The 243,793-nt window shown below is 33.7% G+C and overlaps 1 protein-coding gene and 2 non-coding genes across 6 annotated transcripts; 1 reads left to right on the forward strand and 2 right to left on the reverse strand.

Moving 5' to 3' along the window:
- The first annotated feature begins 41,765 nt into the window (after window positions 1-41,765).
- Window positions 41,766-243,474, forward strand: VPS13A (vacuolar protein sorting 13 homolog A). 4 transcript variants are annotated; one of them, XM_010952785.3, is made up of 72 exons: window positions 41,766-42,015; window positions 62,014-62,057; window positions 64,270-64,312; window positions 67,377-67,472; window positions 67,719-67,820; window positions 72,254-72,363; window positions 73,043-73,102; window positions 75,135-75,194; window positions 75,404-75,484; window positions 78,875-78,932; window positions 81,642-81,769; window positions 81,967-82,073; window positions 83,509-83,680; window positions 85,223-85,285; window positions 85,760-85,889; window positions 86,728-86,822; window positions 87,195-87,337; window positions 91,435-91,624; window positions 91,713-91,827; window positions 95,620-95,756; window positions 97,509-97,641; window positions 100,176-100,293; window positions 109,567-109,705; window positions 118,840-118,921; window positions 120,158-120,303; window positions 120,678-120,834; window positions 126,269-126,348; window positions 127,355-127,414; window positions 127,611-127,764; window positions 128,440-128,556; window positions 128,638-128,741; window positions 135,447-135,614; window positions 136,462-136,766; window positions 143,524-143,671; window positions 146,532-146,682; window positions 153,485-153,612; window positions 153,965-154,134; window positions 154,742-154,959; window positions 155,648-155,880; window positions 164,208-164,300; window positions 164,783-165,139; window positions 166,279-166,380; window positions 167,677-167,835; window positions 168,004-168,259; window positions 169,887-170,047; window positions 174,447-174,550; window positions 177,259-177,541; window positions 179,510-179,905; window positions 180,179-180,283; window positions 180,398-180,544; window positions 183,514-183,642; window positions 184,033-184,166; window positions 186,877-187,006; window positions 192,990-193,222; window positions 196,610-196,763; window positions 197,270-197,416; window positions 198,969-199,050; window positions 199,947-200,016; window positions 200,850-200,955; window positions 201,631-201,744; window positions 202,633-202,778; window positions 204,031-204,112; window positions 204,960-205,073; window positions 206,311-206,386; window positions 206,474-206,637; window positions 206,946-206,991; window positions 207,101-207,224; window positions 214,312-214,426; window positions 230,722-230,807; window positions 233,301-233,424; window positions 235,740-235,814; window positions 237,656-243,474. In XM_010952785.3, the coding sequence occupies exons 1-72, from the start codon at window positions 41,916-41,918 to the stop codon at window positions 237,704-237,706; spliced, it is 9,510 nt and encodes a 3,169-aa protein (XP_010951087.1). In that variant the 5' UTR covers window positions 41,766-41,915; the 3' UTR covers window positions 237,707-243,474. The 4 variants fall into 4 exon arrangements, 3 of the variants coding, with proteins under 3 accessions (XP_010951087.1, XP_010951088.1, XP_010951089.1); XR_006724182.2 differs by lacking the exons at window positions 235,740-235,814; window positions 237,656-243,474 and adding an exon at window positions 221,815-221,911 and having other exon boundaries at window positions 233,301-233,353; XM_010952786.3 differs by lacking the exons at window positions 230,722-230,807; window positions 233,301-233,424; window positions 235,740-235,814; window positions 237,656-243,474 and adding an exon at window positions 216,906-217,520.
- LOC123616318 (U6 spliceosomal RNA) lies at window positions 172,793-172,899 on the reverse strand. Its single transcript, XR_006724305.1, has one exon. It is a non-coding gene; the product is annotated as a U6 spliceosomal RNA (small nuclear RNA).
- On the reverse strand, window positions 239,931-240,003 carry TRNAP-AGG (transfer RNA proline (anticodon AGG)). Its single transcript has one exon. It is a non-coding gene; the product is annotated as a tRNA-Pro (tRNA).
- Window positions 243,475-243,793: the final 319 nt, after the last annotated feature.

Genomic DNA, 243,793 nt, shown 5'->3' on the forward strand with positions numbered 1-243,793 from the left:
CTCATCTTTGGCACCTTGGCCATTTCGGTCCTTACAAGCTCTTTCTACAGAGGATTTGTAGAAGAAATTTTAAAAATTGATTAAAATAAAACAACAAATCAATTGTAGCACAGTCTGCCACACAGTAAAGTCTCCATATTTACTAGTTCTCTTTATTTAGAGGAAAGATTTGGGATTTAGGGAAGTTGAAAATTATGGTGAATGCAAAGTCCTGATTTATTTCTGGCATTTGATTTTCTGTTTCCTCTTCATTCTGCATGATTATGAATACACTTAAGTTATATCTGGCTTATCATGAATGATAACCAAAAAACCTAAGATTGCAGTATTAAGTTTATTTCCAAAGCAATGAATTTATTGTCCATAAGAAGAGATAGCTATTGATGTGTTAGTTCAAGTGATGTAATTGTCACTCTCATCAAAGGAATTGCCTCTCATTAGATATAGCCTCATTCTCGAATAAAACATCATCATAAATATGATATAGGATTCATTTCAAAAGATCAGACCTATTAAATCAGTACTGGAGACTGCTAGAAGATATAATTTTTAAGTACATTAAACACTCTTAAACACATGACCTGCCTTCCCCCAGACACCTCTGAGAAAACGTAATTAAAATGTAGTCTGTTTTGCAGTATTTTTTCAAGGAAAAACTCATCAGATCTTTATAACATTAGAATATTGCATACCACGAGTGTTTGACTTTATTCCGCTGGATTCAACAATAAGTGCATAGTACTTATCTCTGCTTATAATAGAGAACCTGAAATGTGTGAAGACATGCTTCAGATGATGAAGAAAATGTAAATGCGTCTAGTTTAAGGGGAAATAGACTATCTGCTAATTGCTTCAAGAATTGAGTGATTTGGAAGACCTCAGGAGAGGGTTCATTTCTCCGATTTGCATACACTTCGCTCATGCTACCTGGCTTACTACAAATGCCTTGATGATGTGTGTGTGGAGTTTCTTCATCAACAGCAGAGATTGAGAAGGACCCAGCGGCTCTGGGGACCAGAGAGCTTCTTCCTGCTAAAGAAGCTGCCCCTCCGTGATGCCCAGCCCTTAGGAGAGCACACTTCATGTTTGATAGATGATCTGATTTTCTTCTTGTTCATTGTTACTATTATTGTTATTACTATTGCCAAAAATTAATTGGCTTAATTTTCATGGTGACTCCAGTGAGCTTATTAGTTAATGTAACACTCTATGCTCTCGTAGAGATTCTTTTAATCCAATAAAAAGGTAGAAAAATAAGTAATGTTATTATTTTTATTTCCTCTCAGAGCTTTTAACAGCTGGTAGTGTGGATAATCGAGGATTCTTAAAACCACAAAAATTGAATGCAAAGATGGCTTATAGCCTTTAATGAAGGTGGTGAGTATGAACTCTCTTGAGGGAAGTGAACGGGGCTAAAAAGGAAAGGACGAGGGGGAAACAGGACAAAGAGGAGGGTGAAAATGGTGAGAATATGTCTGTAGAGAAAGGGACAGAGGAAGATGCAGAGAAGGGAAAAAAATGAAGGTGGAGAAAAATTAAAAGAAGACGAAATAAGACAAGGACAGAAATAGGATAAAACAGAAGAAAAGGGAGAAAAGTAAGCATAAAAGGGGAACAGACATAAAGGAAGAAAAGAACGAACTATAAAGGAAGAGATACATGACATATAATATAATATGAATTGTGGATTGCATTGTACCCCTGAAAAGAACCCCAACAACAAAAACCTCCATATTTGCCACAATTTATACATAGACTACAATGAAAAATCTGAAAATTTTGACACATGATTCTTCAAAATTCATAAACCTGTGTCTTCTATACTGAGAACATTAGCAATGCTTGAGAGAATTAAAGGAGCTCTTTCCATCGCAGACAAGAAAGATTTTTAAACAATGTCTCAAAGTAGCAGTTTCTAGATATATATGAGAATAATCAAAATGTTAGGATATTTCATTTATCTTGAGTACATAACCATGATTTGAAGCAGTATAAAGGGTGGAAAAGCATGTCAAAGATAAAATGCACTTTAAAAATTAAAAGATTCATAAGGTTAACTCTCAGAGATATCTGTTAAATATGAATGTAAAAATGAATAAAATATAAGGTCAGAGGCAAATCATCCTGTTTTCATGAACCTTGATCACATAATAGAAGTTACATTTGTTACTGAAATGTGAATGAAGATGGAATTCAAGATAAGGTATTAATCATAATTAGAATGACTATGACAGGTCTGTGGTGACAAATACTTAACAAGTAGTAAGAATGCTTATTCATAACAAACCTCTTAATTCATTAAATTCTTCATTAAAAGGGCAACCTCCTAACAAGTTCCACATAAAGTTGGTATAACATGCTATTTGCATTTTCTCCCTTTTTATTTCCATTTTAGGGGTGTATTGTGAACAAATTGAGATAAATCATTTAAAACATATAATTACTTGGATATAGTTGCATAGTAATTCCCTAAGCAATTGTGCGGTTATAAGTTGTCAGTGTGCATATTAATTTATCATACCCGCCAGCCTCATCTTCATTGATTTGCTACTGGCTGTTAGAAAAACAGATTAAGAAGCACATGCTGCCCTTCTCTGAAAGTTTCATTGAGGCACAAGTAGGGCAAACACTGCTTTCCAATTAGAATCCTGCTGTTTGCCAGGACTTGACAATGACTAATTATAGTCCTAAATGACTTAATATGTTTGAATGCATGATTATTTATAAATACATTTTAAGATCTGCATAAAAATTATCATTCCTGGTTTAAATATGAACGGCTACTTTCTGTGCAAAGGGCAAAGACCTGTTGAACACCTGAGGTCAAAGGAGAAAAGATGTTTTGATGTTAAGGTTAGTGCTTGCTTAGGTAAATATTACCCTGGGAAGGAAAAAATGAGTGAGTTGGTCATGATAAGGAAGTTGTAAGAGGATAAATATTAGGCTTAAATCTTAGCTTTGCTGACTGCAAAACTTATCACTGTAGAATTTTTAGAGGAGCTCACCATTCTTTAAATACATAATTGCCTCCTTAACAGTGGTTGTCAGAACTAAATTGTTACAACATACATAGCTCTTTGACCAGTGCCTGGGACAGAGTAAGGACTCAATAAATTTTAGTTTTTATTGTTATTCTGTACCTGAGTGAACAGGGAAAATCATTGACTACATGCTAGGTCCTGACGGTGTAAAGCTGGAGTAGAATTTGTGAATAGGTAATTGATGTTTGAAACATTTTAGGGAATTCATTCGATTATCAATCATTCATTGATCAGCTTTTATGAGTCGAGCATGGTGCTAGCCGTGGGAAGTAAGGTGCACACCATGCATGACCCCTGAGCTGGGTTCCATTACACTGCAAGTCAAAGAGATGATGAAAACAGAGCAAAGCAGAGTTACAAGCTGTTTTGTCGAACTACTTTTAAACTTTAAAATGTTTAGTCTAAATGTAGAGAAACTATTATGTTAAACACCACATTGGTACACCGAGGTTTTGCAAATGTTAACTTTTCCTGTATTTTTTATACATTTCTGTAGCAGACAGACCTGAGGAGGCCCCCACTGCTGTCCCACTCCCTGCTGTCGTATCTTTGCGTAAGCCCCTCCCCTGGTGTGAGCAGGACCTGTGGCTTGCTTATAACAAATAGAGTATAGCCATGGTGATGCTACGACCGACGGCTATGATTGTGTGACATCACGTAAGACTGCGTGTTAGCAGACTGAGCTGAGGAATTCTTCTTCCTGGATCAATGAAGTAAGCAGTCACACTGAGGAAGCCCACGTGGCAAGAAACTTTAGTCAGCCTCTAGGATCTGAAAGCAGCCTCCAGCTGACAGCTAGCGAAATGCTGGAGGCTTCAGTCACAGCAAAGGAATGGGCTTTGAAGCAGATTTTCCCCCGTGAGCCTCCAAATGAGAACATAGCCCATCTGAAGTCTTGATTGCTGTCTTGTGAGACCTTAAACAGAGGGCCAAGTTAAGCCATGCCCAGACTTCTGACCTGTGGAAACTGTGACTTAATGTATATGTGTTCTCTTGAGGCACTAAGTTTGTGGTAGTTTATTACATAACAATAGAAAACCAGTGCAACCTCTAATGATATTAAAATGCCTTAAAAAGGAATGTGGCTTTCAATCTGGCTATGCGTTGAAAAAAAATTTTTTTTAACTGCAGAAGAGTTGGTATATCCTTCTTGTTTTTAAAAAGAGAAAGGTTTAAATGACCTTCAGAGAAATTTATCAATATCATGAGAAAAGGCCCAGAACCTTTCCAAGGAAACATTCAAGTGTTTAATGTGACTTGTTGATGTATAGATTGTCAGGCTATCTAATCTATAGATTTAAAACTCATTTCATTATATTCCAGGGTTTTTTAAAGTCCATGTAAAACAGCTATTTTCTAGTTTAGAAACTTCATATTCTGGAATTATTGTAAATCATTTTGTTCTCTAGGATTAAGATCTCTGATTATTTTAACATTTCCTTTTCCTTTTCTTTATGATCTTTCCCATTGTTCTCTGGAACCTTCTATGCTGCATGGATACCTTTTTCTCTTTGCTCTTTCAGATTCAGTCTTCATCCCTCTTCATTTCATTACTCTGGGCCCCAGGAAGTGACATGTATGGACCACAGTAGCAGGTAGCCTTTCTCAGTGATAATCAGCTCAGTTTCTTTAACTCTTTCTTCTAATATTTCAGTCTTTAGGTATTGTCTATTGACATCCCACAGATTTGGATGTATAAAAATAAATAAGGCGGGACATTAAATATCTGCAACCTTCTATATGACAGTTTTTCTGGGTATAGAAATCTAAACTGGAAATTGTTTTTTTCCTCAGAATGTTGCAGACATTCCTCTACTGTCTTCTGGTTTTCAATGTTGCAGTTGTAAAATGTAATGCCATTCCAATTATTGACCTTCATGAGGTGTTTTTGTCTGCTAATGTTCAAAAGTGTTCAGAATCTTCTCCTTCTCCAGTGTACTGAAATTTCACAGTCCTGTGCCTGGAGGTATGATAGGTCACACTGCTTTCATTTACTGAGCTGAATCTTCAGTAGACTTCAGCCTGCACTTGCATTCTTCAGTTCTGGGAATTTAAAAATGTATTTCTCTGATAATTTTTATCTGATCTCTTTTCTCTGTTCTTTCAAGAAGTTCTTGAAAATTATTTGAATATTGGACCACATGGAAAGATGATCTATTTTTTTCCTAATCTCTTTGTTCTACCTAGAATATTTCCTCAGCTTTATCTTCAAATTGTTCTTTGAACTTTTAATCTCTTCTATCCTATTTTTAATTTAAAATGTTTAATATGCTTATTAGCAGAATGCTTTCCTTTTACAACCTCCTGTTCTTGTTTTATGGAAGAGATATATACTTTCTTACTCTGAGGGAAATAATTATGAATTTCTTTTTCTCCTAGGCATTTTTTTCTATGCCCTATGATTCTCTTTTATTTATTTTCTTTTATTTTTGTCTCTGGATGTCACATTTGAGGCTTTCTGTCTTACTCTTACTGTCCAGACTGAGGCTTTAAAATGCTAGTTGTGACCTCTGCATGCTTGGGTGGGGCTTTTCAATCGATGGGTTTCACTGTCTAGTGATCAGGATTTGGATAGATTCGAGCACTCCCAAATATCATTATATGCCACTTTGGTCAAATCTGTTTCCTCAGAAAATAATTCTTCAGCATTCTGCATTGAGGTATATATCTGCATGCCAGTATTCATAGACCTAGCATGAGAAGCAGATTAAGCAGTGTTATTGTTTCATGCGTCAAATTTATCTCAATCCCTCTGTTTTCAATACAGCACCTCATTCCTGCCCATAGTTGGCCTTGATGCTTCGAAGTCCAGAGCTTTTCCAGTTCAAGCTCTTCACAGAATGTATTGTCTTCTGCCAGTACGGTGGAGGGGTAGTTATCTGGTTACTTGGGTGAGTAGAAGGAAGGGTGTCTAAATCAGCCCTGCTCAGTAGAAAATACTGGACACCACAAATGTGAGCATCACTTGTAATTTTAAGTGTTCTGGTCACATTTTTTAAAATTTTAAAATAAAATTAAGTTTATCAATATAGTTTTAACCCAATACATCAAAAAATATTGTCACTTTAATATGTGATAGGTCCATTTAACACATACATATTCATTGTCCTCTTCTCCCTCTAAAATATAGGATCTTATAGATCTTGTTCACCATAGAGTTTCTGTCATTATAAACATGGCTGCTTGTAGTAGATGCTAAAATATCATTGAAGGATGAATGAATGAATGAATTGTAATTTTATAAGCTTGAGCACATATATTTCATTAGTTTTATTATATTTTACCACTGTACTTAATAGAAATATATACAGTATGCATAATATACTTCTGCAAGCTTAATTATATCTGTTCATGCAATTTGCTGCTCAAGTCTGTGATTGGATTTATGTGCATTGTTAGTTTGACTGTTCAAAAGTCATTGTGTTTACCTATTTTATATATAGTAGTGTGTATCTGTTAATCCCAAATTCCAAATTTATCCCTCTCCCCCTTTCCCCTTTGGTAACCATAAGTTTATTTTCTATGTCTATGAGTCTATTTCTGTTTTGTCAATAAATTCATTTGTATCATTTTTTTTAGATTCCATATATAAGTGATATCATATGATATTTGTCAACAAGGACCTACTGTACAGCACAGGGAACTATATTCAATATCTTGTAGTACTCTATAAGGGAAAAGAATCTGAAAAAGAATATATATATATATATAACTGAATCACTTTGCTGTACACCTGAAACATTGTAAATAAACTATACTTCAATTAAACATTTTTAAAAATTTTAAAAATTACTGTGGTCCTCTTTGTGACATTAGCAAGTAGTCAGTGCAATCAGTTCATTAATATGATTCAAATAGACATCAACTGGTCAAGAACTCAGAATTGAATCATTACAGAAGTCAAAACAAAGGCAAAAAGAAGAAAGGAAAAATGGATTCATTATATAGGCATGGCCTTAGTTATTTGTGATACTGTTGGACATTTAAAGTCCTAGACTTACTTAAGCCATTTATACCACTTATGCCATACCACACTATGATGGAACACACCTTATCTCAGCTATACTAAGCTTAATTCACCTAGTTGTTATTAAGAATCCCACCCCCTCCACCAGCCTCTGCAAGACCCCACCTTGATTTTCTTCTTTCTACTATTTCTCAGGAGGATGGGAAAAACTTGCAACTATTCCAAGTTCACATTTAATCTCATTCAATTTAACCCCTTTTGAAAACTAAAACCTTTCCATTTCATTTATTCATATATACAAATACCCCAAAAAAAGAGACTTTTGATTATTTAAATATTGTCACTTAACATTAACTTAAAAATTCCCAAACTTTTTTCTAAATACGTCTGAAATCATAGATACAAATAAGAATAAACACTTAGGCTAGTACCTTTCAAGCAACAAAGCTATACAAAATTTTACTATCTTAAATTAACATACTGACATAATTAGCATATGCTAAGATCTAAAATCTCAATAAGGTAAATAGGTCAGGACAACTGAGGTTTACAGTTAGGTAGGATTTTGTTGTTTGTTTTTCCTAAGAAGCAATTGAGAAACCAGCAATGTGGAGGTAAGGGGAAAACTGGACCAGGTATCTTAGGAACTCGTTAGGCTATTTCAAAGAATCACAAAACTGTTTTACTCATGGCTTTGGAAACTATTCAGTTCTTCCTTTATGGAATAATTTCTTTGATCCCAAATTGAAGTTCTCACTGAATTTGACTGTGAGAGTGTACAAATAAAAACTGATGAATTGCATTTAAAGAAAAAGTTCAGCATCAAGAGCTGTTTTTAAGAATGTTCATTTTAAAAAGAACGTAGTTTATAATCCCACAGTACTATGTATCCTACAATTTTGCCTTCATTAGAAAAATGGCCTAAATTTGGCTGGGCATGAAGCATACCTCTAAAGTGCTGCTTTATTAAATCCAGTTACTCAGAGTTTAAACTTTACCGGCAATTTCTAGTTAACAAGATAACCTTCTATCTGGGATGCTTCCCTTTAGTCGAGGGAGCCACATTTGTACTTCAGTTAACAAATCGACCACCAGGTTGTATTTCTGGTGCTTTTCTGTTTGCATGAGTGAAATCTCAGTTTTTTCCTTTCAGAGAAGAAGTCTCCAGTTTTGCAACTTTGCTGTGTGACTTCAAGAAGCAGAGGTAGAAACGATGAACACGTTTGGCTTTGGTTGAAGGAGAAGAACTCAGAGTTTATAAATGTCTCAGGTATTTCCAATAAATTGGAGGTCACCAGAAAAGATGTTAGGGTAATAAATCTAGCCTCTAAGTATACACTCCCTTTACCCAGCGGGGAGCCTCTGGGATCATTTGTCTGCTATTCATTATCTTGTCTGCATTATTCAACAGCTCTGTTCCCTCTCAGTGGGCTTCAGAGAGCTTTTAACAGCTGCAGCAACCTCCAATTTTTACTTAAGTTCTCTTTCTCTTTGTAATAGCAAAAACAATACATAAAAAAAACAAAACCCAAAAACTCAAAGAAAAGGAAAAGAAAGAAAACCTGTCTTTGATGCCCAAGGCCTATGTATATAATTGAACCCATGCCAAAACTGAGATGTTTATTTCACATTAACTGTATCAGTGTTATACTGTAATATTTGGGAGGCCAAAAGAGAAATCTTACATTTAAATACTAAGCATATGAGGGTCTAAAAAAATTTCCAAACCATCTAAATGATAAAATAAAAGGGGAAAAAAAAAAAGCCAAAAAACCCCAACATTTAATTTCTTAGAAATGCTAAGTTTAAGTTCCATTTTAAGGAAAAAAAAATTGCCTTTTGTACATGACAAGTGAAAAATTTTTCAAATCACCAAAAAATCTAGTACATGATTGAAAGAGAGAATAAACTTTGACGAAAGAAAGGAGCCAGTTACTAGCTTACTCAGTCAATGTAACCTCTGAATTTGACTTGTTTCATTTAGGACAGACTAGCTGCTCTCAGGTAAGCTGGTTTTCAGGAAGGTTGACATTATTATGACCATGATCCAACTTAATAGGCTCTCTAGAACTTGACTAACCTAAAGCTATTGTGGTAAAATATAGTATTGTATTTATCAACCAGATAATGGATAGAGTAAAGCAGTTTTTCCAATGGCCAGAAGCAGGGATTCTACATGAAAATAAGAATGTGTGATGACACTGAAAATGGCCAGAAGGCACAGGCAGAGCAACCATTCAGCTCACAAAGCAGGTAATGGAAGTGCTTCAGGGACTGGGCCTTTCACCTGAGCTGTGTGAGGTGCAGAAGACTCATGAACATTTTCTAATCAAGAATATAAAGGCTCAAGCGGGGTAGGGTATAGCTCAATGTAGAGCGCATGCTTAGCATGGACAAGATCCTGGGTTCAATCCCCAGTACCTCCACTAGAATAAATAAGTAAATAAACCTAATTACCAGCGCCCCCTCAAAAAAAACAGAAAACAAAAGCAAAAAAAGGAAGTGCTTTAATTTAAAAAATAATAGAGACTATGGAGACCCACTGTGAGCAATGTGTACTGGTCCCAACATCTAAAGGCTGAGAAAAAAGAATATAAAAAGGTTGAGGTGAATGGAAAGCTTATAAACAAAACAACAGTTAAAAATGAGTCTAGCTCATGTCATTGCTAAGGAATTATTTCGTTACCCAAGGAATGATATGTGATTTATAATGAAAATGGCATAAACTACCCATTTTTCAATGAAGGCTGTGCTTTGGACTCAAATGTGTTCAGGGTGGGAGTGGGAGGAAGGAATACTTGTGGGCAAAATAAAGACATTTAAACTTGCTCCTGTGTCCCCAAGATCCTCTGATCTTCAGCAGGAAAATAGGACTGCAGAGGTGACAGTCCCTGTCCAGAGTGGAATGTCTTGATCTATGTATAGTAACAAGAGACTGCAATTTCCTAGCATTAGATCATCATATTAAAAAACCAAGGGAGCTTTTCAGCACCACCATTTGATCAGATTAAGATTCTTAGTGTTGCACAAAACAGCTTGTTAGCCACCCAAAGTCTGAAAGCATCTCTAAAGTGGCATAGAAATGCTAAGTAGTCTCAGACACCTGGACAATGGCTGACATCCGAGGAAAAACCAAAGACCCCCTCAATTACCAGGATATTTGTTACTGAGAAAAATCTAGACAGTAAGCTGACTCTGTGATTGGAAAATATGTAAATAAATGCCTGCAACTTTTATCTAAATCCTTGGTGTGGTTTTATCTGGGCCTCCTAAAGCACATTAAGTACCATGAAAGCAAATAAGACTCTTGTCACTGCGTTCTAGGATATAAGAATAGTAGCACAATAAAACTAAAAGTTTTTATGCTGACTCTTAGTGTTATTTTCTGAATTATTAAACATCTCTTGTCTGAAGCTGCTTCCTTAAACTATTAGAATTCAGTATGCAAAAGTCATATTTGCTCTTGAGTATCAGAGCCAATTTTGCATTCGCTTTGTGTTTTAATTCCCTTTCTTAGACAAACCAGAAGTCAGTCTCCCGGTTCAGTGAATTTGATTCTCGTCATTACCTCCCTTTGGTAAGCAGTCAGCACCAAATGAAGGGTTTAAAACGGGACCCCTTTAAAGCGGCTCCAGTCTCATCAGGCGGGGCCCCAGATTAACTTTGTGAAAAATAACTCCAACATTTTTGGGTCTTTTGGTTTGTTTCGCTTTTAATTTCACAACCTCTAGAGTTAAGACTCAGGCTTCTACTCTCAGGAAAAAGGCAAATAATCAATTTATTTTTTCAGTTGATTTCCATATTTTCTGCCAACCAAGACAATTTTTGGAATAAGAAAATAAAAAAGCAAAAAAAAAAACCCCTAAAAACAAAAACAAAACCCCAGACTCTCCCTAATATGTCATTTACAACCAAAATCTCTTTTTAAAAGCTTCCAATACAAGAGAAGCTCTGCTAATTGATTTTACGTGATTCAGGAGAAAAGAGAGCACTAGGTACAAACAAACCACACGATATTAAACTAAATTTCCGTTTTGCAGATATACAAACTCTCCAACCTTCAGCATTTCCTCTCTTTAAGAAGCTACTCTGGCTTCAGAGTAACTGGAAACATCTTTATTCAGTTGCAGCATTCTTTGTATCACAGTGGTGTCTGCTTCACTCTGATTTTCAGATCAGTCCAGGAGAACCAAAGGCATTGTTTTGGGGGGGGGGGGGAGATGGAGGAGTCTCTGAGACAATTCATCTATTAACTTTGCTCAGACAGTTTTCTGTGTGTGGAGCAAATTGTTGGTAAAAACAGGCATCACTGCATGTTGAACAAAGCTCAGAGACTCTGGCATGAAGTGCGGCTAAAGACTCTGCTAAGTATAATTCAGTTCCTGCCCATGTAGGTGGCTCGTCCATGAGACATAACTGTTATTTAGAAGGGGCTCAGGCACAGACAGGGGCACCCACCGTGTTTCAACCTAGGATCAGCAAACTACAAGCTTGAGCTAAAGCCAGCCAGCCACCTATTAACTGTATGACATGCAAGCTAAGAATGGTTTTTTTTTCCATTTTTAAATAGTTAAAAAGAATCAAAAGAAAAATAATATTCATGACATATAAAATGATTTGAAAATTCTAGTTTCAGTGTCCTTAAATAAAGATTTATTGGGACACAGCTGTGCTCATGCATTCCCATATTGTCGATGGCTGTTCTGCGAGAAGCCAGGGCAGAGTTGTTGCTAGAGGCACCATCTGGCCCGCAAAGCCTCAAATACTTATTCTCTAGATCTTTACAGAAAGAAGGGCTAGACTGTATGCTGAGGGTAACCTGGATAATATTCAACTTAAACGACTATAGTTCCAAAACATTTTAGAAATTGAATCCATCCTTCACCATTTTTTAATCTTTTGTGTATTTTCATCTCATTTAAGGAAGTTTCTTCTTCTCAAAGAAATATATTGCCAATGTCAAAAGTTTTTTTTAACATGTGTGATTGCCAGACTAGCAGCAAAGATTGCTTTTCTTTATGTCTTGTCTTCTAAAAAGATTCTCTCATCTTTCTATCTCTTTATAAAATTGAACTTTATAATCGTTGGAAAATTCCACAACCCTTAAAAGTGAATAAAAACTACTAGCTTCTTCTCAGGCAGTGCCGAGAGTCCTGTAATGTATATACTTTGCCAAACAAGGCTGCAAACTTGGCCACTGAAGCAGCTGTAAAAATGGAAATGCAATCACAGAAGGAGTTATCAGCCTTATGAATTGAGGCGCCTTGACACTACTTGACATTCATTCTCAATTACCAAGTTCAGGCTTCTTGCCTTCATTGAGCAGCACTACAGAGCACCTCACATAAATGAGTGGATTCTGGGCAGCCATGGTGGTGTAAGTAGCAGGCTTCACTTCTTCAAAAGACTTGGGTCAGCCAACAAAGCACTGAGCATTAAATTATTTCTGACAGCAGCCACAGGCTATTAGAATGTAACCCACCTCTCTCTTTCAGATGTTTATCTTTGAAGAAACCACTCACATCTTTATTGCAGTCATAAAGTCTGTTGTAGTAAAAATAAGAAAGACATTTAACCAGTACCTACACACTGGAGCAGAGATCTGGCCGTATTAATTGCCTTCTCTCACACTTTCTTCACTTCTCAGTTATAAGGTAAGACTTGTGGAGGGTTCAAAATGGAGAAGGGCTGCTATGGAGTCAACAGGACGAGAGTCAGGGATGTATCAGGTAACTTGTCTCCCAAGAATATGGATGGAAATGAATAGGGAAAGTCGAGTTTTGTCCAGACATGTGTGTTTTGGTTGCAAGGTGTTTATAGCAACCTCATGAATTATAAGATAAAGAAATATCTATGGCTTCTTTGGAATTCGACATTTCAGGAAACTGTACAATGTTTGAAACCAAAGGAATTTATATTTTCTATATTCAACTCTGTATTGAGTTTCTAATATGTATTGGACATTGTGCTAAACAAATAGATATATAACTACCAATTCTGTTCAGTGCTAATAAGGGAAGGACAGAGTACTCAGGTCTAGTGGGATCCATCTATGTCAGGCTAGGGGATTAAGTGTCAGGCAAGCTTTCTCTCAGGAAAGGGCATTTAAACTGGAAAACAAAGGAAGAGAAGATGCCAGGTAGGAAAAATGTTCTATGACCAATGGCCAGTGATGAGAAGGAGTGTGGTCCTTTTAAGTAAGTGAACAGATCACTAAGGTTTAGAGATATATTCCATAAATTTTTATCCCATCAGCATGAGTGATGTTTCCACTTCCCAGGCAGATTCACTGATTGAAATTTTAATTTTTAGGGAAAAACATGTTATGAGCTAAATTTTTTAATTTGTAATTTTGCACCAAGTTCAATTACCATGTGGTTAGTAGGAAAACCAAAGTTCTGGAAAGTGCCTGACATGGAATCCACAAAATGGGTTCAATGTGTGAATTTCCCCAGCTTTATGGCATTATGCTAGTCATAACAAGAGATTGTAAGGTATGGGGATGAAAATTTGCTTCCTATCTGTGCCTGCATTACCAGACTAAGATGCTTTCACTCTGGAAACCATCTGCCTGGAAAAGAGCTCAAGAAGACCCAAGAGTTCCAGTGCTATTTGCAACCTTGTCTCCTATAAAATGACATATTACAAAAGGCTCATTCTTTTCTTTTATGTAGGATTCTGACAAATAAATCACTAAGGAAAAAGCCAGAAATCCAATGAGAAAAAGTGGATAAGGGATTTAAAAAGGCAGTTTATAAGAAATTAAAACAGCCTTGAACACGAAAAGATGTTCAATCCCCACTCTCAATGAAAGTCAAGTTACAGTTGTATCAAGATATGATTTTCAATGACTCAGTTAACGGAGATGAAAACAGAATTAGGGCAAAGGTCTGGGGGATTTCACACATACTTGATAGGAGTGTAAACTGGTACTCTCTGTTTATGGAGCAATTAGCAATATCCATCCAAATGAAAATTCACACACCTCTGGACTGAGTCTCCATTCGAAAAATTTATCTTATGGTTATCTCTCCACTTGTAAAAGAAAGCACAATTATGAAGATATTATAGTAGTATTGTTTGTAAAAGAAATAAAAAATGGAAGCAACCAAATTGTTCAACCGCTGGATCGTGGAAAATAAAATATCCTATCTACTCAGAAAATGAAATACTATGCAGCTGTTAAAACAATGAGGTAGATGTAGCCCTGTTTGTTGATAGGAAAAGACTGTCAATATATAGTAAACGAAAAAAGCAAAAGACAGTGTGTGTTTTTGTGTGTGTCTGTGTGCGTGTTGTGGGCTGAAATTCATATGTTGAAGCCCCAAACTCTAGTACCTTATGCTGTATGACTATTTAGAGATAGGGTCTTTCAAGAGATAATTAAGTAAAAATGAGGCCATCAGGGTAGATCCTAATTCAATCCAGCTGCTGTTCCTGTAAGACGAGGCAATTAGGACATACAGGGAGATGTCAGGGATTCGAAAGCACGGAGGAAAGACCGTGTGAGGCCATGTGGCAGCCAAGGAGAGAGGCCTCAGGAGAAACCACGCCTGCTGACCACCTTAATCTCAGGCTCCAGCCTCCAGAACTGTGAGAAAATTAGTTTCTGTTGTTTAAACCACCCAGTCCGTGATATTTTGTTACCGCAGCCCTAGCAGAGCTGTGCAACGTATCTATGCACGCATGCACCTGGGATGTTTCTGGCTGTTTCTTACAACTGAGAGTATTTCTCTTCGGGGAGGGTGACTAGAGGTCTGAGGCGGAAAGGAGACTAACTTTGGTACTGCTTTCACGTTTGCCATATCCATCTGTAGTGAGTTTGAGGATTTCAGGGCCGATCAAGAAAAAGCCAGGACCACGAGATGATACTATCACATGACAAGTTTCATCCAGCCTCGCTGGGACAAGCTTGCATGAGAGAGGCAGTCCCTCACAGCAGGAGACCTTCCACAGACAGTGGCTTCACCACCCAGAAAAAGAAGAGAGCCAGAGAATTCCTGAGGGAGAAGGAAACTGGAGAGGGGATTCACGTGTCCGCGTAAGGTTGCCCAGTGGCAAAGTGGGGAGTCTCTGGTCAGAGGGCTCCAAAGGACAGCCGTGGTTTGGGGTCTTATACAGCTACAAGGTTTGTCTTATTTATGGCTAGCAGATGTTGAGTGCAGTTTTGTGATGTATGCAAAGCAACTGGCTCTAAATGGCTAAAAATCTGTTTATTTGGGCTATATTTTAAACGGTTAGATATGTAAAAATGTAAGTTTGGCATCAGTGGGCTTTGAACTAACAGCTCTCACCTGCTGCAAAGAAGTAACCAGTATAGGGGCCAACACACAGGAGCTATCTTTAACCCACTTGTGTATCATCAAGTATTTAATAGGAAAAGAGCTCTGTCCATGTAGAAGTTTCACCCTCTGAAGAGTAAGTGATCAGTTTTCACATCCCCTTTCCTCCACTGGGAGACCTCAGGCAAGATTCCCACCATCCATCCTGCCACTAGACATTATTACCTCCTCCCTTATTCTGAATCCTCCATGCTGTGTTCTTTACCTAAATCTAACAAGCTGGCATGTCCTGAATAGAATTTTTCTCTCTCCTGTGCATGCATTTTACATTAAAAAAAAAAAAAGTTGATACACATTCATGGGAAATATCCCAGAGCCAGTATGTCCAGAGAAGAAAATTGTATCTGAGATATTTGCATTATTCCTACAAACAGAATGACTATTTTCCCAAGTAGGAGAATTATCCCAACTAAGGCTTGGTGAGGAATAAGAGTGGAATGTTGTCTGCTGTAATTTGACTAAATGACCTCTAAGATTACTAAAAAAAAGAAAAAGAAGTATTCTGTAATCTAATGCCAGATGTGATATAGGTGAGTACTGTAAGAGTCCAAAATTAAAAAGATCAATGGTAGCTGATACAGTAAAGGTAGAATATTTTCATAGAATTTTTAGGAGTTGAACTGAGCCTCAAAGGATAGGCAGCATTTCTTTAAGAAGCAGAAAAATTTGTGGGCAAGAGAAACGTAGGCTCCTAATGCAAAGTTCCCACTCCTGGCAGGGTAAACCTGGCAAAGGCATCAGCCCCATGTGCTTCTGCCAAAGGTGCAAGGTCCAAGACCAGGTATGTGGCCAAGACAAAGATTTTAGTCTTAGAGACCACAGCAAAGAAACAAGAAGTGAGGGAATCACTTGGAGGAAATCAGAGTTAGAGCTAAAGGAGCACGTAAACATTTCTGGTTGAAGAGATGAGGCAAAGCCGTAAATGGAACCAACTCAATACTCAGGAAGCAAAGAAATTAGCATCAGAGTTTGGGAAACAGGATGCAAAGCAGTTTAAGATAGAAAAAGTTCAAATGGAGACAATGAAAATCTGAGGGTGCAGTAACTCCATTTTTATATAGTGCCTGGGACAGGTTCCCAAGAGTAAGGGCTCTGTGGGGTAAAACACAGCATTTCACAATCAGCTGAGGTCGTTAAGCAGTTGTTTTACGGGAGAGAAGCTGATGCCCAGAGAGGCCGGCTTGCCCAACACCTTGTAACTTGTAGCTAAGTCTGCAGAGCAAAATAAAGAAGGTGGAACCATTGTTGTCTTGGTTTTTGCTTGTTTCGAACATAATGGAAATTGGTTGAACCACAATGAAGAATGTGTACAGGAAAATAGTAGGAAGTAAAGCGGTTCCTGATTTGGGAACCATGAAAGATGGCAGAGGGCACAGATAAAATGTTAATACAAAAACATCAGTTACCTCAAGCCTAGCAGATGAAAATATCCAAGAGAACAGAGAGGAAGATGCAGATGTGATGTTTGTTGTGTGTGTGTGTTTATATGTGTATAATTTTTTTTTGTTTTAAGAAACTTTGTTATTATGTGGAGACCACAGGGAGCCACTGAAGGATTTTTGTCTGTCTGTTTTTTGGTTTTTGGTGGGGAGGGGCAGGTAATTAGGTTTATTTACTTATTTTTTAAAATGTAGGTACTGGGGATTTAACTCAGGACCTCCTGCATTCTAAGCATGCACTCTGCCACTGAGCTATACTCTCCCCACTATGTATAATTATTTTTGATGTAGGTAGTGTGACATTTTCTGCCAGAGACAAACCTCTGAAGGGGGAAAGTGGGTGCTGTTGCTCCCTTGAGCCGGACCACTCTCCCTCCTGAGAATGTATTGTTGATTAATAAATCCTTACTTTGCCTAAAAGAAAAAGGGAGGGTGAGGAGGGTAGAAAATCTCTCAGAGTTCATGTAAGCATTTCAATCATTTCCTTGAAAAGAGGGATCACCGAAGATAATACTATGTGATTGTAACTGTATTACTATGGTGTGTATGCATGTATACAAAATGGGTTGCTACTCTGTAAAGAACATATGAAAATATGCACTGTGTGTATATTTGTATTAAGATAAGTGATATAACAGGAGTCTACCTTAATATCATACTGTTTCAATGTTAGAAAAATGAAGTAATTCTTGTGAGAAGAGGCCCTTTAGGATACAAAACATGTATTTGCCCTAAGTAATAGACAAGGCTTGTAATTGACATAACTACTTCTTAAGTTACGGGGTTTTTAGGACAATAATGTTTTTTGGTGATTAAATGCTTAGGGCAAGATTTGATGTAAACTTTTTGGACAAACAAGTTCTGTCTTGGTCCTCAGTCTCTATAAGGTATTCAGAATTGTCTTTACTACTACAACTGTCACTTCTGTCCCCAGTACTATTCCTAGGTATACATCTAGACACCTAGATATGTAATTATACATACTATATAGATATATTGTTATCCCGTGATGACTTTCAAGTACTTTTTAAATGTTGACACTGATAGAATTGTATGAGCTCCTGAGCATTTGTTTAAATAACTTTTCTAAAATTAAGTTCAGAATTTCTGTAGCATGTAAAGTTAGAGTGCAAAAAATTTTTATGAAGGCTTTGCTGGAACTTCCAACCACTCACTTAAACAACATAACTTTATGGTGCTTTTTAAGTACTTGCAAAGTAAATCAAAAGTGTGAAGGTTTTATGAGTTTTAGGAGTATAAAACTGTTCCATCTGTGTACAAAAACCCAGAAAATCTATAATTGACATGCCGATGAAATGTCATAGTGGAGGGCAAACAGACCAGGAGACCAACCAAAATGCCACTATGACATCATAGGGGAGAGAACATTGAAGAAAAAAAAATGAATTAGAGATGAGAAAAAACAGCAAAATGCCATACAATTACTAAAATAGCATCACTATTTGTAAATGTTCAGAAAGTTATAATCAACCCTGGAAGGGTTTAACATAGGAAGTTGTGCCTTAACGCTGAAACTTGTGAGCACACGGGTGACACATTTCTCATATCACTGAACACAAATACGGCTTTTATAATTAAAGAAGACAACTTTCTATATATATGGCAGTTTCAATCATCATTCATAATTCACCAGGACAGATTTCTGATTGAATCAGTTTATATCATATGAAATCTGCATTATTTAAAGTCAGAGTTCAGTTACTGGACTTAAGTGAGATAAGTGAGAGAAACAAGAATGCCTATTGTGTCTATAATATACAAGTAAATATATAAAATATGTTAACATTTCATTAATGGCTGATAAAATCTTACGGATTCTGTTGCACCCTAAAATTTCAAGCATGTTCCCAAATGTATTATCTCATTCTTTAATAGTTTATTTTTATTGATCTAGAAAATAAGCCTCAGCAGGGTTATTTGGCAAAGTTGGAACCAGAACCTATGCCTTTTCTTTGCAAACCAAAGGGGTTATCCATCAAACCATGCTGATGCCCCCAAAATCGGGGCTTCCTCCAGCCTGTTTCCTGAAGGAGGTTGTCACTTGCATCCAGAGTGGACATGGAGCCTCTATGCTCGAGTGTGGCTGAGTCCGTTCTGCTTGTTCACTGTCTCTTCTGACTCACTGATTTTTTAACATTTTAAATATGGCCCTTGTTTCTAAGACAGGAAATAAATGTATTCTGAAGAGTTATTGCATAACAGAAACATTAGTCAAGTGACTATTACTGATTTTTGTTTAATGAAAGATAGAATTGTTGAATTACTGGATAAACATTGAACTTTAGCCATTGTTCAGATTTATTACCCAGGAATTTTTATTGAAAAGGCAATATGATAGCAGGATGAAAACTTAATCCCCCAAATAGAAGGTAATCATTTCCACTGGACTTTATTGGAAGACCTGCAGTCATATTTTAAGACTGTGCCTTATTCTTTTCACATGGTTATAAATATTTCCTTGTCTCTACATAGTTTTTTAATCATATTTCAATAGCTGCATACTATGTTAGTGTAGATAGTTTTAATTTTAACTATGAAATTATCACTTAATGTAGTGGTAATAATGTTTTTGGCACACCTTACACGTTACAAGCCACTGAAATTTTTTTTCAGTTAGTGATCATTTTAATGACTTAGGCTCTTGAAAACATTGTAGTCCTAAGGTTGTAAACTAACTTTAACTCAGAAAATCTGAAAATGGACCTTGAAGGTGCAAATCGCTTTCACAATAAATACCAAATGATTTTGATTTATTTAACCTAAAATGTAAATCAATATGTTACGTACTTATTTAAGGGATTTATGTACACATTATTTTTGTAGAAAAAGATATCAACTTTGGTAAAATTAGAATGTAGTGAATTTGGAATAAAAAGAATGGAGCCCTATTTGCAACATGGTTATTATAATACGCTGTAACTGTAACATAGCTAAAAATACCATTTGGATATTCATGCTATCTTGGTTGTTTAATACTTTGATGCCACCCCTGCTTCAGTTCATACAGCAATGTAATTTTGTTTGTGGTCAAATCTTATGCAAGCACAGTTTATTGAAATAAATTTTCATCTCACCCAAGCAGAATGCATTCTCCCAACCCTGTTCATGCCAATGCAGATCATTTAGGATATAATTGGCTGCTACTGGCACTCGCACAAGCTGTGCCAATTCCTATCAGCAATAGGGTAATATCTGGAAAGCCAAAGAAATAATTCCATGCTGTGGAAAATAACATGATTTGGGGAGGAAGGAAATATACAATATTTGTAATTTTTATAGAAACACTTATCGTTTATAACAAGAAGAAAAACAGTAAGATGAATAAATTGCTTTCTGAAAGATAATTGCAAAATAATACTCAAAATCACTGAAAATGTCTTTAATCAATGTTCTCAGAAGTTTCTAATTCTAATCAAGGATTCCCAAATGGCTGTCCATGGACTGAACACATCACAATCATCTAAGGAATATTTCATTTCACATGCCTATTCCATGGCCCCGAATGCCCCATCCTACCCAGTTCAGTACATCTGGGACGGGGCTCTGGAATTTACATTTTTTAGAAGTTCCCCAGGTGATTCTGATACCCAGCCAGGTTTGGGAATCACTGTCTAAGAGAATGTGATTTATGCAGATCCAAAGAGGGAAGAGAGAAAGTGCACCATATGGTATGTTAACTCTCTAGTTTTGTTTTAGAAGTGGCTTCACAGAGAAAGGGTTTCTCAATCAGTACACATATTCAGCACGTACCTATAGGACTGAAAATGTGCCAACAGCTTTGTCCACCTGAAATATGACAACAACTCATATTTTCCTTGGAATAGAGGGAGAGAATATCTGCAAGGTTTATTACTGAGCACTTAAAATGGTGTGGCGCTGGCGCAGCCACAGACATCTAGCCCAGCAGCACACGACAAAGCACAGAAACACATCCAGGCACAGGTGGGGCTTGGCTTGTTGTGGGGGTGGCCATAGAGCAATAGGAAAGGAAGACATTGGGCAATGGGCTTTCTATATGGGGAAACTAACAATTAGCAGAATGCCTGGGGCTTATTGGGCATCCAAATTTTTGTTAAGAATGATAGTTTTTTTTAATGCCCCTGAGTTCTCCTACTTCTCTAACTTCCTACTGTCTACTGCCTTCAATAACTCTTCCTCCCCTTCCTCTTCCTGCTCCCTCTAAATGCCAGTGTTCCCCTGAGTTCTCTCCTTGTTTGTCTTTAATTTCTTCATGCCCTACGTGCCTTCTCATATGAACCCATCCACTCTCATGACTGGCTACCAAGGACAAAATTCCAAATCTGTTATTTCCAGTGGAGGCTTCTGTGCCAAATTTCAGACCTGTATTTCCAACGCCCAAAGGACCTGAAAGTCACCTGATGTTTAACATGTCAACTGATTATCATCTCTCATTGCTTCTTCTACTATAATTATCACCTAATTTAATTAAATCACCACCCAATCAGTCTCCCAAGGTAGAGATTTGTGAGTCATATTTAACTTTGCCTTCTCCCTGTCAACTAACCACCAAGTCCTGCAGTTTATACTTCAAAAATATCCCCTGATGACTCTCCATCCCTACTACCCCTGCCTTCGGTCAAGTCCTCACCATTCTCAGTTCTCCAACTGCACGTCTTCTATCTAGTCTCTGTCCCATCTGTCTCTCCCTGGTCCAGCTTATCCATCGGATTCCCATGCAGACTGGTTTGCCCTAAAATAAAAGTGAATATGGTAAAATAAAATCATTCTGCTACCCCCCTTACAAAATTCTACAAATAATTAAATCCAGATTTGTTGTCTGGCAAGTGACAGTAGTAACAGTAATATCACATAGCAAGTACCTATTTTATATATGAGCAAAATGAGTTCCCAAGAGAGTGTGTTTCCCAAGGGGATACAACTCATGGGTGACAAAGCTGGGGTTTCAATTTTGATTAAATTCAACCCCAAGCCATGCTCAATCCAAATGTCACTTCCCTGACTTCACTCATCTGTTTGCAGATCTTTCTCCTCTTTTAAGCTGTTGAGCTCCCCAAGGACAGGAATAGTGTCTTAGTCATTTTGTGCCCCCAATAGCTAACACTGTGACTGGCACAGAATAAGTGCTTAGAATATGCTTGTTCCAAAAAAGAGAATGAAGGGACAGAGAGAGGAAGAAAGGAAGGAAAGAAGGAATTGAAGAAACTAGTGAGGCTGATTTAAGATGCTGGTTCACGATTCTGAAGAATCATCATGTAGAAAAGGCTTTATCCCCCCTCTAGCAGGGATGCTTTAACCTGAACTCCATGAATGAGCCTCGGAATGCATTTTTCTAAGATGTGGGTCTATAACTTTCATCAATCTCACAAAGCCATCCGTGACCCAAAACAAAAATGGTTAGAACTATTCCTCCAGAAGAGAACCAATGACCAGATGTTACAGGAAGACCAGTTTCAGATCTCTGTAAAGAGGAAATTTATAATAAGGAGAGCTGTTTGAAAATAAAATCTTTATAGTAAAATCGCAAAAGCTCTGGATCAGTGAAAGCAATCTAGTAAAGGCCAGATAAACTTTTCCAAAGATACGGAGAAAGAAATCCACAGACTTTTGGCAGCCTGAAAGCTACAATAGGAGAATTGCCACACTCTTTCTACTTCTGTGATTCTAAGATGCAATTTATAACAAATTTGTTTATTCTTTTCTTTTGCTTCACAAAAATTTTGATTATTTTAAAACTATCATGGCATCTTTCTCAGCCTGTTACCTTTCCATGCCCTTACCTTTAACAATCATTTTTAGGTTTCTTTACATTTCTTAATAAACCCAAACAACTTATATGTAAGTACTGTTGACACATGCATGCACTGGTAATTCCTGCTTCTCATGTCGGGTCGCCTTCTTGTTGTGTAGCCTGATTGTTCCTTTTCCATATTTCTTTCTTCACGGTTATTGAGATTTTAGTTTACATTGTATAAAACATCAAAGCATGAAGTAAGTAAATAATTGTTCTGCAGACTTAATCCCCTCTGATGCCTGAACTATTTTATTGAGTACAGTTTTTGTTTCTCCTCAAAGGTATTTTTTTTTTGATTCCATAATCACTGTTGACATAACAAAAACTCTCAAAAATTGCTACTCTCCAAAAGATAATGTAACAAGTGTTTAATTCAACGACACGTAGAAGATTTTCTTAATAACTTTTCCCAATATCTCATTATCTGCATCTCCAGGTGATTTAAAGGATGCTGTACATTTCAAAAGGGATGGATTTGGGCAATGTGGGAGTTATTCATAAAATAATAGTAGTAAATGTTCATATCTGGAAGTGGTTTTGTATTCTAGTTAGAAACATTTAAAAACTATAGTGTTTTATTAAGAGAAGGTATCAGAATCAAGATCAAATTAGTAATCCTTGTTTTGTGGTGTATGTTACATTTTACATCCTCATGTTTTCAAGGAATAAATGAAAACCACTGCTCCACTATTTCATATAGTCAGACTTTCATGAGATCCATTCAAAAGGATAAATCAGGTGTAAAATAGATAAAATTTCTTGCTTCTCAGTGTGATAAGCAATGAGTGAGGCAAATGTAAATGACTTTGTTGTTTTTACTGACACAAGAAAAAGAACATCAACTCTGAAGCTGTAAATTAGTGCCCAAATCTGGTCAATATTTGCTGCCATCTGCTGGTCAAATGAGAAAGCTGCAAGGCATGGACAAATGTGGGAATTTGATCAGATTTGTGCCATAGCATTTCCATAGAGCAGGCAGGGGTTAATTAGCAAGAATTGTGCTTATAAAATATTGTGCAGCCCTGCTTCAGAGCCAGCCTCTTATGAATCGCTGTGGGGAGATGAGGGCCAGGTGGCTGATGGGCTGCCTGCCCACGTTTAAGTATTTGCACTGGTCCAAGGATCTGGTCACCTACACCTTCATTTCAAGCTCCTCCTCTCACACTTTTGAAGGAACAGAGTTCATTTTTTCCCCATTGAGGTACAATCAACATGATATTATATCAATTTCTGGTGTACAACATGATTTGCTAGAGAGTCCATTTCTTACTGTGTGGCACCAAATTTCCTAAAATGTTGCCCCACGGAAAACTGGCTGTTCTTGATCAGAGATTTCAAATATTGCCCAGATTTGGGCACTAATTTACAATGTCAGAGTTGATGTTCTTTTTTTTTTTTTTTTTTTTAACTTGTGATTCCATTTCTATGGGATTAGTGATGAAGGTCCACCTTCTGTAACTTCTTCAAGCTGATATGCGTGCCATATTCTCAGAGTGGAAGATGTTGACATGGGTCTGTAGCATCTCTCTGCTGACAACTTTAGTTGCCCACTTACACATACAGGTTGATTATTTTGATGCCCACAGGATATAGATTATTATGAGCAGTAACGTTAATCCCGTTCTCTTGAGGCCAGTTCTTGGAATTGTGCTGGCCACAGACTCAGTGCTGCTCAAGATGGAGCAGCTTATGTCATGGCTACAGTCTGGTCATCATGCAGTTAGCTTTTATCCCTCTGGTGGCGGTTATAGTATCTGTAAAACAACTCTGGAATGTGCATCAGACAGTAAGTCTATGACTCTGCTGTCCTAATCATTAACTGCTTGGTTTTGTACTTGGGGAGGGGGTCTGCAGGATTCTACGCAGTTCTAGGTGGGGAAGGTTTCCACCATTACTAGGATTCATGGCTGTGCATAGCCAAGCTGGGTAATAAATGCAATGTTTTCTGTCCTTTGAGGTGAAGAGAATAATGGCTACAGGAAGGAATAAACAAAGGTCATTCTAGTACTGTATTTGGAGGGGCAGGTGTTCGGGGCAGACAGATACCAGAAATATGAAGCAACCAGGGACAAAGGAGCAGGTCTTTCTTCAAGGTATGTGCCTCCGTGATGCCTCCCTGCTGTTTCTGTAAGACCTTCCTGATCCTTGACCCGCCCCTTACCTCCCATCATGGCTCCCCTCTGGCTTTCCTTGCAATTCTCTGGGCTGCTCTGCGGTCCTGCTGCCCTCATGATTCTGGTATCAAGACAAAAATCACTGTTGACTTTCATTAGTTTTGAGATCAGAGCTAACAGAAGCAGCTTGTTTTTCAAGCAAGGTAAGCTTGCCTACCAAAGGGGTGTAAATTACAGATCCATGTGAGTTAATTGATTTAAAATGAAGGCGATTGAATCTATCCGTGCTTTCCCCTGATCCCACACAACACTCTCCGATCGCTTGCATATATTTGTTTAATGGCTTCTGTAATGTTGATAATAAACTTTTAAAGTAGGTCATTTGGGAAAATAGAAACTTAAGGATTGAAGAGGAACCTATGGTTGAGTTCACAGTGATTAAGTACCCAGTTCCTTAAATAGTATTGAAAAAGGAAACTTCAAAATTTCAAATACTAAAATACATGCATATACACTGTATACATATAATTTAATCCTTTACAGAGTTTGGGCTCTAGTAAGACTGAAAAATAAGCTCATTTATATAGGGTTGCTTTATACCAAACAGGTGCAAACATTTTCTCAGAATCACATGGTGTTGAATGAAATCCTTGAGGAAGAAAATATCCAGATCGGTCAAGATGTATTAAAATCATCATAATTCTGACAGCATGTTTTATCTTTATAGGTTCTTTTTCAGTATGCTTCTAAAAATGTATGAAAGTTAAACAAGCAATGTGGTCAAAGAATGTTGCCTGCCATTCCAGTAAACAATGAATGTTGCCCACCATCAAGCCATCAACCACTGCAGCTGCCCAGATGGTGTTCCCTGAGGGGAATTCAGGTGGGAGAAAAACAGGGTACTGGCCCTAGATAGTTAAGGTGCATATCAAAGGAATTATTTCAATAAGCCCAGACTCTTGCATCTTCCCATATATAGAAAAGCACTGAAATCACTAACTTGAGATGTCTCTTTCTTAAAATCATCAGTCCTCTTTTTCTTTTTTCTTTCTTTTTCTTTTTTTTTTAAGCAAAAACTCCTTTCTATCCTGGCTCCTCCCTTACATCTTTGGAACAGTTCCTCAGAGGTATCAGAGAGCCTGTCTCCTGGGCTATATATAGTCCTCAGGAAGGTCCCCAGATAAAACATAATTCTCAACTTTAAGGTTTTGTGGTGTTTTTTTTTTTTTTTTTGGTCGTCAGTCTTAGTGACCAATAAACGGACTCAGAGCAAATTTGTCTCCTTCACCTGAATTCTACAAGGATCTCAAGCCGTTATATCAACAGAGAGGCCTCTTGTGCCCATCTGCCTCCTCAGTGTTCAGACAAATTTGGGTGAGTCTGTTCTGAGTCTTGGATCTCCTGTTACTGGCTGGTGAACCTAGTTTTATTCAGTGGTGTTAAACTCCCTACTGGAGGAATAGGTTTCTCTTGAAACTTAGTTTCAGGAAGAGGTGCCTAGGTTATCCTCAGTTGAAAGACACTGGGAAGATTGTATTATATACATAGAGACTGTTATATACGTGGACTTCTTTGATTAGGAATTAAAGGTAATCTTACCCTAAAGTGGCCAAATTGCAGGGGGGAAGGTTGACATTGCAAAATTAATTTTTATTTTCATGCATGCCTAGAAAAAGCCAACCTGATAAAACTTCTCTTCAGAATTCTGACGATTAAGAACAAAAAAGCTCTTCTAAGGAAGAACTTGTATTTCTCTCACTGTGTCTCTGAAATGTAACTGCTCTATCTGATCTTAGGTTGGTTTTTCCTGTGTTTTGAGAACGTGGTCTCTGCCACCTGGAAGATACACATACAGTGCACATCTAGCAGCCAGTCAGATAGACTGGGATTCTGAGCAGTCTTTTTGTCTCGCTGTGCCAACTCTCAAGGGCCTTTGTCATTCTAGCTTCCGCTGTGTCCACCTGTACAACAAAGGCCTTTACTTTCTTAGACTATTTTTGGAAGTAAACTTTCTAGATCTTGTGAAGGCTACATCCTTTGCGCTCTCTTGAAAGGACACCTCGTGCACACCTCGTGCACTTTGAGTAGCTATTAAGATAATTACTCATCAATGGCCAGATGATGGATTCTTTAAGTTGGAGAAACTTCTAAACTGGTAAACTTTTAGAGAGCTCTCATTATAAACAACTGTTTTATTGGTGCCTGTGAAAAAAACAAATTTAGAAGGTGGATATGTATATATACGACTAACCTGAGAATGCCCTTAGTTTAAAACAAACGAAATAAACTGGTTTAGGAAGCCTGATTTACGGTCTCAGTTTCACCTCAATGAGTCTTACAGATGCTAATAAAAACATTGGGTTAATTAATGTTTATTAGGTTGATTAACAGGGAAATAAGAAAAAACTGAGGGGAAAGCCTACTGACCTCTTCCCAACAAGGTGGAAGTTTTAAAGGGACTCATCCCAAAAGGATACGAAATCTTTCGATGGTTATTAAGAAATGGGATAAATAAAACAGACGTTAATATGATTAAAACAAATGTTTGATACAACACTATCTGAGGATGGAAGGGCCAAAGGGATCCTGTATTGGTCTCCAACATTAAAGGGCCCCAAACGAGTCTGCTCTATTTAGCCCAATTTAAATATATGTATGTTTTTAAACCTGGAAGAAAATTACTCTGAGATACCTGACCAGCAATTGCTTGGGGCAACAGTCAGGCTAATTAATCAAGTTAAAGGACTGACAAAGGGGCCTGAGTCCCTCGGCTCAACCCCTCACCGGGGGAGCCCAGAACCTTTATACAAAAATAGACAAAATGATTGGGGTGGGGTGTAAAAAGAAAGCTTTTGGGACTCCTTTTAAGACCAAGGCTTGTTGATGGGGTCCTAATGGAAACTAAAGTCAAAGGTATAAAAGTTGATAGAACTGAGGTGAAAGTTTATAAAAATTGGCATTTTAAAATGGGCTTTATATAAGATGGTTATATCTCTTTGGCCTGATTGTATCATCAGACAGACATTATGTCTCACTGGGAAATGCTGCCTCTGCCTGGTAGGACAACAGGGCATATAAACCTGCCCCTCAGGCAATATTAATTAAACATACCAAAGAAAAGGCAGAGTGACTTGAGCCCACACAATATGAAATAAAACCTGGGGGCTAATATTCAGAGGCTAATAAAAACAATAACGGAGATTTTGTTCTGGGTTTAACTTGTGTGCTCAGAAAGAGGGTCTTTGTCTAATGTCTTGTGTAAACTTTTGAAGGTATGGTAAATTGAACCCTAAAGTTCTAGGACATAGAACTCTTGATTTTCAGTTTAGTTGGAAATCTTTTCACTGATATAAAAAGGCAAACTGAAAAAAAAGGCAGTTGGAAAAATCAATCTTTTAATATCATTTAGGTGGCAGACAAGTTCTCTGGGGGGCTAAAAGTCATTGTCTTTGTCTTGTAAATCCACACATCGGAAATGTAAAGACAGCCCACAGTGACCTGAGACTAAGCCTAATTAGCTCAGTCAGGTAGAACAGGAAACAAAAGAGGAAAAGCAGGGGGAAACGGCCTTTTTAAACTCAAGCCCCTGGAAAGGCCCCCTCACCCAAAATCTAATGTATAACCTCCTTAAGGATTTGTCAAGGACAAATACAAACCTTAAAAGTCTTTTCTACAAATAGTAAAGCCTTAGTCATCTGAGAAAGTAAATGTAACGTATTCCACTGTTCTTTATGCACTAGTAAGTTTGTACTGTAATACCTGACTTACAAGAAAGTTTTCAAGTGAAGCCATGAGGTCTCTAGTTACGTCTGTTTCCATGTCTGTGTGTACATTATGCATATGGTATGTCTCTACCTTGGAACTATATTGTCAAAATTAAATTATAAAACTCTATTTTATTATGTCTACTTAATTGACTTAAATGTAAGTGCTTACAAATTAAATATTTCTAAGTATAAAGGAAACTGGCCAAAATGAATTTCACATTCACATGGTCTAGGATATATTCAGTATTAAATTATCTAGTATTAAAGCAAGCTTAAGCTTGCTCACGCAATACAGACATGGCTTACTTTTATTTACCTAGGTTTGCTGAGGGTCAATAAGTTTATGTTATTTCTGTTTCAGAGCTTGTCAACAAGAAAAATTAACTTGGTATGATGATAATTTCATAGTTTATAAAATAAAGGTAAATGAGGTCAGAGTATTCAGACGAACTTTTTGGGGATAATTATGTTTTGGGTTTGTCTATCTAAAATAGTTTCTCCAGATTTTTTGGTAACTTAAAACTAATGTAGGGTTTTGCTAAATTAAATTAAATGATGGGAAGTCACTGAATATTCAGATCATTTAAAAATAAGATAAAATACTGGAACATTAATTCCTAAACATGTCTAAGTTCACCTACTTTTGTCTTCTCATGGGAGGGAAACTAGAAATGTCTGGGTTTATTAGACACATGTCTTGTACCACACTGAAGAAAGAAATTATACTATGAGAAGATGCATGTTTCTAGAACTTCTGGAATGTTCCTAATTTGCCAACCCTAAATTTAGGAAATGCTGGTATGACAAACAGTTCGTAATTCCTTGCTTCTTGGTTTTCACTAGAGATTAAGGTTTTTAAGGGTTAAAATGGTAATAAACATAATTAAAGCTACTGGAATAATAAACATTTCACTATGCAAGGAAAGTAGGATGTGTGTTTTCAGCAAAAAGAAGGTTTGAGGAATGGAAATGCATTTTGCTAAGGAGAAAGAAAGCAGTTTCGTCCTAAAGCTTGTTATTTCTAAATGGGAAAGAAAAATAAGGGATAAACTAATACAGAAAGTTGTGGAAGGTTTGTAGAAAGGGAGCCCTGACAAAAGAGCTTTGTACATAATCAGGCTGGGATTGGATTGAATTTAATTGGGTAAATAAATGTTGTTATTGAGGGTGGGCTGGTGCAAGACTGGAGCTTGGTTTTCTCTCTGTTATGAGAACAACATTTTCTTGGGCTGTTGAGCTACTTTTGATAAGACTGAATTTCTTTGCCTTCTAAATAATCTGTATTTGCCTTAAAAATCTTTTATTGTCACTTTGGTTGAATGAGTAAGTATTGTTTCACAATGGCCTATGATTCTATTTGACCAAGTGTTTTAACCATTTGCTACGTAACAAACCACCCCCAAATGCAGTGTCTTAAAAACTAATCATTATTATTATAGTTTTCAAAACACAAGGCTGAGAGGCAGGTTAACTAGGTCAGTCGGGATGACAGGGGCAACTCGGGTGACTTGGCACTGCCCCATTCATTACTCATCCCCTAGTAGCCTGGGTCAGGCGTGTTCTCATTGCAATGGCTGTGGGGGAGCAGCCCAGCTGTGCTTTTCGTGTTCTGCCTGTATCATACCTGCTAATGTCTCACTGACATAGGCAAATCACACAACTGAACTGGAGTCAAAGGGTGGGGCATGTCCTACAATGTTAAATGATGAGCTAAGAGAAGGGTAAAATAATGGAGCCAATGTTGAAATTACTACAGAGGGAGACAGAAAATGAACATATGAGAGGTAGTGATAAATACTGTAAGAAAGAATAAAGATGCAATGTATGGAAATAATGTTAAGGAGTTGGGGTAGGGGTGATGGGAGGGTGCTACTTTTGATAGGATGGTCAAGGAAAACCTCTTTGATTAGGAGATATTCGAGGGGAGACCTTAATGTGAGGAGGGATCATTTAGGGAATTTGAGGAATAGAGGCTAAAAGGAACGAAACAGAAAAACAGTGACATAAAGGAATAAACAAAAGTGAAAAGAGAGCTCAGCTGGAAACTATGAACTTATATTCCCATCAGCCCTTACGGTTGCATGATCACTTCTGTGCATTTGTTTAATGGGTTTTCAGTGTTGAAAAGACACATGCACTTCATTTGCTGCTTACATTGTTACAGGACCTCTAGTCTGATGATGAAATCAGTATTTCAAGCTGAGGTAGTCACCATATTTTTTTCTTTTTTGTCCCCCTGTACTGTCCTTTATTTATATATCTTTTCTGTTATTCCCTTAATTTGTTTTTTTTTTCTTTCCAGTTTTATTGAGATATAATTGACATACATCACTGTGTAACTTTAAGGTACCACATAATGATTTGACTTACATACATCATGAAATGATTACCACAATAATTTAGTTAATATTCACATCTCATATAGATACAAAATAAAGGAAAAAGAAAAAGTATTTTTCCTTGTAATGAGAACTCTTAGGGTTTACTCCCTTAATAACTTTCATATATAACATACAGCAGTGTTAATTATATTAATCATGTTTACATTATGTCTCTAGTACTTATTTATCTTGTAATTGGAAGTTTGTTCCTTTTGACTACTTTTATCAAATTCTCCCTCCCACCTAACCCCTACCCCTGTTCTTTGGTAACCTTTTCTATAAGTTTGTTTGTTTGTGAAAGCACAATTGAGCTACAAAACTGTGTTAGTTCAAGGTACACAACATAGTGATTCAATATTTCTATATATTACAAAATGATTACCAGAATAAACGTAGCTACCATCTGTCACCATACAAGAATATTATGTAATTATTGACTATTTTCCCCACACTGTACACTTCATCCTTGTTACTCATTTATTTTGTAACTGGAAGTTTCTACCTTTTAATTTCCTCACTTATTTCACTCATCCCCCCACCACCCTCTCCTCTGGCAACCATCCATTTGTCCTCTGAATCTGTGGCTCTGTTTTTGTTTTGTTATGTTTGTTTATTTGTTTTATTTTTAGATTCCACATGTAAGTAAGATCTACATGTCTTTCTCTGATTTATTTCACTTAGCATAATGCCCTCTATGTCCATCCATGTTGTTGCAAATTCTTATTTATGGCTTAGTATTATTCCATCGTGTGTATATATATATATGTGTGTATATATATATATATATATATATATATATATACCACTTCTTTATCCGTTTATCTATCAATGGGCATTTAGGTTGCTTCCATATCTTCGCTATTGTGAATAATCCTGCAAAATATGGGGATGCATATATATTTTCGAATTAGTGTTTTTGTTTTTTTCAGAAAAATACCCAGAAGTAGAATTGCTGGATTGTATAGTAGTCCTATTTTTTAATTTTTTGAGAAATCCCCACACTGTTTTCCACAGTATCTGTACCAGTCTACATTCCTACCAACAGTGCTCAGGGTTCCCTTTTCTCCATGTCCTCACCAACACTTGTTACTTGTCTTTTTGATAAAGCCATTCTGACAGCATGAGGTGGTATCTCCTTGTGGTTTTGATCTGCATTTTCCTCATGATTAGTGATGTTGAGCATCTTTCATGCACCTGTTGGCCATCTACCATGTTTGTCTTTTCATATCAAGTGTATTAGTGGATTTTATGTAAAGAGGGAAACAGTCAAATAGTTTGTAGTAGGCATAGCCACTAAAAGACAAATTGGAATTCTACAGCTGAATTTTAAAAATCTCCTCTAAGACCAGCTCAGATGCCTGAAGTGGTGAGTGAGTAGAATCTTCCTTGTTTAGGAACTGCTCCATTAACAAAAAATGTTGGGGAAAGAAACAAAGACAAATTTATATACGATAACATAAAACTGCAATAAGTTATGTTTCTTGTTTAAAGATATGAATCTGCATGAAAAGTAAGAAAAGTTTTAGTATGTCATAATTAACACTCATATGAGAGAAAAACCAATTTAGTAGTTAAAATATATGGTTAAAAACGTCATAAATGATTATTAAGTTTGACTTTCTAATCTGAAGTTTAGTTTAAAATATTTTTAGGACTTATTTTAGAAAATACATAGGACTTAATTTACAATCATTATCATTTAAAAGGGAAGTATTTAAAACACTGATTATTTCAATTTGAAGATCAATTTGGAAGGATTTTATGTCAAAAATTCCACTAGATGGCACTCTTTTTTTAACTTCCTTAAAGGAAAATTGACAAAGTTTGAATTTAATGTTAAACCAAATTAGTGCATCTGACTCAGAATTTCCTTGGATATAAAAAGCACAGTATATAATTTAAGAACAGTATAACTGTGATAACTAATTGATGAAGATTACTTTTGTTAGCTGTGGAAAAATACCATGAGTACTTTCAAGGAAGAGGTTCTGGGAATATTATATTGTGTACTTTAGAAAATGAGATTTTATAAATTGTGAACATTGGGAAATTTTAGACATTATCAGGTTTTGCTTAATAAGTAATTGGTGAATTTGTAAAATTTAAAAGCACACTACTGGTATACATGAGGCTCAAATTCGCCAGTAGCCTTTTTTTGTTATTAAAAATCTGTCCTTTATCTGTGAAGCTACATGTGAATTATATATAATACAATGTAATATAAAAATGAATTATATATACATGAAGTACATCTCTACATGATACGGGAAATATTGCTTATTAAAATATTGGAGTATCTGTGTGTGTGCATATGTATGTAGACTGGAGAGCAAGGGATTGTTTTTTCCTAACCCCACATATGCGCCTATGCTGTTAGTAATAGCATATCTTATCAAGATTTATTAAAAGTACACAAACTTAGAAACAGGCTTATATATAGTTTGTTTGATATCTATTTATAGGTTAGCATATTTCCAGGCAAGTAGAGTTAAATAAAGAATGTGCAGACAAACTGTGATTAAAACAGCTGAAAAATAGAACATGTGGAGGTGAATGTTTGGTTTATTTATGGATCAGTTAAGATTTTTACCAGGAATTATGTTGTATTGTGATGAGAAAAGCATACACTAGAACAAGAAGAGTTAAAATACTGCAAAAATACAAAAATAACATGGACACTTGTTCATGAACCCTCGTTGACAATGAATCTCTATTTTAATATTGAAGCTGTGTAAGTTTAAATGGTTAGTGTTGACATGAACTTAATTTTCTAAGTAAAAGCATACTATTGGTAAATACAAGGTTCGAGTTTGGCAGTAATCCTGTTGTTATTAAAATCTACTCTTTTAAAATGACTTTGGAGCGGTATCTCTTAGTAGGTGACTCAAAAAGACCTTGCAAGTACTCACTAACAGCTCAGTTTGCTTGCCTTTTCTCAGTTTTTCATCTTTCTTAACATCGCTACAATTTTGATTTTACTGACCACCCCATCCCGTCTATAAATCCTTCTCGGATTTCTGTGTCATCACACCCCAGGTACACTGGCTCCTGTCCTAGGCGTCCTCTCTCATGTCCATTTGGCTCTTCCCTAAATGAGAATGTTTCCTTACTGTTCTATCCTTGGTCTGTTTCTCTTTCTCTACGTTCCTTTACTCCTAAGTCTCATCCACACACTGAGTGTGGGTAATTGCTTCTCGGAGGGAGCTCTTAAGTGTTCATCTTTGGTCCTGGACTCTCACTGGAACTTCACTCCCTACTTGCTAACTATTGCCAGGCAAATTGCCCTGTGTCCTGGATATTTTCCCCTAGATTTCAAATCTCATGGGACCAAGCAACAACTGAACTCATCATCATCTCCTATAAAACCAATGTCTCGTTTTCACATTCCAGTTACTATGAATGACGAAATCTTGGAAGTAATTTGTCTTATCCGCTATAGTTAATTAATTGTTAAGGCTCATAAATTCTACTTTATGACGTCCACTTCACCTATGCCTTTCTAGTCATTTAAACTGCCGTGACCTGGTTGAGATCCATGGTCACCTCCTGCCTAAATCTCAACCATGGCCCCAGGTGCTGTCTAACTCTGGGCTTTCCCACCCCACTCCCTCCTGGTCAGTGCCTGCTATCTGCCTGTTTCAGATTCCCTGCATTAACAGAGAGGCTGGGTAGAGCAGGCAAGGCAGAGTGACAGGGGCTGGCCTCAGAGCGGCACACTGAGGTGGCTGAGGCTCCGGGAAGGGACTTACAGAAGCAGCAACACACACACACAGTCACACGGCATCCAGTGCATCTATGGTTCACAGAGAGAGAAAAGAGAATCGAAGCAGGAAATCAAGATACTGGTCAATAATTGAAAGTCCAGACAGGGAGAGAACTCCCATCTGGGAAGTCTTTCCAGTCCTGTCTAAGTTAAGGCTGGCTGAGGAATGGAGAGGCTGCACTGGACGAACAAGGAGGGGAGTGGTATCGCGTGCCATCGTGTGGCCCCGTGCACAGGTCTAGCAGGAATGGACCCTAGTCCCTCATACAGGTATCCTAGCTTTCTGAAGCTTTCAGCTTGACCCACCTCACACTTTGCTGTCTGACCTGTTCTTGAATATCTGAGCCCTTGATCCTTGGACTCATTACGTATTTATAGACTGGCAGTTGCTGCCAGGCTTGTCAATCCAATTTCTGACCCTGAGTCTGGCTTCTTTCCTGACCAACAATTTACATTTACTCTCTTTAATGACACTGCTGCCCTCTCTCAACCAAATACTTCCCCTGGCGCAGACTCAACTCCAGGTCCTGACTCAGCTCTCCATAGAGAGATATAAACAGAACTGTTAAGGTGGTATGAAACTGTGAAGTAGTGAAAGAGAGAAGAGAGAGGTCTAAAGTATTGTGGAGGTAGTTACTGCAGGAAGCGGATATAACCCCAAAGGTTGAGTGAGCAAGGGGACAGACTTGTAAACCTAGAAGAGGAGCCCTCCGGCTGACACACACAGACCTCTGAGGAGAGATCCGCTGGGTTGGTAGCTAGGAGGAGGACCAGTGAGATTGGTTCTGATGTCTCTGAGATGGTGAGATGATACTGACTCTGCAAGCGGGGTGGGGAGGGGGTAGATGCAAGGCAGGCTCAGGTGCTGCTAAGGAACTGCTCCTGGTGGGTGAAGATGGGCTGCTGGGGTGACGACCAGAAGAAAAGAAAGTAGACAGGAAGCCCTATGAGGAACCAACAAAAAGGAGCAACTCTTTCCCCCTCCAGCCCCTCTAGCGCCCCTTCTTGGCAAAGCCTAAATAGGATGCTAATGCCAAATGCAGTTTGCAGTGTGCCCCAGCATCACAGAGCCACAAAGAGAAGGGTAGGGTTGGAGCTGATTGGCGATAATTGACTGTCTGGGAGGTATGCCTGTCCTGCCTTCTGCAAACATGTGAGTGCTTACCCTGTTGTAGACACAGAGGCTAGAACAAGCAAAATAATAATAATAATAATAATTTCTTCTTTAGTAGCTTATATTATATTATTATAACAGGAAGAGATAGGTGGACAGAAAATAAATAAGTAAAAAAAAATAGGCTGTCAGGTGGAAAGTGCTCTGAGGAAAGATGAAGCAGGGAAGGGGACAGGAATACTGCGGGATGGGAAGGCAGGTATCAATGCTAAGCAGGCTGTTCAAGAAAGGGCTCAGAAAATTCACAGAGCAAACAAAGATGGAGGGAGTGAGTTACACAGACGTTTGAGGAAAAAGCCTCTAGATAAGAGTAGGGTAGAGGGGAAGGCCGTTTGTGTAGGGCCTTATCTGCTGGAAGGGCTGTGGTCATTACAAGGTGATATGGGAGTCACATTAACAGCTTTGGAGCACTGAAGTGGCACGGTCTGGAATGTTTCTGAAGGACCCTTCTGGGGGCTTTTTTGAAATTAGATTGTCCTCCCGGGTTCACGGCCCAGCCAACGGGAACCTAATTCTGGGTGTAGAGCCTGGCCTTCCACATACATCCTCTGTCCCTCTCTGTACCTGTGTCTTCGAGCATCGCAGTGGGGGCCTGGCCGAGGTCCTGATGCCTCTTCTCCTGGGGCTGCAACTTCACTCCACAATCACAAGCTCTTTTTTTTGTACCCTTGGCTCGAGTCAGTCTTAGTATATCAACCTCTTTCTCTGTGGTATGTTCAATCATGTAAGAGTTGGGAGTGGCTTCATAGCCAACATTTGTTCATTCTTTCAACAAATATGTATCTAAAACCTATTATGGGGGAGAGGGTGTAGCTCAGTGGTAGAGCACATGCTTAGCATGCACAAGGTCCCGGGTTCAATACCCAGTACTCCCATTAAAATAAATAAGTATATAAATAAACCTGATTACCTCCCCCCCAAAACAAACAACAAAACACAACAACAACAACAATAAAAAGAAAAGCTATTATGTGCCTAGCATTCATGTAGGAACTGGGAACGGCAACAGAGAACTAGACACATTAGCTCCCTGCTCTAGAAGTAGCAGTGATGGGGAGACAAAAATCTTTAACAGCTCTGAGGAAGATGATCTCAGAGAGAGGTAAATGACATGACGCTAACAAGGTGACTATGACGTAGTATGACTGCTGGCTGCTGAGGCTGAGGTGTCAGGGAAAGCCTCTGATTAAGTGATAGCTGGACAGAAACTTGAATGACAAACAACCAGCCATGTGAAAATCTGAGGTCAGCAAACCCTGATGGACATCAGCATTTGGGACACCTCTTAATCTGGGAAGTGGTCAGTCATTTTAGATATTTAGAGCCAGAGGAAGGCCCTCAGTAATCCCTATGGTACATTTCTGTCTTTCTAGTATCTTACTGGGACCACAGAGTAACTGATGTTTTAATACTTTCGGATAAGGCATCAGATTCAGATGCTTCTCCTTCCTGGCTATTTTACCAAGTACCCTGCACAGGGATATGAAAGCACCCTGTAGAATCTTTTAACTTGGGCTCATCTAATCCTCATGGGTAGCCCGTATTGGACCCCAAATTAGCAGAGCCTTTTAAAATATTCTTTGAAGATAATTATACATTCATAGAAAGTTGCAAAAAAACTTTACAGGGCAGTCCCACATACCTTTCATCCAGTGCCTCTCAATGGTAACATCTTGCTATAGTGCAATATCAAAACCAGGAAATAAACACATTGGTACCATTCATGGAGCTTCTTCAGATTTCACCAGTTTTATATGCACTTATCTGTGTATGTGTCAAGATACAGAAGTGTTCCATAAACATGAGGCACCTTCCAGCTGCCCATTTGTAGCCACACCTATCCCTCCAGCCCATACCTAACCTTTGGCAACTTGATCTGTTCTCTGTTTCTACACTTTTGTTATTACAAGAATGTTTTATAAGTGAAATCATAGTTTTTACTCAGCATGATTCCCCTGAGATTCATCCAAGTTCTTCCAAGAATCAATACTTCATTCCTTTTTATTGCTGAGTAGTATTTCATGATATGGATGTACAGCATACAATTTCATCTGTTGAAAACATTTGGGTTGTTTCCGGTCATTGCCCATTATGAATAAAGCTGCTATGAACATTCATGTACAAGTTTTTGTGAGAACACATACTTCTCTTTCTCCGGGATAAATGTCCAGAAGTATTATTGCTGGTAGGTGCATATTTCTTTTATTATTATTATTATTTTAAAGAAACTGCTCAACTGTTTTCCAGAGTGGCTATACCATCTCACTTTCCCACCACTGATGCATAAATTATCCTGTTTATTCATATCCTCACCAGCATTTTGAGTTATCACTTTTTAAAAATCTATTCTGTTAGGTATGTAGTGCTAACTCATTTGTGGTTTTAGACATTTCCCCAATGGCTGATAATGTTGAGCATATTTTCATGTGCTTATTTGCCATCTGTATATCCTTTTCAGGAAGTGTGTGTTCATGTCTTTTGGCAGACTTTTGAGAATTCACATACATTTCTACATCAATTCTCCACCAAGACTGAGACCTTGTTCAGGAACTTCGGGAGGCTCTAATTCTAGGAAGAGTAATTCATTCATGTGCATATTCAGCTTTCCAAAGCATCACAAAATAGTATTATACTCTAATAACATTTCTGATACATCCCTCTTTACCAGTTTAGAAGAATAAATTAAGTTTACATCTTCCTTTTTTAATGTTCCCAGTGTACAGCATATAGTTTTTCCTTAGTTTAAAATCTCCAAAGCTGATTTGCTTTAGACTAAAAGCATTTCAATTAGTATGAGTAAGAGAAGTGTTATTATACTTGGTTCATAGCTATCTTCTTACTTTATTTAAACAGCTTTCTTGTTTTGGGAAAAAAAGATACATGCTCAATGTGGAAAAAAAAAAAGCATGAAAGAACAATACATATTACCTAAAGTCTCATCATCTAGAGATAATCACTGCTAACATTTGGTGAGCATATATCTAGATTTCTTTCTGTATGTATATTCTCTGCACACTTAAAATATGTTTACAATTTATATAATGGATATGATACTATTCTAGACCTTGTATCTCACACGTGTATATTATGACTTCTTTCCATATTAGTATAAAAGTTTATAATTTTTAAAGCTTGTTTAGTAACTCATTATGTGTGTGTGTTTACTTAACCAGGTTCCCTATTAGTGAATATTTAGGTTGTTTCCAATTTTTTGTTATTAAAAACAATGTTTTAATGAATGTGCTTATGGGATAGCTTTTTGAATTTTTATAATTATTTTCTTAGAATAAATCTCTATAAGTGGGATTACTGAACCAAAAGTTATATGCACATATATGTATACATATGTATATGTCAGTTTGCAGATGTTTACAGACTGCCTTTTAGAAAGGTTGTGTTGATTTACATTTCACATGCACTGCCTGGGTAAGGTTCTTGTAAGTTTCTTTCTGCCTGTATCTCCCTTCCAACAAATGTCTCTTTTTTTTTAAAGGACTGGAAAACATAAATCCAAATCACTTCTTATTGTTTATAACTTTTAAACTGTTAACTGAGATAGGTTTTCAGGGCTTTATGAGGCTAGTCAGTAAAAGTCCTGTAAAATGGCCAACGTCTAGACCTGTTCCTCCTAGACACTTTTTAAGAACGTGGTGTGCTTCAATGGCTTTATCAGGCAGTCTAGCTCACTTTTGCAATACTGACCTTGCAAGGAGAATGATAAAAACAAGCAGCACAGCAATGACATTTACTTGTGGACAGAGGAATTATAATTAGGAGAAAAAGATGTCCAAGGTTACTACCAGTATACCAAAACTTCAAAGATGGAAAACTGTAGCGTGTAAACTAAACAGAAGATAGCAAGTTCTCCTTATGAAGTTAGAGATTTGTATTACAGTTTGATGATATTACAGTTTGGGGTCACTCAAATGCTTTTCTCCTTTTTTAAAATTTGATCAAACAATGAAGTACAGCATTTTAATTATGATCTGGAGAAAAAAAAATCTTCCACTGATCCATTCCCAAATCTGCAACTTGAGCATCTGTTTTGGTAATCCTTGAGCTTATTTTTCAAGGTTTAATAGATATTTGGCTTAATGGTTTTATAAGTACACCTATCCTTTATATGATGACATTAATATAATTTTGCTTACAAACTTCCTTAGATGGATTAAGCAACACAAGGACTGAATATAAAATTTCACCTTTTAGTAATTAGGAAACATGATGATATAGCACCTGACACTAGGTAAGAATTCAGTTACAACATGTGTCTTCATTTTTATTTCCAACACTTTTTCAGAAATTTTTTCATTGTTCTTTAGCAAATAAATGCTTATACTTCTAAATTTTCAGCAGCACATTCCCCCTCACCCAATTCTACAGGATTTTCACAAATTGGAGAAAACCTGTGTGAAATGTTTGCAAGATACTTAAGTTGTATTTTTGGAGTGAGTTCTGGAAATTCTTGTACTTTATAGTGCTAGATGTAACAGTGTAATTTTGTAGCCACTGTATATCTGGCTTCTTGTTAATAACAGTAAAGTAGCAAAATACCTGATTGAATAAGGCTTTTCCCTTTTCTGAGCATTTTAACTTCTGTTAGTTTCACTGTTCAGGTATTCTGAGGTAGATTTCCAATGTCATTAGCCAATTACAAGAGGAGCAGGTGGGGTGGTGGAGTGGAGTTAGAAGTGCCAGGTTCCATCTGTTTCTGCAGAACATTAGTTGTTTCACCTGGGATAAATCCCTAACATTGACGCTTCATTATTCTTAAGACCAAGAGATTGAACTGGTGATCTAATAAAGGCTCTGCAAATATGAAAGTATATGAAAATAATTCATAAACGAGTGTAAAATTAAATTTCACACTGTACTCATAAACGAGTGTAAAATTAAATTTCACACTCTACTTGTAAAGGTAAACTTTTAAACCTTAAAAAATTTGGGTGACTATGCACAAGAAGTGCCAAAACGATACAGGAATTAACAGAAAAATCATCATTTGCCATGCAGAGATAAAACGTTTGAAGTATACCCCCATGTCTTAAATCCCTAAGAGGGTTATTTCAGTTTTCCAAACTTCACATCCAGCGTCTGTGTGACCTCAGGCCTTTGGCCCTATTTTTACATAAGACAAAAGTGGGGGTGGTTGTGGGTTTGAAGGAGTTCTAATCTTTGTTAAGGTCAGTCATTATGTGAAGGATCAAGGGTTGAGGGTCTAGGTCTCGAAGTATTTGGCGGCGGCGGGCGAGCGGTTGGGTGTGTGCGTGTGTGTAGCTCAGCAGTTTAAGGGTTGCAAGGCGGTTTTGTCTAACTAACTTGACCAAAAAGAGCGTGATCTCAGTTGCAGGGGAGGGGGCGTGGCATTACAGTCCCGAGTTTACTCTTTACTTCCCTCCCTCGACTGCAGCTGGAGAAGTTAAGTCATCTCAGGTGCGTCCTCGCCAAGTCCTTGGAGGGCCGGGCGAGGCAGGTACAGGCGTCCCAACACTCAGGCTAGTCGGACCCAGGAAGCCGGCAACGCCCCGGCTCAGCCTGTACCCCCGAAACTGTAATAATAAGGGGGTGCTCCTCGTGACGCTTCACGCTTAACATGGAAGGCGCTGCAATCAGCCCCTGCTTCACTTAGGTTTAGGACCTCCCCGCCCGTGTGGGGGGCGTGTCTCCTCGGTTAGGGGCGGGGCATCCCGGGCCCGGAGTAACCGCCGCGCCCCTCAGCGCCCCGCCCCCGCAGCCAGCCCCGACGCCGGACTGCGGGAGGGGCGGGGTCGGGAAATGTCGGGCCACTCCAGATACTCGTCCCGTTGCCAGGCGATGGGGAGAAGGCGGGGCCGAGGAGACAGGAGCCGCGCTCAGCAGGAATCCGGCACCCGTCGGAGAGGCGGCGGCGCAGCCGCCCTAGCTCCCTCCCGGGCCTCCCTCTCCGCCCCAACCCTGGAGCCCGAGGTGCGCATGCGTCGCTCGAGGTCCCACCTCCGCCCCTCACAGGGCTCGCGGCAGGGCTGCGCGTCCGGCGCGAGTGGCTCCACGGTCCGAGCCACCCCGGAGCCGGTGAACCGAGCGGTCTCGAGAGAAGGGCGCGGGAGGGCAGGCGCAGGAAGAAGGAGCGCCGCGTCCACCGCGGCTGAAGAAAATGGTGTTCGAGTCGGTGGTCGTGGACGTGTTGAACCGGTTCTTGGGGGACTATGTGGTGAACCTGGACACGTCCCAGCTCACGCTGGGCATCTGGGGAGGTAACGAGACCGCCGCCGCCCGCGTATCTCGTCTCTTTCCTGGGCTCCCGTTGCCGGAGCCGGGCCCGGCTTTCTTGGGGCCTCGGGCCCCTCGCCCGCCACCTACCGCCGCCCTCGTTGGGGTCAAATTACGTAGAGCTGGGCAGCAGTTCCGGGGCCTCCGCTTGCGAGTTTTCTTTTGGCTGGAGGGGAGTGGGGCCGTAGGTGCGGGATGAAAAGAGTCCCTTTTTCCGGCTGGGGGGCCCCGTAGTGGACGCCAAGGGTCTGAAGTTAAGATTCCGCAGAGGCGTCCTTTTCTGCCGCTCGCTGTCCGGTTTCAGCTGTGCTGGGTGAGGGGCGGCCAAGAGACGCACCTGGGCTTGGTCTGGTCTGTGTCATTCCCGACCCCCCCCCCCCCCCGGGTTGTGACGGAGGCCCCGGGCAGCCCACGGAGTGTCGCACGCCGCCTCGCACGTGAAAGCAAGGCGCTGTGACCGAAGACGCCCTCTTCCTTCCTTCCTCCCTCAGCCTCTGTGAGTGGGTGAACCGTGACGGTTTCTCGGCTGCCCCTTCCAGGAGCACAACTGGACTCCGGGTTGTTGGCCTGGGTTGGGCTGATAACATAGAGCGGAAACTCCTGTGCACATTAACTCGAACAGCTAGCTGTGTGTTTTCAGTTTACAACCTCAGCCAGGAACGTGTCACGTTTGTAAGGCTTTGGGGTTTTGTGGTTCACAGCGAGTTACTGAATTTTTAAGAGACTAGGTGCACTGTGCAAGAGACGGGGATGAACCCGTCCTTACGTTGCTTAGATGGTGAAGGACCGAAGCCTTACTTACTATCGGTTTATTCTGTTGCTCTTCCTTATTTGGAGCTTCATTTTTAGTGCTTCCACCTGTTTTGTATTATACCCTTATTTACTTTAAATACCCATTAGAAATTAGATTCCTTTTCCTTATGAAATGACCCTTCCAGGCCAAAACTAGGGTTAATTTTTTGTGTGAGTGGTGTATTTTTTTTTTTTTATTTTACTATTCTTAAATATGCACACACTTTGAGCCTTCTAAAATACTTGTTCTCCTTTATGAAATAGTGTAAATAGGTAATTTAGTTTGATAAAGAAAACCTGTTGTTACTACTGTTGGCATCCGATACCACGTTAGAGAGTGGGACTAAGAACTAGGGACATAAGTGCTAGCTCAGCACCTCTGACTAGTACGAGAAACTAGCCGATGGTTTAATCTGCGCTGCTTCTCATTTGCAAAGTAAAAATAATAAAACTTATTATCACTTTTATTACTAACTCTCCACCTACCTCAGTAGGAAGCCTTGAGAACATTTTGTGGTATCCTTTGATCTACAGTGGAAAATTGGTACTACATTCAAGGTGGAAATTTGTGTAGAGTGACGTATCAACGGATTTGTTCATTTAAAATTTTCACACAGTAAAATTCACTCTTAGGATGTCCAGTTCTGTCCGTCTTGACAAATACAAAGAAGCATGTATCCACCCTCACAAACTTGATGATGAAAATTACATCAGGACCTCAAGTCCCTCTGCTGCCCCTTTATAGTCTACCGCCCAGTCCCCACTCCTGGCAACCGCTGATCTGTTTTCATTGTTACAGTTTTGCCTTTTATAGAGTGCCATGTATTTGGAATTATGTGGTGTTAGCTTTTGGGGTCTGGCTTCTTAATTTCACTCCTTTCACTTATACGAAATGAATTTGAGAGGCATCCATGTGTTGCATGCGTGCATCGGTATTTCATTCCTCTATTTCTGAGTACAATTTTATCGTGTGGATGTTCTATATATGTTTGTTCACCAGTCCAAAGATGTTTCAGTTTTTGGTGATCATGAATAGAGCTACCGCAAACATTCACATTCAAGTTTTTGTGTGGACATAGATTTTTATTTCTTTTTGGGATTTTGAAGTTGTAAGGGATACTCAATTTATGTGAAACTGAAACTGCTTTTCAAAGTGACTGTACCATTTTGCAGTCTCACTAGCATTGAATGGGGGTGTGTAGTTGCTCTCCACCCTCACTAGCACTTAGTATTGCCATTTTAAAAACATCTTAGCCCTTCCAATGTGTATATAGTGATAAAGCATTGTGGTTTTAATTTATATTTCCTTAGTGATTGAGGGCGTTGAGCAACTTTTCATGTCAATCTTTGCTGTTTGTATATTCTGTTGGTGAAGTGTCTTCAAATCTTTTGCTCATTTTAAATTGGACTTTTTTTCCTTTTCTCTTTAGATTTAATTCACATACCATTATATCCACCCTTTTAAAATGTACAATCATTGCTTTTTAGTATAATCACAAAATTGTGCAACTGTCACCACTATCTAACTCCTGAACATTTTCAACACTCCAAAAATAAACCTCATACCTATTAACAGTTACCTCAGATTTCTCCCCACCCTGCCTCTGGCAGCTGCTAATCTACTTTCTGTCTTCCATAGATTTGTCAATTCCAGACATTACGTTTAAATGGAATCGCAATATACACGGCCTCTTGTTTCTAGCTTCTTTCACTTAGTATTATATTCTCAAGGTTCATTCATACTGTAGCATGTATCAGTATTTCATTACTTTTTATGACTGACTAATATTCCATTGTATGGATATAACCTATTTTGTTTATTCGTTCATCAGTTGATGGACATTTAATTTATTACTACTTTTTGCCTTTTATGAGTACTGCTGCTGTAAACATTCATGTACAAGTTCTTTTGTGGGCATATATTTTAAATTTTCTTGGGTATATACCTAGGAGTGGAATTTCTGACTCACATGGTAACTTTTTTTTTTTTTTTACTGAGTTATAGTCACTTTACCATGTTGTGTCAATTTCTGGTGTACAGCACAGTTTTTCACATAGTAACTTTTGTTTAGACTTAAGGAACTTCCAAACTCTTCCAAAGTGTTTTCTTATTGTTGAGTGTTGAGAGTTCTTTTAATATTGTGAATACAAGTCCTTTGTAAGATATGTGATTTGAAAGTATTTTCTCCCAGTCTTTTCCAAGTCTGTCAAGTTTTGCATGGCAAAAGTTTAACATTTTTATCAAGTCCATTTCATGAAAATTTCTTTCTGAGTTGTACTTTTGGTATCGTGCCTATGAAGTCTTTTCCTAATGTAGAGTCACAAAGATTTTCTCCTATGTTTTATTCTAGAAGTTTTATAATTTTATGTTTTACATTTTTATAACTGTAAAATTTCAGATCCATTTTTTATAAAGTGCAGTATAGATTGAAGGTTGGGGTTCATTTGTCTGCATGTGGATACAAATGCCCAATTTTTTCTAGCACCAGTTGCCTAAAAGAATATCCTTTTTCCATTGAATTATTTTTGCACTGTTAACAAAAAACCAGGAGACTTTGTATTCTGTGGGTTTATTTTTTAACTGTATCTGCTTCAGCAATCTATGTATCCATATTTTCACCAATACTACACATGTCTTGATAACTGTAGCTTTATAGTAAGTCTTGAAATCAGGTAGTGTGATCTCTAACTTTGGTGGTTACCATATTTTAAAAATAACATGTTAGTGTTTTATGCATAACAGTTGGTTATATTTTGATAAATGAAGATTTAAACAATAGCTAGAATTTTAAAAATCCTTTGAGAATTTAAAAAGCAGTAATTGATAAATTTAAAAATTCTTTGAAAATTTCAATAATTGAAACTAGATGCTGCATAGTAAAAATGTTAAGATTATGGACTTAGTATTTTATGGTCTAATGTCAGAAGGACCTACTAGTTTTAAATGTATGCTTTTGCTGGGCTTCTGTGTAACAATCCAGCTGATTTCACTATTAGCATATGAATAGTATTAAGTAATATTCAGGACTTAAATTGATGGTTTCATATGTAATAATGGAAAATTTGTTTCAGAGATGGTTCTTTGGAAATTAGAATCCATTTTTCCTTAGGAACATTATCATACATGAGTGGAGTTGATAAAAACTTGAATTACAATGCAGCAGAACAATGAATGCTACTATACTGGGTCCAGTACAGTAAGTAAGTAGACTGAGTGCTGGAAGCATCTATTTTGTGGTTTTGTGGGAGGGAAAAGAGAAATTGAGCTTTTTCTTAACCTCTTGGCAAATTCTGATGTTGGTAAAGTATAATTTTTATATGGTGTTATTTACAATTCTCTACCCTTCCTATTTTATCATTTGTTTAGGGAGGTGGTAGTACTTCATCTGAGATTCCTCTCCCAATTTTGCTAAACTATCTAGCATTTAATATTTTCTTCAAGAGCTAGGGTGCATCAGAATCAGCCATGTATGCTTGTTATAAATACAGATTTTTAAAATTGCTTTCCAGATACTGTAATTCGTTTATCTGGAGTAGGACACACAAAAAATTTGTTTTTAAACAAATGACCCAGGGGATGGCTTGTGTGATAGAATTGTGATTTGTAACATAGTACCTCAGTATTGTAGTTATCCTCCTTGCTCTTTTTCTTGTTTTCTCCAGAATTACAATACTTGGGGAAATTTTACACATATTTTTTGTTGTTATGTCTGACATCTTTAAGGAACATTAGAAGCTCAGATTTCTTCTTTTACGCTTACATATTCTGTTTTTGAAATATTAATCTTCCAGTTTTCTCTCTATGTAGTCTTATGTTCAGTGGCCTTTTAATGCATACCCCTAGTGTAACAGTGGCTCTGTAGGAAGAAGAAGATTCAGTCAGGGCACAGTTGCTGATTTTAACAAGTCATTCTTCTGTGATAGGAATATACTGGGGAACCAAACAAATGATTGTTTCAGTTTAGGGGAATTACCAATTCTAATTCCTTAAATATTGTTTTTACTTTTATGTTCTAAGATACTTTCGTAGAACCTTAGAGCTGAAAGGGAACATTTTATTAGAAGTGTTCAAAAATACATCAGTGTTAGGAGATTTTACAGTCCACATCCATATACCCACAATCTAAAGTCTACCATCAAACAGCTTTATCGAGGTAAAATGGACATATAGTAAAATGCACATATTTAAAGTCTACAGTTTAATAAATCTTGACATATGTATGCACCTGGGAAACATCATTGTGATCCAGATAATGAACATATCCATCATACCCCAAAGTTTGCTTGCCCACATCCTCAGAGGCACCCATTATTATTACTATTTTTTCTACCATATATATCTGTTCCTGGTGTACTGAGAGGTTTTTTTTTTTAAGAATGTGTGTTGGATTTTGTAATGTGATTTTTCTGCATCTATTAATATGATCATAGATTTTTCTATGAATCATACGATTACATTTATTGATTTTTGAATGTAGAACAACCTTTCATACCTCGAATTAATCCCACTTCGCCGTAGTGTATAATTATTTTTATATATTGTTGGATTCAATTTGCTGATGTTTTATTGATGATTTTTGCATCTATGTTCATGAGAGTTATTGGTCTGTAGTTTTTCTTTCTTTTAATGTTTTTATCTGGTTTTGGTATTAGCGTAATACTGAACTCATAGATGAGTTAAAAGTGTTCATATGTTACCTGAAAGAGATTGTGAGGGATTAGAATAATTTTTTTCCTTAAATGTTTTATAGAACATTAGTGAAACCATCTGAACCATCTGGGCAGCTTTCTTTCAGTGTTGAAAGATTATTAACTATTGATTCAATTTTTTTTATAGATAGAGGCCTGTTTAGATTATTTTTTCTTGTGTGTTTTTGTAGTATGTATTTTTCAGGGAATTGGTACATTTCATCTAAGTTAAAGCATTTGATTGCTATACTAATCTCTTAATATCCATGGGTTCAATAGTGATGGCCTTTCCTTTCATTTCTGGTATTAATAATGTTTGTCTTTTCTCTTTCTTCTTGATTAACATGACTAGAGAGTTGTTAGTTTTATTTATCTTTTCAAAGAACCAGCTTTTGGGTTTATTGAAATCTGAATTGATTTTCTGTATTGAATTACAGCAACTTCTGCCCAAATTCTTCCTATTTTTTCTTATTTAGGGTTTAATTTGCTTTTCTTTTTCTAGTTTCCTAATGTAGAAGCTTAAATTACTGGTTTTCGATCTTTCTCCTTTTCTGATACATGCATTCAGTGGTATAAATTTCCCTCTAAGCCCTGCTATTGCTGCGTGTCACAAATTTTGATAAGTGACATTTACATTTGTTTCAAAATATTTTTAAAATTTATTTTAAGACTTTTTTTGACTTATGTGTTATTTAAAACTTGTGTTTATTTAATCTTCAGATATTTGGGGATCTTGCAGCTTTCTCTCCAGAAATGTTTATAATTTCTAGTTTAATTCCTTTGTGGTCTAAAAGCAAACTTTGTATGGCTTCTCTTCCTTTGAATTTGTTAAGATATGGTTCATGGCCCTGAGTGTGGTTTATCTTGGTAAGTGTTCCAAGTGAGCTTGAGAAGAATATTCTGCTGTTGTTGGGTGAAGTGTTCTATACATTTGTTAATATCCCTTTGTTTTTAATTTATCTGTGTCTTTATATTTAAAGTGGATTTCTTATCTTTTTTTTTATAAAGCATTTTTTTTTTGAGGTATAGTCAGTTTACAATGTGTCAGTTTCTGGTGTACAGCACAGTTCTTAAGATATACATGAATATATATATATTCATTTTCTTATTCTTTTTCACCATGAGCTACTACAAGGTATTGAATATATTTCCCTGTGCCGTACAGTATAAACTTGTTTATCTATTTTACACACGCCAGTCTGCAGATCTCGAATTCCCAGTTTATCCCTTCCCAATCCCCTCCCCTCTGGCAACCATAAGTCTGGATTCTATGTCTGTGGGTCTGTTTCTGTTTTATGTGTAAGTTCATTTATCTTTTTTGTTTTTCAGATTCCATGTATGAGTGATATCATATGGTATTTTTCTCTTTCTGGCTTACTTCACTTAGAATGACATTTTCCAGGGCCATCCATCTTGCTGCAAATGGCATTATTTTATCATTTTTTGTGGCTGAGTATTATTCCATTGTATAAATATACCACAACTTCTTTATCCAGTCATCTGCTGTTGGACATTTAGGTTGTTTCCATGTCCTGGCTATTGTAAATAGTGCTACTATGAACATTGGGGTACATGTGTCTTTTTGAATTAAGGTTCCCTCTGGAGTGGGATTGCTTGGTCATATGATAAGTCAATTTTTAGTCTTTTGAGAAATCACCATACTGTTTTCCACAATGGCTGCACCAAACTGCATTTCCACGAGCAGTGTAGGAGGGTTCCCTTTTCTCCACAGCCTGTCCAGCATTTGTCATTTGTGGACTTTTGAATGATGGCCATTCTGACTGGTGTGAGGTGATACCTCATTGTAGTTTTGATTTGCATTTCTCTGATAATTAGTGATATTGAGCATTTTTTCTTGTGCCTATTGGTCATTCATATGTCTTCATTGGGAAATTGCTTATTTAGGTCTTCTGCCCATTTTTGGATTGGGTTGTTTTTTTCTTAGTAAGTCGTATGAACTGTTTATATATTCTGGAAATCAAGCCCTTGTCAGTATCATCTTTTGCAAATATTTTCTCCCATTCTGTAGGTTGTTTTGTTTTGCTTATGGTTTTCTTTGCTGTGCAAAAGTTTGTAAGTTTAATTAGGTCTTATTTGTTTTTGCTTTTATTTCTCTTGCTTAGGTAGACTGCCCTAGGAGCACATTACTGAGATGTATGTGAGATAATGTTTTGTCTATGTTTTCTTCTAGGGGGTTGATTGTGTCTTGTCTTATGTTTAAATCTTTAAGCTATTTTGAGTTTATTTTTGTGTATAATGTGAGGGAGTATTCTAACTTCATTGATTTATGGGTTTCTTATCTTGCCATTTGTGATACGGATGGATCTTGAGGCTTTTTTAAGTGAAATATGTCAGATGGAGACAGACAAATGCCATATGATTTTACTTATGTGGAGTATAAAAAACAGAAACAAAAAACTAAAATAAATGAAGCAACCAAACCAATCAAAAATAAACATGTTGATACGGAGAATAGAGTACTGGGGGGATAAGGGTTTAGGAGGAAGGCAAAATGGGTAAAGGGGATCAACTGTATGGTGATGAACAGAAACTAAATTTTTTTGTGGAAAACAAGCTATCTTGTATACAGAAGTAGAAACAATGTACACATGAAACTTATATAATGTTACAAACCGATGTTACCTCAATAAAAAAAAATTAAAAATTTAAAATATAAAGTGGGTTTCTTGTAGATACCTTGTAGTTGGGTTTTGTTTTTTAATCCGCTGTCATGCCCCTTTCTTTTAATTGCTATATTCAGACCATTCACATTTAATTTATGATTATTGATATAGTTGGGTTTATAAATGGATTTATATTTATCATATTTGTAGCTGTCGTCTATTTGTTGCATATCTTTCTTTGCTTTTTAAAATCTCCCCCTCTTTTTCTGCCTCCTCTGGTTTTAATTGAGCATTTTACATGATTTAATTTTTTCTCCTTTCCTGGCATATCAATTATAGGTTTTTGTTTTGTTTTTTATTTATTTATTTTTTAGTGGTTGCGTTAGAATTGCAGTATCCATTTAAAACTAATAATCCAGGTCCACTTTCACATAACACTGTACTGCTTCAGGGATAGTGGAGGTATCGTAAAACAGTATTCCATTCCATTTCTTCAGCTCTTTTATAACATTATTATTCATTTGACTCATCCATAAGATGTACTCACTCAATGCACTGTTGCTATTATTATTTTGAACACTTTTCCATTAGACCGTTAAGAATAAGGAAAATAAAAGGCCTAATTTTACATTTATTCCTTCTCTAATGCCCTTGTAGGTCTGAGTTTCTGATCTGTATCATTTTCATTCTCTCTGAAAACTTCTAACGTTTCTTGCAAGACGGGTCCACTGGCAACAAATTCTATCAGTTTTTATCTGAGAAAGATTTTATTTCTTCTTCATCCCCATGCCGATTGAAAATTGTGGTTAAATACATACAGTGTAAAATTTATCATAACCATTTTTTATTGAATTATAGTCGATTTACAATGTTAGTTTTTGGTATACAGCATAGTGATTCAGTTATACATATGTATATATATTCCTTTTCATATTCTTTTTCATTATAGGCCATTACAAGATACTGAATATATTTCCCTGTGCTATACAGTAGTACCTCATTTATCTATTTTATATATAGTAGTTAGTATCGGCAAATCCCAAACTCCAAATTTATCCTTCCCCACCCCTTTCCCTCCTGGTAAACACAAATTTGTTTTCTGTGTCTGTGAGTCTGTCTCTGTTTTGTAAAGAGGTTCACTTGTGTCTTTTTTTTTTTTTTTTAAACGATTCCATATTTGAATGATATCATATGGTATCTTTCTTTTTCTGGCTTCACTTAAAATGACCATCTCTGGGTTGAATCCATATTGCAGCAAATGGCATTATTTTATCCTCTTTTATGGCTAACTGGGATTCCACTGTGTATATATACTTCAACTTTTTTATCCAGTCATCTGTTGATGGACATGTAGGTTTCTTCCATGTATTGGCTACTGTAAATAGTGCTGCTATGAACATTGGGGTGCATGTGACTTTTTGGAGTTTTCTCTGGATCTGTGCTCAGGAGTGGGATTGCTGGGTCGTATGGAAAGTCTCAGTTTTTTGAGGAATGTCCATACTGTTTTCCATAATGGATGCACCAGGCTACATTCCCCCAAACAGTGTAGGAGGATCCTCTTTTATCCACACCCTCCAGCATTTATCATTTGTGGACTTTTGAATGAAGGCCATTCTGCCTGGTGTGAGGTGATACCTCATTGCAGTCTTGATTTGCAGTTCTATGATACTTAGCGATATTGAGCATTTTTTCTTGTGCCTATTGGCCATTTGTATGTCTTCATCAGAGAAATGTATGTTTAGGTCTTCTGTCCATTTTGGGGTTGCGTTGTTTGTTTTTTATTATTGAGTTATATGAGTTATTTGTATATTCTGGAAATTAAGCCCTTTTTAGTCACATCGTTTGCAAATATTTTCTCCTGTTCCATAGACTGTCTTTTCGTTTTATTTATGGTTTCCTTTGCTGTGCAAAAGCTTATAAGTTTAGTTAGGACCCATTTGTTTATTTTTGCTTTTATTTCTATTGCCTGGGTAGACTGTCCTAGGAGAACGTTGCTATGATTTATATCAGAAAATGTTTTGCCTATTGTCTCTTCTAGGAGATCTATGTTTTGTCTGAAGTTTAAGTCTTTAAGCCATTTTGAGTTTATTTTTGTGTATGATGTGAGGGAGTGTTCTAGTTTCATTGATTTACATGTGGCTGTCCTATCATAATCACTTCAAAGGGTACAGCTCAGTAGCATTAAGTATATTCTCATTGTTGTTATCATCACCACATCCATCTTCAGAACTTTTTGTCTTGCAAAACTGAGACACTGTGCCTATTAAGCAGTAACTACCCATTTTCTCTCCCCTTAACTTCTGGCAGCCACCATTCTATTTTGTGTGTCTATGAATTTGATTATTCTAGTATAAGAGGTATAATACATGGTGATATAATACAGTATTTGTCCCTTTGTGTCTGGCATATTTCACTTAGCATAATGTCTTCAAGGTTTATGTGCTATGGCATATGTCAGAATTTCATTCAGTTTTAAGGATGAATAATGTTCCATAGTATGTATATACCATATTGTTTCTCCATTCATCTGTCAGTGGACACATGGGTTGTTTCCCCTTCTTAGCTATAGTGAATAATACTGCTATAAATGAGTGTACAAATACCCCTTTGAGTCCCTGCTCTCAAATACTCACAAGTGGAATTGCTGCATCATATGGTAATTAATTTTTTGAGGAACCATGATACTACTTTCCATAGCAATCACACTGTTTTACATTCCCACAACAGTGCACCAGGCTTCCAATGTCTACACATCCTCAAGAACATTCATTACTTTGTTTTGTTGATAGTAGCCATTCTAATGGATGTGAGGTGGTATCTTATTGTCATTTTGATTTGCATTTCCTTAATGATTAGTGATGTTGAACATCTTTTCATGTGGTTATTGGCCATTTGTATATGTTCTTTGGAAAAATGTCCATTCAAGATCTTTGGCCAACGTTTAATTAGGTTTTTTTGTTGTTGTTGAGTTGTAGACAGGAGTTCTTTCTATATTCTAAATATTGATCCCTTATTACATATGTGACTTGTAAGTATTTTCCTGTTCCCCATGTTGCCTTTTCATTGTTTATAATGTCCTATGATGCATAAAAGTTTTGAATTTTGGTGAAGTCCAAATTTTCTATTTTTTGTTATATTTGGTGTCAGGTCCAAGAACTCTAATTCGATCATTGCCAAATTCAATGTTAATGGAACTTTCCACCTATGCTTTCTTCTAAGAATTTTATAGTTTTAGGTCTGACTTTTAAGTCTGACCCATTTTGAGTTAATTTTTGGATATGGTATATGGTAAGGATCCAGCTTTTTTATTTTGCATGTGAATATCTAGTTTTCTAGCATCTTTTGTCGAAAAGACAACTCCCAAATTGAATGATCTTGGTAGCTTTGTTAAAAATCATTTCACTATGTATGTGAGGGTTTATTTCTGGGCTATTTTATTCCTGTGGTCTAAGTGTCTGTATGCCAGCACCATGCTGGGTTTGGTTTTTTTTTTTTTAATTCAAGTGTTGTTGGTTTACAGTATTATGTTAGTTTCAGATGTACAGCATGGTGATTCAGTATTTTTGCAGATTATATTCCATTAAGTTTTTACAAGATAATGGGTATAATTCCCTGTGCTATACAGTAAATTTTTGGGTTTTTTTTTTACCTATTTTATATGTAGTAGTTTGTATCTCTTAATCTGTACCTCTAGTTTGTTCCTCAACCCTTCCCTCTCCCTTTTGGTAACCACAAGTTTGTTTTTCCATGTCTGTGAGTCTTGTTTCTGTTTTGCATATACATTTGTTTGTATTATTTTTTAGATACCATATATAAGTGATATATAATATTTGCCTTTGATTTATTTCACTAAGTGTGATATTCTCTAGGTCCATTCACATTGCTGCAAACGGCAGTATTTCATTCTTTTTTATTGCTGAGTAATATTCCTGTATGTGTGTTTGTGTGTGCATGAGAAAGAGAGAGAGACAGACAGACATATCTTTTTAATCCAGTCATCTATTGGTGGGCTCGTGGGTGGCTTCCATACCTTGGCTATTGTAAATATTGCTGCTATGAACATTAGGGTGGAAGTGCATGTATCTTTTTAAATTAGTGTTTTCTTTTTTTCTGGATATATACCCAGGAACAGAATTGCTGCATCATATGATAGTTCTATTTTTAAGGAACCTCCCACACTGTTTTCCATTGTGGCTGCACCAATTTAAATTCCCACCAACAGTGTACAAGGGTTCCCTTTTCTCCACATCCTCTCCAACATTTGTAGACTTTTTGATGATGGCCTTCTGAAAGGTGTATGGTGATACCTCATAGTGGCTTTGATTTGTATTTCTCTAATAATTAGCAATGTTGAGCATCTTTTCATGTGCCTGCTAGCCATCTCTGTGTCATCTGGAAAAATGTTTGTTAAGTCTTATGGCCATTTTTTGATTGGATTGCTTTTTTTGGTAGTGAATTGTATGAGCTCCGTATCTGTTGTGGATGTTAACCCCTTGTCAGTTGCATCATTTGCAGATACTTTTTTCTTATTCCATAGGTTGTCTTTTTAGCAAGCACCATGCTCTTTTGATCATTGTGCTTTTGTTAGTACATTTTGAAATCAAGAATTGTGAGACTGCCAACATTTTTTTAGAGATTGTTTTGACTGCTTGTGGGTCCCTTGAGATGCCGTATGAATTTAAAAATGGGTTTTCTTATTTCTGCAAGTAATGTTGGGGTTGTAATGTGGATTATGTTGAATCTGTAGGTTGCTTTGGGTAATCATGCTGTGTTAACAGTATTGCTTTCCAATTTGTGAACATGGAATGTCTTTCCATTTATGTGTTTTTACCTTCTTTCAACAATGTTTTATAGTTTCAGGGTATAAATCATTCCCTCCTCGCCCACCCCAGTTAAATTTATTTCTAACTATTTTATTATTTTTGATGCTATTTTAAATGGAATTGTTTCCTTAATTTCCATCTTGGATTGTTTATTGTTAATGTATGGAAACAACGAATTTTTGTGTTTTGATTGGGTATCCAGCAACATGCTGACTTCATTCTAGCAGATTTTTTGTGTGGAATGTTTAAGTTTTACTTTGTATAAGATCAGTTGTCTGTGAACAGAGAGAATTTCACTTATTTCTAATGTGGATGCTTTTTATTTATTCTTCTTGCCTAATTGCTCTGGCTGTGACTTTCTGTGTCGAAAAGAAGTGGCAAAAGTGGACATCCTTGTTCCTAATGTTATAGGAAAAGATTTGTTTTTCACCATTGAATATGATTTTCATTGTGGGCTTTTCATATATGGCCTTAATGTGTTGAGGTAGTTTCCTTTTATTCCTGGTTTGTTTGAGTGTTTTTATATGAAAGGATGTTGAAATTTTTCAAATGCATTTTATTCATCAGTTGAAATGATCCTGTATTTTTTCCTTTATTCTGCTAAATGAGTTGTATTACATTGATTGAATTTGTATATCGTACCATCTTTCCTTTCCTGGAATAAATTATATTGAGTAATGGTGTATAATTCTTTTAATGTGCCATTGAATTTTGTTTGCTAGTATTTTGTTGAGAATTTTTGCCTCAGTATTCATGCAGGATATTGATCTGTAGTTTTCTTATGGTATCTGTGTCTGGCTTTGTTATCAGATTAATGCTGACCTGATAGGTTGAGTTTGGAAGTATTTCCTTCTCTTCAGTGTTTTGGAAGAATTTGAAGAATACTGGTGTTCTCTCTTAAATGTTTGGTAGAATTCACCAGTGAAACCATCTGGTCCTGGGCTTTTGTTGTTGTTGTTGGGAGGTTTTTGATTACTGATGAAATCTCATTACTAATTACAAATCTGTTCAGATGATGTGTTTCTTCATAATTCATTAGGGGTAGGGTGTGTGTTTCTAGGAATTTATCTATCTCACCTAGGCTATCAAATTTGTTACAATACACCTATTCATAGTAGTGTTAATAAACCTTTTTATTTCTGTGAAATAAGTAGTACTATCCCCACCTTCATTTCTGATTTTAGTTTACATTTGACCCTTAAAAAGCACAGGGGTTGGGGTGTCAAACCCTACACAGTTGAAAACCTGTATATAATTTTACAATTGGCCCCCCATATCCGCAGCTCACATCCGCAGATTCAGTCATCTATGGATCATGTAGTACTGCAGAATGTATTTATTGAAAAAAATCCATATGTAAGTGGACCCACAAAATTCAAACCTGTGCTGTTCAAGGGTCAACTGTATTTGACCCTTCTCTCTCTTTTTCTTAGTCAGCCTACGTAATGGTTTGTCAATTTTATTGGTCCTTTTGAAGAACCAACTTTTGGTTTCATCAATTTTCTTGGTTTTCATTTCTCTGTTTTGCTTACATTTACTCTAATCTTTATTATTTCATTCCTTCTGCTTTGATTTTAGTTAAATCTTTTTCTGTTTTTTTTAAGATGCAGATTTATGTTGTTAATTTTAGATATTTCTTCTTTTTTTAGATATTTCTTCTTTTTTAATATAAACATATACTGATACATATATATATATGTGTACGTGTAGTCTCCCAGGAATGCTTTTCCTGAACCCCACAAATTTTGGTATGTTTTCACTTTCATTTTTCTTAAATTGTTTTTAAATTTTTCTTGTGATTTCTTTGACCCATTGCTTGTTTGAGTGTGTTAGTTTTCATATATTTGTGGATTTTTCAGTTTCTTTTCTGTTGATTTCTAGATTCATTCTATTGTTATCAGAAAAGATAGCTTATATAAGTTCAGTCTTTTAAAATTTTCTCAAATTCTTTTGTAGTCTAACATGGACCTGTACTTGAAAATGTTCCGTGTGCACCTGAGAAAACTGTATATTCTACTGTTGGGGTAATGATGCTCTGTATGTATTGGTTCAGTTCCTCTATTTTCTTGTTAATCTTCTATTTGGTTATTCTATCCATTACTGAAGTTGTGTATTGCAGTCTTCTCCTATTGTAGAGCCATTTCTCTCTTCTGGTCTGTCAGTGTGTGCATCATATGTTTTTCAGCTCTGATGCATATGTTTACAGTTGTCATATCTGCTTTGTGAATTGACCCTTTTATCATTGTGTAATGCCATTCTTTGTTTCTTGTAGCAGCTTTTGACCTACAGCCTATTTTGTCTAGTATCAGTATAGTAATCTCTGCTCTCTTTTGGTTATTATTTATTATTTTCAAGAGAAATCTTTTTTAATCCTTGCACTTTCAACCAATGTGTGGCCTTAGAGCTAACATTTTGGGAGCTTTTTTTTTTTTTAAATCCGTTCTGCCTATCAGGGTCTTTTGATTGGGGAGTTTAAACACTTTACACTTAAAACAATTATCTACAGGAAAGGACTTACTATTGCTGCTTTGTTAATTATTATTTTTATGTCTTATGATTTTTTGTCTCATTTTTTTCCTTGTTGCTTTTCGTTGTGTTCAATTTTTTTGTAGTGGTATGCTTTGATTCCCTTATTTCTTTTTGTGTATATTCTATAGGCATTTTCTTTGCAGGATTACATACAATATCTTAATGTTACAACAGTATATTTTAAACTGATCACGACTTAACTTCAATTGCATACAGTATCTTTACCCCTTTACAGCTTGCCTTCTCGACATTTTACTGATGTAAAAAAAAAAAATGGCATCTTTATATAATATTTACTTATTAACATAGCCTTCTAACTTTTTTATTCTTTTGTCTTTTCAATCCTGTAAAAGGATAAAAAATGGAATCACAAAGTAAGACCACAATAATACTGGTTTTTATATTTTCCCATGTCTTTACCTTTACTGGAGAACTTTATTTTTTCATAAGGCTTCAAGTTACCACCTGGCATCCTTTCTTTTCCACTTGAAGGACTCCCTTTAAAACTTCTTGAAAGGCAGCTCTGCTGGTAATGAATTCCCTCAGCTTTTGTTTATCTGAGAATATCTTAATTTTCCCTCATTTTTGAAGTAAATAAAATATTTTGCTGGATATAATGTTCTCAGTAGACAGTTTTTTTTTTTTCATTCAACACGTTAAGTATATCATTTCCCTGTTTTCTGGCTTGCAGTGTTTCTGTTGAAAAATCTACTGTTAATCTTTTGAAGCTTCTATGTAAATATTAAATCACTTTTCTCTTGCTACCTTTAATAGTCTCTATTTGATTATTGTTTCTTTTTTGAGATTCTTGGATTTATATATCCATGTCTTTCCTCAAATTTGGAAAGTTTCTGGCTATTATTTCTTCAGATAAGTTCTCTGCCCCTTTATCTCTCCTCTGGGACTCCCATGATTCATATATTAATCTCTCTCCTCCTCTTGGACTCCAATAATGTATATTGACCCACTTAAGCAAGTGTTCCTTCCTCTGCAGTTTTTGGAATATTTTTGAGAAGGATAGATATTAACTCTTCTCTAAATATTTGGTAGAATTCACTTGTGAAGCCATCTGGTCCTGGACTTTTGTTTGTTGGAAGTTTTTAAAACTGCTTCAGTTTGAGTATTGGTAATTGGTCTGTTCATAGTTTCTATTTTGTCCTCATTCAGTCTTGGGAAATTGTACCTTTCTATGCATTTGTCCATTTCTTCTAGGTTTTCCATTTTACTGGCATATAGTTTTTTTTGTTGTAGTCTCTTACGATCTTTTGTATTTCTGTGGTGTTGGTTGTAACTCCTTTTTCATTTCTGATTTTATTGATTTGGGCTTTTTTCCTTTTTTTCTTATGTTCAGCTAAAGGTTTATCAATTTTGTTTATCCTTTTAAAGAACCAGCTTTATTTTCGTTGATCTTTCTATTTTTTTTTCTTTAGTCTCTATTTCATTTATTTCTTTCCTAACTTTGGGTTTTGTTTGTTCTTTTTCTAGTTACATTAGGTGTAAGGTTAGATTGTTTGAGATTTTTCTTGTTTCCTGAAGTAAAGTTGTATCACTGGTCACTTTCGTCTTAGAACTGCTTTTGCTTTATCCCAGAGGTTTTGGATTATTGTGTTTTCATTTTGATTTGTCTGTATCTTTTTATTTCCTCTTTACTTTCTTCAATGCTCTATTGGTTGTTTAGTAGCATATTTTTTAGCCTCCGCATGTTTGTGTTTTTTTGCAATTTTTTCTTGTAGTTGATTTCTAGTCTCAGTGTTGTGGTTGCAAAAGATGCTTGATATGATTTCAGTTTTCTTAAATTTACTGAGGCTTGTTTCATGGTCTAGCATGTAATCTATCCTGCAGAGTGTTCTGTGTGCACTTGAAAAGAAAGTGTATTCTGCTGCCTTTGCATGGAATGCTCTATATATATCAATTAAGTCTATCTGGTCTAATGTGTTACTTAAGGCTAGTGTTTCCTTGTTGATTTTCTGATTGGATGACCTGTCCATTGATGTAAGTGGGGTGTTAAAGCTGTTTACAATTACTGTGTTACTGCTGATTTTTCCTTTTATGTTTGTTAATATTTGCCTTATATATTGAGGTACTACCACGTTAGGTGCATATATTTCAGTTGTTACATCTTCCTGGATTGACCCCTTTATCAGTATGTAATGTCCTTCTTTGTAACTATCTTTATTTTAAAGTCTATTTTGTTAGGTATAAGTATTGCTACTCTGCCTTTCTTTTGATTTCCATTTCCATTGAATATCTTTTTCCATTCTCTCACTTTCAGTCTGAGTGTGTCTCTAGATCTGAAGTAAGTCCTTTGTAGGCAGGGTATATACCAGTTCTGTTTATGTATCCATTCAGCCACTCTGTGTCTTTTGGTTGGAGCATTTAGTCCATTTACATTTAATGTGATTATTGATTATTTAATGTTTTTATTGCCTTTCTTTGTTTTTTTTAATCTTTTTTTCTTTCTTTTTCTTTAATCTTGTGATGAATATCTTTGTTGTTATGTTTGGGATTCTTTGTTGTTGTTGTTGTTGTGTGTATATCTATTAAAGATTTTTGGTTTGTCTTTACTGTAATGTTTTTGTATAGCAGTCTATACAAAACATAATAGCTGAAAACTTCCCTAATTGGAAAAGGAAATAGTCACCAGAATTCAGGATGTGCAGGGAGTCCCATAAAGGATGAATCCAAAGGGGAACACACCAAGATGCATTGTAATTAAAATGACAAAACTTAGAGAGAGAACTTTAAAAGCAGCAAGGGAAAGTCCACAAATAACATACAAGGAAACTCCCATAAGGCTTCCAGCTGATTTTTCAGCAGAAACACTGCAGTCCAGAAGGGCATGGAAAAATATATTCAAAGTAATGAAAGGGGAAAACTGATCATCAAGAATACTCTACCCAGCAAGACTCTCCTTCAGATTTGATGGAGAAATCAGAAGCTTAACAGACAAGTAAAAGCTTAAAGAGTTCAGCACTATGAGCCAGCTTTACAACAAATGTAAAGGAACCTGTCTAGGCAAAAAAAAGAAAAGGCCACAACTCAAAAACTAGAAAATTATGAAACGAAAAAGCTCACTGGTAAAGGCAGACATATAGTAATGGTGAATAATCATCTACCACAAATCTGATACAAAAGTTAAAAGACAAAAATAGTAAATTCATCTATACCCACAATAAGCAGTTAAGGGATACATAAAACAATTAGATATAAAATATATCAAAAACGGTAATCATGAGGGGAGGAGTGTACAAATGCAGAGTTTTCAGAATGCACTTGAAATTAAGAGATCAGTAACTTAAAACAATCACAAATATATAAACTGCTATCCAAAAATCTCATGGTAAGCAGAAATCAAACTAGAATTACTTGTATTTCAAGTTGTACTACAAGTAATTAAAATTAGTTTTATGTGGGAATATTAAGTTTGTTGGACATTTTAATGCAATTATCAAGTATCAATCTTTTTTCAGTGTCATGTGTTTTAGTTTTGTAGCACTGGGAGCCCTTTTTTATTTATTAAGGAAAATACATTTGAAAGAAATAATATTTATTAGGATTTTCACTGGAAAAGATGAGTAAACTAAGGCTTTTTACTCCTTGAAATTTTTTTAACCAGTGTATGGAGATACCATATAACATTAAAGATCTATTTGATGATATTTTTGGAAGATACATTTTAATGTAAAATAACTTTTTAAAAAATAGCAACTTTCTTAGTTCTACTCAGTATTTCATTTCCTATCTTCATCATATACTAATTGGAAAAAAGAATTCACAGCACAAAGTATATTGAAGGCTGCCGTACAAAGAATTTTCCATAAATGGAAAGTTTAAGCTGTAGTTTTGCATGTCACACTGGAAAAAAAGAGTAAGATAAGTGATACTCCGCATACCCGTATCATTCACTGATTGGTCACCTCCACAATGTGTGAACAAGTTTGTGCCTTATTATACAACTTATGTCTGTTGGATGTTACTGACATTCATTTCTTGGTGTTTTTCCTATACATTATGTGAACATTTAGGCAACAGTTACTCATATTCTAATTACTACTTAAAAGTGAAGGCAGTAGTTTTCTATGGCAGAATTAAAGCAAAGATAGGGCAACACTCTAATATCTCTAGGAAATCCTTACTAATCTCACATGGATGGATTAAAATTTTCTTTCCAGTTGTTCATTGCAGATATATTTAAATATAATTCATTTTTCCTATAGTTTCTTGTATGTTATGTTACTAGATTCATATTATTTGTGTAATTTTGATGAGCATGTTTGTATTCATTAATATTGATCTGTAACTGCAGTGGTCAGAACTTATAATAAATGATGTTTTGGTCAAACATAAACTGTTAGACTAAGTTAAGAATGAAGGTGTGCCAACAATGAAAGTTGGATTCTACTTTCTGTTACACATTTTTATAATTATTTTTCATTAACGTGACATATAGGTATGAAGTATACTAATTTGTTAAAATGAAGATTATTTGAATATTTCAATTTTATTTTTTAATCTTTTCTTTTAGGAGCTGTGGCCCTCAAGAATCTTGAAATTAAAGAAAATGCTCTGGTAGGTTTGTGCCATAAAAATTTTATTATATTAGTGCATTTAGCTATAATAGACTTCTTCCTGATTTACTTCATCTTAAATTATTTATATTTGGGAAAACTTTTTGAAAATAATTTTTGTAGAATGTGAATACTGCAAAATGGACTTTTAATCTCTATAAAAGTACAAACTGACAGTGTACTTTTCCCCATTAAATAATATTTCTAATATTTATCTCTTCCTATATGGTTTCATTTTATATTGTTAACCTGCCTCCCCAATCATCTTCAATTTTTTTGTAATACCATTTTAATCATTTTAAACCATAGAATTCAGTGGCTTTAACTATATTTACAGTGTTGTGCAACCATCACCAGTATCTATTTCTGAAATATTTTCATTACTCCAAGGGGAGTCTTGTAACCATTAAGAAATAACTCCCCATTCACCCTCCTTGTAGACCCTGCTAACCTCTAATCTACTTTTGTTTTTGTGAACTTGCCTCTTCCAGGTACTTTATATAAATGGAATCATGCTTTTGTTTGCCATTTTATATCTAGTTACTTGACTAAGCATAATTCCTTCAAGTTTCACCCATGTTGTAGTGTATATCAGAAAATCACTCCGTTTTGTGGCAGAATAATATTGTATTGTATGTATATGCTGCATTTCGTCCATTTATCTGTTGATTACAGTTGAGTTGTTTCTGCCTTTTGGCTCTTGTGAATGATGCTGCTGTTGAACATTAACATACATGTCTTTTCAAGTCCCTTCTTTCTATTCCTGTGGATAAATATCTAGGAATGGAATTGCTGGATTATATGTTAATTTTATGTTTAGCCTTTTCAGGAACTGCCCACTGTTTTCCACAGCAGTTGAACGATTTTCTACAGGCATACCTTGGAGATTTTGTGGGTTCAGTTCCAGACCACTGCAATAAAGTAAATACCACAGTAAAGCAAGTCACGTGACTTTTTTGGTTTCCTAGTGCATATAAAAATTATATTTACACTGTACTGTAATCTGTTAAGTGTACAATAGCATTATGTCTAAAAAGCAGTGTACAAACCTTAATTAAAAAATTATGCTATTGGGAAAACGGCACTGATAGACTTTCTTGACACAGGATTGCCACAAACCTTCGGTTTGTTTTTAAAAAATGCAGTATGCGGGAAGTGCAATAAAGCAAAGCACAATAAAATGAGATATGCCTGTATTTGCACCAGCAGTGCATGAGGGTTCCAATTTCTCCACATCCCTGACAACATTTGTTTTATGTTTTTTTATAATAGCCATCCTAGTGGATATGAAATGGTTTTCCTTAGAATTTTTCTAATGTCTAGTGAGGTTGAGCATCTTTTCATTTGCTTTTTGTCCATTTTTATATGTTTTTTGGAGAAATGTCTATTGAAAAGCATCGGGTTTTTTTGATTTCTAATCAAAGTTTTTTTGTTTTGGTTGAGTTGTAGTTCTTTATATATTCTGGGTATTTCCCCTTACCAGAGATGATTTGCAAATACTTCCCCCCATTCTGTGGGTTGTCTTATACCTCTATTAACAATGTTATGCACCGTTTTTTTTATGCACACAAATTTTTAATTTTGATGAAACTGAATTCATTTTTTTCTTGTTGTTGTTGCCTGTGCCTTTGGTGTGATATCCAAGAAATTATTGCCAAATCTAACGTCTGGAAGATTTTTTTTTGTTTTCTTCTAAGGGTTTTATAGTTTCAGTTTTTATGTTAGGTCCTTAGTTCATATTTTTAGTTGATTTTTGTGTATGGTATGAGATAAGATTCCAACTTCATTCTTTAGCAAGTGAATATCCAGTTTTTTCAGCACCATTGAAGTTTGTCCTTTCCGCATTGAGTAGGGAGAAAAATTTTTGAGGATATTTTTTGCAAAATGAAGGTCAATTTCCCTAGAAATACAAACTGACATGAAATTTCCCAATTTTTTTCAGACAGTGTAAAAGCTGTAGTGATTCTCATATGGATAATTTAGGCGGTCAGTATTACTGTAGAACCTTTCCCCTATTTTAAGATGATCTGTCTCCCTGAATTTTATGGATTTGAGGATAAAATTGCAATTATGTATTTATAAATTTAAGTAAGTGTTGAAGGTAGAGAGAAAGTGTAAGTTAACTTAAATTCCTTAAGTAATTTTTGGAAGAAAAAATAATCATCTGTTTTGTTGAACTGTATATATACTAATAATTTACATTTTTTTTGTAGAGTCAGCTGGATGTACCATTTAAAATTAAAGTTGGTCATATAGGTAAGCTATCTTTATTATTTTAATGTCCTCCTTGCTGGATATGCAACCAGAATAATATGTCTAGTATCTTTATAATGTGATATTTTTAATTTTTCTGAGCATAAATTAAAATAATCATATGTTTTCATCTAGGCAGAGCTTAGTTGTGAAACTTTAAAATTCTGTGAGGTCCATATATTCCTTGTCGAATTCCCATGAAGTTATGCATCTTATTAGGTGTTGAAATGAGTTGAGAGCCAAAGCATTAAATCCAGTGTAGAACATGATTGTCTCACTTTCTTAAGTTTCTGGCTAATTATCATTGCTGTTTTTTGATTGGCCATGGATACGTGGTATAAAGAGCAGGGTCTGGATCATCAGGAACCAGTCAGAAACCTAGTTTCTGTTCTGAAAGTTTTCTAGTTTTCTAAGAAATACTGTGCTATTTGTTTGTTTTGTTTTGTATTATTTTTCTTGTTTTTGTAGTTTACATTTTTAAATGTATAGCTTGAGCAGATACTGATATTTTAACATGTTTAATAAAAATATGTATGTTTGGTTTCTTAAATTATGTTGGTTTATTTTAACTTTATTGGTTTACGTGTTATGCAGGTTAATAGTGTTACTATTTGTGACTTGAAAGTTTTTTTGTTACGTAGATCATTTCTGTGGTAGAATTTATATAACGTTACTGCAATGTATTGATGTCACTTGGGGAACATGGTATTGTGAAAGTTTATATAAATTACCTGATGAATGTCTCCACAATTTTGTGCACTTATGGTTGGTTTTAGACCATATGAATGAGAAAGCTTTTTTATCATTTACAGTTCTGAGACTCAAATTCTGTACCCCACCCCCCAAACAAGAGAGGAAAAATGTCACCCATTACTTTGGCACCTAATATGTTTATTTTGGCAGATTTTTATATGATTGTTCACAAGTGAACATTTTAACTTCTTGTAATCATGGTACCTGTATGATTTTATATTCAATTTTTTAAGTTAACATTTAATTAAGATTTCTCATGGTCTTTGTTGATTTGACCTCCCTTATTTCTTAAGGTAGTGTAATAATCCACTAAATGCATATTTGGGCATTGTAATGTACTCCTGTATTTCTATTGGTATAAAAATATTACAGTAAACATTTTGATCACAGCTTTTTAAAAATTTCCATAAGTCATTGAATTTTATAATTATTATCATTGCATATCAGTGTATATAAATTTGACATCAATTCAAGGAAAATAAAAATATACATATGGAGAGTAGATAGACTTGCTTTCATTTGGAGCCTGCCTTCTTTCCTTCCTCTTTTCTTGTCTGACCATGTTTAAAAATGATAAAAAGGTAATTTTTAGTGTTGATATAAAGTAGTAGAAAGTAACTGCACTCAACAGCTAATACATAAGATAATCTTGAGTATCACTTAATGCGTCATTTGCATCTCTTTCATAACACCTGCCATTCTTAAATATTACTATTTATTTTTTACTTCTAGACAGTAAGATTTTTGAGAAGTGGATTTAATTTTTAAATTTTATTTTAATTTTATTGTATCCTCACTTAGTAGAATACTTGGCATATAGTAGGAACATAATTTGTTGAATGAAAGAACCACACATTTCCAGATGAGTGATACAGTAGTATAACCAGTTTTTTAAGAATGTATTTTCCTTTTGCTGTTATTAGGTGTTGTTAGTCTTATTGATCTTTCAAAATTTTCCTCATTTAGCATGCAGAATTACATATATATCAGATATAAATATATACATATTTTCAAAGTACTTTCAAACAAAGTTTGTTTTTACGTGGAAGATTTTTGAAATTATTGTTTGTATTTTTTCTGAATGTTCGAAATTTTCTGTAAGAAGTCTGAGCTTCATAAGAAGAGGGAAAAACAGTTTGGCTAAAAAAAAAAAAAACCTAGTGGTAAAAATGCTACCTTGTTAGTTTTGTAAGTGTTTCTTTGATTACTTAATGCTATTGTGTCACTGTTCTCTCTCCTTTTATTCACTTACTTTTTTGATTATTAATTTATGTGGCTATATGTGGGTAAGCAATCCATTTGGTACTTTTATAAATAAAATGTCAAAGCTGTCAGTTATTTTTTCCAATTTGCTCATTTCATTTTGGTTATATTTTGGACAGTATAGAAATTTGAAATGATCACTCTCTTCTCTGATTTCAAAACTTAGAAAGTTATTTCTCTTTTAGAAATCAGATAGTTTGTTTTTCTGTGGATTGATTTAGTATGAAATCTTTTTCTCAATTTTGGGTGTTTTAAACGTGTTTTTGGAGTTATATAATGAGTTATGTCTAAGTATGTATTACTAACCAGATAATGCAGCAGTGGTATATTTAGTAAGTCTTTCCCTTCCCTACTCATGACAACTATTTCTAAATATAGAGATTTATACTTTAAAAAAATTTTTAAATATTAAAACTATTATAGAAAATTTCTAAATATGTAAAACTAGAATTAATAGTATGATGAACCCCTTACATAGTATTTTTTAGTTAAAGAAATCTAAATGCTTTTTGAAATGCTTTGCTATTGGGTCGTAGTAAAATATTTTCATTGGTTTGAATAATTTTCTAATACTGCTCAGGATCCTTGGTTATTATTGTAGAAGTTTGTGAGTATATGTAATTAGGGTGATAATCATACATATATTATATATATTATATAATCTGTATAAAAATGCATTTATATAAAGTATGCAATCTACTGTTTTAAAGTATAAGAAAAATATTTCTTAGAGATTTAAAGTAAGAATCGGGGAAAATCAAACTTATATCAAGGATTGTTGATTAATGGAAAAAGAATATTGGTATGTTTGTGGTACAGATCGCCATGAATAGAAACTTGTAAATATTCAGAATATCATTTTCCAACAATACTAATAAAACCAATTTCAAATCATCACACCAAAGCTTGTTTTTGGTTGTAAAATAGCTTTCTATAAAGTGACTGAGCTTATAAGGTCACAGGCTACTTTATCTCTTTTAACGTCTGGCAGAAAATAGGCTGATAGTAGATCTAGGTTGAATGAATAGTATTTTTGTCTTCTTTCATGTAGGTAATCTTAATCTTAAAATTCCATGGAAAAACCTTTATACTCAACCAGTTGAAGCCGTATTGGAAGACATTTATTTACTCATAGTACCTTCTTCTAGTAAGTCAAATTTTAAACATCATTTCAGTTACTCTTTTTTGTGCATAGAAAAAAATTTTGTATTTGATAATTGTTCAAATAATTTTGGTGAATTTTTTGTTTTTTAATATGTAAATTTGTATTTGGTAATTCAAAATAAATTGGTTTTTACTCTAAATTTTTGCAAACTTTGAATTAGTGATTATTTTCCAGGATATATTTTGAAATGAGTATGTTTAAGATTCTTTCCTTTTATGCTTTCTATAGTAATAAAATATGATCCTTTAAAAGAAGAAAAACAACTCTTAGAAGCAAAGCAACAGGAACTGAAAAGAATAGAAGAAGCAAAACGAAAAGTAGCTGATCAAGGTAAAGAAAACAAATTAGAATGGTAATAAGAAAAGTGGAAAATACCTAAATATTTATCACATTTGAATGTTATTTTCTTCTGGAGGCACTGAGATTACTTTAAAAATATGACAGAATATTATTACATGAGGAATTTTAATGTGGTTTGTGTGTTTTATCATGTTTATGGAAATTTTATCTTATAGAAATTTACCTTAGGGGAAATAATATTCCTAGCTTATAAGGGTAAGGTTAGTTTTTAACTACAGTAATTAATTTTTTGAAGTACATTTTCTTACTTAGAAGTCTTTCTTATTCCACTTGTATTAATTCTTCACCTTTTGGAGATACTTAGTCCTTTGATATATTTTCTCAAATCTGTTTACCCTTTGGCTTCCTATTCAGCCTAGAATAAAATGGTTCATTACTTCAACCCCCCTTTTTTGGTCAGTGACAGAGATCTTGCAGAAATCTAACCCTTCGCCACTTAAACTGGTGATGATAATGATGTCACCATCAACATCTGTGTTTTGTACTGTTAGCTTCTTCTAGTGAATCTTCTTGGCATTTAAATATATTGTAGCCTCTGTTATCTTTAAACAAAGTCATCTTCCTAACCTTGTCACCTCTTTATCTTGTGTTCCTCTGTCCTTTGATAGCTAAACATCTTTAAAGAAATATATGTATACTAATCTCACCATCCTTGTCATACATTTATTTTTTTAAATAAAAAATAAAATCCAATAATAAACGCTTTACCTGTTAACAAACAGGTAAAACACATTAAAGGAGATTTAACATAGTTCCTGGCAACACTTCTTGTAATTATGTTTTCTTCTCTGTTTCAGTTTTTTGATATCCTATGTGGTCATTCATCCCTACCCCCAATCCTCTTTTTAAAAAAAAAATTTATTGCAGCATACATATAACATAAAATTTACCATCTTAACCACTCTAAAGTGGTCTGTGTACATTTTTAAGTGTACAGTTATCTGGTATTAAGTACATTTATTGTGTTGTAACCGTTACCACCATCTATCTTCATATCTCTTTTCATGTTGTAAAATTGAAACTTTACACCCAATAAACAATAACCTATCCATTTTTCCCCTTTTACCCCCAGCCCCTGGCAACCACATTTCTATTTTTTGTCACTATGATTTTGACTATTCTTAGGTACTCATGTAAGTGAAATTATATAGTGTTAGTCTTTTTTTTTTTTTTTTTGACTGATTTATTTCATTTAGCATTACGTCTTTAGGGTTCATCCATGTTGTAGCATATGTCAGATTTTCCCTTTTAAGGCTGAATGACACTGCATTTTATGTATATACCACATTTAGTTTATCCATTCATCCATCAGTGGACGTGTGGGTTGCTTCTATGCTGTAGCCATTGTGAATAGTGCTGCTCTCAACATGGTGTACAAATGTCCCTTTGAGACACTGCTTTTAATCCTTCTGAGTATAGACCCAGAAGTGGAATTCCTGTATCATATGGTAATTCTACTGTATCTTTAATTTTTTGAGGAATTACCATAATATTTTCTCCGGGGGTTTGTACCATTTTATAATCCCACAAACAGTGCACAAGTGTTCCAGTTCCTTCACATCCTCACCAACATTTGTTATTTTCTGTTTTTTTGATAGTAGGGTCCTAATAGGATGAAGTGCTATCTCATGTAGTTTTGATTTGCATTTTTATAAAAGTTAGTATTTCAGCATCTTTTCATGTGCTTATAATGGCCATTTTATGCCATCTTTGGAGAAATGTCTATTCAAGTCTTTTGCCCATCATTTACTTGGGTTATTGTTTGTTGTTAAATGGTAGGAGTTATTTATATAACTGGATATTAATTCCTTATTTGGTGTGTGATTTGCAAGTTTTATCCCATTCTCTGGGTACCCTCTTTACTCTGTTGGTAGTGTCCTACAACGCACAAAATTTAAAAATTTTCATGAAGTCTTGCTTGTCTGCTTTTTCTTTTGTTTCCTGTGCCTTTGGTGTCAGATGCAAGAACTTGTTGCCAAATCCAGTGTCATATAGCTTTTGCTCTATGTTTTCTTCTAAGTTTTGTAGTTTGAGGTCTTATATTCCCAGGGTTCTGGTTTTTTTTTTTTTTTTTTTTCAAACTCATCTTGTGTTTTATTGGCATCTTTATCTTTGTGCATTTAGGATTGAATTTCTTCTTCTATTATGTTGTCTAAGGCTGTCTGCTTTCCAGATTCTAAATTTTTTAAGTTATCTCTTATTTGTTGTTTCTTATACACTCTTTTTTTTTGGTCTTGGAGAGTTATCCATTTTTACCCTGTACTTTTGTGCTTATGGTATTTTACTGAGGAATTAAGAAATAGATCCAACTTATGTTTAATCAGAAGTCACTCCTGTTTATACTTAGATCTAAAATATAAACAACCATGCTTAAAATTCATCAGTTATACTCTGTTGTTTTCAGATAGAATTTAGAACTCTTCAACAAGATACATAAAAACTCTTATGATTTGAATCCTATCTGCCTTTCTAGTCTCATTACTGGCTGTGTTCCTTTCATATATTCTCTATTCTTTGTTCCAGACATACTAACTTATTTGTAGTTTCCTGAATGTACCAGCTTCTCTGTAGTTATATCTCACTTCCTACTTTATCCAACGTATATTTGAGAGTTGTCAGCATTAGGACGATAGTTCAGGCTATAAGATGTGGATGAGATTCCCTGCAACAACAGTGTAAAGTGAGAAGAGAAACAATCCTAGGATTGAGCCCTAAGTATATCCAACATTTAAGGATTGTATAGAGGAGGAAAACAGCAAAAGAAGATGATGAAAGAGTAGTCAAGTAAGTAGAAGGAAATTTGGAGATTGTATTTCCATGGGAAAAGGGTGTTTTAGGAAGCAAAGAATGTATCAGATCCTGCTGAGATATCAGGTAGATTGAGGATTAAGAAATAATCTGACATTGGAGCACATTGTCACCTTAGAAATAGCTGTTTTGATTGCTTGATGATTGCAGAGAAGCAGCTTCTATTTCTTCCATAGTCGGAAGATCATCTGCTAAGAGTAAAGAGAGCAGTGGAAAGGTTGTTGGATCCTTGAGGTATATCAAAAAGAATTTTCAAATAGTTGTTCTGGAGAGTGCAAACAAATGGACCAGAGAAATATAGTAAGGTTCTTGGTTAGTTGAAGTTGGCAGTGACTAACTTACAGTAATGGTGATCTTTTCTGTTGTGATTTTTCTCTTTCACCGCTCACCTGGCAAGGCATACACATGTTTATGTAAAAAGTAGACTGTTGGTTTTATCCAGGGTTGGAGATTTATTGACAGAGGGAAATGAGAAAAAAGAGCAAAAGAGTTTAAAGTGTTGGTGAAATAATGTATTATAGAATCTGAGTTGGATAAGAAAGTCAAAAAGAAACTAGTGGATAGTGAAAGAAAGATTTGGCATTTAATTGAATGACCAAATAAATTTATAGAGCAAAGGATTTTATTAGGTTGTGGTGGGATTCAACATTTAGAATAAAAAGCTCTGTCTTCAAAGAGTTAATGTTTTACTGTCTATTTATTAATTCTAAAGTCCTTTTCAGTATATTCAAATACATTCACTTACCTCTTGTGCACTCACCCTTGTCTTTGATGTACATGTCTTCATCAGCTTTTCTTTATCTGAAACCTCCTGGGTCAGCTGACTTAGGGAGTAGGTCATCAGAGGAAAATATAGTTAGTATATATATATAGGTGGAGCAGGACCAGAAATGGGAAAGGAGATCGCTTTCTTTGGCATTTTCAAGTAGTGGCAAAAGGATTAGTACTTAGTGGTTATCACAGGCACATTAAAAAAATTAGGAACCTCAATTCTTTATTTTTTTTATATTTCCCGGGAAAGTGATGCAACTGGAGATAGTTAATATCATTTTTGAAAATGAAACAAATGATGAACTTCCCTCATCCTTGCTTAAAAGAAGAGAGGGAAAGGATCTTAAGCCTTCCTATTTTGTTTTCATTAGGATAGGAGCATATTCAGCTAATTTATGCATCTAACCACAGATAACTTATGATGATATCACTAATTTTAAGGGAGTTTTTTTTTTCTTTGCTGCTGTTTCTGACATTTCTAATATAAGCCTATTATAATTCTTACCTAATAATCTTTATTATTTTCCATATCTTTAGGTACTCAGGTGTACCTAGTATAACAGAAATTATAAAATTTAATGCCAATAAATTCTACATGGTTGGCTTTAGTTTGATTGGACAAGAAACTAGCTTTTGAAAACTGCATTCAGTCCCTTGCGAAAGTCTTTTGGTATGTAAGACTTCTGGAAAGCCGGCTTTTAGTGTTCTGTTTACAAATATAGATTTATTTCTTTAACAAGGTAACATTTATGTTACCTCACTATGTGGATATTTATAGGGTATATTTTTCATTCAAGTTAAAAAAAGAATATTTGCAATTGTAGAAAAACAGCGGGTGGAGAAACAGGACACTTTTACAGAGAAATTAATTACTCAGATAATAAAAAATCTTCAAGTGAAAATTTCCAACATCCATATTCGTTATGAAGATGATGTAAGTATTTTAATAGGTAATACTTATTCTTACATTTTGCTATTTATTGACCCCTGCTTTGTAGTGGTCAACTTATGAGATGCTGGGAAGTGGAGGGATAAAGAGCTGAAGATGACATGATCTTTATTTTTATAATTACATTTGTATCTTGCAGTCCTTAGTGCCTTGATTACACTTTCCTAAAATGCTCAAATATCAGATAATGAAGGAGAATGCTTTTCTTATATTACGATCTCCTTTGATAGGTGGGAATTATGAATTTAGCAGTTATGTATTTTTAAAATAAATTATATTTACTTCCTGGAAAGAGCGATGGTTGAGAAATCAGTAGGGCTAGACTTAACAAATTGTTTGATCTGAAATATATCATGTTTTTTCTCTCAAACAGATAATTATTAGCTTCTTATAGTTCTATCGTGAGGGTCACTCACTTTTTTAATAAGCTTTTTCTGTAGACTGAAAAACATGCAGATATATTATTACTGTACCACACTAATACATTGATACTTAATATTTTAATTATTAGTAGGAAAAATATAGGAATAAAATTATTCCAGAAAGTAGGAAAATGTTTTTGAATGTTTGAAATAGCGTACTTCCCGGAGAGTTAACTTTTTCTGTAACGTGAATTTTGTCCAGCTACTAAAAAGCTGAGTAAAATTTACTTTTTCCTTTTTAGATCACAGATCGAGAGAACCCACTGTCATTTGGTATTTCCCTCCAGAATCTCAGCATGCAGGTACTTTGTTTAAAAAGAAATTCAACACAACATTGTAAAATGATTGTAAATCAATAAAAAATGTTAAAAAAAAAAAAACAACAAACTTAGGGTTACCAAAAGATAAATTGGGAGTTCAGAATTTGGAGATACTAACTAATGTATATAAAATAAATAAACAACAAAGTCCCACTGTACAGCACAGGGAACTATGTTCAATACCTTGTAATAACCAATAATGAGAAAGAATATGAAAAGTAATATATATGTATAACTGAATCCTGTGCTGTACACCTGAAATTAACATGTCATAAATCAATTATACTTCAATAAAAAAATACTGTTTCAAATTAAAACATTCAACCGTATTTAATTGTGCAGTATAGTTAATTAAACTACTAATTACTGTTAATGTGTGCCAGCATCAGGCATAGGTGTCTATATAGAATTGGTACAGAAAGTAAAAAAACTGGATTGGAGCTGAGGGTAGATTGTTTCACATTTCAAAAAATGATTGATAAATCAAATTTACTTTCAAATGTGAGGACCTATTATTTGCCAATTATGGAATTTGATACTTTTACTTAAAATAATCCATCTGAATTTTAAATGAATAAGTACAGAATAAAAGTAATGTTCATTTCAAAAACTGATAAGTCATGAAAAGCCTAAAGAAAAACAAATCATTCATTTTCTCACCACTGTTAATTGTGGCATACTGTCTTCCTGTCTAATTTTTTAAAGTAAGGAATTTAAAAAATAATAGGTGCGCATAGAGAGTTATGAAATACCTGCTTGCATCCAAAATAGACAAGTGTTGAATTTGTCATTTAGTTTCAGTTTTAAGTACTTTTTAAGGAATAAGCTATTATGAATAAAGTTTAAATTCTTTTTGTATTCTACTTTCACTCTTCTCTCCCACTCAAGAGATAAACATCCTAAGGTTTTAAACTTTTATATACTATATCCATTAAAATCTGCAATATTTGGTAGGTTTTTAAAAGTTTACATAAATCTTTTGCATGATCCTTCTGTAAGTTCCATTTTTCTCTATATATTGTGACATGATTTTGTTGCCACATGTAGTTGAATTGATTCAGTTTAACTGCTGTATAGTATTTCATTACGTGCTTTTATTTGTTATATCAAGTTTTTGTGTATGAATTTTGTGTGTGTGTATGATTTATTTTTAAAACTTGGACCCAACCTCAGTCAGAAAAGGAAAAACCAAATTAAAAGTTTTTCAGTGAAGTTGGGTGAAGTACACTGTCAAATGCTATTGTTATATTGAAAAATAAGGATGGAAAATTAGCCATTGGATTTGGCAGTGTGAAGGTGATTGGTAACTGTGTCAGCAGCGGTTTTGACCACTGGTTTGAGAGGTCCTTGGATACTTGTCCCCTAGCCCAGACATACTCAATTAGAAATTCAGGTTTGGGCCCAGAAATCTACTTTAAAAAGCCCTCCAGGTGATCCTAATTGCATGATAAAATTTGAGCACCACTGTTGTAGTCCATTTAGTTCTCTACAAAAAATGAAAACCATCTTTTTAAACTAAGCATCTGATGTCAATTTATTCCTCTCACTGGCTTTCTGTTGCTCTTAGAACAAAGTCTATAGTTTTGTCTTAAAATAGCTTATAATCCCTTTGTAATCTGACCCCAGCTAAGATACCTGGTTTTGCTTCTTTGTTTTTCAGTGTGTTTTGGGGCCATATTGGGCTACTTCAGTTCTTTGAACATGCCATATATTAAGATATCTTAGACAGCACTTTTACCATCACATCACTGAGTTGAAGCTCCTACCCTATTCTCCCAGAGTACTGTATATTTAACCTTAATAATGGCACTTACCTATTTGTAACTTACTGTTTACTTTTTCAAAGCAGTGAGATCTTTGAATTCAGAGACTTATGGTCGGTTAATATTCTTTGAATGTTGTGTTTTGAAGGACACTTTAATGGGACATTGATTTAGGGCATGATAGATACTATTTATCACTCTGCCATTTTACATGCAAGTGACAGTTTAATGGCTTTATTTTTTCTTTGCAGACAACTGATCAATACTGGGTTCCATGTTTACATGATGAAACTGAGAAGCTATTTCGTAAGGTAAAATAAAAATTATGTTTTGTCAACCCATGGGCTTGACAAAAGATACTTTTATAAAGGCAAATGGTAATACATAGATAAGGATTTTTGTGGGTTGTGTTTACTTGCTTAACTCTTTTATATGACCAATTATTTGGGATTACTGAAAACAGCATATTAAAGATTCTTCAGAGAAAATGAGGCTTATAATAAACTTGATTTATTTTCAGTTAATCCGATTGGATAACCTTTTTGCCTATTGGAATGTGAAGTCTCAGATGTTTTATCTTAATAATTATGATGAATCATTGGTAAGTAAGTTTTTTTGATATGTTATATACACATTTGTTGGTATCATCTTTTGCTTAAGGTTTTATTGTTATTTATCTAGCATATTGTAGTCAGTGGTCTTTTTTTCCCTAGGCAAAATCTGCTTAAAAAATTTACAGAAATAGGTAAATATATATGTGTCTGTATACAAACATTTGTATAAGCACATGCTTTTTTGTATAATTGGCATACAACATTTATTACTTAAAGGTGTACAACATAATGTTTTGATATTTGTATATATAACAAAATGATCACGACAATAAGTCTGGTTGACTTCCATCACCATACATAGTTAATACAATTTTTTCTTGTGATGAGAACTTTTAATACTTACTCTCTTAGCAACTTTCAAATATGTAATACAGTATTATTAACTACAGTCGCCATGCTGTGCATTCCCTCCTCATGACTTAAATATTTTATAACTGGAAGTTTAGACCTTTTGACTCCCTTCATCCCTTTTGCCCATCTCCAAGCCCTGGCCTTTGACAACCACCAGTCTGTTCTCTGTATCAGTGAGTTTGGCTTTTTGTTTGTTTTTTTTTTTTAATTCTGCATAAAAGTGAAATAATACAGTATTTGTTTTTTCTCTCTGAGCTATAGCATTAATGCCCTCAAGTTCCATTTGTGTTGTCACAGAGAGCAAGATTTCATTCTTTTTTTTATGATTGAGTGATATTCCTCTGTGTGTGTGTGTGTGTAAAACATTTTCTTTATCCATTCATCTATTGATAGACATTTAGGTTGTTTCCATATCTCGGCTATTGTAAGTAATGTTGCAGTGAATATGGGGGTGCAGATATCTTTTCAAGTTAGTGTTTTTGTTTTCTTCAATTAAGTACCCAGAAGTGGAACTGTTGGATTATACAGTAGTTCTATTTTTAATTTTTTGAGGACTTTCCGTACTGTTTTCCATAGTGTCTGCACCAATTTGCATCTCACCAACAGAGCACAAGTGTTCTTTTCTCCATATTCTCACCAACATTTGTTATTTTTTGGCTTTTTGATAATAGCCATTCTAACAAGTGTGAGGTGATATCTCACTGTGAATTTGATTTGCATGTCTCTGATTGTTAGTGATGCTGAGCCTCTTTTAATGTACCTGTTGGCCATCTTTCTTTCTTTGAAAAATGTCTTTTCAGATCCTCTGCTCATTTTTTTAATTGGATTGTTTATTTTTTTTGCTTTTGAGTTGTATGGGTTCATTTTATATTTTAGATGTTAATCCCTTATCATATATGATTTGCAAATATTTTCTTTCATTCATAAGGTCATCTTTTCATGTAGTTGATGGTTTCCTTTGCTGTGTAGAAGCTTTTTAGTTTGATGTAGTCATGTATGTTTGTTTTTCCTTTTGTTGTCAAATCTAAAAAATCATTGCCAAAACTGATGTCATGGAGCTTACCACCTGTTTTCTTCTAGGGGTTTGTATGGTTTCAGATCTTATGTTCAAGTCTTTAATCCATTTTCAGTTATTTTCATTTGTGGTGTAAGGTAGTAGTCCAGTTTCGTTCTTTTGCATGTGGCTGTCCTGTTTTCCCAACACCGTTTATTGAAGAATTTTCCTTTCCCCATTGTATATTTTTGGCTCCTTTGTCATGAATTAACTAATCATACATGCATGGGTTTATTTCTGGGTTTTCTGTTCTATTCTGTTGATCTGTGTGTCTGTTTTTATGCCAATACCGTTTTTTTTTTTTTTTACTTTTATTTGCATTTATTTTTTGCTGAATTTATTCCCAGGCCGTAAGTTTTTGTTTCTTCAGTTTCTCCTGGGATATCTTTTTCTTCTGTGCAACCTCCTCTTCTGGTTTAGGAACAATATACTCTGTTTCAGCAAGTATCATCTCAATGTGGCAGAGAGAGCTCATGTAAGGGTTGATCCGACCATGAGCTCTGTAAGTCCTGCGCCGCATCTTGGGAGCGTTGTTCACCTGGATGTGCTCAGTGACCAGAATCTACATCTAAGCCCTTAATTTCTTCATTACTTACTGCATTTTTGAGCATGTGCAGTAAAAATTCACTCTTTTGGGGCCATCGACCCTGTGTCCAGCCCCACTGTTTTGCCTGGGCCCACCTACCGACTCCACCATTGTAATGACGGAATGGCACACATTGCTTCTGTAAAGTGACGTCCTTCAGATACTTGGTTGCTTTTCGGACATGCGTACCATTAATGGCCTGGGCAGTTTCACGAGTGTTCTTAAAGTGAACACAAAGATTTGAACCTCTTGATTTGCATGATTTTGTGGGGCTTTCTGGGTCAAGTGAATAGCGAACCATTTTTAGAGGTCACCTCAGGTGGCCTACTGGAAAAGCAATAATACCATGTTGGTTTGATTACTATAAGCTTTGTAATATGTTAGAAATCAGAGTATGATGCCTCCAGCTTTGTTGTTCTTTCTCATGATTGCTTTGGCTATTTGAGTTCATTTGTGGTTCCATATAAATTTTAGTATTGTTTTTTCTGTTTCTGTGAAAAATGGATTGGAATTTTGATGGAGAGTGCATTGAATTTGCATTTTGCTTTGGGTAGTGTGGACATTATTCCAGTCCATGAGTGTGGGTTATCTTTCCGTCAGTTTTTATCCTCTTCGGTTTCCTCAGTGCCTTGTCATTTTCAGGGTCAAGTCTTTCACCTCATTGGTTAAATTTATTCCTACATTTTTGATGCAGTTATAAATGGAATTTTTTTCTTAATTTCTCTTTTTGATAGTTTGTTTTTAGTGTGTAACAACACCACAGATATCTGTATATTGATTTTTGTATCCTGCAACTTTATTTATTATTCTAACAGTTTTGGGTGGAATCTTTAGGATTTTCTATGTATATTATCATGTCACCTGCAAATAATGACAGTTTTACTTCTTCCTTTTCAACTTGGATGGCTTTCTTTTTTCGCCTAATTTCTCTGGCTAGAATTTCTAATACTATGTTGAATAAAAGTGGCAAAAGTGTACATTCTTATCTTGTTTCTGATCTTAGAGGAGACACTTTCATCTTTTCATCTTTGAGTATGTTGATAACTGTGGACGTGTCATATATGGCCTTCATTATGTTGAGCTATATTATCTCTATACCCACTTTGAGAGTTTTCGTCATAAATAGATGTTGAATTTTGTCAGATTTTGTGTATGTGCTTATACACGAATATGTATAAACACACACATATCTTAATAATTTCTAGAGCATTCTTACATAGTAGTAGTTTAATGAGGTAATTTCTAACCACTTTAATGATTTTTTTAGCTCAGTTCTCCTGTTTGTTATTTTGTAAATTGTTTTTAACGTTTGTGTTTTGCACATAATAGGATTTTGTGGCAGAAAGGTATATTGACATGAATATAAATTGATCTGTTTTTTAATAGAACAGCCTGAGGAATGGCATTGTTGATGAAAATATTGTTCCAGAAGGTTACAATTTTGGTAAGTACATTTCATAAAATAAATGTGCAATGAACATAATCAGTATAAATTTTAAATGAATATTGTTGATGTCACTGTGATATTTCATGTTAATTTTTCCATAAAATTAAATGTATTTGTAATGTATATATGAAAGCAAAACACTTTTCTGTATCATGTGTGTTGATGAGTCTCAGATCTGTCACTTTAAGGTTGGACTTATTTCTGCTTTACCCTACTGTCATTTCTGGCTGTTTCAGTCAGTCTGATGAGGAGAGAGAAACCACACAGTAATTTAAGCAGGGAAAGTTTTTATGAAGAATTACTAAATATAATAGAAGATTATAATAACAAAGGATTGGCTAATAAAAAATAGAGAGAACTCTAAAGAATATAGAAATAGTAGACAGAAGGAACAGCTCTTACCCTGGGACTTAGATGGAGTGCCCAAAGGAGAAGGTCTGCCTCCCTTAGCTGTGAGATCTAGAACTTGTTGGAAAGGGCATGGTCATGGTTCACTGATTGTCAGGAAAGTCTCTGGTGCCATGCCAGTAAAACTTGTAAATTAGCCTTCAGGAACATTTGGGAAATTGACCCTTTAGGGAGTCTTATGGAGAGTCATCTCCAGAAGGCACTCCACTACAGAACTACCTTAGCAGGGTGCTGAGAGAATTTACTGCCTGTTGGATGGTGCTAGCTGCTGTGCACTACAGGAGTTTGATTCTGAAGAAATCTGTTGTGCTGCAGGAACTGGACACTGGAGAAACCATTTTCTGTAGGAGCCTCTCTGTAGGAGCTGGGTGTTGGCAAAACCATGGCACTGCAGGAGTCTGTTGAATCAGCACATTAGAACAGGCAGTAGGCATAACTTCTTCCTCCTGTAGTATCTCTCCAGTATTCTCTACTTACAAAGATTAGTATTATGCTAGATGGTAAAGAAAAAATTCTTAAAGGGCCCAATCTAGGTTTTAGAGCAGGTAGAGAAGGATGTTCTGGAGCTTATGGGCAATAAATTGGTAACTGACACACTTGCTGGAATGGTGAGGATGAACGAGAGGTTTCTTTATATTTTTTGTTTTTTCTTTTTTAACTTAATGGGAGAGATAGATAATAGCTTGTTTATAGGCTAAGGTTGGAATGATCCATGGAACATGAAAAATAAGAGAAGAGATTATTTCTGTATTGATATGGGTGAAAGGTGGTAGAATCTAATGTATAAGTCTAGGGCTTTGCCATAGATAGGACTGTGGTCAGTTTGTTTGTAAGATAGATTTCAGTTATAGAGAAGTCTTGGAGTAGAGTGGCCTTATTCAGAATTAGGATTTTGCCTAGTAAGTACTGACAAAGTGAGAAGGGCAAAGGAGTTGAAAGGTGGAATGCAAGGGAGTGACTAAAATAACTGATCATGGAATTTCAACAGAGAAGGGAGGGATCTGAGGACATGAAGCAGGGGTGAAAGACAGATAAAAGACAGAGGACCAGTGAATGGTGGTTCCCTTAAGATTTGAAAGTTTAATATTGGATTACTAGAATGATAAGTGGTGTTGAAAGGAGAGTTGGATGCTTGAGACTGAGTTTATGGAGAGGTTGAAGACACTGGTATGATAAGGTCTAGTGGTTGGGGTGAGGGTGGGAGAGTCCAAGGAACTAAGAGGCCATGATATTGGGAAGATCATTTGTGTATTGAAATCACTCGGAAATTAGAATTGCCAAGAGCTAAAATCAGAGAGATGGGAGAGGGTGTAGCCCAGGGATGAATAAATTATTGTAACCAAGGAGGATATAGTGGGTAATGTATAGTCTTGTATGTAACAAGAATTAAAGCTGGGGGAGAGGAATAATTTCATTTTTCAAACACTGATATTATGCTTTATATGTATACTTTTAAAGCTTTCTCTTACTATGTCCTTCCGTTTATGTACATACATTTTTAACTGTGTAGTATTTTGTTGTATAGATGGATCATAATGAATTTAACTGGTCTCTTATTGATGAATATCTTCTTGTTATATTCAAACTTAAAGTATTTTTGAATTTAGTGCTATGCCTCAGGGATGATTAAAACAAGAGGAATATATTATCTGTGTATACAAATTAGCTTGTAATTTAATAGTTGATCTTTTTCTAGATTCGGCTATTACTGGTCTCCCTCTGCATTATTTTTACTCTTTTTGGCAGTAAAGATAAAGGGTTGAGAGAAGTCTTCGATTAAGGGTTGAGCCAGTAAGGTTATCCTGGGTGAACTCTCATCTTCTCTCCTTTACTTTTACAAGTTAAGAAGGGGGAAGAGATGGATACAGAGACACTGATCCAAATTTCAGGAATTATAATTATATAATGAAAGTCAGCAGCTGAATAAAATGTTTTTCCCCTTAGCATTTCTAATATGCATCCATTCCTTAAAACTACTTCTATTAAAACTATTGGGCTGTTTTGCCTTTTAGAGAGTGTTCCTTCTTATAAGGGTTATTTTGGTGTTTTGAAGAAAAGTTCAGTTAGCCTTTGTTGTACTTAAAAAGACAGTGTGAATTATAGCTAGGAAAATATGAAAGAATCTTCAACACTAAATGATAGTTCATCTGATCAAGTCATAGCAATTTGGAAATCTGGGAACTGTAGAAGGGGTATATAAGAAATGCAAATCAGCCTTTTCAGCTTGATTTCTTTAGCACTTTGAGACTCTTGAAAAATAACTCAATACAGTTTTTAACAGTTTGTCTTGTTTTCCAGTATTTCGCCCCATATCTGCTAATGCCAAACTTCAGATGAATCGCCGATCGGATTTTGACTTTTCTGCCCCCAAAATAAACCTGGATGTTGAGTTACATGACATAGCAATTGAATTTAATAAACCACAGGTGATTTTTTTTAAATGAAATTTTAAATTGTGAGTTACAGTTTAATAAAAGCGGAGCTAAGATTATAAATGTTTTTCAAAAGTACATAATTGTGTATTATAGTGTTTCCTTAAAAAAGTCAGTAATTTAAGTTCATCTTCAACAACTAAACAAAAAATCTTAAATATTTAAGAGCTTTAATTGTTTTCATTCTTCAGTATTTCAGTCTTATGGAGCTTCTTGAATCAGTTGATATGATGACGCAAAATCTACCATATAGGAAATTCAAACCTGATGTACCTCTTCATTACCATGCCAAAGAATGGTAATATGCCTTACGTTTTTTAAAATTGAAGTATAATTGACATATATTAGTTTCAGGTGTAGGATATAATGATTTGATATTTGTGTATATTGTAAAATGATCACCACAGTAAGTCTCGTTAACATCCAGTATCCATGCATAGTTTCAAAATTATTTTTCTTGTGATAAGAACTTTTAAGATACGCTCTTAGCAACTTTCAAATATGCAGTAGAGTATTATTAACCATAGTCACCATGCTGTACATTATATCCCTATGACTTATTTATTTTATAACTAGAAGCATGTACCTTTGGGCCTCCTCCACCTATTTGCCCATCCTCCACCCACTGCTTCTGGGAACCCCAGTCTATATTCTGTATCTGTGAGCTTTTTTTTTTCTAATTCAATATATGTAAGATCATACAGTACTTGTGTTTTTCTGTCTGACTTCTTTCACTTAACATGAATGGACACTGAGGGCATTATGCTATCACAAATGGCAAGTTTTCCCCCCCTTTTTATGGCTGAATAGCATTCCGTTGTATATTTGTACCACATTTTCTTTATCCATTCATCCATCAGTGGACACTTGATTGTTTCCATATCTTGGCTATTGTAAATAATGCTGCAGTCAACATGAGGGTTCACACATCTTTTAGAGTTAGTGTTTTCATTTTCTTTAGATAAATACCCAGAAGTGGAATTGCTCAATCTGATTTTTAAGATTTAAGAAATATGACATAGAAGTGAATTTCTTCACTTTTAAAGAATTTTTTAAGGTATTCTCTTTAAGGGCTGATACAAACTGTAGTGTGATTTGTGGCTTGAAATATTTGTAGTAGCTTTTGCTTATTACATTAATAAAACTGACTTAAAGTAGTTTTTATAACGAATTTACAACTGGAAATACTAGCATAGCATTCATTTACTGTATTTTTGGAATTATTAAAAAACCATATCCCAGTTTGTTGTCTAGTATCTTTTTTTAGTATTTAAACTTTGGTATCAGATACATTAAACCTGTTATAAACCTGAAAAAGTTATGGGAGTCCAAAGTTTGCAACCCCTTTTTAAAATTCAAAAGTTTTGTTTTTCCGGTTATTAAGCTCTTGTCTTGTTTCTGGAAGTTGCAATTACTCTTCCAGTTGACTATTTTAATTACTATTCAGGTGACTAAAATGCTAGTTGCCAATTAATACTTTAACAATTTTTCTGTAGAACTTTATTTATTGTAACAAAATTTGATGATTTTGCTTATTTTCACTTAGGAAAGAGATAAGATTAAATAATGTATTGTTAATTACTAACAGGGTTGAGAAAAATGCCAAGTGCCCAGATAATGTACCATTTTCATTTCTGTATTATGTGTGTTGTTAGAGTAGAAGCAATATCAATTATATTTCATACTATTGGTTTGAGAGTGTTTTAAGTGTAGGGTTTTTGTTTTTTAACTAGGTGGGTTTATGCTATACGTGGTATTCTTGAAGTAAATGTTTGGCCCCGTTTACGGATGTGGTCATGGAAGCATATTAGAGAACATAGGCAAAAAGTGAAGCAGTACAAAGAACTGTATAAAAGAAAGCTAACAAGTAAGAAGCCGTCTGGTGAACTGCTCAGCTCTTTGGAGGTTAGCACATTTAAAAATTTGTTGAATATTTTGTACTACTTAACCTCTTAATCTTTAGTGACTAATGCTTCCTACTTATTTGTTCTAATTTTCTTTGATAACTCTGTCTCTTTTACTTAGACTTTTCCATACTCCTTGATTTCAGTTGGATGAGAAAAACTCTGGTGATGTTTTCCTGTGAACATTTGGAATTTGAGATTATTCTTTATCTGGAGAGATTTGGGCTTATGTGTATAGTAACTTGAAGCCTCACATTATTATGACATTGCTGCATTGATTCCAGTCTTCTTTATGTTGGTTTCCAAGTCTTCCTTATGTTATCTGTCACCACTCCATTTTCCCTATGTTCCCATCTAACTGGGCATTAGTCAAATAAATTTCCTGTCTTCTTCATGTGTATGCTTAAACTTGTAGTCAAGTTGGCTCATGCATTCCATCTGCCTTTCCTCATCTCTGCCTATTCCAGTTTTACTCATCTCTCAAGTTCTGCTTAAGTTCTATTTCTTGTATGAACTTTCCTGAATTTTCTGTTTGAAATTTTTCTGAATTTTCTTTCCTGAATTTTTTTTCTTGTATGAACTTCCCTGAATTTTCTGAAACAGTGCTCTTTTCTCAATTCTTGTGGTGTTTCTGGTCTTTACCAGCAACTTTATATTTAATTATCTGTTTTGTGAGTTCTCTAAATATTAGTCTTAATCTTTTAGCATTATAGTTTATTCTAGAAGGGACTGTTTTACAAATAGATGAAGTACAGCTTAGAGAGCCTAAGAGGAATTTGCCTCTTGAAATTAATGGAACTGTTAAAAACTCCCTAATTTTGAGTTTTATTTTTATTTCTGAAGTAGACTTTCTGAAGACCTAGACTGTTGGGAATGCTTAGGTTTTTGCTTTGGTAATTACAGATTTCCTTACCTAGTTTTGGTAAAGTTTTCTAGATAATAGTAGGTCATTGTTGCTTCTCTTTGGGGCAAAAAGTGTTTGAGGATGGAGCTCTCAAAAGTAATCATGAAAATAACATATAGATATGATGAAAGACCGAGCTTATCTCAGTTTATTTCAGTAGCCACAGCAACTTTGAAAAGTGTAAAACTTAGAAACAAGTTTTAAGTATGACTAGATATACTTGATATGTCTTAATGATTGCATATAAATGTACATGTAATATGAAAAATTTATAATTATATTTTTAGTTGAAAGTGACACTAATGTGTTTACCCTCAGCTGCTGTTAAAGCCCAAGTAAAAGTCATTTTAAGTAGTACATGTATGTTATCTTTTAATATGTGTGTGTAAATCTTGTAGAATTCTAACTCATACATGCATGACATGTATGATTTCTTTGTTCAAAAAGTTACTTCATCATTAGTAATTTCTAAGCTGGCATATATACAAGCACTGCTTTTCAGAATTTAACAGGAATATTATGTTGATGAATGATCTGTTTTCTGCTTCCTATCATATCTTCTTTAGTGTAGCAATTTTATGGATCATATACTTAAATTATTTATATAAAGTTGTTTATGTAAACATTTTATTTTTTTAGGAGTTGGAAAAGACTTTGGATGTATTTAATATAACTATAGCAAGACAACAGGCAGAAGTTGAGGTAATTTCAGATTTTCTTTAAATTAGTAAAAATAAATCTAGAATCCATATAGATTTGACAGATGCTATGATTTTTGTTGGTATTGTACTGTAATATACTGTTTCCTAAAAGCAGTTCAAATTTGCTTCTTTATGTTATAAGAAAATTTGATGTGGTGTTTTGCCACATCCATTTAAATCAGACAGGTTCTATGGGGAAAAATTCTTCATAAATAATTAGTTTTATCAAATATTCAGAGTTCATATGAAGGTGAAAAGCCTTTTTTTCCCAATTACTGTTGCTTGTAAGATAGTGGTGCTAACTGCTTGATAATCCTATATTCTGATGATTGGCTAATGTTGCAGTTACTATGTTTTATTTTCAGTACGATTATTGTTTACACTTATTCACTAAAGTGGATAAGCTTTGGAAATATCATCCTATTTCTTTAGACTATTAAATAAAGGATAATTTGTCATTTATTTGAAATTTTAGGCAAAGAAATCTGGATACAGGATTTACAGAGAAGGAGCAAATGAGTCAGAAGATAATAAAGGATGGTTTAGCTGGCTGTGGAATTGGTCAGAATCACATACTAAACAACAACCAGATGTTAAACCTGGAAGTAAGTCCATTTCATTTTATACTAGTGTAGTTAATCATCAGGCTATGGTAATGTAGTTAACCATCAAGTATGAAATTAAGTTTTGCAGGCAATTTCCTTTCATTAAAATAGACATTGTAAGTATGTATATACATATGATACAATTTATTCTTACCAGTAAATTTACTATTAAACATTACAAATATGTATGTCAAGTAAAAATTAAATAATTTAAAAAATCTTACTAATACTTTCAAATGAGCATTATGCCTAGAGGATTTAGTAAGTGCATATAGCACAGTGATAGATAAAATAAAAATTCCAGGAGAGTATAAACCATTGTAAATTTTTATTGAAACTTTTTCTTAGAAAGGTATTTGTTTCTTAACCACATGTTTAAGATCATAATTTTGGAGGCTTAGGGGCTTAGGTTTACATCCTGGACCTGTCACTTATTAGCAGTGTGGCCCTGACAAATTATATAAACTCTCCAAACTTCAGTTTTCCCATTTTTAAAATTGGGAAAGTATGATATTACTACTACCTACTTTGTATGCTAACTGTGTTGCCTAGCTAGCACAATGCCGCTAAGTGCCTAATACAGGTGGCTATTTTGTGAGCTCTTGCTTAATAGAAATATTTAGAAATATATTGCTAAATTTATTTAGCAAGTTATGTTTTTGGAGAATAATCCTTCTAAAATTGCCAGTCCATCCTAACATTCAGTGAATGTAATTTCTTAAAAGTATTATAAAAATAGAGTAAAATTTGCATTTAATTTATTAAAGGTAGCTAAGTTTTGGATTGGTTTTATCTTGTTACCAGTTAAGAACACAAAACACTTCTTTATGATTTGTAGGTCTTGAAGAAATGTTGACACCTGAAGAAAAAACTTTACTATATGAAGCAATTGGCTATAGTGAAACAGCAGTTGATCCAACCTTGCCAAAAACAGTAAAATGTTTTCTTGTCTTATACCTGAGTATTTAATGATAGATATGCCTACTTTTAATCCTTTCAAAATTACATGTTACTGACTTGTTCTGTGATCTTTCTCTGAGTCTGTAAATACTGCATTTATTTTAATTTCCCAAGTAGGGTTAAAAATTGTCCCCTACTTTTTAGTGTCATGTGGTGATTCTTTACTATATAAAGGATTGTTTTTGAAATATTTTCTGGTTTTTGGAAATAATAACCTATATGAATAGGAGTATTTGTTGTATATATATATATATATAATTTTTTAAATTTGTTGTATTTATATAATTTTTTATATATATATATATATCATTTTTTTTCCATTTTATTCCTCTGCATATACTCTAGTTTGAAGCCATCAAGTTTTTTGTTCACTTGAAAAGTATGTCTATTATTCTGAGAGAAAAACAACAAAAATCTGAGCTGTTAGATATTGTAGTGGAAGAATTCAGCACGTTGATTGTGCAAAGACCAGGAGCACAAGCAATTAAGTAAGTATTAAGTTTTTTTTTCTTTTATCTATAGGTAAAAATGTCACCGTGAGGTTGGAAATTAGATTACAGTCTTACAGTGTTTTGTAAAGAGTACTATGGTCAACACCCTCTTCCAGAGTTCGAACTGTTCGCTTCTTGCTGTGTCATCACATGGTGGAAAGGGCTGGAACCCCAACCCTATTCATGAGGGCTCTGCCCTCATAACCTAATCACTTCCCAAAGGCCCTACCTCAGAATACCATCACATTGGGCATTAGAATTTTAACATACGAATTTTGAGGGACATACACATTCAGAGCATAGCAGCTTGTGTTAGTCCCTTGACTCCAGCATGCCACATCAGGAATGTGGCCCACTGTCCCCATAGTTGCTGCTGTGCTGGGGAATGGGGGAATGGTAGGCAGTTAAACAAAAAGGAGGAGAGCTCTCTTCTTGAAGTTCAGCTGTCTTTTTCTTCATTTTTCCCTGGTTGTTGTTAAGTTTTTTATTAAATTCCAGACTTGCAAAAAAAAAAACTGATTCTGGCAGTTTTTGCCAATTTAATGGTCATTTTGGTAAAGAAACTTGATTATGTATTTGAGCACCTTACTCTGCTACTTTCAATGACAGTACTCCTCCATTAATTTTTTTTAAGGCTTTATTATTTTAGGACAGTTTCAGGTTTACTGTAAAATTGAAAGGGTGGTATAGGTATTTCTCATGTAGTTAATACTCCTACATATGCATAGCCTCCCCCATTATCAACATGATTCACAGAATGGTACATTTTTACTAAGAATGAACCTACACTAACATAATCACTCAAAGTCCATAGTTTATGTCGTGATTCACTCTTGGTGTCATAGGTATGGATAAACATATAATGACATGTGTCCATTGTTGGAGTATCACACAGAGTATTATCACTGCGCTAAAAATCCTCTGTTCCTCCTATTCATTCCCCACTCACCCCCAACCACTGATTTTTTTTTTTTTTTACTGTTACAGCTTTGCCTTTTCTAGAGTGTCCTAGTGTTGGAATCATACAGTGTGTAGTCTCTTCAAATTGGCTTCTTTCACTTAGTGATAATGCATTTAAGCTTCCTATATGTCTTCTAATGAATTGGTAGGTCATTGTTCTTAGCACTTAATAACATTCCATTGTCTGGAAGTACCACAGTTTATCCATTCACCTACTGAAGGACATCTTAGTTGCTTCTGAGTTTTGGTAGTTATGAATAAAACTGCTGTACCCATTTGTGTACAGCTTTCATATGGACATAAGTTTTCAGCTCCTTTGCGTAAATACCAAGGAGCGTGATTGCCGGATCACATAGTAAGGATGTTTAGTTTTATAAGAAACCACCAAACTTTCTTCCAAAGTGACTGTACCATTTTACATTTACGTCAGCAATGTATGAGAGTTCCTATTGCTCCATCTACATCCTTGTCATTATTTGGTGTTGTCGTTATTCCATATTTTGGCCGTTCTAATAGATATGTAGTGGTATCTCATTGTTGTTTTAGTTTGCATTTCCCTGATGACATATGATGTAGATCATCTATTCATATGCTTATTTGCCAATCTGTATATTTTCTTCAGTGAAGTGTCTGTTAAGGTCTTTAGCCCCTTTTAAAATTGTATTGTTTATTTCTTGTTGAGTTTGAAGTGGTCTTTGTATATTTTGGTAACAGGTCCTTATCAGATGTGTTACTTGCAAATATTTTGTCTTATTATGTGGCTTGTTTTCTCATTTTCTTGACATTAATATCAACCATAATCCTTACTGTTTTCTATTTGTTTTTGTCCTTTGTTCCCATTTTTGTCCACTATGTCTTTTCTTCTTATTCTGGTGTAGTTGAACAATCTGTATGATTTCATTTTCCCTCTTTTCTTAGCAGTCAGTTAAATTTTTCAACTATTTTTAGCAGTTGCCGTAGAACATTCAACATACATTTACAATGGATCTAAATCCACTTTGAAATAACACTGTACTATTTCACAGGTAGTATGAGTACACAGGTAGTAACAAAATATCCTGATTCCTTCCTCTAATCCCTTGTGTCATTGCTGTTATTCATTTCACTTATATAAAGCATACATGAGCATATATGTATGTATATATACATCCATAAAACATATATAAGCATACACATCAAATACATTGTTGTTATTAATGATTAACAATCTGTTAGGACAGTTAAATGTTTCTATTTTACCTCATTTTTAACTTCTTCAGTGATCTTCCTTTATGTAGATCTGAGTTTCAACTTACATTATTTCCTTCTCTCTAAATAATTACTTCTAGTATTTCTTGAAAGGCACATCTAATGGCAACAGTTTTTCTGAATTTTTTGTTTGTCTGAGGAAGTCTTTATTTCTCCTTTATTTTAATTAGAATTTTTATTATGCTCTATTCTTGCTTTTATGGTTTCTGAGAAAGTGGATGTAATTTTTATCTTTGCTCCTCTATAGATAGGATTCCTCCCCCCACCTCCCACTGGCTTCTTTTAGAATTTCTTTCTTTATGTTTAATTCTCAGTAGTTTGAAATTTTGCCTGGCTGTAGTTTTTACCATTTATTCTGCTTGATGTTCTCTGAGCTTCCTGGATCTGTGATTTAGTGTCGACATTAATTTGGGGGAATTCTCAATCATTATTGATTCAGATATTTCTTCTGTTTCTTTCTCTTCTCCCTCTGCTATTCCCATTACTTACATGGTATACCTTTTGTAGTTGTGCATAGATGTTCTCTTCTGATTTTTTAGTCTTTATTCTCCGCTTTCTTTATTTTTATGATTTTACTGATATTCTCTAGCTCAGAGAATTTCCTCAGCTGTGCAGCTGTGCAGTCCCCTAAGAAACCCATGAAAGTCACTGTTATTACAGTGTTTTTGATCTTTAGAGTTTATTTTCTGATTCTTTCTGAGGATTTCCATCCATCTGCTTATGTTGTTCATCTCTTCTTACAGGTTGTCTACTTTATCCATTAGACCTATTAATTGTATTTGCTTTAAATTTCTGTTCATATAATTCCAACATCCCTGCCATGTTTGACTTTGATGCTTATTCTGTCACTTCAAATTGTGTTTTTTACCTTTTTGTGTGCTTTCTTATTTTTTCCTGAGAGTCAGACATACATACTGGGTAAAAGGAATTGTTGTAAATAGATTTTTAATGATTTGGTTGTAAGATGTGGGAGAAGGGGAGGAGTTTCATAGTGCTATGCTGACCTCTCAGTCTTTTAATGAGCCTGTGCTTCTGGACTGTGAACTTAACAGGAGTTTCTCAGTTTTTTCCTATCCCCTTAGGTGGGACAGAATGGCAAGAGTGGGTGGGAGTTGAGTATTGCCATCCCCTAGGTCATTTTGGTTCTTACAATATCCCATCAGGTAAGGCCCTAGTTAACTAGTTTCTCCAGAGGGCAGGCCCTTCTGAGAAGAACAGAGTGCTCTGGCGTATTTTTAAATGCTTTATCTTCCTCTCCACTTGCCTGAGGAGGGTATTTGTCTCCAATATTTACTATGGGAACCTGGTCAGATTCCTGGAGGTATATCTCAAATTATTTGGGGGGTTCTCCTATGGCTGGATCCTCCTAGAGTTTTTAACTCTCAGAGTTGTCCAGACTGAGTCTTCAGCAACTCATCAGTTAAAGTTTGGGTTTTTCAACTTTGGCACTGGTGGCCGTGGTAGTTTTCTTTCATAGGTCTCTGCTCTGGTAAGCCATGACTCCCTGCCTGTCTCCCCAGTCTTAGGGGTGGCAGATTGCCCTGTGTCCAACCCTCACTTACATATCCAAGATTTGTTGATTTCTCAGTTTGTTCAGCTTTTTACTTCTTTTTGTTACAGAGTGGTGATTTCAGATTCTTTATATGGGAAATCGGAAACCCCTAATCCTTCAAAGCTTCTTAATATAGAAATCAACATGTGAATAGAATTCTTTGTGAATTAATCTATGTCAGTTCAGATCCAATAGTTGTATATTTTCTTTGGTATGCATGGAATGCAGTAGCAAGAAATGCAAAGTGAAATTATTTTATTTTCAGTTTGAAAAATACTTTAAAATTGTATTGATAATTTTTGTATTGATTTTTGTCCTATCTTTTTTCATGCAGATTTGAGACCAAAATAGATTCATTTCATGTTACTGGCTTACCAGATAATTCGACAAAACCCCGCCTCCTGTCTTCATTGGATGATTCTGCATCACTCTTCCAAATTATATTTGAGATAAATCCATTAGATGAAACTGCTGCTCAGAGGTGTATCATAGAAGCTGAACCTTTAGAAATGCTATATGATGCAGTAAGCATTTTTTTTTAATTCCTAAGTTTTAATATATTTCAGTTTGCTTTGAGTTTGTGCCTCATGTTAATGATACTTATTTTAACAGAGAACTGTGAATAGTATAGTGGAATTCTTCAGACCTCCAAAGGAAGTAAATCTAGCACAGCTGACTTCAGCGACTTTGACAAAACTTGAAGAATTCCGTGATAAGACAGCGACAGGTAAATGCCAGTATTAATGTTGGTGAATTAAGTACTTACACTAAACTTTCAGTCATGTTACACTGATTTTAGTAAAGTATTCTTTGAGTTTATGTGTCTAGACTAGATAAAGTTTTAAATGAAACTAATTTGGTACTTTTATATTTAAATTCAGATATAATGACAGTCATTTCTTACACTTAGAAAGAAAGGTCCAACCTATTAACCACATTCAAGTTAATTGCAAAATTTTGTTAGGATTTTTGAAATCCTGTTTGTGACAGAAGCTGGTCTGTCATTTTCCTTTCTTGTTAAAACTTTCAGATTTTTAATAATATTCACCTCAGTGAACAAAAATTCCACCCTTTTTTGTTCTCTTGGTGTGTAAAACCAGATCTCATCTCCTTCTTCAATGTTTGGTGTAATTTGACAATAAAACTATTTGGGCTTGGAGATTTCTTTGGGGAAGATTTAAAATTAGAAATTGCATTTTTAAAAATATAGATTACTGTAGAGATGATGTATATGATTTGTAATGCTTTGTAATTTGTTGAGTCTTCCTTTCTGCCTCAATATATGGTAATTTAAAAAATGTTCCACATATATTTGAAAAGCATATCTTCATATCTGTACACATCCATTAGGTCACATTTGTTTATCATGTACTTCCAATCTCCTGTATCCTTACTGAATCTTTTCCTTCTTTTTTCACCATATTTTAAGAGTTATTTAGAGAAATACATGAAAAATACCTCACTGTCAATGTAGATTTGTCTATTTCTTGTAGATCTGTAATTTTCTTCTTTATAAATTTTGACGCCATCATTTGGTACATGCAGAGATAAATTTTTTTTTTTTGCTATGAACCAAATCTTTTATCTGAATGAAGTTGTCTATATTTTTAGTAGTGCTTTAATTTTTCCCTTTATATTTTTTTTTTGTGTGTGTTCTGATATTAGTATGGATATTCTGGATTTCTTTTGGTTATAATTTGCTCTGTTTTTTTTTTTTCATTGTTTAAACTTACTTTTTCCCTCAATGTTTGTTTTTAGATGTGTCATGTCAACAACATATAGCAGAATGTTTTTCAGTCTATATTCACAGTCTTTTATATTTTTTAATCTTTCTTGCTTTCCTTTGAAGATAAATTCTAGCATCACTTCCCCAACCCCACGCCTGTGTCATTTGAAACTTAAACGTTCTCTCTCTTTCTCTTTTTACTGTAGTAATTACAACACAAATATTTGTCAAAATAGAAATTTAATAAAACGCTTTACCTTCTCCCAGTTATTGTGAGGAACACTTTAGAATATCTGAACTACTTTTACCATCCTCGTTATTGTTAATTTTTTTACTTGTTGTCTTTTTCTTTTTTAACTTCATAAGACTTTTTTTTTTTTTTTTTTTTTTTGGCATGGTCAATACTGGTTTATAGTTACCTGCATATCAACTACTTTTTTCTGCTCTCCATTCCTATTTGTACTTAACACGTTTTTGGGGGATTATTTCCTTTCCTTTCTGTTGGTAGTTCATTTATACATTTTTTTCTTAAGTAAGTGTCTGCTGGTGCCAAACCTTTTGTTTGTTGTTTTCTTTGGTTTTGGTCTGAAGAAATTTCTTTTTGTCCTCAGCTTTGAAAGATATTTTCACTGGATGTATAATTCAAGGTAGTGGTTATTTTTTTCTCAGCACATTGAAGTGACCATTGTGCTTTCCTTTGGCTTCCATAATTGATGTTGAGAATTAAGAAATCAGTGTATTTGCTGCTTCTTTTTAGATTAGCTGTCCTTTTTCTTATACGTTTAGGATCCTTTTATCTTTTATATTCTATAGTTTCAGTATGATGTATCCAGCTGTGGACCAATCTAAGAATTGGTAGATTTAGAAAATCCATCTGGAAAATTTTTAGCCATTAATTTAAAATTTTTTTCTCTTCATTCTCTTCTGGATCTCTGGCTAAATATATTATAGCTTTTCTTATTCTATCTTTCATTCTTCTTAACTTCTTTATTTGGTTTTTGTTCTGTCTTGTTTTTTCTCTACTACATGCTGAGTAATTTCCTTTGATATATCTTCTTATTTACTGGATCCCTCTTCAGCTATGTCTAATATGCTATTAAATCTTCGCATTGAGTTTAATTTCAGTGATTATATTTTCATTTTAGGAATTCTGCTTTGTTATATTTAAAATCTGCTTTGTTATTCTTTATAGTTTTGTGTTTCCCATGGATATCTTCAAACTTGTCTTTTATTTCTTTAAACGTAATCACACACACAAGTTAGTCCATGTATGATATATAGTGGGCCCTCCATATCTGAATCCCTCCACATGCTCAGATTCATCCAACCACACACCATATAATACTGTAATATTTACTATTGAAAAATACTCATGAATAAGTGGACTTACCTGTGTTGGTCAAGGCTCAAATGTATAGTTATTTTATATTGTCTCATCACATAATTCTTGAGTTCCATTATATGAAGACTTTTGTGTTTTTCTATTTCCTATCTTTTGCTTCTGCTGATTCTTATATTCTGGTAACCTTTATCTTTTTGTACTTGATGATTTTTGATTGTGAGCAGCTCAATTTTATTGGAAAATTATTTGGGAGAATTCCCTGAAGTCTAGGATAAATTGACTTTCATTCAGGGAAGAATTTCTTTTTTTTCTGCCAGGTATCTTGAGAATGTTGGTGGGACCACTAGCTAAAGTCATTATTTGAGATATTTTGGAATGACAAGGGAATGTTGGGCTCTGTATCCACTTCAGGACTCTATTGTGGTTATAATTCACAGGGTTACTACCCTCTTCTCCCAGTTTTTCTCAGAGATACTCTTTGCATTCCCCTGTGGGTAGGTTTTAGGGAGAGGGAGATTTAACTTCTAGATTACCTTTACTTTGGGACCTAAAAATATACATACTCAGATTTACAAGAACTCTTGCTAGATTCCTCTTCTTTGTCATCTGTTCCCTATGTTCTCTGAGACTGTGGAAAGGAGTTCTCAAGCTTATCAAGTGCAGAAAATGATCTCAGGTTCAAATTTTTCTGGCTCCCATTTAAATCTGTTAGGTAACTTTCAGTTTGGTTTTTGGCTTGATAGATCCTTATTCTTTTGCCTCCTCTTAGTGTTTTTAGTGGATTTCTTTGTTGCGATTTGTTTTGGTTTTACATCCAGAAATTTTTGTTGCTTTTAGTGGAAGAGTAGGTTTGGCTACCTACTCATTCATGTTACCAGGATTTAAAAATTAATATACTAAGTTCAAGGCTTTATCTTAGTTAAAATTCATCTGAGTAGACTCATCCATTTCCATAGAAAGTTCTAGTTGCCTTTTTTTGGTTTACATATGGTTTTATTGAAGATGATTTAATAATCCAGGATTTTTCATTCTCATGTAATATAAAGATGAAATATCATTGTTCAGTATGGTAGATTAAGATGTATCAAGTTCACGTTTTGGAAAGAATTACATACAATCTAATATAACAGTTATGAATAAATATTTCATGGAACTTAATTTTTTTAGAAATGTATCTCCCCAGTTTCACCCAGCTTGAGTTTATGGGTCAAAAACTTCTTTTTGACAAAGTATTCCAATTATGTACTCAGTTATATTTAATTTGGAGTGTACACATTGACTAACAAATATTTTCACTTTATATTGAAAATATTTTGCTCAATATTATTTTAAAATTAATACTAATTTCATATTACTTTAAGATTGTACTACCAAATCATATGGTGAATGATTTTCTATTTATTGAGTAATTTGTGAAGACTGTTCATTGTAAAGATTTAAATTTTCTGCAGGTCTGTTATACATTATCGAAACACAGAAAGTTCTTGATCTCAAAATTAATTTGAAGGCTTCATATATTATACTCCCACAAGATGGAGTTTTTAGTCCTACATCCAGTCTACTTATTTTGGATCTTGGTCATCTAAAGGTATATACTACTAATAATTACTTTATAATATAGCACATCTATTGTTTCTTTAAGATGTATTTTGTTTCCTAGACAATTTGATTTGGTGCATTAATTTTTAGCTTAGTAGTAGACTAGGATTTGAGAACTCTTCCTTTTTGGTGAGTAAAGTGCAGTTTCATTTAATTAGGTAATTTTCCTATATTTCTAATAGGAAAGTGACCAACTGAACACTGAAGGTCAGGGGTGAGCCTAAGAATTATATTTTTAGAATTTGAGCCCTTTTCAATTTCAATTTATTACTTGATCAATTAAAATGTGTAAAGTGGGAGGTGGTTTTGGAAGTAATGAAATATATTTTCATCCTTCTGAAGTTTTTTTTGTGTGTATATATATATATACACTTTAGATATTGTCACTTTAGTATTTCTGTTAAATAATCCTAAAATTGAGAAATGATCTTCTTGCATTTGTCTTCCCATCCAATTGTGTACACTTTCCCCCTTCAGTTCTGAGTAGAGAATACTTTTCTTCCGTTCTTGATCTGTGCTGTTGAATATGGTATCTATTGGCCATATGTATTTGTTTAAATTAAAATTTTAAAAAATTCATTTCCTTAGTTACATCAGCCACATTCAAGTGTTTAATAGTCACAAATGGCTAATGGCTACTGTATTAGAACAGATGGAGAACAATTCCATAATCATAAAAAGCTCCGTTGGACAGCACTGCTCTAGATCAATAAAAGTAGAGGAATAGCTCTAACAATTTAAAGATCCAAGAAGGATGAATAATATTGGGATGCTCTTTATGGCTACCTAAAAAATATGTGCCTTTTCTTGATATTGAGATTCTCCTTTATTCTTTTTTTTTGAACTCTTCAGTTGGTAAATATGTAGAGACTGCTAGATTTACATTTATAATAAAAATTTAATACAGATATTATTCATATTTGAATTTTGTTTTGGAATTGGTTCATTGGCAGTGTGGTATAGTAGAAAGAGCCAGTGGAAAGGTAGAGTGGTCAGGAGTAAGGGTATCTATCTATCTAGTTTTGTGACCTTAGGCAATTTGCTTAACCTTTTCTCTAAAATTTATTGCCTTTCAAACAGATAATCAGTTTTGATTGTCTGCTTCATAAGAGCTATGTAAAATAGAGGGGGAAAATGTTAAAATTAAACAAATACACACACACACATATATATATGAATGAATAAGATGAATGAATATACTGCTGTGAAGTGATCTCCAAGATACTTAAGTGAAAAAAGTAGTATGTATAGTACACCAGGAAAGGGGTGGTACCAATATAACTTGCTTGGGGTCACATAAATAGCAGAGTTGGGGCTAACATTCAGCTATCTTAATATTTAATCCTGGACTCTTGCTTATTGTTATAGTTATCTAAGTATCTGTCATCATGCCATAGAAAGATTTTATAAGCTATATTTGTCTCTTAATTTTGTCTTTAATAAAAAGGCTTCTAAGATTTAAAAAAAATTTTAGATGTATTATTCATCAGGACTGACTTGGTTCCCCTTCTTTAATATAAACAATTGAGAAATACAACTTAATATATAAACATTTACTTTATCCCTGGCCTTCTCACTATATATATATCATGATGATATAAAGATATTTCTAATAATCTTATATGTCAGCTAGTGAATTTATCTTCTGTTAAATTTTTCTATTGTAGTTTGAAAGATAAAAACTTTATATTTTCATTTTGAAGTATTTTGCATAGTCTAAATTATTAAAATTAACTTCAAGGTGACAAGTAAAATTCGTTCAGAATTACCAGATTTAAAACAAGGTGGCCCCAAACTTGAAGAGATAATGGATAGAGCTTATGATTCCTTTGAAATTCAGCTTACAAGCATACAGCTGCTTTACAGCAGAGTTGGTAAGTATACAATGTGTTACTTGTCGATTCTTTTTCTGAAGTGATTAATTAGGTTTTTAGACAGTTTCTCTGAAGACCTTCATCCAAAATATGTGAGAACTTTTATATTTTTGAATTAGAAGTGATAGTAGATACTGCCTAGGAGCAATATTTCATCTAGGAATGATTTTTACCCCTCGAGATGTTGTCAATTTCTGGAGACATTTTTGGTTGTCACAGGTGGGGAGTTGGGGCACTGTTAGCATCTAGTGAGTGGAGGTCAGGGATGCTACTAAACATTGTACAATGTAGGGGAAAAGCACCAGACAATAGACTAATTTGGCCCAGATATCAGTAATGCTGAAATTGAAAAATCCTCATCTAGACCAGTTTCTTCCAACATTTGGACAGGCTGGAAAACACTGGTGCATATTTAAAGTGATACTTGTATTACACAGTGGGATGACCAGAAGAGGCTGCTCAAGGCCAGAGGTAACCAGCTGAGGGGACTCTGATAGCCCTGGCCACAAACAGCCACACAAAGATTAAAGAAGGTTACTATCTTAGACACACTTTTACCTTATTCACTTTGGTGTGTAAACAGGAGTCTCAAATCTGGATCTAGTTTTTCAAATGAAGTGACCAGAGCCAGCAATTTCTTGTCAGGAGCCACTAAAGTACATAAAGGGCCCAGACCAATTGAGCCCTCTTTCCATCTTGTCATACTGCTTCTGAATCCCTAGAGTGTTAGTGAGCATTGAGATAATTCAACGAATTGGATGGGTGGCTGTTTTAGAGATCTGTATGTATGTATACGATCAAATTTTAATTATCTGAGCTAACTAATAAAAGGAGAAGCAGTGAGATCCTAAAGTAATGGTTATTAAAAATGTTAGTTTATATAGGACTGAAACATTTGATTTTTTTAATTGTATTTGCTTCAGAGTAGTGAACTTGGTTTCTGTTTTTATCATATTTCAGTTATAGAATGATCCTAGAAGTATAGTGGGTGATAAATGCAAATTATTTATAGAAAATCCATAAATTAATTTTCAAGGAATACATTACTGTATTTTGGTATGTGACACATTTTGGTCATTAGTTTTCAAAAGTCCATGAGCCGTATTTAATACTTAAGATATTGAGATGCTTTTTAAAGATTTTTTGAAGTATTTCATAATTATTATCTGAATATTATTGGAATTCCTTGGAGTTATTTTTGATAAGCATTAACTATTCTTAAATAATTATATCTTTTGGGGGGTCAGGTTTTTTTTGACATTGGGGTTACTTTATGTAATTGTCAGACTCTTCTTGATAAATGAAACATGCTTCTAAATATCTTATCTTTATATCTAACTTGAGAAGTGAAGGAGGTATTTTATTTATTGCAATACTGTTGGAATTTCAAAAATTGTAATGAAGTCCATTTACTACCTATCTCCAAGAGTCTAATCTTTCACTGGGTTAGTTTTACTTGACTGAGGCTTTAATTGACTAAAGGTAGGTATATTAGGTTCAAATGGGGGTGATTTATATGAAACTGCTTTGTATTATACAGATCCCATTCGTCTTGTTATAAATTTTTTAAGTTATTTCTCTCCGATATAGACATACTGTTTAGAAAATCTGGACAATACAGGAAAACAAAAACATCATCCTTTATCTTACTGCTCACACATGAGCTTGTTTATTTCAGTGCATATCCTTTTGGTGTTTTTTTCAGTGCACGTACCTATGAACATATGGGGTGTGCTTGTGCAGTGGTTACGAGTGGGAGTATTTGTGAATGCGTTTTTAACGTGGTTTATATAGTTTCATATACTGACTTTCCTTTTATTTACCAGTAATATTTTGGGCACTTAAATTCATGATTTTTATTGGCTACCTAACGTTCTAAGGCTATGCTGTCAGTTATTTAGCCATTTCTTTACTAAACATCTAGGCTTGTAACACTGCAGTGAATGTTGCCAGAGGGTCACATGTTAGCAGACCTGGATGCCAATTCCAGCTTTATTATTCACTAGCTTTTTGACCATAAGCAAGTTATAAATTCCTTTCATTGTCATTTTTCTCAAATGGGTTGATAATACATCATTGTGAGAATTAAATGAAAATTTAAACATTGCCTAGGATAGTGCCAGTTATAAATCTTGAATAAATGATAGCTTTTCATATTTAATACTGAAGAACTGCACTTTCCCTACCCTTTACATTATTGTCTTGTAGCCACGTTGTTTTTTGAGTAACGTATCTGGTTGGCATAGTGACTGTCAAGGATGAATGGTAGATTTGATTAAAACTATGTTGTTGTTAACATTTTAATAAGCATTTTTTCCTATTAAAACAGTCTTGCAGCCACAGAAGAAAAACGATGAAAGGGAAAAGAATTTACCTGCTGATTATGTGTACCTGGGAATGTGGCATTAAGATTATTTAGATGTAGGAAAATTTCCTCATATCACTGTATGACTATGAAGTATTAATGGTAATTTTAGGTTTAGTGTGTTTTTCAAATTATACATGTGTTAAACATGTACTATATCTGTAATTAGGTGATAATTGGAAAGAAGCACGAAAACTCAATGTATCTGCACAACATATTTTGGTACCTATGCACTTCAATGTGGAACTCTCTAAGGCCATGGTTTTCATGGATATAAGGATGCCCAGGTATGTATTGTCTGTTTTGTGTGATTTTCCCAGTAGTTCTGCAGCTAAAAAATGCCATGTTTCAGATTTCTCGTAGTAAAATATACGTAACATAAAATTTATCATTTTTAAGTGTATAATTCAGTGGCATTAAGTACGTTCACATTTTTGTGTGACCATCACCACCATCTATCTCCAGAACTTTATCATCTTCACAAACTGAAACTCTATCCTTTAGACAATAATACTCACAATCTCTCCTCCCCCAAGCCCATGGCAGTCATCATTCTGTGTTATGTCTCTAGGAATTTGACTATTCTTGGTAACTCTTGTAAGTAGAATCATACATTGTGTTTTTACGACTGGCTTATTTTACTTAGCATAATGTCTTCATGTTGACCTGTTATAGTGTACATCAGAATTTCATTTATTTTTAAGACTCAATTCCATTTTATGTATAAATCATATATTGTTTATCCATTCATGTGTTGTTGGACGTTTGGCTGTCGTAATAATGCTGCTGTGAATGTTGGTGTACAGATACCTGTTTGAGTCCTTGCTTTAAATTTTTAGGGGTATATATCCAGAAATGGAATTGCTGGATTATTCTATTTTTGTTTTTTTGAGTAAGTGCCCTACTGTTTTCTATAGCAGTTGCATCATTTTATATTCCCATCAGCAATGCGCAAGTGTTCCAATTTCTCTACCCGTTCACCAACACTTGTTATTTTCTTCTTTTTTTTAAGTAATAGCCATCCTAACAGGTGTGGAATAGTATTTAATTCTAGCTTAGAATTGCATTTCCCTCATGATTAGTGATGTTGAGCACATTTTCATGTACTTATTGGCAGTTTATATATTTCTTTGGAGAAATGTCTGTTTAGGTCCTTTGCACATCTTTTAATTAGGTTGTGTTTTTTTTTAAGTTGTGGGAGATTTGTTGTGTTGTTAATATTTTTCTAGATATTAACTGCTTATCAGATACAATGATTTACAAATATTTGCTCTTATGTTGTAGATTGCTTTATTCATCACTCTTGATAGTGTCCTTTGATGCACAACAGTTTTAAATTGTGATTAACTCTAATTTATCTTTGTTGCCTGTGCTTTTGTTGTCATATCTAAGAAATTATTACCAAATCCAGTGTCATGAATCTTTTTCTGTACATTTTTCCAAAGAATTTTGTACTTTTAGCTATTAGGAACCACTTTGAGTTAGTTTTTGGATATGGTGTAAGGTAAGGATCTAGCTTTATTCTTTTGCATGTGGATATTTAGTTTTTTGAGCATTATTCATTGAAAAAGACTGTCCTTTCCCAGTCTTTGACTAGTCTTGACACGCTTGTCAAAAAATCATTTGGCCATATACGTGAGGGTTTATTTGTGGGCTTTCTGTTCCATTTTCTTGGTCTGTGTCTGTCTTTATGCCAGTACCATACTGTTTCATAGTAAGTTTTGAAATCAGGAAGTGTGAGGCATCCAACTTCTACATTGTTTTGGTGATTTGGAGTCCTTTGAGATTCTGTATGAATTTTAAAATGAATATTTCTATTTTTATGAAAGATGCTATTGAGATTTTGATATGGATTCCATTGAGTCTGCAAATGTTTTCAGTAGTGACAACATAGTCTTCCAATCCATGAACACAAGGTGTCTTTTCATTTATCTGCCTTTAATTTATTTCAGCAGCATTTTTTAGTTTTCAGTATATGTCTTTTACTTTTGGTTAAGTTTATTCTTTTTGATGCTATTATAAATGGAATTATTTTCTTAATTTCCTTCTTTGATTGTTCTTTGTTAGTTTATAGAAACTTAATTGGTTTTTCCAAGTTGATTTTTGTATCCTGCAACTTTGATGAATTTGTATATTAGTTCTTGCATTTTGTGTGTGGAATTGTTAAGATTTTCTACGTATAAGATCACTTAATCTTAGAACATAGGCAGTTTTACTTCATCCTTTCCAATTTGGATGCCTTTTATTTCTTTTTTTTGTCTAATTGCTGTGTCTGGAATTCCCAATATTATGTTGAACAGAATTAATTTAAGTGGGCACCCTTTATTCTGATGATACAGGAAAAGCTTTCAGTCTTTTGCATTGAGTATGCTGTGGTTTCTTCATATATGACCTTTATTATTTTGAGGTTGTTTCCTTCTGTTTCTAATTTTTGAGTGTTTTTATTACAGATACGTGTTGAATTTTCTAAATGCTTTTCATCAATTGAGATGATCATGTGTTATTTTTTTCTCTTCATATCGTTAATGTGATGCATTACATTGATCTGCTTTCATATGTTCAGCCATTCTTCCATTTCAGGGATAAATCCTCCTGGGTCATGATGTATAATCTTTTTAATGTGCTGTTGAATTTTCTTTGCTAGTATTTTATTGAGGATTTTTGGATCAGTGTTCATATTGATCTGTAGTTTTCTTGTAGTATTTTTTTGTCTGGTTTTGGTATCAGAGTAATGTCCTAAAAATGAGCTCGAAAGTGTTCCTTTCTTTTCAGTATTTTAGAAGAGTTTGAGAAAATTTTGTGTTAATTCTTCTTTAAATGTTTGGTAGAATTCACTAGTGAAGCCATCTGATCATGGGCTTTTATTTGTTGAGAGATTTTTGATTATTGATTCACTTTCCACACTAGTTATAGGTCTGTTTTTTTTTTCTGTTTCTTCAAAACACAGTGTTGATAGGTTTGTGATTCTAAGAATTTGCCCACTTTATCTAGGTTATCCAATTTGTTGGCATAAAAATCCTTATTTTGGTAGAATTGGTGGTGATGTCTTGGCTATTATTTCTGATTTTACTCGAATTTTTTCTATCTCAGTCCAGCTAAAGTTTCTTTAATTTTGTTCCTCTTTTTGAAGAACCAACTCTTTTGTTGTTTTTTTTGTTTTGTTTTTCAATTCTCTATTTTCTTTCTCTGCTCTAATCTTCATTTCCTTACATCTGCTAACTTTTTGTTCAGTTTGTACCTTTTTTTAGTTCTTTAAGGTGTAAAGTTAGGTTGTTGATTTGGGATCTTTCTTTTTCAGTGTAGGTGTTTATAGCTATAAATTTCCCTTAACATCGCTTTTGCTGTATCCTGTAAATTTTGGTATGTGTTTTCATTATCACTTGTTTCAAGATTTTCTTACTTCCCTTGTGATTTCTTCTTTGACTCGTTTAATAGTGAATGTGTTAATCTCTAAGTATTTGTAATTTTGCATATTTCATTCTGCTGTTGATTTCTAGTTTCATTCCATTTTGATTTGAAAAGATGCTTTGTATGGTTTAAATCTTTAAAAAAGTTTTGACTCTTGTTATGTGGCCTAAAATATGGTGTGTCCTGGAGAATATTCTATGTGCATGTAAGAAGATGGGAGAGTTCTGTTTATGTCTCTGGTCCAGTTTGTTGATAGTGTTGTTCTAGTCCTCAGTTTCCTTATTGATCTTTTCCCTGGTGGTTCTGTCAGTTATTGAAAGTGGGGTATTGAAGTCTCATGTTATTGTAGAACTATTTCTTCCCTCAACTTTGTCAATGTTTCTTATATTTTTGATCGTTCATGTTTAGTGCATATATGTTAAATCTTCTTGATGAAGTGATCTTTTATCATTATATAATCTCTTGTCTCTTGTAACAGGCTTTGACTTAGTCTGTTTTGACTGACACTACTGTAGCCATTCCTGTTTTCTGAATTGCTTGCGTCTTTAGATCTAAAGTGAATCTCTTGCAGACAGCATAAGTTTGGTCATTTTTTAAATCCATTCTATCAGTTTATATCTTTGTGAAGTCTAAACCATTTACATTTAAAATAAATATTGATAGGGAATGATTTACTTTTGTCATTTTGTTACTTACTTTTCTGTATATATGTCTTATAGCTTTTTCGTCCCTTTTTTCCTCCCTTACTTACCTTCATTTGTATTTAATTGATTTTTTTGTTGTGACATGTTTTGATGCCCTTCTCTTTTCCACATATGCTTGTTCTGTAGATGTTTTCCTATTAGTTAATCTTGGAGATAACCTATGACATTGTAAAGTTGACAATCTTTTTAAAATTGACACCAACTTAACTTTAATTGCATACAAAAACTACTGCTTACTGCTTCACCCCCTCCATTTTGTTACTGATGTCACTAATTATATCATTATTATATGTTGTGTAGCCATTGACAGATTTATAATTATATTGATGCATTTGTCTTTTAAATCCTGTAGCAAATAAAAAGTGGAGTTAGTTGAAAATCATAATAATACTTGATTTTATATTTATCATATATTTGCTTTTACTAAGATCTTTATATTTTGTTAACTGACTGACACTTTGAGCCTAGGATCATAAATATAGAGGTTTGTTAAATTAGACTGGACTGTTTTGCTGATTTAGTTCTAAATAGACTATAGCCAGCCCTTTCAGCTTCCTTTTACACCAGTAATTTTTCTCTGCCTTACAGACTTTCAAACCTCAGTCACAAATCTATTTTAAAATTTAAAGAAAGACATTTCTAACAACTACCAAAGAGTCTAAGGGGAATGGTTACTAGAGAGGGAACAAGACAACGCTCACATGGTAGTGCTGTAGATTTTGTGCCTGAAGTATAGAAATAAGGATAGGGGGAAGCAGTGATAGCCTGGCCTTTCTTCTGTGTGCTGTGGTATGGACCTGGTTCATACTACTAAACTGTTTTTTCAAAGTGAAAACAAGAGACCTAAGAGAAACCTACATGCTTCTTTTTGGCCTTTTAGATTATAGTGACCCAGTTCACTAGCAGACATTGTACAGTTTGCTCAATATCGTTCTTTTAGACTTCTTTATTTGAGGAAATCAAACTGGGATTCTGAGATTCTTAAGACAGAGGGGTGCCAGGAATTTAGTTTAAGAAAGAAGGAAAGAAAGGCATTCTACACGTTTTGCTGTTTTTTATAATCCAACTTTAGATACAGGTTGATTTTAGCTACAAGGCTTAGATTTTTCGATTCCTTCCCAAATGTCCTTCTGCCTATTTACTGTTGTCTGATACTTCTTGTGAAGTTTGTCAGTATATGAGGAAGGACAAAGATGTATGTGATTTCCCATTGTAAACATGTGATTATGAAGTTTTTTTTTTTCAGCATAGTTTACTTTTGTTTTGACCTGATAGGTATGCTGGAATCTAGGATGGGTACCTAGAGTACCACAAAAGGGAGGTGGTAATACTCTGAGGAAAGAAATGGCTAACTTACTTTGCTTTAGGCTGCTCTATCAGTATATGATTAGGGAGAATTTATATCCTACAATGCAGGGAATATGTATAGAGTAACAGGAATTAAAATAGCTGATTAAAATGTCTATATATAGATAGATAAAGGAATGCAAGAGTCTAAGAGATTAATCCAGTGTAATAGTCAGCAAGCTTTTTCTGTAAAGGGCCAGACAGTAGATATTTTAGCCTTGAAGTTGCCTGTCACAAGTACCCAACTATGCTGTTTTAGCATGAAAGCAGCTATCAACACTGTGCAGTGAATGGGCATGGCTATATTCTGGTAATACCTATTTACAAAAATAAGCAGCAGGCTGGATTAAACCGGCTAGATTAAACCATGGATATAATTTGCCAAACTGTTTCAGTGCATTACAGCCAAGCATAACCAATAAAAGGGAAAAGAGACCAGGAAAGCCATTTGTACTTATATTCTTATTATACTTAAATGTCTACAAGTTAGGACCAGAGAAGATTATTTCCACCTAAAATAATCACAGGTGGAAACTGTAATGACTTAGAAAGATGAAATCTGAGAAGCATGTGATTTCAATTTTGTAAGTTGTAAGCAGTATAAAGTGAATATGATATATGTGAAATTCTGGACCTCAGTAAGTATCAGGCAACTTCCTTTGCATTTTGAGCTTAAGAAATTTAAGACAAATAAAAGGAAGTCCTCTATTACTTGGTAGGTAGCATTTTTGACATCTGTCATCTTCAGGTTGTTCAACTGGCATATTTAAAGTAATTGAAAAGAAGTTTGGGTACATTAATGAGACTGATCGATAATATGTACCTGTTAAATTAGGATGTATGAGATTAGTTACAGATATTTAGACTATTGGAGGTAAAATAAAGCTTATAATTTTCTCAAGGAGTTCAGATATATTTTTAGCAGTCAGTGTGTGAATTTTAAAAAGTAAGTTTTCTTAAAAATGCAGGGATAAAAATGGTGAATGAAAACTTAGTCTCTGATGTCAGTCTCATTTTAAACTGTTATTACTTTTTAAAGACTTTATTCATCTTGCAGCAGTCACAGAAGAACTGATAGAAAGCTGCAGAGATTTCCTGTATACCTCCTGTATCCACCCATGCATAGCCTTCCCCATTAGTATTCTCCACCAGAGTGGGACAGTTGTTAGAATTGATAAACCTACATTGACACATCATAATTACCCAAAGTCTGCAGTTCCCATTATGGTTCACCCTTGGTGTTTTACATTAAATAGGTTTGGACAAATGCATGGCATGTATCTGTCATTATGGTATCATATAGTGAATATCATAGAGTATTTACACTGCCCTAAAATCTTCTGTTCCTCTCTCTCCTGTCAAACTCAAGCCCTAGCAAGCACTGATCTTTGTCCAGTGTCCCTAGTTTTGCCTTTTCCAGAATGTCATAGAGTTTGAATTATAGTGTATATAGGTTTTTTAGGTTGGTATCTTTCACTTAGTAGCATGCATTTAAGCTTCCTCCATGTCATTTCAGGACTTGATAGCACATTTCTTTTTGGCACTGAAGAATATTCCATTGTCTGATATAACACAGTTTGTTTTTCCACCACCTACTACAGGACATTTGAGTTGCTTCCAAGTTTTGGCTGTAAAATTGGAATGTAAAGTTTTTATGGATAAACTTTATTCATGTAAAATTATGAATAGAGCAGTTATAAATATCCATATGCAGGTTTTTGTGGGGACATAACTTTACATTCCTTTGGGTAAATATCAAGGAGCACAACAGCTGATAAGAGTATGTTTCATTTTATAAGAAACAGCCAAACTGTCTTCCAAAGTGGCTGTAGTCTTGAGTTTCCATCAGCAGTGATGTTGAGTTCCTTTCCATTATTTGGTGGTGTCACTATTCTTGATTTTGGTTATTATAAGTAGATATGCAGTGGTAACTCCTTATTCTTGTTTTGATTTGTATTTCCCTGATAATATATAATTGAATTACCTTTGCTTATTTGTTATCTGTTTATCTTCTTTGATGAGGTGTCCATTAAGATCTTTGGCCCATTTTTCAATCAGATTGTCTTATTGAATTTTAAGAATTTTTGCACATTTTTGGATAACAGTCTTTTATGAGAAGTATCTCATAAGTGCAAATATTTTCTCCCACTCTTTGGCTTGTCTTCTAATTCTTTTACACATTGTCTTTTGTAGAGCAGAGGTTTTTAATTTTAATGAAGTCCAGCTTATCAATTATTTCTTCCAATAATTGTGCTTTTGTGTGGTATGTAAAAAGTATCTTAAAAAGTCATCTAAGTGTTTTTTCTCTTTTTGGACTTTTATAGTGTTGCATTTTAAATTTAGGTCTATGATCCATTTTGAATTAGCTTTCGTGAAGAGTGTAAGGCCTGTGTCTAAATCAGTTTTTTTGCTTGTGGATGTTCATTTATTTTAGCACCATTGTTGAAGAGAATGTCTTTGCTCCATTATTGTGCCTTTGCTCCTTTGTCAAAGACTCAGTAGACTATATATTTATGGAGGTCTATTCCTGCACTCTCTATTGTGTTCCATTATTCTGTTCCGTTGATCTATTTGTCTATTCTTTTTCCAGTAGCACAGTATCTTGCTTACTGTAGCTTTATAGTAAGTCTTGAGTCAGGAAGTGTCAATCCTCCAGCCTTGCTCTTCTTCAATATTATGTTGGCTATTCTGAGTCTTTTGCCTCTCAATATAAACTTTAGAAACATCTTGCCAATATCCATTAAGTAACTTGCTGGAATTTTGATTGGGATTGCATTGAATCTATGGATCAGTTTAGGAAGATCTGGCATCTTGACAACATCGACTCTTCCTGTCTGTGAATGTGGAATATGTCTTCATTTACTTAGTTCTTTTTTTTTATTTCGTTCATCTGAGTTTTGCAGTTTTCCTCATATGGATCTTGTATTTGTTTTGTTAGATTTGTTATATTTATTTTACTCAACAATTCCACTTCTAGAAATGTATCCAGTGGCTAAAAATATACCCAAATATATGTATAAGGAAGTTCAAAGCAGCAGTTTTCTTATAACTGAAACTAAGAACACTCATAACAATATGAATGCCCCCAAAAGGGGATTTATACCTAAGCATTATGTTCTTGGGTGCTAATATAATGGTATTGTATTTTTAATTTTAGATTACACTTGTCCATTGTTGGTATATAGGAAAGTGATTCACTATTCTATAGTAACCTTATATCCTGCAACCTTCCTGTATTGGCTTATTATTTTCAGGAATTTTTTTTCAGATAATCTACATAAATGATCGTGTCATCTGTGAACAAAGAGTTTTATTTCTTCTTTACCAATCTGTATACTTTTTATTTTATTTTCTTGCCTTACTGCACTGGTAAGGACTTCCAGTGAGATGTTGAAAAGGAGTGAAGAGAGGGACGTCTTTGCTTTGCACCTAATCTTGGTGGGAAAATACTTCGAGTTTCTCACTATTATGTATGATGTTAGTTGTAGATTTTTCAGAGATACTTGTTACCAAGTTTGGAAGTTCTCCTTTAGTTTACTGAGAGTTCTTACCATGAATAGGTGTTAGATTTTGTTACATGCATCTATTAATATAATTATGTGATTTTTCAGTCAGATCTGATCTTTAAACATGGTTTTAAGTATGTACTCTCTTGGACAAGTTATCTTTGCTTGCCAACCTTAGTTTCCCAATAGGAAACATGTACACTTGGAAATTTACAAGAAGTAGGGAGCAGAAATAAGTCGTCTGCCTCATAGGTTGTGAGAATTATTTCTGATAGTACACATCAAGTGCTTTCCTTAATGCTTATCTGTAATAAACACTTGATAAATAGTAACTGTCAGCTAGCAGTGGCAAAATAATGGAGGGATAATAAACATAATAACAATAGAAAAAAATCTTGAAAAATAATGACATTAGTTCATCTAATGAGACTAGTCAGTAAAGTAAAATTATGGGAATTTCGGTGTAGATTGTGGGATAATTTGTCCCATGGACAGTGTAGATATTTTTTAGTACTTAAAATCACTTTTGATTATTTCTGGATAATTAAAGGTGAACAGTTATCTTTTTATAGTGATTTCTGTCCTTTTGAAACAGATTCAAGATTTTTGGGAACTTACCACTGATTTCTTTAAGAATCTCAGATAAAAAACTGCAGGGGATTTTGGAATTGATTGAAAGCATCCCAAAACCCCCACCTGCAACTGAAGTCAGTGCCCCTGTGAAGCCATTTCAGGTAATGTATTTTCAAAATTAATGAAAGCATGAATTAAAAAAGAAATTCCACAAATAGTATTTGTAAAAAACACAGAAATTTTGGGTGAAACAATTTAATTCATTTTGAATAGACTTTTAAAATTGCACTTTAAAAGAGAAAATGATGAAATTGTAAAAAGTGTAAATAGTAAAGTATGAAATGATAAGTCTACTACCTTTCTTCACTTCTCCAGCCTCCAGTCTCTCTTCAGTGGTTAACTACTGCTTCTTGAGTTTTCTGAAAATGTTTGTAACTTATACTAGTACACACACAGAAACATGCATGTCTGTGTGTGCGTGCATGTATGTATGTGTTTATATATATTCTTATGTTCTTAAAATTTACATAAATGGGATCATTATGCTTATTGTTTTGAATCTGTATTCTTTTCACCATTATTATCATATATGTTATGTACCTTAGAGATATTTACCTGTTAGCACATAGATCTACCATTTTCTTTTTTATGGTGATACAGTATTGTATGAGTGTACCATCCTTTTCCTAACATACAGTGAATTTTATATTTTTTTGAATTTTGCCAAGTTTCATTTCTAAATTGAGTTCTAATTATTTAGTCCTACCAACAGTAAATTAGTTTGTTTCTCTGTTCTTGTTAGTCTTGAGTATCAACAAATGTTAAAATTGATTCTATTAAATGAAAAAATTTTATCTTCTGGTTTTGGTTTGCATATCTTTGTAAGATAGGACTTATTTCCTAAATTTATTGGTTATTTAAATTTCTGTTTTTGAAAATACTATCTAGGTCTTTTGGGTTATGGTTTTCCAATTAAGAAGATTATAATTTGTTAATACAAATACTTTTTCCCCAAATTTGTTTTTTTATCTGATACATTTATTTTTGCCATGGCAAAGCTTTTACTTTTTACATAGTCAAAATTATTAGATTTTTTCTTTATGATTTCTGGGTTTTGTGCCTCTTACCAACACAGTTTCAAAAAAGAAAATATTCATTCATACATATTTTTCTTTTTCAATTTTGATTTCTCTTTTCATGTTTAACTTTTTTTCTTTTGAAACAATTTTAAACTTACAGAAAGTTGTAAAACTAGTGCAAATAACTTTTCCTCAAACCATTTGAGAGTAAGTTGCTGACATGTTGTGCTAACTACCTTGAACAGTTTGTTTTGCAATATTTTATTCATATTGTTATGCAGTATTTTGCATAGTCTGTTGAGCTTTTTATTATCTTAACAGTCTCTCTGAAGAGCAGAGGTTTTAAATTTTGATGAAATCTAGTTTATTAGTATTTTCTCTTATGGAAGAAGCTTTTTATGTCAGGTCTCTGAAATCTCTGCCTGACACAAGGTCAGAAAGATTTTCTCCTATTTTTTATTCTAGAACTCTTGTAGTTTTAGGTTTTATGTTAAGGTCTGTGAAACATTTCATGTTAATTTTTTTAAATGCACATGATGAGTGATCATACTATCTTTACATTTGTATTCCTGGCTATTTCAGTTTCACTTGTTGAAAAGAATTTCTTTCTCCATTGAGTTGAGTCTGTTTCTGACTCTTCTTCTCCAGTGATTTCTGGGTCTGTGTCTGTTCTTTCACTGATTCCATACTATCCTATATATATGGCAAGTGTTTTTTTGTTTTTTTTAATCCTTTTCTATAGATGTTAAGGAGAATTTTTGTGACAATCTTAAGTCTGCTTCTCCCACTAGCTTTATGCTATGCTGGCTGTGCCTCTAAGTCATTTCTGGTTTACTGTATGTTGCCCTTTACACTTTTAATTTTCCTTCTAAGTTTTTGCAAGTTTTAGAAAAAGTACTTGTGTGATTGTTAGGTTCTCTTTTAGTTATCATTAGCAATGCCTAAGAGGACTTTTCCTCACACTCTGGGCTTAATCTCTGTATATCAAGAGGGTTTCAAACACATGATCTACATTAGATCATGTTCCTTTTAAAAATCAAATGCAGGTATAAGAATAGACAGAGAATAACTGTGTAATATGTCTGCTCATACTGAGTTTCTGTTATGTGCCAGGCCACACATTTGACAAAGGATTTCTCTGTAAGGGTATCTATTATTTATATTCTCTATCTATATTTATATCTATATAAGGGTATGTATTGTTTATATACTCTAGATTTTTGCATAGTTTTATCTTTAATCCTTTTCACAATGCAGCAAGTTAGGTGTTACGGTCATTATTTTGACTAGGAAACAGATTCTTAGAGAGATTTTATACTTTGCCTGAGATCATGTATCTTGTAGCTTGCTGAGCCAAATTTGAATTCATGTTTTTTCCCCTCCCTTTAAATAAATCTACAATTTTACAGCTGATGTTCCGCCTACTTTTATCATGCTGCTTTTTGTGTAGATGACTTCTTAATCTGCAAGGACTCTGTTTTCTACTTTTTCCAAGAAAGTTTAATAGAAAACAGTAGATCTTTACTAAGAATTTTGATTTAGCTTGAAGTGGTTTTATAGGTTAGATCAAAAAAAATTTTTTAAGCAAAGAACCAGCCCTTCATGGATGCTTCTTTGCCTTGTCTCAAACAAAGTTTCAGTCACAAGTCTTAAAACTTCTAACATCTGAATCTCTCTTGAAGCTAGATTTCCCTTTTCACTTTCTGTAATAGATTTTTTAAAAAATTATTTCAGCTTTACTGAGGTATAATTGACGAATAAAACTAAAATATTTAACATGTACATTGTGATGACTTGATATATGTGTACATGGTGAAAGGATTTCCCCATCTAGTTAATTAACATATCTTAATTATAATTATAATTGTGAATCTGTCTACTCTCCTTTTATTTTTGTCAGTTTTTACCTCATGTATTTTAAAGTTTTTTTTATTGAGTATGTATATATTAGAATTGTTACTTTGCCTTGCTATATTCCTATTTCGCTTTGTAATCTCTTATTATTTTTAGTGATATTGCTATTTCTGAAGTCTGGTAATAATAGTCATTCTAGCTTTTTCCTTTTTGTAGAATTCTATTTTCTAATTTTTAAAAATTGAGGTGAAATTCACATAACATTAAATTTACTATTTCAAAGTGCAATTCAGTTGAGTTTAGTTTTATTCACAGTAATGTGCAACCTAGTACTAAAACATTTCCATCATCCTAAAAGAAAATCCTGCATCTGTTAAGTAATCATTTTCTATTCACCATCCACTCCACAAGCCCTTAGCATCCACCAGTCTGCTTTTTTCCCCTATGGATTTACCTATTATGGGTGTTTTGTATCAGTAGAATTGTACAATATGTGAACTTGTGTGTCTGGCTTCTTTTACGTAGCATAATCTTTTTGAGGTTGTTCATCTATCTTGTAGCATGTGTTAGTGTTTCATTCCTTTATGTGTGTGTGTGTGTGTGTGTGTATAAAATGGAACATTTTTTGTGGATAGAAATACATGAAGTAGAATATAAATGTACAAAATGTGGCATATATGTGGCTTAAGTGCCACATTGTTTTTCCATTCATGCATTGATGGACATTTAGATTCTTTTCACCTTTTACCTATTATGAATAGTATTGCTGTGGACGTTTGTATGTGAGTACTTGTTTGCATCCTTGTTTTATTTTCTTTTGGAGATATATATAGAGAGATATATGTAGGAGTATGTATATATATATATATGTAGGAGTGTAATTGCTAGGTCATTTGATAATTCTGTGTTTAATATAAAACCACTAGACTAGAGGAAGCACTAAACTGTTCTCCATAGCAGCTGTTTAATTTTATATTCACACTAGCAATGCATGAGTGTTCCAATTTATCAACATCCTCATCAACAGTTGTTACTTTCCCTTTTTCTGTTATAGCCGTCCTAATCGATATGAAGGGACATCAGATTGTGGGTTCTGATTTGCATTTCACTAATGACTAATAACGTTGAACATCTTCAAATGCTTGCTGGCCACTTTTTCAAAAAATGTGAAATGAGCCTTGGTGAAATGTCTTTCCCAGTCCTTTGTCCATATTTCATTTGAATGTTTTCTTTTTGTTGTTGAGTTGTAAGTTTTTTATATATTCTGGATAATCACTACTATCAGATATATGATTTGCTAAAATTTTCTTTCATTCTTTGAGTTGCCATTTCCCTTTCTTGATGATATCCTTTGATGTGCAAAAATTTTAAATTTTGAGGTCAATTTATTTCTTTTTTTGCTCATATACTTTTGTTGCTTGATGTCATATTTAAGAATATTTCCAAATTCAAGATCATACAGATTTATCCCCCTTTTCTTCTATACTTGCATGTTTTTAGCTCTTATATTTAGGTTGTTGATCCATTTTGAGTAAATTTTTGTATACAGTGTGAGGTAAGGTACTAAACATTTTTTTCACGTTGAAATATCAACTATATTTCAACAAATTTCTCTATGTTATTTGTTAAAAAAGACAATTCTTTCTTCCTTGAGTGGAGTTGGCACCATTAGCAAAAATCAGTAGGTCATAGTTGTTTAGATATATATCTGGACTCTCAGTTCTGTTCCATTGGTCAATGAATATGTCTGTCCTCATGCCAGTGCCATACTGTTTCAATTGCTTTAGCTCTGTACTAAGTTTTGATACTGGTAATTGTGAGTCCGCTGATTTTGTCCTTCTATATCATGATTGTTTTAGTTATTCAGGCACTTTGCAGTTTCATATGAATTTGTGGATTATCCTTTCCATTTCTGCAAAAAATGCAATTGGCATTTTGATTGAGATTACATCGAATCTGTAGATCACTTTGGTTAGTGTTTCCATGTTAAAACTATTGTCTTCCAGTCCGTGAATACGGGATGTCTTGCCATTCATTCATTAGCTTATATCTTTGATTTCTTTTAGAAATGCGGTGTAGTTTTCAGTGTACATGTTTTTCAGTTCCTTGATTAATAGCTTTCCTATATAGTTTATTATTTTTGATGCTATTATAAAAGAAATTAATTACTAAATTTTCCCTTTTGGATCATTCATTGCTGGTACACCAAAATACAGCTGAGTTATATGTTAATCTGGTACCCTATGACTTTGATGAATTAATTTTTTATCATTAGTAGTTTTTGTTTTGCTTTTGTGAATTCTGTAGGATTTTCTCTAGGAGTATGTCATCTGAGAATAGATAAAATTGTATTTCTTTCAATTTGGAAGCCTTTATTACTTTTCTTTAAATAATAGCTCTGGCTAGAACTTCAGTAAGTATGGGATAGCATTGTAAAAGAGAGCATTCTTGTCTTTCTTCTGTTCTTAGTGGGAAAGCTTTCAATTTTTCATCATTGAATATAATGAAATAGCTTTGAGTTTTCATAAATGCTCATTACCATGTTGAGGAAGTTCTTCTCTGTATGCAGATTTTTCTGTATTTTTATCATGAAATGGTGGTAAATTTTGTCAGATACTTTTTCTGCCTCAGTTGAATATCATGTTGGCTTTTCTCTTTCTATTGTGATGTTTTATTATAATTTTTTTTTTAACATTGAGTTACCCTTGCTTTCCTGGATAGATTGCATTTGGTTATGGTATATGATCCTTTTAATAGGCTTTTGGATTTGGTTACTAGTATTTTGTAGAGGATTTTTGCATTTATAAGTTATATTAGTCTCTAGGGGTGTGTGTGTGTGTGTGTGTGTGTGTGTGTGTGTATGTATGTAGTGTATTTGCTTGGCTTTGTTATGAGGCCTAAGAGACTGAGTTGGGGTATTCTTTTCCATTTATTTGAAGAGTTTGAGAAGGAAAGTTTTTAATTCTTCATTAAATGGTGGTAGAATTCTCCACTGAAGCCTTCTGACTTTTCTTTCTTGGGAGAATTTTGATTGCTGATTCAATATCCTGTTATAAGCCTGTTCAGAGTTTCTGTTTCTTCCTAAGTCAGTTAAGGTAATTCAGATCTTTCTAGGAATTTGTCCATTTCATGTAACTTACCCAGTTTGTGGGCCTACAATTTTAAACAGTATTCTTCATAATTTTTTTTATTTCTGTAAGGTTGGTTGTAATGACTTCAATTTGATTCATGGTTTTAGTTACTTATGTCTTTTCATTTTGTCTTAGTCTAGCTGAAGGTTTTTCAGTTTTGCTGATTTTTTTCAAAGAACTAACTTTTGGTTTTGTTTCTGCTAATTTCCTCTGTGCATGGGCCACGTTGTTTCTTTGCATATGTTATTCTTCTGTTGAACCAGATAAAGAAATTATGAGAAAATTACAGACATATATTTATTAACATTTAAAAATACTTAACAAATATTACAACCAGTAGTATATTTTTAAAAGCAATATACTATAATACTCTAAAATACCAAATACATTTACCCTAGGAAAGCAAAAATGGTTCACCAGCCCAGTGCTATTAGCCACATTCATTGATGTATGATCATCTCAAAGAAAAGGAGAAAGCATTGACGAAATCCAACAACGATTCATGATAAAAAACTGTTAACAAACTAGAAATGTAAGGGAGCCCCATCAGTCTAGGAAAAACCTACAGCTAATATCATACCTAATTTGAAAAAGATTGAATTCTTTCCCCTAAGATCAATAATAGTGCAAGGATGCCTTTTTTCACTGCTTCTATTCCAGTTCATACTGAAGCCTCTGCAATAACTCAAGAAAAATAAAGACAAGATGGAAAAGAAAAAGTAATACTATATATAAAGATAACATGATCATCTGTGGAGAAAGTCTGATGGAATATAGAAAAATGCCACTAGTAACAGTGAATTTGTCAAGGTTGCTGGATACGTCATCAATGTAAATAATAAGTTGTTTCTCAAAATTAAACTAAGAAAATTATTCCATTCATAATAGCATTAAAAAAAGGTTAAATGCTTAGGAGAATTTTCACTAAATACAAGAACTATATACCTAAAACTGCAGAACATTTCTGAAAAAAATTAAAGAAGACTTAAATAAATGGAATGATATACATAGTTAAGGATTGGAGGCCTGACTATTAAAATGACAGTTCTTTCAAAACTATAGATTCTTACAATCCCAGTCAAAATACCAGATTTTTGTTCTGAAAGTCAACAAGCTTATTATAATATGGAAATGGAAAGGACACATATTAGGCAAAATTTGGGGTGGTAAGAATAATGTTTGGGAATTTCTAATACTTGATTTCAAAGCTTATTTTTTTATAGCTGTTTCATTGAAGAAAGTATTGTATTGGCATAAGAATAGATGTAAGGATAACTAAACTAGAATAGAATCCAGAAATAAATCCACAGTATAATAGATGGTTAATATATATTTGATTTCTTACAAAGGTGCTAATGCAATTAAGTAGGGGTAGGATAGTCTTTTCAACAAATGGTTCTGAAATAATTAGATTTCCATGTGGGGAAAAAGTGAACATCGATCCATATGTTATACATGGAATTTAACTTGAAATGGAACATAGACTTAAATGTAAATGTCCAAAGGTATAAAATTTCTTTAACAAAAAAATATAGAAGAAAATCTGAGTCCTGTGGTGGCTAAATATACCTTGGGATAAAAAAGCACAAATACAAAAGAAAAAAAAATACTTTATGGAAATTAAAATTTTCTGCCTTTTCAAAGACACTGTTAAAAATGCAAAAGGCAAACCATCCAATTGGGAAAAATGTTTGCAACACATACAACTTAAAAAAAGACTATCCAAAATATATAAGGAGACCAGGAATCCAATAAGAAGTGAACAAACATATAAAAAGGTATTCAGTTTTATTACTCATCAGGAAAATAAAAACCAAAATTGCTCTTTGATGAATGTAGTGTAAAAAGTTTCAGAACATTAAAAATTGAAATTGGGGCATTATGGTTGTTACTTTCTTGTAGGTATGTTTAATGATTGGGGAGCATGAGAGAGGCTTCTGAGTTGCTGGTAATGGTCCATGCCTGGATCTGGATTTTGGGTGCATGGGTGTGTTTTCTTTTTGAAATTTAATTTTATTTATACTTACAGTTATGTACTCATATGTAGCAGGTTATATTTCAATAAAAATGTTTTACCAAAATGAATAGGATTCAGACAAAGACAAACACAACCCATGAACTTACGATAATGATGTGTAACTATTATATATTTGTGAAATTCTAATTAAAACTAGGGTGAAATTGCCAGTGAGATTGACAACATTTAAAATGTCTGAAAACACTAGGATTCATGAGGAAGTGGAGCCATACAAACTCTCATCTGCTGACATAGTGTAATGTGTTGCAAATACTTGTGAAAACATGTTGATAGTACTCACTAAGGTGAACATGTGAAATTCCAGTTTTTAATAGTATGCACCATGGAAAATCTTGCATATAAACCTTATGTTCAGGGATGCTTCAGTGACAATGTAAGTAAAAGCAAAAATCTGTAAACAATACAAATAGTTACCAACGGTGTAATGGACAAGTAAGCAGTGGTTTATTCATTAGTGCAGTACAGTATAGCAGTGAGAATGAGTAAACTATCATAACGGATAAAATTTAAATGTTATTTCATAGAAAAAGGTCACAGGAAAATATATACAATATTATTGCCTTTTTCTATGTTTAGAAAGAAATGGGTTAAACTATGTATTACAGAATCAGTCATAGGAGGTTATAAACAAGTAAATAAAAGTAAATCTGTTTTGGGGAATGGGATCAAGAAAGGAAGCTTATAAGATGCTTCTAGGTAAGGGTATGGTACTATATTGTTTCTTGGCCTGGATGAAAGATTCAGGGGTATCTTTTATTATTATCATTTTGAACTGCGTTATATGTTTTTTTATGCTGTATTTCCCAGAACAGTAAAAAAGTAAATTTACTAAAATATCTTTTAGAAGCTAAAGATGAAACTGCAAGCTCCCCAACTTTTGAGACTTTTGGTTGTTTCGCATGGATGCCCTAGAGGTGGCTTCCTTATTTAGTAAGATACTAAGATATATCTAAGATCTCTGCCTACACAAAGTCTGTCAGCAAGGAAATGATTATAACAGTTCTGCAATTTCTATTTAGCCTTGAAATTGTAAAAGCACTTCTTTAAGTCTGTATTTTACAAATTGCTTTTCTAATTCAGACTGGATTTTTTTCCAGCTAATTCAGATTGAATGAATATGTGTTGTCAAAATTGTCTTAGAACTCAGAATAAAAGTCTTTCTGTAATTGACAGTAAATTAACTTTTCTTCCAGATGGAAAGATCCACTTCTTTAGGAACATCCCAGATTTCACAGAAAATGTTTCCTCTCTTGGAAATTCCGTGTGTTGATGATGGTAAAATGAAACTACTTTAGGAAGTTTTCCTTATTATAAGTACATTATTAAAATTGTTTTCTTTTTGAGACCACATAAAAAATTTCAGGCAATAGTACATATTTGCATATTATCCAGAAAATTTCACTAAAATTCCTTTTAAACAATATAATTTGGATGTTTCTTAAAGTTTCTTTTGCAGTGGGATTTTTTTTTGGTATATAAAAGTTGAACCCATAATCACAAGAACCACTAGTAAGCTAATCATCTTTATCCTATTGTGATCTAAAAGACCCAAGAAACGTTAAGTGTAGAATTTATAATGTGTTAGCTTTGGGAGGTCTTCATTATAGTAAGTTTTTTCTTTTACTTTTTATATTTTCCTTTTTTGTTATTAAAGGGAAAAAAAATCAAGCCTTAATACCTTTTATTAACATGTGAAAACTGGTAAATATTTTGTTGTCAAATATATGTTTTTTGTTAGCCACATTAGAAAGGAAAATAAAAGTATTTTTCTATTTTTAAGACTTCTAAAGTTGCTGAATGTTAAATAACAGAAATTGCCATTTGATCCTCAGTTTTCTAGAGAATGTTTTCCTTTCTGTGTACTGACTAGGGTGAATGAGCAGAATGAAATATTTGTGAGATCATCGACCCTAAATTCAGTCTTAGTTCGTAGGGATATACTTCAAACGGTTTTAGTTTCCTTTAAAGCTTCCTGTAATGGTTTCACTAGATTTTGAGTCCTTTTTAATAGCGTGTTCAAGAAATTTCTCATATATATATTCATGCATATGTGAAGTAGTTCTTGATCTCAGTTTCTCCATTCAAATTTCAGGGCCTACCTTCACTTTTAAGACTGCAGAGTTTATAACTAAGTCCTATTTTGCTTTCCATATAGAAAGAGCCTATTAGTGTGTTCCTTAAAGTATTCATTATGTATGTAATAATCGGTATTCGCATTTGCTATAAAATTTGCAGTTTTTTACCGGTTTTTAGACTAGTGAGATTTTAAAGGTGATGTTCATTAAGCTAAAGATTGCATATTGTGATGTTTTCATACTTCCTTTTTGTAATCAAGAGTGTTATTTTTTCAGATGTAGTCTCTATTCTTTTCCATTTATTTTCTAATCCTTACATTCAGTTTTTTGAAATAGTGTTTTAGTGTTCACATTTATTTTAGAAAAAAATACTAAAATGTTATTGTTAAATTAGTCATTTTGATTATTTACTTTAAAAATGTTCTGTGATATTTAGATTCAGAGGAGGAGTTTTTTGATGCAGTATGTAGTCCCTTGGAAGAGCCTCTTCAGTCTCCAACTGGAGTTGAAAGTCCTCAACAGAAAAAGCCATACTGTTCAAAAAATATGATTGAGTATAAAATAAGATTTGAAGTGCCAGAGGTATGTATTGTATGTTTCATGGTAAAATTAATATGGCTTATTTAAATTGTTGGTCATTTTTTACTATTCATGGCTCTTTAAAATGCTGAATCCAGACATTGCTTTCTGGTTCTCCTTCCTATTTGAAGACTAATTTCCTTCATCAAGAATTAAGGGTTTAAGTGTATTGTGTTTATTCAGTATATATTTATTGAAAATAATTACTTGTACAATGTAAGTTTATTGTATATGTGTATGTATAAAAATCTATCCTAAATTTTAAGTACATATCACTCATATCCTATGTATACCTCCCATACCCATATATAACCACCATCTCCATATGCATTTTTTTGTTTTAGGTAGTGGTAGTTTCTTTTTTCTTTCTTCTCCAGGTTTTGATTCAATTTTGTCAACTTGTTGGAGATTGTGAACTACCTGTGGTAGAAATTAATGTCTTAGGATTGGGCACAGACATTGAGCTTAGAACATTTGATTTGAAAGCAAATGCCTTTTTGAAAGAGGTCTGCTTAAAATGCCCCGAATACTTAGGTAAGAATCTGTTTTAAAAAATAAATTAAATTTATTGTTTGATTACCTTCTAGAGAGTCTTAAATTCTCTAGGCTTTTAGTCAGTACACTTGATAAAATAGTCTCAAAGAAATATTATGAGTTAGTCTTTACCTTTCATATTGTACTTTGGAATCTGGGGGTACACCAGAGAGAAAATAAGGATAATTTTTCTTTAAGGAAAATAAAATAGTCATGGTTTAACTTTAAATCTACTTAACTGAATACTAAAATACTGAATTTGTTTCCTATTAATATTGTATCAGTTTACCACAAATTTATTAACGTGTAGATCAGATGTCTGACACAAGTATTAACAGGCAAAAATAAAGGAGTCAACAAGACTTCCTTTTTGGAAGCTGTAGGGGACATCTGTTTTCTTGCTCACTAAGATGTTTGCAAAATTCATTTCTATATGTTTTAAGTCTGTTTTCTTGCTGTCTATAAGATAAGGGCTGGTCTTAGCCTCCTATAGGCCTATGTCCTTGCACATAGTTTTTTATATCACAGAACCATTATGAGGTGTTAGATCCTTCTTGTGCTATAATCTCTCTAACCTTTCTTCTGCCTTTTGCTTCCACTCTCAAAAACTGAAGTAATTAGATTAGGTGCATTTGGACGATCCAGGATAATTTCCCGTTAATCCTAACCTTAATCACCTCTGCAGTGTTCCATTTGCTGTATGAGATAACATAGTTTCAGGTTTTGGGGGATTAGAACACGGACATCATTGTGGGAGGAGTAATTATTCTGCCTACCACAAACAATTTATATCCCAAATCATAACATATAAATTATATGATATCTTAGAAAATATTTCTGTTTGCTGAGGCAGGGATTTAGAAGCATATTATTTTTGTTTCCTCCTTTACATTTTGGGGTTTTTCCTTAAAACATAATTCTGAATGCTTCATCAATTCCATCAAAACGTTAAGACAGACTGTTCACTTCCAATTTGGGTAGTTCTTATTTCTTTTTCTTGACTAATTTCTCTGGCTAGGACTTCAATAACTACATTAAATAAAAGTGGAAAGTGTAGGCATCTTTGTTTTGTTCCTGATCTTAAAGGAAAAGCTTTCAGCTTTTCACTGTTGAGTAATAGGTTAGCTGTGGGCTTGTCATATATGGCGTTTATTATGTTGAGATAACATTCCCTCTATACCCACTTTGTAGAAAGTTTTTATACTAAATGGATGTTGAATTTTGTCAGATGCTTTTTCTGTATCTGTGAGATGATCATGTGGTTTTTGTCCTTCATTTTGTTAAAGTGGTGTATTATGTTGACTGATTTGTGGATATTGAACCATACTTGTATCCTTGGAACAAATCCCACTATATCATGACGCTTGAGACTTTTAATGTATGGTTGAACTTGGTTTGCAGTATTTTGTTGAAGATTTTTGCGTCTGTATTCATCAGGGATATTGGCCTGTAACTTTCTTTTCTTGTGGTGTCTTTGTCTAGTTTTGGTATCAGGGTAATGCTGACCTCGTAAAATGAGTTTGGAAGTGTTTCCTCTTCTTCTTCTTTTTTTTTTTTTTTAAAGAAGAGTTTCAGAAGGATTGGTATTAGTTCTCTTCAAATGTTTGATAGAATTAATCTGTGAAGCCATCTGTTCCTGACTTTTTTGTTGCTGTTGGGAGCCTTTGATTCAATCTCCTTATGAGTTATTGCTCTGTTTAGGCTTTCTATTTGTTGATGATTCAGTCTTGAAAGGTTGTATGTTTCTAGGGATTTATCCATTTCTACTAGGTTGTCCAGTTTGTTAACATACAAATATCTGTAATAGTTTTCTATGATCCTTTATATTTCTGTGGTATCAGTTGTCATGTCTTCTTTTTCATAATTGTATTTATTTGAGCCCTCTTTCAGTGAGCTTAGCTAAAGTTTTGTAAGTTTTGTTTATCTTTTCGAAGAACCAACTCTTCAGTTTCTTTGATCTTTTCTATTGTTTTCTTAGTTTCTATTTCATTTATCTCTGCTGTTTGTTAGTTTTTACTTCTTCTAACTTTGGATTTTATTCTTTTTTCTAGTTCCTTGATGTGTAAAATCAGGTTATTGACGTGAGATTTTTCTTGAGGTAGATATCTGTGCTCTTCTCTCTTAGAACTGCTTTTGCTGCATCCCATACATTTTGGTATGTTGTGTTCCCATTTTATTTGTCTCAGGGTATATTTTTCTTTTTCTTTCGATTTATTAATTGACCCAATAGTAAAACTGCCACTATTTGCAGAAGATGTGATATTATATGTACAAAAACTCCAAAGATTCCACCAAAAAAAACTGTTAAAACTAATAAATGAATTCATGAAAGTTGTGGGATACAAAATCAACATAGAAGAATTGATTATATTTCTTTTGTTGTTGTTGTATTTCTATACATGAGTTAAAAAATATCAGAAGAGAATTAAGAAAACAGTGCCATTTACAATTGCATCAGAAAGAATAAAATACCTCAGAGTAAATTTAACCAAGGAGGTAAAAGGTTGTTATCAAATTGGTGGGCAGAGTTGATAATAGTATTTCTTTATTCTTTTAATGTTCATGATACCTATAGTGATGTCCTCTCTTTCATTGCTGGTATTAATAACTTGTGTTCTTTTTTTTCTCCTTAAGTTAGCCTTGCTAGATATATAACTTTTTGTTGATTTTTTTCAAAGAACCACTTCAGTTTCTTTGATTTTCTCTAATTATTTCTTACTTTTAATTTCATTGACTTCTAATCTAATTTTTATTATTTATTTACTGTTGCTTACTTTGGATTTATTTTGTTCCTCTTTTTCTAGTTTTCTAAGGTGTGGAAGCATAGATTCTTGATTTTAGATCTTCTTTTCTAGTATATGTATTCAGTGTTATATATTTCCCTTTAAGTACAGCTTTCATTGTGGGCCACAAATTTTGATTAGTTGTGTTTTCATTTTCATTTAGTTCCAAATGTGTTTTAGTTCTTCCTTCGATCCTTCTTCTTTGACCCATGTGTTATTTAGAAGTATTGTGATTTTTTTCTCCAAGTATTTTGGAATATTCCAACCATATTTGTTATTGATTTCTGTTTTAATTCTGTTGTGGTCTGAGTGCAGACATCATATGATTTCCATTTTAGAAAATTTGTTAAGGTGTGTTTAAAGGCCCAGATGTGGTTGATCTTGGTTAATATTTTATGTGAGCTCAAGAAGAAGGAATATTCTGCTCTTGTTGGATGAAGCATTTGGTACATGTTCATTACATCCAGTAGCTTGATGATATTACTAAGTTCTGTGTCCTTACTAATTTTTTGTCTGCTGGATCAGTTCATTTCTGATAGAAGGTTGTGAAGTGTTGTAATATGGTAGTGGGTTTGTCTGTTTCTCCTTACAGTGTTACCATTTTTTTTGCTCCCCATTTTTAGATAAATACACCTTAAGGATTGTTGTGTCCTAATGGAGAATTGACCCCTTTATCATTACTAAATACCTTTCTTTATTCCTGATAACTAATCCTTGCTTTGAAGTCTACTCTGTCTGAAAATTAATATAGCTATCCCTGCTTTTTTCTTATAAGTGTTAACATAATATATTTTCCTCTGTCTACTTACTTTCATTATAAGTAGTTTTATATTTAAAGTGGGTTTCCTGTAGACAGTATTACTTGAGTCTTGTTTCTTTGATCCACTTTGGCAATCTTTGTCTTTTAATTGGTGCAATTAGATTCTTGATGGTCAAAGTGATTATTGATACAGTTGGCTTTAAAATTTTTTTTTCTTAAAATTAGTAGGGCTTTACCTTTGTTATTGAGACCACATAAATGTGTTCTATTTACATGTGTATAAAAATACTTTACTCTTGGCTGTCCTAGAATCCAATATTCTTTTAATGGTTGACTTTTTAATGTTTTTAAGTTAAGTTTAAATGGAAACTGTCTTGTGAAATCCTTTAAACTCATTTATGAATTTTTTCCCCACTGAACTGAGATACTGTAAGTAACGGAGTTAGAGAACTAAAGTAAAAATGAACTATCTATGGGGATAAGAAAGGTAAGGAGTATGCTTATATACATCCCAAGGATTTGAGAAAGCCATCTTCTCTGGGAACTCATTCCTAGGCAAATGATGTCAGTTAACTGGTGTAATGAAAATTTCCCTTTTTTGCCAGCCCTGGATTAAATGTGATTTTTGTATTTTGGGAAGCAAATTAAGTGTTGTGGCCTGAAAACTCAGTGATAGGACTTGATTTATACATTATAGTTCCATACTCTATCCTTGTTCTGTAGCCCTTGAGAATTTGCATGTGGTGGATTGTGTTATCTCTTCCTGAAAAAATTACCATACCTACAGGATACAGAGTTCTGCTTTCTCACGCTCCTTATATCAAGAAAGTTTACTCTGGTGATTTGAAAGAAAAGTGAACCAGTTTGATAGTGTTCTCCAGTAATCCAAAAGTATTACAGCAGTTGTTAATATTTCTGTTTTTTCTAAATTTTTGTTTTCCCAAGAGCAAAGGATTAGAAAACCTTTGCACACATAATTCAGGATATACAATTATCAGTTCACCCATTTCTGTGATGTATTTGCTTCTGTTTTCTTAGAAGGAGTAGGAAGAAGTGAATGAATAGTACAGTTTCTTACACAAAGTAAATGATCAGTAGTTACTCAGTGAACGAACAAATGTGTGAAAAAAGTGGGGACCTTCTTAACGATTGAAATGTGATTAGTATCTACAGTAGAAGACTAGCTTAAGTGCTAATAAGCTTTTGAATCTGAGGGATTTGGTGGAAATATGTTGCATTTTTTTTCTCGAGAGTATGATCGGTTTGTAGTCCTTTCTTCCAGTGTCTAATTACTGATTTCTAGCAGCCTTAAGGAATTTGGTGATGATAGTAGTAAAGACTTTATACAAAATACTTTTCTACAGCAGGTTCCTCAATTATTTTCTTAGATTTTGAGCAGAAGCAACAACACAACTAGTAAAGACTGATAATAAGGCAATTGACCTTGTTTTAGTCTAAACTGATATACCAAAAAGCGTAGTTTCTCATCAAATACTTGATGTGTTTTTTCAGTTAAGTTTTCAGAGATTCTGACAGTTTTCTTTCTAGCTATTTCTGTGGCTCAGAGCCAGAATCTCTTCATGTCCTTTCATTGTTCCTAATAACCATTCTGTTTTTTCTTTAACTAATTGCTACTTTTTCTTACCTTACTTCCTATCTAGGTTTAGGAGGGTTAGCATCTTCAGCATTGTGGCATAAGAGAAGGGAAGCTAATTGTGAGAAGAAAACATTTTTAGAGTTGAAAGTAAAGGAGGTGGGGCTTGGGTAATATAGAAATCAAGGCTCAGAGCTGATAGAGGAAATCCTTCTTTTCCAATTTTATAATTATTAATATTGCCTGCATTTATTTTCCATTTGTTTTCCTATAAAATAATTTAGAAATTATTTTTAGATGAAAATATGAAACCGGTTTATTTGATTACAACACTGGATAACACAATGGAAGATCTGTTAACACTGGAATATGTGAAGGTAAGTAGTCTCATTTATGCACTTGCCATGGTAAGCATACTGCTGAATTGTTAGTCAGGTTTTATGAGTAGCAGTATTCAGTTTAATCTTCATTGTAATGTGATCTCTTTAACTCCTAAACTTTAAGATTTTTTTTGTTTTGTCATCCTCTATTAGATACTTGTGATTTGTAAATACTTCATATAGCAAAACAATAAGCAGCCCATGATTAAGTAGAAATGACTTACAGTTCGGCTTTTCCCCCCATCAGGATATCAACAAACTTTTCAGCCTTGATTGAATTTATTGTGGTATAGGATACAAGATGAGGCTTTTACTTGATTTCCGACTATTGTCTGAAGTTACTTAATTATCCTGCTATCAGTGACTCCATTTCTTTCTTGATGATTAATGATAACCATTTCATCATTTATTAAGTTTTTATGTGTACTGTGGTTTACACATGAGTTAGTCCTTGTTTTCATTGACTTATTTTTATGTAAGTGCTGCATTATTTTAAAAATTACATAACTTAAGAATAATGCTGAATGAGCAGTGTATCACTTTTAAGACCATTTTTATTATTATTGATGTGGATATTTTAGGGGTTTTGTTGTTAATGAATTAAACCACTTTTATATTATAAAAGTGTTCCAAATTTAAAGATAACACAGAGTGTTTGATCCCTGGTGGACAGTTCTGTCAAAACTTTGTTTTAACATACAGGAAGATTTAGGAAAGACTTTACACAGTTGTCAGTGACTAAGTGATTGTCTTCCACATGTCGTAATATCTAAATTTTCACTCTTGATAATAAGCAAGATAGAATGTAACGTTTATTGAATACTTGCTGTGTGCCAGGGAGTCCTAAATTTAACCAGATTTCATTTGTTCTGGTGAAGCAGTTTAAGTAATAAATAGCTGGAAAAATTATATAAATATGTATTAAGACTGTCATGTAATTATATATATGTATGTCTTCTTATAATAATCTAAGAGATTTGTTTTTTTTTTTCACTTTGTATAGGCTGAAAAGAATTTACCCAACTTGAAAAGTACCTATGACAATGTCGTGCAGCTGATTAAGGTATAAGTGAATAAAATTTGTTTTTTAATTAGATACTGTATTTCAAAGCACATATATTACAAAAATTATTTTATAACTAGAACTGTAAGATCCTTGAGGATAAAAACTGAATATTGTAAATTATAGCTTTTATACTACAAAGAACACAGAGCAGGCAAACATTTATTATGTTACTAAAATCAGCTTTGTTCTTTAGGTGAATTTTTCGTCTTTGGATATTCATTTACATACTGAAGCACTTCTGAATACAATAAATTATTTTAATAATACCCTTCCACAATTGGAGGAAAAATCAGCCCCAATACACGTTGCGGAGACCGAAGACAAAGGAGAGGTTATTAAAAAAATACGTATGTTTCTTTAAAATGCAACTTCAAATTTTTACTGAGTAGTAGATCAGTAAATTTTGGCTCTCACTTTATTATTAACCTATAATATAGGCTTGAGAATTCTGTTATCTAGATTAATATCTAGAAAGACTCATTATATTCCAGGTTAATTTTAGAAAATAATAGTCAAGTGATTACTGCTGAAGAAAAAGTGGCTTTTATCTTATTCTTTTTAGTTGAAGATTATACAGTAGAAGTATTTAGATTAAAATTCATACATTTAGTATTATTTTAGATTAGGAAAATAGAACAAAATTTGAATAATGTGGAAATTTTTTAATCTGAGTGCTTTTTTTAAAGCAGTCAGAAGTTGCAAGTTTGATATCAACAAGTATCACCTTAAAATCATTGAATAACAGAAGATTTATGATTTTACAACTGCAGTTTCTTAGTTTCAAATATTATTTCATCTAGGAACTGTTTTTGTTTTGTCTCTTTGTTTTCATTGGATTTGATTGTTTTTAAAATTCCTAATTTAGTAGGTAATATATATTGCTTGCTTTCAGTTAAATTGCAAATCAGGTTTTCCTCCAGTAGTATCATTATTCGTTGTGATACTTCAGTTTGTTATAAATGTATTAAGGTAACTACTAAAAGTTTTTTCTTATGTTTTACAGTATGATTTTCTTTTTGCAGCTTTAAAACTATCCAAGAATGAAGATATTATTACTTTGCAGATTTTAGCAGAGTTATCGTGTTTACGGATATTTATTCAAGATCAGAAACATAACATTTCAGAAATTAAGATTGAAGGTAATTAGATTTGAGAAAAAGTAAATTCCAGAACTATTAAATGAAGAAAAAGGAATTTAATCATTTGTTTTATTCCCTTAGGGCTTGATTCTGAGATGATTATGAGGCCTTCAGTGACTGAAATAAATGCAAAGCTAAGGAATATAATTGTTTTGGATTCTGATATAAATGCTGTATACAAAAAGGTATGACTTTGTTTCTGTTAATCAGCATTATTAAATATAATTGTCCTTTAAGATTGGTCATAGATATAAATTAGCCATAGGATATTAACAGTGTGTCTTACTATGTCCATAGGCTTTGGAGTTAGGTGTAATTGGATTCTTACTTTAGCCCTGCTCCTCAGTAATTGTGTGGCCTAATCTTGAAATCTGTTTATTTGTAAAATGAGGATTAAATGTCTCGTAAATGAAAGTAGTACAAGTAATACCGCTAGAACCTAGTTATAGGGAACTGTAGGGCAGGGTGAAGGAGTAGCGAATGCTTTTTTTACTTTTTGCTCTTTTGAAATACTGTGAACCTTGTAATGCATTTCACATTTCAACAGCAGAGGGTATGAAGTCAGATAGATTTTTTTTTTTAAGTTTATTTTCATGGCTACTTAGTAATATAGCACTATAATGTTAAAAGAGTCCTTTGAACTAGGTGGCTAGTGGTTGAAGGATAGGCCTTTTGTTACTGGGTGCAGTTTTGTGGTATTTGGAAACGTTTTATTTTGAAATATAGCATATACACAAAAGCAAATAATGTAATTTAAAGAACAACAGGAAAACAAATACTTTTATACCCAACTCTCAAGCCAAGTAATAGAACATACCTCAGGAGTCACCAATATGTCCTAACTTGACTCTCTCCTTGCATAGTTAACTATGTCCTGATTTTTGTATTTTTTATAAGTGATACCAAATATATATGAATCCTTAAATAATAGATTGTTCATCTTGCACTCCTCCTTTTAAAGGGTATCATATTTTATATATTTTTTGTCTTACATCTTGTCATTTATTATATTTTTGAGATATATCCTTGATGATGTGTGTAAGCATCATTTATTCATTTTTATTACTGTGTAGTATTCCATTATACGAAAGTACCACTGGTTATTTATTCATTGTTCTGTTAATATTTGGATTGTTTCTACTTTTTTATTTTTATGAGCATTGCTACTGTAACTAGCCTTGTACATGCCTCCTGATATACTCTTGGACATATCTCATGCAAATATTTCCAGAAAACCTATTTCTAGTGACTGCACACGTACTCTCAAGAGCAGTGGGAGAGAGTTGGTATTTCATTTAAATGCCAGTGCTTGAAATTGTCAGACATTAAATTTTTTGAAGATCTGGAGTATATAATATGGTATTTCTTACCACTAATAAAATTGCACATTTTTCATATATTTATAGACTATGCTTACTCTTCTATGAAATGCCTATTAGTTTAACTTAGGTGTCAGCAAATGTTTTCTGTTAATACCCAGATTGTAAATATTTTAGGCTTTTTAGGCTTTGTGGGCCATGCATTTTTTGTTGCAACTATTCAGCTCTGGTGAAGGTGACCATAGATAATTTGTAAATGAGTGATTTGTCTGTGTGCCAATAAAATTTTATTTTATACATAACAAATGAAAAATGAAATTTTATATAATTTGCTTCTGTCACAAAATATTGTTCTAATTGAGACATTTGTTACCCCTTATCTACATCTGGTGTCTCCTAGGCCATAGCCTATGTGCCCTAAACTGTGTCTTATGAAAATTCCTTCTCTTCTATTGGGCTCAAGGCAGATAGTCACAGGTCACTCATGTGACTTACGAAAGATACTCTGTTTTTATTAATTAATTTAATGGTATTGGGATATTACAGTCAACAAAAGATGCAAAATCCTTCTCCTCAAGGAGTAAATAACCAATATATATTCAGTAATAGAAAACAATATTAGAGCGATAAGTACTTTGAAAACCAACAGAGTAGGATAATATGATATTGATCTGAATGGTATTTTATCAGGAGATGCCTCTCTGGAAGGAACATTTGACAGAAATCTGAATCAGTTTATAGAGGAAATAACAACTATCGCGGCCTTGTGGCAGAAAGGTTCTCAGCATGTTTAGGAGGTCGTAGGGGTCTCAGTAACCCTTATGTTGATAGAATTTTAATTTCCCCCCCTTTTTTTCCCTTCTTATAAGTAGGCTTTACAATATATACTTACAATTTATGCATAGTAAGATTTATCCTTTTTAGTGTATAGTTCTGTGAATTTTGACAAACACAGTTGCTTGACAAAGTAGATAAATTCCAATACCTTAAGGATATGGATTAGATCTATCACCTCCACAAATTTACTTCTGTCCTTTGTAGTTATCAGTGTAGTTTTGGCTGGTACAGAATATCATATAAATGGGAAACTATAGTATGTAGTAGTAGGTTCTTTCTTAGCATATGAGATTTTAATTTTTATCTTTTCTCATTTTTTTCCATCAGTCTAGCTAGAGATTTATCAGTTTTATTAATCTTTTCAAAGATCCAGCTTTTGGTTCAGTTCAGTGTTGTTTGCAATTTCATTTATTTCTGCTCTTGTTAATTTTCTTCCTTCTGCTTTCTTTGGATTTAATTTGCTCTTTTCCTAGTTTATTAAGGTGGAAGCTTAGATTATTGATTTGAGATCATCCTTGTTTTCTAATATAAGCATTTACTGCTATAAATTTTCCTTTAAGCACTGCTTTAGCTGCAACCCACATATTTTTATATGTTGTATTTTTATTTTCATTCAATTAAAAATATTTTCTCATTTCTCACGTGTCTTTATCTTTTACTCATGGTTTATTTAAAAGTGTGTTGTTTAATTTCCAAATATTTTGAGACTCTTCAGATCTTTCTGTTACTGATATCCAATTTAAATTTATTTTGGTCAGAGAAGAAACTTTTTTGGTTATTTTAAACTTATTGATGTTTATGGTCTAGAACATGCATAATCAACACCGATGGACGTTCAAGTATACTTGAAATTAATGTGTATATTCTGCTGTTACTGGGTTGAATGTTCCATAAATGGCAATTAGAGCAAGTAAGTTGGTTAATAGAATTGTTCAGGCTACTGATTTTCTATTTACTGGTTCTGTTGATTATTGAGAAAGGATTGTTGAAGTTTCAACTGTGATTTTGTCTATTTCTCATTTTGGTTCTCTCAATTTTTGCTTCATATGTTTTGGGGATACCATGTTAGGTGCATACACATAGAGGATTTGTATGCCTTCTTGGTAAATTGACCTTTTTGTCATCATGCAGTATCCCTCCTCATCCTTGGTAATTGTCCTTATTCTGAAGTCTACTTTGATAGTAATACAGCCACTCCAGATTTCTTTGCTTTAGTGTTTGCATGGTGTATCTTTTTCTATCCTTTAACTTTTAATCTGTGACTATATTTAAAGTGGGTTCTTATAGGCAACATATACTTCAGTTTTGCTTTTTTATCCAGTCTGACAGTCTGTGACTTTAATTTTGTGTTTAGGCGATTTAAAAAAAATCCAGTTCTTGATATGGTTGGATTAAAATCTGCTGTCTCTCTAATGGATGTCTATTTTCTAGTTGTTTTGTTCATTCTGTCTTTTGTATTGCCCCTTGCTTTTTTTAAACCTCATTTTGGGTGTAGATCATTCATTTTATGATTTCCTTTGGGTTTACAATACATACTTTTAATCACAGTCTACTTTCCAGTAATATTTTACTGGTTTATGTAGTGTAGTGTATCTAACAACAGTATACTGTCAAGTTCTGTTTTTTGTATTTCAGAATATTATTGTATAACGTTTTGCTTTTGTGCATGCTGAAAATCCACAATACATACCGACTGATTCGGGTTTAGTCAGTTTTCTTGAGAGCAATTAATTTTTCACAAAAGATACATTTATTTTCATTCTAACCATTTCTGGAACTCATTTCTTCATGTACCTTCAGAATTCTGGTATTTTCATTTCTACCTGAGGAACTTTATCATTTCTTATAATGCATGTTTACTGGTTTTAAATTCTTTCATCTTTTGTAGGGTGGAGGGATAGGAACTCAGTGGGGTAAAGCTTTTATTTCACTTTCATTTTCTGAGTGATGTTTTTGCTAAGTGTAGAGTTCTGGGTTCACATAGCTTTTTCCCTCTTTCAAACTGTTAAAAATGTGACTCCACTATTCTTTGTTATACATGGTTCTGATTAGAAGTCAGCTATGTATCTTTGCTCCATTGTATGTAATTTCCTATCTTTATCAGACTTCCTTCAGAATTTGGTGTGTCTGAGTGTATGTAAGTGTGTTTTCATATTGTCCTGTTTGAAGTTCTCTGAGCTTTTTGGATCTTTCAGTATTTTTTATATCTTTTCAAATAGTTCTGCTTTCATCTCCCTCCCTCTCTATCCTCTGCTTCGTCCTCTTCTGTCTCCATCTCTTCCCTGTTCTTCTTCCTCTTGGGTTTCAAAAATTCTTATTAGATTCCTGTCAGAGATTGTCGCACAACCTTTGGATCTTCTGTTCAACTTTTCCCCCATTCTTTTCTCATGTTTCAGTTTGGATAAATTCTCTTGGCCTACTTTTAAGCTCAATGATTTTGTCCTTGGCTCTGTTAAATATACTGATGAACCCATTAAAGGTATTCATCTGTTACTGTGTTATTTCAATTTTTAATATTTCCCTTTGACTCTTTTTTTCTATTTTCCATTTGTCTACTCATATTCTTCATCTGTTCATTCATATTTTCCACTAGAAGCATTTACCATATTAATCATAATAATTTAAAATTCACTGGCTGAAAGTTTCAATATCTGTGTTATAGGCAAGTCTAGTTCTGATGATTGTCCTTTGTTGTTTATTTTTTTCCTGCTTTTTGGGATGTTTCCTAACTACTGATTGAATGTCAGACACATAATATAAGTTAGTAGAGACTGAGGTCAACAGTATTTATGTCTGGAAGTGGATATGCCTCATTTTTCTGCTAGTCCATTAGTATAGGGGGTTGAATCAGTTTAATGGAGAGCTAAGCTAGGTTTGCATTTTCTTGTTTAATGTGAGTCCCTTCAGTAACCCACTGCTTCGCATTGCTTTGGCTATGTCCTGTGCTTTGGGTGGGGGCTTTGTTGTTGGGGAGTACTGCTGCATGCCATGATTTTGACTTTCCCTCTAATCTTGTACCTCAGAAAGTTCTCTTTCCATACTGTTAGCTCTTCCCTTGATGTTAAGAGTCTGTTGCTGCTTTTTCTCAGTGCTTGCTACCTTGATAGTGAGTATTTAGGGAAGTAGGGGTGGAGTAGGAAGATGTTTTAGGTAGGCTCGTCAGTTGTCCTAGTTCAGGTTTAGTCTATCCAGGCCTGTTTCTCCAGGTCTCAAAAATGGGGCGTTCTTGGTGATTCTGTTCATCTCTCCCAAGGCGTTTGACTCAGTTTGTTGGTAGCTCCTGTGTGGGAGAGAATATCCTTTCCTGCTCCAGTAGAAGATGCCCTGTACGGTCTGGGTTTCTTCCCTCAGGTGTTAGAGGAAGTTTTAACTTTGCCGCTTGGGTGTAGTATCTTTACCTGTGCCCTGAGGGCAGCAGGGTTACTGCCATTTCCCTAGTTTCTTAAGGCTTTTGCCCTAAGAGAATAATCCTGGTGGTACATTGGGCCTTTGCTGCAGTGAAGGCTTCTCTCCTTGGGGAAGAAGGAAGGCTTCCTCTGATATTCCTTCTCTACCTCAGTCTCTCATGAGTTTCCAGCAGAGAGCTCATAGTGACGTGCTTGCAGCTGAGTATGAGCTCCTCTTGTATCTGTGGCTCCCAGGGATTCTATATGTTAGTTCATAGTCAATCTTTACCATTTTATCAGAGTTCTTCTTACATATCGTATATGTGACTGACATCTCATTCCACCTCTCCCTTACCACAGGTGAGCTGGTGCTCAAAGTTCTGTCTCTTTTGAAGGTAACCTTTTTTTCTTCTGATTTTAGGCTGCTTGGTTGGCTTGTGACCTCAGATTTCTATTGATTTTAAGAAAAGTTACGATTTTGTAGTTAATCTGTTTTTTGTTTTTTCTTAAGGTTTGGAATGGCCCTCTCCAACATTCTACATCCTAGGCAGAAGCAGAACTCTTATAGACTTCTTTTTAGTTTGATCTTACACCTCAGCCTTTAGACAACTATTTTTGATTCCTGAGATTTTCTTTTTTCTGTGGTTGGAATTCATTTGCTTATTGATGGCTCTTGAGCCCTCTACATTGCTTCTAGCATTTAGGAGGGTCAAGAAAGCTGTAAACTAAATGAGTGAGTGCTCTGTTCATCTTTCAGAATATTTTCAATGTTTCACACCTACTGATAGCTCCAACATTTTTAACTGGGGTTGCAGAATTTGGGACATTAAACTGCTGTAGGTAATTCTTGTTCGACAGTTGAGATGACTCTTCACAAACTAATCAGGAACAGAAGTATAGTGATAGGAAGAGACTCCTTTGAAGGATCTGGAAAATCTATACGTACATCACACCAAGCAGATTATATTAAGTTTTAGAGGTACAGGGTTTTTCAGACTTTTGACATTGACCGAAAAATACATTTATATGGCAGTTCTCAGTGCACAAGTGTACATACTAAATGAAAATGTCTATTCTGATCATTTTTTCCTGTTTTTCCGATCGAAAAAATATGTTGTGCCAGACCTACTAAATTGATAGTATGGCCCAGAAAGGGAGCTGCCACCACCAGTTTGAAAACCTTTGCAGTGTAGATTCTAATAAAGGAGTTAGAATTGTCTTGTTTGTACCTGGCTTGAATACTTAGAAGATTTTCCAAGTATGTGGGTATGTTTTGTTTTTGCTTTATTTTTGAAGTAAAGACATTATTTCAAAAATGGATTTGACAATTGAATTTTCTCTCATTAAGGCTGTTTATATAACTGGAAAAGAAGTTTTCAGCTTCAAAATGATTTCTTACATGGGTGCGACTGCTGGTTCTGCATACACAGATATGAATGCGGTTGACGTTCAAGTTAATTTAACCGTTGGTTGCATTGAAGTAGTTTTCGTCACAAAATTTCTATGTTCTATACTGGTAAGTATGTTAATTTTTCATTTATTCTTTTCTAGTTGGAAATTGCTGTGCATCAAGCAAAGATGAAGAAGAATAATTCCTTGCTTGATTTTTTTCCTGAGTTTTTCAAGGTGTTCTGGCTACCTTTTATCGTGACTGAAATGTACAGTATATTATTTATATAACATTATTTTCACATGGGAATGTTCTAGTTAACTGAAATGTATATTTTATAAACATTAAATATATGGGTATTATGTATCATTTTATGTATATTGAATTCTTGATTTTATATATGATTGGTTTAAGTGTTCTACCCGACTTCCAGCTCTAACTAAAACTGCTAAATGCACAATTGAAGTTTGGTTTGGTTTTAGGTAATCATTAAGAAAAACGTATTTTCTGTTGCATTCTGATTCTGTGAATATCTAGGGCTTTTGAGGGATTTAGATTTAGTCTAATTGATAGACATCTTTTTATTATTGACAGACATCATTTTATTATTGTTCTGTCCTACAAACATAAATAAGCTCTCTGTCTATTGAGGTTGTTTAGGGAAATACTATATGACTGTTTAGCCATTAGGGAAAGAGACAATAAAGGAAATGGATAGCAATGAAGCACTGCAATATCCATTTGTTGCTTTGGACTAGGTTTGTATTGTTTTACTGTGTGTCTGATCTTTGTGTTTCTCAAAGTTTATTACAGAAAATTAAGGTTTAACATAGGCAGTCAGACTTTGAATAATGCTTGGTTGTACCAAGAGAAAAAATTTTTTCTCTGAGATATATCATAAATACCAATATACATTTAATAATCTTATTCATTAATGGTAGCCTTAAGACTATAATTCTGATTTTCTTTATAGGCTTTTATAGATAATTTTCAAGCAGGTAAACAAGCCTTGGCTGAGGCAACTGTTCAGGCAGCAGGAAGGGCTGCTACTGGTGTAAAAGAACTGGCACAAAGGAGCTCTAGAATGGCATTGGATGTTAACATCAAAGCCCCAGTTGTGGTTATCCCACAGTCTCCAGTTTCTGAAAATGTTTTTGTTGCTGATTTTGGGCTAATTACGATGACAAATACATTCCATGTGATAACAGACAGCCAGACCAACCCCCCGCCCATTATTGATTTGATAACAGTAAAGCTGAGTGAAATGCGACTATACAGGTAAGCTTTTCATGGGTATGTTTATGTAGAAGGCAATCTTTTTCTGTCTTTTTACATTAAAGGCCTTGGTATCCTGAGTTTTCTGTTTAAAGTGGAATTTTATTATAACTGTGCTTAATTTTGTGATTCTCTTTCCCAAGTATTTGTTGGCAAGATTAATTATAGGCTTCTAGTTTTTAAAAACCTAGAAAGTTTTGGAAAATTAGTCATTAGGTAATTAGGAACACTAAAATTTATTACCTGAGGCAGTATATTTGTATTTATTTGTAGTTCTTTATAAATTATAAGGTTATGGAAGAAATGCAAGATTTTCTAATATATTTATTTGCTCTGTGAATACAGTATTACCTGAAGTATTCTATCAGTTTTGTGCTGTGGATATGACATACTAATTAAACACACACATAGTAGTGTCTAATCTTATATATTCACTAGACATAAGTGAATATCTAGATAGTTCCAGAACTTTTATTATGTTATTTTTAATCATCTATTCTATATTTAAATGCCTTATTCCTTTTTTAACTTGGATTCATCTCTAAACCTCTCACTTGCTCTTTTCTTTCCTCCTGTAATTTTTCTTTGATCTCATTGTGTTGGGTTTTTTTTTCCCTTTTATTTTTGTTGCTTTTCTTTGGCCTCTGGCAGGTCTGTCTCCCTCCCATTGTTCTTTCCATCAGTTGAATATTTTTAAAGCAGCTTTATGAGATATAATTGGCATGTGATAAATTGCATAATTTTAAAGTATGTAGTTTGATAAATTTAACATGCATACATTTGTGATAGTAAGAGTACAGTTGTGTTAATTCTTCCTTAAATATTTGGTAGAATTGACCAGTGAGGCCATCTGGGGCTAGTATTTCCTTGTAGGAGGTTTTTAACTTCAATTTCCATTTCTTTAATAAACTTAAGGTTATTCAAATTATTTATTTTTTGAGTGATCATTGTTAATTTTTTCAAGAAATGCCTATTTCACCTAAGTTGTAGAGTTTTATGACATAAAGTTCATAATAGTCCCTTCTTCCTCGTTAATATCTGTATTGATGTTACCTCCCTCATTCTTGATATTTATAATTTATACCTTTTTGCTAATCAGTCTGGCTAGAGGTTTGTCAGTTTCATCGATCTTTTTTTTTCCCCTATGGTACACCTGGATATCCATTCTTTTATTTCCTTCTGGTTTTACTGAGATATAATTGACATAATAGCACTACGTGTACAGCATAATGATTTGACTTACATCTTACATACATAATGAAATGATTACCATATAAGTTCATTAAACATCCATCATCTCATATGTATACAAAATTAAAAGAATAGAATAGCTATTTTTTCTTGTGATGAGAACTCAGGATTTACTGATAACAATTTCTATTGTTAATTATATTTATCTTGTTGTATATTTTATCCTTAGTACTTACGTATCTTATAACTGATAGTTTGTACCTTTTGACTCCCTCCTACTTCCTGCCTCCTACCCTCTTGTAACTACAAATCTTACTTCTTTCTCTGTTGATTTGTTTTGAAGTGTAATTGACTTACAGAACTATGCTAGTTTTTGTCACACAGTGTAGTGATTCAGTATTTTTATACATTTCAAAATGATCACTGTGATAGATCTAGTCCCATCGTCACCATACAACCATATTAGATAGTTATTGACCATATTCCCCACACTGTACATTCATACCCATGACTCATTTGACACTGAAAGTTTGTATCTCTTAATCTCCCTCATTTATTTTTCTCTTCTCCCCACCCCTCTCCCTTCTGGCAAGCACCTGTTTGTTCTCTGTATCTCTCTTATTTTTTGTTATGTTTATTCCTTTGTTTTGGTTTTTAAATTCAATATACAAGTGAGATCATATAGTAGTTTTCTTTCTATCTATTTGTCTGACTTACTACTTCGCTTTACATAATACCCTCTAGGTCCATCCACGTTGTCAGAAATGGCAAGATTTAATTATTTTTTAAGGCTGTGTGATATTCCATTGTGTGTGTGTGTATTCCATCTTCTTTATCCATTCATCTGTTGATGAAAACTTAGATTGTTTCTGTATCTTGGCAATTATAAATAATGCTGCAGTGAACTTAGGGGTGCATATATCTTTTCAAATTAGTGTTTTCATTTTGTTTGGATAAATATTCAGGAGTGGAATTGCTGGGTGGCGCCAGTACCAGACAAAGCTGGCTGCGTTGTTCAGTGTGTCCCATAGCTGGTGTTGGGCCACTGGTGGGCAGGGTCAGGGCCTACCAGTCCCATGGCTGGTGCCCACCCACTGGTGGGTGAGGTCATGTCCTTGAGCAGGTGCCAGCCTCCTGGTGGTCAGAGCTGGGTCTTGTGATCTTTTGTTGAGGAGCCTTGTGGTTCTGGAGCTGATGTCAGCACACAGGTGGGCAGGGCTGGATCATAAGGGAGTTGGCCTGCTGGTGGGTAGGGTTGTGTCAACACTTGGCTAGCTGCTTGGTATGGGATGTTCCAGGACTGGTGCCTACTGGCTGGTGGGCTGGGCAGGGTCCCAGTGTTAATGAGCTAGAGGGAGAATTCCAGAATGTACTTGCCTGCAGCATTGTCCTTGTGGTTGAATGAGCACCCAAAAGTGGCTGCTGCCAGGGTCTTTGTCCCCAGGGTGAGTCCCAGTAGCCTCCTTCTTCTTTGGGAGGCCCTCTAATATTAGCAGGTGGGTCTGACCCAGGTTCCTTTAAAATTACTACTTTTTTCCCTTGGTCTCAGAGCATGAGAGATTTTGTGTGCACCCTTTAAGAATGAATTCTGTTTCCTACAGCCCTCTGACTCTCCCAAAAATATGCTCCACTGACCCTCAAAGCTGTTCTGGGAACTCTAGTCTGGGCAGCCCAATGTTAGGGGTTGGATCCCTCACTCCTTGGGAAGAACCTCTGCAGTTGTAGTTAGCCTTTCATTTGTGGCCTACCTGGGAGTGTGGTTCTGTACTATACCATGTCTGCACTCCTCCCTCCTGTGTTCTTGTGCTTCTTTCTTTATATCTTTAGTTGCAGAAGAGCTTTCTACTAGTCTTAAGGTCATTCTCATCGGTAGTTGTTCTGTAAATATTTGTAATGTTGGCGTGTCCTTGGGAGAAGGTGATCTTGGAGTCTTCCCTCTCCTCTATCTTGCCATTCCCTGGTATTCATCCTTGATACTCCAGTTTTATTATTTACTAAACAACCAGCTTATTTATTTATTTAATGTGTTTAAGAATCAGCTTTTGGTTTTTTCCTCTTGTTTTCTCTTTCACTGATTTCTGCTGTAATATCATTCCTTCTGCTTACTTTGGGCTTAATTTTGCTAAGTTTCTTTAGGTGGTGGATCAGATTATTGATTTGAACATTTCTAATATAGATATTTAGTGCTAACATTTTGGTGTTCTTTGTAGCTCTCTTCTCTCTGGCATTTGATCATGTGAACTCTACCTGCCTTAGTTTCCCTGGACTCTCAGCTCTGTCTTCTCAACTCATGGACTTTACTGGTTATTTCTTGGCTTATCCTCCCCCGTCCCTCTTTTCCATGACCTGTTGAAGTTGGGGCAATCAAAGGGCTCATCTTGTTTTTTTCATGTGTCTCAGTAATCACTGGTTATTTCCTGATGTCCTGTGTCTTGAACTCTTTTTTTATATATTTTGCGTATGTGTGTTTGGAGGGTAGGGAGCAGTTGTTTCAGGTAGGAGGGTAAATCTGATTCATACTATTTCATCTTAGATGGAAGGGAAAATTTTCATTGAATATTTGAGTATTTATTAGCATGTAATATACCCCAGGTGTAGTGTTAGGAATATGTAGTACAATAGTAAGCAGTCTTTACAAGGGATGAATAAATAGTACCTACCTCATTGGATTGTTGAGGTAGGTACTATTTAATGAATTTAATGAGCTGATGCATAAAAACAGGGTCACATTTAGATTTGGGAAGGTTGTAGAAAGTAGGTCAAAAGGAGACAAAGTTGGAAATTGGAAGAATGGTTTATTCACATAAGAATTACATGTGACTCAGTGTAGGATAAGGAAGTGAGATAGTAGAGAACTAAGCAGCTATGAGAAATTTGAAAAGTAGAGTTAAAGGTAGCATTATTAAATGTGTGTCATGGTTAAAAGAGAGTAGTTAAAATTGACTCCAGGTTGCAGGTTTGTATTAAAAAAAAAACCCCTCAGTATTTGGTAATAATACAGTTCAGTGAACTATGACAGAGTAATGCAAAAAAAAAATAGTAGAGTGGTGATACTAACAAGTTCTCCAGTGGGCAAAGTAACTTGAAAATAATTACACGACTTATACATGAAGTTATATAGAACCAGATTTGGAACACATCTGAACATACGTGTCTGGATATTAGGAGAGTATTCAGATTTCTAGATCTAGGCATCCTTAATAGTATTTAGCTAGTTACAGGAGCCATCAAAGTGAGTAAGATCACACAGAGAATTTGTAGAGTGGGACATGGTGAAACAGAGTGCTGAGGAATGTCAACATTTAAGGAACTGGCAGAAAAGAAATCCTCAAAAGAGGTTAAGTTGGAGCAAGCAGAAAGATAGGAAGGAAACCAGGAGAATGTGTTGAGGCAGCACTGAAGGTCATGTTGATGTTGTAAACCATGAATTAACAGTGTATGATTTTTTTTTCATGCAGTACTTGATATTCGGTATTGAAATCCAACAGCCAGTTGGATTCAGGAAAGACAATTTTTAACAAGTGGTATGACTGAAGATAGTGGGACAGGATTTTAAATATTGTAAGTCATGTTGATGGATAATGGAGAGGACAGAAGTTGAAGATAAGAGGATACTGATAGAGTAAACGAATGTAGAGAGTGATTTATAGACTGGAGATTCAGTAGTCTCAGAGTCTTCAGAAATGAGCACTGACTCGTCATTGATAAATTATAGCAAAAATAGAAGGTGGTTAACATGGATGGTATTACTCTTAAAGGAATAGACGTGAGAGTGGAGGAGCATCATTTCAAATTAAGAAAAATGGTTTCTGTCTCTGAACTCTGAGGTAGGTAAGGTGTTGGAGAGAAATCAGACTTTAATAGAGCTTCATGGAAAGCTAGGTTTCAGTTAAGATAAGAAATGAATAATAAATTTAGTGAAGACATTGGAAAGTATAGAATGATTTGTTCAGTCAAATCTAGAGATTTCAGAAATTACAGGGAAATACTGAGGTGAGACTTCTATTTTAATAATAGGCTGTAGGTACATAGTAATAATGTTAAGCTTTAGATGGCTCATTGACTTGGAGTTTATACTATATAAAATTTTGAATTTACTAACAATAGAATATTTATACATCTATATTTAATTACATCTTGTTTGACTTTAAGAAATGATGTAGATATGAATTAGATGTGAGTCTGTATTACAAATAGATTATTTTTAAAAGAGTTCACTAAATTTTTATAGAGCACTAAATAGTAATATGTATTATTTTTATGTCCAAAAAAGAATTAATTTTTAATTGAAGAAATACATAAAATGGTATTAGGGATGAACATAAAAGATTGCTGACAATATGACCACCCAGAGATAACTACTATTAATAATTTGGTATGTTTTTCTACTTCATTATATCTGCACATATGTTTAAGTTAAGTAAAGTATGAATTATATTGTACATTTTTAAAAACCTCTTGTGTTTGTTTTATATGCGGACTTGAATTTTTATTGATGTACAGTTGACATACAATATTGTATAAGACATAGATGTACAGTATAATCATTGACAATTTTTAAAGATTATACTCCATTTATAGTTACTATAAAATATTGGCTATATTTCCTGGGTTGTATAATCTATCCTTGTAACTCATTTGTTTTTTTGTGATACCCTTTTTATTTTTAATTTTGTGATTTTTAAAAATTCTTATTATTGAGATGTAGTCAGTTTGCAATGTTAGTTTCAGGTGTACAACAAAGTGATTCAGTTATACATATACATATATACATAGTTTTAGATTCTTTTCCATTACAACTCATTACAAGAAATTGAATATAGTTCCCTGTGCTATATAGTAGGTCCTTGTTCTTTATCTATTTTGTGTATAGTAATGTATATCTGTTAATCCCAAACTCTTCATCTGTCCCTATTTCCCATTCCCCCCCAGTAACCACAGTATGTTTTCTGTGTCCATGAGTATATTTCTGGTTTATAAAGAAAATATGTATCTTTCCCCCCTCTCTCTCTTTAATTTTTTATATTCCACATGTAAGTGACATCATATATTTGTCTTTCTCTGATTTACTTCACTTAATATGAAAACCTCTAGATCTGTCCATGTTGCTGCAATTTGCATTTTATTCTTTTTTATGGCTAAGTAGTATTCCATCGTGTATATTTCTCATAAATTAAGGGGATGTGTGGTAATCTGCTATATATGTAAATCAGTGAATTTAAATGTTTTTATAATGAAGTCTTATATAATGTATGTTTATAGATTATATAGAGAGAAATCTTATTTTAAGAGTTAGTTGTCCGACTGGTATATTTTGGCACTTTTTAACATATTGCAAAGTCCTATTTTAAAAATTCATTTTTCTTCAATATGGAGCACTTCAGCTCAGAAAATTACTGAGGTTTCTAGTGGGATGGAACATCTCGTTTTGACATGGAAAATTTATTCAATTTTATTTTTCTCTTCACACACCAGTTATTGACTTCTACTATTTGTATATGAAATGATTAATTTTTTACTATCTGATTATGTATGAAACTATTCAGAACAATTTTATTTCTACTTATAGGACTCAATTTATTAATGATGCATACCAGGATGTACTGGATCTTCTACTGCCATTAAATCTTGAGGTGATTGTTGAGCGAAATTTATCCTGGGAGTGGTATCAAGAAGTTCCTTGTTTTAATGTAAATGCTCATCTAAAGCCCATGGAGGTAACTTTTGGATGCTTATTGATTTCTGTTTTGTTGATTAAGAAATATTGCTTGAGGGCATAAGACATTTTGCATGTCTTGGTTATACATTACCTTGGTCAGAAATGAAATAGTAGGTACAAAACCTAGAATTCATTGAGTGTTCTTCATTCAGTCAACAAATATTTGAGTGCCAACTGTGTATTAGACCCTGTACTAGATATTGGAGAACTGTGGCAAAGAAGTTGTGACATTGTCTCTGACTTCATGGAACTTAACAGTGTAATGCAGGGGTTGGTGGTGATGGTGGTGGTCCAAAGGTGTGACAGACAGTAAAAAAAAAAAAAAAAAAAGTACACATGTACATAATTAAAATAGTTATAAATTGTGGTAAATCCCATGAAGGAACCAAATGTTAGACATGGTGCTACAGTAGTTAGATATATTAATATAGATCTTAGTGGAGAGGTCTAGGCTGGAAGTAATAATTTGGAAGTCATAATATTACAGATGGTATTTAAAGCTGTGGGAGTATATTAAATAACTTAGGAAAGGTCCTAGAAGAATAGAGGTTGAAGATGAAAATGGCTGATGAGTCAGTAACAGAGGCATTAACTTTACCTCCCTACTGGTTGATTTTGCTTCACGGATCTCTAATGTAACTGTCCACAGGTTCATATTTTTCCCTCTTGACTGGATGGAAGTCAAAACTGTATCATATGCTTTGCTGAAGTGGTAGCTATTTGTATTATTTCTGGAAGATTTCTTTAAGAAATCTACTTAACAAATTCTCTTCCTTGCTCTGCTCCTCAGTTTCCCTTTCTGTTTCTCTCTATAAAAATTGTATTCAAAAAGAGAAAGCTGTCATTTTAAAGATTTCATATTTTTAGCTCAAAAATGTATTTAGAACATGAAACCTGATGATCTCAACTGAAAATCTTTAAACTCTAGTGTATAAGATCATATGGACTCCTTAACTTAAAAATGGAGAATACCTTCTTAAATAATTGATGTCTCTTTATATTGGTAAGACGGCAGATAGAAAATTACAAAACATAAGTAGCATGTTCCACACAGCATACTGAGCAAATCCTCTCCCCATTGGGCCCAGTCATTAGGCAGAATTGTGTGGCACAGCTGGGACACCATTTTCTTTCACTCTTCTCCAGGGAGAATCCATGCAGAATGTTCAGATGATGATGCAGACCATCTTCAAATGTCCAGCTGCCTTCCAGGGCAGATCAAATAGGGTCTTCCCTACACCGATCTACCTCAGTAGTTAGCAGCTGTTGTAGCCCATCCCCAGCTTCACATATACGAACCCTCTTAGACATCATCCTCTGTATCAGAGAGAGGTTGGAATCAGTTACTCTGATGCATCTAGCCTAAGTGCTGCAGTTTGTGATTTCTGATTTGTCAGAAATTTGGGGATAGCACACACAGTCTGTTCTGACACACAGAAGCCACAGACCAGCATTCCTTTGGTCCAGCTTCCTACGCTGAGCTGTTGGCAAGGGTGAAGAGTGATGATTAACGTCAGTATTTGGGGGGTATTCAGTATACATGTACTAATTGAAAGACATAGTTTAGAAGTTGTAATATTTAATTTCATCCTAATTTATGTGAATATACTGTTTTTGAAATACTTGCTACGTAATAATCACAAAATAAGTATCATGAATAAATGAAAATTTAAAAAACAAAAAACATAAGTAGCATGAATAAGGAGTTAATCTTAAAACACTAGATTAGTTTATCACCTTCAGAATGCAATCAAAGGAAGCCTGATGCAAATAAAACTGGTAAATTTTGTGGAATTAAAGTTATCCCCTTGAGTTCAGTAAACATATCAATTTAAAACTGTAGGTTTTTGTTTTTGTTTTTTTACCTAATTGCTGTTTTATTAGAGTTCTCCAGAGAAATAGAACCAGTACGGTGTTTGAGTGTGTAAATACTTGATGTAGATGCATTAGACTGACTTATTGAAGACTGGATTTTAACCTCTCCTTGACCCTGAAGTTGAGGTCCAGTAGGGGTCAAACTTGTGGTCCCCTAAGGTGGGCTGCAACAGCTACTTAATACTCAGGTGAATCTTGTTGATAGGGAAAGACTCAATTTCATTCTAGAGGGTCTGTCCCAGAAGGCAGCTGGGCATTTGTAGATGTTCTGAAGCTATATATATGATCAAAAATACGTATCATTTGTATAACACCTAGAATAATATTTGACCAAATATCTACATACTGCGACCCGGTCAGGTTGCTATAAAATTAATCATAGTTTTTAAGATGAGTCTTATGCTGGTCTAAAGATTTTAGTCTAAATTTGCAACTCACAGAGTTTTGAGTTAATGTGTTGAGTTCTTTAAGTGGACTTAAGCATGATACGTCATCATTTAAGCCTCAGCTTATAAAATCAGGGTTATATTCTTTACACCTAGGACTTTTATGAGGTTCAGCTAAAATAATTCATGTAAAACATATTGTAAAATATTTTCCACTATATAAGTTTATTTTTTTTTATTATTCTATATTTGTAAATCGAGGTACTTACTAACCAAAAAGTACAAAACAGCTACAATAATAATTAAAAGATAGAAGTTCATTTTAAAGGTTAAAATTAGTAAGTTAATTGCTACATTCATGACAAAAAAGTTCATTCATAGCTTCATTGGTATTGGTATTTAATTTAGTTCTGTATTTTAAAAGCTACTAAATACACATGATCATTTAGAAAATACAATGTTCATTTAGTAGAATTGTCTGATATGTTAAAGTTTGGTTTTGTAAAGGTTTGACATGAAAGTCATTTTTTTGGTATGAGAATTTTTAACTACGTGAAATAGTTATGTTAAAATGGGTAAATCTTATTTTTTTAACAGTTCATTCTTAGTCAAGAAGATATAACAATTATTTTTAAAACATTATATGGCAATATATGGTATGAAGATGGTGGTAGTGCCTCAAATGCAGGAATAAAAGATCAGTCTAGTGTTACTAGTGGAATTACTCATGCTTCACACCGTACAGGAGGTATGTTCTTAACCTTAAATTAGTCCCCACCCCCTAGTTTCTTCTTTCCTTCCAGCCTTCTTTCCATTCCCCCTAGTTCTAGTTTTGGGTAAACTAAGATTTATATATCTTTTCTATTTAGCTAATTCCGTTCAGGTATTTCTAATTTGTTTATTCATTCTGTTGACTTTTTTCTTAATTCAAAATTCCTAGTCTTGTAACAAAATTCCTTAGTATATGTTTATTCTTATCTCAACTTTCCTATAATTCCTTATTTTCAATTTTTCTCCTCTTCCCCCATCTTCTCCCTTATTCCTAGTGCAGCATATATTCCAGATGGAGTATTTTATATTGATATTAGGAGTATCAGAATATTAGAGGTGTCAAGAGAGAATGATTATTAGTAAATGATGGATTTCAACAAATATTTGAAAGATGGATGGATGGAATAGAACAGAGGAAACTGTAACTCAGAAGGAGACTGCATCCAATGTTGGATTTAATTTGCTTTGTGGAACCCTGACTAGGTTCTAAGTTGAGCACCAGCACATACAGCAAATTGGGTTAATTAGAACTTCTGGGATGATTTTGTTTTGTAAGAATAAAATTCTCCTCATTCTGGCATTTTGGGGGAACCCCAAACCTGCCTACCTCGAACTTAAACTTATTAGTTCACAAGACTCATGTGTAAAGCCCTGAAATATTACATAGTTTTTTCAGTCAGAATCCTAGCCCAGAAACAACCTTACATTAATTACATTATAGGAAATTCCATTCTTACTAGCTAGAATAACCAACCCAGTCCTTTGTTGTTAAATATTAATGATCAGACATGAAGAAAATCACAAGAACCTAAGTGTGAAAGCAACCAAGATAAACAGAATAGTGTTTCCTGAATGAATCAGAAATAATTGAGGGAACAAGAGAGAATGTGAACAAACAGAAAACAAACTCTCATAATCAGAGGATTTTGAGAATATAAAATGAATCCTACCATCACTACCTTTTGCCTTCCCAACATAAGAGTTATTGGAAACTAAAATTATGATTGCTGAAACTTTAAAACAAAACAGTTGCACTAAGCATGGGGTTAGAATGTGAGTACTGAGTTGTAATATATATATTACTGAATATATCAATCTCCTGTAACATCGAGGAAAAATAAAGACAGAAATGGAGAATGATTTAGAGTGATGGAGCTTTAGTTCAAAAAGTCCAATTCCAGAATAATAAATATTTTAGGAGAAAGACTGAGAAAATGGAAGAGAAGAATCTTTCAAAGAAGTAATAGAAGAAAACCCTCCAGGGCTAAGTAAATACTGAAACAAATTCTTGGATATAAATAATCTACCAAGTTTCAAGCCAATCAAAGACTCCTTATGCAAACACATTTTTATGAAATGTCATAACAACAAAGGTAAAATTTTTAGTTTAGGAAAAAACCAGGATGCCTATTAGAGGCTTGGGGGAAAGGGGACTGGAATCAGACTTATCATTAGTGAAACTTGGTGGGATGGGTTGGGATGGATGGAGGATAAAAGACAATGGAGTAATATAGCCAAATTTCTAAGGAAGATGGTTTTGAAGTTAAGGGTATATATATGGCAAAACCAACATCCAAATGGGAAAAGAATATTCAGATTTCCAGTGACTCAAAGTTTGCTTTCTTTTACCCATTCCTAAAGAAATTACAGGTATACCTCATTTTATTGTGCTTCTCAGATACTGCGTTTTTTAACTGATTGAAGGTTTATGGCAGCTGTGACTTGAGCAAGTCTGAGTGCCATTTTTCCAATAAAATTATTTTTAATACATGTACATTTTTTAAGACTTAATGCTGCTGTACTCTTAATAGACTACAGTATAGAGTAAACATTGTTTTTATATGTACTGGGAAATCAAAAATTTGTGTGACTCGCTTTGATGTGATACTGATTTTATTGCATTGGTCTGGAACTGAACCTGCAGTATCTTTCATGTATGCTGGTAGTTTGAAAATATATTCTAGCAAAGCAAACAAGGAATCTGGGAAATAGGAAAACATAGGATCCAAAAACAATAGACTTACCCAGGAGGGCATTAAAAAGGAATCCCAAAATTATCTGTGTTACTGGGCTAGAAGGACTTGGGAAAGAGGAGTTCAGAATGCTTTAAGAAAAAAAGGGAAGAATGTCTTAAAGAAGAAAAATATATAAATTCTATGTAATATGTAGAATGAGTTAATTATACTACGTAAGGAAATGGGAGAATGAGGAATTAATTAGCTATATTATATGGATGAGGAAGACATGTATTCTGTTCCTAAGAAGGGAGAAATATGTACTATATATTCTGGTACAGAAGTGAAGTGGACTAAATTTTGCATGATTTTGAGCCATCTTTAGAATGTGTGAAGAGATTCTCTCTGCTGTTTTGAGAGATACACAAGTTGTGATGTTGTAGCAGCAGAAGAAATATAATAAGCTATTAGTCTCTTAATTTAAAATTATTACATAGCCATAGTTAAACAACACATGGAAGACTTACTATGTAAATAAGTATGTAAGTGTTGTTAACTGTTAAGGTAGAAATAATGACATATATGACCAAAGTTGGAAAGAGGAAGATGGGACAGGTAGAGGAAATGATAAGGACTTAAGTAGAGAGGAGTATAAAGCCAATGTCTAAAATGGATGGAAAAAATAAACATTTAAATATATTACTGTTTTAATCCTTTTCTTCTGGAAATGTTTACACGTACATCAAAGTAGAAGGAATAAGGTAATGAGCCTACAGGTATCCATTACCCAATTTCAACACTTAGTATCATGTGGCTGCTTTTATTACTGCCAAAATTCTCCTCTTTTTCTTCCCCCAACTCCCAGCCCACTAGATAATTTTAAAGCAAATCTCAGATGTTACACCTTTAATTACTATTCATCTATAAGCAGTGTGAACTTTACTTTTTGAATATAGTCATAGTAACATCATCACCCCTAAAACATTTGCAATACTCCCTTTAAAACATGTAAATATCTAGTTAACTTCAAAAAATCTAGTTAACTTCATATTTTTTCCTGATTGTCTCATAAATTTCTCTTTACAAGTTTTTCTAAATAAGTTTGAACGAATTAATGCACAAATAAAATGAAATAAATTTAGATGTGTGTTACTAATAACAGCTTCAGAATATATTCAGCAAAAATTGACAGCTAGAGGAGGAAATAAATACACATATACAAAATCATAGTAGATTACTTAGCACATCACTCTTAGTTAATTGATAGACTATAGACAAAAGAAATCAAAATATAGAACATTTGAATACTGTTAACAAGCTTGACCTAGTTAACATTAATATACTTCACTCAACAATTGCAGAATACACTTTTTTTTAAGATCTCCTGGAATATTCACAAAAATAAACCATTTGGGGGGGCCATAAGGTTTTCTGACCAAATGGAATTAAGTTAGAAATCAGTAGCAATGGGATGTCTAAAAAGCTTGAAATATTTGGACATTAAATAATTTTGAAATAACAGATGGTTCCATAAAGAAAGGAGACGGAAAATCAGAGAATTATTTAAACTGGAAGATAATGAACATAAAACATGTCAAAAGTTGTGGAATGCAACTAAAGCAGTGCCGAAAGAAATTTGGTGCCATAAAGGATTGTACTGGGAAAGAATAAGAGTTAAAAATCAAAGATCAAATCTTTCACTTCAGAAAACTAGAAGAAGAAGAGCAAATCAAACTAAAAATAAAGGCAGTGATACAGAAAACAGTAAAAATCAATGAAAAAGAAACAAACAGTAGAAAAAAATAACAAAGTGAAAAATCATTTTCATTGGAAAGACTAATAAAAATTGATAAATTCTTAGCAAGACTGGTGAGAGAAAATGAATGATAAATATCAGAATTAAATTAACTGGCTGTAATATAGTTTTATGAATTTATTGCACTGATGCTATAAAATCTGGACTTCGTGGTAATCTGTCCCTAAATAAGTGTTGTTTTCTCTTCTTCAGTGTTACTGTAAACAGTGACACCCATGTAGCATATGTTTGACTTTTCTTCTTTAATGTTTCATGTGAAAACTACAAACTACCTTAATTTACATGTTTCCTCATTGTAAATAAGCTTTTCTTCCTATCCAGATTTTTTTTGTGTATGTGTGTTTTACCGGTTAAATGCTTTTGTAGTTTAATCCTGTATTATCTCTTTTACTTTGTTTTGTGTATAGGGAAAATTAAAAAGTTGGAATCTCCCCCAAAAAAGCTAATTACGCTAACACAGCATGCTAATTATGTTGTTAAGAATTTGTATAGCTGTGTCATGAGGGATATTCGTGTGTGATACTCTTTTCTTGAAGTGGCTTTTTCTGTTTTGGTTTTTGGTACCAGGGTAATGCTTGCTTTCTAAAATGCATTAGGAAGTGTTACTTTTTCTAAGTGTGATATTGACTACATAGAAAACCCTAAGAAGTCTTCAACAAATTCCTAGAATTAAGAAATCAATTTAGCATTTTTAACAAGATACTATGTTAATATGTAAATATCAGTTGTATCAGTGACAATTAAGAAATAAAATTAAAACTATTTTCAATAATGTCAAAAAATAATATACTTAGGAAGAAGTTTAACGAAATTATATGAGACTGTTACACTGAAAAATACCAAATACTGATGAGAAGAACTAAGTGACTTAAATATATGAAGAGATATGCCATGTTTGTGCATTGAAAAATCTCATTGTTAAAATCTCAGTATTGTTTAAATGTCACTTCTCACCATGTTGATTCATAGATTCAACATAATCCCAATCAAACTTTAACAGAAATCGAAAAATTACTTAAAAAATTATATAGAAATGCTAAGGATGGAGCCATTTATATATATGTATGTATGTATGTATATATATCTGTGTATACACTATATATACAGAGAAAGAAGAACAAAGACATACACTGTCGAATTTCACAATTTATAGTAAATCTTCAATAATTAAGTCGGTATGGATATAGCATAGCATAGAAAAATAGATTTATGAAACAGAATAGAAAGTCCAGAAGATATACAAGTAAACTTACTTTCAACAAGGACTAGACAATAGGGAAAGGATGAACTTTTTAACAAATGGGGCTGTTGGCAACTAGGTAAATGTAGGAAAAATTGAACCTTGTCCCTTCACATCATACACAGAAATTAATTTGAGATGGATAAAAGGCATATATTTGAAAGCAAAAACTTTTAAACTTCTGGAAGAAAGCATGAAAGAATATCTTCATAGGATAGCCAAAGATTTCTTGGGTAGGTACAAAAGCTCTAATCATGAAAGGAAAACTTTATAAAGTAGACTTCAAAATGTTAAACTTCTGCTCATCAGAAGATAGTATTAAGATTGTGAAAAGTTAAGCTTCAGACTAGGAGACACATTCATGATACATGTATCTGACCTTATCCTTTTATCTAGAATACATGAGAACTCCTTGAAATTAGGAACTTTTTAAAAAATGAAATAATGACCAGAAGATTTGGCTACTTGGGAAAAGATATGTTAAATGGACAGTAAGCACATGAAAAGGTGCTAATACAGTTATTTTTCAGGAAAACTTCAGTTTACCAAACTAAAGTTTAAAAGGCTGACACCACCAAATGTTGATGAGAATGTGAAACAGCTGAAACTCTCAAATATTGCTGTCAGAAATGTGAAATAATATTAACTATTTTTGAGAGTTTGGCAATTAATATACACCTACTCTATAACAAGCAATTACAGGCCCAAGTTTTTACCCACACCCCACTCCAAAATAAGTGCATATGTACACAAAATTACTTACCTTGTAATATATGCAGATTTATCCATAATAGCTCAAATCTGGAAATAACCCATATGTTTTCTGATACTAGAATGGATGAATTGTTTATTTTTCATACTGTGTATTTTCATAGAATGCATTTTCAGAGTGCATCAGAAAGAATGAGCTACTGAAACAAAATAACATGTCAGTTGAAAGAAACTAAACATGAAAGAGTATGATATATTACTTCATTTATACAGAATTTAAGAACAAACAAAACTCATCTAAGGTGATTGAAATTAGAATGGTAGGAAAAAGGGAACTTTCTGGAGTGATACGAATGTTCAGTATCTTTATTGGAGTGTTAATGACATGAACGTATACATTCATCAAATCTCATTGAATTTTTCAGATAAGATCTGTGTATTTCAGTGATACAAATTTTGCCTAAAGTAAAAAAATAAGCTACCTGGCATGGTGGTACTTGTTTCTGGAGTCAGGTAAAACAAGAATTAGGAATTGCTGTGTTTTTATTATATGTCCATTTAATACATACCATGTGTATATAATATGTTGTTTATATAAAATTTAGAGAAAATTAAATTTTGGATCCTTTTGCTTAGTGGAATGATTTTTCTAAATATCATCTAATTTATCTTGTTTGGTTTTATTTTTTGAAATAAAATTTAAATTCCAAACTAATATACCACATACTCTAGTACACGATTTATACATGCTATTTTGCTTAATTTGCAAAACAAACTCAGTGGTTACTTCTCTTATTCCCATTTTAAAAAAATTAAACCAAGAGCTTTTTAGAAATAAACCAAGAGCTTAATTAATACTCCCATGTTTTTATGTAATGAATGCTAAGCCAGGAGTTAGTGAGTTCAACATCTAAATTGTTAAATCTTAAAAGTTTTTTGAAAAACATTATATTATACCCATTTATTTAATAATTCACTTAAATCTGTTTCAACGCTATTTTAGTGAGTTCCACTATCTGACTTTTTTCTTTTATCCAATAACTTTAATTTTTCCAAGGAACAACTGTAGTGACAGCTGCTGTGGTGGAAGTACATTCACGTCCTTCTCAAGTTAAGACAACACTAAATATGAGTTTCAAAACTGATTATCTTACCATGGCACTGTATAGTCCGGGTCCTAAACAGGTAAGTTGAAGAAGAAAAGAAAATATATTCTCACTTGGTGAAAATTATATAGGCAAATGTCTATTAAAATAGCATTTGTGAGTATTTCATGTATATTTTGGCGTATATCTGTTCCTCAGAAAAGTTATTGATCTTTTTGCTTTAATAATAAAATAATTTAGCCATTTCCCTTTTAAAATGAATTATCTTTCCTATAGCCAGTGATATGAAGAATAAATTTTTTAATTAAAGTTAATATTCTTTTGCCTTTCATTATGAGCACTTTGGAGATAGAGAATGTAGTAGTTTATATCTTAAAACGTGTTTTACATTTGTTTTTGTGTCAAATTTTGATTGATTTCCTCTTCCACAGACTTCCTTCACAGATATTCGTGATCCTTCTCTGAATCTTGCTGAATTTAAGTTGGAGAATATTATAAGTACTTTAAAAATGTATACAGATGACTCAACGTTTTCTTCCTTCTCATTAAAGAACTGTATTTTAGATGACAAAAGGCCTCATGTCAAGAAGGCGACTCCTAGGTAATAGTGTTCTGAGATTTTACTTGAGAAATGGTTGATATATTTTATAGAATTTATTCCCAAAGTTGCATGTTCATTTTCTGGGTACATCCTAAGGTCCTCGGAGATTCAGTGCAATTGAGTTCGTGGTTCTAAGTCAACATTTAAAATACCCTGGTTCAATCTGCCCTCTTAGCGCAGCAGGCAGCGCATCAGTCTCATAAAATACCCTGGTTCAGTTATGTGCTTTTCTTACTGAGTGTTTGATTGATTGGGTAAATAGAAATGATCAATGCAATTAAATTGGTTTTTAAGTTAATCTGTATTATCTAAATTATTAATCCATGCAAACTGTAATGGGAAACATGAAAAATTGAGAAGAAAAAATATGCTGAGATTGAAAATTCTGATAATTTCTTAAGGATGTACTTCCTAATTTATGAAACATTTGTGCTCTTGAAGACTGTAAGTCTGTGGTTTGGAGTACGCTGTGAACTTCCTTGGAGAAATGACTTTCAGAGTGTTGGTTTGCTGTCCATGAAGGGGATAAGAGATCTTTGAATTTTATTGATGTGTTTGGTTTATTTGTAATATACTCATAGGAATTGTTATTATGGTGTTTTTTCAGAATGATAGGACTGACAGTTGGGTTTGACAAAAAGGACATGATGGATGTACGGTATAGGAAAGTCAGAGACGGATGGGTGGCTGATTTAGTCCTTCAAGAAATGTATATTTGTGCAAGTGTGGAATTTCTCCTGACCGTTGCAAATGTCTTTCTTGAGGCCTACACCACAGGCACTGCTGTAGAAACCAATGTTCAAACATGGCCTGCTAAAGAAGAAGGTTAGTTATTGGCTGAAATATTTGATATCTGTGTTATGAAAGTGCTGTAATAGCTCTTACCTTGATTAACCTTCTAGATGATGAAGTTAAGTGGATTAATAAGTTAAAAATCTTTATTTTTCAGAGGTTAAGAGGAAAACTTAAATGTATTTTCTGATAGGATATACAGTTTGCTTATTTTTCAAGGTGTAAATATATATTGGGCTTAAAAATTATGAGATCTATATTAAAATAAGTAATTGTACTTTTCTGAAGACAATATTTTGAAAGAATTTGTTGGAGGTAATCAAGGAGAAGGAATAACAAATCAGCCACTACTTCTCATACTTAAAGATAGTACTTTAACTTAAAATCCTCTTTTATTTTTGTTATATTTATAGTTTTCTACTATCTTTTACATATTTCATTCATTGTGGTATAGTGAAAACTGTCAAGCTGAGAATTGGAAACTAGATTTATTTCCAGGTCTTCCATTAAATGGTGGAGTTTTTTCCCCCAGATTTTAAAATGTTCTATGGCTATAGCTTCTTCAAATCTTGTACTCAAAAGAGTTGCACTAAATTTCTTTGGGACCTAAGATTTTTTCATTTTACTTTTTACTTAGGCTTAGTGTTTTCCTGTAAATAATAATTTTTGATAAATAATAAATATTTATAGCTATTTTAAAACATTTTTATTTCTATTTTAGTGCCTATACAGGAATCAGAGAAGTGGGAAATTAATGTCCTTATTAAAAATCCTGAAATTGTGTTTGTGGCTGATATGACAAGAAATGATGCTCCTGCCTTAGTCATTACAACACAATGTGAAATTTGTTGGAAAGGTGACTTTGAAAATAATACAATGACTGCTGCCATTAAAGATCTCCAAGTCAGAGCATGCCCATTTCTTCCAGTCAAGAGAAAAGGAAAAATCACTACTGTGAGTTTACTATTTAATCATCTACTTAATTGTAAGCTATATTGTATATAGTGTATACCACTTTAGGAAACTGCCTACATACTTTACAACTTTTCTCTGTAAAATACCTTCTTTCTGCTTGGAGAGCCTAGATTATTATTACACCATCTTTGAAACTTTGTCATTTTTCCGGTTTTCCTCATTGTTTTATCTATTTGTAGGAATAATCACACTAAGAAGTTGCTTTTTTCTTGACACTTCTAAATTAAGATTCTATTCTGAGTTTCTAATCAATTCTGCACTGCATTTAAGCCTTTGAGACTTTCTACCAATTGTTTGTTGTGTTGTTTCGATTTTATTATTTTTAATTTTCTTCCCCCTCTGGACATTTTTGCTCAGATGTGTTTTTGCTTTTCTCCCATATGGCTTATTTGAAGTATCAGCTATTTGCTTTGACAACTTCACATTTGTATTTTATTTTTTACTACCTCTTGGACTTCCTCTTCTTCGTAACTGTTTAAAATTAATTTCTTCAAAGACATCTTTTCAAGTTAACTATCTGACTTCTAGTACTCTTACTAAACACTAATAAAAATGGTTAGGTTTCTACAGGAATAATAGAAGTATAAATATTATCAACAGAAATGTAAGATGTGATTTTGTCATAAGTAAATACGTGTATATTGGTTAGGATATAGGGTGGACTGTCTCCCTAGTTTTCAAGGCTGATGGCTCACCCCTAAGCAAAGAGAGGAAATAGAAAATGGAGGGCATACTGATTCTCTTTTAGGTTATGACTCAGAAATTTAACATATATTTCTTCTGTTCATATCCTTTTGGCTTGAATATAGCTGTACGGCCACCCTTATCTGCAACAAAAGTTTGGAGAAGGTGGTCTTTTTTTTTTTTTTTTTTTTTTTTTTTGAGCTACCTTAGGCTCAGCTAAAACTTCTCTTACTGAAGAAGAAAAAGAGAACAGGTATGAGGTGGCATCTAGAGGTTCTTCTCACAGTCCACTCAAAGATTTCTTCCTTTGTCCACAAAAGTAATCCATACTTGTCTTTGTTCAACCATAGAACATACTCACTTCTTCCAAGAGAAGAATTACATGTTACATATATTATATGTTATAGGTGTACAATATAGTGATTCACAATTTTTACAGATTATACTCTATTTATAGTTATTTTAAAATATTGGCTATATTCTTCATGCTATACAATATGTCCTTGTAGCTTATTTTATACCTAATAGTTTGTACCTATTAATCCTTTACCTCTCTATTGCCTCCCTCACCACTGGTAACCAGTAGTTTGTTCTCTCTGTGAGTCTGCTTTTTTTTGTTGTTATATTCACTACTTTGTTGTATTTTTTAGATTCTACATTCAAGCAATATCATATAGTATTTGTCTTTCTCTGACATATTTCACTTAGCATAACAACTTCCAGATCCATCCATGTTGCTGCAAATGCCAAAATTTTATTCTTTTTAAGCTAAGTAGTGTTTCATTGTGTATATATACCACATCCTCTTGATCCATTTGTCTGTTGATGGACACTTGGGTTGCTTCCGTATCTTGGCAGTTATAAACAATGTTGCTGTGATCATTGAGGTGCGTGTATCTTTTCAAACTAGTGTTTTTGTTTTCTCCGGATATATGCCCAGGAGTGGAATTGCTGGATCATGTGGCAAGTCTGTTTTCAGTTTTTTAAGGAATCTGCACACTCTTCTCCATGGTGGTGGCTGCACAAATTTACATTTCCACCAACAGTGTACAAGGGTTCCCTTTTCTCCAGATCCTCACCTACATTTGTTATTCATATTCTTTTTGATGATAGCCATTCTGACAGGTGTGAGGTGGTATCTCACTGTGGTTTTGATTTGCATTTCCCTGGTGATTAGCAGTGCTGAGCATCTTCTCATATGCCTGTTGGCCATCTGCCTTTCGTCTTTGGAAGAATGTCTATTCAGTTCTTCTGCTCATTTTTTAATCAAATTTTTTTTTGACGTTGAGTTTTGTGAGATGTTTATACATAATGGATATTTAACTCCTTATTGGTCATATCACTTGCAAATATTCTCCCATTCAGTAGGTTGTTTTTCATTTTGTTAGTGGTTTCCTTTGCTCTGCAAAAGCTCTTGAGTTATATTAGGTCTCATTTGTTTATTTTTGCTTTTATTTCCTTTGCTTTGTGGAAGGGATCGAAAAAATAATGCTGCAGTCTATGTCAAATAGTGTTCAAGTGTTCTGCAAGTCTTCCTCTAAGAGTTTTATAGTAGTGGTCTTACATTTAGGTCTTTAATCCATATTGAGTTTATTTTTGTATATGGTGATAGAGTGTTCCAGTTTCCTTCTTCTACATTAAGCAGACTTTTTAAAAATAGGACTTTACAACTTGTAGGTGGATTGTTGCTTTCCCACAAGTTTCTTCCTTCACAGATGGAAACAAGTCTAAAAATGGGATATCTTTAAGTGGGCATCCATGTAAGGGAAACATTTATGATTATAGGAGATTTTGAAACAGAAGTCTAAAAAGGGATATCTTTAGCTGGGCATCCATATAAGGGAAACATCTATGATTATAGGAAATTTTGAATAGGAATCTTTGAAAAGATTATTTACGGTCAACTAGATGTTTTAGCAACGTATATTTTAGGGGGGAGGGTGTAGCTCAAGCAGTAGAGTGCATGCTTAGCATGCCTGAGGTTCTGGGTTCAATCCCCAGCACCTCCTCTAAAAATAAATAAGTAAACCTAACAACCTTCCCCTACCAAAAAAAAAAAAAATTAGGAAGCTATGTATATTTTGATAAGTTGCAATTTGTTGAACTTTAATTGGTATCATAGTCATTTTATATTAGAAAAAAGTTTCTTAATTCATCATTCGTCTCTCGGGTTCATTTCATGTATGCTTATGAAAGATTCATGAACTTAAAAAAAAAGATTCATGAACTTCAAGAAGACGTATGGAGAGTGTGGTATATATACTTTTTTCCTATTAGAATTTAATTTTAGAGGATAAATGACCCTAAATTTTCACAATCATTAACATAGGATATTCTCATCTTTGCTACCTATAGACTATAAATTTACTTATGTCTGTTTCACCAATTAGGTTTTATAATAATCTTTAAAATTCTTAAATTCTTTAGGTATTTTAAATTTTCCTTTTTTAAAAAGCTAAATCATGATCCAGATATATAATTTATTTTATATCTATTGTAAATAGTTGTCAGCTTTTTCATGAATTTATCTTACTCTCTAACTTTTCTAAACTTATTACTTGTACTAATATTTTTATTAATATTAGACTTAACCAAAAATCATCTGCAAAAGCTACATTCTTGTTTATTGCTTCAATGGCCACAAGGATTCATCCTCATTGTATTCCTGTGCTAAAAGCGAGGTGATAGTACTATAATTTTAATATTTTCTTTTGAATTTAAATATGAGACCCTTAGTATGTTGATAAAATTCCACATGAAATTTTGAGAGAATCTTAATCATGAATAAGTGTTGAATTTTTTTGATTGCTTACTGCTGTCTGTTGAAAAAACAATAGTAGTTTTTATTATTATGATGATAAATTACATTGATTGTCCTATGGCATACCAGCCTTACATTTATGGGTTAATCCTAAATTTGAGGATATTTTAGTTTGTTCTTGTATTCTGTTTGTTAATTAGAACTATATATAGAAGACTATATATAACTGTTCTGAAGTAGTAGGCAAGGGAGACTTCTCAGTAGAAAAGACGTTTATGCTGATGCCTGAAAGATGATGAAGTTAGTTAAACGGGAATAGAGGAGTTACCAGAGTGTGTTTCAGGTTTAAGAGATACTGTATGCAGAGTACCTGGGTTCCAGAGAGTGCAAGTTCCCACCACACATCTACCCACATACCAACATCTATCCTCTTATACCCTAACTTTTTTCTTAGTATTTAGTCATCCTCAGCTTGAAGCAGTCCTTCCCACCACCAAGGCAGTGTTTTTAAAGTAGAGAATTTATAATCAGCTCTTGTAGGCTTCTGTAGATGTTAGTTAGCTTAAGATTGCTTCTTTGAAGGGGAAGCAGTATCATCAGGAAAGAAATGCACCAGTAGTAAAAATCGTATGAGACTGGGAGCAGTATGGTGAGAGATGAGAGTAGGAAGGAGGGAAAAAAAATGATAGAAATATCAGTAAAGTCACAATGGACGTAGCTGGAGACAATAAAATCATACTAGTAGGAAAATAATTCCATTTTAAGAAATGTTTCCACATTATTAAGTTGATCTATATGGACTATATTATGGAAAATTTGACTGTAATATAGTTTTGGCATGAACATGTTTACTGTTAAGGACCAGCTGCATTTTTAATTCTAGGTAGCTTAATTAGACTTGAAAATATAGGAATTGGCTAAGGATCAAAGCACACCTTCATGTTTATTTGGATGAAGGAACTATTTAAAAAGCCAATTAAAAATTTCCAAGTTATAAGAAATTTTTATATGTGTTTATAATAGTATTTTTGTTTTTATTTTTTGCCTTCTCTAAAAAGACAAAATAACACAAATTTTATGTTTAAAGTCTTAGATTATATATTGCAATGTGGTTACAATATTCTATCCCTGAAGTTTAAAGATATAATATACTGAATATTTAAGTCATGTACCAGTTGATCTTTCTGATTTATTAGAATAGTAGTAGATTTTGATGTGCTTTCTTTGGAGAATAGGTTTAGAGGTTATATATATATATTTTTTTGATTTATTTTCCATCTTTAATGTAGGCAGAATTCCAAGATGGCTTTCAAGATTTCTGCCTCCTGTTGCATGTGCTCAGTATGGTCTCCTTCCCTTGAGTGTGGACAGGACCAATGAATATAGTTAGATTGCTAATTATTTAACTTTAACAAAGAGAGATTCTCAGTGGACCTAACCTAATTTTTAAAATGGTGAAACATCAGAGAGATGCTTTTCTGCTGGCCTTGAAGGAGCCAACTGCCATGTCAGTAAGGCCACATGTCAGGAACCTGTGAGGGACTAACAGGAGTAGAAAGTAGTCCCTGGCCAAAAGTTGGCAAGCAAATGGAAATCTCAGGCCTGGGCCACAAAGAAATGAATTGAGCCAACAACATGAAGGAGCTTGGGAACAGATCTTTCCCTAGTCAAGCCTCTAGACGAGGACACAGCACCCTGACATCTGATTTCAGGGAGATTCCTGACCCCTGAAAATGGGTAGATAATAAATTTGTGGTATTCTAAGCCACTAATTGTGTGGTGATTTGTTGTATGTGGCAATAGGAAACAAATACAGATTTTTGTATATAAGTAGTATGCTGTTGTAGCAGTTATTTAAAATGTGGGGGCAGCTTTGGAACTGGGAAGTAAGCAGAGAAATGTAGAAGTTGGAGGAATTTTGAAGAGAATGATAGAGAAAGCCTAAGTTAGTTGAACTCTCTTGGTAGAAATATGGTCATTTAAGAATGCTGCCAGTGAGGGCTCAGAATGAAGTAAAGGACATGTTATTGGAAGTAGGGGGATGGCTTGATTTGCACTGACAGAAAGCTTTGCTAATTGTGTCTTGGAGTTATGTGAAAAGGAGAACTTGTAAGTGACAAACATAGGTATATAGCTAAGGAGATTTCCAAGCTGCCTGATTTGAAGGTTCTGTCTGGTCTCTTATTGTTTATAGAAAAAATGCTAGAGCAGAGAGATAAATTTGAGGGGAAACAGTTAAACAAAAAGAACCAGAACTTAATGACTTTGATAATTCTCAGCCTTCCAAATAGCATATGGTGCTACAAGTCAGAAATGTGCCATAAGTGTAGCACAGAGAAAAGAATATGTAATTGCAAGAGATTAATGTGTGTTTCACAGATCTTTTCAATCAAACCAGAGGAGGGCCTCTGGGAATCATAAGGATGTCTTCCCTTAACCATATGAGCAGAAAGCCATGATCATCTAAAAAAGATCTGTGAATGCAGCTTAAATGAAATGAAACCTCATAAAATGTATAGAAAGCCATCAAGGTCCTTGAGAAAATTGTTTTAGGAGAAACACTGCGAGCATGGACTGAGAGAGACAGAGTATAAAATAGAGACTCTTGGACCCCTCAAAATTCTACTGACAGGAAGCAGGATGATATAACTACTCAGCTGCAAATTTGTGCTACCTTTTTTGAAAAAAGGAAGGCTATCTCAGAGAGTGCAGTTGAAAGCCACAGAGAATTATTCGTAGACTTTGAATCTAATCAAGAAACTCTTTTACCTGGCTGGATTTCAAAACTGCTTTGGGCTAGTGTTGGGCTACACCTTGCAGACCTAAAAGGCTTGTACTCACCCCTCTTCAAGATGAAGAAAGAGCCCGGAGTTAGTGACAGAGACATCAATGATTTAATGGATAGGGAGAGATTACATATCATAAGCAAGGTCCTGGAGTGACTCCTCACCATTGTGCAGTGGATGGTGTGCAGAACTCTGGACTACAATGGGAGAAGACTGTTAGGGACCTTAAGAGAAAGTAAATATATTTTGCATTTGGAAGGACCATGAGTAACTAAGGACTGCAGGACAGATTTATGCTTACTATAGTTAGGGAAAACTCAGTTAATTTATAATTATATTAAGAATTATTTAGTAAATCTAGTGTGTTTATAGTTTTTTCTTATCTTTTGTAGCTTGTCCTATATAGATCATTTCATTTTATAATGGAAAAATACCATGATAAAATTTTATTTTAGTACTTCAGTCTGCAGTTGAATCCACAAAAAAGAACCTGTGGATACAGACAACTAACTGTACTATTCCCTCTTTTTTTTTTTTTTGAGGTAATATTGGTATATAACATATAAGTTTCATGTATACAGTATCTTTTTTCTCCTTCTGCATACACAACAGCATGCTCACCAACAAAAATTTAGTTTTCATCATTCACCATACAGTTGACCCCTTTTACCCATTTTGTCCCCTGATCTTTGCCTCTGTAACTTCTACTCTTGTTCGCTGTATCTATATATTTGTTTTTGTTTCATTTGTTCATTTATTTTGTTTGTTTTTCACATTACATGTATAAGTGAAATCATAAGAGTATTTGTCTTTCCACATGACTTACTTCACTTAGCATAATACCCTCAAGGTCCATCCATGTTGTTGCAAATGGCAAGATAAGATTTCACCTTTTTGGCTGAGTAGTATTCCATGTATGTATATGTGTATATACACACAGCGCACACACATATTTATATGTAAACACACATACCCCATTTTCATTACCTCTTCATCTGTTGATAGGCACTTTAGATCTGTAGTGTCTTTTTAAAAAAATTAATAAAACTTGCCATTATTATAGCAACAGTGTGGGGGGGTTCCGTTTCCTCCACATACTTCCAACACTTGTTATTTCTTGCCTTTTTGATAATAGCCATTCTAATGGGTATGATGTGATACCTTACTGTGGTTTTGATTTGCATTTCCTTAATAATTAGTAATGTTGAACATCTTTTTGTGTGCCTGTTGGCCATCTGTTTATCTTTGGAAAAAGTTTATTTGGCTCCTCTGTCCAGTTTTTTTAATTGAGTAGTTTGGGTTTTTGTTGAATACTGTGCCATTTTATGTAAGGGCCTTGAACATCTTTGGATTTTAGTATATGCAGTGGGTAGAGAGAAGGTAACAGGGGACAAGTGTGTGTGTCCTGGAACCGATACCCCAGGGATACCAAGGGACTACTGTAAAATAAAATATACAATACAAGTTTTTGGGATTTTCATGTATTTAAGCATATTTAAGAAATTCTTCTACTTTGTTATATTAATATTGTTGCTAATATTTTTAGTACTTCCTGTTTATTATAAATAATAAGAGGATAATTTTAGAATGTGTTTTTTTTAATTCTTATTTTTTATTGAAGTGTCAATTTACAGTGTTAGTTTCAGGTATACAACAAGGTGATTCAATTATACATATATATATATATATATATATATATATGTGTATATATATATATATATATATATATATATACACATATGTGTATGTATAGATAGTTTCAGATTCTTTTCCATTACAGCTCACTACAAGAAATTGAATATAGTTCCCTGTGCTCTACAGTAGGTCCTTGCTGTTTATCTATTTTATATAGAGTAATGTGTATCTATTAATCCTAAACTCCTAATCTATCCCTCCCCCTGCTTCCCCCCTGGTAACCACAGTTTGTTTTCTATTTAAGAAATGTCTTATTGATTCACTTGTTTTTAATATAGTTACTTTTACTAACTTGTTTGTTATCTATTACTGGGCAAGTCTTTAAATAAAAATATTATAAGAACAATGTTATTTTAATAGTATTGGTTGTTCTCTCATAGGTTTTGCAGCCCTGTGACTTATTCTGTCAAGCTACTCAGATAAGTACAGATCCACAGGTGATTGATTTATCAGTAAAATCACTGACACTGAAGGTAAGTTACAATATAGTCAATCATTCAGATCTGTAGTGTTTTTTAAAAAAATTAATAAAACTTAGAAATATGCCATTATTATAGCAACTTTGAATTGTTAAATAAGCAAAAAAGAAGCTGTTTTTGGAAATATTTTATAATACATAATTTTAAAATGATATTTAATATACATTTTGTAGTGAATGTTTTCATATATTTTATTATTGGCAGTTGACTGCTTCTGTAGTTAACATCCCTATAGTATGTATAGTTGAAATTGAACAGTTTGATATTGACATGTAAATATTTAACAATTAAAATTAGTTACAATAATCAAAAAAAACTTCTAAGGGCAAAAAATTGTATCTGCTATTTCTTGGTAGTAATGTTAGTTCAGTGTTAATTTTTCTTGATCCTTCAGTAGATATATTGAATGTTCTTTGAAGTATGTATTTTTTTAAAGTGGTGTGTATAGAATTTTTAGTTTACATTTTTCCCCTCAGGTTTCACCAGTTATCATAAATACTGTGATCACCATAACTTCAGCACTTTATACAGCTAAGGAAACCATCCCACAAGAAACTGCTGCTTCTACAGCACATTTATGGGAAAAGAAAGATACAAAGAATTTGAAAATGTGGTTTCTTGAAGAACCAGATGAAGCTGAAAAAATAGCTCCCACAACTGAATTGGTACCCAAAGGAGAGATGATAAGAATGAACATTGATTCTATTTTTATAGTTCTTGAGGCTGGAATTGGTCATAGAACCGTGCCTATGCTTTTAGCAAAATCACATTTCTCAGGGGAAGGCAAAAACTGGAGTTCTCTAATAAATCTCCACTGTCAGCTTGAGCTCGAAGTAAGCATATGTAGTATTTTTCCAGATTTTATGACAAATAATGCTACACATGAACTATTTGGGGAATCTTATTTAAACATTAAAATTGTTTATTGTATATATGATGTTGGTTCACAAAACTTTTGAAAGAAAGTTTATAAATTTATACCCTTGATACATTTTTTATGTGTACATGAGAGTACACATCCATATTGAATTTATATTTCAACTGATTTTATCAATTGATAATATTAATACACAATTGTTGAGCAGATTCAAAATTCTTAATATTAAGAATTAAATTGAATACCCTTTTTCCTTTAAAATGATACTAGACTATTTCTTAATCTCTTCTAATATAGTTTATAAAGAATTAGAAGGATATGCTTTATACTTACATATAGTGCAGAATCTTTATTACTCTCATGAGAATCAACCAAAGTCTTTCAAATTTTTGTGAGAGTCCTTTAATTGTTTATATGGAAGATACTTGCTTTGAACCAACATATATTTTGCTTTAGAATTTATCTACATGGAATCACCCCAGAGATATTTTGCTTTAAATTACTGAGTTTATGTCTAGTGGAAACTACTCTGATATTCAACCTTAATAATTATGAAAATTCATAAACTGCTGTAATATTTGAGTTGATACAAAGTTATATACTATAATAGAGGTAGAACTGACAGACTAGATTTCAAGTTTTCAAATTTTGGCTAAAATTGTATTTTGCAGAGGATTTGATCTAGGATGTCCAAGAAGTTCAGAGAATTCAAATGAGTAAACCACTCATTGAATCATATGTTACTTGCCTTCAGGGGCTTTCAAAAAGTAAGTGGAGGTAGACAGTTTAAAAATTGTCAGTAGTGTTTCATAGATGAACACGATTTTTGATGTTAAGCCCAGCCTGAAAGTCAAAGAAAGATACTTAAAAGAAAGTTTTGTCTGGATTAAATTGTGAAGACTAGACCTCGAGGATAGCCATGTAAGGAAAGCACTGAGGAAGTATGTGTAGGAAACTAACGAATGGCATGTAGACGGTTTTCATACAAAGAAGAAATAGTACAGCCAAAAGGAATGGTGGTAGGAAACAGCACGGAAGATTATTTTAGAAAATACCAGAATGCCTTATTTAAAAAATTAAAAATCCTCTCTCTAGGTACATTATTACAATGAAATGTTTGGTGTATGGGAGCCTTTGCTTGAACCCTTAGAAATTGATCAGACTGAGGATTTTAGACCATGGAATCTTGGAATCAAGGTAATTTTGGAGTTTGAAAATATTTTTCAAGTGTTGAGGGTGTCCATACCACACACACTTTAATTTTCATCACAACAGAGTTCAATTATCTCATTATAAGGCTTTCCACATGCTTCCTTGTTTGACCTCTGAGTATTATTTTCAAACCCAGGCCAATGCCTCCTGTGCTCCTCCTGTACAAATAATCATGTAAACATTTATTATATACTGTTCTAAATAATTTACTTTTACTTTAACCCTTACAACAAACCCTTCTGGAAAAGATACAGTTTTAAGCTCCGTTTTAACATGTGGTGGGACTAAAACTATGGAAGTTGAAGGACTTCCATAAAGTAATAGTACCTTCAAGCTGGAAGAGGTGGGATGCAGCACCGGCTCCAGAGTCCCACGCGTAACCACCGGGTTAAAGTGGCTCTAGCACTTCCTTGTAGGTTGTTGTCTGTCCCGAGTTTTCTTTGCTCTCTGAAGGGTGTATGTATAGAAGAAAATATATTGTTTGTTTGAAATATGGTGTGAATTTATGTAATCATACAAATCAGAACCTTTGGTTGGATGAAATTGTGCTTCTGAAGCAAGAGACTGCAGAATTATTAGCGTGTCTCCTCCCTAATAATAATTCAGTCAGTATGCACACACATTTTCCCTGGTTTAAAGCCAGTTAAAGGAACAACGAAGGTGACTGACTAGCTTGGCACATCCAGCATTTTGTACTGGGCCAGTACATTTGATTTTCCACATAATTGAGATAAAGGATGTGGATAAAGGAACTTTGGTGGTTGTTAGGTCAGAATATACATAGGCAGTGGATCTGTGAATCCTAAGAAGAGTCACGTGGTATTGATTCACATAAGGCCATGTTCCTGTTAGCACTGTTCTGCAACTGTTGTTGGACTTTTTAAGTCCCTAGGTTTCTGTTCTTTATTTATGGCATAAGCAATAGACTAAATGACTTTTTTGCTCTGAATTTCCATGTGATATGAAGTAGGTACTTCTCATTTTCATTCAGATGCCACATGAGTTTGGTGATTTTAGGGTTTTTTTCCCCCCATCTAAATTGTGCCTGCCATTTTAGTGTAACTGGGGAGGAGAATTTTTCTTCTAATACTGCTCCTGTCCAATATGACCTTAGTTGACTGATGTTCAGGTAATTCCAGTAAGGCAGTGGAACTGATAAAATTTATTGCTGTCTGTAATGTTATTGGAATTTGTCTAGTTTTCATTTTCCCTTTGCAAAATGAGTTACGTTGTGCTCCTAAGAAGAAATTTTCCTCATATTTCTATTATTTATTATTTTAGATGAAAAAGAAAGCCAAAAAGGCCATTGTTGAGTCAGGTACTGAAGAAGAAAATTATAAGGTGCCAGAATATAAAACTGTCATCACTATCCATTCAAAAGACCAACTAAACATTACATTATCCAAATGTGGCCTTGTAATGTTAAATAACTTAGTCAAGGTAAGAAAAGAAACTTTATACTAGTCTGAGTTACTCTTTTCTTCTATTGAAAAGTCAGTGGAGTTTTTTATTAACTTAGTTATTTTTCATATATCCATTAGTGTTCTGCAGGTCAATTAATTTTCCACATTTTATTTTATTTTATTTATGGTAACTCCTCCTTATTAGGCATTTACGGAAGCTGCCACTCGATCTTCAGCTGTCTTCATAAGGGATCTAGCACCATTTATGATTTTAAACTCTCTTGGACTTAATATCTCTGTTTCGCCAAGTGAATCTTTTAGCGTACTCAGCGTACCTATGGCAAAATCATACGTGTTGAAAAGCGAGGAGAGTTTAAGTATGGATTATGTCCGAACTAAAGACAATGATCATTTCAATGCAATGACGAGCCTAAGCAGCAAACTCTTCTTCATTCTTCTTAGTAAGTGATAAATTGCCTTCCTCTCCTTCCTAATATGTTGTGAATTTTATTATTATTTCCTTCGCAGGGTGTTTGTTGCTCTTACTATATCTTCGTGTTTCAAACTCTGACTTTCTTTATCCACTGCTTTATTTAGAGCATGTTAATTTACTGCTTTATGTTTTGGAGACGAAAAGTATTAAGTGTCATCCTCAGTTAGCTTTTACAGACTATAGCTATTGGTGGTGGTTTTAATGACTTTTAGTATAACTCAGTAGAATTCCACCAGTTTTGCAACTGAATAAATTCAGAATAAGGTTTGAATTCATGAAGTGGCACAAGGTAATGGTTTTTGAGTTTGTAAATGTTTTTTATGTTCTACCTATTGAGGTAGAAGTTTTTTCCTTTGTCCTTTATGTGTCTCAGAAGTTTTTCATTTTCATGAGAGATGAAAGTAAATACATTTTAAAATTATCATAGTATGTACTCATTGTGAAGTTAAATATTAAACAGTCCCATACCACTTTCTGACACTCTTTGACATTTAAGTAGTTATGGAAGGTGTTATGGGTAAGAGGTCAGTGACCCATGGTTCTCAGCGAAAGAACTTAAAGGAGACTTTAGAGTCACTGCACACTGCAAGTTTTTATTAGTTGAAGAGACAGAAGAGGGACAGGACCCCTGTGGGCAGTGGAGGGGCTGTATCTGCAGGTAGCAGTAAGGGCTTTTTCATGCCCCCCACCATGGAATTTTTCCAGCTTGCAAGTGTGCATACTCACTCATATCTAGAAATCCCTCGTTTGTACATAGGAAGGAAAAGGAAAGTAGGGTGTAAACCAGGGCACCAGAATATCGGGTTAATCGGTCTTCTTCAAGGTCTTTTTGATTTCTTTGTTTTGAATTCCTCATTCCCCTGCCTGCCTTGCCCTGACTATTCAGTCCCTATCAGAAGGGAGAGGGTTTCAAAAGTTGGACTTGGAAGGGTACTAAAACTGATAGCTAGTACTTTTTCCTAGTCAGGAAATGATTCATAGCGGTGGCTAGGTTTCAGGTGTTGTCCCAGCATTGTCAGTGACTTTTTCTCATCAGTTACTCTTGTTTGTTTTTAAACTAACATTTTCATGGGATTCTGCTGGGGGGGGGGGAGTGTTATAAAAATATATAATTCACCCTCCCAATACAATATATGTGTGTATATTAGAAAAACTGTATAAAATTTTAATCAAATCTTAGCTATCACAGAGTGTCACAGATTGTTAGAAAAATTTAAAACTAAAAAATTGCAGCTACTTGGTAATTGACTGCCTGGATATATTAGGCTCTGGTTATTATGAAAGCAAACCAGAGGTCAATGTTCTTGTAATTTCTAATAATTTCTCTCATCATTCAGTTATTTTTAAAAGGTTATGCTGTTGTCTTAGGTTAAGCTACCAAATGAGATTTTTTTTCAATTAAAAACTTTGGTAAAATGCTTTGAAGGTTTTAGATAAATGATGTAGAAATGTATTATGGATTCTTTGTATAGGTATCAGTGATAATTATTCATAAGTTTAAGAAATCATTTGATGTTGCTGGCTTATAATGTCTACTTAAAATTAATGTATGATAATTTCTAATAAAAACATTCAAACATATATATTTAATTTAGCACCTGCTAACCACTCTACTGCTGATAAAATCCCTTTAACAAAAGTGGGACGACGACTGTACACTGTAAGACACAGAGAGTCTGGAGTTGAAAGATCTATTGTTTGTCAAATTGATGCAGTGGAAGGAAGTAAGAAGGTAACAATTCGCTCCCCTGTGCAGGTATGGAATGATTCAGTTTTTTGTGATATTTGTGTGGATATTTTGCATATTTGTGTGCTAAGAAAAAAAATTAAAGCAAATTACTACCAAAAGAATATAGACTGTAATAAAAATATAGCTAATATCAAAAAGAATAATCATTATTGGTAATTATACTACTCTAATATGAGCAGTTATAGAATTTTGTTGAATACACTCATAATTTTTATAGGAATATTTTATAAATTTTTTGGAATATTATTTTGTTAAAAAACTCAACATTTTGTTTTAGGTCTTTGTAGTATGTATTTATCCTTTTGTTTTAATTAGAGAATACAGTGAGAGAAATTTTGTATAGCTTTATTGAGGTTAAATTGATGTACATAAGCTACATATATTTATAGTTGATGAATTTTGACAAAATTACACGTCTGAAACCTTCATCACAATCAAGGTAATAAACAAACTTAACACCCCAAAAAGTTTCCCTACCCCCTACTCCATTTCCATGCATCCACTGATATATTCTCATACGTTAGATACACAATACAGCATTTTATATAAATGGAATGAAGTAGGGAATGGAGTCTGGCTTCTTCACTCAACATAATTTTTTATGTCTCAGCTTGTTTGTGTTAATGTTGTTACATCTTGCTGTTGAGTAGTAATCTATCCTATACATACACTAGCACATACCGTTTTGAATGATTTTTTTGTATATAATGTGAGATAAGGTTTGAGGTTCATTTTTTTCCACTTGGCTATTCATTTGTTCCAAACACGATTATCCTTTTTCCATTAAATTGCCTTGACACTTCTGTCAAAAATAAATTGGCCATATTTCTGTGTGTTTATGCTGAGGTCTCTAATCTGTTTATGCCAATACCATACTGTCTTGATTATTACTTTATCTTGAATCTTGCAATGAGGTAGTACAAGTTGTCCCACTTAGTTCTTTTTCAAAGTTGTTTTAGTTAGCCTAAGTCTTTCCACTTCCATTTAAATTTTAGACTCAGGTTTTCAATTTTTATTTAAAAATTTTGTTAAAATGGGCATTTTTCATATTAATTTTTGATTTTTTTTATTGCTTGTAGAAGTACATTTGGTATTTATATTTACATGTGTTATGCAACCTTACTAGATGTGCGTATTAGTTCTAGTAACTTCTTTATAGGTATGTCTGCAGACAAAAACAGTTTTTACTTATTTTCCAGTCTTAGTGTTCATCATCTTATTTTATTTTTTCTTGCTTGTTGCACTGACTAGAACCTCCAGTACAATTTGAATAGAAATTGTGAAAGCAGATGTTTTTGTCTTGTTCTCAGTCTTAGGAGAACAGTGTTTTCCTCTTTCACCATTAAGTATGTTTTGAGTTGTAGTTTTTTTGTACATGACCCCTTCAGTTCCTAGTTTGTTGAGAGTTCTTATCAGGAATGAATGTTGGATTTTGTCAAATTATTTTTTGTGTTTATTGAGAGGATCTTTAAAAAATTTCTAATATGATGAATTACATTGATTTTAATTATTAATATTAAATAATATTGATTTTTAATATTAAATCAACCTTGCATTTCTAGGATGAATCTCGTTTGGTCATGAAGTATTAACCTTTTAATGTATTATTGTGTTGGACTGATTTGCTAAATTCATGTTTAGAATTATTGCATTAATGTTCATGAGAGGCGTTGGTATAGAGTTTCTTATAATGTTTTTCTTGTGTAAATGTTTTCAACCACAGTTTCACTTTAAGGGCTATTTATATTGTCTGGCACTTCTTAGGTGAGCTTTTCTAGTAATTTTATGTCTTTTATGAAATTTGGCAATGAACTGTTTTTTCTTTTTTTTCACTTTTATGTTTTAAGTTACTTTCAGTGGGCATAGCGATTTAGATCAACCATTATTTTTTTCCATTCTTCTAGGATGTTGTTCACTGTTGACTGTATTACCAGAGTCTGCTGTTATTCTTATCTTTGCTTTTTTATGAAATGTGTGATTTTATTTTTTTATACTTTTAAGATTTTTTCCCATTTATTACTGGTTTTAAGCAATTTGATTGGAATGAATCCTAGTCTAGTTTATTTCATATTTCTTATACTTGGATTTATTAAGCTCTTGAATCTATGGATTTATAGTTTCCATCAACTTTCGAAAAAAATTTTGCCATCATTTCTTCAAATATTCCTTTTGTCTTCCCCCCTCTTCTCTTCTTCAGGGACCACAGTTAGATATATATGTTTGAGTGTTTAAACTTATGCCCACTAATGCTCTGTTCACTTTTTCTTTCAGCTTCCCCCCAATTCTTGTGTTTCTGTTTTGATAGTTTCTATTACATCTTTAGATTCACTTTTCAATGTCTAATCTGCTCTTAATCTCATCCAGTGTATCTTTATGTTAAATTCAGTTTGCATTTTTATTTATATTTCCCATGTCTTTTTATGTATACTCATCTTTCCCCTAACTTTTGAACATATTGAATATAGTTATATAAATGTTTTAATATCCTTGTCTACTAATTCTATCATGTGTATCATTTCTGATTTGTTTCACTTTATTCATTTTCACTTTTTATGGATCATTTTAAAATTCTTTTAACGTGTCTAGTAATTTTTTACTGGATGTCAAAAATTGTGAATTTTACCTTGTTGGCTATTTTATATATATTTATATTCCTTTATATATTCTTTTTATTTTAATTGAAGTATAGTCAGTTTACAATGTTGTGTCAATTTATGGTGTATAACATAATGTTTCAGTCATACATATACAAGAAATATGGAATACTCCACAAATTTGTGTGTCATCCTTGCACAGGGGCCATGCTAATCTTCTCTGTATCATTCCAGTTTTAGTATATGTGCTGCTGAAGCAAACACCTTTATATGTTCTTGAACATAATTCTCCAACACAGTTATGATAGTTGGAAAGTGATCCTCTCAGTGCTTGTTTTAGAACTTTTTAGGTGAACTTCAAGCAGCCTGTAGTCTGGGACTAATTTAGCTCCACTAGTAAAGCACTGTAACCAATACCCTTTGTACTAAACAAGGTTTTACCACTTTGGTTAGTGAGAAAGTGTGGCAGCACCAGAGATTGTTTTGCCTGTCCCTTTTAGGTGGATCTTTACTGAGGCTTAGATAGTATACTCACAAGCATGTGCCAGTCACCACAGAACTGAAGTCTTGGGAACAGGGGACACTCTTAAAATCTCAGGAATTCCTGCTCCGCAACTCTTGCCTCTCCATGCAGCTCTCTCCTCTCTCATACAATGTGCTGTGAGATTAAGCCTCATTGGCTTTCCCAAATTCTCATATATGTCTCTTCAGCTCAGGCAAACTAGGCTCCATTTGACTTCTCCACACAGTAATCTAGAAACTTTCTCGGAAGTAAGAGAGGGTGACAATCTTAGGACTTACATTAGTGGGGTTTTTTTCTTTCTTTTCAGTGCTGCCTTTTGACCAATGTCTGAGAACTATTGCTTAATGTGTGTTTTTCCCCTGTGTTTTGGTTGTTTCAACTCGGAAGGTACATCTGGTCTATATTATTCCATCAGGGATGAAAACAGAAATTCTTGTGTTTAATTTTTGATTTACAATGAACTGTATTAAAAGATGACTGTTGAGCTGCTCCCATTATGGTTGATTATTTTTAAATTTTATTAGTTTAATGTTAATTTTAAACTTCTTGTAGGTACTTTCATAGAAATGAAAATGTACTCTTCTTTCAAAGAAGTAGAGCAGTTTATCTAGAAATAAAAATATGGTTAAGATTATACATTTATCAATTCTTAGTTCTCAGCATGATTTGTATTTTGGCATGATTTTGAAAATATATTTCAGTAAGATATGGAAACAATACAAGAAAATGGTTTTACTAACCAAATTGTTTTTATCCATCCCAAAGGTAATTACAAGTGGAGGTTTATCTATAATGGATGTTAATCAAAAAAATGTTATTCTATTATATCAGTGTTGTGTGCTATTCATTGGATGAGATACTGTCGCTTTTCATCCAGTGGGTAGCATACAACAGTGATACAAAAAGGTAGACATTTCCCAGCCTGTGGCTTGTTTTTCACTTTTATCATACAGACATTTAAAATTTTGGTGTAATATTTTTTATGAAATTTTTTCTACTGTTTTTGTCTAAAGGGGAAATTATTCCTTATATCAAGGTCAGGAAGATATCTTATTTTCTTCTAGGATTTTTAAAGTTTTGTTTTGGAGCGTCCTTTTCTATAAAACTGGAAACTTTCCTTGTATTTTTTTGGCATAGGTAATTGCATGTTTTGGGGTTTTTTTCTAATTTGTATGAGGAAGATAAATACCGCCTGATAATTCCTATGTTGAGATATTTAAGTGGATTGTTTTTTAAATGTCTTTAGATTCTTAGACTGATGATACTAAATGTTATTTTTCTTTTCCAGATTAGAAATCATTTTTCAATACCACTTTATGTTTATGGAGGGGACGCCTTACTGGGAACGGCTTCACCTGGAAATGAATTTAACATACCATTAGCGTCCTACCGGTGATTTTTTTTTTCTTCATCTTCTTTGTTTGCTCTCAGATCTCTTATATAGACTTTTTAGTTTCTGACTTGGTAGTGATATCTAACATTAAGTGAAATCAAATTTGTCTTGTTAGTATCTCACATAACTTATTAAGGTTCAGCACTCTGAAGATTTTTTAAAAGAATTATTTAATTTAATGTATTTAATTTATATCATAAATTATGTTTTTACTAGTAAATATAAATTACATGTTTGCAATATAACTATTATAGCTGTAATCATATGTATTTAGGATTTTTAAAATAATGTCTAATTGAGCGTGATTGGTGACTTCTGGATTTATACTATTATGAAGTGATTTTTACTTTTCAAGGGTTTTATGATACAATTTTTTTTGAAATTTCTTTAGAAGATGTAAAATATTTTATCTCTGTGTCTACGTATTTATTAATTGTTCATTGATAGAATTGTAATGTAAACAGAGATACGCAGTTGATCCTTGAACAGCATGTGGTTTAGAGGGCTGACCCCCACACAATCAAAAGTCCACATTCACCTGTCCCTCAGTATCCAAAGAGGATTGTTTCCAGGATCCACTGATGATACGAAAATCCTCAGATGCTCAGATCACATAGTCAGTCCTCCATACCTCCGTGTCCACATCCATGGATTTAACTAACTGCTAATCATCAAGTACTGTATTTGTTAATCTGCTTATGAGTGGACCAACACAGTTCAAACCTGTGTTGTTCAAGGGTCAGCTGTAGAGCACATCAGCCTTAAATATCTAAAGCAATTAGATTAAACTTGATGTAAATATTTATTAAGAAAGGATTATTAAAATTGTAACAATAATGATGGACTAGTCTCATAATTACAGGCTTAATAAAACAAACAAACAAGTATTATCATTCGGGATACTTAATCTGGAATTGAAAGTAATCTCTTTTAGGGATATTGAACTCTAATGGAGAATAAAAACTTCCTCAGAATAAGCATTATAGTCTGTTAAGTACCATTTTAGAATACACACTAGACCTGGACATTTTAGACCTATGCTTCAGAAGGACAGAGCCAAAACTACAAGCAGTGCTTAAATATCTCTTACCTCTGTTTATTCTGACCCATACCTAGGAATTCAAGTTGGGCCCCGAATGCTAAGAAGGAAACCTAGCAGTTTTAGGCTCATGTTTTCAGATAGTAGACCTTCTAACCCTAATGAGTTTTATTCCTTAGTTCAAACTTGCTGAGGGAAAGAATTACACTGTTGAGAGAACAACCACAAAATAGTTGTTTATAGTATATGTTCTAGACAGGATTTGGGGTGGGTTATATAAGACTAGAGTAAAAGTGACATGTAAGATATGTCTTGAAATTTCTCTGAGGAACTTGAAATCCATTTTGTTTTTGGATAATTAAAGTTAGTGGTATTCTGCTTTATTTTTATTAAACTATTGCTGTATGTTTTGTAACTCTGTCCATAGAAAAATTAGGCCATCAAAGTATCTACACTTTTTTGTTCAAGGCTAAGTATTTATTTGTTACATGAGAGTTAATCAGTCTTGATTAGAATCACTAGTGACTAACCAGCTTGGATTTCATATTAAATATCCTTCTAATCCAATGCTTAGATACAGGTACTCTTATATTTAAGACATAAGGTTTTAAATTATCGAATGAGTATCACTCTGTAGAATTTAAATATATTGATTTTTAAATTTAATTCATTTAACAATGATTTATCAGGTGTTTTGGTATGTGTAAGGCACTGCTGTAGGATACCAAGAGGAAGTGGCCTGGCTATTCCCCTTGAGAGACTGATAAATAAATACAGAAGGTAGGAAACAGTAGGTTATAGAAAATCACAGAATGATTTGTAGTTGCAGAAAACTGTGGAAAAGAAAGGGGGTTAATGATTGACTCCTGAGAGAGAGACATGAATTATAGTTAAAATATAATAATGTGGAGATGGGTGGGGAAGGACAATCTTGAGTGGAAGGAAATTGCATGAACAAAGATAAGGAGGCATGAATGAAGCACAAGGTTTGTCCAGGTCTATTAAGAATAAGGGTTTGATTGGAGTGTAGTGTTCATGTTGGAATGTGAAATTTGAACAGTAGTTTAAGTTTACATTGGGATAGTTGCTCCCTCATTTTCTTGTCCCCATTTATATAAATTTTATCTTCATCTTTAATATCTATTTCTTCCTTCTCTCTCAGAACATTTGGTGTTCTGTTTCAAGACCATTCACTCCATGAGCTCTTCTCACTCAGAACCTCTTGCCATTGATCATCTTTCTCTCATGTTTTCTCTTCATTCATTTCTTAACCTTTTCTTTAACCTTGCGTGTTTCTCTAATTCATCTCTTCAGAAAGAAACCTTTTTGAGAAAATTGTCATTTCTGCAAAACACTTAGCAGCCAGTCTAAAGAGTTAACCACACTCTCATGCCCTCCATCTGCCATGCATGTCTATTTTTTGGTATCTGGGTCATGCAGTAGTTACCTTTTAACACTGTATTTCCCACCTCATTGAGATCTCGTTAAGAGTAAAGAATGTCTTTACTCATTTGTGCTTTTTCAGTTTTACCTTCTCAATGGTGAATAATGGGTTCAGTAAATGTCTTGATAATCTGGATGAGTTTGTTGGCGTTAGTTTCACATAGAGGAAAATTTTTAAATTTTTTGAAGCACATTCTAAAGTGTATTGTTTAATCTTTTATGTAGATCACTCCTTTCTCTGAAGCCAGAAGATGAAGACTATCAAATGTGTGAAGGAATTGACTTTGAAGAAATTATGAAAAATGATGGCACTTTTCTAAAGAAGAAATGTAGAGCTATAAACCCTTCTAAAAAGCCATTCATCATTAATATTGTCCCAGAAAAAGATAACTTGACATCTGTGTCAGTGTATTCCGAAGATGGTTGGGATTTACCGTACATAATGCATTTGTGGCCACCTATCCTACTCCGAAATCTTCTTCCTTACAAAATTGCCTATTACATAGAGGTATTCTGGAATTTTTTTAGTACCTTCCTGTCTTTGACTTTGTAGCTTTAGTTACTTAAAATTATGAAGAATGAACAGTGTTTTAAAATTCTAATGAAATTTATAGTACTGGTGAACAGACAGTACAGATATTCTTGAAATGCAAAAAGAATGTTTCAATCATGTTGTGAAAAAGAGGATTTAAAAAAATTTTTTTCCACTGCTTTACCTTAAAATCTGATTACTAAGTTGAATATAAATTATATGCACAAATGTGATATGCTATTTTAAAAGTCCTATAGAAAATAGAGATAATTAAGATTGTCTATAATCACATTATCAGAAGGTAGCACTTCTGATGAAGATATCATTTCAGTTATAAAATATTTTTTAATCTTTCCATGTGTGTATATTTCATGCATAATATATTTAAAAGATGGATACTAACTTCTCAACAAGTATGAGAATTAGTATTAAAATAATGGTACTAAACTTATATGGAAAAAACTGATACACTATATTATTCTCATGCTATTTTTCTAAAAGAATTTCGTGCCCTATACAGATGTTTTTTATTTTAAATATTGTTTGTTTTAATATGTTACATCTGATTCCTTCCTGTTGCTGTGACAGGAATCTCTTCATCTTAAGATTTTAAGTAAATACTCTATTTGCCATTGCTTATCAAATATAAGAAAGTAATTCTTCATTGTAGTCTATTTGTTTTATTGCAGTCTATTAATTATTAATTATTGAGATTTACTTTATGTTTATACTTTTTTGTTAAGTATTTTTTGGCAGGTAGGAATGGAGGAGCTAACACATCTTTGGTTTAAGAATATTTGTGTTCTTGGCAGATAGCGTAGTTGTTAAGAATTTATACTTTGCTCTCAGATAGATTTGAGATTGAATCCTAGTTCTGTCACTTACTAGCTTTATGTCTTTAGGTAAGCTATATAGCTTTCTAAATCATTTGTCCTAGTCCATAAAACGGGGACAGTAATAAAATTTGCATGACTGGGATAGAGGGAAAATCAAATTAAATAATATATGTGAAGGATTTAGCACAGTGCCTGAGAGACACATGGTTACCATTTATTTACCTCGCTAGCACCACCACCAATATTATTCTGTTTTGTGGATTATTAACATGTCAGGTATTGATAACTTAACGTTGTTTTTGCTTTAAGTAATTTAAAATCTTAAGATGAAGAGATTTGTATGTTACAACAAGAGGGAACCAGGTTAGAGATGCTGGAAAAACAGATGAAATACCAAGATATATTATCTATGTTCCATTATCATAGAACTTTTAATTTGATACTTTTAGGTATCACCTTGTTGGCTAGTTTTCAAAGGATATGATCAGTTTTTAGATCATTTAGCTATTATATGGAGAAGGCATTAAAAGGGATAAGAGCAATTAGGGGACTCTTAAAGGGAGAAGTCAGAGTAACATAAACTAAGGTAATGAAGTGTGAGTGGAGAGAAATGAAAAGTGTTAAGAGTTATGTAGGATTCAGTATAAACAGTGATTGGAAGTGAGTGATTAGGGATTGTGAAAAACCAAGAATAGGAGTTAGTAGGGATTGCTTATTTTGAATTACTGTAAATTTTCTCATACATTTTTTATTATTTGTATTTTTCAAAACTAAAATTACTAGTGGATAAGTTTTTTTTATGTTTTACTATTTATAGTATTCATAATCTTCATTAGTTCCAGTGGAATTTCCCATTATGTTATTTAATTTTACTCACAGTAGTCCTTTTAAGTAGATCATTTAGACCATTTTACAAGTATAATAACTCAAATCTCAAAATTTATACAAGTTTACACAATTGACAGAATTGGAACTTGAACATAAGTCTTTTTCTAATGGAGATATTTCAAAAGCATTTTATATAGCATTTGGAATTATAAAATAGAATATTTTGGCATATTATTCTGAAACATTAAAAAGTTACTGTGTTTTTTTTTTTTTATTACAGGGGATTGAAAGTAGAGTTTTTACTCTACATGAAGGCCGCTCATCCCAGATTTGTACTGTACAGTCAGATAAAGCCAGACTGCATTTAAAATTACTTGACTATCTTAATCATGATTGGAAAAGTGTATATCATATAAAACCTAATCAACAAGATATTAGTTTCATCAGTTTTACTTGTGTCACAGAACTAGAAAAGACTGATTTAGATATTGCTATCCATGTGACTTATAATATTGGCCAGACAGTGATAGCATTTCATAGTCCCTATTGGATGGTCAATAAAACTGGTCGAATGTTACAGTACAAAGCAGATGGAATTCATCGAAAGCATCCACCTGATTATAAAAAGCCAGTTCTCTTTTCTTTTCAGCCAAAGCACTTTTTTAATAACAATAAGGTACGTGAAATTTTTTTTAACTTTCATGCTTCTTTAGCTACTTATCACTCCTTTTTAGTTTTTAGTGTTCTGAAGAATAAAATATTATGAAACAGGTAGAATAAACATTTGTGAAATATTTGAGGTTAAAAAGATTAGACTTTAATATAGGGAAAGGTTTAGTGCATTAACAATGTGGTATTAGTTTAGGCTAAAAAGCAAAAAATGTTTCAGCTTAGGTGGGAATTTGTAAAGGTCCCTAAATTCTAATATATTTAAAATATTTGTTTCTAGGTTCAGCTTATGGTAACCGATAGTGAATTGTCAGATCAGTTTTCAATTGATACTGTTGGTAGTCATGGAGCTGTTAAATGTAAAGGCCCGAAAATGGAATATCAAGTGAGTTCATTCTATGCTCATTAAGAAAGTTTTATTTAACTCTTTTGACTACTTAATTTTTATAAGAAGACTGATATGATAACAGTTTTTGAAATGTTAATATTTTTTCCTTAGGTTGGTGTCACTATAGACCTTAGCAGTTTTAACATTACCAGAATTGTCACATTTACCCCTCTTTTTTTAATTGAAAACAAAAGCAAATATCGGATATCAGTGGCTGAAGAGGGAAGTGATAAATGGCTCTCTGTTGATTTGGAGCAGGTGGGTAGATGAATTTCAAAAATATACCTCTTGATTTTAATTTTTCCTTGAAGTTAGATACCTGAAATCACTACATAATGTTTTAACTCTCCACCCCTACCTCTCAGTTTTGTTTCAGTTCCATGGACATTTGAGTATTTATTTGTGCCAGAATAAATCAAATAAATAAACTGTTTAAATGTTAAAAACCAAACCTTGTCGTCTAGGAATGCATTGCTTGCTAAGAGAGATAGACATTTAATAATCACTACCCAAGTGGGGTTAAATATAGCATAGAAGCCTGGATAAAGTATAAATGTAGTAAAGAGAAGGCAATTATTTATTCTTTCCAGGAAACTGGTTGGAATGCCTTTATAGAGTAAGTTAAGCCAAATATTTTAAGAAGATAATACTGACTCAGGAATGAAATTTTGATTCTGCTCTATCTAGTGCTTAGGTCTCTGGTAAGAGCTTTCTGAAAGATGGCCTGAGGTTGACAGAATATTTTATTTCCAAAGAAATATTATTCTAAATATGATAGGATTATAAGAAGTGTTTGCTGTTTTTATTCATTGTGCCTTTTTGCTTTGAAACCATCCTTCTGGAATCATTATTCCTGATGTACATCCTTTAGAATTTACTTTAGAGCTGATTTGGAGGTAAATATCATCAGTTTGTGTTTATCCATAAAAGTTTTAGTCATCATCTTTGTTTTATGATACTTTTCTTGATAATCAGTTCTAATTTTTTTTAAAACATTGTAGCTTTTATTCTGGCTTCCATTTTTGTTGAGAATTCTGCCATGACTTAGAGATCATCTTTCCTTTTTCTCTAGCTGCCTTCACAGTTTTCTCTCTGTCTTTGGTGTTCTGCAGTCACAGTGCTTTTTGTCTGCATGTGGCTTTCTTTCATACATCCTACTTAAGACGCTTTATTCCTAATCTGTGGAGTAATTTATTTCACACCTTCTGTAAAATTTGCAGCTGTTTTCTCTTTAAATACTGCCTCTCCTCTTTTCTTCCATTTCCTCCTCCTGGGCCTTAAACCAGACTTGTTCTAGACCTTTATATTCTATCTTCATATATTGTAATATCTTTTTTATGTTTTATATTTTTTGCCTCTTTGCTGCATTCTGGATAAATTCTACATAAATATTTTTCATAAATTTTCACTTTTCCTGTATCTAAACTACTGGATTAGCTTGAGCCTTCAGCTGACTTTTTTATTTGAATAGTTATATTTTTCATTTCCATAAGTTCCACCTTTTTTCAAATCTGCCTGTTCATTTATTCTTTCAACGAGTATGTATTGTGTACTCCTTATGTGCCTTGCGATGCATTTTTTAACAAAAACACAAGTCCCTGTCCTTGTGTAGTTTACATTTCAATGGGAGTGTGGGGAAACATTAAATTGGTAATACCATACAATTAATAAAATATATAGCATGTTGAAAGGTGACAAGTCTGATGGGGGAAAAGGAAATAAAACAGACTAACGTGTATTAAGAGTTCTAACGAGCAAGGGGTGGACTATAGTTTTATATAAGGTGGTCAGGACTCATTGAGGTTGCATTTGAACAAACTTGGAGAAAATATGAGAGGTACACTTGGCAAAAGCGTGGCTGAGCTGGAGCTGCTCTGGCAGGTGCAGGAATAGCTGATTAAGACAGCAAGCCAAAGTGAAAGTACAAGTCAAGACTTGAATCACTTGCTGCAGTAGTGTAAGTAAGAGGCTGAAGTGAAGAAAGCACCAAGCCCTCCTGTACCGTTTTTCCTATGAAACAGCATTAGTTAGGGGTCAGGTGGATCAGTGGGGTTGTGTCACTGTCAAGGGAACAAAAAGCTCTTACTGTTTTATGGATCGGGAGGATGGAGGAAAACAAGTGGAAACAGTTAGGAGTAGAAAAGTACTGAGCAGCAGGTCAGAGTAGAGAAAAAGCGTCTTCAAGTTCCCCCTGCCCCCCTTGATAAAGAGGCCTTGCAGAGGTTCCCAAGGAAGGCCTCTGCCAAAGGCCCTGATGAAGCGGCCCCTGAACGAACGTGCCTGTGGTAGCACACAGGTATTTGTAAGGTCATATGAGATGCAGTGCACTGGCTGTGCCCCTAGTCTGGTACGGGTAGGGCAGCTTTGTCCTGTGAAATCTGCCAGATAAAGATAAAGCCTTTCTAATTGTCAGTGGTCTGAAAAATTACACATAGGTTTTTAGCCAAGAGCTGGACCCCTCAGGAGGGTGAATATCTGGGGAAAGAGCATTAAAGACAAAGGATCAGCCAGCGTAGATGTACCCTAAAGTGGAAGAATATTTGGCATGTTTGAGGATAGCAAAAGAGGCCAATATTATTGGAGAGGGAAAGGCCTAACAGTGATAAAGGGTAATCATGCAGAACTTTGTGACCCATTACAAGGATTTTAACTTTTGCTCTGAGTGAGATGGAGAGAGCTGTTGGTAGAGTTTTGAACAGTGATTAAACACAGTAGGCTCTCAATAAATATTTGTTGAATGAATATATGATTTATTTTTGTGAATGTTTCATGTGTCCTCATTAAGTCTGGATCCTTGGTTTGTTGGATATAGAGCTCTCTATATATCTAGATGCTAGGATTATAACTCCAGCATTATTTACTTTATATATTTTCCAGGTATCTTTTTCCATACTTTTATTTACAACAATTTTATGTCTTGATTTATACGTTGATTGCAGATGAGACTGTTGGGTTTTCTCTTTTTGAAAACCTAATCTATAGCTTCTGACTTCCAACAGTTAGTTTACAGTAATTGCAATTACAAATGCATAACAACTTACTTTTTATTTTACTTTATTTTTGTTTTTAATTTCAGCTTTTCTTAAGATAAATTTTCTTTTGCTAGTTTAAAATCTTCACATTTTAATTTTGGCCTATAGTTATCAGCCTGGGTTTATTAAAATGATAAAGGTCTTTATGATGAAATATGGGATTTTTAAAATTAATATACATTATGTATGTTTTAGTGTATCCCCTTTTGGCCTGAGGATGCTTCTAGTAAACTTCTTATTCAAGTTGAAAGAAGTGAAGGCCCTCCCAAAAAGATATATTTTAACAAGCAAGAAAGTTGTATTTTATTGCGTCTAGATAATGAGGTAAGTGACTCGTGTCTGTGTGTGATTAGAGAAGCTAATATATACTTACTAATTTTTTTTGTATTAAATGATTTTTTTGTTTGTTTCACTGAAAATGAACAAACATTTCCCTTTGCAAAGGGAAAAAGTTCTAAAAGGAAAAAAGAGAAGTAAACAATTTGATTATTATAAAGAAAGAGTACCTAGAATACTAGGATCTACTACATCTGGAATTTATCTGTATGAAGTAATTGAGTCATGGTTTTCCAGACATGCAGTATAAAATCCTGAGTTACTTTCTAAATCATCAAAAATATATTGCTATGAATAGTTTTATTGTTCAGTATTACTGGTTAATATTCTTTGGAAAATGATCACATTAGAGAATATTTTCTTTTCCTTTTTTTCTAGCTTGGAGGTATTATAGCAGAGGTTAATTTGGCTGAGCATTCTACAGTTATTAAATTTTCAGATTATCATGATGGCGCAGCTCCATTTCTGTTAATAAATCACACCAAGAATGACATTGTTCAGTACAAGCAAAGGTAAGAAGATTATTACAAATACATTTTCCCCTGATCTTAGCAGAGTCTAAGTGATGAGGCACTGACCTTATGATAATTTCTTAAGAATATCAACACTGATAATAGTATTATTGCCCTGTAAAACAATGTTGCCATTAAAAAAAAAAGTGTACTGAAGTTATGTAGGGTTAAAACTGACTTGATATCTGTAGTTTACTTTTTAAAAAACATAATATAATTATCATATAATAGTTTCAGGTGTACAGCATAATGATTTGATATTTGTATATATTGTGAAATCATCAGCACAACATCTAGTTAACATCCATCACCATACATAGTTAGAATTGTTTTTCTTGTGATGAAAACTTTAAAGATTTACTCTGTTACAAGTTGGGAGTTCGAGATTTGCAGATGCTAACTACTATATACAAAATAAACATTTCTTCTGTGTAGCACAGGGAACTATATTCAGTATCTTCTAGGAACCTATAATGTGTGTTTTTACCTTTATGGATGCTCCTTTCTGCTAGAAAAACTCCACTTCCATGTGATCCCTTCCCTCACCACCTTAATCTGTACACCCAATCTTCCATTGCACCTTTGCATACATAGATTAAAGTGTTTTTCACCTTGTATTATTACTGTTTTGTGAGGTTAAGACTTGTACACATACACAGTTAACATTCTACAGACTCTGGTTAATTTTTATTTGCTTTGAATTCCTGTTGCCTGAGATAAATTTAAGATGAATTTTTTCATAAGGAATATTCTGCAGTAAATTAGATGAAAATTTATATGAATTAAAACATTTCTAAATATTTTTAAACCAAATTTATCTGATCAACATATTTACATTTGATTTTTTTAATAGAAAAATAAGGAATATAGGGCTTCTGTTTCCTCTACCTTCCTTTCCCTTGCCTTTTTTGTTGTTGTTAATATGGTTTTTAATTGTTTCTCACATATAAAAATAATGGCTGTCAATTATTTTTTAAAGTCCTGTAGAAAAACTGTGAAAAGAAAACCATAATCCGTAAAATCTCAACACTGTCAACATTTTGATTCATTTCCTGCTGTCTATCTATATTGCTGAATCTCTTGTTTTTAACAGCTATTGCAAGCATGTAAATTTGCTTCAAAACAATTTTTTAATGAATGCATGATATTCTTTCATTTAAATGCACTATAATTAAATGATCCTCTTTTGTTGAGAAAGTATTTCTGATTTTAAAATGTTAAAGTCGGTCTTTTTTTTTTTTAGGGGGACGCAATTAGGTTATTTATGTATCTATCTATCTAATTACTTATTTATTTATTTAAATGGAGGTACTGGGGATTGAACCCCAGGACCTTGTGCATGCTAAGCACATGTTCTACCACTGAGCTATGTCTATTCTCCCTTGTTTGTCTTTTAATAAAAATCTAACCCATTTATAATCCTTTTAAGAACTAATTTATTACTCCTTGCTGCACTTCTTTTGTAATGTAAATTATTTTCTTCTAATGATGATTTGTAAAACATGTATTTTATTTGTCTTGTAATTACTTTTTTGTGTTCTTGAAGATTTTGATGCATTTTAAATTTTGAAAGTTAAACAGTATCTGCTAACTTACCCATGAAAAATTTGGAATACTTTTATATTTTCTTTAATTTTGCTTTCCAAATTCCCAGTTTCTAATAATTATAATTTGGAATTTTTGACCCAGATTAATACAAAATGGCTTTTTGGAAGTATGTTTATTTAAGGCTTTTTGGGGTATTTGCATTGGTTTATAATGTATTAATAAGTTGATTTACCTGACTGGTTAGTAGCTTAATATTTCTGCATCCTAGTTTTCAAAATTTTATTTTGAGTCATCTCTGGCTTGGTTGGAAAAAGTAAGAGTTGGTGGATAGTATGTTACACTATTACTTGTTTGAGAATGTCTTAGTCTTGCAAATTAGTGACAATTTGACATAAAATTTTGAGTTAAAACTTCTTTCCTCAAAATTGTGTAGGCCTTGCTCCACTGTTTTCTGGCATTCATTATTATAGAAAAGTGTGAGACCAGTCTTATTTTTACTTCTTCACGGGTAATTATGATTTCTCTAGGTGTTAATAGACCAAACCTATTTTCTTAGAATTTGAACATTTTACAAAGAGATCCGTCTAGGATGTTACTGTTTCCATTAATTTTGTCTGATACCCAAAGAAGTCTAATCTGCAGAGTCAGCTTCTTCAGCTTAGAAGAGTGACATTTTATTATTTCTTTGGATTGTAACTTTTCCGTTTTCTTTTGGGGAATCATTTTGTGAATTGATTGAATTTCTCATATGTATCACATGTCTTAACGATTTTTAAAAATAATTGAGTTGTATTGTTTTTGCCACAGTAATACTTAGGAAAGGGTACCAGTTAAGTTCTCTTGGTATAGATAAAATAAGGTAACTGGAATAATTTTCTTTCATAATTAATTTGGATTAAAACAAAAGTTGACAAAGTAGTTTCAGAGTCCTGAAGATACCAATTTTCTAAGTAAGACCGATATTTACCTTGAATTTTTGTCATTATTTTTTTAGAAGAATCACTTTTTTATTGTCTAGGGAAAAAATGTCAGTCTACTCATAATCAAAACTATCACAAATCTCAATTAATGAACTCAGAATTAATGAAATATTATTTGGGGTTCTTTATATATTCATATACTTGCACTTAATTTAATGCATATCTTTTACTGTTTATGTCAGTTCTCTTAGTAAAATAGAAGATTCTCTCCCTCCTGGAAAAGCAGTATTTTATACGTGGGCTGATCCTGCGGGCTCTAGAATGCTGAAATGGGAATGTGGAAAAAGCTACGGTGAAGTAACACAAAAGGATGTAAGTACTGGGTTGATTATTACGGTGTTCTTAGCAGTCTTTTTTTTTTTTAATTCTCTTTTAGCCTTACTAGTTTTAAGTCCTATTTTGTGTCTACACTTCTTAAAAACAGCCAAAGATTTTTAAAGCGGTATTCAAACTTCAACTTAGCCAAAAGTGTTTAAAATTAGAAGTAGTCTTACTTTGTCTGCCTTCTTATTTGATTCTATTATGTTTTAAAGGGTAAAATTTAAGAGGTACTTTTAGCATTCAATTTATAAACTGATCTAAATATATTCTCTGCGTTGAAAGTCATCTCAAGTCAGTTTAGCTTCTGTGAGGGACATTTAGGGGTTTACTAACAAAATTATTTATTTCTGGGTGGCAAATTTTTGATTTGTTTTTATAATATAATAAGGTAATGTGTAAACATTTTCCAGTAACATAAATGGCTTTCAGAAACTATTTTATTAGTCTTCCAAAATTACCTTAATTTGTTTCCTACTCCAGTGCCTTTTTTCTTGCCTCTAGTTATTGTTTCTTCTTATCAAATGAGTATGAATGAATATTGAATTTTTATTTTTATGCCTTTTACTTTTTATCTCTTGAGATGATTTTATGCCTTTTGTTTTTTTGGTAGGGAGAGGTAATTAGGTTTATTTATTTACTTATTTTAATGGAGGTACTGGGGATTGAACCCAGGACCTCGTGCATGCTAGGGCTAGGCATGTACTATACCACTGAGCTATACCCTCCCCCCTCATTTTATGGTATTTGGGCTTTGTCTTATTTCGGAGGATGAATTATATGATTGGTTTTTTAATATGAGACGAACCCAGTATTTTTTGGAATTGGCTTGCAGATGTTTTAAGACTTTTGCTTGTATTCATAAGAGAAGTTGGCCTGTAACTTTCTTACCTTGTGATATCCTTACTAGATTTTGATATTGAGGTCATGCTGACTTCTGATACATGTTGAGAAATGCCTATGATTTTCCTGTTTTCCAAAAGATCTTATGTAAGATTCAGATGATTTCTTGACTGTTAACTAGTATTCACCAGTGAAGCCAAGCCATCTTTGCCTGCAGTAGGAAGGTTTTGAATTACGAATTCTATTTCTTTATTATATATAAGACAATTCAGTTTTCTTTTTCTGCTGGTAAGAGTTTTTCTAAGAATGTTTATTTCATCTGACTTTTCTAATATATTGATGTAAATATTTTCATAATGTCCATCCTTCTATCTGTTTAATATGTATAGTGATGATTCTTTTTCAGTCCTAGTATAGGTCATTTGTGTCTTGATTCCTTTTTTCTTAATAGATTTTGTTGGATTTATTAGTTTTATTAGCCTCAATTGAGGGGTTTTTTTGTTTTGTTTTTGGGGGGGGGTTTGGTCAGAAAGCCATCATTTTGCTCTTTTGATGATTTCCTTTATACATCTGTTTTAATTTTCACCTATTTTTGCTCTAATCTGTATTCTTTAATCTTTCTTCTGTTTTCATTTGATAATTTTCTTCTGAACTCTTGAGACATGTATTAGTCTACTTGGGGTGCCATAACAAAACACCTTAGACTGAATGGCTTAAACAACAGATTTATTTCTCATGGTTCTGGAGTCTAGAAGCCTGAGATCAGAGTGCCAGCATGGTCAGGTTCTCGTGAACCTGGTGGGGACTCTTCCTGGCTTACTAGTGACTGCATTCTTGCTAGGTCCTTACATGTCAAAAAGAGAGTGAGTAAGCTCTCTTGTGTCTTTCTTAAGGAAACTAACCCTCTTGGATCGGGACCCTATCCCCGCCTCTCCTGCAATGATACCATTTAACCTTAATTCCTTCCATAAAGCCCTGTGTCCTAATACAGTCACATTGGAGGTTGGAACTTTAACATATGAATGGGGGGGTGCAGATGAGTTCATAACAGCTATCTGGATCATTGTGTCTCAGATTTTCTTCACTTCTTACTTGAATTCACTTAAAGTCACAAATTTCCTCCCAAAAACAGTATTAATTTTATCTCACAAATTTTGCTATGTTATGTATTAATTATCTCTTAGTTCAAAATATTTTCTAAATTTCATTGTGATTTATTTTTATATTTTGACTATATGGTTACTTAGTTTATCACTTTTCAAAAGTATGGGAATTTTCTAGTTATGTTTGTTTATTTCTAACTTAATTCCACTGTGATCAGAGAACCTACCTGATTCAGTTCATTGGAATTTACTGATACTGACTTTGTGGGCCAGCATGTTGCTAGTTTTTGTAAATATTTAATGAATATTTGAAGAAAATCTATATTCTGTAGTTGTCGGTTACAGTGTCTGTATATGTCAATTTATTGAAGTTTTGTTGTGTTGTTTAAATCTTTTATCTCATTAAATTTTTTATTTGCTTCTGTTTCAATGAGAGTGGTGTTTAAAAATCATGGATTTATACATTCCTCTTTTAGTTTTGTTAATTTTGGCTCTTATATTTTGAAACTACATGACTAGGTAGGTACGAATTTAGAATTGGTGTGTCTTTTTGTTAAGTTGATCCTTTTATTAGTATATAATGTTTCAGTGCACACCATCTTTTTAGGCTCAAACATTCAGGCTTACAAACTGCTGTAGGCCACAGTTTGCAACTGCCTGCTTGCAAAGATGCAGGGCAGGAAACATATCATGCCTGCAGGGAGCATCGGCCATTTCATATAGCAGTTTAGGAGGTATTCTCTTTGGTCACTTCAAATGATGGCTTTGCTGTGACGGAACAAGGCTCACTGGTTATGTTATGAGCTGCCTTGACCTAGAATAGCTGTACTCCACAGTAGCAGACATCTCTTATGAGGACCCACGAGCATAGCTTACAGAGCATACCTTTCTGTCAGGGACATACAAAGATCATCATACAAAGTGAAACCTAAAGCTACAGCCTCATACCATATTACAACATGTATTCTTGACTTTTTAAAACCTTCTGTAAACTGGTACTTGTACCAGTACCAAGTAATGTAAGGACTTTAGAACTCTTTATCTCCATTTACCCTCTTCCATCTTATGTAATCTTGTGTGTTTTACTTCTAAATATATGTTAATTCTCATAAGAAGTATGATTACTATTTTTTTACAATTAATATTCCATTTAAATTAACCCACACATTTTTCCTTTTTGCCACTTTTCATTGCTGCCTGTATCTCCCTACTCCCATATGGGTTCATTTTTTTCTTCTCTGTACTCTTGTGTGTGTGTGTGTGTGTATGTGTGTGTGGTCTACAGCTGGTGAGTTTTCTGTCATCTTCATTTGCCTGGAAATGCCTTTATTTTGCCCCTTTTTTTGTTGGGTGTTTCTGCTGGATACCAAATCTCAGGATTGGTACTTCTTTCTTTCTCTTCATCTTAGAACCCCATCATTACATACATGTTAGACTTTCACCATGTCTCTTACGACTTTTAGGGTTTTCATCCTTATCTCTCCATCCTTCAGGATGGATATTTTCTTCTGACCTGTTTTTCACTATACTTGTCTTGCTATGTCCAATCTGCTCTTAAAATCATCCATTGAGTACTTAATTTTAATTCTTGAAATTATCAGTTCAATTTTTATTTCAAAATTCTCTACCTTGTTACATAACTTATTGAATGTTTTCATCATCGATACTTTAAAGCCTATCTGACAATTCTAATATCTAGATTTCTTGTGGATATTTTTATATTTTCTCTGTTTTTCTTAGTTTTCACTCATATCCATTCTTTATTCATGTTTATTTTTAACTGTGTGCTGAACTTAGTATATCAAAGAATTTTTAAGAGGATTTGAGACTGTGTATGATGTTCCCTTTCTCTTGAGAACATGTGATTTTGCTTTTGTCAGACAGCCAGTCTAGGGGGAGAGTATCTTAATTTAAATGGGAATTGAAATTATTTGACTCTCGTCTTCAATCCTTGAGGACCAGTCTACTTCCAGTTTACCTTGGCACCTAAAGAATCGCCCTTTTGGGACTCAACTAAAAGCCTAAGTTGTTGACCTGTTCTTTTTGGTTTGCCTTTACTCCAGTTTTGGTCCTTCCATTCCCATGAGACTCCTAATTTTTCTGATTTTCTTAATCTCTCAGTGTTTGCTTCTACTTTTAGAACTGGCACTTGTGAACTCCAAATGCAGAGTTTACTTTTACTGGCTTTTCTTCTCTCTCGGATCTTGGGCCCATTAGTTCTCACTACATTGGTAGCATTTCTGTCTTTTCAAATACATACTTATCTTTTTATATTTTGTCCAGCTTTTTGTTCTTAACAAGAGTGTTGGTCCAAGAGCATCTAGTCATCAATTGCCAGAGCAGAAATTCATTGTATCCTTTTAAAAGTACACTTGTCAGCATATGGGAGTGTAATGGTGTTTTGTGTACTAATTTTTTCATCTAGAAAACTCACTGAATTCTCTTGTTAATATTGATTATTTGTTTGTTTGGTTTTTTTTATTTTTCTGTGTGGGCAATCATGACACTTAGAAATAATGAGAGCTTTGTTTTCTCTTTTTCAGCCCTTTCGTCTTTAATTCCTTTTTTGCCTTATTGGACTGGCTAACATCTCTATATACTGTTTAATAAAAGTGATATTTGCAGATATCTTTCCTTTGTTTCTGGTCTCAAGTTATATATAACTTCAACATTTACCTTTAAATGTGATTTTTGGCAAAGTTTGGTGTGTGTCTTTTTTAGGGCGTTTGATAAGAGGTTGAAAAACTTCTCATCTAGTCTTTATTTGCCGGAAGTTTTTATTATGACTGGATATTGAATTTTGTAAAGTGTTTTCTCCCACACAGGTACCATTTTATCTGCATAACATTCCTTTCTTACTTGAGACATTCATCTTGGATCACTTTCCTTTTGCCAGTGTTTAATTCCTCCTGTAGAATTTCCTTGAGTCTCTGTTGATGGTGAAATTTAGTAGTTGTTGTTTGTCTTTAGGCATCCTTATTATAGTGTTCTTCACTGAAGTGTATTTTTGCTGAGTAAGAAATTCTGGGCTCAGAGTTGTTTTTCTCTTAGCATAGTGATGGTATTTTCCCATTGTCTTCCCATGTTGCTCTTATGGAGTCCAGTATTCTTTAAACGTATTTGAGAGGGCTGTCCATAATTGGCCTAACTTTTTTTTTTTGAATGATTATTAGATTTTTCCAGGAAAAAAGACCTTAGTTTAGTATAAAAATATTATTTGACTTGTTGATTAGTACTTTTGCATATTTATAGCATAATGATAGTTCAGGTTTATAAAGATAAATCTGAAATCTACAAAGCATTGGAAAGACCTCAGAATTACTTGGCAATGAATTAGTTTATCTCTTAATAAAGTTTTAGTGCTATGTATTTTATTTTAGAAAGTGTTATAAGTACCATGATTATATGGTAACAATTCATTTTTAATTTCAGTGGATTGTAACATGAATATGTATTATATATTAAAATTTCCTCTTAATCAGAATATGCACTTAGCTAGAAATTCATGGCTGACTTGTCATTGAAACTGCAGAGCCTAATATCAGTGCAGTGCTTATATATAAAGGCTTCCTGCAGAATTAAACCTGCAAATATTCGTGCTTTGTACAGCATGCAGCTGAGGTGTCAGATGTTCTTTATCTATTTATCTCTTTATTCAGCTCTATAAGAAAATAGGAATTTCTAACTGAATAACTTATAACACATAACATAAATTGATTAGTCTTAGAATGGAGCAGAGAAGATAAAATTGTTTATTGATTAGCCAACAAAGGGAGACTAATTAGATTTTACTATAATATTAAAATAGAAGAACAATTGACCCGTCTTCCTATCTTTATGATAATGGCAGAAGCTAACATCAAATGATTTTAATTATGTAAATTTCCAAATGTTACACAATTATTAATTTATTTTATTCAACCCTGTGAAGAAGGTGCCTTTACTATTCTCATTTTTCAAATGTGGAATCTAGATTTCATGTTTGTTGGGACCAAACCCTGATTTTTTATTTTTTGATGGTTTTTTTTCAGGATATGATGACACCTGTAAGTTTGGGGAAAAAGACCATTTATTTAGTTTCATTCTTTGAAGGCTTACAACGCATTATTTTATTCACTGAAGATCCAAGAGTATTTAGAGTGGCATATGAAAGTGAGAAAGCAGAGTTAGCAGAGCAAGAAATTGTGTTGGCGTTACAAGATGTTGGAATTTCTCTCGTCAATAATTATACAAAGCAAGAAGTTGCCTATATTGGCATTACAAGGTTAGAGGCATTAAAATTTGAGTATATTTAAGTAAGTTCTTAATCATTAAGAATGGTGATTGTAAAATCTAAAATGATTTAGTTTCAGTTTTGTGTTTTGACTATTCATTGGTACCCATCTAAGGTAATGCTAATTTAAAAATGCTTGGATGCTTTTTTTTTTTTGCCTTTTGAAATAAAGCTATACCCAAAATCGAATTTATAAATCTGTCATTACATTGTTGATTCTCTCAGCTCTCTAAAAAGTTAGCTTTATTCAACTTATCCAAGTATACTTTCTTTAACATGTCGTATAGAAATGTTTAATTGTTCATTACCACCTACCACAGTGCAGGATACACTATAGATGTTCCATAAATAGTTGTTAGTGGAATAAAGAAAATCGCTTTTCCCTCTTCTTTCTCTCTTACCTTTCTCAGTCTCTCTTTTGCTCTCACTCTATTTTTGGTTTTTAAGACCACCATCATCCAGTTCCCCCTCCTCCTGATCTTTTCTATGAGTTTTTAGTTTGTTCTGAAGTACATTTGATCTACGACACTATGTTAGATCCTGCTACATGACTTAGTGATTCAGTATTTCTGCTTATTACAAATGATGATAAGTCTAGTTACCATCTGTCACCATAAAAAGATATTACATTGTTCTGATTATATTCCCCACATTGTACATTTCACTTTCTAATCATTTTCTGCTTTGACCTTGGCACTTTAAGATCTAATAAGGTACTACTGTATTTATGATTTCCCACATAAGTCATCATCAGTAAAACTCTTCCTTATGTATTTAGTATTCCTATTCATAAACACTTAAAATTAATTTCTGTATATAATTGCCTAATGTGAGGGCATTTCTAGATTCCAGTCTATATAACAAGGATAATGTAGTTTTAATCCTTTACTTGAGTTAAACTCTCAGATAAATATATAAATCAAAGGTATATGATATAAATTTGAATTTGTTTTTCTATGTAAATTCATCTAGAAATGACCCTGACTTCTCATTGAATGGTATCCATGCCGTTTAAAATGGCCTATTAAAACTGTTTTCTTAGGGATTTTTATTGTTCTCAAAAAAGTATGTTTATTAGTTAAAAGGAAGAAGTCAAATAGACAGCAGATTTTAAGCCTGTGAAACCTGATATATGCTAACACCCATGCTAAATGATGTGAATGCAAATACATGGTTTCTACCTATTTATTAAATGAACATAAATTTTAGAAGGAATAAACAAATAGAATAAATAAAATTAACTTACATACTTAACAGAGTGAAGTAATTTTAGGATGTTAATAGATTATTAAATTCTGTATTAAGTCTTTCAGCCTTTTTTTTTTTTTTTAGCAAATTAGATTTATTGCATTCGCTCTCACTTTGTCTCTTTTCAACCACTACTCCCTCTCAGCTCACTGCCTTACATCTCATTTCACCAAGTAAATTGAAGCAATCAAAAGGGAAGCCCTAAGACCCCAATATCTCAACTTCTATGCACCAGCATTTTTTACCTACATTTTGCAGCAACACACTTCTCCAGTCGTCATAGATCTATCATATGTGCTTCTACTTAAAACTTTTTTTTTCTGCTTTTGCAGTATATTCCATTCCCCTCTTGCCTCTTGAGACATGGATCCAGCAATTCTCTTCTCTCTCTCCTACCTCAGCATCTCTCTATTAGATTGTTTCCATCAGCACTATTTCTTTTAAACTTTAAAAAAAAAAAAAACAACTCTTGCATTTACTTTTCCTGCTGCCTACTGCACATTTATTTGCTTTCCTCTGTAGCCAAACTCAAAAGTGTTGATCTGTTGTTGCAAAAGATATATTCATTAGCCCTAATTCTTTTTTTACCCATTTTTTCTTTAACCATTCCAAACAGGCTTTTGCTTTCAGCATACCATGAAACTGGTCTTGTTGAGCTCACCAGAGTCCTGTGTATTGCCAGATCCAGTGTGCAATAACCAGTCCTCATGTTGCTTTCGTATATAACATTTAGCACAGATCCCTCCTTGATACAGTTTCTTTGATTTCTCTTCCAGGATACTTTTCTGTCAACATTCTCACTCTCACTTACTGGTTCCTTTTCTCTTTTTCTCAACTGCTTAATATTGGGTACCTTGAGGCTCTCAGACCCTAGTCCTCTTCTCTTCTCTGTTTCAGTTTTATGATTTCAAGTACCACATATATGCCAGAAATTTCTAGAAATATATCTTCAGCCAGACTTTTTCCTGAACTCCAGACTTACCTGCCCAAATATTTAACATAAAACCTTTACTGAAGTATCTAAGAGACTCCTTAAGCTTTATAATGTGTACAACCAAACTCCTGATCTCTTTCTACCAAAACCTGCTTTCCCATTGGAGTTAATGACAACTACATTCTTCTGTTTGCCCAGGCCAGAAACTTTGGAATCATCTTTAACTTCTCTCCTTATTTTATACCCCAAATCTCATCCATCTAGAAATGCTGTGCTGGCTCTATTTTCAAAATGCACATGGAATTTAACCACTTTTTACCACCTCACTCTTACCCCTAGGCAGAGCCATCACCATTTTTCTCCTGGTTTACTGCATTAAATTCCTAACAAGTTTTCCTGCTCCAGCCTTCATCCCTTTTTCTTTCCTCCCCATCCCAACACTCAGCATATTCTTAACAAACCTTAAGTCAGATTATATTGCTGATAATCTTCTCATAATTTTTCAGTGGGTCCTCATCTCAGAATAAAACTCAAAGTCTTTGCAGTACCCTACAAGGCTTTGCGTTACTTTGCCTCTCACTGTCTCTCTGTCTCCATCTTCTGCTCACAGTGTGTTCCAGGCACACCAGCCTCCTTGCTCTTCTGCCTCTACTACAGGCAAGCTCTGCTTTGGAGTCGTTGCTCTAGCTTGTCTCTCTACCTGGAATGTTCCTCTGTTGTCTGCTGGATACTCCCTCATCTTCTTTTAGGTTACTGAAATCCTGCCTTCTTAATGACACCCCCATTGACCATTCTATTTTGATACTGCAACACCCACAATTTTGCATGTTCCAATACTCCAGATCCACCTTCCCCTGTCTCTTTTTTCTTCTTTGAAAAGCATTTTCACCTCCTAATACATTAAAATATGCTAATTTATTATATTTATTACTTATTGTCTATCACTCTTCAGCTAAAAGAAAGCTCCACAATGACAAGCGAAAGGGGTAGGTAATATCCCTACCACCTAGAATAGTTCCTTAATAGGAGTTTAATAAGTGTTGCTTGAATTAATTCATGTTTCTAAACTTGTAATGTGCTTGCTTATAACTAAGGATTTGTAAAAATTTACTGACAGTTTTGTAATTCATGTAATAAGCCATTTAAAATGAAAATGTTTATAAATTAGCACTATGATTTTTACTTTTGTATATAAGTTCTGATGTGGTCTGGGAGACAAAGCCCAAGAAGAAGGCAAGATGGAAGCCAATGAGTGTAAAGCAGACTGAGAAGTTAGAGAAAGAATTTAAGGAATATACTGAATCTTCCCCTTCAGAAGATAAGGTTATTGAATTGGACACTAACGTTCAGGTAATGTTTTTAAGTACTGAGGTGAAGCTTTAATTTTTATCTGTTGTAATTAGATGAATCATGAGTTAGTTTTTAATCAAAAGTCTAGTTCATTAAAAAACTATTATACATACTTTACATAGAATATTTTAAAGGGATAGTTACCTGTATTAAGAATTCACACTTTCTCAAGGTGCTAGTGATCTATTCATTGTTGATTAACAAGAAGCCAATAAGTTGTTTTGTCGTACTTTTAAAGTTATTCTTTCTTTTATTACTTTATATTTGATAAATTTTACTAAATTTACATTAAAAATGATAAAACTAAGTTATAAGTATTATGTGAATATTTTTATAAATTGTATGGAAAAGGGGGTATGAAGATCAGTCAAAACCTAATCAAATATTTAGCCTACTATTTAAATTAATATTATCTTTAAAGTTTTTTGGTACAGATTTCTAATTTTAATCTGTTAATGAAGAGAAATTCCATGTTTTAGGTTTTGGGGGCTTGTCATATTTTTCAGGTCTGCTTCACACCTAGTGGTACTAACATGAAAATTATGCAACCACATGTAACAGCTATACGAAGAAATTATCTTCCTGCTTTAAAGGTGGAATATAGCACATCTGCACATCAATCGTCATTTAGAATTCAAATTTACAGAATACAGGTGAGTCTGAAAAAATAGATTTTATTCTAAAGGAACATGGCAACAAACCAGATATATTCCCTTGGTCTGTTTTGTCTAGTGCTTCGGTTTCAGTGTTGGAACTTTTGTTTTTGTTGTTGTTGTTTGTTTATTTGTTTTTTATTGAGTGATAGTCAGTTTACAATGTTGTGTCAATTTCCAGTGTAGAGCACAATTTTTCAGTTATACATTAACATATATATTCATTGTCACATTCTTTTTCACTGTGAGCTACCACAAGATCTTGTATATATTTCCCTGTGCTGTACAGTATAATCTTGTTTATCTATTCTTCATATACCTGTTAGTATCTACAAATTTCGAAATCCCAGTCTGTCCCTTCCCACCCCCCTCCCCTCTGGCAACAAGTTTGTATTCTATGTCTATGAGTCTGTTTCTGTTTTATATTTATGTTCATTTGTCTTTTTCTTTGCTTTGCTTTTTTTTTTTTTTTAGATTCCACATATGAGCGATCTCACATGGTATTTTTCTTTCTCTTTCTGGCTTACTTCACTTAGAATGACATTCTCCAGGGCCATCCATCTTGCTGCAAATGGTGTTATATTGTAGCATTCCATTGTATAAATATACCACATCTTTATCCAGTCTTTTGTCGATGGACATTTTGGCTGTCTTGGCTATTGTAAATAGTGCTCCTATGAACATTGGGGTGCAGGTGTCTTTTTGAAGTAGGGTTCCTTCTAGATATATGTCCAGGAGTGGGATTTCTGGGTCATATGGTAAGTCTGTTCCTCGTCTTTTGAGGAATTTCCATACTGTTTTCCACAGTGGCTGCACCAAACTGCATTCCCACCAGCAGTGTAGGAGGGTTCCCTGTTCTCCACAGCCTTTCCAGCATTTGTCATTTGTGGATTTTTGAATGATGACCATTCTGACTGGTGTGAGGTGATACCTCATTGTAGTTTTGATTTGCATTTCTCTGATAATTAGTGATACTGAGCATTTTTTTCATGTGCTCATTGATCATTCGTATGTCTTCATTGGAGAATTGCTTGTTTAGGTCTTTTGCCCATTTTTGGATTGGGTTGTTTGTTTTTTTCTTAAGTTGTATGAGGTGCTTATATATTCTGGAGATCAAGCCTTTGTCAGTTTCATCTTTTGCAAAAATTTTCTCCCATTCCATAGGTTGTCGTTTTGTTTTGCTTATGGTTTCCTTTGCTGTGCAAAAGCTTGTAAGTTTCATTAGGTCCCATTTGTTTATTCTTGCTTTTATTTCTGTTGCTTGAGTAGACTGCCTTAGGAGAACATTGCTGAGATGTATGTGAGATAATGTTTTGCCTATATTTTCTTCTAGGAGGTTTATTGTATTTTGTCTTATGTTTAAGTCTTTGATCCATTTAGAATTTATTTTTGTGTATGGTGTAAGGATGTGTTCTAGCTTCATTGCTTTACATGCTGCTGTCCAGTTTTCAGTGTTGGAACTTTTGATTCCTTCTACTTCTTAAATCCTGTTACTCCAGTCAGGTTCTGTAATTAACATACTAACATACTGACCTGTTGTTTGTTTTCTTAGATCCAAAACCAGATACCTGGTGCTGTATTTCCATTTGTGTTTTATCCCATTAAGCCTCCCAAGTCGGTCACCATGGATTCAGGTTGGTTTGTATTTTTAAATTGCCATAAAAACAGTTGTATTAGCTATTTGGTTTCTTTTACTATAAAAATATGAAGTGAAACCATTCTCAAGTTTAGTTTCTGTAGGATCACTGGAAAATGAAACAGCTTGAATGAAGACCAGGAAGTACTCAACTAACTTCAGTGGGACTCTGAATACTGAAGAAAGATTAATGAGAAATATTTATTAAAATGTTTAGAGATACTAATTTTTAAAAGAGTACAAATTTGTGAACCCTTAATTTATAATCCACTAGGACCTCTGAATAAATCATGAGGAAGTTCAAATTCAGAGTGTTTTCTAACCACAGAAACTATCCTGTAATGCACAGATGAGAATAACTGACAAATCCTTTCTTCCAGCTTCTTCTCCTTCACTTTTCTTCCTTCTTTGCTGTCCCTCTTCTCTTCACTTTCCCTTCCCTTCCCTTCCCACCGCCTTACTTACCTCTCTTCTTGCTTTCTACTCCCACCTGCATACCACCAGCTCTAAACTGTCTAAACTGGTTATTCAAAATCTGCTTGGAAGCGTTTTGACCAGTGTATATGCCCAGTCCCCTCTACCTAGAAGTCCAGGACAAGACCCTGAAATCTGTGTTTTCACAGAGTTTTCTTGATGATTCTAATGAATACTTTCAGTTTAAAATTAGTAATTTAAAGAATCAGTTATCCTTAGAGTGAATACAGAATATTTAAATTTTAAAATCTAAAATTAAGATTGTGATAGATCTTAATCAATATCAGTAATTTTAATTATTGATACTCATGATTTAGTAAATAATTTAGTTGTCCATTGGGATGTGCACTAAACTGCAAGAAAATGCTTATCTTTTGTGTATATCATCATGAGATTAATCATATTTATTAACCTTCACAGCACCAAAGCCCTTTACAGATGTCAGTATTGTCATGAGATCTGCAGGGCATTCCCAGATATCACGTATTAAGTAAGTGTCTTAATACATTTCTTGTGTGTTCATTTAATGTTTTGATTTAAACATGTGAGTTAATTGTACTCTGAAATAAATAAATTTTAGATGAGTCAAAGATTTAAGTATGAAATATTAAATTATAAAGGTCATACGAAAAATCAGTTATTTTATAATCTTGGAGTATCAGGCTTCAATGAAATACATCTAACAGTCATTTCTAAAATTGTGTGTGTTTTATTATTTTCTTTTTTATTTGTTTTGTCTCTTAAGTTGTCTATAATTACTGCATATTGTTTTAGAAACAAGAAAGAAAATATTTTCAAATTCAGTCACCACTCAGTTCAAGAAATAAAACATTGACAGAAACATCAGTCTTTGTATCACTCTTCTGTTTCTTCTTTCCTCCACGCTATCACCAAGATAAATACCATCTTTATTCTTTTAAAAGTATTATTGTATTGTTTATCTGTACCTAAACATTATGCTTCTTTCTTTTTCAAAATTTTTTCCAATTAAAATTTTTTTTCAAACTGTAAATATATTCCTGGGACTTTTTTCATTCAAATTTTTGTTAAAATTTATTCATTTTGTTGTAGCTAGAGTTTACTTATCACTAGTGTATAATTTCTGTTGTGTGACTATATACCACAATTTACTTATTGATTTCCTCTTCGTAGGCATTTCTTTGAGTTTGTTGATATTATGAGCAGTGTTGCCATCACATTATTTTATTTATTCATCTAGAGGTTGTTTCAATGTTCTAATTTTTATCTAATACTTTTTTCCTATATAATTTTGTTAATGCAGTTAATCGATGATTTTTAAATGTTTTTCACGTTGTAATATAGGTATTTCAAAGTGTTGATCCAAGAAATGGATCTCAGATTAGATCTTGGCTTTGTCTATGCTGTAGCAGAACTTATGACAGAGGCTGAAGTGACTGAAAAAACAGAGGTAAGACTTATAATAATAGTATTGATGGGAAAGATTAGGGAAAGAGGACTAAAAAAAGTGATAACATTATACATTCTTAAAGGTATTAAAATGGTTTTGTTTCCATTGTAAAACACAATTTAAAAAATTTTATAATGCTGCTGTGGTTGTACATTGGAAGAAGTCACGTTTTCAGATTATAGAAGTTGGAAGCAAGACAAATAACCTTTTTAAGCAAATAAGAGGAAAGGTTTTAGGCCAGTAGTAGGTGGAAGAGGATAATTAGTCATGTTCACATCACTGTTTTTTCCTATTTTATTTTCCTGGGTTACTTTTGTTTTGATTAATAATTTAGAAATTTGGATATGACCGGGATATTTGATGAGAAAAGGGCTAAGACAAATAAAATGTGGTATATTCTGTGTGACTGATGGAAAGACTGTAACATCACAATTACGGGGTAGATAGGTTCTCTTTTTCAGCTACCCTCATAGAAAGAATTCAGTTTGTATGTGACAGATACAACTTTCCTAACGGTAGAGATGTTAGTTTCCCTTCTGAGGCAGTAGCTTCCCAATCATGAGCAATGTTGAATCTGGATATTATGGAGGAGTATTCTGCAGCATGTGAACTATTGGCTTAAATACTTAAGGAGACAAATCCCCTAAGCTTTTAATATTTTATGTTCTTTTATAGGTTGAGCTTTTTCATAAAGATATAGAAGCTTTCCAAGAAGAATATAAAATAGTTTCATTAGTAGATTCATCACAAGTCAGTCTATATGAGTATTTTCACATATCTCCTATCAAGGTAGGGGAAAAATAAGTCATTTTTATTATCCTTGATAATCTAGGTAATAGCAAATTGACTTGATGTGTTTGGGGGGTATGGCATTTAAATTATATTCTTTAATAGTATATAAATTCTATAATTTCACTATTACAAATATAAGTAAATAAAGAAATTATCCTTTTAAATAATTATTTATTATTTACTCTTATAATAATTTTTTATCACATGGAAATAACAATGGAACCATATTCAATGCGTTTATGTTTATATCTTGACCTAACATTATGTTACCTTGTTTTCTGTTAAGGTATTTAGTGACAGTTTTCAAACTTTTGTGTATGATATACATGTAAGTTTTAAATTAACTTATAAAGTACCCCTGATTTAAAAATTAAGGATTGAATGGAACTAAAAGTTCTTAACATAAAATTTCTAAGTTACTTACATAATACTTGAAGAAAATTGTTGTAAATTTATGTATTTATATATACATACACACACACACACACACACGGGCGCACAAAAGTGCTTTTTAACGGGCTTTACCACACTAACTTAATTCTAATAGTTGAAACATTCATTTTTGGAGATATTTGAGTTATTTCCAACAACTTCAATTTCTAGATTGTTAATGTTATTAAAATGTATAAAGATTAATATTTTCCTAGGTTTACCAAAAGAATTGGATTGATCTAAATATCATATATTACATTGTTGAATTTAAAAAATTTAAAGGGCTGTTTAGATTTTAAATTTCCTTAACTTTCCACTTACTAATTTTGGTTTAACCCAGATAACTTTGAAATCTTATTAAGTGTAGTGAATTTGAGATGAGGTTGAATTTTAAGAGTTAAAATTGTCATTATGAAGAAAGTGCTTTAAATATTGATCTCTCTATCTCTTTAGTTGCATTTAAGTGTTTCGCTGAGTTCGGGTGGAGAAGAAGCTAAAGATTCAGAACAACATGGAGGACAGATGGCAGTTCATTCTATAAATCTTTTGCTGAAGAGTATTGGTGCCACTCTTACAGATGTACAAGATGTAGTTTTTAAGTATGTTTAATATTCAAATCTATAAATTGATGACAAGTCCACTTTATATTTACATTAAAATTTTATAAGTGAAAAAGTATGTAAAGTATATTGCAGATCATAGGCTAAATATGGTTTTTACTGTTAAGTGGAATATAATTTATAACTTGTCTTCTAACCCTCAACTGTTAGATAACAGAGTAATTCTTAAATTATTTAAATATTTCAATAATTATTAAATAATTACTGAAAAAAAAAAACAACTCTTAAAGAAGGACAGAAAGGAAGGCGTTTTTGGCCTCGGGAAAGATTCCTGAGAAGCTGTATACACCCAAAGGTGTGGTGTGTGGCACTTAATAGATGTTGTTTTAAGGCCTGTGGGATCAAGACTCTTCAAAGCATATGTGACTAGAACTAAATGAATGCCATGACAGGGAAAGTGAAAGGATCAGCTGAATTGTTACAGTCAAGAACTCACACTTTAACATGAGTCATAGTGGAAGCTGTTAGAGTGTCTGACCAAAGACACTTAGAGATCTGAGTGGAGACTTTTAGATGAGAATGACCTTTGCAGATAGCACCTAGAACTGTTATTAAGAACAGTAGTAAGAATGAGTGAATCCAATAAGAGGTAACTGTAAACCCAGATAAAGTTAGGTTAACAGTCAAATTTTAAAACATAGGTTTGAAGACATCAGAAATAGGATGAGATTTCTAATCTTGCTGCTGTCCTATCCTTAGCATAGAACTTCCCAAACAGTTGACCGGGTATACACTGTGAATAGGTGATAAGTAAACTGCTGATGATTCGTCAGCTGTCAGCTGATCAGGCGGGACCTGCAGCAACTGAACCCTGTCCATTCTTGAGCAGCCTCTTTCTTTGATCTCAGTGTGTCACACATTCTCTCGGTGGGCCATGATAAGACAGAATTGAGAATATAGTTCATGTCCTTGAGTGGGATCCAAAGGATCTCTAAATCCCCTAAATTATGTGAAAATGTGTGTATATTGATGGCTTTTCTGAAGATAAGATCCATAGCTTTTATCAGATTGATTCTTAGAGGGTTCTTTGAACAGAATATGCAGAGGTGTACATGAGTGGATTTTCTGACTGGCATAGGGAAAGATGTACCAAAAGGAAGGACTTGGAGAAAAATTCTAAAGAAAATAAAATCAGTCATTAATATTAAAAACATTATCTCCTTCTCTCCACCCCTACCCTGTACACACACCCACCCATATATATTTATACCTTTATACGGCTTTTTTTCAGGCTTGCATTTTTTGAACTCAACTATCAGTTCCATACGACATCTGAACTACAGTCTGAAGTAATAAGACACTATTCAAAGCAGGTTTGTCTGAGATTTTACGAAGGGACTGAGCGATATAAAATAGGGAAATAATATGTGTCTAGACATGTATAATGTAGATTTGACAAGGAAGTGAATGGCCATTTTCAAAAGTTTAAAACATGTCTTTTTCCTCAGTATTATAGAAAACAGTCCAACCACCATTTCAATTTTTTGTGTTCCTATTTTTTAGCCTTTGACAGAAGTCTTTCCTGGATCAGTGTGGATTAGACATAACTCTTTAAATGATAATTAGCTAAGTAATTCACCACTCTTACTTAAAAAGTAGGTCAAGGGAAACTGTTTATTAGTAAGTAACTGATGAACAGAAAATATTATTAATTTTTGACTCAATGTTTAAGTTGTTGAGTCAGCTACATACATTATTTTAGTGGATTTTTGTCTACCTCTAAAAGACTCCTGTATTTTATGCTATAACTTACAGAGCAATGAGATAGGTGTTGTATGGTGGACAGCTCACTGAACATGACTTTGAGTTTGAATCCCAGTTTTGCCATTTATCTATTATGTCATTCTGGGCATCATTTGGCCTGTGTGTTTCTCCAGTCTATAAAGTGGTGGCAGTAGTAACTGTCACACACTGTTGTGAAAGTGAAAGCATTTTGAATACTCTTAGAACTTTATATAAATAGGTTATATTATTTCTAATACTGTAACACCAAATTACTTTTTAAAAACTAACACTAGTGATGAATAAGTTGATATGGTTTAGATTGAAATTGGGTGGTTGAGGGTGTTGGCCTGAAAAAAACTTGTGTCTACTGAGTATAAGGGGTAAAATATGAACTTTGATTATCTGATCTGACTAATGTTTGCATTTCATTTTTAGGCCATTAAGCAGATGTATGTACTCATTCTTGGACTTGATGTTTTGGGAAATCCCTTTGGCTTGATTAGAGAATTTTCTGAAGGTGTAGAGGCATTTTTTTATGAACCTTACCAGGTAAAATAGTTAATCTTGTATTGTGCAATATATCACACAATACTTTTGAATAAATAATGCATCCCAATTATTAAATTGAGTTTGTAGATGTAAATCGATTTTGGGAAACACAGCAAAAGAACATAAGACTTTTCTAAGAAATACTGAATTTTAAGTGTTCTGATGGAATATTAAAGGTGGATAAACTTTACACTATAGTAGGAGGAAGATACCTGTGGACACACAGTTTTGCTTTACACAGTAGTGTGGGACAGTAAAAATAACTATGCACGCTGATATGCAAAGCAATCTTAATATCAGTGACAAAAATGATTGTTCTGTGTCCCTTAAAATTTCTGTCAAGGTCTTCTGCCCATTTTTGGATTGGGTTGTTTGGGGGTTTTTTTGTTGTTGATACTAAATTGCATGAGCTGTTTATACATTCTGGAAGTTAAACCTTTGTCAGTCACATCATTTGCAAATATTTTCTCCCATTCCATAGGTTGTGTCATTTTGTGTTGCTTATGGATTCCTTTGCTGTGCAAAAGCTTTTAGTTAGGTTCCATTTGTTTATTTCTGCTTTTATTTCCATTGCCTGGGTGTAGACTGCCCTAGGAGAACATTGCTAAGATTCAAATACTAACTACTATATTTAAAATAGATAAAAAATGAATTTATTCCATATAGCACAGAGAACTGTATTCAATATCTTGTAGTAACCTATGATGAAAAAGAATATGAAAACAAATATATGTATGTGTATGTATGACTGAAACATTATGCTGTACACCAGAAATTGACTATGCTTCAATTAAAAAAAAATTCTGTCAAAACATTCAAAATGTTCTTGCTTTCACTTTTAAACATAGAAAGTAATGAAAAGTAAAGTAAAACTAATATTTTGTACAATGTAATCTAAAACAAATATTAAGAATTAAAATATTTTTCTTTTTTAAAAATTATGAAGAGTAGTTTATGGTTAACTTCTCATCATATAGCTTGTAATCCAAGTAGGCACCTTTTGTACACTTTGGTGACTAGTCCATATTCCTAAGTTTGGATCAGCTTCTAACATTTTATTCTTCGTACTTTCAGTGTCATGAAATATCTTAGGATTCTGTTAATGTGAAGTTTTCTGTTGATGCCACTTTCTCTGGGAGATCTTTTCTTTTTGTCACTACTACTTTCCCCATATATATCAGTAAGTTTACCTTTGAAAATATAAATATAACTTTGCTATTATTTTTTGACTCTTCAGGGAGCCATCCAGGGTCCTGAAGAGTTTGTGGAGGGAATGGCACTAGGACTGAAAGCACTAGTTGGTGGAGCTGTTGGTAAGAAACAGAATGCCTACCAGGTGTGATTATGCTAGAAAGTAATGATATGTTTGATTTCACTAAAGATAGTTTAATTTCTGCTAGGTGGATTAGCTGGTGCTGCCTCCAAAATCACCAGTGCTATGGCTAAAGGGGTAGCAGCTATGACTATGGATGAAGACTACCAACAGAAGAGAAGAGAAGCCATGAACAAGCAACCAGCTGGTCTTAGAGAAGGCATCACTCGTGGAGGAAAAGGCTTAGTGTCTGTAAGAAATTTCCCAGGGTTGTGAACATTTAGGGAATACCTTTTAAAGCCGCATTCTATGATTAAGGAAATAGACATAAAACTTTCATTTACTCAAAGATTTGGGGGCTGGAGGATCAGTGGGTTGTGACATACAAAAATATGTCAGTAGCCTCCAAAAATACTGTGTTTAAATTAAATACTTAGTAAATATGTTCGTTCTTATGGTATCTAGAAAGCAAAGCTCTGTATTTCTTTTGTAAGCAGTACTTGGTTCTTCAAGGCATCATGTGAAAGTATTGTAAATTTTCAATTGTGCTTTTCCTCTAGGGTTTTGTAAGTGGCATAACAGGAATTGTTACAAAACCAATCAAAGGCAAGTATAATAATTCCTTTGGGTGATACATATTACCAAGCCTTTCATAAATTAATTCTATTTTCATTCTTAATCCAATTGTCTAAAACTTTGTCTCTTTTCTTTCCAGGAGCTCAGAAAGAAGGAGCAGCTGGTTTCTTTAAAGGTGTTGGGAAAGGTATAGTTGGAGCAGTGACAAGGCCAACTGGAGGCATCATAGACATGGCTAGCAGTACATTTCAGGGAATAAAAAGGTAAATTCTCTTTGATATAAAATGTGGGGAAAATGCTTAAGCCAAGAGAAATGTAATAATTCTGTTTAGCTCTAGGCATTTAATTATGAACCCTGCTGTGTGGCAAGTTGCATTTGATCTTCCTAATTCCTTTGATACTTTTTAAGTTGTTGCCATTGCAACATCATTTCAGCTTCATACAGTTCTACTTTATTCATCATTCATTCCTAGCAGCCTTGGTAGGAAAGGTTTGGTAAATTAAGCAGGCTTTTCATTTCATTCAAGCTTTGATTGAAATATATTACAATAATGAAATGCTGTATGTCAGTTATAAAATTAGCAAATATAATATTCTGTCTCCTTTTTTGAGGAATAATGACATTTTATATTCCTAGTTCAAACTCAACTTTTGTTCACCCCTTCCTTTATGGTCTTATTTTGCTATGAAATTATTACTTCATTTCCCTCTCTTTCTCTTGTGCAAATAATTTTAAAACATGTTTTCTCTTTCTCCAAATTAAAGTTAGCTTAAGACTAAAACTTAATAGTTTCATTATTGTTACCTCTATCCTAGAAGTTTGTAACACATAAAACAATTGATTAAATTCATATTAATGAAACCTAACTTACAAAGTTGGTGAGTGGATATCTCCCTGATCTGTTTCCTTTGTATTTTCTCTTTCTTCCTGCTCTATAGGAATAAGCATTGTCCTTAAATGAGCTGTTCCTTTTAAGTCAGTATTTCATACTATTACCATAATGGGATGTTTCCAGTTTTGTTATTTAGAGTTAAGATTAGGAGGGGAAAAAAGGTTTCAGTTTCTTCTACCTGTAACTTTAGTTACACAAATATAGTTTCACAAATATACTTACTGAGTTGCTGTCATCAGAGAAGCTCGAAAGTCAGTGAAACATAAGGAATTCAAAATGTATAGAGAGCTATACAGGCATTTGCCCAGAGATGCTAGAATAACCTTCCATTTTTCTAACGCCTTATAATCTGTATCCAACTACATTACCTTTAAATTTAAGGGAAAAATAAAACAATTTTAGAAAAAATAAGACTAAGTACTATAGAAGGATGGACTTGTGAAGGACACTGAAACCAGAAAGGAAAACTAGGTTACAGTAATCAAGTGTAAGAATATAAATTGGTGGATAAATCTAATTGAACTATATAAAAACCACACTGGAACCAAAATAGTAAAAAGAAGATGCAATCTGACAAGGGAATAATTGGCATTAAGCATGTGACCTCATATTATTTCTGGAGAGGAAATGCTATATATTATATACATAAATTACACGCTCTCTGATGGGATAAATAAGACAATTACCTAGTGATAAAAAGAACAGTTAACCAAGAAGATAACAGTTTTTAACTTGTTCTTAGCTCGCAATAGGCTCAATCTTTATAAAGCAAAAATTGACAAAATTAAAAGAACTTTCCAAATCTTCAGTAATGGCGAAAGAATCTAACATTTCTCTCAATAATTGATAGATCAAGAAGATAAAACTAAGAATATAAATGATTTGAACACAGTTAACAACCTTGATTCTACTACACATATAAATATTTGCTGGCTCAGCACATTTTAGAGAGCATCTGCTATATCTAGACACTATTTTAATCACTCAGGGAACCAGAAGTTAACACATTTGGCCAAGTTCCTGTCTTCATACAGCTTACATTCAACTAGGAGGATAATAGGTGACAATAAGTGAACTGATAAATATATGATACACTAAGTGGTGAAAAATGCTATGAAGAAAAATAAAGCAGGGTAAAAGAGATAGAGAAATCCAAAGTGGTGGGGAGGAAGGTTGCTACTTTATGTGTAGGATATTCACAGAAGCTTCACTGTAAGGTTATATTTGATTAGACCTGCATAGGCTGGATATTGTAAGGAAGGAGTCATGTTCTGTGTGTGTTTTGAAGGTAATAGCAACAGGATTAGTTGGTAAATTGAATTTGAGATATGAAAGAAAGAGAATCATCATGGATAATTGTTAAGTTTTTGTCTGAACCACTGGAAGGATGGGGTTGTCATTTCTTTTAGGGAAAGAGAGAGCTAGAAGTTTTGTTTGGTTGATAGTCTCTTTACTGTTGAAATGTAAGACCTCTTTATATATTCTGGGAACTTAACCCTGTTTCTTCTATTTGTGTATTGTCTTTTAGCTTTCTTGCTACTGTCTTTCTATAAAGTCTAAATTATTATCTTCTTTGGTTGTTCGTATTTTTGGTGTTATATCTAAGAAAGTCTTACCTAGTCCAAGGTCATGAAGATTTAAACCTGTATTTTCTTCTAACAGAGTTATAGTTTTAGCTCCTAAGTTCAGGTCTTTGATCCATTTTGATTAATATTTGTATATGGTGATAGATCCAGCCAAAATTTATTCTTTTGCATGTGCATGTCTGGTTGTTCAGCACCATTTGTTGAAAGGACTATATTTTCCCAACTGAATTGTCTTTGGTACTCTTTCCTAAAATCAATTGATGTAAATTTGAGTTTATTTCTTTCCAGTTCTATTGCATTGATCTGTATGTCTATTCTTATGTCAGTAACACAGTTTTTTTTCTTCTTTATCTTTGACTTTTTTTTAAATGGAAGTATAGTCAGTTATAATGTGTCAATTTCTGGTGTAGAGCACAGTGTCCCAGTCGTGTGTGTGTGTATGTGTATGTATGTATATATGTATATATATATGTTTTCATATTCTTTTACATTAAAGGTTATAAGATATTGAGTGTAGTTCCCCGTGCTATACAGAAGAAAACTTTTAATCTATTTCTATATATAATGGCTAACATTTGCAAATCTCAAACTCCCAAGTTTATCCCTTCCCACTCCCTTTCCCCCAGTAACCATAAGATTGTTTGCTGTGTCTACAAATCTGTTTCTGTTTTGTAGATGAGTTCATTAGTGTCCTCTTTTTTTCTTTTTTTAGATTCCACATATAAGTGATATCATATGGTATTTTTCTTTCTCTTTCTCTGGCTTACTTCACTTAGAGTGACATTGTGAAGTTCCATCCATGTTTCTGCAAATGGCATTATTTTATTCTTTTTTATGTCTGAGTAGAATTCCAGTGCATAAATATGCCACAACTTCTTTATCCAGTCATCTGTCAGTGGACTTTTAGGTTGCTTTCATGTCTTGGCTATTGTAAATAGTGCTGCTATGAACATTGGGGTGCATGTGTCTTTTTGAATTAGATATCCCATGCTCTTGGATTGCAAGAATCAGTGTTGTTAAAATGGCCATACTGCCGAAGGCAATCTACAGATTTAATGTGATCCCTATCAAATTACTCAGGACATTGTTCACAGAACTAGAACAAATAATCCTAAAATTTATATGGAATTACAAAAGACTCAGAATTGCCAAAGCATTACTGAAGAAAAAGAACGAAGCTGGAGGACTAACCCTCTCAGACTTCAGACAATACTACAGAGCTACAGTAATCAAACTGCATGTTATTGGCATTAAAAGAGACCTCTGGATCAATGGAACAGAATAGAGAGCCCAGCAATAAGCCCGCAGACTGTGGTCAATTAATCTTTGACAAAGGAGGCAAGAATACACATAAAGACAGTCTCTTTAGCAAGTGTTGTTGGGAAAACTGGACGACAGCATGTAATTCAATGAAGTTAGAACATTCCTTCACAGCATACACAAAAATAAACTCAAAATGGCTTAAAGACTTAAATATAAGACAATAAACCTCTTAGAAGAAAACATAGGTAAAACATTCTCTGACATAAATCTTAGCAAATGTTCTCCTAGGACAGTCTACCCAGGCAATAGAAATAAAAGCAAAATAAACAAATGGGCCCTAATTAAACTTAAAAGCTTTTGAACAGTGAAGGAAACCGTAAGCAAAACAAAGTGACAACCTACGGAATGGGAGAAAATTTTTGCAAGTGATGCGACTAACAGAGGCTTAATTTTCAGAATATATAAATAGCTCATACAACTTAATAATAAAGAAACCAAACAACCCAGTCCAAAAGTGGGCAGAAGACCTAAACAAGCAATTCTCCAGTGAAAACATACAGGTGACCAATTCACACATAAAAAGATGTTCAGTATCACTAGTTATCAGAGAAATGCAAATCAAAACTACAATGAGGTATCACCTCACACGAATCAGAATGGCCATCATTAAAAAGTTCACGAACAATAAATACTGGAGAGGATGTGGAGAAAAGGGAACCCTCCTACACTGTTGGTGGGAATGTAGTTTGGTGAAGCCATTATGGAAAACAGTATGGAGATTCCTTAAAAAACTGTAAATAGATTTACCATATGATCCAGCAGTCCCACTCCTGGCCTATATCCAGAGAGAATTCTTAATTCAAAAACATAACACACTGTTTTGATTACTGTAGCTTTATAGTAAGTTTGGAAATCAGGAAATTTGAGTCCTCTGGCTTCTTGTTCTTTTTGAAGATTTTTTTTTAGGTATTTTCTTAGTCACTTGAATTTCCTTGTGAATTTAGGATTGTCAATTTATTCAAAAAAGTCAGCTGGGATTTTGATAGGGATTGTATTGAATATGTAGATCAATTTAGAGATTATTGCCATCTTAACAATATTAAGTCTCCCAATCTATGAAAATGAGCGTCTTTCTATTTGTTTAGGTCTTTAATTTCTCTCAATAATGATTTGTAGTTTTCAGTGTGCATATCTTCTTTTTATAAATTTCTAAGTATATGTATTTGCCAAATGCTTTAAGTTGATATTGTGTGTTTTTTTTCTTTGTTTTATTAGTATGGTGTACTACATTAATTGATTTTCATGTGCTGAAACAACTTTACGTGTTTGGGATGAATCCCACTTGATTATAATGTATTATGCATTTTATATGCTAATGGATTTAGTTTGCTAGGATTTTATTAGGATTTTTGCATATATATTAACCGGAACATAGATCTGTTGTTTCCTTTTGACATCTTTGGTTTTGTTATCAGAGTAATACTGTCCTCATAGAATGATTTAGGAAATGTTTCCTCCTCCTTATTTCTTTGAAAGAGTGTGTAGAGGATTGATGTTAATGTTTTTTAAACATTTAGTAAAATTCACCAGTGAGGCCAACTGGATTTGACTTTTATTTCTGGTAAGTTTGATTACTAATTCAGTCTCTTTATTTGATATATAAAATAAATTCAAATTGGATTGTCCAGCTTGACTTTATTCAGTTTAAGTCTTCTCTCTTTTTTTTCTTTGTCAGTCTAACTAGTGATTTGTCATTTTTGTTGACTTTATCAAAGAACCAGTTTTTGGTTTTATTGATTCCTTCTATTTTTTTATTTTTTCTGTTTCATTTTTCTCTGCTCTAACCTTTATTATTTCACTTCTTATACTGGCTTTGGAATTTGGTTTGCTTTCCTCAGGGTTTCTTGTGGTGTAAAGTTAGATTATTGATTTGGGATCTTCTTTATTAATATTGGGCATTCACAGCTATAAATTTCCCTCTGAGCATTGTTTTCGCTTTGTCCCTTACATTTTTGTATGTTTTTGTTTTCACTTGTCTTAAAATAGTTGCTTTCCTTTGTGATTTTTTTTCTTTTACCTTTAATTTCCACAAGTTTATGGATTTCCCAAATTTCTTTCTCTTAAAGATTTCTAATTTTATTCTGTGTGGTCAGAAATCATACATACTATATATGCTTCGGTACTTATATATTTTTTGAGACATGTTTTGTGCCTAATATATAATCTGTCCTGGAGAATGTTCCACGTGCACTTGAGAAGAATGTCTAGTTTGCTATTGCTGGATTGAGTGTTCTATAGACGTCTTTTAGGTCTAGTTGAATTATAGTGTTGTTTAAGTCTTCTGTTTCCTAGCTGATCTATCTGTTACACATTACTGAAAATTGAGTTTTGAAATATTCAGCTATTACTATTGAATTATATTTTTTACTTTTCAGTTCTGTCATTTTTTGCTATATATGGGGGCTCTGTTGTCAAGTACTTATATATTTATATCTTCTTGATATAGTGACCCCTTTTCTTTGTAAGGTGTCCTTTGTATCTAGTAGGAATTTTTTTGTTTAAAGTATAATTTTTTCTGATTTTAGTATAGCCATTCCAGCTCTCTTGGTTATTATTTACATGGTATATCCTTTTACTTTCATTGTGTTTGACCCTATAGTGAGTCTCTTGTAGACAGCATATGGTTGGATCATATTTTTTATCCATTCTGCCAATTTCTCCTTATAATTAAAGAAGTGATCCATATACATGTGTCTGTACATATGAATACGTTACATGATAATCTCTTAATATTTATTGAATATATGCATATTTGTTGAATGAATGAATGAACAAATAAATAAATCATTTTTATGTAGGTCCATACAATCAAAAATACTAAATAAAAAATTACAATACCAAATTCAGCAATGTGTATATGTGTTTCAAACAATACATATCAAGCCCAAGTAGTAATGTGAGGGTATTTGAACATTAAAACATGTAATGTGACTTATAGCATTAATAGATGGAACAAGATAAACCATACGATCACAGCAATGACCAGGGAAAAATTCCTCCTTTAAAATTCATTGTGCATTCAAGATTTTCAATAACAGTAACAACAACAAAAAAACTGTTAGCAAACTGATAGTAAAAATGAACTTCCTTGGCTTGACAAGCAGCGCCTTTGAAAAAAAAAAATTCCTGATATCTGTACTTCATGAAGAACTTTTAGAAGCTTTCCTTTTAAAGTTAGGAATGAAAGAAGGATGCTTGCAGTCCCCTCTTGTGTTTAGCATTGTACTGGAGGAAATTATATACTAGGAAATGGGAAAAGAAAAATTTAAAGTCTTAATCAAATAGAAAAAGCAGTACTCATCAGGTGCTGATTCTCTCATTATTGTCCACAAAGAAAAACTAGGGGAATCTATAAACCAACTTCTTTACAGTTTTACATTTTTCTACAGAACTTACATTATTTATGTCATAAAGACAAATTTTAAAATAAAAAAGTGATGTAACTCTTACTTTATCCAAAAGAAGATCCTTTTTTGTAGTTGCATTTTAAAGTGTAGTTAGGAGTTTTTTAGTGATTTTTAAAGTCAAGTGTGTTTTTTTACTTCTAGAGCTACAGAGAGCTCTGATGAAGTAGAGAGTCTGCGACCCCCTAGGTTCTTTAATGAAGATGGAGTTATCAGACCTTACAGGCTGAGGGATGGCACTGGAAATCAGATGTTACAGGTGGGTAAAGAAATATCTTCTAAATTAAGATTAGTTTAGTCCAGTCAGCTTTTTAAAAAGCAGCTATATAATGCTTTAAGTATATATTAGATTACTTGGGCTTTTATATGTTTTTCTTAATTCCAGTTATAGTTTCTTACATTTATGTAGGTCTTAAATATACATTTATTTACTATAAGATTTTTTTTTCTTTTTTACAGGCATCAAAAAGTTTGATATGAAAACAGTTAATGCATGACTTTGCATGTGAAAGCCAACAGTAGATTTTAGCATTAAAATTTACAAACTACGTACAGCTGTTTCAGTATTTTGAATGCAAAGAAAAGCTTTTTATGTTGGTAACTTTTTGTATAGGATTTTGGGCCAATCCGATCTTTTTTATAGGGTATTCTTAGTTCCATACTGGATTTACTAGATTTGTTGAAAGCCATTGTGCCTTGTGTACCCTCACAGTTGATGGTTCTTATTTGCTCAATTAGACCATTTCTATTTAGAGTACTTCTTTCTGTTTGTCAAACCACTGACAGCCTTTATACCGGATATAATCCTCATGCCCAAGTAGGCATGGATAACGAAAAAAATCATTGTGAATTCTTGGGCTTTGCTTTTCTTTTGAAGATGTTCAAATGTCCATGACCCTCTTACTGTTTTATGCTTGTGTGGTCTGTTTAAAACCCTGTGGAATTGATAAGCAATTCACATGAAAACCAATGTCTTTTAGTACGAAAAATTAGCTTTTGGAGCAGTAGACAATTTGAAGGTAAAATATTTTATCTGTTTAGATAACGTCTACTTTCTAAATTGGACCTTTTGAAATTTGGATTATGCTGTGGGTAACATAAACAATATTAGGATATACCAATTCAGAGTTGTTTCTGTGGTTTAGATGTGGAACACTAAATTAAACCATTTGTTTGAAAACAAACAAGAAGTCATTCTGTTGTAGAGACTTGAAAATATTCATTGTAATAGTAAATTGTGGGAAGAGATGGTTCTTTTATAGCCTTAATATTTTAAATACTGTTTTGTTTAAAGTGAACAGGGTAAAGATTTTAAAATTTAATATTTTATCCACTACATGCAGAGTATATAATTTTTCATTAAATGTACTTCCATAAAATATAACCATTGAGTTAATATGTGATATTTAGTAAAGTAGTTTTACATTGTGTTTTAATGTGTTTAAAATAATTGCATATTGGAATAGAACTGGCGATTTAGTGAGAGGTTGTGTTCTAAAGGGCATGTTGACAAACTCTACAATGACAGTATATCATTCTTTGGAAATGTTTCAGAAGTCGCCTGTAATTAATACAATAGAAGCGTACATTTCTACTCACAATCTGCCTTTTCTTGTTAGAACACAACATGTTACTAACATTTTACTAGACTGAAGTTATCAAATTGCCTTTTGAGAAATTAAAAATACTTCTTGAGAAAGTATTTTATAAACTTAGGAAGTAAGGATGAGTAGTGAGGCAAGTTTAGACATACATCATCATTGTTAAGTAACAGATGATAAAAAAAGCCGTGAGATATAACCAAAAATTTCTCATGGTTGATAACTTGATTTCAGAGACAAGTAAATTTGTTCTACACTTTCATTGTTTTCTGAAGCTTTAAACTTTAGGGTTTATTGACTATTTTTAAACTTGCCTACTGTTTTTAGTAGGCCAATATTAGCATTAATTGCTAAAAAGAGATATTTAAGTGAGTAAAAATTCACAATCCTTGTCAGTCATTACTTATTTTTCAGCAACAGCACAAAGCACAGTATTAACTGGAATTCCTATAGGAATTCACCAGATGCCTTAGGATGTTCATGTTTAGCATTACTCTCCTACAGGTGTAAGATGTGGGTTGTTGCTTTAGCGGTAATAGTGCTTTTTTGAATCAAAACTCTATTATTAGCAAACACTTTAAAATATATAAATGCCAGTACTGTGGCAAAGAAATAGATGACCTATAAACAGTATTTAAAATCTCATCTGCCTAGATTTAATCTAAGTGACTTAATAATGTCCTTAGAAAATATTTAGTACTTTCATGTTTGTCCTTTTATTTTCTAATTTTCTAAAAAATGGTGCTCTGTGTTCACTAAGTTATATATGATAATTATATATGAGATACATTCTTTCATGGTGTACCTTTCTATCTAGAAAGTGGTCCAGTATTATAGTGCTTCCAAGTAGTCAATAAAGTTGCCTACTAGAGAAATAGAATAATTCTAATATATTCACAGAATACCTTAGTTTTTTCATCCAGCTACTTTATACATTGAGTGTACCAACCAATGGAGTTTAGTCTTAAGTCTACTATGTTATGATATACTATATCCATAATTATTGCTCCATTCAGGACTAAAAAATCTTCAAAATTATTGACTCCTTGAAATTTTTCATAATTTTACATGTTTTCCAAGCAATTTGCCATACTTAACTAACCTTTGTGCTTCTTTTTTTCTTTACCATGCTTACAGAAAATTCAGGTCTACAGGGAGTGGATTATGGCTCACAGTAGCAGTAGTGATGATGATAATGATGATCACGATGATTAGTCAGATCTGAAATGTTAAAATTCATATGTTCTTTATCATTTTATTTGGAATGTTTCATTAACATGTTTTGTATGACTGCTACCATAATGCCCATGTGTCCATTTTTAGGGAGTTAAAAGTACTTTTTCTTCTTAAAATGTTTTCCTATACATTTTCAAAAAACCAGAATTGCCTTATTTAAGCACAGAAAAATGTATTTTATGTCGAAAGTAGGGCATACTATATATTATAGCATTTGCTTGTATGTATTTGTAGCTTTGTGTAAGTTTGTCCTTGAGATTTAAAGTTAGGCAATTTTTTTTTTGATGTTAACTAGTTTCATTTTAAGTTATCTGCTTATTTGTTAGCAAAATGCTGTTTTTAATGTTCTCTGTCAATTTTCTGGGCTGTAATATAATGTAATTGAGTTTTAAAAAAGGAAAGAAAGAAAAAGAATAGTAATAGCCAGTCAATATTTTACATTTACTTAGCATTTTAGAAGTATTTTTGTCAAATTTCTTTCAATAAGAATAAACATATAACTTGAAGCAATACGAATTTGTTGTTCTATTCCAAAATCATGTAGGTTGAACTATTATTATAAGAAACATTCATAGTTTGTCATAAAGGTTAGATAGTGAAATCATTTATAGTCTCAGAATATAAAAAAGTATTCTTTTATTTGGTTCACTTTTTATTTCATTTTGTTATATATATATTTTTGTGGAACAGTGAACAAAATTGGTTTTACAATCATTATACTTATTAAGTTGCATATCCGTGTGCCTGTATCCTTATTACAAAATGTTATGAATTAATTCAAGACATGAGAAAAATTTTTATAGTAAGCATAGTTATATATATTTCTTCTGGGTAATATTGAAAAACTGTTAACTAGTTTTCTGAAAGAATAAGCAAATCTGTTTCATGTTATGTGTACTGAAGTTTTTTTTAATTTCAACTTAGATAAAACTTTTTTTATTTTTCTAGTATATCAGATGTACTTTAAAAAAAAAACTCTAAAAAATGAATGCCTATTAGTATGATGTTTGGGGGAAAAAAGTAGTATGATGTTTGATCCCTTGTGACGGCTCTACTTTTGGATCAACAAAGGACATTTACCTTAATTTATGTTAAACATTTTGCTTATAATGAGCTTAGATTGTAGTAGATACTTGCCTTAATTGTTCAGCTTTTGGTTTAATTTATTCAGCCAATGATTTCTGAGTCTCTTCTTAGTCTTAGGTTTATCAGGATTTTATCTCTATAAATCATTATTCACTATTCTTAGAAAATGACTCAGATTTTTAATATTGAGCCAACAAAAAACAAAGCTAAAAAATTCAGCTTTTTTGAAATTTCTCCTTGCCTAGCACATTTAGATTAAGTAGAAATCAAGGTTGTGTGTGCTAGGACTAAGAAAATTTGTGAATGTCAAATCATCTAATTACTGTTTTCATCAAAATATAGTACTTTTATCATTTTGGAATAAGTAAATAAATTAAAGCAGTGACCATTAGAATAGTCACTACTGGTATCAGAGACAGTTTGTATTTGTCCTGCACTGCTGGTCTCTCACCCTTGGTCAAAATCAAACAAAGCCTGCTGCTTCTAGAAGCTAGGATTAACACAGCCCACTCTTATGTTGTGTATACCTGAGGAAAGAAGGGTCTAGATATTTCTTCACTGACTTCTTAGATCCAAATATTGCTAAGCACGAAGCCTTTCTAAGGAGAAAATGCAAAACTGCTTGTTTGCAAGACATTTACTGAGTTTCCTGTGGTTAGTCTGTGACAATTCTATGGTATAGATTTCATAAAGATCCTTATGAATTTATCTGAAAAAAATTCTGGGTATTTTAGCAGTGACTTACCATTTTAATGAAAAGAAAATTGGAGGTAGAATTACATTTGTTTAAAATCTCTTGAACATTAAAAAGATTTTAAGCAGTATTCTAGTAACTAGAACACTTTGTCCATGTGGTCTTAGGGATTCATCCTTAAATTTTTAGCCCGTGGAAATGACTTGTGTTCTTTAATGGTATAATTGCCCTTGTTCTTTCTGTTTTCCTGACACAGTGAAATAATCTTTTCAGGCTTCTTTGCTGACAGGTATTATTTTTCCAGTTTAAAAAATATACTTACTATGTTGCTTTTATTTGAGAAAAAAGACTGAGGATAGCTCTGTTTTCTTGATGGAGATACAGGACTTCAACAAAAATATCTTCTTGTTCCTCATCAAATATGTAGAAAGTGAGTTCAACTTTGGGATTTTAATGAGATGAACAGTTCTTTTATTAGTGGCTCTGTAATTAGAACTTTAAAAATGGGAAATATCCATCTAATAAAGTCTAGTGAGGAAGCAGAGTTCGAAAACTTGACTGTTTAATACCATACCTTTCCATATCCTTTATTTATATTGTGAATTTCTACGTGGTCATTGCTTATGTGTAGAAAAAGGGAAAGAGGGTTCGTTCTTCTTCCCTAAGGGAATAATCATTTATTCTTTGTTTTCCTCTGTGTCTGTTTGACACTTGAATAACATACTGAAGACTGGCAGGAAGGAAAATTTATAGAAATCCTGAAATTGTAAACACCTATCACCATGGATAAATAATCTGCTTGTAGGAGCCTATAAATGAAATTAATTGGTGCTCACATTGGATATACATACAAGAAATGTAAATCCAGAATAATATTGCTAACTTTCAATATTCCTTATAGAAAAGGAAGTTGGAATAAATTTCAATTTGCTTATATATTTAAAATCAGGATTTTATAAATTTTACCTATTGAATTGTTCAAAACATGTATCTTTGATGGAATATTGAGTGTTAATTTTAAGGTCATGTTATTAAAATTGACAGATGGAGCCTTTGTAGATCTGTGGCTAGGAGATCAAAGTTCAACATGAAATATGTGTTACTGTCTTTTACGTCCCAAGTCATATACACTAGAGAATGATGACTGCAGTAATAGCTGCTATGGTAGTTTGTCTAATTTATACCCTGTGGTGAAATTTTGCCATATGCTCTCCTAGAGTGATGGGAGGAAGACCAGAAACAACCATCCCAACTTTTATTTTACTTTTCTACTGTACTTTTAAGCCTCAGTTTTTGTTTTATAGGTTTCCTTGCATGTTTATAACTTGCTATAATAGTCCAAAATATTAAAGGTACTGTGGGGTCTAAATAAAATATGCAGACTATTCATTTAGGTCAAATAATAACTATGATGAGTATGTGAAAAGAATGTCAATTTTATTTTTTATTCTACGCCTGTACCTTTGAAACAAATGGAGATCAATTTAAAATGTTTAGATTGTTAATTTAATCTTAATTTTAGTGGATAAATGTTTGAATTCATGAAGTACAGTGAATACAATCCATACTATACAAAACACCACAGAAAGTCCTGCATTAAAGAAGAATGAAGCACATGATTTCAGATAGGTCTGTGTTAGGGAGCTAATGAGAGTGATTTATGATGGTCATATGTAGGAGTGTATGGTTTGGTTTGTTTTAATGTAGTAGACCATTTTCATGTCCATAGTTGTCTCTCAATCAACATGATAAATTTACTTAACAGTTACTGTGTATCAACCAGTATGTATATAGCAATAGTGTACCTCCAAACTTTTGCTTTAAAATAAATGTTTAATAATTTTGTAAAATTATTTTTTCATGTAACCTTCTTCATTGCGTATACATACTCTATGCATTGAAATGATAACAAAGATATCTGCTAAATTTGCAGTATGCCATTTCTCTGGATCTTAGAGATCCTTAATTATTTGGAACATTCAAAATATAGTCATTGTGTTTTTATAAACATAATCAGGGTATTCAGAGGTCTAGTTAAGTATATAACTTTTTGATTGGGAATACTATGTTTTTATACTATAAATTATCTTTTATGAATAATTAAGTACATTATATCTACAAAGATTTTTTTAATGTATTCAATAAAGCTTGGAGTTTCCTTGAATTAAAAAAAAAATTAGAGACTCATCCTCATTGGAAAAAGGTAAATCCCTCTTGTGAATCAGTTAACTAACATTGATTCTCAGTCTACAATTTTAGTATTTTACAGATGTGAAATTTCTCAAAAATTAGATTATTTTCTACATTGTTAAAGTATTATATGCTCAATAAAGAAAAATAGGAATAGAAAAGAAAAAAATTACCATCTCCCCACCATTTATTGTGGCATATTTCATTTTTAAATTTTATTCATGTAGTTATGACTCAAATATACAAATTGTGTTACATATTTTTGTTTTATTGGAAATTTGTATAAATAGAGTTATTAACTTCTAAAGATTAAAAAAGTGGCCCATTTAATTCCCAATGTGGGAAAGTTGGTCTTTATTTCTGGAATACATTATGGCCAGCAGGACCTATATTTTTATAGCTGATGTAGAAGCTTTTCCTTTTTGATTAAACGTACTTTTTACCTTTTGATTCTACCTTTCTTAGAAAAATTTACTCAACCAAATTTCATCCTCTTAAAATTTATTTGTGTGTGTATATGTTTGTATGATCCTTGTGTTTTTCATTGTGTATGAATATTGACAGCTGGGTTGTCCCATAGGGAGAGTACTTTTTTTTTTTTAACTGTTTGATATACTTTAAAATTTAATCTGTGTTGTCTTTGAATCTCTTACATCTCTCACAAAGATACCTTAGTTGCCATTATGTAAGTTGTTGTAGAAGGGAGACTGTTGTTGTTTGTTGTATATTTCTTTTTTTTCAGAAATTACAGATGTTTATAATTAGCTTCAAACACTGCCTTAATAGCAGTTGGAAGATAACTGCCTTCAGCTGACGTGGTCTTTCCCTTTACTTCGGAAGGAGAATTACAACTGATCTGGAAGAAAGGGCTTATCCTAGGCAGTCAGATCACCACAGTAGTGCTGAACACTCTTCCTGGCTTCATCTGAAATTTTGAGTAAGTGGACAAGAACTAGGAGACAAAGCCTTATTGGATTTCACTCTTCATTTTAAACTCTTCCTCTCCAGAAGCATACTTCTGAATGGGATGAGAAAACTGAAGAGAGCCAAATTCTGTTATCAAGGCAAATAAGAGTTAGCATCTCAGATAAAGCAGATCCCGTGAAAAAGAGATTACCTATCCAACTTGGATACAGTCCTCATGCCTCATTCATTAGTTTAACAGAACTCTCTTGGAGAGTCTTTGGCAAATTGTCTTTGAAGGCCTATACTTTTGAACATTTAGTAGTAAATCCTGATAACTTTATTTTGGACCAATAAGAGTAATTCAGTCCACTTAGAACCTTCCAAGATTGCATAAAAATATGGTGTGAGTAAGACTTTGAGATTATGTCTTTTTCTGGAGGTGATGTTTCCACGTAGGGGAAGTTCCAGCTTTCTCTTTGTCAAAAAAGTATAAAATGAATTTTAAAATTATTTTTTAATCCAGTAACTGAAATGACACTGATTACTAAATCTTTTTCAAGTTTGCCATCATTTCATCCCATAAGTTTATAAATATATTAAGGATAAATACTATTAAAATAGAAAATTTAGCACATTTAACTTTCTAAGAAAAATGTTACGCTCAGGTAGGTTCAACCTGAGTCTTATTTTCTACTTACCAAAGATGTGAAAATAGATCTAAAACTCTGTAGTAAGTATTAGTTTAAAGGTCTTTAACCTTTATTTAGCTAAAGGTGCTAAACTGTAACCTGGGACCCAATGCCTGACTTCTCTACTGATATGTTCACACTCTACCTTTTAACTTCCCCTGGTTACTTTCGACAGCACAGAGATTCTCAACGTAAGTTGAGCTGAGTAAAGCTCATGCAGGTTTTTTTTAGTGTGTGCTTTGACAATAATGTTGTTAGAAGATTTTAGTATAAATTATGAAAATTCTGTTTTTACATTAGCTGAATGTCCTATGAAAGAAAAGCTGTTCTCTTGCCAAGTAAAATAATTCATCTTCAATTCGGAATTAAATTGGAGGCCACTTTGATTCACCTAAAAACAAAATTTAATATCCTATGAAAGGAAGTACCAAGTATAGTTTTTTTTGTCAGTTGAGTCCAATTCAAATGAAATTGATACCATAGTTACTTCTGATGATGATTCTGATGAGCTGTAATTCAGTGAAAATTTACCACTGTAAAGAGTCCTATAGGAAGCAGTGTGGAGAAATGTACAGTTAGACGTTTTGTGGCACTTTGAGCCTGAGGTGGTGGTTTTAGTTAGGATCTCATGAAGCTGCAGGGTTGGGATACAAGTACGGGGAGCTGGATATTTCCTGTAGAGTTAGCCTTTCTGGAATAACTGCAAGGCTACTTTTAACTTTTAAATTGCCAAAAGAGTAAATGTGTACTTATATATGTATAATTGAATTTTTTGCTGTACAATCTGACAGCATAGTTTATATGAATACAAAGAAAAAATGTAATGCCATGTATTAATTCTTCATACAAGTATTTCTTAAACTCCTATTAGTTATGTGTTAGGCATTCTTCCAGGTCTTAAGGCTACACACTGAGGAGAGTGGTCAAGATTCTGCTCATCTCTCATGAGCTTATAATTGTAGTGAGCTTTATTATTCTGATGATTGGGACTAAAACACATGCCAGCACTTTGTTGTTGGATCTTTATAGTCTCATTCCTGTTTGTTGATCAGCTGTTACATGCAAGGCTTAGGAACTGTAGAAATCAAAAGACACATACGATATGCCCAATCTTCCACAGAGATAATGATCCCTAGGTATTACATGAAGTTGAAGCATTACAAAAGACATGACACAGCTTGTGGACTATCTGAATCCATATTCCAATGAGCTGTTAAAATGGGATTCCCACTGCATCTTCTGGAATATATGTATTTCTTCTGTGCTAACTCATTTTGAAAATAAAAATACCTGAGATGCAGCCATATGATATGGCTCAGGGCCTGAATTCTGGAGCCTTGTAAACCTGAGTTCAGTACCAGCCTTTTCCTTTTACTGGCTTATAGTCTTACTATGCTAATCTGATCTCATGTTCCAGACTGTACAATGGAGATAACTGTAGTACCTAACAGTACCTGGCATATAACACCAAGATAAAAGTACCTTGGTGGTATTGCTAGGATTAAAACAAGTGACGTATGTGATCTTTAGTACAGTGTCTAATAGGAATTCATTGTTATGTTTCCATTATTCCAAATAAATAACAATTTATGCTAGTTCTCAGTCATCGTTATGTGAATTCTGTATTCCTCCTTTGTCTCCTCTTTGCCAAAATAAAACCGTCATTAAATTATGCCCTTTTTTTTTCCTTTTAAGGTTAATAGAATACTTTAGAATGTTGTGACAATTTCCACACATTAATTGGTAAGCGATAGAAGCAATAAAACCTCAGTGACTTGGACTGCTCTGAATTATACAGTATTTTAAAAGAAATGTTACTGTTTTCGTTTATATAGTATCATGGGTCAGTAAATGTTGTTCAGTAGCGGTTCTGCTGGAAATGCATTAGAGAGACTTTTGTAACTGTCCACTTAAAGTATTTCTGACCAATTTCCCTGGCCCTTCTAGAATGTATTAGGTAGGTTAATTAATGGTCTTCTGCTGTCAATGCACATAATTATGTAATGAGCATAATTCTGTCCTTTCTCCAAACTCTTATTTGAACCAGTTGATGACAGTTCACATCTCTTAAGATAATACGATTTTATGTCACAGGTTTATGCTCAGCTTTCCTGCTCTAAGCTGTCAGCTAGCTTGTACTTAGGCTGACAGTCAAAATAGTTCATTTGCATGGGCAGAGACAGAGGTATAGAAAGATTAAATAATGCCTAATTCCTCTTCACATTTAATGACACAGTCAATTAGATTCGATTTTTTAAAAACCAATGTACCTCACATAATGAGGTAAATATCACTTGTCTACTCATGTTTATATTTATTCTAGTATATATATGAAATCTTTGGGCTTTTAGGTAATGAATTTCTACTGTATTTGCCCATGAAGCTTGGTTGAATACCATGTTTTTCCTGGCCATAACCCTCAGATTTCCTATATTTAAAGTGAATTGGGGTAGAGGGTAGGGATAAATTAGGGGTTTGGGATTGACAGATACACACTGCTTTTTATAAAATAGATAAATAACAAGGACCTACTGTGTAAACACAGGTAACTATATTCAATATCTTGTAATAACCTATAATGGAAAAGAACATGTATATATGTGTAACTGAATCACTTTGCTGTATACCTGAAACTAACACAACATTGTAAGTCAACTATACTTCAACTTTAAAGGAAAAAAAAGTGAATTGATAAAACCTTTTTTTCCCCTAACCTTTAATAGGATAACTCTAAGGAAGTTACAATTATTGACTAATATTTCTCTAAAGAAAAGAATATTTTGAACAAGTCATCTATTTACTTCTTAAATAATTGAGAAATCATAGCATTTGCCATTTTAATTTGATTACCTCCCTGAATTTTGTTGTTTTTAAAAGTACACTTTATTTCTTAGTATAATCTGTTCATAAACCTTTTATATTTCTCCTATTAAAATTAGCTAATCTATAAAACTGTTTATTTGTTACTCAGTAGATTTTCTTGCTTGATAGCATTTTATTCTTTACCTTCCATTTAGATAAACTTCATTTTCCTTTTATCATTCATGCTGCTATCTTAAAAAAAATCTCATTTGTACCTCTATGAAATTCATCTTCCAAAAGAGTCAGATACTGATCAGATTTTGGTTTTGTTTTTAACTATGTGTTCTTATCTTTACCCAATTTTCTCACATATATTTCCGATGAATATTAGCATTTTATATTGTTTGAGATGTAAAACCTTCCATGTTAGTGATTTGTTCCTATCATCTGTCTTTTCGTACTTTGCTTTGTTTTTTTCAGAAATATTTTTGTTATAGAACTCTGCTGCTTCATGGCATTTAGGTGGTTTGAAAGCGTTGGCAGTGTTTACTGTATTATAGTTGCTAGCTATGTTCTTTTTCTGAAGAATTGGGACTTATCTGGCAGGAAATGTGAGTATTAGTAGAGGATAATCCTGATACTTTCCAGTTCCTACTTTTTATGTTTCTATTGTATAATCATTTTGGTTTGTGTTTATTTATATCTAATAAACTAAGGTTTACATACTCATTTTTTTCTAATGCAAAAGGAATCCTTTACCAGTAACCATACATTTTATTGTTACCTATAGGTTCTGACAATTATATATAATGAATGCAGTTTCCTGTGTGTTTGTTTGTATCTTTAAGAAAGTTCTTAAATAATGATAGGTAATTTATATATTCTGTTAATGAAAAATGCAAAAATTGGTTTTCCTTTAATACTGTAGCATATAAGTGAAGCTAAGATGTCTAAAGTACTGGCTGTTGAGGGGAGAGGGTGTATATAGTTCAGTGGTAGAGTTGCTCAAGGTCCTCAGTTCAATCCCCAGTACATCCACTAAAAAAGTAAGTAAATAAACTAATTATCTACCCCGTGAAAAAAACAAAAACAAAAAATACAGTACTGGCTATTGTACTTGATACTTCAGGCAAATCTGTTGATACTTCTGCCAAACTTTGGGCTTAACTGAAAGGCTCTACCTGTGATTCCTAGCCCTGACTTTGCTAGTTCTTCATTTATTTTAAAGAGTATCACAAATTAGTTTAATAGAAACGTTCATACCTAATATCTATTTGGGATGAAGGAGGATAGGACATTAATATTACACTATTTGGACCCTTAATTAACCGAAAAAAAATTGAGCCTGCCTGAGCTGCTTTTGCAACCTGCCTCAGCAACATCCAGCAACCAGGGATATTGGAGATATTTTTGAGGTCCCGTGGAAACATGTGCCTGGCACCATCATGGTGTAGTGAAAGCACTGGAATTAGAAGTAAAGAAACCACTTTTCTGAGCCCAGTTTTGCAGCTGATAATATGACCTCAGGCAAGTCACTTCGCTATAATATTAATCCAATTGCATAAGGTTGTTATGAATATTAGATAGGAAAGACACTTAGGACACGATCCTCAATTTCTTCATGCATACAAGGAAGAGATTCATTTGGATGAACAACAAAACTCCTTCAGGTCTAAAATTCCAGAATTTTTAAAATTAATATAAATGATGTTTTGAAAAGTATAAAGCTTCATGTGTAGCGAATTTATAAAGTCAATTAGTCAGGAAATTGTGACCAAAGGCATGACATTTGTAGATTCTTTACAGCATAATGGAAGATGATGGCTGGTAAGCTGTCACATTCTGTCCCATCTTTCTGTGGGATTTAGTTCCAAAGTTGTAGCTTCTGGTCATTAATGCTGCTCTTACTCCATATTCTCATGTTTGTAGTGGAGATTCACCAGCAAAATGTTGCTGCATATGGAGTTATCTTTGATGTTTATTCAAATAGTTCATTCTAATAAGAAATAATACAGTTCATTATGTGTTTCAAAGCAGACTGTTTTGACCAGTCACGTTTGAAGTGCTGCTTCTTTTAAGGTTTTTTATGTACTCCAGAAAGCATTGCGTTAATTACTTTTTTAGTTTTTGTTTATAGGAGATGTTTTGTGACTATTGAAAGTGGTTTAATTACTTAAGTGTACAGGTTAGATTGGGTCTGAAAAGTGGAAAGTGATGAAAGGCAGACTCAATTGCAATACCCAGACTTAACATGATATTAACATAGACGTGAGTTACTTAGAATTAAACTATTAGCTTTCAAGGTTTTTGAAGACTGTGATCTGTTAATGGGGTTTATAGACTTTTGACTCATAATAGTAGTGGGGTCTTGAGGAAATCAATATTTGTATTCTTTATTTTAAAACTCGATCATATAGAACAAAAGAATGTACTTTCAAGCTAATTTCTTTCCCAACATTAAAAACTGAAAAGGATGTAAAGTTAAAAATAAAAGCTTCACGTCTGTCCCCACTGTTATCCTTCCTAAGCCTGGAGATAAGTGCTGTGAATAGATTGGTGTGCTACCACCAACACTTCTGGGAATTTTTTGTGTTTATATAACTAAGTATACATGTATGTGTTCCTACTCCCCCATTCATTCTCAGTAATTTAATTTCTTTTTACTTGATATACTTGCACATCTTTTTGCATCAGTACACAAAAGATCTACCTTTTTCTTTTTCATGGCCGCATAATGTCCCACTGAATGTCTATACTATAATTTATTTAAACAGTTCCCTATTTTTGAACATATAGATTTTTTGCATTTAACACAATATTACCATGAAGATTCCTATATGTATATTTTGGCATACCTTTGCATAAGCTACATTGTAGCAGTGGAATTGCTGACTCAACAGATATATTGACTTGGATTTTCTTGATTATGAATTAAGTTGAAAATTATCTCCTATGTTGATTGTCAGATTTTGTTTGTATTTTGCTGAACTACCTGTTCATATCCTTTAAACAATTTCCTACAGACTTACTCATTTTCCTTCTATTCACTTATTCATATTTCTAGAATTCTGTTATGAAATTAGTTCTGAATCACTGTATTGACAGATGTTTTCCCAATTTCTTCTTTGATTTTTGTTTTCTTTCACTTTATTTCTGTTTGCTTACTGTTTTGCTGTTCATTGGTGTTTAATTTCCAAATACTTAACCAATTTTTTTTTACTTTAAGTTTTATAGACTTTGTATTTTATATTTAAGCCTTAACTTTAAGATTATTAAAATGTTATTTTTGTTTTGTTATTTTCATTTTGTATACTTAAATCAGTGATCAATGTGGAATTAATTTGGTGTAAAGAGAGAAAGAAGTAGGGCTCAAGGTTTAGCCAGCAAGTTGCCTGAAATGCCATTTATTTGATAATGCATGTTTTTGCCTAGTAATTTGAAGTGCTTTCCTGATTTTATAAATTCCTATATTTGGATGTGTAGGATTTTATAAAATCCAATGTGCGCATTTAGTCAGTTTCTGGAATCTGTATTCTTTCTATTGGTATGTCTGTATGTAACTGACACTAGTACCATACTGCTTCATGACTGCAACTTTATAAATTGTATTAATGTCTGCTAGGGTAGTTCTCATTCTCCTTTCATAAGTTACTTGATATTATCAATTTTTTTCTAGATAAATTTTAGTGTAATTTTGTCACGTCACTTCCCCCCTCCCCCAAACAAATTAACAAACACCGTCTTGGGATCATGTTGAGTGTACATCTGTAAAAATGGGATGCGGGAATTACATCTTTTATTATAATGAAATTTTATATCCAAGAATAAGACTTGGATTTCCATTTTCAAATTTTCTGTTACTCCCCTCAATAGAGCATTACAGCTTTTATCATATAAATTCTGCACATTACTTATTAAACTTATGTATAAATATTTATCTTTTTTATTAGCCTTGTAAGTAGGACTTTTTCCTTCCATTTTTCAAATTGATTATTGTGTTTATAAAATAAAGTTACTGAGTTTTGTGTACTTGGGTTTTCCAGCTACTGTCAGCTGCAAATAATTTCTACTCTTCTCCAATATTTGATGCTATTTTCTCTTAATAATATACATCTTAAAACATGACCCATTTCACCTAGTCTTTCAAATTGCATAATTTATAAATTAATAAATTATATTAATTTCTTCTGAATCTGTGGTTATATCCCTTTGTCACTTGTAATTCAAAGAATTTGAGTTTAATTGCCCTACTACAGCAAATAGTAAAGATACTGCTTCCTCAATATTATGATCTTTGAAGTTAGAAAATTCTTTCGTGCAGTTTATTTGTATGTTTTATCCTGTTGTTGCTTTTTTAAACTTTTATCTACCATAAAAGTTTATTCTGTCAGCCTTCTAAACCAACCTTATTATTGAAGTCACTTGTTAGCTTTCTTCTAAATTACATAATTTTAATCTTTTTGATATAGCCTCATGGGACACAATTTTCTGGGATCTTCATATCCTCTTTTAGAATTTCTTCAAGAGATCTACATTTTGGCTAAATTCTTGAGGAATCTTAGTTACAATTACATTGTTTGCCTTTAAAAAATAATAGTCTAGCCTGCTATGTATTTTAAATAACTAGAGTTACTAGCCAGAGTAACTCCATCCTCAGAGTAAATATTACTGAGAACAAATTTTTAAATGATAAGTCTATTTTGTTTATGTAGTTACTTTATGTTTTCTGAGACAAAGAATCATTGACGATGTAATGGGTAAACAGTGCTTCAGCAGTCTTAAAGATATATAGGCTGTTGCATAGGCTAATTAAGTCCTGGGGTTTCCTGATGTTCAGAAACATTCTGCTGCTTAATTTTGAATGAGTTGTGAGATTTGCAAAGAAAAACATGTTTGTAAGGCAGATAGGAAAATTTCAGGGAAGAGGCAATTGGGGGCTAGTAGTAATTTATGTGATGCGTGTGTTTAAATATGTGTTAGTGTTTACATGTGTTTTTGTATAGATGTGATCAAATTCTAATCTGTTTTCCAAGACAAAATGAATGTGATCATTTCATAGTAACTTCAGTAGGTTCAAATTAGACTTTGTAAGGTAACAATATCTTCTAAAAATTTAGCATTAAAGAGTGGTATAGCTGCAACTGAGTTATCTTAAATAAAGCAGCATAAAAAGGTGCTTTTAAAAAGGAAGAAGCAGTGATCTTGTGAATATTCAACTTTCTAACAATGTATTTTGGTTTAAGTGTGCTAATGATTTGCCCCCTTGACAAAGGTTTTTAGAGGATCAGTAAGGCATTACTTGAATTTGAACATGATATTAACGATTTTCTCACTCTCATTTTTTTTTTAGGTCATGGAAAATGGAAGATTTGCAAAATACAAATATTTTACCCATGTCATGATTAATAAAACAGATATGTTAATGATAACCAAAAGGTAACTTTTTCTCTCTCTCATATAATTTGATAAGGGGTTAATTGACAGCCACTCGTGAAGTAAAGCAGTTGTTCCTCACCTTTTGTTCCACACAGTCACACTCATTCCAGCTGACTGTGGTTCTGTTGCTCTACAAGCCTCATCCCTGAAACTGAGCATACATACAGATACATGCATACCATGCACAAACATAATTTTAAATATTTTAGTATTCGTTTCAGCCAATTAAATGGATACAGAAATTACCACAAAACTATCATCTCAAGGGTAGGCAGTACCAGTCCTTCCCCTTCTCGAAAAATACATAATTTCAGGTTACTTCAGAAGTCAATAGATTTCTGGTGGTATCTAACCATTAGAATACATAGAGATTCATTCACATAAGTAGGTATTCCTAGGCAGATCAGTAGTAGGCAGTAGGCAGATCAGTTTTTATGTGGATACTTCCAGCTACAGGTAAACCTCCAGATAAACCTGTAGACAGTAGAGGGGTAGGGATACATGCAAAAATACACAGTGACATAGCCTTGGTGGGACAAGTGTTTGCTGGAGTTACTAATAATGAAACTGGAGAAAAGAGTAAGCAAGTGCCATATTTGGGTAAGTTTCTGGAGAGTGGAGAGTGAAAATGTGGCTGAGGGAGAAGTTATGGCTAAATAGAAAGGAGTGCTTGATTAACCTGTGTGGTTTCATTCACTTCCAAAAAGGTGAACTTATACAAGTGTCTTGTTTCAGATTGACTATTAAATTTAGCAATCATTTTTAATGTTTTTAATCCTAATAATTTCTGAGCTTAAAGTTTATAGCACTATCTTAATTTTCTTGTTTAAAAAGTAACAGAAAGTAAGAAAACTCAGTTTTAGAAGGTATAAATGTGAAAGCCAGTATTCATTCTATCTCAGTCCCTCTTTTCCCCTCACCAGAGAGGCAACTACCTTTGTTTCTTTTGTATCCTTCTTGAAACACTCTGCCTATAAAAGCACACAGCTGCCTATATAAGCATAAACATACATACTTTAATGTTCATGGGAATCTATTAAACATACCTTTCTATACCATAATATTTTACTTAAGATTTATGTCCTAAAGAGTATTCCATGTCAGCATATGGAGATCTTTCTTAATTTGTAAATGACTGCCTAGTGTTCATTCAGAAGTAAGTACTGTAATGTACATCTAAGTTTGTTCTGAACTCTTAAGCTTACATACAGTGCTTCAACAGTCATTTTTGTTCATAGCAACTTTCAATCATGTTTTTATTAACCCTTCTTTGTATTGACTAAAGGAAGAGTGACTCATCGAGAGTTAAACAAGAGTCGGTTGCAAAGTTAATTATTTCCAAATACTGTAGCATTTTAGAGATGACTGTCTTTTTAAATGAGGCCACATAAACCTTGACAGAGTAAGTGTAGTGAGCTAGTTGTAGTGCATTGAAAGGTGATGTTTATACTCAGAATTTTCTTTCTCTCTAAATTTTGTGTTTGAAGATAAAAAAAATCTTTGAATCAGGAGAGGGAGTACGTGGTGCCTGCTATCAGATTAGCCTATCTTTGATTTTTCACATGGTTGAAGATACATTGGAGGACTAGTAGGCTTGTTCCAACAGCCCTGTAATCCGGGATTGGTGAAACGGGATCAGAGACAGAAAACTGAGATGAGAGAGAAATCTTGATTAGCTTTCTCCTTTTCCATTCTAGCCACGTGCCAGCTGTTTCTTTAATTCAGTCCCTTAACTTAAAATATATGACACTTAAAGAAGCCCTTGATTGTACCTATAATTGATGTTTCCACCAGAAAGAAGAATTGGGGAAGAAAGGCTTTTGAAGGAGGGATTAAATAGAATTATTATAGATAGCATGAATTTACATTTCTTGATTTTTCCTCAAAATGGGGGGAAAACAAGATTTTAATTTTAAAAGCTTCTATCTAATATAGGTCGTTAAGTATATTACATGGAGTCTTATTAATAAAAGCATTTTTTTCTAAAGCATTAATTATATGAAAGTTCTCCAAAATATTGCTCGATGATTGGTTCTGTACTTTTTTTCTGTTTCTTAAAAAGTTCCTTACATATTTCACTATATAAGTACTTTATATTTCTAATATAAATATGTTGTGTTATACATTTCCCACTAAGCATAGCTACAAATTTCTTTAGTTATATTTTCATTTTAATTCAGTTCAAAATATTTTCTAATTTCCCATGAGAGTCTTTGACCCATGAACTTTTTTTTAGAAGCATGATTTTAAGTAAGCACTTGGACATATTCTTATTACTTTTCAGTTACTCGTTTTCTAGTTTCATTATGATCTGAGGATATAGTTCGTATTTTAGGTCTTTTGACTTCATTAACATTTTTTATGACCCAGAATGTAGTCTCTCTTGGTGAATGTTCTGTGTGCACTTGCAAAGAATGTGTATCCTGCTATTACTGTATTATCAGACATGAGTGCTTCAGTTTTTAAAGTGGGTTCTTTTTTCCTTTTTTTGAGTGGCGTGTTGTTTGTAACAAAAGGAACGTTTGGACAGCTTACTTGTGAGTGGCAGTATACTTTTGATGAGTTTACCAAAGAACCGTTCATTATTCATGGGAGAAGATTACGCATTGAAGCAAAGGTATTTTGAATAGTTTTTTTAAAAACTTGGAACAGAAAATAAGGAACTGAAATAGTCTTTACTTTTGCAGTGTTTCTACCTCTTTTGTAGATGTTGCCTTTTCTTTGTATGGATTTCCTTTACACTTGTTGTCTTACTCAGGCTTAAAGAAAAGAAAGCTAGGCCAAGAAGAAAAAAGTGCTACTTCATGTGCTCTAAAAATTGACAACTACATCCCTGGGCCCTCATTTTATGCTCAGTGACAGGGCTGCGCCCTCCCCACTGCCGTCTAGCCAAGGCACGAAAGTGAGGTATTGGTGCAACTAAGAATCCCTAGCAGTTGCCTAAAATATTTTTCCCCGAAAGTCTCACTAAAAGACACTTGGAAATAGCCGATTGTTGATAGTTCTTTCTCTTTTTATGGATGTTACCTTCCTAGTTCAGTTACAGTCTTCTCGAAGGTAGAGACCATTTCTCACTGTGATTACTAGCAGTTAGCACAGTGCCTGATATTTGGATACTGATACACAACACAGTAAATTGCCAGTCATTTGGTAAATCAGCAGAGTCTCGATATCCGTTGTAGGTTGTGATGATTGCACGGGGTACTATAGGTGATACAAAGAAATACAAGATCATGTATTTGACCTCAAAGTATTTGACCAGATACCTATGCAGAAGGCCACTTTGACACTGGCTGTATTAATCAGAAATATATGACTCAGCCCAAGTTAGTTTTGTGCATTATTATCTTTTTTGGTTTGATTTTGAGAGATTTAATTGACTCATAAAACTGAAAAATCCAAGTCTATATCTTGTAGCTTAATTATCCTCAAATGACATTATTAGCATTTGTTCCCCCTCCCTTCCTCTCCTCCATCTTTGCTTCCCTCATCTAGGTTTTAATTTCTTCATTGCTGACTTCATTCCCAAGTAGGCTATCCTTTGGTGACACTATGGCCAGCAGAAGTTCTAGCTCCATATCATACTAGCTCAGCAGAATGAAAGCTTCTTACTGGGTCACCTTTGGTCACTTGCTTATTCTTGAACCAATCACTTTACTCAGGAGCTGGCAGGGGCCAGCTGGCCAGGTGAGGGTCATGGAATCCTAATGGTGCTACCAATAAGGAAGGGTCAGCTCTATCTGAAGTTTTTGGAGTGAGAAGGGTGGAAAAATAGTTGCCCAAAGGAGATTCAGGAAATTGTTACTGAAAGAAGGGGCATTGGACGCTAGCAGAACAACAGATTTGTTTTTCAGACAAGCCTGTAAACAGAACTGTCCCTGGGCCTGTGCTTAACTAGTGAAGACCATTTATCCCATCTTACTACTCATTCCAGAGACAGGGGGCAGCCCCTAAGTAGATTGGATATTAGTTCTTGAGGATCTTAGACCAAGTTACCCATTGAGAATTTTTCTGATTCACTCAGAAAATGAAAGGCCACGTGGCCACATAGGAAATGATGGATAGTAACAATTAGCCTGTTTTCAGCCCATATTGCATTTCTTGGCTTTTCATCTCCAAGGATAAACTTATCTCCTTGATTTCTTCCCCTTCCGCCTTTCCCTTGAGACCTTTTATCAGCAATCTTTCTTTTTTTTTAATAAAAGAATCTGATTTCTTCCAGATTCTGTATATGCATGGATATTGAATTACTTACAGAAATTGTTAGACAAGTAGAACATGCTTCCTCTGTGTCCTCACCCATGGTTAACAGAGGTCATCACATCCTCGTCCTCGAGAATCCATTCTGTTTGGCCCTCTAATGTTTAACATCCGCCATCAGACAGTTCTCCCACAAACACATCACAGAGTACCAAAGGAGTGTAAAAACTGGAGGACCATCATAGAGGATCTATGTCCCACCCTGATTTCTTTGATTCTGAAGCTACATTCGTATTACATGACTGGTTTAAAACGTCTGAAGTTACATACATATACACAGGCACATACCCATACAACACAGATATGTATGTATATACACACAAATGTGCATATTATTTCTTAACAAAAATTATCATGAGTCCATGGCCAGATATCAAGTACTATGCGGGAAATTACCTGGAGAGGGAAAACAGTGGCACTGCTTCCAGACTTTATCTCCTTCCCATCCTCTGCATCAACCCTTTGTGGCTTTAGTAATTGAAATCTCACTTAAAACTTTCTAACTTAGATTTAGTGATAATGGATGGGTTAGAATTTAGTCATTTTTTTTTCCATTTGTGTTTGATTCTTCTTGACTCCTCGTTCTTGGCTTTTTTTTTTTTCACAGCATTTCTTTATTATATTTCTACAACTGTAGTTCCATTTTAATGAAGCTGTTTATTCTATTCGTAGGAACGAGTGAAGTCTGTATTCCATGCCAAAGAGTTTGGAAAAATAATTAACTTCAAGACCCCAGAGGATGCTAGGGTAAATATAATGAATCTTTTATTTAAACAGATAGCAGCTTCTCATTTTAAAGCCATGTGTGTTGGACTATTCTTTAGGACAAATAAGTTGTGTTTGTTTTTATTTTTGTGTTTTGACAGTTTCAGTACGCATAAGTAGATACTATTTCTCCAGAACTATTGTTCATTAGATTGAATTCAGCAAACCTACTTGTTTTTGAAATCAAATTGCTCTTATTTTAAATCCCATAATACTTTGCCAAAAAGACAACAAACAAAAGAAATAATTTCACTCTAATGCTAATCTACCAGCTCCAGTAACAAAAGTATAATAACCTCACATTGTTGATTTCTCTACTGTATAGCTATAATGATTTTTTAAAAATTACTGTAGCCTGGCACAAGGGAAAAAAAGAGCCAAGCCCATAGTCAGAAAATTTGGATATAAGTACTGATTCAGATCCTTCTTGACTGTAGGACTTAGGGGAGGTCCGTTAACCTTGGTTTCCTCAAAATGTGAATGATGTGAACTGAAATGCATTATACGTACTCCAGGGATTACTGCAGTTATAACAATGTGCACTGTCAAGAAAAGGAAGACTGAGTTCATTATCTACCTCAGTGGTCACAACTAAGACGCTATTCCTGACACTGAATTGTACTCACTATGTTGTGAAACTTATAATAAGAACACATGGCTTCTTTACTGAACCTCTCTGTTTGTCCTGGCTGGATGTGACTACCAGTTCACTTCTCACTTTTGGATTTCAGACCAGGAACCTCTCCCACCCACGCACATACACCTTGAACCATTTAGCATGTGCTGTGTAATTTTGTACCTAGACATTGCGATACAAGGTAACACTCACATACTAACAGTAGAAAACTGAAAGGGGGACAAGTTACAAAGAGAGAGGAACAAAGTGACTGGAGCCTCGATACGCATGTTTCCTGGAACAAGGAGACAGTGGCGCACGATAATAGCGCGCCTTTCTGGCCGTCGTCTTCGTGTTGCTGAAGGACGTCACCACCAGTTCAGTTTCTCGGTAGCAAGTTTTCCATTTAATCTCTGTCACCATGTTACTTTATCCTGGAAGGTTTATTTTGAATCCTCCTGCTCTGCCAAAAACATTCAGAAAAGGTTATTGAGCCCAGTTCTCTTTCTCTAATCTTAAAGCTATCCCCACTAGGTTCTTCTTTAGGGAGAGAGCACAGATAGCTCTGCGTAAGCCTTTCATAATGGGATAAGCCCAGTATCTCCTCCGTGGCTTCTATCCGTCATACAGGCCTAATGATAATAGATGTTATTGGCAGAAAGGTTTGCATTTCATTTGCGTTTTATTCTTTCAAAATAGAAAAATATATCAGGAAAGCACCTAAAATGTTCAAGAATGTTGCTATGCTACTACCCACTGTAGATTGTATGTAATTATTCCTACTCAATCAGTAGAACCCTATATATGGAATCATGAAGGTTTGTGATAAAGAAGTGGCATAGGTCGGAAAGAATTCTGTATGGATACTTTCCACACTATGCCAGGGTTATTTGTCCAGCTGTCAAATTACCCTTCTCTCTCAGGATGGTTTATTTTGCTTTTCTTATTCTGAAGATGAACACCTAAGTCCAGAGATCTTAGAAAAACATTATCCCTACTATTAGATGCAGTGCCGTTGTCCCTGAGCTGTCTAGACCATTTGAGTGAGTGAATGACCTCTTCTGCAGAGTGAATTTAATTTTTGGCGATAGGAGTATACTCCTAACTAAACTGAAAAGACAACTTCTAGATTTTCATTCATTACATTTTGAGCTTCATTGCAAGTTTACTGAAGTTAAGTAAATGTTGCTTTATTTCTCCATGACAGTGGATCCTCAGAAAGCTAGAAGAAGCAAGGGAACCTTCCCCGAGCCTCTGACGGAGACCACTGCCTGAAGATACACAGCAATAAATAATTACAGTTTCTACCTTATACCTTCCAAAACCTGTTCAGGAAGTATAGTACAGAAGTAATTTCAAGTACTTTTTTAAAAATCAGTTAGAATCAGGTAAAACAGCTCTGTGATTAAACTATTTCAGCTCTTTGGGGATCCATTTGGTTTTCTAATTTGAATCATGCATCTGGTTAAAATTCTAATTACTTTTAAAAGAAACATTTCTTTTATGAATCTTAAATATTGGCTCCAGGTGATTCTCTGCAGTGGTGGAGAAATTACCCATATTTAGCCTAAATTTAATGGAGCTAAATTTAATGTTCTTAGTTCACATTTTAAACTTCTGTCATGCTTACTTCAAACTCTCTGAGTGATAGGTAAATGATCAAACATTGCCTCAGTGGTATCAAGGTAACTTTGGTGGTGGTTTCTTTGGAAACAAAGAAGTTCTTTTTATAGATAAATATTTTGGTATTATTTTCCTTATTTTTTTAAATAAAAGATAGGTTTGAATTATATTTGAAGTACATAGCATGACTATAAAAAATAATCTTTCTTCATTTTATATAATAGAGATTGACTAATACCTCTTCAAGCCTCATCTTAAGGGTTGAAGGAATGAATGTCATACCCCAGAAGGGAAAGTCCCTCTCAGAACTTTAAAGCCTTAGAAATACTACTTCAAGCCAACTTCATGAGATCCACTTGGTTTACCTAGGTCATGTTTTTAATAGATTGCTGACCTTAAAGGAAAATTCCTGAAGCCTTAACAATACCAACTTCCTCTTCACTGGTGGTATGAAATAAGCAATTCCTGCCATCTTAATACGCATTATGCTTCAGAACAGACAGCCCCTCTCTATACGCATGTGGGGTAAATGAATGTACCCTAAAGTCTAACCCAGTAACCTGTCCTGTTGGCAATAGATTGAGAACTTCTGGTTTGCTTTATCTGTAATTAGATATTATCATTATATCTGTCTTAAATGTATAGCTCATCAGAACAAAAATCGTGGGCTACACATTAGTGAAAAATAAGGTCATGAGGGTTTTTTTCCTTGGTTTTTGTCCAAGATCCTTGTACCTTGATATTAATGGACTTTTTCAAGTGAAGGGGAATGACTACATGATTGTGAACCATGAAGAAAATGATGCAGTGTCGTATTTAGTTATTGAATAATAGAGTATTTGATGCGTGTTGTACGTGCCACCAAGTTACTGTAAACTGTTTTTAGAATTGATGACTCTGTGTAAGTTAATGGTTGTGAAATTCTCCTGAGATTCCTCAAACCCTTGCTTTGTTTTAAAAGCTAAAATAAACAGCATGCCAGTCTGTAATTGCATTTCTTCCTGACCAAATCTTGCCACTAAATAGTATAGATTTTCCTCTAATTATAAAAACACATTGTTTATTAATAAGTTTCTTTCAGAATGTTTTTTTCTTTGCTGAATGTAAATTTAATCAGGAGGTGACAAATTTGAAGTCTCATGATAGTGCATGCCAACATGATGACCTTTGTTCAGAGTAGTATACGCATTTTCTCTGTTGCTGAGCTCATCTAATTTTGCATACATTAGAATTAAACCTTAGAGTAGAGGTTGTCAGAAAACTTTAATCAGATTATCCTCATCTGAAATGTTGCTTTCCTAGAGTTCTAGTCATTGCCGTTAGCCAAGTACCTCATTGCCTACCCCAGTTTTATGACTTTTTTCTCAAAAAAAAAAAAAAAAAAAAAAAAAAAAAACAGAGCCATAACTCTTTGGGTATCCCACAGTAAAGGGGAAGAGCCTGAGTGTGAGGATAGAAATTCTTTTGGCGTCTTCTGAGCCCTGCAGGAGTGGGTCTTGTACCTAGTACCCAGGCAGAGCCACTGTGCCTGTCCTCCCTGTTCCCTTACCAGTAAGAATCTAGAAATACCTTCCCTTATCCGTTCTCTACCAGTCATCTCCCCACTAACACCTCCCATCAATTCCTGTTTCTAGAGTAGAAAGACCCACAATTTCAAGAGCAGGAGTTTGTCAGTTATCTTAGAGGATTTTCTTCATTTTAAAGAACATCAGTAGGTTACTAGATAATGAGTCAGTCTTTTAAGTATGACATTTTATAATTTACAGTTATGTGATTTTGTAGTCTTTTTTTTTCTTTTCTTTTAATCTTTTGGTGGGGGGAGGTAATTAGCTTTTATTTATTTATTTATTTAGTTTTAGAGAAAGTACTGGGGATTGAACCCAGGACCTCATGCTTCCTAAGCATGCACTCTACCACTTGAGCTATACCCTCTCCCTAGTCTTTTTTTCTTGAATATTACAGAGTCCATAATCTTACGATATTTAAAAATAATCTAGCTGGAATTAATATTTAAGTACTTTTAATGGCGCCCTGCTTGAGAACTTTAAGCTTGTCTTCGTTGTTTGGTGGTTTCTGTGGGATCATGTCCTGAGTATTCTGTCCTTATCTCTTTGCATTATTTGTTAGCTGTAGCCCTGTGCCCTTCATCCTAGCACAGCATACATCCTGACCTGTGATTACGGTGTGAAGCTGAAGGCAGAGTGTCTGTTCCCTGCCAGCTCTCCTCCAGAAAACTATGATCACTAGACGTAGCAACTTTGGCTTCTTATACAAAATGAAGTTTGTGATTTCTTCACATTTACAAAATACTCTGAATCAAAGGGAACGTGCGCTTACTTCTCCAGTGGCTTCCCTATTACTGTATATATGTTGGCTGCCTCTTCCCTAGTGTTAGCAAGACCTTGGGATTTTCCGCAAGATTATTTGAGTACAGCTGAGTTTTTTTCTGGTCCCTGAATCATCATTACTAGTTGTAATCATTCCTAGTCCTTCCCTGGCCCAGTCTTCTCCATAATCCTAATCTGTTTCAGAACTATCCTGTGGCCTTCAAATAAGAAAATTTTCTCAAACTTATAGTATCATTTCTATCATAATTATCTCTCTCATTTTTTTCCAATGGTAGTAGCAGTAATATTACCCCAGTGAATATATATGCACCTAGCTCATCTCTTAGAAATATCCTGCAAAGTAGTATCCTATTCTTGTCTGGTAACAAATAAACACTCTGTTCAGTGCTGAATTTTCTGAATCTTACTCAGTCATCAGTTACCAGTTTTAGTTGATACTTCAGGCCAAGCTAAGGCCCCTGTATTAAAAAGATTGGGACAAGGTACAGAGTTAGTTTGCCTGTAGCAACTGAAAGTGTGTGCCAAATACACTGAAGGTGGAAGTAGCTGTTTGGAAATGGGTGTTTTCATGCCTCCGCCATCACAAGTCAGAGAAATCTGTTTGGCATCCCAGGGCCATTGCTTTTTACCTTTTCTCAAGATCAGCCAGAAACCTCAAGGACGTTGTTTTCAAACTGTAGGTTTTAATCCGTTAGAGGGCCATGAAATCGGTTCAAGACCAGCATATTTTTAAAATGGAATAGGAAACAAGAAAGCATTGCATGTAACAAGGTTGAATATTGTTTGTTTGAAATATTGCTTGTTAAATACTCTATATACTGTGTATACTGGGTCACAATATAAAATGTTACTTCTTACTGTGAATTGTAGTTTAGCGGGGAGCGGGGGATACTTTGAAAGCCACTGCTGGAGAAGGCATGTACCAGCCAGTGATTGTTGGAACAATCTGGATGGTGTTAAGCCTTACCTTAACTTAGAAAGGAGCAGCAAATCCACAGCTCAGGGAGCCTTTAGACTGTGAGCACTTTTTCTTTTGAGTGAAAAGATAGAATAGCTCTTGTTTTGGAAATGTTTTCCTTTCCTAGTGTGTATCAGATACACTTACATGCCTGTATATTTGCCCCACTAGATAGCAGTGGTCTAGAATAAAACACAGAAAATGTTATCTCCACAGACAGCACCCCCAGAAGACCATAGGATATCGTTTAACTGAATGTATTTCCACCTCTCTCCCTCTAAGCATTTTACTAAGATTGGGAACCGAAGTTCTCCTTTTACGTAAATTGCATTGTCCATCTACCTTCTGTCTGATTCACCTTACAGGTGGCCAGAGGCCCTTAAAAATGGGGAGCTTACACACAATTTTTTAGGGCCAAAATACTCATTCTTTGGAAGGTGCTAAACAAATGCCAGTGCTGTTTAGCTGAAAATAATTTGACTTCCTACTTTCTGTAAGATTCAGGTAGAAAATACAGGTAACCTGCATTCTTTCTGCAAGATTCAATGCAAAACGTATTCAGTCTGGTTTTCCTTGGTGCTGTCCAGTTTCACTGATAGCTCCTTTGCATACTCTAAACAAGGACCATCCACTCTCCTGCCCAATTCTTTGAAATATACTTTTAAAATTATACCTTACTGCTAATGCTATACCTGATCAAGACAGCATTGATTGGTAAAAAATTTTAGGATTCTTTTAATCTGTATTTTTAATCATTGCCCTTACATCAGGGCAGACTTTTTCTTATACTTCTTTGCTTTCTGCCACAATTGGTGTAGAGTAGAACTTGCTACGGGGCTATTCTAAAGGGCCAGCCCAAGGATTGAGAAGACTCTGGATCCTACTCTGTTATAGACCTCCTTCATGTTTCTTTAATTGAACCCGTTTTTACTTTATTTCCTCTTTTGTAAAATAGTTCCATGTCATATTTTTTAAAAGTTTTACTTTAGAATTACAGATCAGTTCTTTTTTAAAAGCATTATGGTATTTTCCAAAAAATTGATAATTTTGGTTACCCAATGAGCTGTGTAAGATATGTAACTTCAGATTTTATAGGTTGATACGAGTATATCTTTAAAGTTTTTATTTATACAAATACAAATTCATTTGTGTTATAGTTGAGCACCTACTATATAGAGCACCTACAGATATAGATATCTGTCAACCTGAAAATCCATGTCACTGAGCACCATTCACATTCATTTGGTATTGCTCTGATACCTTAATAATGCGGTCCTTCTAATGAAGTCCTTGTAACAAGCAACCCTGTGAGAGTAGTATAATAAGTCTAATGACCCCAAGTGTGCTTAAAATAGATCATGTTTGAAAACCCCCAGCATTTCTTCTTAGGCCACCATACCACCAGCGTTCCATTGGCCACGCAAAGTTCCCAGTTTGGGAGCTGAAAAACATGCAAGTAAAAATGTAGACTACATTGAAATGTTCTCGATGTCAAGTGATTTTATACCCACTCACAGACCATTAGGAATTGGATCTGGGGCTTGTTACAAGATCAGATTGTTGTAGACTTTTTTAAATGATCATCTCTGTGTGTGATTATGTGTATTACATATAAAAATGAATTTTTCAGGGAATGTGCACTTTAAAAATATTTTCCTTACTAATTTTTGTATTGACTAAAAAGTCTGTACTTCTGTGGAATGCTTATTCTTTAGTAAAAATATGGTTGTTGATGGTGATATTTTTTTAAATGTCTATTTCTGCATCACTGCATTATGTCCTTCATTTTTGTGTTCCTTATACTTACGTGGGCTCCTGACCCAGTCTCCTGTTATATAGTCTCTGACTTGGTTTTATGGATTCTGATAAGATAATTTATAAACACAAGCATTTACATAGTGAGGTTCTTCCTCTTGAAATTAACCTTAGTCTTTTTCTCCCCTGAAAATTGGTTGGCTATGCTTACCAATGACTTTTTTTCCAAATAAGAATTTCTTACTATTGGTAGAATTGGATTGCTTGGTCAGATGACTGCGCAGCTTAACTACGTGTAACTTTTTCAAATAAACTGAGTCAAATAAATATTTCTGATCTCTAGCCTGCCTGTGTTTTTACTTATTGGATAGAACTAGAAACGTTGCCCATAAGCCTTCTGTTGCCTGTGTCAACTCTGCCCTCTTCGGGGCTTGAATAAAGGTGGATAACTAATGTTGCCCGAGGTTCTGGTTTTGCAGTCAGAGCTGCCAGCAGTCAAGCACAGCATGATCAGCGCTGACCGAGAGCTTGAGTGGTAGTACCTGGTGAATTCTTGGGCACTGAGACTGTGCCTCTCAGCCTCAGAAGACTTCGAGTGGCTCATTCCCAAGGTAAGTAATGAGTATAGTTTGAAAGAAGCGCTAGAAGAGAATCTTCTACT

Source organism: Camelus bactrianus, chromosome 4, assembly GCF_048773025.1.
Source record: "Camelus bactrianus isolate YW-2024 breed Bactrian camel chromosome 4, ASM4877302v1, whole genome shotgun sequence".
In the NCBI taxonomy this organism is placed as follows: domain Eukaryota; kingdom Metazoa; phylum Chordata; class Mammalia; order Artiodactyla; family Camelidae; genus Camelus; species Camelus bactrianus.

Excerpts from the sequence above, each read along its gene's own strand:
- VPS13A (XM_010952785.3), top strand. The coding sequence starts at position 41,916 with ATGGTGTTCGAGTCGGTGGTCGTGGACGTGTTGAACCGGTTCTTGGGG. Across the intron at positions 67,473-67,718 it reads ACTCATAGTACCTTCTTCTA|TAATAAAATATGATCCTTTA; the intron begins GTAAGTCAAATT and ends TGCTTTCTATAG. Across the intron at positions 136,767-143,523 it reads AGTGAAATGCGACTATACAG|GACTCAATTTATTAATGATG; the intron begins GTAAGCTTTTCA and ends TTCTACTTATAG.